General features: G+C 39.7%; 2 protein-coding genes across 2 annotated transcripts; one reads left to right on the forward strand and one right to left on the reverse strand.

Annotated features, from left to right (window-relative positions):
• Window positions 1-10,588: 10,588 nt before the first annotated feature.
• TNKS (tankyrase) lies at window positions 10,589-184,907 on the forward strand. Its single transcript, XM_030832386.2, has 27 exons — window positions 10,589-11,284; window positions 35,010-35,234; window positions 57,950-58,045; window positions 96,046-96,082; window positions 96,842-96,917; window positions 117,859-117,953; window positions 119,434-119,500; window positions 119,808-119,994; window positions 124,179-124,300; window positions 125,763-125,854; window positions 125,947-126,025; window positions 142,443-142,614; window positions 144,676-144,755; window positions 147,922-148,067; window positions 150,011-150,176; window positions 151,515-151,734; window positions 152,030-152,139; window positions 158,294-158,482; window positions 160,364-160,601; window positions 161,190-161,272; window positions 167,992-168,112; window positions 169,326-169,423; window positions 169,593-169,667; window positions 170,384-170,489; window positions 171,085-171,271; window positions 174,016-174,172; window positions 180,670-184,907. The coding sequence occupies exons 1-27, from the start codon at window positions 10,612-10,614 to the stop codon at window positions 180,754-180,756; spliced, it is 3,984 nt and encodes a 1,327-aa protein (XP_030688246.2). The 5' UTR covers window positions 10,589-10,611; the 3' UTR covers window positions 180,757-184,907.
• A 12,318-nt stretch (window positions 184,908-197,225) lies between these two features.
• DUSP4 (dual specificity phosphatase 4) lies at window positions 197,226-213,688 on the reverse strand. Its single transcript, XM_030832409.2, has 4 exons — window positions 212,852-213,688; window positions 203,027-203,172; window positions 201,869-202,088; window positions 197,226-201,181 (listed from the first exon to the last, which is right to left on the reverse strand). Exons 1-4 carry the CDS (start codon window positions 213,288-213,290, stop codon window positions 200,796-200,798), a joined length of 1,191 nt encoding a protein of 396 aa, XP_030688269.1. The 5' UTR covers window positions 213,291-213,688; the 3' UTR covers window positions 197,226-200,795.
• Between the last annotated feature and the right edge of the window lie 74,670 nt (window positions 213,689-288,358).

The following is a 288,358-nucleotide window of genomic DNA, read 5'->3' on the forward strand; positions in this document are numbered from 1 at the left end:
ATTCTGTCACTATTTTTATTTATTTATTTATTTAATTTATTTTTGGCTGCACTGGGTCTTCGTTGCTGCATGTGGGCCTTCTCTAGTTGCAGTGAGCGGGGGCTACTCTTCATTACGGTGCAGTGGCTTCTCTTGTGGAGCACGGGCTCTAGGCGTGCAGGCTTCAGTAGCTGTGGCATGTGGGTTCAGTAGTTGTGGTGCACGGGCTTAGTTGCTCTGTGGCATGTGAGATCTTCCCAGACCAGGGATCGAACCCATGTCCCCTGCATTAGCAGGTGGATTCTTAACCACTGTGCCACCAGGGAAGTCCTGGTGTGTACACTTTAAATGGGTGAACTGAATGTATGTGAAGTGTATCTCAATAGAGCTATTATTAAAAAAAGAGGATATTGGCAAATATGATATTCTAAATGTTTGAAATTGGGTAGAATAAGTCACAATGATATTTTAACTACTTTAATGGAATATCTGAAAACATCTGCAAACTTATTCTATAAAATGATATAAATAGTATTTATTCATTAATAAAAACATGATAAAATAGAAAACAAATATGAAAATAAAAGTACATCTATAAACAAAGGCCCTTTCTTTTTTATTATTAATTTTTTAACTGAAGTATAGTTGATCTGCAGTGTTGTGCCAGTCTCTGTGTACAGGAAAGTGACTCAGTTATACACATATATACATTCTTTTTTTGTATTAAAAAAAGCCCTCTCTTGACATCACTCCTCCCTCCAGTTGCTACTTTATTTCTCTCCTTCCCTTTGCACTAAAGTTTATTTTAAAATTTGCCTTTACTATTTTTCTTCAATCCCTCTTTTCCCACATGCTATTGAACCTACTCCATTCAAGCTATCAACTCAACGCTTCAACAAAACAGTTCTTCAGGGTTGCCAGTAACTTCCACGTAGTTAAATCTCATGGTCAGTTCTCAGTCCTGATTTTACTTGTCCTATCAGTCATATTTGACAGTTTATGATCTCCTTGTTTTCCTTGTTATCAGTCAACTATTGCTATAAAAGTGCTCTGTAAAAAACCACCCCAAAACTCAGTAGTTTAAGACATTTTTGCTTATTCATCTGTGGGTCACACGAGGGGTTTTTTGATGTAGGCTTGGCTCAACTGGGCTGGGTGGGCTCCAAGTGGCAGGATGGGTTCTGATCTGTTCCATAAGTTTCTAATCTTTCTTGGACCAGCGTGTTAACTAGGTCGTTTCTCTCCTGTTGATGATAGACTGCAAGAGGGCAAGTGCAAACACAGGATGCCTCTAAGGTCCAGACTCAGAACTGGCATGGGCACCTCCACCATCATTCTGTTGGCCAAAAAAATCATGTCTTTGAGCCCAAAATCAAAGGGCTGGTGAATATGCTCTATCTTTAAGGGGAGTATTTACAAAGTCATATGGCAAAGAGTATGGACACAGGGAGGGGTGAAGAACTGAGGTCTCTAATTTGATCTACTATTCTCCTCCTTGAATCACTTCCTTCATTGGTGTCCAGAATATCGCATTCTACTAGTTTTATTCCGTTGTCTGCTTCTCTCAGCAGTGGAATTGGAATGCCTCAAGGCTCGATCCCTGGACTTCTTCTCTAGCTATAGTGACTCATTTGGTGATCTCATCTAGTTTTATGGTTTTAGAAATTGTCTATATGCTGATGACTCACTTGTTTATATCTTCATTCTGACTTCTCCTCTGAACTCCAGACTCATATACCCAACTATCTACACTTGAATGCCTAATAACAAGTTTAAACTTAACAAGTCCAAAAACAAACTCCTCATCTTCTCCCTTAACTGTTCCCCAGGTAATAAATGGCAACTTTTTTTTTTTCCCAGATGCTCAGGTAAACCCTTGGAGTCATTCTTACTTCTTTTCTTGTCACCATCATCTCTTACATTTTAATGGCCTCTTCCACCCTATAATCTGTCTTCAATACAGCAGTTAGAGTAAGCTTTTAGAAATAGAGGTCAGATAATGCCATTCTTCTGCTCAAAACCCTTCAGTGGCCAACATCTCACTTACAATACAGCTCTGCTATGACTTTATAATACAATCTGATCTTCTGTTATTCTTTGACTCTATTTCTTTTCACCTCCTCATTCGTTCTGCTCCAGCTACATGAACTTCCTTGGTGTTCCTTGAATAAGCCAACTATCTCCTGTCCCAGAGCCTTTGTATTTTTTGTTGCCTTCCCCTGGAACGCACTTCCCCCAGATATACCCATGCTTGCTCCTTTAAATTACAACCCTTACCTCCATCACCCTTTTCCCCAGCTCTCATTTTTTCTGTAGCATTGTTTATCACCATCCTACAGGCTATAGGTTTTACCTATTTGCTGATTGTCTATGTCTCTTGGGTGGATATATGAGTTTCACAAGAGCAAGAAGTTTTGTTTCGTTCACTGCTATATTCTCAGAATGTAGAACTGTGCCTGGCACTTGGTATGCACACAAAAATATTTGATGAATGACCAAATGGATGGATAGATGACATTGAAGAATTTGGTTAACCTGATAAAATCTGCTTCATTCATTGTGGTTGAGCTTAATGATTGCTAAAACTAACCTGACATACCTTAAATGTCTCAATAAAAAGTGACTACCTGGCTTCCCTGGTGGCGCAGTGGTTGAGAGGTGGCCTGTCCATGCAGGTTCGTGCTCCGGTCCGGGAGGATCCCACGTGCCGTGGAGCGGCTGGGCCCGTGAGCCATGGCCGCTGAGCCTGCGCGTCCGGAGCCTGTGCTCCGCAGCGGGAGAGGCCACAACAGTGAGAGGCCCGCGTACCGTAGGAAAAAAAAAAAAAAAAAAAGACTACCTGATGAGTGTTATTAGCATCGTGGGTATGGATGGAATTACCCAGGAAGTACATACACACAGAGAAAAGAAGAGGGCAAGGATTCCCTTGTTCTTCCTTCATCTACCTGTCTGGCTACTTCCTATGCTTCCTTAAAGCACAGCCATTTCTTAGAAGCTTTTCCAGTGAAAACACTGGGGCTAAAGGGAGTTATTTTACCTTTGAAGAGAACTAGTATCTCTGCAAATCAGGGCAAGATAAAGCTCCAGAAGAGACTTGGGCCTTACTGTGCGCACAGGCATTAATTTCACTCCTGGCATCCAAGCAAAAGTGCTGGAGTTATTATAGAAGGTAGTAGAGGGTAGGTGTTAAAAGCCCGGGCACCAGAGCCAAAACACCTTGCTTCAAATGGTGACTCCACACTATTAAGTGTCCTGTGACCTCGGGCAAGCAACCTAAGTTTTCAGTTCCTCACTTTTATCATCTGTGCAATGCATTTAATAACAGTAGAGTTACTGGGAAGATTAAATGAATTAATGAAGATAAGGCACTTAAGACATAACGCACTATAGGTCATGTACATGTGATATGTAGTGAGTACTGTACAGTGACAGTGATACTGCTGCTATTTGAAGGTAGGATCTTATTATTTGAGACATGGCACCATCCCCTCCTTGAGTGCTCACCCACGGCTGGGTTACAGGCTGCTTTGTGTTTCCAGAGCACCCTGTATGTACTGGCCTTGGAGCACTCACATCGTGTTGACGTTATCTCCCCCACTAGACCATAAACACTCAGTGTTGAGGGCCATGTCTAATTCATTTTGGTAATCACTTCCTGGTATAGCACCTGGCACTTAGAAAACACTCCCGTGCCTATAGGGGCCAGGTCTTTATTGAGTAAAGTCATCTAGATGTAAATCAACAAAAGGAATGGTAGAGAACAATTGCCCTCTGGCAATACCAAGTAGCAGCAACTATGCAACTTCAGCCTATTGTCATGTGGAAAAATAGGCAGCGGGCTTCATACCATCTGATTTTCCAATGCCCTCTAGTTTCTATTGCTGCTGCAACAAATTATTACATATTAGTAGCTTAAAATGACGCCAATTTATTATTTTATAGTTCTGCAGGCCATAAATCTGGCAGGGGTCTCACTGGGCTCAAATCAAGGCGTTGGCAGGGCTGCACTGTTTTCTGGAGGCTCTAAGGGAGAATTTGTTTCCTCACCTTCACCTTCTAGCTGCTGCCCACATTCCTTGGCTTGTGGCTCCCTACCTTCATCTTCAAAGCTAGCAATGGCTGCTTGAGTCCTTCTCACATTGCATCACTGCAATCTCCTCTGCCACCCTTTTGCACTTTTAGGAACTCCTGTGATAACATTAGGCCGTCCACATAATCCAGGAAAATCTCCCTATTTATTTATAATGTTGTTAAAATATAGCTGATTTACGATGTTTCAGGTGTACAGCAAAATGATTCAGTTATATAACATATACATTTTTCAGATTATTTTCCATTATAGGTTATTACAAGATATTGAATATAGTTCCCTATGTTATATAGTAAATCCTTATCTTTTTTTTTTTTTTTTTTTTTTGCGGTACGTGGGCCTCTCACTGTTGTGGCCTCTCCCGTTGCGGAGCACAGGCTCCGGACGCGCAGGCTCAGCGGCCATGGCTCACGGGCCCAGCCGCTCCACGGCATGTGGGATCTTCCCAGACTGGGGCACGAATCCGTGTCCCCTGCATCGGCAGGCGGACTCTCAACCACTGCGCCACCAGGGAAGCCCTATTTATCTATTTTATATATAGTAGTGTGTAACTGTTAATCCCAAACTTCTAATTTTTCCCTCCCCCTTTTCCCCTTTGGTAACCATAAGCTTCTTTTCTATGTCTGTGAGTCTATTTCTGTTTTGTAAATAAGTTCATTTGTATCACTTTTTTAGATTCCACATATAAGTGATATCATATGATATTGGTCTTTGTCTGACTTACTTCACTTAGTATGATAATCTCTAGGTCCATCCATGTTGCTGCAAATGGCATTATTTCTTTTTTATGGCTGAGTAATATTCCATTACATATATGTACCACATCTTCTTTATCCACTCCTCTGTCAATGGACATTTAGGTTGCTTCCATGTCTTGGCTATTGTAAATGGTGCTGCTATGAACATTTGGGTGCATGTATCTTTCTGAATTAGAGTTTTCATCTTTCCTGGATATATGTGCAGGAGTGGGATTGCTGGATCATATGGTAACTCCATTTTTAGTTTTTTAAGGAACCTCCATACTGTTCTCCATAGTGGCTGCACCAGTTTACATTCCCACCAATAATGAAGGAGGGTTCCCTTTTCCCTACACCCTCGCCAGCACTTATAATTTGTAGACTTTTTGATGATGGCCATTCTGAGCAGTGTGAGGTGATACCTCATTGTAGTTTTGATTTGCATTTCTCTAATAATTAGCAATGTTGAGCATCTTTCCATGTGCCTGTTGCCCATCTATACGTATTCTTTGGAGAAATATCTATTTACATCTGCCCATTTTTTGATTGGGTTTTTTTTTTATATTGAGCTTTATAAGCTGTTCATATATTTTGGAAATTAATCCCTTGTCAGTCGCATCCTCTGCAAATATTTTCTCCCATTCCTTAGATTGTCTTTTCAGAAAATCTCCCTATTTTAAGGTCAGCTGATTAGCAGTCTTAATTCTATCTGCAACCTTGAATCCACTTTGCCATGTAAGGTAACATATTCACAGATCCCAGGGATTAGGGCATGGCTATCTTTGGGGCACTATTATTTGGATATAAAAATGAATGTTGGATTGTTCTATTACATTTTCTCTGATACAGGGCCTTTCATTTGTTGGGTTCGCATTTTCTCTCTCATGCTGTAGGCCCCTCTCATGTATTTGGTGACTTATGGTGGTAAGCTCAACTTCCGTGGGAGATTTCTGCAGACATCCATGTGTCACTGCCCTCAGGAACCATGGCTGTGTTGGTTTCCCTTGAGGGGGCTATGGTGGACTCCCACACTATAGCCACTGTGGTTTCTCAGTACTGTGGACAGAATGTTTTGAGGGAGAGATGCACGAAGTTCCAGGCTGAGCATCCCTTCTTTGCAGAGTCTCCACCCCCCACTGCACCCAGCACACACATCACGACTACAGCCAGGAGGGAATAGCTGCCTTTCCCCTTCCGGTTCCCAAGATTATTAGACCTTCCTTTAAGACACTGTGAAAAAAGAAGTATGTACGAGAGGCTGCATATCAACATTATTGGGTGAAAAGGAACCTGTTTGTTATTAGACAGGCAAAACCAGTGCTGTCTCCCAGGTAGCCTTTAATGTCCCATACCAGAGGCCTTCTCCAGTTTTTGATAATAACGGTTGACATTTACATAGCATTTAGCATGTGCCAGAAGCTGTTCTAAGCACGTGGCATATATTAACTCATTTATTCCTCACAACTCTTAATATCCCCACCTTGCAGATGCGTTTACAGAGGTTGAATAACTTCTGGATTATTCAATGTTTTATTTTGAGCAACATCTTCAAAACAAAGACGATATGAAGGAATGCGCAACAAGAGAAACTGCACACACACACACACACACACACACACACACACACACACACCCCATTTAACTCAAACAGGTTTCACTCTTTTATTTCCTTCAACAAGCCAAACAATGCCAGCAGGCAAGAGGAGTCAGCGCCTGGAGAAGCGGGTGGAATCCTGTTCTGGGATGGACTAGTGCCTCTCGCTCCCTCGGCTGCCACTTATTTCCAGCCAGTAGGTCTGGTGATCTCTGCTCCCAGAGTTCTTTGCTCCAATCTCCACTGGAGGTAGGAGACGGCTCACCATCATTATGTGGGAGCCTGCAACCCCTGACAGTCGCAGGAATCAACACTCAACAAGGCTTGGCTGGCTGGCCCTGTGTTCTGGCTGGGGAGGCTGAGCCCTCCAGGTGTGCCTCACAATCTATTGGTTAGCAGCGGCATCAGCCCTATTCTGATTGGCTACATGCAAAGTTTTGTAAGCCATCATTTCATATTACATCATTACATATGCATTATTGGCTAGTTATATCATTCCTCATCAATATATTCCAGAACTTTTGGGAACTTTTCTAAACTTGTTTATGACCAGGTATTTATCTTTTTTGAGTGAGGAAGCCACATGCTAACCCTTAATGAGGTATATATGTACGATTTTAATTACTTGTGGAAAAAATGTTTACAAGAAATGCTTTGGGCAGGAAAGCTAGTTTACCATTTTTAAAGTAGAGCAAGTAGGTTTTTATTTATCCCTGTTAGAACATAGGGTGGGCCATCCTTTAATCACACACAACTAGCCAGTGACAAAGCTAGGATTCATATCCAAGCAGTCTAAATGCAGAATCCACATTCTTAACTACTGTCTTATATTTATATTGCCTCTCTGCCTGGAACTAACACTCCTGGCTCAACTCAATACTCCTCCCAAGTGTACAGACTATACTCGGAGAAAAGCCAAGTTATCAAAAGGGCAGACTATGGATGTCTTGTGAGCAATATGCAGAGGACCCTGCTGTGTAAAAGATATAAAGCTACTGAAAATTTCCAAGGGTGGGGGGATGCTAATAAACTAATATATAGGGGATCTTTAAATTACTGTAATTTTCCTGCCTTGTAATAGTTGCTTTGCTTTTTAAATAAAATTTTCTCTGATACAATGTGGTTGGCATGATTGCAGCTGTTGGAATTATTGCCCACCTATAGCTTTACAAAAAAAGATTCTCCCGGGTTTCTGGATGAAACTTCAGCTAAAAATTCTCTTAGCTTAGTAGTAATATCTTCATAGAGATATCTGGCCCTTTGGCACCATGGGCATTAAATGACATAAGGATAACATTATCTTTTTCTAAGGCCCAGGTGAGGAAATGGCACTGCCTCAGCCAAACTATAGCTTTAGCTTGGGCTGTGGTTGCAGAAGAGGCATTGCACAGAGCATCAAACAATAAGTGGACTTAGTAGATTGGAGCCACTACCAGTGAACGTGAATGTGGAGCAGATTACTGGGAAGCATATGAATGGAATAAACACACCAAGTCTAATTGAAATATGGAGACTGCACAAGTTCACAATTGTGTAATTTACAAAGTGTGTCCTTTGGGGGAAAAACAAACATCACAACACGGTCCAGAAGGTGAGTGACCTTTGAGTTGGTGGCTCTTTCCTTTGTATCAACAACATGGCTTAAGAGAGTGCTATGTGCTCACATTTTTATACCACTTGGACATGATTTTTCTGAAAACATTTTTGAAAATGGTAAGATGCTACACAGATTTGATCTGCAACAATTATTGGAAACAGTCAGGGCCCATGTGAAATCTTGAATTTTCAGATGAAGAAACAATTCAACCTGATTTTTCTCTGCCTAAGATTCCTGTTACATGTAAAATAGTGGCTATTTATTTCTAGTCATTATCTTTGTCGTAAAGGAAGTTGTGAGGAGACAGCTACCGATAGTGGCTATTAACACTTTATGTATGACACGTTAGAGCATGAAACTAACAATCAAGGTGTGCTTACAAAACACCCAGCACTTTTAATCCTCACGACAATGCTACAATAAAATCAGAATTTTAGAATGACAGAGCTGAAGCATATCTACCAAGACTAGGCAACTAGTAATCATTAGAGATGTGATTCAATCCCAGGTTTGTTTTACTATAAGCTTTGCTCTTTTCACGAGGGTACAGTGCATCCCTCATGGAATTGTTTAGCTATAAAAGATCGGGTAATGGTATCTGCTTTTTCATGTTTAGAGCTCAACGTTAGTCCATATAAACCCAAACCTTATAAATACTTAATGTTAAGTACTTTTACTACTTTCCAGCGGAGGGGAAAAAAGCAATTTCCAATTGATTGAACGCATTTTCAGACACAGTTTACCAGTAGAATAGTTTCAGGCAATTCAGCCTTTTTATCTCAACCAGCAGAAACTTTAAAATTTATTTTGTACTGATAAACAGACATGCTAGATGCATTTTGAATTCGGGTGAACATTACTACTTCTTGTGATCTATGAGTAACTGGCCATCAGGGTACCCAGTGAGATAATTCCTATGTTTCCCATTCAGGGAGAAGGTCATAGTCAAGGGGGCACAAGGTGAGTTATGGGCATCTAATGCATCATGTTGATTCACCCCCACTCCTCAATGCCACCCTCTGTTGTGCATTATGATTCAAAACCAGGAGAATGTGTGTTGTGGACAGATTTTAGTTACACCGATGGAGTCTTCCTATCCAGCCACACATTTGTCAATATGTGAACAATAGCACAAATTTATAAAACACATGGATAATGTTAGAGTTATAATCTGCAACCCCAGACTAGATGACAATAAATGTCACTCATAATATTATGTTCCTGACCTTGTTGTATTTAGATGGTAGTCCTAAAGAAACTTACCTATTTATGTGGATGGGAATATTAGCATCACACTTATATTTCATAATGAACATGTGAAAGAAAAATTTATCACATAGTTTGGTATTTTGCGAAGCGAAATTTCTACTTGACCCATCTAAATCTTGGGTTTTTCTTAAGACACAGAAGCTCCATTTGTGTCCACTCTCTTGGAATAATGCTGTTTGTCTAAATTTCCAAAATGCCTAGTTTACTATTAAACAGGAGGCAGGAAATGCAGACCTTACTGAGATTATCCCATTCATTGGTACATTTCTTTTGATGGTAGACAAAAAAAGTAGGTATAGGCAGAGGAAAAAGAGATAAAGTAATTGCTGAAGAATGGCTTCTGAAGGTGAGTGATGGATGGAGAGCAGTCAGGTTTTTATCTTAGTTTGGGAGGGGGAGGGAGGAGGGATGAGAGGAACAGACATGAGAAGGTCAGCTAAAAAGAATTCAAAAGAAAGGAACATATTCGTAATTATTTGGGTCAAGCTTAAGGTGAGAAATAAAAGTACAGAGATAATAGAATAGGAAAAAACCACAATTTTAATAGTTAACATTTATTGAACTATTAATTCCATTTTGCAGAGGGGAACCTGAGACACAGAGGGGTTAAATAGCTTGTCCAAATTTACACAGCTCGTTCACGACAGAGCTTGAATTTCAATCCTGGCAATCCGAACCACTATTTTAAAATGGGATATTAACGAAGTACAATACATAAAGTGAACTCTCATAGAGAAGGGATAGAGAGACCAAGGGATTAACTGGGGGGGACGGGGAGGGGAAAAAGTCTGCATTTCAAATAAAATTTACCAATGGGCTAATTATAGTTGTGTTTTATTAACGTACGGAGCACTCTGTATATGTTAGCTCATTTAATCCCGCTAACAATTCTGTGAGGTAGATACTAGTCCATTTTTCAGACAAGGGCACTTGATATTTGATAAACGACACATACCTTGCACAGAGTTCCACCTCAATAGCAGGCTCTGGAGCAAGAAAAGGAAGACTGAAGAAGACCTGGCAACTGAACGGAACAGGGCAAGGTAAGCAGGCTGAAAAGTGAGAAAGGCAGGAAAAGCTTCCCGTTTAAGCCTAGGCTGGCTCCAGCTTTCAAATCTCCCCGGCCAGCCCGCCAAGGAGTCACAAAGCCCGCCCCTCAGCTACAGGGCGACGCCCCCTTCCGCGGCGGTTCTCGGAGCTCCCAATACTTCCCGCCCACTCTCTGACCCCGCCCACCGCTCCCAGCATCATTTCCTGTGCGCTGGGTGCTAATTGGTCCAGCAGTCGGAAGTGAGGGCGGGCGGTGGGGCCGTTGCCGCAGTGACAGTGCTGGGGGAGTCTGAAGATGGCGGCGTCGCGTCGCTCTCAGCATCATCACCACCATCATCAACAACAGCTCCAGCCCGCCCCAGGGGCTTCGGCGCCGCCGCCGCCACCTCCCCCCCCACTCAGCCCCGGCCTGGCCCCGGGGACCACCCCAGCCTCCCCTACGGTGGGTGGCCTGGCCCCCTTCGCCTCCCCGCGGCACGGCCTAGCGCTGCCGGAGGGGGATGGCAGTCGGGATCCGCCCGACAGGCCCCGATCCCCGGACCCGGTTGACAGTACCAGCTGTTGCAGTACCACGAGCACAGTTTGTACCGTCGCCGCAGCTCCCGTGGTCCCGGCTCTTCCTGCCTCATCTGCCGTCGGGGTCGCTCCCAGCCCAGCCGGCGGTGGCAGTAACAATTCACCGTCGTCCTCTTCTTCCCCGACTTCTTCCTCATCTTCCTCTCCATCCTCCCCCGGATCGAGCTTGTCGGAGAGCCCCGAGGCGGCCGGAGTTAGCACCACAGCAACATTGGGACCTGGGGCAGCAGGACCTGGGCCAGGGGTCCCAGCAGTGAGCGGGGCCCTCCGGGAACTGTTGGAGGCCTGTCGCAATGGGGACGTGTCCCGGGTAAAGAGGCTGGTGGACGCGGCAAACGTGAATGCTAAGGACATGGCCGGCCGGAAGTCTTCTCCCCTGCACTTCGCTGCAGGTCAGATACTTTGAATTGCTTATTAAGGGTTTTGGTGTTGGGGACGGGGGTCCGGGTCGGGAAAGAAAACAAGTTATTATGATGGAACAATGGGGGCGTGGTTATGGTTCTTCAACACTTCTCGGGAAGACTTGAGGTTCCTTTCTTTAGGTGGTGCCTGGGTGACGGGGGGCGTGGTAGGGGAACGTGTGAATCCATTCTTTTTAGTGTTTGCACAGTGATCCTTGTACTCATCCCCAAACTCCTTTACTGGTACTCAGGATATGGGTATACTTAAACTTTTTCAGTTACGAGTGTGCAGGAATAAAGTTAGATCTGAACAGTCTTAGAGTAGTTTTGTCGTTTGTTTGCTAGTTTATTTCGTTTTTGCAAGAGTAGGTCCCAGGAGGACAGTATAGACCAAAAGAAGTTTAATGTAACTCGACAAGTGTAGAAGTAGCTATCGTCGTCTTAGTGGGCCAATGAGAGACATAAATGAAGTTAGTGAAACTTTCCCCCCTTTTGCAAGGAGTTTACAGTCCAGTTGGGTAGATCGAAAGGTGCCTGTATGAAACAACTGGAGAAGACTATTTGGATGCATTATGTGGTGGCGGAAGAAATATAGGCTTTGAAGTTATGGACACTGCTGTTTGTTAGTTTTGTGGCAGACAATTTACCTTATCTCAATTGCCTCTTTTCTCTTGGGCAAAAGTGATACACTGAGGTTGTGTGAGGATTTAGTGAGAAGCATCTGGCGCATAAGTTCTCCCCCCAGAATGCTAATTCCTAAACACTGGAGCACTACACACTTTTGTCTTTTTTTTTTTTTTTTTTGAGCAAGTAGTTGACTCTTTTCTTTTAAAAACACATAACATATTTTTATAAAATACAGAGAAATATAAAACAAAAAGGACTATAATCTCACTGCCTAGATACCTACTATTGACATTTTTAAAAATAAAGGTAGGGCTTCCCTGGTGGCACAGTGGTTAAGAATCTGCCTGCCAATGCAGGGGACACGGGTTTGAGCCCTGGTCTGGGAAGATTCCACAAGCTGTGGAGCAACTAAGCCCATGCGACTGCCCTCTAGAGCCTGCGGGCCACAACTACTGAGCCCGCACGCCTAGAGCCCGTGCTCCTCAACAAGAGAAGCCACCGCAGTGAGAAGCCCGCGCGCCGCAACAAAGAGTAGCGCCCTCTCTCTGCAAATAGAAAAAGCCCGCGCACAGCAACAAAGACCAAACTCAGCCAATAAATAAATAATTTTATAAATTAAAAAAAATAAAGGTAATGCTATATACATTAGAAACGCTACATTAAAAATGTATATGTTGTATGTACATTGTAAAATTAATGTAGTATAGAAATATATACAATGAAAAAGCACCAGGCACACACACACAAACATCAGAGGTAATACCCTGAAGATTACTTCTGCTAAGTTTCTCCTTCAGTTTTTTCTGTTAATGGTAAAGCATATGTTAAACTTACTAAATACATTATTTATTTTTACCACAACTTGGAAAATATTTTTATCTTCATTTTATAGATGACACAAGTGGAGCACATACTGCTTAAATAAGCCCATGTTCACTAGAAGTAGTGGAACCTGGATTTAAACTTTGATTTTAGAGTTTGTTATATCAAGTTTAAACAATTATAACATACCAAGTTTAAGGTCACTTTTCTTTTTTGTGAGTAATTTTGATGGAGTTTCTACTTTGGCAGTGTTTGGGGGGAAGAAGTAATTGGGGGCATATACTCCAGGAATAGTGTTCACACATTTTATTTTTTGCAGCCCATACTTAGCAGTATATTGTCACCCACACACAAACTGAGTCAAAATTTCAGGAAACAATTCTATCCCTTGCTACATGTGTTGCACTCTGATATTTTATATCCTATTCCATTTCCTTTCTTACAAATGCTGTTTGTGATCCCATTAATGAGTCATGATCAACAATATGAGAAACACTTACAGGAAATCATTATTAGATGGCTGGGTCCATTCTTGAAATGTAGCCACTACTGTTAGGAATGTAGTGAATTGAGTCATAAACAGGCTTCCATTTAAGTAGATGCATGCTCACGGTGTTGCTTATTTTAGATGAAAAATCATTTCTTTTTCTTTAGGCCAAATGATAGATCTATAATGAATGAAACGAGACCTTTTGCTTTTGCAGACTTTATTCCATATTTGACTATTTTAACACATTGTTTCACAGATCTTGTCATTTCTCACAATATTGCATTACAAGTAATCACTAACAGGTGATAGCTAGTTATATTAATTTGGGTAATAATGTACTGATTTAGGATTAGTCACACATAAAATAGTGCTTATCTCCCAAATCACATCTTCTGTTTGCCACAGTAGTTACTTTATATTCTGTTTTAGTTTTATGTGTACCCAGATAAGCTAGAAGACAAACAGTAAAACAGCCCTGTAATTATGTTGTAGTTATGAGAACCTAATCTTGAACTGGCTTTTTTAGAGAAAAAAAATAATTTTTTTTAGTTCAGTGTGGAAAAAAGAACAAAAACAGTAAGACTCTCCATGGTCTAAATGCACAACACCCTGTAGTCAATTTACCATGCTTTCATGTTTGTGTTCCTAGCATTAAAGCATTAAAGCTTTGTTAAATCTAGTCTTCTCCATCATGTGTAGCCTGGATATTTAAAGGAATTCTCAGTTGACTATTAGTTGGTTAGAATGCTAGTCACTGAATGTCATGGAAGAGCTGTTTTAAAGATAGGAAATTGGTACAGTCCCTTGGATGGAAAGGTTTAAAAATTGTAGTTCTTTTGTTGCACGAATCTTTTATTACTTATCATAGGTTGATGTTAAACACTGACACAATTTTCAAGTGGCAGGTAGTCCTTACCCTTATGGAGCTTCAGTCTGGGGGGGGAAATTAAATAACAACAACAACAAAACCCCACAAAGTGTATAACCTAGAGTGACAGGAAGAGTACACTATACTGTCTTTTGGAGCAGGCAGTAAGGACTCTTGTCCTGATTTTAGATCATTTAAAGAAGTCGTCTTTCTAAAGAGATTGTTTAAAAGGGATTTAAAGGATGAGTCCAAGCTAGCCAAGCAAAGATGGGAAGGAAGAATGTTAATTAATGCCTTTATTTCCATTTAAATATAAATATAGTTCTATAGAGTGAAATGAAACCATTTTTAAGACCCTCTGAAGTGGTATGAACTCATACTCATATTTAAATCCTTATGCTTTTTTTTTAACCGTAATTCTTTCCAGCAGCAGAATTAAGAATCCTTTCTATCTCACTGTGGATTGTGATAATTATTAGTTTAAAATGTAGCTTAGAGACAGTATTAATAATGGAATCACCCTATCCACAACTAGAAACATAGTCTTCAGTTTCCACTGTTGATACAGGTTCTTAAAGTACTATTTCTAATACCTTCTTAAGATAGCCATATCAAAATGATCCAGTCTTTTATTGTTGACGAGTTTATATAAGACTTTTTCTTCTACAATTAAGATTCTTGACCCTGGTTTTCTATTGTTCAAAGGATAGTAGTCAAAGCTTTAGAAATAGCATTAATTTAGAACGATATATCTCCTGAGTTCAGTTCCTAGTAGTGACATATTTTTGTTATACGCGGGCCTCTCACTGTTGTGGCCTCTCCCGTTGCAGAGCACAGGCTCCGGACGCGCAGGCTCAACGGCCATGGCTCACGGGCCCAGCCGTTCCGCGGCATGTGGGATCCTCCCGGACCGGGGCACGAACCCGTGTCCCTTGCATTGGCAGGCAGACTCCCAACCACTGCGCTACCAGGGAATCCCCCCTGATGACGTCTCTTTTTAAAGAAAAGTTCAGATGACGTCATTATTAAAAAAAAAGGTTTAACGAAGCATTGAATTCTGAAATTTCACGGTATTTACTTTAAATTGAAGAAATTTTGAAATAGGCTTCCTGGTTAACTTTAATGGTTAACATTAATTAACATATGACTTGAATTAGGACATGTAATATGAGGTACTTCAGTATCAAAACCAGCAAAATATGTAGGGCAGTTTTATGCTTTCTTTTGATTTGAGTGGTTTCTACATCAACACACATTTAACTATGTAGAGGTTGCCTGACTCCTTTTTCTCCTGATTTTTTTCAGCATGTCCATGCTTGTCCCTCCCCCCACTTCACTGTACAAATGTAGTTTCTAGTAAAAAAAAAAAAACACTGTGTTCTCTAAACTGTTGCCCATCAGTGGGTAAAAAAATGAGTCAGAATGCTTCAGTCCTGGAATGGGAATCTTTCTATACTTTCTATTGTCTGGCAAGGTCCTTGATTATACTATTTTATTTTTAATATCTTTATTGGAGTATAATTGCCTTACAATGGTGTGTTAGTTTCTGCTTTATAACAAAGTGAATCAGCTGTACGTATGCATATATCCCCATATCCCCTCTCTCTTGTGTTCTCCCTCCCACTCTCCCTATCCCACCCTCCCTATCCCACCCCTCTAGGTGGTCACAAAGCACCGAGCTCATCTCCCTGTGCTATGCAGCTGCTTCCCTCTAACTATCCGTTTTACATTTGGTAGTGTATATAGATCAATGCTACTCTCTCACTTTGCCCCAGCTTACCCATCCCCCTCCCTGTGTCCTCACGCCCATTCTCTACGTCTGCATCTCTATTCCTGTCCTGGCCCTAGGTTCATCAGAACCATTTTTTTTTTTTTTTTAGATTCCATATATATGTGTTAGCATATGATATTTGTTTTTCTCTTTCTGACTTACTTCACTCTGTATGACAGATGCTAGGTCCATCCACCTCACTACAAATAACTCAATTTCGTTTCTTTTTATGGCTGAGTAATATTCCATTGTATATATGTGCCACATCTTCTTTATCCATTCATCTGTCGATGGACACTTAGGTTGCTTCCACGTCCTGGCTATTGTAAGTAGAGCTGCAGTGAACGTTGTGGTACATGACTTTTTGAATTGTGGTTTTCTCAGGGTATATGCCCAGTAGTGGGATTGCTGGGTTGTATGGTAGTTCTATTTTTAGTTTTGTAAGGAACCTCCATACTGTTCTGCATAGTGGCTGTATCAATTTACATTCCCACCAACAGTGCAAGAGGGTTCCCTTTTTTCCACACCCTCTCCAGCATTTATTGCTTGTAGATTTTTTTTTTTTTTTGCGGTATGCGGGCCTCTCACTGTTGTGGCCTCTCCCATTGCGGAGCACAGGCTCCGGACGCGCAGGCTCAGCGGCCATGGCTCACGGGCCTAGCTGCTCTGCAGCATGTGGGATCTTCCTGGACCGGGGCATGAACCCGTGTCCCCTGCATCGGCAGGTGGACTCTCAACCATTGCACCACCAGGGAAGCCCTGCTTGTAGATTTCTTGATGATACCCATTCTGACCCGTGTGAGGTGATACCTCATTGTAGTTTTGATTTGCATTTCTCTAATGATTAGTGATGTTGAGCATTCTTTCATGTGTTTGTTGGCAATCTGTATATCTTCTTTGGAGAAATGTCTATTTAGGTCTTCCCCTTTTACCTTTCATTTCTCATAAGGCAGGAGTTAGGAAAGTTTTTCTATATATGGCCAGACAGTAAATATTTTAGGCTTCATGCCCTCTGTGGTCTCTCTTTAAACTGTGTCAACTGGTCAGCTCTGCTTTTGTGCCATGAAAATATCCATAGACAATACATAAATGAATGGGTATTGTTATATTCCAATAAAACTTTATTTATAAAAATAGGTAGTGGCCATATTTGGCACAAGTGTTGTAGTTCGCTGATCCCTGTCATAAGACATTGTCTGTGGTATTTTTTTTTTCATTTTTGTTTTCCTTCTTGTTTAGTCTTTACTTCTGGAATAACCTTTTCTTTTATTTTGAATTATTTTCTGAGTTCTGTCATCTTATTTCTAATTCACACATGCTAGTTTTTCATATCTTACATCATTTTCACATTGTCTTTTAGCTATTATTGAAATAGTAGAGCATAATTTTGTCTTTTTTGGGCATTTTCTTCTAGTATATTGTCTATAGGGATGATTTTCTGCTCAAATTCTTCTTATAAGAACTTTACATGGGATTTGACCTCATTTTTTTTCTACCGCTCATTTTTACAGAAATTAATTGCTAAGTAATTTCAAGGATAAAAATAGAGGTCTGAGATGTTGAGGGTAACTCCCCTTGTCCTTCCTCCTCATGTTGGACATGCAGGTCTGACCTAGAATAGATGAAGTCTCACAGGAAGGTTTGCAGGATCATCTCTTACAGTAGTAGCATTTAAATTATGAAACATCATTTTATATCTTAGTTTATATAGCCTACATGCCACTTTCTAGAGAGCCTTTACCAGAGACATTGTGCTAAGGGCGTTTTATAGTTAAGATGTCTTCCTCATAGTCTGTTTACATAGAAGTTTTAATAACAAGAAGTTTAGTCACCTGCCTTTTTTTTCCTCCCCTGGGGCATCCCTTTTGTTCCCAAGGAACTGAATAGATCGCAGGCTAGGTGTGCCTTCCTTCCAAACCAGATGTGATTCTTTGTCAGTTAAAAGACCAGAGAAATATATCTGGAGAATAGAAGACATATCTTTAAGGACCAAGTTGTGAGCGTAAATATGTTTTAAAAAAATGGTATCTTAAGCTTAGAGTCCAGGAGAAGAAAAGTGGTCAAGGAATGTAGATCATGCTAAGAAAATGTATTTTATTTTAGTGTTAGGTTTTAGGAAGGAATCAGCATCATCATGAGTCTTGCGATGAAATGCAGTTGAAAACACTAGGGTAGCTTGTTCTTTTTTTTTTTTTTGCGGTACGCGGGCCTCTCACTGTTGTGGCCTCTCCCATTGCAGAGCGCGGACGCGCAGGCTCAGCGGCCATGGCTCACGGGCCCAGCCACTCCGCGGCATGTGGGATCTTCCCGGACCGGGGCACGAGCCCATGTCCCCTGCATCAGCAGGTGGACTTTCAACTACTGCGCCACCAGGGAAGCCCAGTAGCTTATTCTTAAATGTATTTAATAGCCTGCTTTTGCTTTATGGACAAAGAAATGTTTCTGGTAGTTGATTGTAAAATATGTGTGAGATACGATTGAAGACACAAGAGCCTCTTAAATTCTTATTTTTCCTGTATGTCAGAGTACTTGAAGTTACTTTGGTCTATGTTTACTCTTCTGACAGGAACACTCAGAAACGTGGGATGTAGCTCTGATCTTGGGGGGCCTAATACCTGTATCATCAATGTGGATTCATAATAAGAACTGAGTAGTGTCGGTGTTTTGGGGATTTATACTAAAGCCTAGGTGCTCAAGATAACTTTGAGGTTCATTTTCTAAAAATCATTTGATTTTGAGTGATTGAGGAAAGTTATGAGTGTTTTGCTTTTGTGTGCCTACTGGGTTTTCCCTTTAAGGCTTCATCAGATATTCAGGATTGCTTTTCCCTGCAGTGAATTGCCGGGTTCTTTGTCAAGTGGAAACTTGTTTTGCCTGTTGGTTCAGGAATCTGTGTATAAAATTAAAATTAAAGTAGTGTGAGCGTAAACCTTTTTTTTTTGAGACTTTTTTGGGAATGTAACAGCTCCCTATTCAGTTAAGATTTGTCATTTTTGTTTTAATTGTAGAAAAAGGGGAAATAAAGTGATGTAAATGTTCCTCTCCCTTTTGCCTTTTCAGTAGAACAGTAAACTAATGGTTGGTGGCAGATGTTTGTTGGTTTGTTTGTGTGGACTTGCAACTTTTTTCATTGCGGTAGATTTAAAAAAACATGAAGCAGACAATCTTTATTAACTACAAACTGAAAAAAAAATTGTTTTAAATTTACTGATTGACCAGATCTTTGAAGCCAAGGTCCCTGTATCATCAGGTATGGTTTAAAAATAACCTAAACCTCCTGATGCCCAGCTGTAATGCTTTGGAAAAACTAGGATATATGTATGTATATTATGAGCCATAAAGATCAGATGCCTTCATTCTGGTATATTGACCAACCATAGAAACCATTTTGATGTTTTCATCCATCTTGTTAATAAATAAGATATACAGTTCTCCATTTCCAAAACTCAGGTTGTTCTCATGTTGACGACGGAAAATGGGTTTTTAAGAAAGAAGTGACATGGGATTACAGTTGATAGCTAAATTTTAGCTATTTTTTTCTAGTACCTTGAGAAGAGATGCCAAGCTATGCTTTTGTCTTTGCAGGAAAATGTTCTCTTTTGGAAAGAAAGAAACAAAAAAACCTTTTGGACTAATTAAAAAACTTTTAGCAAGCTATCAAAAACTTGGTTGCCCTTCCCCCCCCAAAAAAGGTCCACACAATTTAACATTAGGAAAGTGTAGCTGTTACCTTGTTGGAATTTTATGAAAGCAGATAAATTTGAGGTAAAAGGAGAAGTTCAGTGTTTAGTTTAGTGAAATGTTCATGGTATGTGCTCTATAAATATTTGAGCAGATGAACTTTGTAAGTTAACACTTCTGATTTCTGATAGTCTGTCTTTCTTAAATGTATAAATGGTAATTCTTATATATTAGTCTAGTTCTTTGTCATCAAAGTGCTTTTACTGCTCTGTTGGCATATAAACGAATAAATTTAGTATTGATATTGTTGCTAAATAATAGTAAAAGCTAATAAAAATAACAACAAAAAAGCTTTCAAGTGAATTTTGCACTTTCCCTGTGTTATTTAATCCTTACAGCAATCACACGAGATAGGTTTTAACTCTGTTTTACAGATGAAGAAACCGAGACTCAGGTGTCTTGTCTAAGGTCACATAGCTGTTAAGTGATGGAGCCAGATTTAAACCCCTATCTGAGTGTCCTAAAATTGTTTGGGTAATCCTACTCAAATAGAAAGTTGGTAGCAGTAAGAAATCAACTCTTTTGAGTATTTTATTATTTGACAGTTTGTTATTGCCTTCTCAAATTTGTTTTCTGAAAATATAAGTAATTGTACACATTTTGGAAAGTTCAGTAGAAAGTAGTTAATCATCTCACTACCCCAGTGCAGCTAATAATAGTCATTTTGGCATCTTTTCCCCTAGCTTTTTTCCTAGACATTTAAAATAAAGCAAAACTGCATATAGATGCTCTCTTAAAACATGACTAGGATTTGATCGAGACCATGCTTTTAGTAAGTAGGCTGTTGGAACATTTGTGATTAATAGAATACTGGACTCTGATCTTTTGATCAGTTGCTAATTAAACATAAAAAGTGTGATTGGAAGTAATCTTCGAAGAACCTCGTAGTTTAATGGAAGAAGGATATCTTAGCAATTCCTTTCTTTAAAAAACTACTTAAATTTGTTAAAAAATCTCAAAGATAAGCTGCTGTATGCTTTGATTCATGGAAGCAGTCAAGAAAAAAACCATTTTGAACAGTAAATAAAGCATATGGGAGTCACAACAATTTGAAAGTTTAATGCCCCTGAACTGATAGTTTAAAATGGTTAAGATGGTAAATTTTATGTTAAAGGTATTTTACCACAATTAAAATTTTAAAAATGGGGATGGATGTCTATCATAGTGTGCATTATGGTCTCTCTATTGTCCTTAGAGAGAACTCATTTCTTAATATTACCAACGTGAAATATGGAAAGTAGCATATTTAGCAGTGCTGCGTTGAGGATACCCTTTCATCTCTTTTGTTAATTCACATTTTTGAGAGTCACTGTCGTCCTTCTTTGGCAGTATGAAACTAAGTATTCATGAGGTGTTTATGGAAATTCAAAAGAACTTCATGCAGCTTGTTTAATTAACAGTCATTGAGACAATTTCATAGTGTGTTTCCCCCCTTTGGTCTTTTTTCAGGAATCTGGCATGAATCCTAAGGTTTTATAGTGGTTCAATGACAACTCAATAAATGTAAGTGCTATAAGGAGCAAAATGATGGAATGGCATCAGTTCCTGCCCTTGCAAAAATTTATAGTCAAAATGCAGTAGTTCTCAAACTTTTGATCTCAGGACTCTTTTACACTCATAAAAATAATTGAAAGAGTTTTTGTTTATATATATTATATTGATGGAGATTTATATTAGGAATTAAAACTGAGAAAATAAAAAATTCTGTTCTATGTTAGAGTAAATCACACTTTCAATAAAAAGTAACTATTTCCTAAAACAGATTAATGAGAAGAGAGGCATTACTTTACACTTTGCTAGTCAATGTCTGACTTAATAGAAGACAGGCAAATTCTCATCTGCTTCTGCATGCCATTTGTTGTGCTTTATTATGTATATTGAAGTATATTTAGAAAATCCTGCTTTAAACAGATATGTAGTTGGAAAGGAAGGAATATTTTAATAGCATTTTCAGATAATCTTAGATTTTTTTGTTTGATACTACACCCAGACTTGACAAGTAGTAGTTTCTTAAAGGTTAGTTGCAATGTGGAATCTGAAGCCATATCAATAAATTTTTCATACTCTGTTATGTATGAAATGAAATCCATTGGTCTGTCTTATATAAATGGATTTTATAGCTATACACATTTAAGTATCGAGAAACTTTTAAGCTCATGGTGGCAGATACAAGTTTTAAAAAATTCTCATTTTTTGCTTGAAAGCTCACATTTTATCATTGGGAGCAAATACTGTTTGTTGTTTTCCTTGAGGTGACAGGCTCACTTTGTTCATTCTTGAGAAAATATTTACCAAATACACAGGTCAGACGGAGCTCAAACGGTCTCATACGGTTGTTCCTCAAGACAACCATACTTTGGTGTGTAGCAGAAGTGCTTAATGTGTATTTCTTATTTTGCCACAAGAATATTAAAAAAGATACATACTCAGGGGTTGGAATTTAATAAAATTAATATTTACATTTTCATGAAGGACATTCTTAAGTGAAACTGGTGGCGTTTTTTTTTTTTTTAAACTGTGAGGGCCTGGTGGTGAAAAATTCAATGACTAATATATGTCCATATATGTCAACTCTACAGAATACAATGACTGTATAGTTTGCTGCCACTGTTTTGGTTCATGCCAAGATGCCAGCAGTTTCACCTACCATTGCTTTTGCACCATCATGAGCACCATGAGTACATTTTCCAAATGTCCAACACATGATGTTATAAGATCTTGCACTATAACTGTCTTGACAGTAAGAAAGCTAAAATCATCTTAATATTATTTTGTAAATGGTTTTGACTTCTCAGACCCCCAGAAAGTGTCTCAGGGATCACCAGGGGACCATGGACCACACTTTGAAAACTGCGGAGCTAATACAAATAGATATTAATTTTGTTAACATTCTTTTGAGAATCTGATACTAGGTATGGACATTTTCCCCAGAAAGATATACTTAAATAGCAAATTTTACATATAATTTTCAGAGGATTATAAACTTCCAGAAGCACTAGAGCTATGGTTCCCAAACTTTGCATCAGAGTCACCAGGAGGGCTTTGTTAAAACAGGTTGCTAGGCCACACTCCCAAGTTTCTCATTCAGTTGGTCTGGAGTAGTCTAGGAATTTGCATTTTTGTGTTCATTCTCTTTGGTACTTCATGAACTCTTATTAATCTGAAATTTTACATTTTCCTTTAATTATGAGACATCCTGTCATTATTTCTACGTATATCTTTCCTCTCTTCCAATCCTCTGTCTTACCTGTTTCTTCTCATTCTCTGCTTCTGTTTATCCCTTTCAGAATTTTTTGGCGAAGTTCTTCTACCAGTTTTTCCTCAGGAATTTCTCCTTTGTTTCTATTATTATTCAGTCAATTTATTGTATTCTTTATTTCTCCTGTTATATTTTTCATGATACTATTTCCAGTTGGTTTTACTTGGTAGATTTTTGTTCTCATGTTTTCAGTATTCTCCAGTTTTTCTCTAGCAACATTTAATATGCCAATTTTAAATATTTTTTTTTGGTCTGTTAATTCTGCTTTTATTTGCTCTTTCATGGTACTTGCACTCCTCAGACATCTTATTATTTTCTGCTGTGAGCTTATATTCCCTTGGAACTAACAACTATTTGGGCCAATATTGCATTTGTTTGGGAGGATGAGTTTTGATGGGGGTCCGGTTTAGGACTGGTGAAAAACCTGTGTTCTAGGTTTTGGTTCTCCATGTGGTCTGAGGCAAATAGGGACATGCCTCAGGGTAGAGAGGCTCTGGATGGTGGTTACATCGTAGTTGTTGAGGATTTCACTGAGCAATTACATGAGGTGAGTGCTATCACCGTCGTGTAATTGCCTAATTGGGAGTCCACCTGTACTTTGCTTCCCACCTCAGCCAAGTTCCAGTATTTTACCTTGATGTTACCCCTTCTCTTTTGGCTAGAGGTGTGCTGTAGATACTGCTTTCATATTCCACAGCACAGGGGACAATGTGATAATGTTGAGGAGTGAAAAGGACACAGATCACTTTCCTCTGGCCTGTCTTCTGTCCAGGATAACTGATCTTCTGCAATTAAGCTGATGTTTCTTCCCACAATGGCACTCAACCATTTTTTTTTTTTCTTCCCAAGGAGGAGTGATTTCTTACAGTGTTTTTTTGTTTGTTGTGTTTTTTTAAGCTGGAATCTGGGATTTGTCTCATACCCTTTTGCTTCCAATGTTTTTGGAAAAAACACACATTTTTAACTGTGTTTGCTAATGAAATACTTCTTTTATCTGAGTATAAATGTTTTCCTTTCTAAATCAGTTTCTATAAAATGGAAAAATTAATTGGTCAGAGTCCACCTTTGACAAATGAAAAATATATGCAACGTCATTGCTTTATAGAAGTCATTTTGTAGTTTGTTTTCTAAACTGTTATTTTAGAAATAACAGGGAATATACTCTTATAAGTCTTAACCATGACTTCTGATCTAATGAAGTGTAAAATAGTTCTTTATTTAAAGGCTAATAGAGTTAGAAGAGGAAGCAATTATGACTAATGTTAAGTAGAAAATGCATGTTTCTTTGTCATAGAACATTTCTTATAAGGTAAGCAGAAATCTATTATTAGGTACCTACAGTTCTGTGTATATTGGACTGCATAAATTTAACCCAGTGTATAGAAAACCTTTGACATTTTAAAGAATATATCACAAGACTTTCAAGACTTTCCCCAACTCCCAGCTTAGAGCATAATACTGGGGCATATAATTTCCTTCATAAAAAGTAGTAAAACTGAAAACTTTAAAAGACTAGAAGATAGGCCTGGTACACAACATAGTGATTCGATATTTCTCTACATTACAAAATAATCAGTTATCATTTGTCACTATACAAAGATATTACATTGTTATTGACTGTATTCCCTATGCTGTACGTTTCATCCCTATGATTCATTTATTTTGTACCTGGAAATTTGTATCTCTTAATTTCCCTCATCCCCCAACTCCCTTCTCCTCTGGCCACCACCTGTTTGTTCTCTGTATCTGTGACTCTGTTTCTGTTTTGTTATATTTGTTCATTTGGGTTTTTTTTTTACATTACACGTAAGTGAAATCATAACGATATTTGTCTTTCTCTGTCTGACTTATTTCACTTAGCATAATACTGTCTACATCCATCCATGTCACAAATGGCAAGATTTTCTTCTTTTCTTATGGCACAGTAATATTCCTGTGTGTGTGTGTGTGTGTGTGTGTGTGTGTGTGTGTGTGTATGTGTGTATATAATACCTTCTTTATCCATTCATCTGTTGATGGACACTTAGGTTGCTTCCATGTCTTGGCTATTGTGAATATGCTGCAATGAACATAGTGGTGCATATATCTTTTTGATTTAGTGTTTTTGTTTTCTTCAGAAAAATACCCAGAAGTGGAATTGCTGGATCATATGGTAGTTTTTTTGAGGAACCTCCATACTGTTTTCCATATTGGCTACACCAGTTTACATTCCTACCAGCACTACACAACAGTCCCCTTTTCTCCACATCCTCACTAACACTTGTTATTTGTTGTCTTTTTGATAATAGCCATTCCAACAGGTGTGAGCTAATAGCTCATAGTAGTTTTGATTTGCATTTTCCTGATGAATAGGGATGTTGAACAACTTTTAATGTGTTTCTTGGCCATCTGTATGTCTTCTTTGGAAAAATGTCTGTTCAGGTCCTCTGCCCATTTTTAAAATTGGGTTGTTTGTTTTTTTAATGTTGAGTTGTATGAGTTTTTTGTATATTTTAGATATTAACCCCTTATCAGATACATCATTTGCAAATATCTTCTCCCATTCAGTAGATGGCCTTTTCATTTTGTTGATAGTTCCCTTCATTGTGCAAAAATTTGTAGTCTGATGTAGTCTCATTTGTTTACTTTTGCTTCTCTTTCTCTTCCCTGAGGAGACACATCCCTATTGCTAAGACTGATGTCAGAGAGCGTACTGCCTGTGTTTTCTTCTAGCAGCTTTATGGTTTCAGGTCTTACATTTAAGTGTTTAATCAATTTTGAATTTATTTTTGTATATAGTGTGAGAAAGTAGTTCAGTTTGATTCTTTTGCATGTAGCTGTCCAGTTTTCCCAACATCATTTATTAATTTTTAATTCAGTACAATTATAAGTTACTGTGTTCAATGGACCTTTAGAGATGCTCACGGATATCTAGAACTACTGGTATTAAATTGCTGAATGATGACTTTGTTAGCTGGGAAAGAACAGTTACTTTAGGAACCTTACAGCTATTGCATAAATGTGTCATGGCTGAAATTTGTTTCATTGAAAGTAATTTTATTGTCATTTTTTTTTTAATGTTTTTATGGGGGTGGAGGTGGTTTGGTATGCTTAAGAAAGTAACCAGGCTATTCTGATATTTTAGGTTCAAGTTTTTCCTAATGTTTTTTGAGAGAACAGTGAACACGTCTCATCTGTCAACAAGTACCTTTTTATCTTTCCTAACTTACTTTCTGTTATTTCTTCTGTCAGGAAAATAGATATCATATATATATATATATATATATATATATATAAAGTTCATGAGTTATTTTGCTAGACAGTCCCAAACTTATTTTATTGTTACTTTGAATGTCTTTTGAATATAATTTTTTTGCACTTAAGGAAAAAAATTATAAATAAGTATATGTGAGAGATGCAGTATAAATTTTTTCATTGGTTTTATAAGTCGATGAATTTAGCAGTTCAAATGATATATAGTGCTTGTGGCTTTGCTGACGGTCCAGTTAGGTCGAAAGAGTCTTTAAGCTATGACTTTGCTACTATAAATAAAAACATCACTTTTTAATACTCCAAACACTTTAGGTTTTTCTCCTTTTATTAAATTTTAGAATGCATTGTTGTTATTTACAAGATTTAATATTGCCCAGGGTTGTTCCTTTGAAGCTTTAAGTTTAGGCAGTTTAAAATGCTGAACACAACTGAAACAAATTACTGTCTCTATGAACTCAGACCTAGTGAATAGATACCAATGACCTTACATTTGATATTGAAACATTTTTGAGTGGTTTTAATTGAAACTCTAACGTTAGAATAAGAAACTTGGTACGTATATTGGGTTTAGGTAATGTGTAATGAATTTAGGTTTTCCTCCAGTGCCAGCACAATGCTTTCCACATAGTATATTTTAAAATTTCTTTGAGTATGTGAAATAATGTAATTGTTTCTCCTACTGCTTAGGGGAAAGAATGTGCTGAAATTTACAAGAGGTTCCTATTACTTAGTTTGGTTGGGGAAGAAGAATTCATCAGTGTGAACTTTTTATTGCTACTTGGCTTGCCCTGCTGAAATTCAGACTCTGTTACTTATGACTCAGAGGTTCTGCGTGATCTGGTTTTACTGACCTTTCCTAATGCACCACTGCCCCTTCCATCCCCAAAGCAATGAAAACCTTAAAATACCCAATAATCCTTGACAGATATGCATAGGGTATTAATGGAGAAAAACACAAAATAGAAGAACATAAGAGACCTCAATTTAAGGAGAGGTATATCATACATATGGATTAGAAGACTCAGTATTTAAAATTTTCAACTTTCCAGAATTAATTCTAATCAGTAAGCTTTTAAAGAAAACAATTTCCAACAGGCTTCTTCATGGAACTTGAAGATATTTATATTGAACATCAAAAAACAGTAATAGCCAATATAATTTTTTAAGAGGAGCAGAGTGGATTGACATTGCCCTACTCAATATCTAGGCTTATTTTGAAGTTAAACTGTTGAACAAACAAACTGATGGAAAAGAAAAGATACGGAAAAAAATAAAATTAGATCTTTAACTCACACCATACTTACAAGATCTAAATGTGAGAAGCAAGGTTATAAAATTAATCTAAAAGAAAATGTAGGAAAGTATGTGAATAGGAAAGATACTTTAAAGATCACATAGGAAGCACAAACCATGCTTCCTATGTATGTAGGGAAAGATTGTTTAAGTTTAAAACTTGTCTGAAATCAAACACAATGTAAACAACGTTTAAAGACAAGCCATAAACACAGAGAATATATTTATAATGCATATAACCAACACAAGATTGGTGTTCAGAATATATAAAGAACTCCTACAAAACAATAAAAAAAAGACAAATGAAAAATTGGGCCAAGATATCTGTCTGATAGTTGACAGATGAAACTTAAATTGTCGTGGATTCAGCTATAGATATTCCAGAACTTAACTAACAGAAACTTAAAGCCTAAGGACATTTATTTCCTGCTTGACAAGTCTAGAGGTAGGAAGTTCAAGAGTTGGTCCAGTACCTTATGAGCATAGGAAGGATCTATGCCATTATTTTCATAATTCCCTTGACCTTCTTATCATTTCAGTGGCTTCAGATGTCACCACCTTTTATGAGAAATTTTCTAAAAATAGAGAGGAAAGGAGAAAAGAGAAAGGGACCCTCTTCCTTCATACACCTTCTCTTAATGGGGAGAAAAATCTTTTCAGAAGTTTCTAGATTTTCCCTTCTGTCTCATTGCCAGTCACTGACAGAGAGGAATGAAATCACCTTTCCGGCTTAGAGTAATCAGGAGTCACTCCCTGGACTGGGGAAAGGATTGCCTTCTCTTAGCATATATTGGCTGTCCAATTCCTGAGCAAAATAGAGTTTCTGTTTGCCAGCAAGAAAAGGGGATAAAAAAATGCTTTTAGAAAAAGCATTTGACAAAATTCAAATCCATTTATGATAAACAGTCAACAAAGTGGGTATAGAGGGAACATAACTCAACATAATAGAGGCCATATATAACAAGCCCACAGCTAACGTCGTACTCAGTGGTGAAAAGATGAAAGCTTTTCCTTTAAGATCAGGGACAATACAAGGATGTCCGCTCTTGCCACTTTTATTCAACATAACATTAGAAGTCCTAGCCAGAGCACTTAGACAAGAAAAAGAACTAGAAGTCATCCAAATTAAAAAGGAAGAAGTAAAATTGTCACAATTTGCAGATGTCATATTATATATAGAAAATCCTAAAGGCTCCATCAAAAAGCTTTAGAATAAGAAAATTCAATAAAGTTGCAGGGCATAAAATCAATACATAAAAATCTGTAGCCTTTCTTTGCACTAATAATGAACTATCAGAAAGAGAAATTAGGAAAACAATCCGATTTACAATTGTATCAAAAAGAATAAAATACCTAGGAATAAATTTAACCAGGGAGGTGAAAGACCTGTATATTGAAAACTGTAAGACATTAATGAAAGAAACTGAAGAAAACAAATAAATGGAAAGGTAGTCTGTGCTCATGGATTGAAAGAATTAAAGTTGTTAGAATGTCTATACTGTTCAAAGCAATATATAGATTCCATGCAACCCCTATAAGAATTCCAGTGGTATTTTTCACAGAAATAGAACAAACAATTCTCAAATTTGTATGTAATCACACGAAAGACTCCAAATAGCCAAAGCAGTCTTGAGAAAGAAGAACAAAGCTGAAGGCATCATATGCCCTGATTTCAAACTACATTACAAAGCTAGAGTAATTAAAACAGTATGGTATTGGTATAAAAACAGACACATAGATCAATGGACAGAATAGAGAGCCCAGAAATAAACCCATACATATATGGTCAATTAATTTATGACAGGAGCCAATAATATACAACGAGGAAAGGACAGTCTCTTCAATAAATGAGATTGGGAAAATTGGACAGCTACATGGAAAAGAATGAAACTGGACCATTGTCTTACACCATACACAAAAATTAACTCAAAATGGATTAAAGACCTGAATGTAAGACCTGAAACCATAAAACTCCTAGAAGAAAACATAGGTGGTAATCTCCTTGACATAAATCTTGGTGATGATTTTTTGACTCTGACACCAAAAGCAAAAGCAACAAAAGCAAAAATAAACAAGTGGGACTACATCAAACTAAAAAGCCTCTTCATGGCAAAGGAAACCATCAACAAAATGAAAAGGCAGACTACTGAATGAAAGAAAATATTTGCAAATGATATTTCTGGTAAGAGGTTAATATCCAAAATATGTAAAGAACTCATGTTGAGGGGCTTCCCTGGTGGCGTAGTGGTTGAGAATCCACCTGCCGATGCAGGGGACACGGGTTTGTGCCCCATTCTGGGAAGATCCCACATGCCGCGGAGCGGCTAGGCCTGTAAGCCATGACCGCTGAGCCTGCACGTCTGGAGCCTGTGCTCCGCAGCGGGAGAGGCCACAACAGTGAGAGGCCCGCGTACTGCAAAAAAAAAAAAAAACAAAAAAAAAACGTTGAAAACAATGACGGAAGAATGTGTGTGCGTTCGTGGGTGAATTGAAATTGAGTAGTCAGTCAAAGTCTCTCCTAGCTGTTACCTTTTGGCTGAGAATTGGATGACAGAAGGAGCTAGGCATGTGAAGATCTGGGTCCAAGGTCTTCAGGCAGAGCACACAGCAATTACAAAGTCCTCTAGACTGAAATAAGTTTGTCATATCCAGGGAACAAAAAGTGGAAGACAGGGTTAGTAAAGCTCAATGAGATGGGAGAGGTGAGAGTGGCCAGCTCACATAGAGCCTTGTTAGGTCATAAGGAGATTTTAGTAATATTTTATGTGTGTTATTGGAATCCATTGCAGGATTTTAAGTAGGGAAGTGACCTAATCTGATATGTGCCTTGAAAAGATCACTCTGTCTACTCTGTTAAGTATGAATTGTCGGGCAGCAGCTGTGACAGTGGAGAGACAAACAGAAGGTTATGTGCTGAAGTCTAGACAAGAGATTGTGGAACTTGAAACCAAGCTGGTGGCACTGGGGAGTAGGCAGATTTGAGATGTGTGTTTGGAAGTACAGTTCACACATATCAGGACTGAGGGGAAGAATTCTTCAACAGTAAAATGAGGGTAATGGTATCTCTCACAGGGTGTTATCACAGGAGCTAATGTTTGTCAAGCATTTGGCATACTTCTTGACACACATAAGAGCTTACTAAATGTTAGCTACTTAACCATTATTATTGTTATTTTTTTTGTTGTCAAGAACAGGGCATGTACTTTAAGCAAAAAGAATTTTTCTGTAAAAGCTAAATTATACCTGTTGTACAACTCTCAGATTGGAAGTGTTATAGCACATACTGTTTTGTTGGTAAAAATCAGAGTATTACTCTGTCTTAATTTTTAACAACCTTTGGATCGGAGGGAGATGGTTCATTGGTTTTCCTTTTGTACTTCATAATACTGAACCATAAATATATATATATATATATATGTATGTAGCAACATTCCTTTTAAAAGCTGTGACTTAACTTTTTTAAATGTGTGCTAGCTTGACGAGCTGGGACGCTGAAAATCTTGTCTGCAGTATGTCTGTAATGCTTTCACTTAGGGACTGTTTCTTTGAGTTAGTTATTGATACGTTACTTCAAATTCTATGTAGTTCTTTGAACTGACCCTAATTATTATTTTTACTTTGGTTCTTTAGACCCAAATAAACAAATCAATTATAGAGATAATTATGACTACAAACCTTGGTTATGAAACAAAGGCCTTATATAACCATCAGAGATAACAAATTCTCTTTATGTGTGAAAAATAATGCATATGCATTCAACATGGATAGAATGGCGAATGACCAATTATGATTTGTGCTTAAGAGTACAGGTAGAGTATATGTTTTGATAAACTTTTTATGTATGGTTTTCTAAATTACAGTACTTTAAATAGGGGACTTGTTTGTTTCATAGGTAACAAAACCTCTGATTTAATAATGTATTTTAATACAAAATCAAATTAGAAGAGTTTACATCATAATTGCCATATAAAATGTATCTTTACGGGTTTTGACTGTTCACCTCCACCTTCTTTTATAAACTTATATGTGTACACCCACATATATTTTATACAAAATTATGTTTTTATATAATAATTAAGAAAACAGATAATCAAAAAGAAAAATATTCCATACTTCTACTGCTTAGTGATTTAGTCTCTTTTTCTACCCATCTATGTATCAAATATATATATATATATTTTCTCCTATATTTTGTTTTATATATTTTTAATCTAAAAGACTGATCTAAAAAAAAAATCTATGTTGTTGAATTTTCTGTAATATCCTGTTGTGTGTGTGTGTGTATGGTCTATACCTTTTTTGGTGATTTTTTTCATTGTGGTAAAATATATGAATTTTAAAATGTTAAAATTTTGTTTATTTTAAGCAATTTAAAAATAAAATACCATTTTAGCCATTTTAAAGTATATGACTCAGTGACATTACATTCACAGTGTTCTAGCGTCCTTTTAATACAGGATGGTATTATATCAAAAACCATCACTTCATCATTCACTTAACAGAGTCTTTATTGTTGGGCATCTAATTTCCGTGATTTTCTATAAATATTATGATAAATATTATTTTTATTTTTTTAGTAGGCATTCAATTTATACTGTTTTAATACAATAATTTTAGACCCAGAATTACACATACAAGTAAATCTAAAAGGAGGGGAAAATACATGTTACATTTGTACACCAACATTAATGTGCCTGCAAGTTCCTATCATAACACAAAATTTTAGTGAAACTTAAAAGTGGCATATCCAGGTGTATGACTTCTATCTTCAATTATCTCTGGGACCAAATGCATTCACATTCCTCCACATGACTCCACAAGACCACTTCATAAGGATTCACGGGGCCCCAACATAGCACCAAATGAAGAATTTCCTTGCCACCAAAGATTCAGGGAATGAGCATAGAACTCCAAAAACTACTCTGAAGATGACTCTCTTTGTGTTTATTCTCACCATTTTCCAATTTGTTTAGATGTAGCTAAATATGGTCTACAAGTACCTACAAAAGAAGTTGGCCATAAAATTACTTATAATAACACAGCAAAATTTAGTTCTCTGCAAAATAAGTTAATATAATACTATTTGTTCCCTCCCATAGATAACTTTGGATTTGTAATATTTAATTTCCTTCACTTCTATTTGAAAAGAAAGAAAAAACATACAATAGGGGTAGCCAAACTATTGCATGGAAATATTTATCCCTTACTTTCTCTCCACTTTACAAAGCAAATTGTATGATTCTAACACTTAAAACAAAATAGACTTTAGGAATAATTTGTTCTAAACTACCTGTATAAGTTTCCTGTGGCTGCTGTATCAAATTACCACAAACTCTATGGCTTTAAAAGAAATTCTTTTCTGTCACAGTTCTGGAGGCTGTCAATCCAAAATCAGTATCACTGGGCCAAAATCTAGGTGTTGGCAGGTCTGTGCTCCCTACCAGGCTCTAGGAGAATCTGTTCCTTGACTATTCCTGGTGGATGCCAGCATTCCTTAGCTTGTGGCCACATCACTCTAATATGTTATTATAAATATTCTTGATGCAAAATATTTGTTCATATGTGAATCTTTTTTTAAATGATAAGGTTTGAAAAGAGGTATTGTTGAGTCAGAGAGTATTTAAGCCTATTCATGATAATGCTACATTTTTTCTAAAATGTCATACCAGTTTTTATTCACATTTTCAGTATGTGAGCACAGTTCCATTTCACCACTTCCTTGCTGATACCAAGCATTTTTGTTTTGTTTTGTTTTATTTTATATTTTAGATCTAAAAGTTTTAGTAAAAAGTAAACACACTCTTTGCTATTTTGCTTCAAAGTTATAACGTATATTTTTTAAAGTACCAATTGATACGTTAAGAAGTATCTTATTTTATCTTTATTTATTAGTGAAGAAAGGAAATTAGTTCTCAAACACTGTTAATGCACTGATGAGGGTGTGTTTGCACTCAGGCTTTACTCAGATCTATAAAACAGGAAAATCACTAAATCTTCATGGGTAAAGAAAGCACCTATGGCCCAGTGGGAGAGTAGGGCTGTGACAGTAGAGGCAGGAGGCACATTGAAGTCAGAGAATTAAACAGAATGTAATATCTGTAAAGTTCGGCATATAATAAAGAAACAGCAGGATGGTGATAGTTACATTAGCATGTACCCTATACTTTTGGTGTTCCAGTTACTAATATGAAATTGACTTCTTTTCACCCAAAATTTTCAACTTAATTTGAAGGATATTTTCTGTGGAAACCTAATTCTGATAAATATCTGTGGAAACATATCTTTTACTTTGAAGACTTTTTTTAGAGCCTGCTTTCCTGGAATGAGTGGATTTCTAAAGATAGTGTGGAGGACATAACATTGAAAGAAACCTTTTTCTTTTTCCTTCTATTTTCCACATAGTTCTCATTTATTTAGTTTATATATGCATAAAATAAAGGAAGATAGGACCCTTATTGCTTTTCAGTTTTATTTAAGATGTCATTTTCTAACAACATTGCATGGTAAGTAATAGCATGGAGGTAGTGATACCTAGCCAGTTAAGTTCTAGTTAAATTTAAAGTAGGAAAGAAAGGGTCATAAATGAAAGTATTAAGCTGTAAAGATAAAAATACTAATATTTGCAGTTTCCTTTTTTTTTTAACCCATTGCAATGTAGCTTGTAACTTCATCACAGTACTATAATGACTTTCAAATTGTCAAAATAACTGTTCTTTTCCATTCTCCATTGACCTCACTAAATGCTCATCATGTTGGACTTTGCATAGTGTTGTTGCCCTTTGACTTCCATAATGGTGTGTTTTCTTGGTTTTCCTTACCTTTCTCAGTGCTTGCCTAGTCCTTACAGTGCTTTAGATTTTTTTCTAGCTCTTCCGACAACCCCCCGCCATTTTTCTGTCTGAAAATTGTGATACTTTTCACCAGTGTTCTGGCTCTGTATTTCCAAATGCCTGCATTCTCACTTGTTTGTCATAAAATTTCCTCCAACTCAGTAAATCCAAGCTTGAATTGTTTCACCTAACCACCCATTCATTTAGTTTGGCTACCAGTCCCAAGATAGATGTTATGGCATTATCTTTATTTCTTCCTTTTCAAATATCTTGTAACCAAACTATCACCGCATATTTCTGGTTTCCATATGTTCTTCTCCAGTTGCCCTAGTGTAATGTTGAGTGTTGTGATTTGGCTTAGATTTGGTTGTCATTGGTATTTAAATAACCTTTATTAAAATGTAGAGATGGATTTTATACATACGATTTTGTCTTGTGAAGCATGAGGGGAAAGTGAATGCCTTGGACAGGAATCTTGCCTTATTCATTTTACATTTCTAGCACAGTTGCCCAGCACATAATAGATGTTGAAGAAATGTTTTTTGAAGGAACTGAGCAAATTAAGGGAAGAGCTTTCTTAGTTCTAAGTTCTGTGAGATGAGAGAATCCATTTGAATGGCAACTTTTTTTTTTTTTTTTACCTTTTTGCTATAGAACACAGTACTTCAGTTGTTCGCATTTGTTGGTATTGTTAAAGGAATTCTAATGGTTCTTTTTACAAAATTGACGTACAGTATAAAATATTTTCCCTCTTCCGTTTTAGGTTTTGGAAGGAAGGATGTCGTAGAACACTTACTGCAGATGGGTGCTAATGTCCATGCTCGTGATGATGGCGGTCTCATCCCGCTTCATAATGCCTGTTCTTTTGGCCATGCTGAGGTTGTGAGTCTGTTACTGTGCCAAGGAGCTGATCCAAATGCCAGGGATAACTGGAACTATACCCCTCTGCATGAAGCTGCTATTAAAGGAAAGATCGATGTATGTATTGGTAAGTATTATTTGTTGATATCTAAATTGTACTATCAGCCTGACAGGTGTAACATTTTAAATGAAGGTTTACACAAGGAAGAAGGGTAACTTTTTCCTTGTTTTTTATTGCAGTGGAAATAGTGTTCCCAGAGAATAAATAAAGAAGGCTTTATTACTTATTCTTAGAAACAATTCTTTTCCACCAAGGGGAAGTAGAGAGATGGAAATCTAAAGTTGGTTAGGAACAAGTTTCGCAACATTAACTCTCCAAATGTGAGGCAAATGTCCACTGGTGTGGAACTAAATTTTGATGGATTACTGTTATCAACTTTAGTTAATTTACAGTCTCTTTAAAAGACTGCAAGTTTTCCATCCTAGCATCAATGAGAACCATTATAAAGTACAAGTTCTAACTGAACTGGATGACATATTTGGAGGTTTTAGGTTGATTCAAGGAAAGTCATGTAGTACTAAGGCAAAACCTTTTTCTTTATGTTACTAAAATTGAACACCAGCTATTTTATTAGCACTGGAAAAGCTCTGAGTGGTTTGAATACAGTAGTTCAAGGCTTAATATTTTCAACATGTGCCATAGTCTAGAGAAAAAGCAATTTCAAACAAAATTGAAATTTTCAACGATTTTAAGTATTGTGATTATATGAAATTGTATTCAATCAGCATGTCTTTCTATTTTATATGTATCTAAGTATATATATTTTTAGATTTTGCTATATTTTATAAACTCTTTCATTTTGAATCTAAAACAAGCTTCTAGAGAACAAGCATAATTTCTCCTGAGTGTATCATCTCCTTCTTGAAACTTAAGGTGGTGGATGTTCCTTTAGCCTGTGGCAGGTTGATTTACATAATTGTTGTCTTCCTGAATGGCATCCATTTGTTTAGTCAGATATTTTTATGATAAAACTCAAATACATATGTCATTTTTAAAGGTACAGAGGCGGTGCCATTATTAAGATTTTCTCCCTCTTCATAGCCATCTCTTCCAGCCTCAAATATATTTTTTAGTGTTCCTCAAATTATTGCATTGCCTGACAAAACTTCTTTATCCCATTCTCTCTCATTATCCTTTGTCACTTCACCATCCATTGATGTGACGCTTTGGACACCTTATCCTTTTTGATCTTTGACATCTTCCATTTTCACTTGATTTACCCATTTCCTCCTATGTCTCTCACTAAAACAGCCATGTCCTAGACTAAGTCATTTCATAAAAGTAACCCAAAAAGCTTGAACTTACCACATATTCTCTGACCACTAAACATCTTAAGTTACTTGTGATAAGTTACTAAGTGATAACAATTATTGAACTTGACATGTATTCTTACCTAATCTTCTAGACCTTCAACTTCCCTACTTTCATCCTTTCTTGCTTCACTTTGTCATATCCATTGGATTTTTCTGTCATTAGCTATAGAATTTTATACAGTTTTTACCTTCTTGGAATATTATCCCTTTTAGGCTTCAGTGTTCTATTTTCCTACCTGTACCTCTCTGAATTTTTCATTCTATCAGTGCTTTTAATACCTTATTGAAATTAATATTCCTCTCCTCCTCCTAAATCCACTTCCCAAAAGCATATAATGAAAATGCTCCTTTTATCTAAGTTCATTTATTGGTTTTTTGAGTGTCAGTTATAAATTGAGGTTCAGTTTCAGACAACCCATTTCCTACCATAAAAATACTAAAATTCATTCCATAACTAAAAATATAAATATATACTTCTATAAACATTAGAATATAAAACCAAACTCTTAATATAAAGCTATATTATAAATATTCCTTTTGGGTCATTTTCTTGCACGGGCAGAATTGAATGAGGCCTTTCTAATTCTGAGTGCAGTGATACTTGTATCTAAACTATATACTTTGTTTTCCTAAATCTCCCACAGGCAAGCATAGGCATTCTTTATTGCCCAAAGAACTTTTAAGTAATTAAAATTAATTAAAATTTAATTAAAATTTAAGTTTTTTGAATATTTTTATTGATGATTGTGATTCTGATATTATAGATTCTCCTCTTGAAGTGATCAAACCCTTTTTTTTTCCACTGAAAACTACTGATGTCTTACTTTATCCGTTAAAAATTGCAAAGGAGCATGTCTTTGCTGATGTTGTGTGCTTTGGAGATGTAGATTTGTTTCATCCAGTTGTGGATTCAAAAGGCTTTACACGTCATAAGTTAGCACATCACGCTTTATCTTCAGTTCCACTGATCATAGTAGAATTGGTCACCATTTTGTTGATGATGATCAATAAGATTGTGTGGGACTCATTATAAGGGCATAAATGTGTTTGATATTTGGGTGGGAGTTGAAGTTAAGCTTTTAGCTCGTAACCTCTTATGAGTTGACATTGGCTAGGATGGTCTAGGAAACCAGGCTAGGATGGTCTAGGAAACCATCAATTGTATACTATAGAGTCTAAGGTCTAAATAATACAGAATATTCACAGAATTATAAAATATTTATTAAATTAAATAGAAAATACATTTCTCATCTATTTCTTATACAACTGAATCTATAAATCTTTGCATAATGGGTCAATAAAACTAAGAAAGCCTCCTGTATGTTGTCTTGGCTAGATTGTTGTGTTGCCCTTGCTAGATTGCTGTGTTTCCCAGTAAACCACAGATCTTAAAATATCATATTGCTTTATTATATTTAACTCTTTACATAATAAGAGGCATTTATTATGTTTTGTTTTTGTTTTTGTTTTTGTTTTTTTGCGGTACGCGGGCCTCTCACTGTTGTGGCCTCTCCCGTTGCGGAGCACAGGCTCCGGACGCGCAGGCTCAGCGGCCATGGCTCACGGGCCCAGCCGCTCCGCGGCATGTGGGATCTTCCCGGACCGGGGCACGAACCCGTGTCCCCTGCATCGGCAGGCGGACTCTCAACCACTGCGCCAGCAGGGAAGCCCTATTATGTATTTTTAACATTTATTTTGAAATATAGATTCATAGGAAGTTGCAAAAATAGTACAAGAAGATCCATGTATCTATCCTTCACCCAGTTTTCCCCAGTGGTTACATCTTATGGAATCATAATACAGTATCAGAAATAGGACACTAGTGTTGGTACAGTGTGTATAGTTCTATGCCATTAATCACACGTTGAGATTCATGTAACTACTACTGCAGTCAAGATACAGAACATGTTATCAGACTCCCCAAAGATCCCCCTCATTCTACTTATTTATAGCCTACTTTTATAATGACCTACTCCCCATCCCACATCCTTAACCCCTGGCAACCACTAATATGTTCTCATGTGTATAATTTTACCATTTTGAGAATTTTATATAAATAGAATCATACAGTATATAATTTTTTGAGATTGGCTTTTTTTTTTTTTTTCACTTGACCTTCCAGATTTTTTTTTAAATTGCTGATTATTATGCCATGGTGTTGATGTACCATAGTTTAGCCATTCACCAATTGAAGAACATTTTGGTTGTTTCTACTTTTTGGCTATTACAAATAAAGCTCCTGTGAACATTTGTTTACAGGTTTTTATGTGGAGATGAGTTTTCTTTTCTCTAGATAAATGCTCTGGAGTGTGATTGCTGGTAATACAGTAAGTATATGTTTAGCTTTTTAAAGAAACTGTCATAGTATTTTCCAGTGTGTTCCATGATTTTTCATTCCTAACAGCAATGTATGAGAGATCTAGTTTCTCTGCACCCTTGCCAGGATTTTGTATTGTCACTATCTTTTATTTTAGCTGTCCTAATAGCTCAACAGCGTTTTAATTTACACTTCCCTAATGGCTAGTGATGTTTCACTTGCTTATTGCCATCTGTATCTCCTCTTTGGTAAAATGCCTCTTCATGTCTTTTGCCCTTTTTCTTGAAATGGAGTAGGATGTGTATTATCTGGGATGCTTTTAGTTGCAAATAACAGAATACCTCAACAATAATCGCTTAAACAGTAAAATCTTATTGACTCACATGATAGAAAGTCTGCACGAGGTTTTAGGATTGACTCAGGAGTTTCAACAATCTCTAAATAGGCAAACATGTTAGCTTTTCCCTCTTGGTTTGTAGCTCCAAGCATCATATTCTCACATCAACATCCAAAGCAGGAAAGGAGGAGGTAAAAAAAGGGCTTTTTCTACTTAAGTTTTTTTTTAAGAAGAAAAATCTTTCCCAGAAAACTTCCTCTTAAGAGCCCATTTTTCGGAAGTAGGTTACATGTTCACCCCCTGCAGTAACCACTGGCAAACAGGAATGAGATTATCAGAATTAGTACCAGTCATGATTTATCCCCTACATCTGGGCACCTTGCTTCCCAAATAAAATAGGATTTTTTTAAGTAGTAAGAAGAGGAAATAAGTTTGAGTGGATGATTAATGATGTTTCCACAGAAGGATAAAACAAGTAAGATATAAGACTTATTAGTAACATGCCTAGGAGTGGGATTGCTGGGTGGAATGATAAGTGTGTGTTGAATTTTACAAGAAGCTGCATTTCCCTGATGGCTGAATGTGTTGAGCATATTTTTATGTACATATTGATCATTTATGTGTATTTTTTTGTGAGGTCTCTGTTCAGATCTTTTGACTTTTTTTCCTTATTATTCCCAAGTTTTGAGAATTCTTTTCTGTGTTATGGATATAGACCTGTGTTGGATTTATCTATTGTGAATCCTTTCTCCCAATCTTGCCTTTCATTTTCTTAATGGTGTCTTCAGGCAAGCAAAAGTTTCCAATTTTGGTTGAAGTCCAATTTGTCAGTTAAAATAGAAAAAGTATTTGGTGTCTTCCCAGCACTGGAATAAGGTGAGGTATCTAATAGACAATTATTCTTAGGTTAAACACAGTTTATAGTGAAATAAGATTATAGTTTTAATTATCAATACATTGCAGAAATTCAGGAAAGCAGGTTTTGGTTTAAGGGTCTCTGCTTGAAGTGCCTTATGATAACTTAGGATACACTTTTAAAAATTAAAATGAAAGAATTGGCTACCCCATAATGAAAAATTGAATGTATTATGTGGCTCATTTTTAAGATTTAAAAGTCAGGTGGATCTTGTTTAATTAAAAAATAATTATCCAAAATATGCATGGTTATTTCTGTGATAACATTGTTTGCCCCTACTATTTGGAAGTATATTTCTAGAATCTAGGGAAATAGGTTATTTTTAATAACTTGTTGCATGAAATCTTTCTGTGAAGGAAGACATTAATTTGTAATACTTAAACTTTTTTTTTTTTTGGTTTGTGCTATCCCTTGGCTCTTCTGAGATCAAAAGACACACACAGATGTTCTTTGAGCTGGTTCTTCATGTCACTGGCTTTGGTCATAGTTTTTCATATTCCCGCAACATTGAGACAGGAATTATAAGCAGTTTAAGTAGTTCAAAGACAGTCTTTATAGTTCTGGTGTAGTCTTAACCTCTAGTTCTCATTGGCATCTCGGAGTAGAGTAGCTATCTGTCCACTCAATAGTATATTTCCTTTCCTTTTTTTTTTTTCCTACAAAATGTGAGTTGGGAGCCAAATATAAACTTTGGAGCACAAGTTTTAAGGACCAGAGTACGATTTACCATATTTTATTTTTTCCTACCTTTGTTATTTAGGGATTACATTTTCACATAGAGTCCTCTTCAGCCTGGGTCTATGAGTGAGGGAACTCCCCTGCTATCACTTTCCAACTTGTAGCAGAAGCAAGGAATGAACTTATTTTACTAATAAGCCTTTGAGATTATGGAGAACATTGTTACTGGCCATAACCTAGACTACCCTGACTGACTACACTCTATTTATGAAATTGAATTCCTAAGTAAACAATAAAGAAATGGTTACGAAGAATGACTTGTTTGGTTACCATCACAGAGAAAAATATCTTGGAGCTGATCCCCAAGTGAATCAGGGTCATAAACACAGTTCAAAGTGCTTTCCTACTTAATAATTAGCATATACAAGTGGTATGTGCATAGTGATGAATTAAACTAAAATTGTTGTAATCAAAATATATTTGCTTTCCAATGCAGCTGTAGGGTCAAGTGACAGTCTCTTAAACTGAATCAGGTAAGGTGTCAATTTGAGCATGCTTCCAATCAGTCAGTGTCTTGTTATGTGCACCTTTGGTATTCTGCTGAGATTGTACTTGGTTCTTCTTGGCTGATCCTATTGTTAATCTTCTGTGGTAAGGAACTAACAATAATTGTCTCATTTATTCTTGTATTCTTGTTGCCTATAGCTGGTATCTAATTGTATACTCAAGAAATGTGTGTGGAATGACAGAGCAATTCACAGGAAGATGACTAGGTTCTCTCTGGCTTTTTTGCATTACTTTGTGTTAACGTGGATAAGGAAGTTGAGTAATTTTCTACTCCTTTTTTTTTTGCGGTACGCGGGCCTCTCACTGTTGTGGCCTCTCCCGTTGCGGAGCACAGGCTCTGGACGCGTAGGCTCAGCGGCCATGGCTTACGGGCCTAGCCGCTCCGTGGCATGTGGGATCTTCCCAGACCGGGGCACGAACCCGTGTCCCCTGCATCGGCAGGCGGACTCTCAACCACTGCGCCACCAGGGAAGCCCTCTACTTCTTCTTGATTAGGTGGTATTTTGAGATTCTTTTATTTTAAAGTTATGTGAATTTGCAGCATGTCAGATAATACTCTATTTATATACAAATATAAAACGTATAGTCAGATATAAATTATGTGTAGATAATCTACCATTTGTCAAATCGTCATTCTTCATTAAGGATGGGTTGTTGAATATTGGTTCCGAGCATGCATTGACTTCTGGTTATGGATTTTCTATAAGGAATGGGCAGTCATACACTTTTTGTTGTTACTTGTAGATTAAACCCATGAGTTCTCCTGTCATGAACTGAAGAGTTGAGACAGGGAGGGAGAAGAAAGAAAAAGGTGATGTTGGTACATTTACCAAAAATTGCTTTGGTTACATGATACATAATACAGTGTTTTCCCTTGAGGCAGCCCAAAGTACCTAACCAAACAATTTCACTAATATTTATAACCTATGCATGAAGCAGATGATTCAAATTACCTACCATTTTACTAGTGAAGAAAGGAGAAAGCTGTTACTTTGCCACAGTCTGTAGAGCTGATATAAAGTTGTTATAATAAGAAATGTTTTCTTGACTAAGAACAGAAAGTTCTCTCTGCTTAGTGAGATTTATTTGAGTGTATTTTAAGAATAAAAAACTAATTTCATTCTTTAAATGTGCCAAACAAATCCTTCTTTATTCTTAGTTCAGCTTTTTAGATCATCTAATATTTAACAAATTTAAAGTGGTAATTTTACCTTGCTTTAAAAACAAAAACAAAAACAAAATCTTAAGATAATCTATTTACTAAAGCTTAAACTGTTTTTATTATTATAACTCACTCCTAAAGTAGTATCTGTTTCATAATTTCCAGGCAACTCTATTTTATGTATCTTTTATCTAGAAAGATATATTTACTTTCCTTGTTCAAACTCTGTTTTAAATTACCTTATCTACACACTCGTGTTTCTCTTTAGATCATATAAATCTTTCTCCTTTACTAAATTACCTGATCACTTCCATGGTCCTTTGATGAAAAGTCCTGGAACTTGGGAGTGGCATGGGATTGAGGGTGGGGGGAGAGAAGGGTGGGACTGCTTCTGGTACATTCTTGTCTTTTCAAATATAATACATTGAAGATTAACAGCTTTCTGGGTTTTGTCTTAACAGTAATATTAAGAGTAATAGATGTTCATTTAAAAAAAATTAGCAAGTACACTGATAATAATTGTCACACCTCATTTTCTGTCCATTTAGATTTATGTAGCCAATAAATGAAAATCGGTTAAAATGTAAAAAATTTAAATTTAATTCCTCAGTTGTACTAGCCACATTTCAAGTGCTTAATTACCATATCTGGCTATTGGTTACCTTATCAGAGTGTGTAGATATTGAAATTGCCATCATTGTAGAAAGTTCTATTGGATAGGGCTGTTATAGTCAGTGTACCTGTGTCCATAGTCCTTTCTACATAAAAATGAGATCATTCCACGCATGCTGTTTTCTTATTTTTTCACTTTGTGTTATGACCATATTTCATTATCAGTGAATATTTTTGTCTAATCTCATTTTTTTTTTTTTTGCGGTATGCGGGCCTCTCACTGTTGTGGCCTCTCCCATTGCGGAGCACAGCCTCTGGACGCGCAGGCTCAGCGGCCATGGCTCACGGGCCCAGCTCTTCCGCAGCATGTGGGATCTTCCTGGACCGGGGCACGAACCCGTGTCCCCTGCATCGGCAGGCAGACTCTCAACCACTGCGCCACCAGGGAAGCCCTCTAATCTCATTTTTAAAGGCAGTCAAGAATTATATAGAAATAACCACTTTTAAAATCATTCACCTATATTAGGCCATTTAGAATATTTCTGATTTTTCACTATTTTATAAACAGTACTATAGAGACTATCATTTTCATTAATTACATATGTAAACCCTGATTACTTTAGGATAAACTACTGGAAAGCTAGAGCTTCTTAATAAGAATCAAAGAAATGTAGCTGCTGGAGTACTCTATTAGGGCTCTTGATTTAGTCTGTCACATTATCTATCCATATGCCATCCATAAATGAGCTAGGTTAAGAAAATTCATTTCCCACACCTTCCTTACTCTTTGTAAAAATTCATTGAAAATTCAGTGAAGTCTTGAGAATTTGTTTCACTTGCTTTTGTTTCATTTTTCTCTCTCTTCCCTTTTTCTGCAAGAATACTTCCCTTTGGCATTTTTTTTTTTTCTTTTGCGGTACGCGGGCCCCTCGCTGTTGTGGCCTCTCCCGTTACGGACCACAGGCTCCGGACCCACAGGCTCTGGACGCACAGGCTCAGCGGCCATGGCTCATGGGCCCAGCTGCTCCGCAGCATGTGGGATCTTCCCGGACCGGGGCACGAACCCGTGTCCCCTGCATCGGCAGGCGGACTCTCAACCACTGCGCCACCAGGGAAGCCCTCCCTTTGGCATTTTTAACATTACTTTTCCATATAAATACTGAATTGGGATCTTTTAAACAAGTCTCAATGTAGCATTTTCATAAAAACTAAAAAAAGAAAATGGCAAAATTCCATACTTGTATCCTTAAAAAGGAGAAGAGCCAAAAATGATAGCAGTTTTTCCCTTCTGAAATAATCCCTGGTTAGAGTGTTTATGCATTTACCTGATATATTTGGGATTACTTTAGTAGGCATTCTGGTTAATGGTGTTAAATATATATTGATATGTTTATATAGAGAGTTTGATATTTGTTCATTGTATTTTATTAAAATTCCCAGAATGAATGTCTTTATTCTCCTAAGCACTTAAGAAATATATCAAAGATGCTTAAATTAGGGGGGAAAAGGTCAAGTAACAAGAACAAAAGAACAACCAAAAAAACACCTCATACATTTTATAAAGTGATGTAATGCTTTGCTTACTGCTCAAGACTGTCTGTTAAATTAATTAATTATATGTTTGCACTTACTTTTAGATTAAACATGATTGTCCAAAACAGTCTATGGATTTCAGTGAGATGCATGGCTTAAGTTTGGTGTTGTATGAAAGTGGTATTTGAGGCAAATGGCTCATGTAACCAGTGGGTTCTCTTTACATGGTTATCGTGTTATCTGAAACGCATGTATATTAAAACTGTGTCCTTGCTTTGTACAGTTCCCTGGTAACTGAGATTTCAGAGGCAGGCCCAGATTGGAGATAAAGACTCATGGAGTCCTTCTCACTCCCCATTTTCAGCTGACCAAACTAGAAAGTTGTTAAGTATAATAATTGCAGTTTCAGGCTTTAAAAAAATGTTATGTATTTTTGTTGTTTTAGTTGTTCAGTTATTTAAATCTGCTAATTCTCTTTTTTTAGTTGGGGGTGGGTGTTAGACTTTTCATCTGTAAACAGAATCCAGGATTAAGAATGTAACCTTATTGTGAGTTGTTTCATATTCTGCCCTCAGGTATGACAGTACAAATAAGACATTAAGAAATCCCACAGTGTGTCCAAATATATATTTATTTTGTGTCAAGCCTGAAAATTTCTATATTTGTTGTGGTACAAATAATCATGGTTACAGATAGAGGGCATATAATTCATTTTGCCTTTGGGGGGCACAATTTTGAGCGTTGATCTTTTGAAAGAACCTTTTGTACTTGAGTATGAGGATGGAGGGAACAAGAGAAGGAAGTATTCTAGTGGGTCTCCTAAAATGGAACCCTGGCTGCCTTGGTGTTACTGCAGAGTCTGGTTGCCTGCTTTCCCACAGGGTGTTGTTGGATGGGGTTAGGAAGAGGACATTGGTCGCTGGAGGAAGGTATTTAGGACAGATGCATAGATGTGCCCTTTAGAATTCACATGAAGGAAAGAAAGCTTGAGTTACAGTTCTGGTGTGATCTTGGCTTCTACTTGTGTAGAATGATAAGGTAGAAATTAAATGCTTGGCTTTAGAATTAAGTATGAATTCCCCTTTACCACAAATAATTTAGTTGCTTTGAGCCTCAATTTCTCACGTATAAGGTGGGCATCAGACCTACTGCATCAGGTTCTTATGGAAAGTTAAATGAAATAATAAGGCAGGTAGAGCCTCAGCAAGTGCTTGTTTCCTTCCACTCTCTTTTCCCTTGGGTGGCAGCATAAGGTGTTCTCAGAGATCATTTCTGTATTCTGACACTGGGTAAAAACGTAATGACAGATATGTGGCTCTTTGTTGCCTTCAATGTGAATTAGTTTATGTCCTTTGTTTCATATTCATTGTTACTTTGTAAACTTGAATTATGATTTGATAAGACATGAAACTTTTTTAAAAATGGCAGTTTATGCCTTTTAACTTAGCAGAGACATTGCAGGTAGGATAATGGAAAATTATCGTAACATAAACATTTTCCCCACAAATACTTCAATAGCAGGAGTATGAAGTTCTAGTGATTTGTTGTGACTAAGTAAAAAGCGTATGAAAGCTTGACAAATGCAAAGAGATGTGAACAATGATAAGTTTTTAAAGGCAAATTAATTATGAGTAAATAGTTCTTCAAGTTGCTAGAGGGCATCATAATTGCTGTTTCTGAAAATTGCAGCCCTCTAGGAATGAGAGAAGGGAAAGAGCAAAGGAGGAACTCTGTTAAAAGAAAAAGGCATTCTTTTCCTCCTCACTGTGGGGGAAAGGAGCTCAGGTGGGATGTGAGAAACGTGATTGAATACTGTCATTAAGAATATCACTCATAGGATAATTTATCGAAAACAAGCTACATTAAAAAAATTATTTGATATATTTCCCAAAGAATGAAAACTTAACAGTTATGTTCTTTGCCTCCTTCAGGTTGAAAGTACAACAGTATATTGAGGTTCCAATCATTTGAATTCTTAGAGACATAGGAAAATAATAGTTGTGATATTATTTCTTAAGAAACTAAAATTCAAAGCAGAATCAGAATATTATGGTACTGGCTCAACCCTGTGTTCCTTGTGAAAAATGTTTTCAAACATGTGACTTTAAACCTTGTATCACTAAAACTGTAGCACTAAAACTGAATTGGTCTTAATATTTTATAGTGGGGGAATTTGCCTGGAAATGCTAGTAAGTCCTTGAGGCCTTACTCAGCTCTTAACAATTTAGGTGTGGACTCAGAAAGGCGGGTGAAACTTCTCTCAGAGAGATTGGGAAGCACCTTTTGCATGTGGTTGCTGTCCCTAGAACTGTAAAAATTCTGTCATCCTGTTATAAACTTACGTGGTCAGACTATAATATCTACTTCGTTACTTATTAGTGTTTTATTTACATGACTCTAGTCAAGTATTAGAAACAGTAATCTTCCCCTAAGTACAAGGAAGTATAAAACAATAATTGGGCACAAACGAATTCATTGTTCCTAGGGCTGTTACCAGTTTGCCTTTATTTTAATCCAACTGGTATTTTTTTAGCGCTCTGTGCATGGGATTCTATTTTTGAAAGGCAGATGAAAAGGTCCTGATTGAAGGGATAGGGTGTTTATTGAGTTCCTATTGTGTGCAAAGAACCAAGCTAGGTTTATATATATTGTCTCAATTATGACCGCAATCCTTGGAGGAAGGTAGTGAAAGAGGAAATTGAAATTGACAGAGGTGAAGTCACTTGACTCAGGCCAGACAATTGCTAAGTAGAGAGCAGTATTCTCAAACCCAGGTTTGTCTGACTCCTAGACAGGGCTTTCTTTTAGACTTGATTCTCTAGGGTTTCCAGGTAGAAAGGAGATATGCTTTGTTATAATCATTCTTATATTTGTTCTACTGCCTGCTTTATCTTATAATAAATTGTGGTTTGTGTAAGCAGATAATGCTGATTTCCCAGATGTATTGGGGCCTGCCTTAACTCCTTATTGAAAAAAGGATATAATTGAATTGGATATAAGAATCTGCTATATACACATACAGAATAATCTATACCTAAGTTACTCCATATGTAACGGACCTTTTCAAAAATTCTTGGTCTTCTCTGTTTATAGGAAATCTTGATAATGGGAGCAAAATTTAATTGGAGGATTCTTTTATTATTATAACATTTCATGCCAAAGTTTGATCATAAAGAACTAGTCTTATGTAAATTCAGTAAAATTTTATTTACTTGGATTAGCTTTTCTGAGTAAGTAATTAAATATTTTCTAATGTCTTTAAAAAAATTCTTACATGCACATGTGTACTATATGTTAGCCACTGTTCTAAGAGCTCCTTAAATATTTATTTGTTTTGTCCTCCTAATAACCCCATGAGTAGGTACTGTTATTATCTCCTGATTTACTGGTGCGGAAGTGGAAGTACAGAGAGGTGATGTCGCTTCCTGGGGTCCCAGAACTAGGAGGTGGCGGAACTGGGATTCTAACCCATTCAGTCTGGTTCCAGAGGACCAACTGTTAACTGTGGTGTTTTGCCATTAGTAAGTGCAGCAGACTTAGGAGAGAATTTGATTTTTTTGAACTTATTTTAGCTCAATGAACTATCTGCCTTTATGTGCCTCATTAGATGGAAACCCATTTGTAACTTTTTTCCGTGTCCCCCACCAGGAAAAAATAAGAATACATTTTTTTCCTAAGTTCAAAGGCACATAAAGACAGATAGTTCCTTGAGGTAAAATTATGTATCACAAGTATGCTAGTCCCAGTTGTTGACAGAATTCTGAATTTTTGGTGACTTTTGTATGAAAGGCAAAGACTAAAAAAAGTATGGTTAAAAACCTGGACTTTTACGCAATAGAAAATTACTTCTTGACTATTTTACTTTAGACTTATTTCTACAGTCTCAGCATTATCACAGATTCTAAATTAATGTATTTATTTTATATTGGAATTGTTTATTTAATGCTACACCATATTTAATGTTGTTTGCTTGATAAGAACTGCCCAATTCTTATTTCTCCATTGGTTACAAATTAATTACTTTAAAGAGCAGCTTTAAGAGAAGTATTGTTTTGGCGAACATACTTAAACAGCATGTGTAAAGATCATTTTTGTCTGAGGAGAAATATCTCTCATTATAAAAATAATATATATTTGTAATAAACATTAAAACACTGTAGAAATATGTAAAATAGAGACATTTTTGTAAAGATTCATTTACCATGTATAGCCATATCTACATAATACTTTAAATTTAAGATCTGTTATTGCTGTAGATGCCCATTGAGGTCCGCCCATGTACTCTAGAACTAACGCCTCTTTCCCCATCACCATTGTTTTTATTGCCTCTTCCAGCTTCTCTGGCCAAGCTTTTGAAGTCCAGAACCAGATTTGAGGCAAGCTGGAGCAAATTCTCTTTAATGAGAGTTTGGAATTAAGGTTCAGATAGTACAAGTATATGTATTGTCTGTAGCCGAGGGTGATGGCAATAAAGCTGGGAGACAGGGATAGGCAGCAGCAGGATAAATTTGGGGACATGTTTCTGCCTTTGCTTTTGATGAGATGCCTCTATTCTTCAATAAATTTTCGTGTTGTTTAAGCCAGTTAAAGTAGTTTTTTCTCCCTTGTAATTAAAAAAAAAAAGCCCTCTAATTGATAAAGTCAGTACTCAAAGATATATTCATAAGTCACAGCATCTTAAAATTAAAAGTATCCTTAGAAATCATTTTTATTATTTACCTTTTACTATTATTTACTGTTTTTAAAAGCACTAGTTACTATTTTATTGATTTACTATTTGTTTATTTCCTATTATGTTATTAAACCACAGAAATCTTCCTTCAAATGAAATCTAATGCAGTAACCCAATATGTAAAAGTGTTGAGAGGGGAGAAGCATAGAGCTTCATGTATTCCACCTCACAAAAGTTCGTGTGTGTGTGTGAGTGTGAGTGCGGGGAGTAGGTGTGGTTTTAGCCAGGAGCAGTTTTGCCCATTGAGGAGATATTTAGCAATATCTAGAGACATTTTTGGTTGTCACAGTGGGGGAGGGCTGTTTACATCAATTGGGTAGAGGTCAGGGGTGCTGTTATCATCTTTCAATGCCCAGGGCTACTCCCTACTGTTGCAAGTTCACGTTGCAAGACAAGCCAAGGCCAAAGCCAGAGCCTGACTAATTTGACTAGAAACGATGCCACAAGTGCCAGCTCCTTGTGGTCCTTGTACTATACAGCATAAAGGATGACACTGAGAGGAGAAGGGCTGAATGACTGCAGCACAAGTTGTGGGATCCTCTGTTGCTGAAGAGCCAATAGAAGGGGAGATGAAGAAAGCCCCCTACCCTACCTCATCAGAAGTGGGAAGTGATGAGGGAAGGTAGAGAGGTGAGTGGAAGGTGGCCTCACAGTAGCTCCTTGCAAGTCTCTCATCCTTCATTTCCAGAGGTCACAAGGCATTTGCACCAAGACACAGATGAACTGTGATTCAAGTCTTTGCTTAGCATGTGAGGATACTTGCAGAGTCTCCAGGGCACCATGTTGGAGCCATCACCCTACACCTGCAGTAAATAATTATCTGGTCCAAAATGTCAGTAGTTCACTCTGCTCTAGAGTAGTGCTGTTCGGTAGGTATATAATGCCAGACATGAATGTAATTTAAATTTTTCTAATAGCCACATTAAAAAGAAACAGGTGATATTAATTTAATAATATATTACTTAAAGCAGCATATACAAAATATTATTTCAACATATGAGTATAGAACATTATTATGCTAAGTGAAATAAGTCAGAGAAAGACAAATACTGTATCACTTATATATGGAAATATAAAAAATACAACAAACTAGTGAATATATCAGAAAAAGAGGCAGACTCACAGATATAGAGAACGTAATAGTGGTTACCAGTGGGGAGGTAGGGGAAGGGCAATATAGGGTTAGGGCAGTGGGAGGTACAAACTGTTGGGTATAAGATAGGCTCCAGGATGTATTGTACAACCTGGGGAATAGAGCCAATATTTTGTAATGACTGTAAATGGGAAATAACCTTTAAAAATGGTATATAACATTAAAAAACATTATTAATGAAAAATTTTATATTTTTTCAACTGGTTTCTGAAATCTAGCGTATATCTTCTACTTAAAGCACATCTCAATTCAAGCAAACTTTTCATCAGTAATACTTGATCTGTATTTAGATTTAATAAAATTTACAGTTGAAACAGTAGATTCACATATCTAAGGTGTTCAAAACATATTAAACATCTTCCAATAACTGAATCATGTACCAGTGTATCATGTATCAACTTAATATTTAAATTAATTAAAATTAAATAATTAAAATAAAATATAATTAATAATTCAGATCATCAGTCTCACTAGCCACATTTCAAAGACTCAATACTTACATATGGATAGTGGCTACTATATTGGACAGTGTAGCTCTAGGCACTAGAAGATCACTTAATCATCTTAATTTATGGCTAACCAGGCCAAGGTAAGACCACACAACCATTACTTCAGAACTTTTTTCCAGCTTGCTTGGATCTCTGTTCATTATATACCAGAATACCTGCTCTTAAATCTCCATTTCAGAAGAGTTTTATAAGTAGGGTCACATTAGGCTAGGCATTATATTATGAGGTTCTCAGAGGTTTTTCCAAAGGATATTAATTAAGATGAAAGAAGCCTACTTCACTCAGTGAATGTCACTACTCATTCAGTGAAAGATACCACTGAGCATCAAAAAAAAATCAACATGAGTCTAGTTTATGTTGAGAGAAACTTACTGATTAGCCTGAGTGTGTTGACAGGGAATAGAACTGATCATTCTTTCTGAGTCCCAAATTTAATTTGGTATGTAGAACCAGTATTTATCTCCTATGAATGTTAGAATTTGAAGGATTTAAATAGTTAGTTTATTTGGGGGTGGAAAGTGCTGGTAAGAAGATGGATCTTAATAAAGGAAGAGAATTCTAAAAAATATAAAGAGGAAATAAAATATTTTTAAAACAAAAAATTTTGCAGATGAAAATAAATATTAAATTTATATCAAAGAGTTTTCTTTGATTTGCCTAGTCAGACCTTATATATCTTGGTTCTAGAGTAGTGTTTGTAGGAATGTATTTAATGCTATTAACATTTATTTTAAAGTAATTTTTAAGGTATAACATAATTTAATTGATGTTACCTAAATTAAATTTATCCCAAGAATAGGAATATGGTGTTTTTACACTTGTAAAAATATCGTTTTTTGCAAATATACATGGAAACAGATTTATAGTTAAATCATTGCTTAACATCTGCTATATAGTATAACATACACTATAGTTAGGATAGGTTCACAAATTATTTACCTCTGACGTATTACTCTAAAACTTATTGCTTTGTTTTGAATTATCAACTATTTTTTATAGTAGTTCCTAATTTATATGTGTAATATATTTTTCTGTATCATTGAGTTTATCCTGTTTGAGCTTCTTGAACGTATAAATTTGTGTCTCTTATTAGTTATGGGAAAATCTTAGGCATTATCTCTTCAAATATGTATGTGTTTCTTTTAAGACTGATGACAACATATTAGACCTTCTCACTCCATCCTTTGTCCATGATTATTTCTCCTTGCAGCATTCTTGGATCTGTTGACATGTTTTCCAGGACAATAAATTTCTCTTCAGATTTATCTAATCTGCGATTAAACCCCTCTATTGAGCTTTTAAAAAATCAGCTTTATTGAATTACAACATAAAATTAGTTTGAGATAATGAAATAAAATGCATCCATTTTAAGTATATAATATTGACGAGTTTTGACAAATGTATTCGCCCATGTAACCAGTACCACAATTTAATAGAGCAGTTTTATCACTCTAAAAAGTTCTTTGGTGTCCATTTGCAGTCAGTTTTCTCTTCCCCTCCACCATCCCCAGGGAACAATTGATCTGTTTTCTGTCACTGTAGATTAATTTTCTGTTCTAGAAATATGTTCTTTCCTGTATGGCTCCTTTTGCTCAGCATGTTGTAGAGATTTCATCCCTCTAGTATGAGTCAATAGTTTATTTCTTTTTATTGCTTAGTAGTATTCTTTTGTATGGATATGCTACAATTTGCTTATCCTTTTACCTGTTGATGAATATTGAGATGTTTTTCATTTTTTTGCTTTTCTAAATAAACATATGAAATTTTCATGTGCAGGTGTTTTGTATGGACATATTTCTTTTCCTCTTGGATAAATATCTAAAAGTAGGATGTTAGAACATACAGTAGTGTATATTTACCTTTATAATAATTGCCAAATTGATTTCCAGAGTAGTTACATACCACTCTACAGGCCCACCAGCAATGGATGAGAGTTCCAGTTTAGTACATTCTCATTAATATGGAATACCATTAATAATAAAAGATGGGTCATTGCCCATCTTTTAAATTTGCATTTTCTTTTGAATAATAATATTGAGCATCTTTTCATGTATTAGAAGTTTGTATATCTTTTGTCTTATGCATTGACGATTATAGCTAGCTAAAATTTGGTCTCTTAGTATTTTGCTCCAAAATTAAAAATTTTATTTGCTAAACTTGGTGCTTTGTGTGATTTAATTTTAGAAACTCAGTCAAATGAGTATTTCTGTACTCTAATTAAAAGAGTAAGATGGGGCTTCCCTGGTGGCGCAGTGGTTGAGGGTCCGCCTGCTGATGCAGGGGACACGGATTCGTGCCCCAGTCCGGGAGGATCCCACATGCCGCAGAGCGGCTGGGCCGCTGAGCCTGCGCGTCCGGAGCCTATGCTCCGCAACGGGAGAGGCCACAACAGTGAGAGGCCCGCGTACTGCAAAAAAAAAAAAAAAAAAGAGTAAGATGACTATGAAATACTTGCAAAACATTTTAACATAAACATAACTTCTTTTAAAATAGAGTGTTCATTGTGAGGAACAGTTTTAGACCTTTAATGTAGCTCTAAAATTCACATAAGAAAGAATTTACTATATCTTAATAGGAGGGTTTCTGCCATTAAAAGTGAAAACTATACTTAAATGCTTTTTCGTAATTTACCTAAAAACCTTGCTACATTTTTAGCTTGGAAAATTCACATTGTTTCTATTTCTTCTATCTTCTTAAATCAGTTATTAGTGCCTGTACTTAAATAAAATTTATCATAATAGCACTTCATATTTTTCTAGGAATTTGATAAGATGAGGCTTCACATACGTGTAGAAATATTTTCTAAAATGATATGAATGCTTAAATTGAATAGTTTTGAGGAATTAAATGAATCGATTTCAGTCTCTGCTGCATTGGTCACAGACTGAAGGCATGCTCCCTGAATCTGGCTCGCTGTAGCTGAATGTTTGCACCAGAAATAGGAAAATCACATGTCCTTCTTGCCATAGCTTTTTTGAAAATGTCATTTTGAATATTCTGATCTTACCTTGGGTTTAACTCTCTGTTATTATGCTAGCTGCTATATTTTCTCCACCCTTATAACTTCCAAAGGAGATAAATGGGTTTGAGATATAGAGCCTAGACATTTGGGATTTGAGGTTTGATAATGCCCTAATTGGTTAAAGATAATACAAGGAGATTTTGAATGTCCGTCCACAGTAGTCTCGAATTTACTTACTGAATGTTACTCAGATTTTAGTTTCCTTGTTTTTCTTTCAAACCTTAGTTTGTATATTGATTGTATATTCTGGGAACTTTGCTTCAGACATTTGTGCTACTTTTGAAGAAGAATCTGTTACAAGATGAATTTCTAATTGTATTATGTATCTGTAGTCATATTTTATTATTCCTTTTGGTAGCACAGAACTTTGAAAGCAACTTTTGAAGCATCCAGCATTGAGACTCCTACATGTCACTACTTCAAGTACAGACTGACAGTCTTGAAAGCCATGGTTGTTATCTTTGCCCTATGTATGTGCTGTTCTTCTGGTATCAGAAAATAGTATCACACAGATCTTCATAGGGAATAGTGTGAAACAAATTTGACTTGAGGAATTGCTCAAGAAGTAGTTTGGTACTTTTTAGTATGTACCCTACAACTTTGATCATGGACTCAACTATTAATTTTGTTTTTGTTAAATCAAGTGTTAGGATAAATAAATCTTTTTTTTCCATTTTGATTAAAAGCGTAGGGAAGGAAAAGGGTCTGCTTGAGGCAAATCTTTCTTTTTTAAGATTTTAGATCTTAATGCTTAGACTGTAACTCTAAAGCATTATCAGGGATTTGAGGCCTATTCTAGATACATAGAAATCATTTATCTAGTCCAGGTCCTTCACTTTATAGACCTGGGAACTGGCTTAGTGCTTCTCAACCTTGTCTGTGGTCAGGGACCAGTTTTTTTCCTTCCCCAGTGCATGGCAGGCCAATAACTCTGTAAACAACAATAAAGATGAGGTACTGGAAAAAGTAATTTTAAAATGACACACACAGTTTTAAATGCTTCCTCTTAATTTCTGTGGTTATCTCAATGTCGATGGATTACAGAGCGTTCGAGGACTAGAACAGTCCATGGACCACACTTTGTCTATTACTGCCCACACTTTTTCTATTCCTGCCCAAGGTCGAGGTTGGCAGACTATGACCATGGGCCAAATCCAGCTCACCCCTTGTTTTTTGTATGTCCTGTAAGCTAAGAATTGTTTTTACATTTTAAATGATTTTTAAAATACACAATAATAACAATATTTTCTTATATATGAGAATTATACAGAAGTCAAATTTTAATAAAGTTTTATTGAAACAGAGTCACACACATGCCTTTAAGTATTGTCTGTGGCTGCTTTTCCTCTGTAATGATGGGGTTGAGGCAAGGCTGAATAGCTGAGACAGAGACCATATGGTCTACAAAGCCTAATGTATTTTCTCTCTGGCCCTTTACAGAAAAAGTTAAGATCTGAAGGTTTGGCTCTAGGACAAAGCAATGAATTAGTAGTTAGTGGTAAAGTTGAGAGTACAAATACATTTTAAAATGTGCTTTAAATATTAGTATCAGCTGATAGGTATTGTCAGGCTCTGTGCTTAGTACTTTTGATGCTATTTTTTGTTCCCATTTAATCTCCCCAGTGCTGCCCTTTTATAAAAAGTTAGGTAAGTTTAGATCCCTTGTGGTCTAGTTATGGATACCTTTATTGCTCCTAAAACTCTTAACTCTACTGAGTTTTGTGGGTTTTTACCCATATCTGGTGAATTAAAATGGTTCGATTATTTTCTAATGTGGATTTTGTTATCAGCATCTGGTTTGGAAAATTCAGCTTCTTCTTCCCTGTTGCTACATAACTCTGCAGTGATGTTTCTGTGTGTTCAGGTCCAATGAATGAGATGCATATGACTCAAAAATGTTTAGAAAACAGATACTTCTAGTGAAAAGATTACTCCTTTCAAAGTCAACTAAAACAAAGCAAAACTGCAACTAAGCTGTAATGGCAGATTTCTGTTGCAAAATAGCAAAGATATAATAGGTAAGGCTGAGACTTTAGGTGACTTTTGGAGGAACAATAAGGCTTTCTATGTTTTGCCTCTACCACGCATTAAGCTGCAAAGTAAAAGCTCCCACCATATTTTCATCAAGGATTGTTAAACTACGTTCTTATACTTCTTGTTTAAAGCAGGTTCTGAAGTTCTCGAAGTATGCGATAAAAAAACTCAGCTTTTCATGGTAGCTGTCATTTCTTTGTTCTCCTACTTTTTGCATGTGATCACTCAGCATCTAAATAAAGATATAGCAATAGCTGTCATCTTTACATTTGATACATGAGCTTGCTTCATGATAAAGACCCTTTACAAGCCAAATCTTCATGTTGGGATTTCTTCCTGGAATAAAAAATATATATATTGTTGTGAAAGCTTATTCATTATGATGAAAGAATAACTACAGTTTCACATTATGGTACTTGCTATTTTGTGCTACTTTTGTCACCTTATAAACATCTGGAAAAGAATTATGTTCATTGCTTACAGTCAGGAGTGAAAGTCTTAGCAAAATCTCACTGCATCTTTTCAAGCCATGGCTAGTTTTTGTTATCCCAAGTCTGAAAGTATCCAGGATTTAGTGCAAGAGATGCTGATGCACGCTATCCCAGCAGCTGCGCCCCAATTCTAGATAAGGCTATTCCTTTGTACCTTATAATAAAGCCATCGACTAGACGGCTTATGTATTAAAGGGAGAAGAAGAGCTTTATAAAGCTCTATACTTAGTAATATATGAGGCTTGCCTTCCAAATATTCCTAAAGAATGTATGTACTTTAGCATGGGACTGTTAATGAATGAAAATCTGGGACACATCAACAGTCATTATATATAACATGTCTTTAACCATTTATTTGAATTTAATATTTCTGCTTTGTTTTAAATTTATGCTATAGAACATTGGTAAATGGTAACAACTCCTGTTCTCTCCAGGAGTACACAAAGTGTTAGATTTGAACTGTTAGAATAACTTGTAATTGAACTTTGCTTATTAGACTAGTTTTTAATATATTTATTAGTTTAACCATTGGTTGGGTAGTGTTATAGCAACACCCGCCCTCCCCTCTCCACCATCCCCACACCGCCCCTGTACACACACATACCAGATGTAGTTGAGAAATGTTTTAGATTAATAAATTATATCTGGATTTTACTTAAACAGTGATTCTCTCTTTTGGAAGCCTACACATCTCAAAATTCTACTTTTTACGCAATATAGCATGTGTAATATTCATTCCTCAGCATATATCATAGTGATTGAATTTCTGATTCTAAAAATTTTTGATGGCCAGAATTATTGTGGAAGGCAGTTCCTTTCTGCAGCTCGGCTGCAGGGAACCAGAGTTGCATGCGTTACTGTGTCTGGTAAACTTCTTGGAAGCAAGCCAGTATGTTCTGATGCGTTTCCATACGTGTAAGCAGTGAGCACTAAAAGGCTTGCACAGTATTACAGCTCTTCCAAGACGAGGAAGCGGTGGGAAATTCAGCAGTGAAAAATTCAGCAGTGAAGCAGCAGCAGCAACAAGCAGCCACAGTGGTAGTAAAGACAGGGCAGGCTCATAGTGAGAGGATTTCACAGCGCGAGGCAGCGAGCATACAGCTCACCATCCTTCTGCCTGAAGGAGGCAAACCCAAACTGTCTGTTGCAGGATTTTTCTAGTTTCGTGTTTATGATGTTAAGTCATGTGATAATACTGTACCACAAGTTGCCAACTTCGCTTTACTCTAGAGAGGATCCTTTGCTGCAGAGCTTTTTTTTCTTTTTCTTTCTTTCTTTTTTTTTTCTTGAAAGAGAAAAAATTGTGCAATGTATGTTTATGCCTACACCATGCCGAGGCGGCACTTACCAGTAAATAATCTTTGTATCCCTGAGGTAAGATACTGTTTCTGCTTTCCCTGCACAGTGCTGCTGCAGCACGGAGCTGATCCAAACATTCGGAACACTGATGGGAAATCAGCCCTGGACCTGGCGGATCCTTCAGCAAAAGCTGTCCTTACAGGTAAGAAAACAGAGCTGCCCAGTTATTTTATCTACTAGCTATTGGATCTATTTGCTTGCTTTTATAAAATCTTTATGGTCTGAATTTTATTTTATTTTTTACTGATAAAAGCTCAACAAATATATATGCCATTATCTCTACTTTATTATTGATTTGTTATATTAACTGTTTTCGTTAATCGCTATGCTGGCATAAGCATAAGCAATAGGATTGCTTATTATACTTAGAATTTCTGAGAATTACAGCATTAAATGATAACATAATTATTCATGCTTTGGACTTTTTTTTTTTATGGTTTGGATTGTAATTTCCTGTACCTCATCTTCTCAGTTGATTCTTTTGAAGACCTTCGCAAGCAAGGGCATTTGTATTACTTTATAAAAGTAGTTTTGATCGGAAAGACAACCTGCTGCCTTATTGCTTACATCAATGGTTAAATAAAATATGATGCCGCTCCTCCCTTGCCACTCTGTTTATATTTTTATCATTATCTTCTCCCTTTTACCATGATAGCAAAGTACTTTTTAACTGAGGCAGTGGATTACCTTCTTTCTTCAGATAGTGAAAAAATTTGGCTTAAGTATTGGTTTTATTAAGGCAAATGTCAGGAACCAACAAAGAAAATGCTGGAATAGAAAGGCTCTCTCAATAACAACATAGGAAATAATGCTATAAGTGATGTGATATTGAGCAACCGTTTTCACTGATCTTCATTCGCAGAATGCTGCATTGGATCTATTTTTGTTTTTATTCTCAGCATCTGAGTTCTGCTGCCTTTGCCTTCTTTTATTTAACTGACATGTATAATTTGGAGCCTCTGTCACTGCAGTACTCACAGTATTGTTTTAGGTTGTATGAAAGTAAATGACTTTTAGCTTCCTTTTAAATTTGTCCAGGTTTGAAGAAAATAAATCTTTTATTCACTTTTGAGTCCATTTTTAACAAAGATTCTGAGGTGAATGGAAAATATCTATATACAGAAAGCTTTGAAAATATGTGGAATTTTGCTTAATTACTCTGCATGGAAAGACAACTTCCCTCAGTGTTAAAATTAACATAATCTCTGCTAAATCAGAGTAATCTGATTTATCTAAATTAATAAGAGTTTAGGTGATTTGGTTGCTGAATCATGATAACATACACTAGAGGAATAAAGCTATTTTAAACCAGTGTAGATAAGAAGAAATTTAAATATAATTATAAAGTTTTAAATAATGAAATTAAAGTCTGTAGCCTCAGGGCTGCTGTTTAGGTTCTGCAGCCTTTCAGTCTCTTCCTTTAGCAAAGCCCCGGGCAATGATTGCAGCTTTGGAGTGGTCTCTGACCAAAGGAGAAAATTCATAGTACTAGAGGGATATTATAAATGCTGACCAAGACTGTCTCTGTATCTGTGTCCTCTATCTGACCTTTCCTTCTCTTCAATCCTCAACACCTGCCTTGTCCGTTTGTTAGATTTGTCCATTTGTTCATTTAATGCAGCACTGCTTTAGATCCACTTTCACTTTTTTTAAAGACAAAGTTTGAATATAAGTTATGAACAGCAAGAAGCTATCTTCTAAGTGGAAGTGAATTTCAGGGGAGGTTATACTGGCTGTTAGTTTGGGAAAGAAATTTGGCAGAAAAACTCATAGAGACCAAATCTTCCTGGAGGACAGATACCATGTCTGTTAAACTTCCCCGGAAAAGCACCTAGCACTGTATTTGGCTTAGATAGGAAGATATTAAATTCTTCTTGGCCATAATACTGAGCTTATTAATTGTTTTTTTCACAAATATGCTCTCTTGGAAATGACATATAACTTTTCAGATATGATTTAAAAGAAAAACATTCTAGTGGAAAATATAAGCTAATGATATTTACACACTCGTGTTATATAATGCAGTGAAATATATTCCAAAATGTTTTTCTGCCCATGCAGGTTCTCTTCTAAGCAGTTCTTTCCGATGGAAAGAATTCCATTCTGACGGAATTATGGTGGAAGTATTATTTCCAAAGTTAAATTTAAAAGATTGAGCAGTGATAAAAAGAGAATCTTTTGAAAGTCTTAATTTAGAGTTATTAGAGATTATTCTAGATGATGTGTCATTATTTTTATGCCAGATGTAGTTGTAGTACCATTACTTAACCTTGAGGATGAAGTTTCTGTTCTTTATTTTTTTCGTCTTTGGGAATTTAATTGCCAAAGATGACTTCCAAAATTTTTTATGTTACTGCTTTTGTGCATTGGCTAAAATTATGTATAGATATATGTATATTCCTTAAAGGAAATTAACAAAGTGAAAATCTCTCTTACCGAATATTTTAAAATAAATAAATGACTAATACCCTCTTCCGCATAAAGAATGCATGAGGTTTTACAGAGCTGTATAAAACAACAACATACCCTTAGTCTTACAGCTAAGGGAGCCCAGCATATAGCCATCTGCTTTGAATAGTGCACTTAGGTATTTTAAAGAGAATAATCAATTGGAAAGACTCATTAAACTCTTTGTTGAATTATTAAGTGAATGATTTGCTTAGAAGAGATCTTGAGGGTTTTTTGTTTGGTTTTGGTTAATGACTGAAGTTCTGGGCAGTCAACTGAAGGACTTGGAGGTGGTTTTGTTTGTTTATTTTTTGTTTTTTAGGAAACAAGGATAGGAAAAGCCTAAACAAGCCTTGTAAATTTCATTGAAGAGCAGTTTCGGTGTGTTATGATTATGGATTTTTTAAAAATTACTTATTTTGACCTTTTTTTCTAGGTATAAAAAATACATTCATTTAGAAATTAGGGAAAATAGGAAAAGTACAAAAAAGAAAAAATTACTCATTATTCTACCACCTACAGAGAACATTCTGGTATATTTTATCTATAACCTTTTTTTCTTAGTATACACACCCCACATTCTTCTTTCTCTTTAATCAAATCAGCCTTATACATTACATATTGCTTAATAATCTTTTTTTTTAATTTAGTTATATGAATATTCCCAGAAGGTGCTAAGTATTCTTCTGCAACATGAATTTATAAATTTCATGGTATCCTTCTATGGATATATTTTAGTTTTTTGAACTAATCCTCTAGTATTTACCGTTTAGGTACAGTGTTTTCATCCTTTATTCTTCCTTGTGAATTTAGAGTTATTTTATCAATTCCATTGGAATTATGCTTCTTTACCATATTCAGACTTAGCATCCACACACATGTATCTCTCTATTCCTGAATGAAGTATGTGAGGATTTGGTGAATGAGGAGCTTCCTTTTTAAAGGGCTGCGCTGCATGTGGTATTACTTTGCCAGAGCTACATGTAAACTAAAGGTGGTCGACAAAGGGAGTGTTCATTGAAGAGGATAAGGATGTAGGAGTATTTGTTAATCATGTAAAGGGGATTCTGTGGGGTGCAGTGGGAAGTTGGGTCATAAGAAGAGGTGACAGCAGATTGAGGCTGAGAGTTTGGGAAAGGATAGATGGCCAAAGGAGAGTTATCGTTGGCAGAACCGAGGATGACAGGGATGTAAAGTGAGTGAGTTTAGATGGTCACGAGGTTGCCAAGGTAATTCATCCCAGCAGTTTCCTAGTAGATTTAGGGATAGAGGAATAAGGGACAGGGATATACTTGCGCCAGGGTTTCTCAAGAATAAACTTTTGTCTGGATTCATTGCACTTCTGAGGAAATGCTAATCTGTGATTGATGGGCTGGCTCCCTTTCTAGAAGGAATCAGCTGTGGCTCAGGCTAGAGGCAATGTTGAGGGGTCTGGTATGTGCTTGCTGAGCCTGGTGTGTTAAATCAGCAAGATATCTCTGGAATCCTATCTCTTTTTTGTTGTTGTTCTTCTTCTTTACTGCTTCCTACTGCTTTTCAGATAAAACGAAAACCTTCAGCATGATCAGCGAAGACTTAAATGATCTGGACCCTGCCTCGGTAGGTTTGACTGCTAGGTTTTGCTTAAGCCAAAATTTAGGATTCCTTTCTTCTTCTCACGTTTCGAAAGCAACGTATCAGTAATTCAGGTCTACCATACTTTCAAATCCCCAGTCCAACCATTTCTTACCAGCTTCACTGCTCTAGCCCTTGTACACGCCTTTCGTCTTTCTTTCATGACAGCGGTAGCTTCATAATGGGTCTCTCTGCCTCCACTATAGCTGGAGTGGTCTTTCTAAAGCATAAATCAGTGCTGTGATTAGAAAATTCATTAATATATTCTCATTACCCCTGAATAAAATCCAGACTTTAACCCTAGCCGACCATGATCGGGCCCCTGCCTTGCATATCTCTGATCTTGTCCTGTACTGTGTTCTCCCGTGAGCTCTTTGCTTCAGCTACAGCTGTATGCTTGCTGCTCCTCACACAGATGAAGCCCCTTTCTGTGTCTGGACCAACACGTGCTCTTTACTAAAACTGGGACAGTGCCCCAGAACTTCACATGGGGCATCAGTCAAATCTCCACTCAAATGTTTACTCCTCAGAGAAGCTCTCTTGTTCTCAATCCCATTAGCTTACTTCATTTTCCTTATGGATTTATTACTTTATTTTCTTTATGGATATATGAAATTGCATTAGTTTGTTGTTGTTAATTTTTTGCCCCAATAGAATGCAAGCTTCACAAGGATTTGGGCTTTTGTCTCTCTTGCTCGCTTCCTTGTGCCCAGAACTTGGATGAGTCCATGAAACAGTTGAATAAATAAGGACATCTAGGCTCTGATTACTGGTCACTGAGGGCAGCATATTTTCCAGGTCCTACAAGTACTCAATAGCTATTAATTGTTTCACTCTCATGCTATATTGTAAGAGTCTTATTAAATTTTCTGCTTCTTAACAATGGTTTTGAATTGCTTATAGTCATGTATACCTCTTAAAACACAGTGCATTAAAGTTTTTCTTTTTTTTAATTGGTGTGATGGGTAAGGTATCTATTGAGCCTTTTTTCAACAGATTTCTTGGTTAGTTCCTTTGCTTGAAAATATTCCAATTCTGGAAAGATCAAACTTCCTGCAGCTGTCACATCAGACTTCCAGATGTCACATCAGACTTCAAACCAAGGCCTAATTTTTACTCTTCTTTTGGTTATTGTTCTGTTAATGGGCTGTTTTGCACATCAGCTGTACTAGAGTGGAGCATATTGCCTTTCATGTGTAGTGCATTTTTACTATCAGCCTCCATGACTGAAGACAGATTTCTCATGTCCTTAATTTGAACTTAAGTAATTATTTTTATCAGTTATTAGGAAGTCTGATAGTACAGTGTACCTCCTAGAAAACAAACCATGAAAGGCAATCCCTTACTTTTAAAGAAAAGCTATATGTTTATCCACTTCAGTTTTATTAGGTGAAAATTATTATTTAACATGAATTCCTGATTTAAAAAAAAATTCCCTTTAGTATTAGAGCAAGAAAGTTAAAAATTGTCATTGAAATAAAACAGTGTGAATACTCATTTTAAAGATGTGTTGAAAATGTTAATCCCTTAACTAATTGTTAAGAAAATTTTATTAATGGTTTGATCTGTCTATAATTTTGGACATGAGCAGGAAAATTAAGATTTCGTTATTAAAAGTGATTGAAATACTTTTTTGAAACCTTAAAAATATGAAAAGGACTTAGGAGAGGAATATAAAAGTAGTACCTTTTTAAAATGACCATATCTGACATAGGTCACCATGATTTAAATTTTAAAGTGTTATTTGCATCTGAACAAACAGGTCAAAGGTTAACCTGAAGCTAGTTCATTTCTTCTTTTTAGCACCTGTTCAATTCATTTAGTAGTTTTTATTGAATTGTCTTTTAGGTTACTTGCAGCAAGGCAAAGTTTTTTTTAGAAGTTAGCTTTATGTAAAATACAGTAATAATAATAGCAGCTGACAACTCCTGAATGCTTCTGTAAGCCAAGACCTGTTCTAAGGGCATTGAATCCTCATAACGCTAGGAGATAGATATTATCACTGTACCTTTTGTTACACCAGAAGTTAGGTTACTTTTACAAGTTCACAGTCCTTAAGGGAAATTTTTGGGATCTGAACTCAAGCAGTTTGGCTCTAGAGTTCAGCATTCTTATATATGCAGAATCAAATTTTTTAACCCACTCATTCATTTAGAAGGATGTGGTATAAAACACGTTTGAAAAATTGGACTGACCCATAAATTCAGGGTTTAAATTCAATCCATTAATATAATGTTTCTCTGCTTTCTTAGCTTAAAGATTGTTCTTTTCAAAAAGAAGAAAATTTACCTGATTAATATTACCTGCAAGGTTTATCATTGTATTATTATAAGAAAATGACTTACTTGGATAATAAATTGATTTATCCAACTTTATAAATTATGTTCTTAAGTCTTTGCTCTCTAGGCAGCAGGCTTGAAAAACATTCATTTGAAATATTGAGAAAACAGTATTTAGAAGTGTCGTGTTGACTTAAAAAAATGCATAATGTGAGAGTTGCGGGTTAAGGGGCAAAATGAGGCCTACAGCCTGGGAGATAACTCTGAGAGATAGCTCTCAGATGACTCTGAGAAACTGCTCCAAGGAAATGAGGGGAGGAGCCAGGATATATAAGAGTTTTGCAACAAAAGGATGGGTAGTCAAAAGATTATCTTCAATTAAAGAAAACCAGATATCTCAAGTTAAGGAATTTAGCGCTTTTCTATGTATGGGAAGATGCAAGAGTCTGGGCTCACTGAAATCATTCCTTTGATATGCACCTCAGCTTTCTGGGGCCAGTATCCTGTATTTTCACAAACCGAGTTTCCTCAGGGCTCACCACAGGGAGTGGCTGCAGTCTGATGGCTGCTAGATGGCAGGTATTCTTTTCAGCTCTGAGTTTCCTCAGGGCTCACCGGCTCATGTTGGAGGGTTGCAATCCTTGATGACTGTGACATCCTTTGTTTATTGATATGGCAAGAAGTATTCCACTTATAAATATTCCATTCCATTTATAAATATTCCATTTATCAGAAGCTATAAGGAAAGATATAATAATCAAAATGTTTGAACTATTCAATTCATAATGAATAAGAGGCAGCTCAAATAGTTTTAAGTGTGTACACCTTAAATGAGTTACAGATAGTTAGACATAAATATATGGAATGGGAGAGAATAGAAATTTTCTGTTTAGATAACCCAGAATTCTAGTATTTCACCCTCTTCCCATCAACCTTTTGTGTAATTAAAGCCAGCAGGCCTACTTTAATGATCATTAAAACCAGCATGATCATTTAACTCATCAAAAATGACATATTTGTGAAGCATAATATCTTGTTAGTGTGTACTCTGAGAGCAACTGTCATTTTCCCTAGTAAACTGTAGCAACCTTATAGCATTTTCATTGCAATTTATATTAGAGCTTCAACTACAGCCAAATTACTGTTTTAAATGGTTCTTTACAATTTTCTTATAATAATTACTGTTAACATTTGCTTTCTTAAGTAGAACCTGCGACATTAGAATTCATTAATGCTTTAGTATTGTAAGGGTTAATGAAATTTTCATTAAACTTTAATTTTGACATAATTGTGGGTTCACATGCAGTTGTAAGAAATAATACAGGGAGGTTCCCAGTACCCTCTTTATTATTTTCCCTTCGTGGTAACATCTTGCAAAACTGTAGTATGGTATCACAACCAGAATATTGACATTGATGCACTCAAGATACAAAACATTTCCATCACCAGAAATACCGATTCTATAGTTTTCCCTACTTGTAATGTCTTTATTTTGGTATTAAGGTAATGCTGGCTTCATAGAATGAATTAGGAAGTGTTCCATCTGCTTTTATTTTCTGGATGAGATTGTTTTCTAGAAGAAATTATTTCGTTTATAAATGTTTGGTAGAATTTACCAGTGAAACCATCTGGGCCTGGTACTTTCTTTTTTGGAAGATTATTATTCATTCAATATCTCTAATAGGTACAGGGCTAATTAGGTTATATATTTTTTCCTTGTGTGAGTTTTGGTAGCTTATGTCTTTCAAGGAATTTGATCTAAGCTGTCAGATTTCTGTGTGTAGAGTTGTTTGTTTTCTTTTGTTAGATACCTTTTAATGTCTGCAGAATCTGTAGTGATAGCCTCTGTTGCATTCCTGATAACTGGTAATTTGTGTTTTCTCTTCTGTGTTACTAGTGTTTCCTAGAAGTTTGTCAGTTTTATTGACCCTTTTCAAAGAACCAAGTCATTGTTTTATTGATTTTTTTTTCAGTTATGTTGATTTCTGTTCTTATGTTTATTATTTCCTTCTGCTTACTTTGGGCTTATTTCACTCTTTTTCTTGGAGTGATAGTTTAGAAAATTGATTTGAGACTTTTCCTCTTTTCTGATATATGCATTTAGTGCTATAAATTTCCCTCTAAGTATGACTTTGGCTGTATTCCACAAATTTTGATACATTCTATTTTTATTTTCATTCAGTTCAATATATTCTTTTTTAATTCTCGAGACTTTCTCTTTAACCCACGGTTAAATACTTTCTCTTTAACCCATGGTTAAATATTTAGTAGATGTATGTTGTTTAGAATCTAAGTGTTTGGAGGTTTTTCTATTACCTTTTTGATATACCTTCTAGTTTGATTTGATTGTGGTTAGACAACACTTGTTATGTTTTCAGTTCTTTTCATTAAAAAATTTTTGTTTTATGGCCCAGAATGTGGTCTATGTTGGTATATGTTAAATGGGCATGTAAAAAGAATGTGTTTGGGCTGTTGTTGGATGGAGCGTTCTATAAATGTCTCTTCCATCCTGTTCGTTGATGGTGTTATTGAGTTCTTCTCTATCCTTGCTGATCTTTTCCCCACATGGCCTTGACTGACATCAAAGGAGGAGAAGAGGGGTGACTTCATTACCATTGGGCTGTAGGGAAAGTTTGTGGCAGTCTGTGGTCTCCACCAACACTGTGGTGAGGAGGGGCTAATTGTTACCTGGCAGAGATAAAGTCTTGTTTCCTAGTGAGCTTGCAAATTTAGACTCATCACAGGCCTTTGCTTCATGAGTAGGGGTAGAGCCAGTTTTTTTGTTTTTGTTTTTCTGGGTTGTTTTTGTTTTTTGTAGTGTTTGACTGGAAGAGGCAGTTATTGTCTAAAGGTTTTCTGTCATGCCAGACTTTCCCTTTCCTGGCCCTTTGGCTTGAGAGAACAGGCTTTTGTTTGTCTGCACCTATTGGCATTTTCTGAGTTGTCAGCTTCTTCAGCTCTTAAGTCTGTATATATGGGGCAAAAAGGACTTGAGAACTCACCACCATGAGTCATTCCTTGGGTACCAAGGTCCTTAACTGGTCTGCCTTCTTCTGTCCACCATTGAGAGTCTTCTTATATATATTTTACATACGATGTCTAGGTTTTTTTAGGTGTACTTAGTGGGAAGAGTACAGAAAAGTACATCTACTCCAGTTTCCTAGAAGTAGAAGTCTTGAAAGTACTTTTGATCAGTTATGACTATTTGGAATCAGTCATTTCTCATATGTATACTCTGAGGATTTAAGCATTGAGTGTAACTACATGAACAATAGGAATTTCGGGGGCATGCTTATTTTTCTAAATCTACCTGCTGATCAGAAACCTATATTTAAGCAACTGTGAGTTATGAGGGGTATGATTGGACTCTCAGTACTATTCACATAGTGCTGCAGAGAACTTAATTGTTTAATGCATTAGCTTTTTATAGGTGAATAAAAAGCAAAATTATGATTTTAGCATTTACAGCTGAAATAATTGTGACTAAAAGTAAAAGTTATCAACAGCTTGCTGCTTTATCAGTTGGTAACTGGTAGGTAAGCCCATAGTCCCCTCCTTCATGGTCTTCTTTCTGTGCTGTTCATTATTTCCATTTACTCTGGCTCAGCCCTAAGGTTGGAATAGCCCAGTAGCCAGTATTTTCCTAGTTTATCTAACGTAGGAGAATTATTTTTCTGAAAATTTAAAAAGTCATTGAAACACATGGCATGAGGCTTTATTATTTAAAAAATGAGGTGTCCCTGAATAGTGGAGTAAAGGGAGTAATTGGTAATTATTTAGGATTAAAGAGGCTTTGTAATTAAAGTAACTAACTTAGTGTTGGAGAGTTTACTGATGGAATTTTTGCAGAATACCATCTTTTCCTGCTGTACTCCAGCTTTGTCAGTGTCCCTGCCTTACCTTACTCATTCATAAGGCTGAGGAAACTGGAGCAGGGTGTGATGGTGCAAAAAAATATAGGTTGACCTAAAACAAAATCCTTCTTTGAACAGATACCCACTTTTGTGCCTGGTGTTTTCTAGCAGAACTTGCCTTACACCTACATTTTCCTACCTTCCAGTGTGCTGTTTAAGCAGATATCAATGAGGAACATGTGCTAACTGGTAGGAAGAAGCGAATGAGCTGTGTATACACATTTGCTTAGGGAGCAGTTTCTCAACGCTTTGGACTAGGATGGTTGTTGGTGACCTAGGAGGCACTGTGCTCTTCCTAACCCTTTACCCACTTTACGGAGGAAAAGCTATCACTAGCAGCAGGTTCGTGGCCGTACTGCAAGACTGCAAGACTGGCTATATAGCACAGTTACACGGATTTTTGGAATCAAGAATATCTGCATTGGAATGTCACTTCTGCTGCCTACCAGTTGTGTAGACTGGAAAGTTACTTTGCGTTTCGAAGCCGCAGTTTCCCAGTTTCCCAAATTCCATGAGGAATTTCCTTTAGCAGTAGGTTATTAAGACCAGATGAGCCATAGATCTGCATCAGTATGATTAGGAGGGTGTGGTAGAATTCTGCTCCTCTAAGAGGTGTTGATTCCCTTGTCTCCCTCTTCTCCCACTGCCCATCCCCAAGTCTTCACATGTCTAATTTAGCTTGATGAAGAAAAGAGGGCATAGTTATTCTGTTTGGTGGAACAGAAGATGTTTGTTGTGTTTCTAATTCAGGAAAATGAATTAGACATACATTCATTAAATATATTAATATAAGGAAAGATGGGAAGTAAGGAAACTGCCCTGGAGCAAATTGTGATAATTCAGGCCTGAGGATGAAGCGAAAGTAGAATGAAGGAGAAAGAAGTAGAAGGAAGAAAAAGGGGTGGGTCCAAAATACATGAAAAGCACAGATCTAGCATAATAACAGTATATGTGTACTTAACTTTTAAATTTATTTAGGATATTTGCAATAGACTAGCTGATAGTTCAAATAGTTTTGAGTATGTTTAGAAAGAGCTTCTTATATTTCATTGAAAAAATAGATGCCATCAAATAAGAAGTTAGTGCTATGACCAGTTCCACCAGCCTAGCTGCATCTGTACTCAGATACTCTGCATTCCTTCTCACTACAATGAAAGAAGCATACTGCTTCTGGCTAAGGTCAGCCCTCTTCTGAGTTTGCTCTGGATCCTATCCCATCTCACTTACTCAAGGACCTGCAATTATGTTCTCCCTATTGGCTTATACCATTTGCATATAGACAGATTCTAATAGCTCCCACTTTAAAAAATAAAGTAAAACAAAATTGTTTTCTCTTGATCGCTGCATCACTCTCTAGGCACCCATTTTTCTGCTTTCCCTGCAGAGCATAAAGAGTTTGCTCATGGGTTCTGTCTGTTTTCTTACTTCTTATTCTAAACTAAACTTACCTGGTCCACTTTTTGTTCCTAACCACTGTACTGAAATATTTTCTTTTTTCTCCCCAAGTTTATCAGTAAATTCCATCATCTATATATATTCCTCCCACACACACAGTGGTCACTTCCTTGTGCAGCCTCTCAGCAGGATTCAGTATAATTTCCTTTTTGACATAGTCTCCTTGTGCCTTCCAGGATACCATAATACTATTATTTTTCTCCTCCATGAAGCAGTACATACATACTCATGAGCTTTTCTAAATTTCCATACAGTTATATGAGGCCATTATTAATTTGATCTTTTAACAAAAACGGCTTTTGATTCTGTTGATTCTTATGAGGCTATTATTGTGTTAGATGTTTTTGCTGAGTATTAGAAACCTCCTATCTATCAATGTGTTGATTTCAGATGTTTCATTTTAACACTTAGCTAGTTCATAAAGCAGTTTCCATAACATTATTAAACACCTATAATTTTTATATAGCAAGAATCCTCTTGTGCTTCTGAAGGGTGTCAAAAGGGATATTCCACGGCTGACCTCTGTCCCCACCCCCAGCCATGACATTGTCACAGTCAAGAGCCATTTTAGGGTGTTTTAGGGTGTTTTAGATTGAGAACCATCCGAGACTGAGAACACTCCTGCTCCAGTGTGATATGATTTTGGAGGGTGTATTTTCACTTGTTTGCTTAGGGGTCATAAAATAGACTGATGAGAAAGAAGCCATTGGTAATTATTTTATGGTAAAGCCATATTTTATGGATAAATAAATTAAAAGATAAATCTGTCTTCTGCTTTAAAATATCTCTCATATATTCCAATCTACAAAATTTTAAGTTTTATATTGGTAAGCTTGTTCTTATTTAATTTTTTTCCTTTTTCTGTTTTTGATTTTTCATCTTCAGTTTCAAAAGACTTTTCCAAAATAGTACTAAAACAAAATCTAGCATTGTTGGTTGTGTTTTTTTTTTTTTTTAAGAAAAAGGTGACAAGTTTTTAAGAATTTTCAACATGAATCTAACTGTAGAATGCAGATGTAGTTATTATAAAAGGGCATCTGAAATGGCAATGATGCATGCTTCAATGGTTGACTCATTTTATAAATCTTATGGAAAAGGGGAGATCAGCATTGGCTTGTATGTTCAAAAGTAATCAAATTCTACATTAAAATCTTTGAAAAGGCTTTGACTAGATCATTAGTGACAGTTTTATGTGTTATTATTGTTTATATCCTGAGAGAACTTAGTGATATTAATAGTTGAAACTTGTAATTAGACCTTTGGTAAGTAGAAAGATGACAGATTTCATACTAAAATAACAATGAAATTTTTACAGTTTATACTGTTTAATGCAAATTCAACTCCCATTTTTTGCCTCAAAGTTGCATTCTAAAGCATTGAGCAAACAGAAACTAATGAACCACCTGCATCTCAAATAAATAACCACACTAAAGGAAATAAAGAAGAACTAGTCTAAGTAACTTTTGAGCGCAGTTCTTTGACTTTATACCTTCAGTCTAGAATGGGGTAAAAAGGGCAATTTCAAACAAACCCTCACTTCCTTCTATTAAGTTGTTTTGCAATAATATGGTATAGTAATTCTGAACCTGTTTTAGGTGTATTGTAAGATTGAGTAAATGTGTTGGGAGTAAATGAGTTAAGAGTTATTTTAAAAAAAAATAACTGATTTCAGGACTAGATTGGGGAAGGTATTAGATGAGCCTGGAATATCTTATTATGCTAGAAAGTAAGGAAGTGCTCAAAAAAATAACGGGGGCATTTCTAAAGGACATAGGGGCTTGTCAAAAGGACATCTTAAAGGGGCTCCCACTGAGCAAATCTAGGACAGTTTGACCATCAAAATAAATAATGAGAGCAATGGATTATAACCCATTAGATAAAACAAGAATAGATATGTTCATACAGTGATAATAAATGAGTGAGTGGGGAGCGTTCTTTCTCACTGTTGGAATGCGCATTGATAAATGTGGAGGAACTGTTGAAATTGGAAAATCACCATTTGCAACCATCACAGTAGACTGGCTAAGACAAGAATCCTTAGTGGATGCTAAATCTCAAGGACCAGATCCGATGAGGAGCAGGATGTTTGCGTGGTTCTGAGTGTGGCTGTCGATAGATGGATTATTACTTGGGGAAAACAGTAACTGTACAGTGGAGAAATCTGATAATACCCTTACTGGGGAAGCAAAATTAATATAATCAGTGAGAGTCAGATAAACCTTGCATGCTGTCAGATGTAATACCTGAGAAGGACACAACATCTCTCATGTTGTATTCTAGCCAGGGATGCATAACTAAATCTCACCGGGAGACATTAGACAAACACAAATTTAGGTGCATTCTACAAAATAATTGGCCTGTATTTTTCAAAAATGTCAGTGTCATGAAAGACAAAGGCTGAGGAATTATTTCAAATTAAAAGAGATTAAAGAGACATGACAACTAAATGCAAAATATATGATCCTGGACTGGAGGGGGAAAATGCTATAAAGGATATTATTGGAACAATAACAGAATTGGAATATGTACACTCTATTAGATAAAAGTATTGTACTAATGTTAAATTTCCTGAATTTACTTACTATACAGTGCTTACGTAAGAAAATATCCACGTTTTTAGGAAATAAACACTGAAGTAATAAAAGGCAAAGAGACATGATGTATTGCAACCTTCTGAAATGGTTTAGAAAATTATTTATTGCTTCTACATACATACATAGAGATATAGAGGGGAAAGAGAGAGGATATAAAGAACATGGACAAAATATTAAAAATTGGTAAGTCTGGGCAAAGAGTATATAGGAATTCTCTGTACCCATTTTGCAGTTTTTCCCTGTGTTGGAAATTATTTCAAATGAAAAGATTTTAAAAATTATCACTCTGGGCAAAAAAAAATTTGACAGTTTGGTTAATAAATTATATGGTCACCCTGTACTATTTTTTTCTACTTTTCATCCTCATATAGTCTCATTTTTTGAATTACTAATGCTAAATTACTAATTACTAAAGCTCAATCTTTTTTTTTTCTTTACATTTTACATTTTTTTTTTTTTTTTTTAATCTTTTGGCTGCACTGCGCGGCATGTGGGATCTTAGTTACCCAACCGGGGATCAAACCCGCACCCCCTGCATTGGAAGGTGGATTCTTAACCACTGGGCCACCAGGGAAGTCCCCTCTTTACATTTTACTTCTAGCTACATTGGTGTCCTTTTCTGTTTATTACTGCATCAAAATTAAATGCTTGTTTCTTTTCTGTGGATAAAGTTTCCTTGTTTTAGATCAGAACACCATCTTATGGGCATTGTTAGAATTGTTAACTTTCCTTGTTTTCTGTCTTGTCCTGAAGGAAACTCTTGGGCATTAAATTTGTTGAGATTGTTTTGAAACAAATATCCGTACCCTTTTGTCTTTCTCCTCCCCCCCCCCCCCCCCGCAAGACCACAATAGACTCAATGTTCCTGTTTGGGTGAGAGTATATTCACTCTGGTTCTTTGAGGATACATGACCTTAGTGGGCACAAGGTGGGTACTAACTATTTCCTAGGAAGCTTTTTAATCAGATTAGCCTTCTTGTGCTTCTGACTGTGATAGGTAGGTGAACAGTATTTTCTTTTCTCAGGGAAAGGGTCAGGTTTACTTAGAGTGTCAGTAACTTAGAGTACCTTAAAATTATGTGTTTGATAATCAGCCTCTGACAGTTTTAGAATTGCTAGATTTCTTTTGATGTGGACATTGAAAGTCATTTGAATTGATAGCCTGACAGGGCATGGAGAGAAATACAGTGAATTATGTGCTCAAGTGTTTCTGAATGAAAGGGGGAAATATAATCAGAAATAATAATGAGTACTGTTTTTTATATGTGGGAATTTCTTTTAAAAGAAGTAGTTATTAGGAGATTAATTAGACAGTACTAGATAAGGAATGCTTTACAAATAGTCTGTCCTTTGATTTGTGGATTATCAGAACTCCTCATCTCCAGTTTGTATCTCTTTTCTTTCTGAGATGGAGTAACATTCTGTGTATGAGTTTTTATTTATGTCCTTTCCCTCATGTTTTTTTCTTTGTGGGGAAAAATTCATTGCTCCTTATAATTCTAGTTATATGTATTTGGCTTCAGTGTTTGGAAATAGGGCCCAGGTGAGTGAAGAAGAATCTTTTTTCTCTATTGATGTTCTAATCTTCCCATATGTTGTTTTCCATTATTCTATTATCCTCCATTGCACTGAAATGAATGCAAAATGAATGATATATTGCTTATGACAAGACATAAAAATGACTGTTGTTTTTAAGAAGTTATTAGAATGCCAGTGGCAATAACAGACATGGGAGAGTATCCTGTTCTCCAGAAGAGCGACCGATTTTGTGAACTTGTTTGCAGAATAAGTCTTCTTTCATTTTTAAAACCTAATAAGGAAAAATAAAATAACTGCTTGCCTATACTCTTTGTAAAACAGAAAGAAAAACCTACCAAATGGTAATATTAATGATGGTTTATAGAAGAAAAGGCTAGCCAAGAATGTAGAAGGAAAAGAAATTCGATTAAGAATGGAAGCAATATTTAAATGCTTTATGCTTAGTACCATCATACCAGAAGTTTATGATTTTACTCATTTCTTTCTCTTAAGGGTATATTTTTATACATACTCTTCTTGATATTTTAATTCTTAACCAGAGAACATTTGACACTTAAAGGACTAGGACTTCATAGAAAGTTCTTGGATCCTTTTATATTTCCCTACGTTTACCTTAATCATGGCTCTCAGTGTCAATGTTACTTACTGTCTCCATTATTTAAAGTATACTTTGGGCCAAATATCATGCTTAAATGTTGTGGGTAGTACTTTGAATTATTGCGGGTTTTGGACCTAAAGATCTTCTAATCTCCTGGAGAAGAAAATAGCCATGATCATACAGACACACACATACATTTTACATGATTACTTTTTTTTTTTTAAGAACAGAAGAATAATGTTACTGAATGATAGTTTATATATTTTGTTTCTGAAAGAAAAGAAAACGGCAGACATTATTCAACGTACTTTCTTTAGGTCCTTATGTGATGCTTTTCAGAGAAAAATGGTTAACAGAAGTTGAGATGCTCTTTTTAAACATGATTTGACCAAAGAATGAAAGTAAAGATAGTCTTTCCTAAGAAGTATTTGAAAATGTGAAGTAGAAAGTTCTTTTATATGTGTTAGAAGCTATAAGAGCAGAAAGGAGAATGGCATATTTTTTGGAATAGAAAAAATAGGAAGTGAATGTACATACATTGTAAAATTGGTGCCCAGATCACAGAGCTAAAGAACATTTAAAGGAATGAATGATTGCAAACTTTCTATAAACGTATTAAAGGATGGAAATGAGGTAGCTATGTCCTGAAAATTTTACTCGTAGAGAATAAAGTGAGTAAAGTCCTTAAGAAGCTACAGAGATTGCAGAAAGACAGGTTTACAAAATGGCTGCCTTGCAACAGAGTTTCCGTCAAAACAAATGGTTGTCTTACCCACTTCTGTTAACTTTTTTCCTGTGAACCTGAGTCGGAAAATATTGCTAAACTTTTATCATCACACTTTGCCAGTAGATTTGCATTGTCCAGTAGTGTGATATAATTGTGTAAATGTTCTCAATGTTGTTATTTAAAGCAAATCAGAATGCTACTTTATAGATTCTTTAAGGTTAAAATTCAGGAACACTAGTCTATTTTTAAAATAGACCTATCTTTAATTGTCTGAAAATCAGTTAAGCTTTCAAGTAACCCACATTTACAAACTGTAAGTTGTTTAAACATAAGAAGAACAGCTTATGAAAAGTTTTTATTGGTAGGATATGAGAGCAGCTTTCTTTTGATTTTGACCAATCATTTCTCTGTGGGCTAAAAGAAATGAAATGTATTTTTTCAATTGAAATGATGAAAGTATATATGATCACTTTACAATGTATTTATTACATAGTAGATTTTTTTTTTCATTCTACTGTATAATCTTGTTCACTAATTCTTATTTGTTTGGCTATCTGGGTTTTCCTAAGTATTTTTCAATGAAAGACCTTATATCTTTTAATGATGTAGGATAACATAACGTGTATTTATTATGTTTTATGTGTTTAATGAAGTTCAATAACTTTTGTATTTACCTAATTAATTAAGTGAGCTTAATTAACCACTGTGGCTATTCCTCAGAAACTATGGTGAGTTCTTAGTGTCATAATTAGGGAATTTTGCTTTGTGTTATGAGTCTACTGCTTAAGGGCTTGAATTGAAGAAGGTGCACAAGCAGAAGGACTTCTTTGAGTACTTGCAGTCACTATACTTAGAATTTTTCATTCATTTTCCTTAAGACACTCGTTTACACATATGTCTTCCAGTAAACTCTATAAAGCTTGATGTCCCAACACAATTAGGAAAGATCAAGAGCAGTGGGAGATGTGCTCTTTATGTATTCAACAAAGGATAATTGCAGAAAAGCACTGTAGACCTCTGTAAATCTTTCCCACTACATCTGAATTCTTTAGCTGAAGAGTACTTATGCAGGGAATATACCAAAAGATCTCTCTGGTAATTTTGGTATTCCTACATCTTGATCATGCCAAGGTTAGGTTTATCCTTAAATACCTGGCTATATTATTTGAATTATTTATTGGAGAATCGTTCACACCCTTGAACATTTTTAGTTAGACTATAATATTGGAAAGGAACTAAATCACTGCCGCCATTACATTCAATAATCTATTGGTTTTATGGATGGCAATGATAGGCAATTAAATTTGGCACAGGAAGAGTTCCCAAAGACAAGTTTATTATTTTTTTCACTTGTAAATTTTGCTCAGATAATCAGTAGAAATAATTTTTTCATTATCAATTAAATGTTCTTTTTGAGAAAGAAAATAACACCTTATAAATGGGAACTGTTGTGACACATCTAGGCTACAGACAAAAACAAGGTCATTGTGAACTCACAACATAGCAAACATCTTCTTCAACTGGCTAATATAAGTGACAGTTGCTTTTTTACCCAGCCATAGAATTGCCCCCATTTTCTAATGGCATACAATCTAGAACAAACCTTTGCTTCCTTATATCCTCCCCTGAAATATCTTAACTAAGCTCAAAAGCTATAATGGATTCTAACATAGTCTTACTGAGGTGCCTGTGTTCCCCATGGCCTGTGTTCTCTCCCTCACTGTAACAAGTAACGTCCCAACTTGTTCAACGATAGCTGTGTTCCTAGTGGTCTTTGGCTGGAGGGCATCGACACTTTCCTTAAAGATATTTCTTAAGGTACAAATTATTCCCCTAACACTTAAAAGTCGAATGCTTTGTTAACTTTTTGTGTATATATATTCAATTCAGCGTGTTTGTTAGTACTTACATGTTCAGACATTTTGATAGCTGTTAAGTATATAAGGATAAATAAGACACTGTCTCTGCGCTCTAGGAAATTTCAAACTGAGCCATTGTTATATTTTCACGTGTTAATAACAGTGAGTCTGATTTATTTATAAACCTCTTTCCTTTATAGATTATACTCATTCTTTACCTTGTTTCAACTGAAGGACAAAGAAAATGCTTGAAAATTTGTTAACTTTGTGTAGGGTATGGAATTCTGGTTACCTTTGCCTAATATCTTGACAAGGGCTAAATTTTTGGAACTTATTCACAAGAACTCTAGTGCTACAGAATTTATAAAATAAACTCTTACTGAGAATGCATTTGTGTGTATGTGTGTATGTGTCAGAGAAAAAGAGACAGGGAGAGACTGAGAGAGACATTTACTTTGTAACTGAGTCATAATGATTTACACAGAACCACCTGATGGCCAGTTATGATGATATAGTATGTGCCTTTCCTAAAAGAACTTCTGGAATTACTGTTAGTTCCAACATCTGCCCCAGGATATATCTATCTCCACAAGTCATTTTCAGTAAGATGTGAAAGTTTCTCAGTTCAGTCTATGTCATGAAAACTATAGATCTTCATCTCGCACAAAGAGAATGAATCTTAGAGAATGAATCTTAAAGTGTTCCTTAGTTTCACTCTTCAACAAATAACCTTGCCAAGTCTTCTTATATTCCAAGGCAAATCAGTGGGCCGCTGGGATTTAAAATTTTTAACACTTCCAAATGGCTACAGATATTTCTTTACAAACTGCATATAGAAATGTTTGCCTTAAGTCTTTTAAGATTATCAAGATGAGAAAACATTAGGCTGTCAAGAAGCTGAAAATAGCTTACTGAAATTTTATACTAACTCACTGTTAGGTAGTCCTTGTCACGATTCTTGGGTAATTGTTTGCAGAAGCCTTTATACAAATGGCTGGTTCTATCAATTAAGCCACATTTACTCAAAAATGCATAGTATTTTTTGCTAGCACAGAGAGCTTATGTGGGAAGAATCACTTTCAATATATGAATGGTGCTAGTTACCCTTAACTATAGCTTTCTCCAAAATGGATGTATTATTACATAATCACAAATTAGAAATGTTAAGTTATTTGAAGTAATTATCTACTTTTGTCACACCAAGATTTCTACAAACATTACTTAAGGTTTATTTGTGTCTGTATGCTATTTGGGCTGGGGACAAATAATTTGAGATGGTGGCGGGTGGGTCAGAATAATGTCATCTTTCATAAACACCACTAGTCATGAACTATCGTAGCTGTAATTTGTCAGACTGTTTGTTCCCTTTATGTATAAAAAAGTTTTTTAATGTTGTCCTTGAAATAAGACTCCGTTTATTTTAGTTTAGAATATTAAATACCATTTTTTTCTTTCATTTTTTTTAGCTCTAATTTCTCATCAGTTCATTTCTGGAGATATTTTAAACTCTATTTAAAATGTATAATGGTACCTTTAGTAAAAACATGCTATCTCTTTCTAGCATATATAAACCTTGGTTTATAACTGTAAAGAAAATATGACTAAATAAATGTACATACTTTAGTGTCTCATAAAAATGTATGTAAACTCAAATCAAAATACAGAAAATGTATTGTTTTTACCTCTTTTGGAGGACTACTATCACTAGCAGCCTGCTAGAAGTACACAATTACTATACTTCTTTATACCCTATTGTCATAAAGCAGCTGATTATACTATACTCCCATAATAGTAAAAAATGAATATTTTATCAAATTTATTTTTATATAAATTTTAAGTCAGTGAAATGAAAACACAGGTCAAGTAAAAACCAAAATCAGCTTTATTAAGCATAATTTAATATGAGAAATTTCGATAGGTTTGCTTTTTACCATATTTTTAAGTCATTTACAGAATCTTGGGAAGTCGGTTTTTATTTAAAAATATTTGCATTAGACATAGTCTTGAAAAAGAAACATAAAAGAAATTTACGGTAATACCACTTCACACCCATTAGGATAGCTACTATTTTTTTTAAAATGAAAGAGAAAAAATAAATATTAACGAGAATGTGGAGAAATTGGAACCCTTGTGCACTGTTGGTGGGGAAGTAAATGATGCAGTGACTGTGAAAAACAGTATGGAGTTTCCTCAAAAATAAAAATAGAATGGCTATGATTCAACAGTTCAACTTCTGGGTATGTATTCAAAAGAACTGAAGCAGAGACTCAAAGGAATATTTGTACACTCATGTTCATAGTAGCATTATTATAGCCAAAAGGTGGGGGCAACTCAAGTGTCCATCAAGAAATGAGTGGATAAACTAAATATGGTATATTCATAAAATGGAGTTTTATTCAGCCTTATAAAGGCCTGCCATTCATAAGCCCAGTATTCTCCTAGAGAGAGAAAAGTAAGTTCTTTGCGTAACATAAATGACTAAATGCTTGATTAGTTTACTATTGCTATTTATTTATTTTCTTATACTAATTCAAATAGCTGTCTCCTCAAAACTATTTACCTTGCTTTCAGGAATAAAAGATATGTTCGAAAAAAAGCTAAAAAGTAATAGGCAGCCAAACTTTTACTGGAAAGTACTGTTATATGTATATGCTTATAATAATTTTTTTTGACTGAATTAAAAGCATAACATTTTCATTCAACAATTTCAGGTTGCCACATCAGATTTTGTGTTTGCTCATTCTGATTTATTTATAATGCAATTTTCTAAATCTGTATCCTAATCCTGTTCTATTGGTTTTTTTCAGGGGTTTCCTATGTAACCTCATAATACTTTCATTTTTAGTTCTAAACTTAGATACAGTAGACTCCTCTGTTGCAGTGGAGCTTCCTCTGGATAAGACATTCCTTTTAGGAAACATAGGCATCTCCAGGGATGGGAACGTGGGTCAGGTGTTCCTCTTTTTTAAAATACATTGAGCACTTACAGAGATATGAGAAAGAGTATAAAATATGGTCCCTGACTTCAAGGGGCTCAAGTTAGGCAAGGAAGACAGACCCACAAATTATTTTTCATACAATATATAAAGTGTTATGGAGCACAGAGGAAGGTGCAGTTGATTCTCTGCAGGAATTACTAAAGCCAAGAACTCAGCATTTACTGCACCTGGGTTGTTCTCTGTCCACTTCTGAGACCTAGTATTTTCTATCTAACATTTCTATGTATTTTTCCATTTAGAATATTTTGTTTTTCTGTACTTTTGATCAGTAGTGTCAAAGGAATTCGGCCTAGACTAAAACCAAATGATCTTATTCAGTTTCACTCCCCAGTTACTTCTGGGTCATCTGTAAGCTTGGCAGGAAATAAATGCAATAAGCAAACTAAGCAAAATGAAAAAAAAAATACAATTCTTCTTTAGCTTGTTCTCAGCAAGAAGAGTATCATTCTACTGAATCGATAGCACTTTCTTCTGAATCCATCAGGAGGCATCAAGAATCATTATTCAGAATCAGAATCATTATTCAGAACTTGAACACAGTAAGTTACTGTCTAGAATGAGGGTAAAAGTGAGTTTGCCTGTGTGCACACACTGGTTTGCTAGTTGTTTTTTAAAGTTAGAGCATGTATAACCTTGGAACCTTCTCCTGAAGATGGTAATAGGTAGTTGCTGATTTGAGTTTCAAATGTGCCCTTTCTTTAATTTTTCTAAGATACTAATTAATATCTTGCTGCTAAAGAAGCAAGAAAAAAGGAAAAGGAAATGTGTATCTCCAATCCACAAATCATAGATTTCTGAGCTTTATTTAGTGTTTAGCTGATACACTGGGGGCATATACGCCTACGCGCACGCGCGCGCACGCACACACACACACACACACACACACACACACACACACACGGGTATGGGTAATCAATAAACTAACCGCACTGATTCTGAGCTCAGGTTGGTGATGTCATTATTAAGAACCCAGCAGTAGGGATTCCCTGGTGGCGCAGTGGTTAAGAATCTGCCTGCAAATGCAGAGGACACAGGTTCGAACCCTGGTCTGGGAAGATCCCACATGCCGCAGAGCAGCTGGTCCCATGCGCCACAACTACTGAGCCTGCGCTCTAGAGCCCGTGAGCCACAACTACTGAGCCCACGTGCCACGACTGCTGAAGCCCGCGTGCCTGGAGCCCATGCTCTGCAGCAAGAGAAGCTACCGCAATGAGAAGCCTGCGCACTGTGGCGAGTAGTGGCCCCCGCTCGCCGCAACTGGAGAGAGCCTGTGCACTGCAACGAAGACTCAACGCAGCCAAAGATAAATAAATAAATAAATAAATAAATTTATAAAAGAAAATAAAAGAAACCAGCAGTAACTCAGAAGAAAGGATTGCCCATCATTTTTATAGCAGTGGTACAGCCTTGTAGAGAAACATTGTTTTATGTGGCCTTGTCCGTGTCCCGTTGGAAACAGTCATTATCAGCAGGGCTGACTTGCACATCCTCAATATTTAACATAGTACTAATGTTAGATTGATTTTATCTTTAATTTACCTCAAACCTCATGCTATGTGCATATTAACCTTTAGTCACATTTCATAAGGATTGCTACATTGCAGAGTCGGTACATTTCTGTGGTAGATAGGTAAAAATATGTCAAAATTGATATGTATTTTATGAAATCATTATATATAATAAAAAGTAAATCTAAAGTTAAAAATTAACAAAAAACAAAACATGTATGAAATCTAGTAACAAATTCATATTTTTCAATATGGCTTATCATTATTGACACATGGATATACTTGAAGCCTGCTTCTAGAAGTCAGTAAGTTACCAATTAGTTTATTACAGAACATCAAGTATCTGTATGATAGGAGCTTACTACCGAAATATGCATCTTTCTTTTGGAATTAAGTTTTCTCTCTAATGAGGAAATGAGATTTACTCTTTGTAAGGTTCTATCAGTCTCGGTATGATTCTATCTCTTTGGGATATGGAAGAGAAGGGAGAATTCACTGCATTGTTTTTCTAACTATCTTTCTCTGAATAGCTTTCACTTTTTCTTGGAAATTATTTAAAACCTTCTATTTTTTCCACTACTTGATTAATGTTGTACATCAGTTTTTATAACTTTCTGCTCATGTTGTGATTACAACTTTCTAAGGACCCAGCAAAGTGTTTAGGACAGTGAGATAAAATGCCCCCCCTTTTCATTATATTAAAGCCGTTTCATTATAGAGAAAGTTACTGGGGTATGGAGAAATCTGTTCTCTCAGATCCCTTAAATGTTGTTTTCAATCAAAATTCTTTCACTGATGCTAATGAAAAAGAGGTCCTATCTCCCTGATGATTTCAGGGGGAAATAATAAACAATTTTTAGTAAAGCAATTGCTTTAAAATTTGAAAAGCATTATTCTTACCATCATTGTCATCATCATTATCTTGTCTTGGAGGTTTACTGTAAGGAAAGCATTGTTGTGTGTTTTATTTATATTATCCCTGACCCTCAGAGCAACCCATAAGATAAGCTTTATCGTTCTCATTTTACAATGAGAAACAAGAAGCTCAGAGGAAGGTTAAATGATTTGGTCAAACTCGCTAGATGGTAGGCTAGATAGTAGCTGACCCAGGATTTATTCAAAATTTCTGGCACAAATGGTAATGCTCCTTGATATGACTTACCAGTGATTCTCAAGCCAGGCCCAGGTCACGTGCCCCCGGTGGACATATGCACAAACCACCCCGATCTTTGTGATGAAAGTCATGAAGTTAGAGGAAGAAAAAAGATTAAAGACAGCAGTAATATACCATCCAGACTCAATTAGAGCATTTTACCTTCTCCTTTTAAGTCTGTTTAGTCTTTTTTTTTTAATTCCAACATGCCATTAATACACTTTTCCTTATGAACTTTCAGCCATAATCAGTCCATTGTTGAATAACTTAAATGGTTAGAAATATTTCTCCCATTAATTAAGCCAAATACAGTAACTTCTTTTTGGAACTACATTGTATATGGCTAAGCATTTTTCTTTTGGAGAGCCTCCTCTGAAATACAGACAAGAGTAGACGGGACCCTTTGTATAACTGTAACCATCACCTCTGCCACCTTAGTCTTTTATACTGTAAGCCAAATAGCCCCCCACCCAGTTTTTTTAAAAATTTATTTGTTTATTTTTTGCTGCATTGGGTCTTCGTTGCTGTGTACAGGCTTTCTCTAGTTGCGGCGAACGGGGGCTACTCTTCGTTGTGGTGCGTGGGCTTCTCATTGCGGTGGCTTCTTTTGTTGCAGAGCACAGGCTCTAGGCGCGTGGGCTTCAGTAGTTGCGGCCCATGGGCTCAGTAGTTGTGGCTCTTGGGCTCTAGAGCGCAGTCTCAGTAGTTGTGGTGCACGGGCCTAGTTGCTCTGTGGCATGTGGGATCTTCCCGGACCAGGGCTTGAACCCATGCCTCCTGCATTGGCAGGCGGATTCTTAAACACTGTGCCACCAGGGAAGCCCACCCTTTTTTTTTTTTTTAAATTCTGCTGATACAGCATAAGTTTCCATGTGTTTTTTTGTAAATTTGTCACATTGATTCATTGAGTTTCCTGTCAGACCAGCTACAGAGTAGTTGAATCTGGGCTCATCTTAAGCCAGTTTTTAGTCTTTCTTGACTTACATATTTGAACAGTTGACTTTTTGTTTTGTTTTTACTCTAATAGCAGGACACTGTATTTATCCTAATTCTTTATGTTCTTCTTGTAATGCTTGCCATCAGTTGCCATCATTCTGTATCTTAAGATGGTCAGGTTCCTCAAGACCAGATTTTGTTCCTCCATGTTATCTAGATAGCCAGCTCTTCTTCTTTTTTTTTTTTTTTTTCCCAAATTTCCGTTTCTCTTAAGTTATTCAGCAGGAAGAAATGATGAATTTACCAGGTCCTTTTGTCTTTTGCCCAGGACTTTCAGAGTCACTAGAAATGGTCTCTATTTCTTTTGATACAGTTGTTCATCTCTACAAGATTCAGTAAAAGTGATTAGTGGTGTATTTGATATACTATCTAAGCATATTCTTAGTCACTTCTTTGCATTTGCATTTGCATGAGGTAGCCTTATAAAAACCTGTGCTATACCCATGAATCATCATTAACCATACTGGTCCCTTTCTCTGGATACTGTAGTATGTTGCAAGGCTTCTTCAGTCCTTAATACCTATGCATTCTCATCATTATTGCATACATCTTTGAAAGACCTAGATTACCTACTAAGAAAAGCCTCATTTTTGCATTATTCTGGTCATTAATGCTCAATACTTCTTAGGTATTACTCACCTCTGAGTTTCCAGTCTTCTCACCTGCTTCATTATTGGATTCTTTCCCGCTCCCAACCTCATTTATATCTGTTTTTACTGCTCTCCTTCTCTCTTATTCTTCCACTTCCCTTTCCCTTTTCTTCTCTCTCCCATGCATCACTCCACCCCTACCAAATAAATGTCCAGAAGTCATGCTCTGAATCGGGAGTTCCTTATACCTAGGAGAGTCCTTACATCACTCAGGGAATTTGCTCCTCCATAGTGACAGTGTTTACCAAGTTTTGTAATCTTCCAGCTCATGATAGTTTTAGATGCGCACTGTCCAGTACAGTAGCTACTGGCCACAGATGGCTATTGGACATGTGAAACAGGCCTAGTGCCACATGTTGAAATGATAATATTTTAGATATATTGGATGAAATAAAATATCTTATTAAAATTAGTGCCCTCCGTTTACCTTTTTTTAACATGTCTAATAGAAAATTTTTAATTACATATGTGCTTTGAATTATGTTTCTACTAGACAGCATTTTTAGATACTCTAAACTAAAAGGAAATAAATAAAGAGATTATTCATTAGCACAATGGAAAGAGAAAAATAAATTACACATGAAAAAAATAATAAAATGCATAGCATTCCGGAGCCATTTTGGATCGGCACATCTCAATAGGCCCAGAGAGCTTTGCTATACTATTGTACAATCTGGTCTAGGTTCAAAATAATTGCCCCTGATTTGTCAAGAAATGTTAAATTATATTTTGAATAATCCATTTTTGAATGCATAGAAGTGTTTAACGTATTTCAGAAAGAAATTCCCTCAAGAGCAGGAGAATTAAAATGCTAAATTAGCAGTATGTTGAAAACTTGGCTATCTAGAGTGATTTAGCCCTTGACTTTTCCAAGACAATTAATTTTTATGGTTGCAGCTTTTAAATAAGGCTAAGTGATAATTTTTATATGAAGGTAGTTGATAAATTTATGGGGGCAAAAATAAGCCCATCAAAGAGTAAAAGTACCAAAATATTCAAAACCAGTTTTTTTCATCAGAAATGTTTCTTAATGTTTGATGTGAAGTATTTATATTAAAATTATTTCAAAAAATTAATTTTTGTTGTTTGTTATTAAGATTAGTATACAGATTTCATCTCTTCATTCAAGGAACTTTCATATGTAGTACCTGCAATCTCTGTCTTTGGTCATCTTGTTTAGAAATGGTAGTAAATGTCTCTCATAGGCATTTCTACAATAAAGTTATGGATAGTACAAAACTAAAACCTAACCATGGAAAACAGATTAATGTTTTGAACAACGTGGCAGGGTTGTATGCATGAAGTGTTATATATCACGGTTAATCCAAGCAGCTTTCTGAAATATAAGAGGAACAAGGAAGTTCTGAATAACCATCTACTGAAAAGATAATATCAAGCATTGATATAAATCTAATTTCTGCTAAGAAATTCATATTAGCACACACAAAAGACATGACACATGTCAAATCTGTTGACACAGATTTTATTATTGATATACAATTATCTTATACATGTTTCTGATAGAATTGTTGCTGTCCTGTTTTGCTAGGTATTTAAAATAAAAATGGAACTAGACAATAAAACTGATACTAAGAGATGGGGTTAAATATATTCCAGGTAAGAAAATTAAAATGTACAGTTGACATGTGGCTTCCTGCTTCTATACATAGGAAAATATATCCCAGTAAGATATGTAATTTTAAGATTATCTGAAATTGAACATCTACTTCTGTTTCTCCAGTTTGCTACTTCAAATAAAGATGTTTTTCCTGATTTACATTTAGACAGACTTGAAACAATTTCCCAAAGCAAAATACTACGGAATAATTTTTCCCCCAAAATTGCAAATACGTCCTCTTCATTTCCTCAACTTTAAAATCTTTCCTCCATATTTTTCTGAAGTAATAAACTTCCTCATATATCTCCTTCTCAGTTGAACAAAATAAGAAAAGAAGATAAAAGTCTAAGAAGAAAGTCAAAATCAGTAGTTATCATGTTAGTACACTAGCCCATTATAGTAACTTTATAATAAGAAAGTAGTTAAGTAAATTAAGTGAATGCTCATCTGTATTGGATTTTTTTTTTAAGCTAATATTATGCTCAGGAAAGGAGCAAACTGGCCTTCTAGACATTATACATTAGTACCTCTCTTATAGTCTTTTATTTTTTCTAAAACTACTTCTCTTGGAGAACATTTTCTTTAATATGTCTGAAACGCCTCCTAGGTGAACTATGAACTCTCAATGTCTGTCTTGAAATTGGCTGTGCAAGAATCAAAGACTGTAGTTTCAACATCTAAATAATTAAATAAATTAGATATATTATTTAAATAGATTATTCTAATTTAATGGACATTCTCAGTATATGAAGTCTGAGTGTGTGGTAATATATCCATTAAGCAGAAGCTGAATTAGCAAAGTGTTGCTACTGTGAGCATGTTCAGAAAGATTATTGGGTGAAGTATTAATCTAAGATTGAGATGTAAATATTTTAAATTTTACCATTCATAGCATGATATCCCAGGTGACACATAAAACTAACACATCAAATATAAGCTCTGCTGCATTGTGATGCATTCAATGCCTTCTCTCTACTTGACATTCTTTCCATTCTTACTGCCACCATTTACGTACTTTTCTTCTCACCATCTTGCTACAATAGCCCTGTAACTAATCCCCAGTGTCTCCAGGTCTTAGTTCATTGAGCTACCAGGTTAAGTTCAGCTTTACTTAGTTTACTCCCCTGCTCAAAAAGAAAGAAAAGAAAAGTAAACGAAGAGTTCCTATACCTTACAAAATCATGTTAAACTCTACAACCTGGGCTTCCCTGGTGACGCAGTGGTTGAGAGTCCGCCTGCTGATGCAGGGGACACGGGTTCGTGCCCCGGTCCGGGAAGATCCCACATGCCGCGGAGCGGCTGGGCCCGTGAGCCATGGCCGCTGAGCCTGCGCGTCCGGAGCCTGTGCTCTGCAACGGAAGAGGCCACAGCAGTGAGAAGCCCGTGTACCGCAAAAAAAAAAAAAAATACTGGCAAAGGACATGGATTCTTGTCCTAGCTTTGCCACTGTATAGTTTTAAAATTTTAGGCAAGTTATTTACTTATTTTGGGTCTTAACTGAGTCATGTATAAAATAAGGATATCAAACTAGTTTATCTTGCCAAGCTTGCCTTAAGATTATATTTAGAATCAATGAGTGTAAGTCAGAGGTACTTTTTTTTTTTTAACAGCAGTTCTTTTTTTTTTAACAGCAGTTCTTAACTTCATAGACTCCATAGATTCTGTAAAAACTCTTAAAACTGTAGGCAAAAATTTGAGTTTATCTTCATATGTGCAAAGAATTTTCTCCCTACGGAGAGGGTCTAAAGCTGCTTTCATTAGCTCCTTAAAGTGCTTCGTGACCCCCCCCAAAGTTAGGAAGTGTTATTTACCTGATCTAAATCTTTTATTAACACAGACATACACACACTCAATGCCTCAATCTCTCTCCCACTGTCTGGTGAATATCTCAAAGCTTTAAGAACATAGTGCTTAGCTCTGTCATCTTCTGAAAGTGGTCCTCAACATCTTTTCCTTAACATACCTGACAGATAATGTTTACACGTGTGATATACTTCCGTCAGTGACAGCTGTGCATTGCAACGTGCTAAATGAATAATATATTCTATGGATTTGATACCGTTCCTCGTGTTCTAGCTCTGTCCATCACTTTTGTCCTACTAACTCAAGATTCAGTACATGATACAGTAGTAGTAGCTGTGTTATACTTGGCATATTATAGATAGTGAATATATATTTGTTAAATAAATAAATGATGTTATTCAAAGGAGAACTAATAAATGAGTGGCATTAAAAGAGAGACAGAGAGTTTGAATGAGAAAGATTATGCCCAGGATAAAATACCATTACTCAGACTTCACTAAGTTTAATTAACTCTAACCCTGAATAAGAGATTTAGTGATACTTTGGGGGAAATATAAGAAAAAAATAAGCATTTGCAGCTTAAAGAAGTAAATCATAATTGGTGCTTCCTGAAAAGACCAAAATTGCAAAGTTACTACATCTTTCAGAGACTTTGTAAACAGGACAAAATATACAAAGAATAAAATGCAATCATATACAATAATTACAGTGAAGACAAGACAGTTCTTACATCATTCAAAAAGTAGTCACTTGTACTTCTGCATTAGCCTTAGTTTCCTTAATTCCTTATATTTGGTGTAAGAAGGCAGAGGTCTGACTATCCCAAATAGGTGTCTCACCAAACTTCTGGCCCTCAGTAGGCTGATGCATTGAGGGGCTGAGCATCCTGATAAGAGCAAGGACTGCAGGAAAGTAATTTCCTTTTCACAGATAACAGTGTGGTTCCTATAAATCAAAATATGCTTTGTTCATGTGTTCTCGTAGCTCTAAGATCGCAGGTACTACATACAAAACAGTTCCTTGAATGAAGAGATTAAATTTGTATATTCTCCCTATTTCAAAAAAAGTACAAAAGACAGAACAAGTGAGAAATGAAGAACTAGAAGCTGTGCAAATTAGTTCAGTTTTTAGGTGAATTGCCCTCAAAAAGAGGCAAGATTGGGATTTCTAGCTGTGAGGTTGAGATTTCTAGCAGTACAGTACTGTCATATTTCTCATTAGTCAACTTCTTCTCTTTTGTTCTTTTTCCTTTCTGTAGGTGGTGTGATTATATTCCAGAATAAAGAATTTTTCAAATTTTAAAAGAGATGTGATTTGTCAGTTTCTTATAAAGTTAAACATACATTTACTGTACATCCCAGCACCCACACACCTAAGTATTTGCCCAAAGGAGATGAAGACATAGGTCCATACAAAATCCTGTCTGAATTTTTACAGTAGCTTTATTCATAATCACCAAAAGCTGGAAACAGCCCACATGTTGATCAACTGGTGAATGGATAAGCAAATTCAGGTGCATTCATATAGTGGAATACTGCTTGATAATCAAAAAGAACAAATATTGGTAGTCCAAAACACGAATGAATCTCAAAAGCATTTATACTAAGAAAAAGAAGCCATACTTAAAAGTCTACATATCCTGTGATTCCATTTATATGACATTCTATAAAAAGTTAAACTACAGAGAAAGAGATTAGATTAGCGGTTGCTATTGGGTTGGGATAGATTGATTACAGAGGCGCCTGAGGGAACATTTTGGGTGATGGAGATGTTCAAATTTTGAGATAGTGGCTACACAGCTGTGTAAGTTTGTCAAAATTCATAGAACTGTACATTTGAAAAGGTTGAATTTTAATGTATGTAAATTGTACTTCAGTGAGTAAATAAAATATTAAAAGACACAGCACATGTACTATATCATAAAATATCCCAGAGGAGTCTGGGCTTAACCCTATAATCAAACATTAATGTATATGATAGCTGTGTATACCAGGTGAGTCAAGTTTTGCTGCCAAATGAATTTTTAGAGCTTTGGGGATTTTGAATTGGCACATAAGAAATTGTGGGTTGATTGCTATAGAAGAAGGATCCCTGATATAGAGCAAAGAATGTAAAACTATTGGCCTGTTTTGGATCAAATACGCTTTTACTTCACCAGACCATTTTTGGACAGCAAACATTGTGATAGTAAAGAATCAATATCCCAGTTCTCTCAGCCCTGACCAGCCATTTACACAGATAGTTGATGGCTTAAGCAGTGGTGGGCAATCCAAGCACCCAGATACCACACCATACATGGCATCACAATCTGACATGCTTAGAATGAGATCTCATTCCTTCCTTCCTACCTTCCCTCCCTCCCTCCCTCCCTCCCTCCCTTCTTATTTTCTTTGTGACGTATCAAAAGGTCTTTTAAAGTACAGGCACAGTTTGCAGAATGTCTCATTGGTTAACAAGGTGCATTAGGAATACCTCTCCTGGTTTTTAATACCAAACTTTAGAGAATGCATATATATTATAATACAACATTTTTTTGGCCAGTGTGTGTTTGTAGTTATGTCCCAGATTTTAATACTTCCGTTTTTAACACACAAACAAGTCCGTGAAAAGTCTTGAGTTACATTCCAAATACAATTGACAGAATGTCAGAAGCAGGTATAAATTATTTGAAACCCCACTTAAGTGTCCATAAATGGGATGCCTATCTAAGACGTCACTGGGGCTAAGTGAAGACACACTACTGCATACAAAGAAACTGGTTGGTAACAATCATTTATTGACTGCATTATATGGTTTTTTTGCAGAGCCTTTGTTATGTCTGAGTGTAATTTTGTGTTTTTTAATGTTTTAGGACCTTGGTTTAGGTTTTTTTGTTAACATGTAGTACATTATAATTTTTATCGTTTAAATATTATAAGATAGTTGCATTTGGGGGCCTTTTATCTTCGAAAATTGATTTTCAGCTGCCCTGCAGGGCAGGATGTGTGGGACACCTCCATTTTTCTAAAGAACTGGAAAATTCTTCTCAAGCTGCACTGTACTGGGCAGCCAGCTTGGAGTTTACGTTAATACTGCAGCACAGGTTTAATGTTAGCGAATTAGAAAGGTCAGAGTTGTAGGGAGCAGAAGATAGGAAGGATCTCCAGCAGGAAAATACTCTATTCAAGCCTAAAATTTTAAAGCCCCCAATTATCCCTTGTTTAGAATCGATGTGGAGCGTTTAGTTTGATCGTGATTCTAGACTTCTCTAATGCTGTGGACTTTGAAGCCAGAATCAGAATGAGTGGGAAGATGGATAGGTTTCAGAAGTTGGAAGAAGGCATAGAGGACTCTTAATACTTTGTAATTTTTGCCCAACATTGTCCTGAAAATATTTATGAAAGATTTCAGAGAACGAAATAATAATTCAATTGACAATTGAAATAAATCAAATAATTCAAAAAATAATTTCAGAGAGAGGATGCAGATCATTCCTGGGGCCATGTGTACGTATAGTAGATACCAGCCCGTCTGAAATTGCTTTTGGTGGAAGACCTAGCTTAACATCTTGAGATTAGATTACTTCCTGGTGCTTCAGTGAAATTCCTTCCACAACTACGTGGCTGCTTCTAAAATATCAAATCTATTCGTGAAAACACAATGGATTATGTCACCCAAATTAATATTTTATTCCCCATATTGGCTGTCAGTCTAGTTACAAGAATCAGTTCATCTCTTGTATTTGTTGGCAGCTTGATGAGAAAGTATCTGTATGAGAATTAGCAATTCATGGTACTACTTAGCCCTCAGCAACAAAAGGGTCCCTAAACTTGATAATTGAGATTCTTGATTGAAGTCTTTACGTAGCTCTTACCTTGAGATACCTAAAGCATGAGGAATTAACACATGCTGTGGGAAATGCAAAATGTATTGGTCATTTTAATAGACCTGGAATACATTGTCTTCATTCCTACCTATTCCCTTGGTCCAAAATGTTAAAACAAACTAGAAGGTAAAACTTTTTTTTTTTTTTTTTGGCCCATGTTTACAAGCTCATGTGAAAGTTCCCTGCTTTAAAGTAGTTTTGATGGAAATACTTGGCTTATGTTATATAAATATGTTCAACCTGTTTAAAGCTAGTTGTTGTCATTGTTTTTAAAATTGTTTTATTACTATTATTGTTGTGTTACTCTTTTGTTTACATCGATTCTTCCAAAACGCAGATTTGCTTAGTTTCTGCTCACGTTAGCCTTTTATCAGGGCTTGACAGATAGTGAATAATACTCAGTGAAACCTTAGGCAATTCATTTAATTGTCTTGGTGTCAGTTTCATTAACTGTAAATAATATGTTGATGATCCCTTAGGCAAGCTATTCTGAAATTGGGGATGAGGTGACAGGAGAAAGGTGACTTTCAAGTTACACCCCCCCCTCACTGCATATAACAAGAGATGTTACTGATAGGCATGTATTATGCATGGTTTCAAAGTAGAGAAAAGAAAGGTCAAAATTCTTTCTTAGTCCTTTATTGCTTTAAGAATTTATGATTCTGTGTTCATAATTTTTCCATGTTGTTCCATCTCAACAAAACCAAATGACTCATTTTTAGAAAACTTAGTCTGCTTTGATCCTGTCAGTTGCTAAAGAAAAGAACAAAAGCCCCTTAAGATGTTGAAATTGAGATAAGTCAATAATTATGACGTCTATGTATTGATTCAGGTTTTCTTCATTTTTATTCAAAAAGTAATTTTGCCTTCACAGTAAGTGAAAGAGAAGTTGTTTCTAACTACCTCAGAGAAATACAAAGGGGAGCTTTATTTTTAACCTTTATTTTTTAACTTTCATTTTTAACCTTCTTTCTGATAACATATTGATACTTTTTAACACATTAACTCATATCTCTGCCCCCCGACTGTGTGTGTGTGTGTGTGTGTGTGTGTGTGTGTGTGTGTGTATTTATCTTTACATGCATCCTATCAATACTTAGTTTACTAATAAAAACAGTTCAGATTTTGGAAAGTAAACTTTGTGGCTTGCTTATTTTTTTTTTAGCCCCACTTATTTTATTCTAATCAAAGAAAAATATTTTAAGCCATCTGTTTTCTCCGTTTCTGGCTGCTATTATCTTGACTATAATTGCCTAGTTTCCCTTCTGGCTGATCTATTGCTAGCCTTTATCTGGATGTTATTAAAGAATATAAATGGTCCGCAGAGCACCGGAGTCTCAGCCAGAATATTTTCAGATTCGCAGCTAAAATGAAATAGAACTAGGGGTTTCACTGTGAAGTAAGCAGCTCGGATTTGTTGTCAGAGTGTGTGAGGGACTCTAAGTTCATTACGCTACTTCTGCGATGTAGCATTTGAAAAATAGCTCTGAATGTTTATGGATTGTGGTCCTCGGGCACCAGATAGTGGATGTTGGAATGTATTGCAGAAAAGCTGAATAAGTATGAGGAACTCTAACAGTGAAAGTAGAAAGTCATTTGTAATACCTCCGTCTGACACTGTTGGGTGCACTTATATGTTTCCTTTTGAAAGCTTTGGTTTATTATCAGTTTATCCATGAGGGAATAACTTTTTTTTTTTTTCAAAAAGTGCCCTTTGGAGAAAATATCAAGCTATACTTGATGAGAAGCTTATGTATGTAGACTGATGTGAACTTTGGAGATGCCAAATACTTTGCAGTTTTATTTCCTAGCTTACTGAAGTCATGTTTCACTATGACTTCAATTTCAGTAGTAGCTGCTTTCAGATCTCAATTTCAGTATGATTACTGTATATCAGGAAATGTATACTTACACCAAAATATAGACTGCGTCAGAATTGTTTTCACCTCCCTTTACCCCGTTTGGGCCACTTTCCTCCCCAAGAAAAGTTCACTGGAGTAGAGTATGGGAATATTTTAAATAATCACAAAGCGTATAGATCTTTAAATATACTTTGCACTCTACTTGTTAACATATTTCAGTATTTCCTCATTGTTTTCAAAATGAAGTTCAAACTTCTTAGAGTGCCATTCATGTGATCTATTTCTTCTCTGCCTCATTCTTACCCATTCCCCTGCAAATGTGCTTTGCTTCAGGTTTACTGAGCAGCCATTGCCCCTCTCATTTCTTTTACTTTGGTTGCTTCCTTCTCCCTCACCCTTCTTCACCGGAGGATCACCTGTTCTTCCTTTAAAAACTCTGCACAAGTTTTCCTTCTTCCAGGAAACCTTCCTTGAACTACAATTATCCTGCCTCTTATTAATCCTACTTAGACTAGCCTTTAAACTCTTCATAGCATAAGACTCATTTACTACTCTCATCGTTTGTTTACTTGTTTGTCTTGTTTAATAGACTATTATTCCTTGAGTTTAGAGATGATAGTTTCTTTTTTTGGTTTTGAACCTGGCCTATAGGCCTTTCAAATAATTGTTTGCTGACTGACTAAATGAATGACTTTTCTAGATTATCCCATAATTTCACTTATTTTGCTCTTGATTCTTAAGGCGTTTGAGGGTATGGGTCATACCATTTTCTCAGAAGGAGATTCTTAAACTGACTCATTCACTTCCATATTGCCACCTAAAATATTTAATAAAGGTAGGTCTTTGGTTTGGGGAAGACAAGAACCTTATTTGTGGGGGATTAGAATAATGTAAATCTTAAACTGTCAATCAGTTAAAGAGTCTGGAATACAATACATGGGAAATTAGAAAGACCGACTCTTATCATGAAGCATGCATTCTAGCTTATCCATGTATATTGTTGAGCCCGTGACTTTATTGGTATATAAAATTCCCTTAGGAGAGACTAGATATTTAACAATTTTTTCCTTATTTGAAAATAACTGCTTACAGTTTCTAGATTTTAATAAAATCTTAATCTAAGAATCAAGACAAAAGTTTAAAGAAATATTTGCTAATGAAGGGTTATAGAATTTAAACATGTGCTTGATGGTCCTGAGACGTCCTTAAAATATTTGCATCAGGGCTTCCCTGGTGGCTCAGTGGTTGAGAGTCCGCCTGCCGATGCAGGGGACACGGGTTCGTGCCCTGGTCTGGGAAGATCCCACATGCCGCGGAGCAGCTGGGGCCGTGAGCCATGGCCGCTGAGCCTACGCGTCCGGAGCCTGTACTCCGCAATGGGAGAGGCCACAACAGTGAGAGGCCCGCGTACCGCAAAAAAAAAAAAGAAAAAAAATGTGCATCAATATTCTGCATTCTGTAGCAAAATAAACAAAATGCAAAGAAATCCATATTTATAAGTGATAAGGTTTGTTAGTTTAAGCTTATTTCTTAATAGAATTATAACATTTTCATCTAAAATTTTATTTTTTGTATGTATACTTAATATTTGCCTTCACATAATTACTTGCTTAGACATTTTGTATAATTATTTCTTTAATGATATAGCAAACTGAGTCAGCATATTATAGCTGAATCATGGTCCTGGCTGTTTCTTTTATTTATTCAGTGAGCAAACTCTATATTACTAAAATTCCTTCAGTTGTGCTTGCAAAGACTTGTTTGTTAGTTCTTGAATGCCCTAAGAAATTTGTATTGAAGATTCTAAATTATATACCTATTTTCAGTCTGTGATATATTAAAAAATAGAATGGAGAAAAATTATTCACATCTTAATGGTTGGATGTCTGCTTATTCTCAGAGACCCCAGTCTCCTTTTAAAAAATATTTTTAAGATTCATTGTTGTTAAACTTTAGTATTGAATTTGTATAAAGTGTAGGTTGCAGCACGTTAGAATATTATTGTCATTTAGGAATGTATTCACTGTTTTGGTTTTTAGAGCACTGCCTCCAAGGGGCTCATAGCATTTGGTACGTAGTTCACGTATTTCTAGTCTACAGACCTACCCTATCGAGGCAAAGGCTTCTTGATTCTGATATTTTTTTTCTTCTGCTATAAAGCTCAGCAATGGTAATTAATGTGTGTTTTTTTTTTGACAAAACTTTCCATGTCATTACAAATAAAACTGAGGTTTTTTGAAGACTAGTAATTTGTACCTTTAAAGAGCCACATTATTTTGCTTTTGTCTCAGAATGTATTATGCTTCACAAGTATACTGTGACAGCCTGAATAGAAAAGGGGGGAGGGGACATTGTCTTCAACTGGCATGCTGTTATCAGAGGGAATGTGTTTCTGGACACGAGATTTAGCATTCATTGGTCGTCTGAAGAAAGCTATTTCATCTGAGGATTGGACAAGAAGCTGCGTCAATTTGCTGCCCGTCTCCAAGGCACTGGTGATGCTGCCTTCACAAGCTGGCTAACGTCACGGCTCCATCACCCAGCGGGGTGTGGACTCTCTTTTTCTGTTCTTTTCTATTTAATTCTCTATTTGCTGCCTACTGCATTTCTTAATCTGTCTTCTGCCAAATGCTAACAGCATGATATTTTGCAATCATCTAGGTGAATACAAGAAAGACGAACTCCTAGAAGCTGCTAGGTAAGTGATTCCATTCATTTTAAGTGAGTATAATGCATTTAAGGGAGAAAAGGAGGAGGGCAGGTGGAGGACTATAAAAATTATAACATGTTATTGTCTTGCTTGGATTTTATACGATAATGCGGGTAAGACCTTATACTAAATCTTTGTATACTTTATTTTGCACGATTAATGTATTAAATGAGACTGTCTTTCAATATGGTGATGATTGTAAGGTTAATTTTATTTGGAACATTTCTTAAGGTAACTGCAAACCCGAGTTGCCGAGCTTTTCAAATGATATTCTTGGAGTATTTAAATACCTATATCTTTATTTTTCTCTGGAAATTTTTCTAGCCAAGCTTGAATGAGGGGCATGAAGTAAATGTTAAAATTCTCACCCATTTTCTTTTGTTCTTGTTCATTTATAATTTAATTGATTAGCTTTTTACAGCATTTTATATGTGTTTTTAACTCCAGTGTTTTAGATCACTTATCAGAGTAAAGTTTGTTTGTAATTAAGAAGGTGACTTTATGCAGATAAATAAAACAAGAATGTAGAAAGCTACCTTATCTATGATATACCACTGGATGATGATTAACAGGAATTATTAGGAATATATTGATTGAATTGAATAAAGCAAAAGAGATTCATTCAGAACCATATTAAAGAAATCAAAGCAAGCCCATATCATTTTCTACTCTCTTGTAAAAAATATCCATAAACATTCATAAGAAGCGCTATAATTTTATAGGAATTGACTTACTACCTTTTTGTAGGAGTGGTAATGAAGAAAAACTAATGGCTTTACTGACTCCTCTAAATGTGAATTGCCATGCAAGTGATGGGCGAAAGGTAAGTCATTTAAAATATAATATTCCCCTTCAGTGATTTCTTTTTGCTTTACAGTTAAAAATTTTAAAGTTGGCATATATATGTGTATATACATATATATATACACACACGTATATATACATACATATATATGGCTGTATTTTACTGGTACCTTTTAACTGTAAAATGAAATGCTGCTGTGACATGTTCATAGAGCTGGTGAAGCATGGATCTTAAGCCTTTTCTCTTAAATGTCAGACACTGAAAGTTATTTGTTAAATGGAACTGCAGCTTTTTTATCGATTAAAATTATAACAACTTATATTATTTTCTGTGTATGATAATGGAAATTAGAGATATTTGTTTACATCCTAATTACCCATCTTGGTTAGGATATAATTTTTATTTCTTTTTGGCAGAGGAAAATTTGTTTGCTAGGCAACCAACACTTTTTCCATTTAAAGCTGAGAAAATGCTAATGATTTTTTTAGATCTATTGTAACGGCCCTGCTTTTTTTTTTATTGGCTAAGTTTTCATCGTTATATATTGAAAGAAAGTATTAAAGCAGAGAAAAATATTCTGTATTAATATACAGTTGTCATAAATGTAAGGTAATATATAAAATATGCAGTGGTATCTTCATTATCTGCTTCATATTCTTGCTGAATAGAGACTGAAAATGTAATCCTTTATAGCCTTTGGTATCTGACCGCAAAGTTTTGCAGTGATTTGCCTTATAGATATGGAAAAACAAAACACTTTGTACTATAAAGTCTTTTTTAAAATGTCGGTTAATTTTTTAATGTTAAAGGATGGCTTTTATATTTTTAAAACCTAAAACATTTTTAAAGTTACACTGCAGATATTGAGGAATTTCTTGTACCTAATAATTAAAGAATTAATTCCTTTGGAATTATTTATATCGAAAATATACTATGGAAAGTATCAGGATGGATGGTACCCCTTAGAAATAATGAACTGTTTTGCTTTTAAAAACTCATTTTTCTCTGAGTGATAATTTTATAGATTAAAATTATTCAGCTTTCCTTTCACTTTTTTCCCTATACTAATGAAACACATATAATAGTGACATTGAATTGAATCCTTCCAAATATATGTTGTTATTGAAAATGGCTTGTATATTATTTCACATGGCCTAATGAATGTTTAGTTTCTCTGGATAATTTGGAGAGAGACTTGTACTTTCATGGTAGGTTAAATTATGTATATATAAAGCTATAAATTAGCAAAGATTTACTTGGTACTATTATTGACTTTTGGGAGATGTTTTTAAATGGTTACTGCTCATTTTCCCTTCAATTTTGAAGTTGCTTTGGGAGTTTTAACTTCCTTGAGTTACTTTGAGTTCCAGATTTTGTTTGGATCCTTTTAGTAGATAAAGCGACTTTTATCACTATGCGGAAAGAACCCTTCTTATCTGTAAATGCAGGTATATCTTTAGACAGAGCTCTTTTAGAGCCCAGCCTACTTCAGTTTTCCACAGCCATTTTAATATTCCAAAATTTATGTGAGATTACTATAACAGGAGTCAGTTTCCATCCCAGCCTCATTCTCCCATCCTTACCCTTATACCTTGACAGCCCCATTCCTAGCTCAGTAAATCAAAATAATTAAGGAGTGTGAACACTGATAATTAACAAATTACCTCTTCTCCTTGCTTCAGTCCCTACACAAATATGTAGAACTTCTTTATTTTTCCTTCTCCCCAAAGGAGGATACACTTCCTTTATTCCTGTAGCTGAAACTAACATATTCCTCATTCAAATTCCTATGGCTCCTTTTCTGTATTACTCTATGGCATTTACCGCAAAGTTCTTGAATTGTGGTTATTCATACGTATCTTTTTCTTCTACTTGGCTATTAGCTCTCTTTTGTACCGGACCAAGCTTGGCATTTTGCATGTAGCAGAAACTTAGGCTACGAATATGCTCCCAGATGAACATAATTTTATCCTTCGAGTGAAAAAAATCATCTGTGCTCTTTGCCAGTTAGAAAATTAACTCAGAAGTATATGAATGGGGAATTGTATATTTTCTGTTATTATATATTATTACTAGTATTATTTTATCAATTTATTTTTGAGTAATTGTACCACAAGGGAGAATTATATATTTTAATGTGTAGAACATTTTTAAGTACATGTCTCAAATATTACTATTATACTGAAGGTTTCACAACATATAAATAATGTAATAATTTTCCAAAATATGCTCCTATACTTTTTTAGATTATCAATTTTCTCAAATTAGATAGAAAAAGAAAATTAGACTTAAGCGTTTATTAGGTTTTGGTGCTATGCATATAACATAAAAAATCATTCAAAATTGTTCATCAGAATGCAAATAAAATTTCATGTTTAAAATTGAATAATGTTCATATTTAGATGTTACCCTTGTTTATGGCACAGAGCAATTCTTATTAGATATGCCAGTTGCAGTAAAGCCGTGAAGTGGTAGATATTGTGGGTGCTGATGGAGATTGGGAAAAGATTCTTTAGTTATGACAGTCTCTTTTGTTTTCTTGCTATTGATATCAAGAGGATGTGTAAGCAAATCTAGCTGCTGAATTACAAGTCAATCTTATATATTTAGTATTTTTCCAGGCCATTAGCATGTGTTTATCTAGAATTAGGAAGTCAGATTGTATATAAACAAGAGGATACAGGTACTTTACATGTATAATAAATTAGGTATATGAAGTTTTATTTCTTGAATTTGCATTTTAGAACACAGTGCAGAATTAAATTCATTTTTAGCAGGTATTTAAATGACTGTATCAATGCTTAACTGAATCCTTGCCTGTCACTGTTTTTACTACGATTCCTGGTTTGTAAATTTTAAAAGCCCATGGAAGTGTCAATTTTGTAATGTTTTTAGAAAAGCAGTGTTCCTTATACACTAACTAGTGGGTGGAGAAATTGCCTAGATATATGTGGGGGGTTTAGACGTCAGCATTCCTTTTGCAAGTGGTACGTGGGCTTGTACAGTGACAGTGTAAATTTAATAGTCTCTTAATTCTGTACTGTGACCTGATGGTTATCCCATTAGGTAATATCTCAGTGGTTAAAATTTTTATTTCCCACAGACATTTGTTTTTATAACCTGTAGAATCTGAAAATGGTGAAGTACCAATAAGGTTTTAAGTAACTTACGTGGTTATATTTTGCTTTTATTTGACATGTAAATCAAAGCAGAGCTTGACTGCTCTAGAAATTTCCAGGTGTTGTTGTTTTTCCTAAAAAGCAAAGGCAGAAACATTTTTTGTAATGTTTTGTTCTAAAATGCTACTTTCATACAATTACACACCTGTTCTAATGCTGGCCACTTTAGAAACATAGGGGCATAGATATAATTTATTGTTCTTCTGTCTCCTGCCCATTGTGATTAGGCATAGCATTCCATAGTTTCTTATTTTGAATTTCAGCGACCAGGTCCTTAAAACAGATTGCTTCCTTTCTGTAATTCCTGTATTTTCAAACTTAGATGTCTTGTCCTTTGATCTCTCTTTACAGCATGTTCTATCATGATCAGACATTCTGTTAGCAATTATCCGAATATTCTGGTCTTGTTTGCTATATAAATTTGAGATGGCGGTCGTCTCTTGTTTTGCAATATTAATTTTTATAAGGATACCTTTTTACAATGAATGAAAATAAGTATTTGAATACATCTCAGATTATTCCAACACTCAACCCTCTTCAGAGCTCTTTTAAGTCCCTTTCCTGGCTGCCTTTATCCCCTTCCAAAATAAATGTCCTAAATTTATGCCCTCCTTATAACAAGGAATAGGTTGGAGTTTGGCATTACTGTACATATTCCTAAATAGAAATAATATGTATCTTTGCATGCATTTACTATGCATACTATTGCTGTAATTGTATGTCACCAAATATTGAAAGTAACTAATGGTTGGTTGGAATTTTGTTTTTATTATAAAATATTCAATGTTATGGTAGTTTCTTTCTGCTCCTTTTGTTCATTCAGTCAGCACTCAATACATGCCATGTATAGGTCACTGTGCTAAGTGTCATGGGAGATAACTGTGTGTTTAATGGTATTGGTTCACAAGGAGCTCAAAATTGTTAGAATGATGAAGACATAATCCAGGACATTGAAGCCAGTGCCTAAAACAATATGATTCCTTTTGCTGTGATACAAAGTGTAGATTTAAGGTGAGATTTTTTTCTTGCTCTTTTATTTTTAAAACATTAGTATTTAGACATGTATGCTCTTCTGTAAGAAATCACAAATTTAGATGAAAGGCAACTGGAGGAGCATGATTTAAATTCAGAAAGATTAACTGAAGAGTTTCTCTAAATGTCAGATTTCTACTGTGTAAATGTTTGCTTCCATAAAATAGTTAATAATGAATAAGACTCTGGAAATGGAGAACAGTAAATTGTTTAAAAACTATTTTTTAATAGAGATCAATCAGAAATAAAGTAGAATTTAGTACCATCCCTTGTAGATACCATAGAAAACTATGTGATATAGTCAAAAGAGCAAATAGGCTTTGAGGCCAAACAGATGGATTCTGTTCTCTGCTCTTCCACTTTCTAAGTGTGTGACTATGGCTCTACAGTTTTCAGTGTATCCTTTACTAAATGGGGATAATGATACCCATTCCACAAGACATTTGAGAGGATTAAATGAAATAATGTGATAAATGTAGCACATAGCAGAACTTCAGAAACTTAGATCCCTACTCCTCTGCTACATTTTCTGCTTTTGAGCGTATTTAGAATGGACACATACATACTTCTGAGTACTTCTGCATCCCCCACTTCTCCACTTAAATTGTCTTTATTACCAAGCTCAGTCCCAGGTGGCATTTGGATAAAACGTAGGTTACCAGGTAATCTACAAAGCATACAATCGAATTAATTGTCTTGGAACTTGGTCTTTGTCTCCTCCCCACCCCACATCACATTTAATAAATTAAATTTGTTTATTTTTGCAGCTTATAAATTCAGAAGTGTGTTCATAAGATACATATACCCGTTTTTAAAGAATATATTTATTAAAAATTAATATCCAGCTGAAAATAATGCCACAACATTCATTTGAATTCCATAAAGCACATCCAGTGTAGCACAAAGAATATGTAGGATTAATGCAATGGTTTTTGCAATTTATACTTAAATTTTAGGGTTATGTGAATTTGTCATATTCTAATACAGTATTCTTGGTTAACACCTCCCTCCTTCAGTGTAAGTCTTCTCTAAATATTTTGCTGGAGCAGGATTTTAACAGTCCTCATATTGTTACTTTGACAACCCCTCGATGAACCGGGCCTCTCATTATTTATGCTCTTGTCTAGTCCCCTCCCACACAGACTGTGAACTAAGCCTGGGACTACTTTGATGAATAAAATGAAGTAGAAGTGATGCCATGCCAGGTTGAGGACTAGCCCTTGGAATTGGCCTGGTAGCTGCAGTTTCTTGCTTTTGGAATACTCTTTCTTGGATCCCAGCTGCCATGCCATGAGGAAGCACAAGCAGCTGTATGGAGAAGTTCATGTGGGGAAGAACTGAGGCCTCTAGCCAAAGACCCACCAAGCTTGGTTAAGGCTCTAGATGACTAACTCTCCACGTGTCCTAGACTTTTAGCCTCAGCTGAGTGTCCAGTCCAGCCTCCAGGTGACACCAGTCGTCCTAACACCTAGCTCATACCACATAGAGCAGAAGAGCCACCCAGGGTGGTTTGTTATGTAGTAATAGCTAACTGAAATACCCCTGCCATAAGAAAGTATTGAGTATAACTCAATGCATATTGTCTATTGGTCAAGAAAGTTTGCGTCATTTCTCAGGCAGATTACTGAAAATGGTTCTCTCACAGCTGCTTGGAAGAATAAGTGAAGATTTTTAAACAAATCACCAAACATATTTATTTCTTTTGATATGTTCAATTACTTTGTATTTATATCTTACAATTTAAGATTTTTTTTCCCTCAGAAAGCAAAAAATAATTTTATGCACATCTTTATGGGTCATGGCGTTGTAGGAAAAAGCAGGAAGTTGAAGCTAGAAGACCAAGTTTTAAGCTAAAATTATTACTAGCTATGTGATCATGGCAAGTTTTATTATATCTCTGAGTTCTCAGTCTTTTAGCCTAAAAAATGATGGCTTTGGGCCACATGAGCTCCAATTTACCTTTCAACTCTAACATTTTAAGATTGTTATGTATTTTGTTACTTATTTTTCATCAGAGTAAGTAATACAGACTTGGATTATGTAAGAGTCGGCAGATAAAACACTCCTGGTATCTGGAATAAAGTTTATATACAGCCTTTTTCCCCTTTAAGAAAGTGTTAGCATTACCTGAGGGCCCATGCGTGGCTCCCTGTGGCCTTTAGTGGCCTTTATCATCCTTCTCTGTTCTTGCCACATCTTGGTAGATAAAATGTCAGACCATTTTTTAGTGTCCAACTTTTCTGGCTCATAGTTTAGATGTTACTTGGGATTATAAGAAGGTCAAAATGCAGTAAGTGTGCATTAGGGAACTCTTCAAGTACTTTAAGTTTAATTATATATCTAATCAAATCACTTCTTTAAAGTACATCTTGCTGAACAGTGCATGTCTTAACGGTAATGCAGAAATCCCTTGGAGCAAGTTTTCTTGCCTGCTTACGTTGGGATATAGTGTATAAAATCTTTATGCATGTGTATATTCATTGTGTAACAATAAGGCCTGAAAATGTCTTTTTTATTTTTCATTAGGGGATCACTACTACTAAAACAGTCTCTATTTTGTCGAGCATGACATGTCTCCTGGTGAGGGTAATTAGTACCCATGCCAACTATGTTCTGTTTTTCTCTTTGAGAAAAGAGTTTTTAGTAGGAAGGGACCTGTGTTAAAAAGCAGGTCGTAAAACTTAGGAATTCAGTCAAGCTCAGCTTAGCCACCCTCCTCAACTTCGGTTTCTCCTATACTCATATCCAAAAACCACAAGTTTCCTGCACTTTTCAATATTAGACTAGTTGAGGGATAAAAAAGGAGCGAGTACTAAATCATTTTGCTGGGAACATGATTCATTATTAAAATTTGATTTAGAAGCCAAATTACAAAAGTGATATTTCAGTATATCCTTTTAAAATTGTAAGCATCTAAGTTTAAAGTGCTTCTTCTGACTCTCCAAGTATACCAGACTTTATAGGGTAGGTTAGATTACAGCTGCAGCAGTAGCTTGAAAAACATCCATCCGGCAGAGTGGCAAGGGAATAGGAGGTCAGGTAGAAACACAGAAGGTCACTTTATGCTATTGTTGATATCCTAGTTCTTCAGTGAGTGGAATTGTGTTATTTACATATAGTTATTTATTAATTATTACATAATAAAGGTATTTTAAAATAGCCCTCTAGGGCTTCCCTGGTGGCGCAGTGCTTGAGAGTCCGCCTGCCGATGCAGGGGTCACGTGTTCGTGCCCCGGTCCGGGAAGATCCCACATGCCGCAGAGTGGCTAGGCCCGTGAGCCATGGCCGCTGAGCCTGCGCGTCTGGAGCCTGTGCTCCGCAACAGGAGAGGGCACAGCAGTGAGAGGCCCGCTCACCGCAAAAAAAAAAAAAAAAAAAAAAAATAGGCCTCTAATGATTATGATTTGATTATGGTCTCTCTGGCTTAAACTGTTTAGTTAATGTCAGTTGACAGTAGATTATTCCGCAAAAAGTTTTTAAATCCTTTTAGTAAAGGGTGAACCTTAGTATGTGAAAAAGGCTTGCTTAGTTACAAAAAGAAGTCTGATGTCAGAAACTCTTCTGGCCTAAGGAAAGGCAGCAAAAAGTGGAGAGTTCATTATGGATTTGAGAACTCTGATATTATCTGTAGCTTTGAATTGGTATTATTAGAAACAGTTGTTTGGCCATAATGTGAAAACAATATAAACAATTAATTTCTTAATTCATTGTGTACCAGTTACCTGGTATCTCAGTTAGCTCGGGCTGCCATACCATACTGGGTTCCTGGCTTGTGGAGGGCTGCCTTTTTGCTGAGAGAGAAAGAGAGCTCTTGGCTCTCTCTTCTTTGTAAGGGGCACTAATCCCATTATGAGGGCTTCTACCCTCATGACCTCATCTAGCCCTAATTACCTCCTGAAGGCCCTGTCTCCAAATCCCATCACGTTGAGGGTCAGGTCTTCAACATGTAAACTGGAAGGGCGGACACACTCACCTGGTTATTTTTGTATGCTACTTTTTTTTTCTTTTTTAAAGAAGTATAATAATTGTTCAGGAAATCTCCCCTCCCCCACCTCTGAAGCATATTCATCCATTCTCTCACTTGCTTAATTAATTTAGAATTATAAAAGGAAATTTCTAAAAGTATCAAGAATCTTAATATCCTTTTTAAAAGAAGGCTATTTTCAGTGACTAATAAGAAAATGTCTTTCTCTGCTAAGAATGGCATCAATAGTAAAACTTTAAAAACACTATAAATACCGTGCATAATTATTTGAAATACATATTGGGTAGTCAAATTAGTAAATTTGGAAATAGACTAAATATAAAATACTTCATATGTTGATTTTCCTTTTGTAAAGATGCTTTAATTTTTCAGTAGTAACATGGTAATACCCTACTCTGAATACCATAAAAATTCCCCTAAAGTAATCTCCTAGTGTCTGAGAGGGTTCAGTACCCATTAGAATTGGGTAAGGAGGCTTCCGCAGGGAATAGAGCTAGAGACCTCTGCTCCTGGCCGCCTTTGGCTGCTGAATTCACATGTGCAAACTCAGAAATGTCAGGACTCGATCACTGAAGGAACTTTGAGGTAACAGCATGTCTCCCAAGCCCTAGAGCTCTGAAGCACACTACAATCAGATAACAGAATTTCTCATTCTCTAGTTTATACGGTTAAAATGACTGTCCAAGGATCTAAGGTGGAATGATTTCCCCATAAATAATCTTTAAATGACAATTGGTAGACTTGTTTCCTTGTACTTCCAGAATAAGTCATCTATCTGTTGAACGTTAGTTAGAATCTTTGATGTTTAGATTTGAAAACTTAAGATTGTAAATATTAATTATAAAAAGGAATTCATGTGAGGTTTGAGTAGTGTGAAAACTTTTCTTTGAAAAGTATAAGACATCAGGTTACTGTCAGACCAAGAAATGTGATGTCCATAAAGTCTGCCAGCTGTTTCTCATTAAGCAATGCAAAATTAATGTTGCACCTTCTGAAAGTGCTAAGCATTCTTTTTTCTTTCCCATATAAACCCTATGAGAGGACACTAGAAACTCATTTTCATGCATACATTTCAATTCTTCAGCTGATTCTGAGGCTGAAAAAGAGAAACACAAATTTCTGGCTGTTGAAGAATCCCCTTGGAGTTTCCACAATGATAATGTTGAGTTAAAATTTAATTAAGTTGGCATTCAGAGCTTTACCCTCACAAAATTACCCTGTGGATTACCCGCTCTTTATTGTCTGTTCATTTCCTTTCCCCTATCCTTCTCTTCCCCATACATAAGACTTAAAGTAAGGATAGTCCTTTATAGACTCATTTTAAAAAATAAACTTTTACTATATAAGGCAATTGAAGTACAGAAATTTTGTTTTATGAGAAATTTCATAAATTCTACAAATTTTCAAATGCCTTAGGTTCCTTCCTAAAGATGACTACATATGTTACTTTGGAAAAGCATACTCTTTGAGACTAAAATATCAATCATTATTCTACCTCACAGAACTTTATTTGGAAGAGGACTTAAATGCCAACTAGTCCAACCTCCCAGTGCAATGCTGGAAGCTTTACTGTAATGCTGACAGGTTGTCATCTGGCTCTGCTTGAATGCATAGCCAGACCATATCTGGATTTAGCACCAAACTTAGGGTTTCACAATTTAAGGAGGGATGGTGACCAGGAAGGTAGTCAAGAAATTATTCTGGAAGAAGCAGTTGAATCAATTGGAGGGATTTAGTTCAAGAAAAGACCAAATGACTGTTAGAGATACATAGAAAAATCCAGCACTAGGAAAGAAGCAGGTAAATTTTCTTCTCCAGTTTCAATATTCTGTTATTCCTCCATGTCCCCTGATGCTTATTATTATTATTATTATTATTTGCGGTATGCGGGCCTCTCACTATTGTGGCCTCTGCCGTTGCGGAGCACAGGCTCCGGACTCTCAGGCTCAGCGGCCATGGCTCACGGGCCCAGCCGCTCTGTGGCATGTGGGATCCTCCCGGACCGGGGCACGAACCCGTGTTCCCTGCATTGGCAGGCGGACTCTCAACCACTGCGCCACCAGGGAAGCCCTATTTTATTTTATTTTTTGGCTGCGTTGGGTCTCTGTTGCTGCTCCTGGGCTTCCTCTAGTTGCGGCAAGCAGGGACTACTCTTCGTTGCAATGCGCGGGCTTCTCATTGTGGTGGCTTCTCTTTGTTGTGGAGCACGGGCTCTAGGCGCGCAGGCTTCAGTAGTTGTGGCACACAGGCTTAGTTGCTCTGCGGCATGTAGAATCTTACCGGACCAGGGCTTGAACCTGTGTCCCCTGCATTGGCAGGCAGATTCTTAACCACTGCACTACCATGGAAGTCCTCATGCTTATTATTTTAAATAACTTCTTTTGTTAAGAAGTCCTACATTTCTAGGGAACCCTCCTACACTGTTGGTGAAAATGTAAGTTGGTGCAGCCACTATGGAGAACAGTATGGTTTCTTAAAAAACTAAAAATAGAGTTAACATATGATCCAGTATTCCCACACCTGGGCATATATCCAGAAAAGATGAAAACTTTAAGTCGAAAAGATACATACACCCCAATGTTCATAGCAGCACTATTTACAATAGCCAGGACATGGAAGCAACCTAAATGACCATCAACAGATAGATGAATGGATAAAGAAGATACATACATACAGTGGAATATTACTCAGCCATAAAAATGGATGAAATAATGCTATTTGCAGCAACATGGATGGACCTAGAGTGAAGTAAGACAGAGAAAGACAAATATCATATGATACAAATTGTATGTGGAATCTAAAATGAACTTAATTACAAAACAGAAATAGACTTACAGACATAGAAAACAAACTATGGTTACCAAAGTGAAGAGGCAGGGGAGGTATAAATTAGGAATTTGGGATTAACAGTACTATATATAAAATAGATAAACAACAAGGACCTAGTGTATAGCACAGGGAACTATATTCAATATCTTGTAATAACCTATAATGGAAAAGAATCTGAAAAAGGATATATATGTGAATCACCTTGCTGTATGCCTGAAATTAACACAACAATGTAAATCAACTATACTTCAAATTAAAAAAAAAAAAAGTCCTACCTTTCTGGGGCATTCATCCAACAGTATGGTCACACTCTCAGTATTGATAGGGTTTGATCTGAGTGCTGAGTTGAGTCAGAACTACCAAAGTAATCCCTGCCTACCAAGAGTAATTCTTCCTGCCTCTCAGCCATACTGATCCATTTCTGAACATACTATCTAGAACCTGAGTGCCCAGCCAAAGGAAAGGAAGGAAGGCAGAATGAGAGTTCTGAAGTCAGACTTACCTGCATATGATCTCTGACTGTGCTATTAACTTGCTGTATTAACCCCCCTGTTTCTCAGTTTCCTCATTTGTTATATGGAGGTAATAATAGTTTCTAGTTCTGGTAGTAGTTGTGTAAAGTAAACAAGTTAATACATAGAAAGTACACAGTAGATTTTAGCTGTTATTTCAATAAAATACTTGGTATTTTCAAAATGTTTTTATATGTTTTATTTCATTTTAGCCAGAAAATAACACTGTGAGGAAGCCAGTACTATTGTTACCCAACTCCCTCCCATTACAGAGATAGTGACTTCAAAACATTAATACGTTAAACACTGTTAGGTTGTAGGAGTAATATGTCTATTTATGAAACTAGTCCTGATTTAATCTGCTGTGATGGGACCGTATCTATTATTAGGTGTATTTAGCTCTAGGCACTGTGCTTTAGAGAACTGTTGACCAAGAATCCCAGGACCAGAAAAAAAGACTCTTAATGGGAAAGAAGTCATTATTATTAGAGGATCTAGTAAAGTGTATTCTGTAGAAGAGACAAGTTAAAGGAGATATAGTTTGGGGGGAAGGTGTGAATAAAGTATCTTTTTAAAATTTTATTTCTACTTTGGTTCATCAATTTTCATTCTCCAGATAGTTTCTCTTTTAAATTATTATTAGAATAGCCCAAGAGTTGAGAAACTTCAAGGAGACTGTCTAATCTTTATTATGGTACTACTTAAAATACCTCTTCAGAAGACAGGCATCAGTGATGAGATATATTTATTTCCATGGACTCATGCCCATATTGATTCTCTAGCTTTTAATTTGGCTTGATTCTGATTTAAGTATCACTGTCTCAAAGAACTTCTTAGCTGTACCTCACAAGCCGATTAATCATGTCTCTGTGCCTAAAAGAAATTTAATAAGCTCTGATTATGCAGTTATTATATCTTCCTGGGAGTTTTGTATTAAAGGCTGATACAGTATTTTATTTGTAGAAGGGGAACACTGATCTATATTAACCAAATGATAAGTTTGAATGAGATGTGTTTTGTTAAGATAACCAGAGCAGAGCTGGAACATTTGTAAATGTCCATTTATAAGGTGATGGTTAAATAATTACGATGCAGCTACACGATGGAAATACTATCCAGAGAATAAGATAGACCTCTATGTGCTAATATTTTAAGAGAAGAAAAGCAAATTGCAGAAGGAGAGTTGTCAGTATTGTAGAAAAAGAAAGAAAGGAGGGACAAAGACTGTCGTAGATTTGGTGAAACATAACGGCCCAATAACCAAATGTATTCTTCCTGACATCCGGCAAATGAACTTTTAAAAGTTTTTGAGACAGACAGGAAATTTGAATACTGACATGGGCATTAGATGATACCAAAGATTTACCACTATTTTATTAGATGTAATAATATCGGGGTTTTTTAAGAAATTGCCCATAATTTTTAGAGGCACCTACAGAAGTATGTAGTGTCTTGAATTTGCTCCAGAATACTTCAGTGGGGAAAATAAAAGAGATAACAGAAGCCAGTGTAACAAAGTCTTAATAATAAGTGATTGTTGAATCTGGGTGATGAGTACATGGATGTTCAGGTGAACACTGAAAGATCTGAGCAGATGATAAAGTTTTATGATTCTTCTCCTGATTTGGTAAAGTAGTAAGTCTTGCCTTATTCTGAATGCATGTGTGCCCTTGCAGGTGGGCACACACACACAGACACACACGCTACTTTCTGACTTGGGACAGCTCCGGAAACCAAGAAACTCATTCAGCATTAAGCCTAGCTAGAGTAGGGTGATCAACCATCCCAGTTTTCCTGGGATGCGTGGCTTTCCTGAGACTAAGAATGTCTCGGGCAAACCAGGATGAATTGGTTACCCTAATCTGAAAAATTCAGGAGGATTTGATCTAGGTCAAAGTGGAAATCTTAAAGAAAACCTCAGTACACTACACATCATGCAGTTAGGCAGCTCTCTGATGACTTACATCCTGGCTTCTCAGTTGTGGTTTTGTTCTTTCCTAGGGAACGCTTCAAACATCACACAGGCCTGTGTTGAAATGTGGTGTAAATCTTTCACACAAATTCAAAATCAAATTCACCAAGCTGGATTATTCATATCCCCTGTTCTCTTTTATTAACGTAAATCAAAAGCTAACCATAACTTTCATTTCTTTTTTTACTAGTATGAGGCACTGTGTTAAGCCTTCTAACGTAAAATTAAGATATGCTGTTCATTCTCAATGAGCTCACAGTGGATTAGAGGAGACAGACACATAGGTATTTAACTATATGATTTCATGACAAGTGTTACAGTAAAAGATTGTGGCAAATAGTTTTAAGACTGTCTTTGGCAATCTTTTTAGTGACCACTTTTTGTTGCAAAAGTAGTGTCCAAAGACAGAATAAGAGGAAAGGAGATATTTATCTGGAGTACTGGTATTTTGGAATCTCATTTTAAAATCTTGTTTAAGGATTGCCGCAAATTTTGTACAGGCAGACCTCGTTTTACGCTTCGCTTTAGTGTACTTCTCAGACACTGTGTTTTTACAGATGGAAGATTTGTGGCAACTCTGCGTTGAGCAAGTTTATTGGCGCCATTTTTCCAGCAGCATTTGCTCACTTCATGTTTCTGTGTCACATTTTGGTGATTCTCACAATATTTCAAACTTTTTCATTACTCTATTTGTTATGGTGATCAGTGGTCTTTGATGTTACTACTACGACTTGCTGAAGGCTCAGATGATGGTTAGCATTTTAATGATGTATTTTTTAACTAAGATATGTACATTTTTTTAGACATAACACTATTACACACTTAACAGACTACAGCATAGTGTAAATATAACTTTTGTATGCACTGGGAAACCAAAAAATTTGTGACTCACTTTATTGTGATATTCACTTTATTGCAGTGGTCTGGAACAAAACCCACAATATTTCTGAGGTATGCCTGTACTTTATAAAAATAGAACAATAATAATAGTCTTAAGAAATTAAGAATTTTTATAATATTTTATGTTTCTTAGATGAGAAGTGCTGTAAAGATTGGGATATTCTGTCTCTGTGTTAACTTCAAAAGCTTTCTCAGTACTAACAAACTGAGGAACCTTTCCCCAGTACCCAGCAGTCATTTGTGAGATAGCCATGTGTGTTTTGTGTTAAATGCTAAAATTCCCTTAGGATTGAATATGTAACAATACATTTAAATCTTGAGACGTAGTTTTCATGATTTCTTTGCTCAGTAGGAAAAAAATATTTGGAAATTAAATTTTGATATTCTAGGCACATAATAAAATATAGGTCTTCCAAAGGTGATGGCTGCATTGTGTATCTATAGGATTTTCTTGCTTTGATATTTAATCCTTAGGAATACTTTGTCTTCCATTGTTCGGATTTGTTAAGGAGTCATGTGTGAAATTAAATTTAAGTGGGAAAATATTTTGTTATTTGTAGGCCTTTAGTTTTTTTAGCAAATTAATAATTGTGGCAGTTGAGCTGTTTGGAGTGAACCAGAGTGAACGATGAGGTCAGAAAGTTGGCGGTAATACTGAGAGATTGTCTGTGGCCTTCTAGATCATTATAAAGACTTCAGCTTTACTTAGAGTGAGATGAAGAGCCATTGGAAGATTTTGAGCTGAGGACCGGAGCATCTAACATTTTAACAGGATCACTCTGCTGCTCTGTTTCGTAGGCTCTCAGAGAATTATGCTGGAAGCAAGGAGGCTGTTACAACCAATCAGCTGAGAGAGGATGGTGCTTAGACCAGGATAGTGACAGTAGATGTGGTGAGAAGTGATGGGATTCTCAAGAGACTTTGGAGATAAAGCCAACAGAAATAGTCTGATGCAGTGAGCATAGTGTGTGAGAGAAAGATGACAATCAAGAAAGACTATCAAAGTTTTTGACCTGAGTAACTAAAAGGATGGAGTTGCCATTAACAGCAATAGGAAATTCTGCAGAGTAGCTTTTGGAGGGAATACTAAGAGCTCAGTTTGGGACATGATAAGCATGCAGTGTCTCCTGTATATCCGTAAGGTGATGTCAAGTAGGACGTTAGATTATGAGAGTTTGGAGTTCAGCAAAGAAGACTGAACTGGAGATAGAACTGAGGAGTTGTCAGCATATAAATGTTTAGAGCCCCAAGACTGCATGAGATCACCAAAAGAGTGGGTGTAGATAATGAGGAAAAGAGATCTAAGGACACAGTCCTGGAGTTCTCCAATGTCAAGAAAGTGAGGAGCAACCAGAAAAGAAGTGTGGGTACCTAGGTGTCCTAGGTTTCCAAGGGGAAAACATTTCAAGAAGGAAGAAGTGCTCAGCTATGTCAGATGATGCTGATAGGTAAAGTAAGATGAGGACTGATAAATGACCGTTAAGAAATAACTTCTAAGATACTTAATAAGGTGATAATAAGTAATAACCACCATTTGTTGAGCTTTTTCTATGTGATACTGTATTAGGTGCTTTATATAGTTATCTATAATGCATGAAATAGCCTTATATGGTAGGAATTATAATTCTCATTTTACAGATATTAGAAACCAAGGCTCAGAGACATTAAGAAGTTAGTCCAAAGCCATATACCTTGTAAATTTTGCAGAGGAGGAATGCAAACCCAAGGCTTAAAAGCCTCTACTCACTTCCTTATATTGTGGTGCCTGCACTTCTGTTAAAGTTGCATCCACAGTTTTATAACAGGTTGTCAGTTGTTCCTATTTTAACTATGCATGTATGTGTAGGATAAGTTAATGCATTATTGTATGCTGCAAATCTATATCATAAAAAGCAAAGATAAATGTATATATATAAGTTTATTGTTTCCTATGGCCTGATTCCAAGGAGAAAACTTTGAATTATGAGATTTATTTAAGTAAGGATTCTTTTTTCTGTAAACATTTTACAATATGAAAATATTAGTAATAACATTTCTCTTACAGCAGAATAATATTAAGATGGGTTTTTGATAGAGTTTTTATATTTGCAGTTGTTTCATACTTTATCACCCTACATGTTTTTTTATTTTATTCTTTTTTTTTTTTTTTTTAAAGAAGATGTTGTGGGTAGGAGTTTATTTATTTATTTTTGCTGTGTTGGGTCTTCGTTTCTGTGCGAGGGCTTTCTCTAGTTGTGGCAAGCGGGGGCCACTCTTCATTGCGGTGCGCTGGCCTCTCGCTATCGCAGCCTCTCTTGTTGCGGAGCACAGGCTCCAGACGCGCAGGCTCAGTAGTTGTGGCTCACGGGCCTAGTTGCTCCACGGTACGTGGGATCTTCCCAGACCAGGGCTTGAACCCGTGTCCCCTGCAGTAGCAGGCAGATTCTCAACCACTGCGCCACCAGGGAAACCCCCTATTTTATTCTTTTTATCGCTCTACATGTTTGACTTTTAAAGTATTCCCAACAAAAAATCTGTTTTAAGAATAAAGATGAGGTGTGTAAACTGACAGTGACTGCTGTCTTGTGCACAGTGATGCCTTAAATGTTTGATTCTTGTGTTTGCTAGTTTACAGCCAACACAAAATTATCGAGTAACATGTGTGAGTATTTTACAAATGGGCCTGCTTTCCTTTTTTTTCCAAAGCAAAATTACACTCTGTTAATTATCCTAGCATTTAGAAAATTACTCTTATCGTTGCTATGCCATTTGGTAGTTGAGGTATAAAGTTGGCACTATGTGGTAACCATTCACTAGATCACATGATTTTAATTGCTTTGCATCAGAAGATAGCATTTAGTATATAATGTTTAGTGATAAATTTTTTTTTGGAGGAAAAACTCCTGGACTCTTAGTAGTATAAGCTTGTTCAAATCATTGTTTGTTCTCAATTTGTACTTTTTCTTTTTGCTTTATACCATTTCCTCAAATTTATTGCAGGCATTTCACAGATTTTTATGTGCCTTCCAATGATACTATTTAGTTTGCACAGTTAGCATCCACATTGGAATGACTCCTCAGAAAGTTTCATCCTGCTTGTTCTGTACTCACTCTCCCTGTGAGTTCATCCACTCCCATAGCTCAACTACCTCTACTTAGATGCTGCTACCATTTTGCTAACTGACACTGTCATTATCTCCCTCCTAGATTAGTCCTGCAGGCTTCTATTCAGGTCTTCCTGTTGTTAGATTTGCCCTCCCTCTCCAGTTTATTCTCTACTGAGTAACCAGAGTGATCTTTCCAAAACTCCATTCTTAGTCCCATTACCACTAGGGTATCGTATAGGCACTCAAACACAATAAACCCAAACCTCACATTCTCTCCCTTTGGGTTCCCTTTCCTTCGCTTCCCTTCCCTTCCCTTCTCTTCTTCTCTCTCTCCCTCCCTCCCTTCTTCTTTTCCTTCCTCTATCACTGACATTTCCAAACTGGAAGCTGCTATATCCCTTACTACTTATTATCAATTATCAGATTCTAGCAATTCTCCTTCCTAATAGTTTTTGACACTCACTCCTCAACTTCATTTTTTAACAACTGCTCTTTTTCAGGCCTTCTATCACTTTCTACTATTTCAATTACAGAGCCTTCTAGTTTATTTGAGTTATATAAGTTTTAAAATTATACAGATTAAAAATTATATTACCATTTTCAAAGCATTATAGATAATTTTTAGTCTCATAATGATTTTTTAAAATCCAGAAACTAGATATAATTTTTTGATTTGGCCTTCTATATGAACAATTAGTGTGTGTGTATATGTATTCATTCATTTAGGGACTTAGTTTATTTTCAAGAATAAGAAATAAATACTATTATTGACCCAACTATATACAAATAAAATTTTGTAAGAGATACTTAATATGAAAAAAGAAAATCTTTTTGTGCATCAGCAATGAAATTGTCACCTTTTCATTATAATATTAAATGTCAGCTATGTCCTTTGAGAGCTTACTGACACATTGACCATTCATCCAAAGCAGTTACTATCTCTTGAGGAAGCTTCCCAACTGCAGTTTAAAGTCAAATTCAGCCCTGAAAGTGGGCCAGGAAGGAGTGACAGGAACTAGATTTACCTTCCTTCCTGAAACAATTAAAAAAAAAAAACTGGATAAAATATATGAAACTGGTTTTCAGAAGTTGAACATCAGGCAGTACATAGTAGTGATCCTTGAGTGATAGGAATCAAATAAGGTGAGTTCTGTGATTGCTCCAGGTTGCTGCCTAGAAAGAATTTCCAGGCCTTGATGCAGGGAGGGAAAATCCAGGAGGCACCCAGTGGTTTCCCTGACTTGAGAAGATGGAATTAGAAGATTGAGGAGACCAAGGTGGCAAGAGTTAGCAAGGTGGAGGACCAGGGAAGGGAGAGCTGCACAGAGAAGAGAGCTCCAGAGAGCTGCAAAGGATCCCCTTACTATCTTCAGCTGAGTACTGATTGATACAGATATGAGGAAACTACCTGAGGCTGATAAAGGAACCGCCCAAAAGGATTAGAGGTAACAATCCTAGCAACTCACAGAGACTTTAATCATTTCTGTTGCCATCAGCCAGAAGGGACAAACCTCATAATTCATTAGATATCATAGAGTACTCAAAAGGGTAATGCTTCAGTAGAAGGGGAAAATTAGTCCTAGAACAAAGGCTGCTCTGGTCCTGCTTACAAAGCTTAAACACAAGCTTTGAAAACAACCTAACATCTGTACAATTGGAGTCCCCAAAAGAGAGAATGGTAAGAGAGAGGGCAGAAAAAATATTTGAGGAAATAATAGCTGAAAGTTTTACAAATTTGATGAAAACTGTAAATAATAGATCGAAGAAGCTCAGCCAGCCCCAAGCACACACATACACCAAAAAAAGAAGGAAAAAAAAAAAAAACTGTACCAAGGTACAGCACAAGTCAAATTTCTTAAAGTCTGTGATAAAGAGAAATTATGAATGTATCCAGAACAAAAATCACATGTACATAGGAGTAAGGATAGCATGTAGGCAGATTTCTAGTCTGAAACAATGCAAGCCAGAAGATAGTGAAACAACATCTTTAAAATGTTAAAGGATGGGGAAAATAAGCCCTGAAAATAATTTGGTAGTCCCTAGAGGTATCATTTACAGTAACATTTGACAGGTGTCTGAAGGCAGAAACTTGGATGGGCTGCTTGTTTGATGATTCAGAAATTTTAGTCATCTGTTTTTATATGGCATTTTACATTTTAAAGGTATGTGGGTATATGTGGGAGAAAACTTTTCATGCACTTTTGAAATAGCTAGGATGGGTGGTTTTATCTCCATTTTACATGTGAGGAAGCTGAGCTATGTAGGTAATATAACTTTCAGAGTTCCACAAGTCCAGGACTGTGATCATGTTTCCTGACTTCCTATTCAGGACTCTTTTCCAAACTATCTGACCTCATTATTAGCTGTGTATTGCTCAAAAATAGTTCCTAAACTTAGAGACTGTCAGAACATATAAAATGTATGGAGTGCCTTGAAAGCAGTAATAGATAGCACAGTATTAAGTAATTCTATTGTATCAAAACATGTGAAGAAAATAAATTGAAAATCTTATTAAATCCCAAGGCCCAAAATAGAAGACATGAGACATGGTAGTACATTAAAGTATATTAGACCCTGTGTAAAAAGCCATTACAGTACTGAAACTTTAAATAAATGAGCAGAGATGGGAAAATTGCTATGGTTGCAGAGAAACTTTTAATTAAAGTAATGTTATTTCTGATTTTTTTTAAAAGGTGAGGACACGTTTGATTATTTTAATTATCATATTATATGTGAGCAGAGCACCTTTTAATAACTTGGTTCAAATTAAAATGTGGCAGAAATTAGTTGGGAAGAAACTTTATTTTCCTCCTGTATTTATACTGCATATGCAGTACATAAAATAGAAGAATTATATACTATCTTGGCATATTTCATCGTATCCAAGATAGGAAATTAATTCTGACCCATTACTAGCAACCTAATGGAATGAATACGGTCCATTGTCTTTTTTGTTTCCACTAGAATTTCTTCAAATATTCTTCAGAGATGATTTTCAGCTTTTCCTATTAAAGAGAAATTTTGACAGCTAGCTCTTTATGATAGAATTGGGATTGAAAAGTTAGAATTTGAAAGGTGGACAGGATGCAAGTAACATAAAGAAGAATGTTTCCAATTATGAGCAATATGAGCCCCGACATGTCTTCCCAGAACAGTAGGAATGGTCCATGATGGAAAGAAATTAAGAAATAATGTGGAATAGGTAGGGTAGGGCTTGATAACTGAAGACCTTGGAAAACCAGTAGGAGAAGTAGGTGAATGGCACTGAAGTTAGAATTTACTCCTGAGATGAGTGAATTGTCTCTCATCCAGTTAGGAAATAGGAATTTTTGGCACTTCACCTCAGTATTTTCTGTGTATGTTAACACTCATTGTCTTTAAATAAATAAATACAGATTAGATGCCAAAGCAACAATTATTTACCTGAAGAGGGGGATACATTTTTCTTTCTCTTTTCTATCTAGTCAACTCCTTTACATCTAGCAGCGGGCTACAACCGAGTTCGGATCGTTCAGCTTCTTCTCCAGCATGGTGCTGACGTGCATGCAAAAGACAAAGGGTACGTGTATCAGCGTATTTCCTGTAGTGGTTTCATTCATGGATATTTACTCTTTGTTTTCAACATCTGATACACTAAAGTTTTTGAGCACTAGACAAAGTCTTATATCCCATTGCCTTACAGCTTGTGTAGCATTTTAAGAATGTTCACGGTGATTTGACTTCATTTTCATGTTCCTACTAATTAAGGATTCTTCTCATAACAATTTCCTAAATTAGTTTAATTTTACTGTATTCTATTATTTGAAGTTAAAATTTGTTTCTCTCAATTGCAATTACTATTTTTCAACTCTTAAGTTACACTGTAGAAAGATAGATAAATAAAAAATTCTGATAATCCAGTAACATAACTATCCTATTTATCAGGTATGAAAGGACCATCTCTTACTAATAAACTAAAATCATAAGTATACGTAAGTATACAATATTCTGATTTTATCCTGATGAAATCTTGCCCATCTAAACTGAGAAAACCTAAAAGGTCCTTATGAAGGTTGATATGGGAGAGAGATATCTGGGAACCAAGAAAGCAGTATATCATTTATTTTATGAATAGGTGCATTTTGGAAACCTTTGTACCACTTTCCTAGCTAACCTCCAGGGACATGTGAATTGGGTCTGCTAGCCTATGTGATGGGCTAACATTTCTCATTTATGCCACTTTAATATCTAAAAGATAATTGACCTGACTGCCCAGATGAAGTAGTGTTCATATTACACTGATGAGCAGCATAAAGAAAAGAAGCCCTGGAGCAGGCTTTTGTTCACTTTGCCCCTCTCCATGTCAGGAAACACAGACAAGAAGAAAGAGCTCAGTACTTGAGACAGTTCTCAGAAGAGGAGTCCATCATTTAAAATCTGCTTTTTTTGGTGCTCTTTCTCTCTTGCCTGCGCCAGGTTCTGTGCCACATGTGAATGGTGTTCCCATAGTATAGGGGCACAAATGCCTGATGCTCTTGTAAATCTCTTTTCCTTTGTGCATGTCTGAAAGCAGATGGTGTACAATAGGTGAGTCCTCAAGATAAGTACACCACAAAAAAGAGGGTCTTTGACTCATGCAGAATGATAACTCGGATATGCAAATTGTAATAGTTTGGATATTGAATTCTTATGCTGGAAATTACCATGAAAGTGAAATAAAATGGTAGGAATATTTCAATTCACTATCAGTTAACATGTATTTTCTATATACACTTACTATATAAAGCATGCGATTTTCAATTAGTACATGCACTTCTTCCTTTTACCAAAATGCTTTTCTAATTGGTGCTTTTATCATTATATTTAATGACATACATAAAACAAGATAAATACAAAAGGTTGAGCATTAGTTATGCTTTGTATTCTCTTATTTAATACTTTAAAATATTTTAAATATAATTGTACTAGGATTTATTAGATTTTGTTTCTTAGCACTTCTTGGATAAATAACTCTAAGTTCTTTGAAATGTCAGTATTTTAATTGGCCTTTTTCCATTTAGTGGACTTGTTCCTCTCCATAATGCATGTTCATATGGGCATTACGAAGTCACAGAACTGCTACTAAAGGTAAGAGAAATTAAAAATATTGAATATTATTTGCTTTTTTTTTTAACTCATCATGAGCTTTCATGCGGGTTTTTTGCCAAGATTTTTAAGATAATAAAATTGTTTTTTTTTTAAGGTTCACCATTGCCTTAAAATTTTTTAATTATTCAGCTTATTTTAAACTATTTTTTTAAAGCTGAAATTAAAGAAATTAAAACAATTGTTGACATTTCAGAGTTATAACTGAAATTTACAGTCAAATAAGCGAGTTTGTTTTTGATCCAGTGAAATGATTAGTGACCTATAACTTTTTTTTTTCTCAATTCAGCATGGAGCTTGTGTTAATGCTATGGATCTCTGGCAGTTTACCCCACTCCATGAGGCTGCTTCCAAGAATCGTGTAGAGGTCTGCTCTTTGTTACTTAGTCATGGTGCCGATCCCACTTTAGTCAACTGCCATGGCAAAAGTGCCGTGGATATGGCTCCAACGCCTGAGCTCCGGGAAAGATTGACTTGTATGTATTTATATCCTAAAGTCAACATTGCTTGTTGTAAATTGTAATATCTTTCTTTTTTTTAATATTAATTAATTTATTTGGTTGCGTCAGATCTTAGTTCCAGCTCACCAGTTCCTTAGTTGCAGCACGTGGGCTCTTTAGTTGTGGCATGCGTATGGGATCTAGTTCCCCGACCAGGGATTGAACCCAGGCCCCCTGCATTGGGAGTGTGGCATCTTAACTACTATTCCACCAGGGAAGTCCCTAGAATATCTTATTTTTGTTATTAGGGCTGTTGTTTTGTCTAACTTAGATAATAGACTTCTATTCTTACATGTTCACTAGTTTATTATCCTCTTTTCTTATCATTACTTTTCTTTTTGAATTCTACAGGAACCTCACATACATATACTATGTTTATTTTGTGTTTATTGAAGCCTAATTCTAATTCATGTGTTAAGTAAGGCTCCTTTTTTATTTTAAAGATAAAAGAGGATGATGAGTCCATCAATAACCATCTATTGAATACCTACTATGTTCCAGGAACTTGAAATATAGCAGTGTACAAACCAGAAAAAAATCTCTAAGCTCACAGAGGTTATATTCTTGTGCTATTGGTAGTAATAGATGATATCTAACATTATGGAATACTCACTATTTCCCAAGCCCTGCAAGTTGCACATTCATGTTTTTATTTATGTGTGTTATAGCCCAAGTGCAATCACTTGCCCAAGTTTAAATAAGATAATTTTTATGATTTGGTGGAAGTAATCTTCTCAGGTACTGATACATATTACCTATGTTTACATATGCATGTTTTTAAATAAACTTTTAGAATAGTTTTAGATTTACATAAAACTTAACAAAAATAGTACAGAGAGTTCTTTTATACCCTATATGCAGTTTCCCCTATAAACATATTAATATGGTACATTTGTCAAAATAATGAACCAATACTGATACATTATTAATTAAAGGCTGTACCCTATTCAGATTTCCTTATTTTTTTACTGAAAGTCCTTTTTCTGTTCCAGGATCCCATTCAGGATACCACATTACATTTAGTTGTCATATCGAATACTGAGATATATTTAATTCTATACGTAGGCATTACAGGTTTAAATTAAAGTAGGCGTTACCTACCTAATTTTTCATTTGTCCCATGGTTGATATTCTCTTACATCTAGGATTCTAAGAATCAGATAACTAGATTTAAACACCTGAGAAGACCTTTAAATGATAATTTAAGAAAAAGGCATAGTCAGAATGAAAACATCATTTAAGTTTAAACAGATTGTAAATTAGTTTATGTTAAAACAGGAAGAGTTCCTTGCAGTTTTGATCTTGTTTAAATGGAAATTTAAACTTATTTTGGTACCGGAACAGATGACATCTACTAGATTACAGGCCAGCACAAACCAGATTATAACTGGGCAGATGTCTTAGCAATGAATCCTTGTAGAAGTGCATTTATTCTCTCTCCCACTCATATGACTCTTGCCATATGTTATCTTGCATTATATAGTACATTTTTCTATGTGTTGTTCTGTCTCCCCAGTGAAGTTTAAATTCTTAGAAAGACCTTTGGTTTTATTATTCTGTCTTCTTAGCACCTATACAATGCCTTGTTACCTAATAAAATGTTTTGATGGTAATTGTGCTTGGGTCTGTATCTGCCTACCCCCAACTTAGCACAGTGCCTTGTGCATGCTGTGTGCCCAGCAGGTTTATTGAATTGAATTTAACTTAACTCAAAATTTATTTTTTACATCTTTTTCTAATTTCCTTCTTTTAGTTTTATACCCTGGGCTCAGCGTTATCCCCATGTCACCAATTTGACTTCTTTTTTCCTTTGAGTCATTTTGTAAATTATGAGTACTGTTATGGGTTTTTATGTTGTATTTCACTGATCTACCTGATTCCACTGTAAGCATTAAGATTTAACCTAAATTTGTATAGTTTTGTAAAGGAAGAAGTTCCCTGATTAGAGTACTTTGCGACCTTCTCAGTATCTCCCTTTATTTTATTAAATAAGATTCTACCAAGGAATTATCTGAAGGCAAGGATGTAACAAAGTTGGAACTTTTCTAACCAGTTTTCATCCTCATGCTCACTGCTTTATACTAGGCAACCACAATGACAGAATTCTTTTTAAGAAAATTATACAGGAAACAAAAACAATATTTTGATCATACGCATGGTTACAGCATTTTCATTACACACATTTTTTTTGCTCTTTCTTGTTTACTTTTTTATTTTTGTTTTCATGAAGCCAATTGAACACAATAGTGTGGGTTCTGCACACACTGGAGCTGAAAATACTAAAAGTAGCTTTTATTCTTGTTTCCAAATGCATTTAGAAAGAGAGATTTTAAGGCATTTTATAAATATTAAGTTTTCAGGGTAATTAGGATTTCTGAAGTTTCATAGGCCTGTACTTTGAAGAATTTAGCAGTGATAAAGTACCACTAAACAAGAGGTTATATAAAGATGTTTTTTCCCCAAACCTGCCATGACTTATTTTATAAATATTCAGCATTCATGCAATAAATACTTATTGGCTACCTACTGTATGCCAAGCACTGTGCTAGGTGATGGGACTACCATAGCAGATAAGACAGTGTGATAAGTCCTGTGATATACAGCTAAAGGCAAGTACGAAGGACTTCATAAGAAGGAATCCTAATGGGGAACAACAGGAAGGCTTATCCAAGTATCTGAATTGAGACCTTGAGTGACGAGTAGTAGTTAATAAGACGCGAGTATGTGCACACGTGTGTCTCCGTGTGTCTCTTTATTTAAAATTGCCTTCCTTTTAATTAATTGATTAATTAATTAATTATTTAGGCTGCATCGGGTCTTAGTTGCGGCATGCGGGATCTTTCATTGCGGTGGGTGGGCTCTTTATTGCAGCATGCGGGCTTCTCTCCAGTTGTGGCACGTGGGCGCCAGAGCATGTGGGCTCTGTAGTTGTGGTGTGCGGGCTTAGTTGCCCCACAGCATGTGGGATCTTAGTTCCCCAACCAGGGATCGAACCCACATCCTCTGCATTGGAAGGTGGATTCTTAACCACTGGACCACCAGGGAAGTCCCTCTTCCTGTCTTTTGAAGAAGAGCAGAAAGTGACATGGGGCCCTCAAAGGAAAGGGAGAAAGGAAAAGAGAAAGAATTCAGCCAAGTGACTCAGCTTTGCTGTGTACCTGAAGCTGTCACAACATTGTTAATCAGCTATACTCCAATATAAAATAAAAAGTTAAAAAAACCTGAGAGATACTGTCAATACTTTATGCCTGATAATATCAAATATTTATATGAAATGGGCAAATACCTAGAAAAAAAAAAAAAAAGAATTCAGTACCAGGCAGATGCAAAGGCAGGCCTGGAATTAATGTAACATATTAGGTCACATATCATTATATCTTTTTAGAACAATGTTCAGCTTTTTGTAGTAAGTAGTCATATCAAAATACAATCCAACCTTGTAAAATAGAAAATAAGATGATTTGCTTTTAATGAGTAAGAGTGGTGGATTCTTACTTATGCAATTAATTTAGAAATGCCTTTTTAAAAATCTCTTACTTGCTTATACAAATAATAAATAAACATTAACTGTTCTTTGAAAAATTTTCAGACTCTGGCACTTCCCACATAATTCAGTTCTTCCCTTCTCTGTGTCAAGACATAATCACTATTAACATTTTGGTGAATATTTCTCTAAATGTCTTTTTTATATCATTAGTTATATTTAGTTATGGTGGCAGTAGAAGTAGTAACAGTACCAAAAAAAAGGGTCAGCCTGTCCTCCTCATTTGCTACTTGAATTTTCATTTAATAATATATACTTTCACGTCAGTATATACATAGATCTATCTTTTTGTTTAAGAGTTATAAAGTATTCCAGTGTATAAGTATTCACAAATTATTTAACTGGTTTCTATTTGGTGAACATTTAGGTTGCTTGTTTTAAAACTTTGCTGGAGTGAGTATCTTTATGAACTCCGAGTAGAAAATAGTCTTATTTCAAAATTTTTCATTGACCTACACCCTCATCCTTTGCACCTTTATCATCATATTGTCATTTGTTGCTGTTGCTAAAATAGAGGAATGTGTAAAATTAATAATTTATCTACTTTATTTATAATCATGCTAATGATTTCTATAGATTTTAAATATTTATATGTCAACCATTATTTCATTAACAGATGAATTTAAAGGTCATTCTTTACTACAAGCAGCCAGAGAAGCAGACCTAGCGAAAGTTAAAAAAACACTTGCTTTGGAAATCATTAATTTCAAACAACCACAGTCTCATGAAACTGCACTGGTAAGATCCTATTGTTAATCCGTTCCTTGGGTCTGTGATAGTCGTGTAAATGCAAAATACGATTTTCATTTCGGAAACATTAAGGTAACTTTAGTATCTGAAGTGCCAGGAATTTGTATTTTAATATTGGTTGCATTGATTTTTAAATTTGGTTAGGGAGATAATTGCTTTCGTGGATGAGAGAATAGACATTTGCTCAACCTTAATCTGAAAATTATTTTTATTTTTGTCTTTACCCAACCATATTATAACAAATGTACTTTTGTGGCCAGTGCTCTCATGAAATACAAGATGTGATTTTTCTCTATAGAATCTTCTTTTTCTTGTGGTTGCTAGATAAATACTGTATTTGCTTTCTATCAACGATTAAATTATTTTCAAAGATACTTACATCATCATTTTGAGCAATTGTAGTCAAAGAATTGTTACATTCATTATAGAAAAATGGTATGGTTAGGAATTTTTTTGTTCCAGACTGTACAAATTTTTAAAACTATTCATGTTTTTTCTTCTAATGTACTTTGAGAAAGATTGTTCTATTTTCCTTGTCATTGACCACATTAAGTTTCAGGTATAGGGCTGGTTGGATTATACCTGAATTCAGAATTTAAGCATAAGTGATGCTTCTATCACAGACCTCTAAATATGCTTCAGTTAACATTCTTTATATCTGGCACAAAAGGGTCAAACTCTAGGCAGTACCTGCTAAAAACAACATTATAAGAGCTACCAAACCAAAATAGGCCAACTGTATGTGTACTCAGAATATGGCTCTCATGCTGGGGTTTAGATGCATTCAGGCTACACAGCACTTCTGCCAGGAGACACTCAAAGCCACAGAATGAACCTGGCCTGCTCTTTTAGAGTGTTCATTCTGTTCTTTAGTATGTAGTTTTCTTACTTTTTCAGTTTTAATACAAACATGAATATAAAATGAAGTTGAATATAAAAGTTGTATAAATAGAGGGTAAGACATAAAATTTCTGAGAATACTTCTCCCTCTAAGCTCCTTCAAGTCTGTTACCTTCTTACCTGTCCCTGGGCATATGGACTTATTCTCCTGTAGTGCTAGGAGTACCTCTGGGAAAGAGCTTGAGAAATATTGATTTATGTGGCTGACAGCCTACTGAAGGATTGAGTAATTCAGTTATAGATTTCTGTAGCTTTGGAGAGGCAGTATTCTGATACCTTCAAGTAAATATATACTGAATAATTACTTATTGGCTGAAGGGAAAGAAATGAAGTCTCTTACTGCTCAACTGAGAGCATAATTTCACCTTGGTTTAAAGGCTTATGTTTTATACTCCCAGTGTATTTAGGAGGAATTTTGATCATCTCCATAATGTTAAAATATATGTTTTGAGATTACAGTGTTTTAAATAGTCAGCAGGTGCTATTCAATTCAGAAATCTATTTTTACATAGAAGTTTATTTTATTAACTTGGTTTTCTTTACTTTACAGCACTGTGCTGTGGCCTCCCTGCATCCCAAACGCAAACAAGTGACAGAATTGTTACTTAGAAAAGGAGCAAATGTTAATGAAAAAAATAAAGAGTAAGTGCAGTTGCAGAAGGAGTTGCTCAGTTCTTAAAGGGAAAGTGTGGTACAAGTTAGGAGATTACCTTTTCCTTTCCTCCTCTCCATAGTTTCATGACGCCCCTGCACGTTGCAGCAGAAAGGGCCCACAATGATGTCATGGAAGTTCTACATAAACATGGAGCAAAGGTAAGGCTCATGCCTGAGATACGGTGCCAACCTTGGCATTGAGTAGCTAGCTGCACTTAAGACTATTCCTATTCTCTCTGATTTTCCCGAAGAAATTAATCTTATAAAGGACTGTTAGCATGTATTTGAATTCATAGATTCTCCTTTAAAGCTGATTTAAATCTTGTTACTAATAGAGATAATTACCTGTGTTTTATATTGTACTTTACTATCATTCTTCTATAAAGCAATAAAGGTGGCTATGGTCTTATCATTTGAAATACATTTCAACTTTATATTGTTTCACCTTAATATTGGAATTGATGTATTTTGGTAGTCAACATCAATTACGGTTTATCAGAAAGTAATTTATGTAAATGATAGGTAAAATATTGCTACCTATTTTAAAGAACATTTGTTCCTTCAAACTGGTAATGATAATAATTTTCTCAAATAACCTTAATATAAAGAAATAAAATTTTAATAACCATTTTTATTGGCATTGTCTGAGTGACATTATCTGTAACTCCATGACTCCATAAATTGCTTGAGCAAAATTTGCTTGAAGGGAAGCAAACTGGTTGTTTTTCGGAGGTACTTGAACTTGCAGATTTTTAAATCCTCAAGAGTGAATACTTTAAAGCAGGAGTCCCCAAAGTAGGGTGCAGACACTCTATGGAACATACAAGATGAGCCATTGGGTGTAGGAAAAAAATACTAGAATTTTGATTTATTAAAATAGTAATTTATTTACAAATGAAAAAGTTAAGATCTACAGTAAGTCCCCTACATACAAACAAGTTCTGTTCCAAGAGCATGTTCATAAGTCTAATTTGTTCTTAAGTCCAACAAAGTTAGCCTAGGTACCCAACTAACACAATCGGCTGTATAGTGCTGTACTGTAATAGGTTTATAATCCTTTTCACACAAGTAACACATAAAAAACAAACATAAAAAATAAAACATTTTTAATCTTACAGTACAGTACCTTGAAAAGTATAGTAGTGCAGTACAACAGCTGGCGCTTCTTAGCAGTACCAGCTACATCACCACTGCTTTTTATGCTTGCTTCCAGACATCCTGGGCTTGAAATAATGATACTGTACCACTGTACTCTATACAGTACTGTAAAGTATACAAAAGCAGAACCACTTGTAGAGGATGCATTCATGTAAAAATGTACGCCAGACATGTGAACTAACTTACATGATTGGACATGGGAACGCACGTTCGCATCTTTGAAAGTTCGCAACTTGAAGGTTTATATGTAGGGGACTTACTGTACTAATATTTCATACACAGATTGATGCTGGCACTCTCATTATGTCCATGTGTCAGCCTGTCTGAGTCTTGTCAGAGCCCAAGGTGTTTCGTGAGGAAGAACACGAGTTGTGTGTGGGGGGATTGACCGTGGCACACTCACTCGTCTGCTCACTTTCAGCACTTTGTGACACATTGCACTTTACATGAGTAGATTTATGGATATTATCCTAAATGGTAGAATCTTGATAAATATGGTTGTTGAAAATCAGAGGGAATGACCATGACAATCTTATAGCATAAAAAGTTTATCTGGCTATTTTATGAATCAGGATTTTCGGGTTGACATACTTAGTTGTTGTGCCTTTTTTTTTTTTTTAATGAAAATAAGGAAGTTCAAAATTTGCTGATAGTTCTATGGTGACAAATGACTATTACTTGTATGTAGGTACTTTTTTTTTAAAACAGAAACATAATCAGAACCTTAAAGGTGAAAGTTATATATTTTAGAGTGAATGAGAAAGTGACTGCTCTTTAAAAGGAACTTTAACAAATGAAGAGGACATTTTGAAAATAGATTTTTAGAAAATATCCACTGTTTTGTGATTTTGTTGCCAAAAAATGATGTGTATTTATCACCCATCTGTCATATCTATATAATTTAAAAACTGGGCAACAGGATTTTCTAACCTGTTTTAAAGTTTTTGTTTTGTTTTAAAATTTGTGTTCAGGTAGTTTTTGAACCTATTAAAAATATTTTAATGCAACACCTCATAATAAGTTTGCAAGAATCAAGAAAAATGCAATTTTACTAGCAGAATTCAGTTAAAACCTTAGCATAATTAGTAAATTACATTAAAAAATAAACATTGTGATTTAGAAGGCTTTGCTAATAATGCATTTTTTCCAGTGGCACTACATATCTATGTGAAATCTTTTTAGCTAATCTAGCCAATGGGACCAACTATTGAAAATGAACTTAGAATCAGACCCTCAAATCTACAACATAATTTTTATAAGATTTTTTTAAGTTTCTTTTAATTGAGCCAAATGATATTTTGTACGACTAATAATTTAAAATTTTTTTAAATTTTTAATTGTTTCACCTCTTTCCCATCCTTTGTAATTTTTTTGTATAAATTTTATATATATTTATTATGTATTAGTGTAGCCCTGCTTGGTTATAATTTACAAATGTACATAAATGTATATTGAGACAGTTCTTAAAACGTTTTTTTATTCCTAAGGTGCATGATCCTTGCTTTAAAAGGACGGTTGATGTTTTTAATTAAACAGGATGAGCTGGAATGAAAGGAACAGAGTTCTACAGATTTATTACCTATTTTCAGGGTACAACTACTGCACTGTTACGTAAATAATGTCTTGTTGTTCTGTCGAACAAAATAATAAGCTAAGTAGGCTTTCTGCTACACTTAAGAGCATGGTATGTTTATCATTTACCTATTTTTAAAAATACCTTATGGCATTTATAATGTTCTTGAATAACCATTAATAATGCCCTTCATTTTGGGAAAGTATCTCTTTGTTGTCTCCCACGAGTCATTTTATTTCCTGAAGGTTCAGTGAGAAATAACATTATTTTATATAACCTATCCTAGTCAGCATTACTCTAGGTCTGTGGTTCTAAATCTTTTTTCTGCCCTTCATGTTCACAGTACATTCTCATCAATGATGTCACAATTTATCAGTGGGTCATGTATAATTTTAACCACCCTGCTAGTGATGTAGAATGCCTTTTATACTAGTATATCCCTAGTCCTTCCACTTCAGTTCAACAAAATTGAGAATTCCTGCGACTAGGCACTTTAAATGGGAAAAAAAGTCATATTTAATCAGGGTTAGGAACCAATAGATACAAATTTCCATCCTCCCCTTCACTCATTTCCTGGTTCCAAGGCAAACTGCTATCCCTCAGGGCTAGTTTATCTGGTGGCTAATGCATTAGTAAAAGCTCACTATAAAGACCCAACTTAGCTACTGTTGGGCCCTAATGTTTGCTTGCCTAGTGTTCTTTCTGGGCAACTTGTGGTTCCAATTTGATGTTTGAATGACTCATTGTTTCCATTTGATTCTAAAAGCACCTTCTGAACAAGTAGCCCCACTCCCAAATTAGGATTCAGCCCTCTTAGGCTGCTTCTACCATTCTGCTGTCTTCCCCTCCTCATGATGAACCTAGTTCTCAAGCTAAGACTACTAAATCAGAAAAGGCAGAGAATTTGGTAGGGAGATCTAATACCATTAACTAACTTGTCTTACTTAGACAAATAGAACTTAGTAATATTTATATAAGCCAAAGCATTCTTTTGTGTAAAACTTGGTAATAAATACAAAGTACAGGTTCACTCTGCAAGTTAAGCATATTGTGTATGTAACATAGACAGATACAGTTTTCAGTTTAGAATCTTCCACTTTCTAGTTTTATGACCGTGAACTTAATTTCTCTGAACCTCAGTTGACTCATTGGTGATATGTGGGTATTAATACCTCCCCTACAAGGATGTTTTTTTGGTTTGTTTTTTTGGTAAAAATTGAATGAGCTTATATATATATGTATGTTGTATAGTACCTGGCACACAAACAATACTTTGATTGCTAGTAAGTATAAGCATTGTATTTTTTTCTATATTTGTCTTTTCAAACTTATATACTATATATTTCCTTTAATTATCTACATTTTATTTAAGAGATGTATATAATCCCTTTATCATTTGTTTTGATCCAGTAGCTCAACATTGAGTTGTAAAATGATAAAGATTGTGAGCTGGATACTGTGGGAAATAGTTTGGAAGTTAAAGCAGTTACCAAACTTGAAGCTAATCCTGAACCAATTTAGTGGCATCAGTAATGAAAAAGGAAGAGAAAGACGAAAGCCATTTGGAAAGACTAATTGGGTGCTGGAATAGACTTAGAAAATGGTGGTAGTTGGAAATGAATTGGGTGCTGGAATAAACTTAGAAAGTGGTGGCACAATTAAGGAAGTAAGAAAGCTAGAAAGAAATACTGGCGTCCTATGTCTTGGTAATGATTTTGTACTTGGAGTTAATATGATAGAGGGACATTAAATAAAACTAGTGGTTGGAAATACAGCACTAGAGTATGAAAGAGAGCTTAGGATTAGAAAGATCTATTGGGAAGCCATTGACATAGTGATCATACATTGTGGGAATGAGGAAGGTTCCTGGAAGAGAATATGGAGAGATGAGTTGAGAGTCAAGGAATAACCTTTGAGGATTACTCATGTTTGTGGAACAGTAGTGGGAAGAGGAACTGAAAGGCTTATCATGGTGTCTGTTGAGTGCAACGGAGTGTGAAGAAGGAACAGGTGATTAGTGCTGCAGAGAGAAACCAAGGTAGACGATCCATTTAACTTGGCAATTTTCACATAAGGGCCTTGGTAGCTTTTGAAGGAGGTGTTCCAAAGATATAGAGGTAGAAAATTGTATTAGTTAGGGTCTTGGCAATAAAAAGCACACTCAGAGTGGGTAATTTGAGGAAAGTTTAATAAAGGAGTTATATACAAAGGTGTGGGCAAGGTTTAGGAAATCAACAAAGGATGAGGTAGTACCAGCAGCAAGTGGGAGCTATCATCATCCTGGGCCTGAAGGGGCAAGGAACAGGGGAGCTATATAGAGCAGGCCACCTGACAGCATCTGTAGCCTTTGATAAAGGCTATATCTAATCCATACTCCTCACTCTTCTCCTTCCCACCAGTCCCCTTGTCATTACTTCCCACTGGCCAAATACAGCGAAAAGTTAAAGACCACAAGAGCCCATTGATGTGATCCATACACGTGATTTTCCCAGGACACAGAGCAGGGTGGAGGGTGGATGTGGGTCCAGGGAGGCAAGCAGGCAATATTTAGCAAAAGGACAGAAAACAAATGACTCTTAAGGAAAGGATGGTTATAAGAAAATGGGGTTATTAACCAACTTATTTGAGAAATCCCCTTTTATAGGAGTAAACTTATGTATCTTAAAAAATTAATAATTATCTCTACCAACCCCTGCTTCGCAAGATTACTGTAAGGCCTAAATGGGAAAGACATGAAGATTTTATCCTTTTTTCTTTATTATTGTTAATGTACCCTGGCATTCTGCATTCTGTTGCTACTGCCTTGTTTGCTATCATTATTAAGTACAACCTAAGCCCCAATTGCATACGGTATTATTAATACAGCAGATACAAAAGGTTTAATTCAGAAGTGCGTTTTTTATACATGAAAGCACTGCTATTTTGTCATTAGTGAGCATCTGTTAAATGTGTGAAACATGAAAACTTTTTTTTGATGTTCGTATGTCTTAATTTGACAGATTTATTTATAATGTATGTAAGAAGAAATTGTGTCAATAGTCATTGGCATTAAATGGGCTTATTTCTCATATTGAGAGTGATCAAGACCTTTGCTCACTTTGGAGAAATGTGTTAGCTTATTTTAAGGATTTTATTAATGCTCTTCTAGAGGTGGATTGATAAGCAGATTCTATTAGGCCAAAGGTGTTAAAGTGCTTTTAAAGGTATAGATCCAAAGTAGCTTTTATAGTTCAAATAATATCTGAAGTTTGATCATATCAAAATAAAGTCCAAAGGGGCCAGTGTCTCAGAGACATTTTAGTTACTGTTCAGTTAGATTGACTGAATCTAGATTAGACATAAGTAGAAATCGGTTTTATACTTATTTATATACATGCCTGCTTATTACTTCTATGAGATAACCATGTGGTTAATCCCAAAGAAATAATCTGCAGGAATTCTAGCTGAGATTCGCAAAAGGCTGGAACAACAAGTTTCGAAACTGTTACCTTGGCTGCCATTCTCTCTCTGTGTCTGTCTCTCTTTCTCTTTCTGAGATTGTGTGGCTTTCTTTTCTCTGCTAGTCTTTGTTCATCTGCTTCATTCTTCTTTTTATAGACTATATTTTTCTGTTTTACTTCTCTGTGGCCCAAATATGGTCTTTTCAGCCCCTACTTTATAAGCCTTTGGCTTAAAAATATACCATCTGCAGCTGCCATCTCTCCCAAGTCTCAGGGATGAGAAAGGGAGCGTATGAATAAGACTTCAGTTTGTTTAGCACAGCCATGGGATTGGCACCTCGAGTCTAATCAGCTGTGCTCTCTGCAACTTATTTCTCTGACAGTTAGGGCATGTGGGCAAGGTAAGTACCCCTTTAAGAAAGCAAAGAAAGTGTGCACCATTATAATATAATATACCTCTTTTCAGAGAACTTGATTGTTCCTTTTAAAATTCCATGTGAATATTGAAGGTTTACAAATAATAATACTCAAGTTTGGCTAGTAAACATTAATCTAGTTTCATGTTTCTCAAATTTAATTTTTCTCAAATTAAAATTTAACTTCTTAGACAGATTCCATACTCTGGTGGGTTCATAACACATTAAAGGATTAAAAACCTATTAGAGTAAAATATCGATTACTGTAGCAGAATTCTAGCTAAGAATTGAATTTTTGCTTATTTATTTCATTCCTCACAGGAGATACTTTTAACTGTGTATATCCCACTGTGGATAACAATGGCCTGTAAATATCTGTAAAAACGTAAATTATACTTTTATTATAGATAAAGTGAATCAGTTTTTTTCAATATTAAACAATTCTGTCAACACAGGCAATTAACCTTTTTCCCTCCAGATTTCTAGAGAAAGAAGAAATGCATGGCTTTTGGTTAGAGAATAGTTTGATAGTCTCTAATGTTTGTTCAGTATACAGAGTAGTGTGTTGAAAACAATATTCTCTATCATAAGAATTTACTAGTTTGTCATTCTTTTGAGCCCTCCATTTACCAACCATTTTCAAACAACCGGTGTACAAGGTATTGCACTTGTTACTGTGAGGTATATAGGAAGTTTGAATTTGATAAAGATTCTTATCTTAAGGGACTTAAAATCTAAAAATAGTCTTGTCTAACACAGTCTACTTGAATATCTGTTATACGGGTTGGAAAGTACAGGTAGATTGCTATTCAGAGGAGAGACCAATTACTTCTGTTAGTGGTGGCAGGCTAGGGGAAAGAATGGAGAAATTCCATGAAGAAAATAGAATTTAAGCTAGGAATGTCCAAGAATTAGATATATAGAAATAGACAAAATACAAAGAATACATTTTAAATAATGACTCAATCTGAAAAGCAAAGGAGTTTTTTAGTCAGAAGTTATGATTAGTTAGTTCAGTAGGTGGAGTAATAGGTAGTCCATGGGGGATGGTGAAAATCTGAAAAGATATGCTGGAACAAGATCTTGCTGGTCTCAGCTGGAGAGCTTTGGTTTGTTCTCATGGTACTTGGAGAGCCACTGGAAATTTTGAATAGGCAGATGGCATGAACAAATCCTGCTTCAGGAAGATAGATAACATCCTAGGAAACTACTTTCTCTTAGAAAACCAATTACAGAAATGTAGACTCAAGGTATATGTATAACAGTTGGCATAATCATTTAGCAGTATTCAACAAAGTTAGCTTTTTAAGATTTTTATAAAAAGGGATGATGTCGAGTTAATGTTTCTTACCTTCAAGCTAAAAATATTACAGTATGCCTGCCACCTACCTGTTCCCTAGGTTGTAGTCTCTGTCTACCAGGGCATAGACCTGTTTCAGATTCCTGTCTTTATCCCTCTTTTGTAGATTTTATTAATGCCTGTTAATTTTTTTTAACTGTTGTTTGCTTTTAATTTCAAAGTATCCTGATTTGGGCAGAAAAAAAAATTGTCACTCTAGCTAAAATAATATAGAGACTGTTTTCAACTCTCAGATTACTCGAAATCAGGTTTAGTTTGGGATGTACACATGTTCATAGTTAACGTAAAATTATAATGTGAGTCTACATGCCTAAGTACGGAAATGTCACAGAACAATTGATGATGAATTACTAAATGAGTGATGTGGACAATGATAGCTGAAGTTTAAGCGAGAGATGAACTGAGCCTCATGGTTAGCTGTTGAGACTAGGCTGTTCACACTGATTTTTGAAAGAATCCCCTTAACCATTTCCTTATGGTCTGCTTGCTGGTTTCCAAAACTGTTTTTGGCATTTTTTTAATCATAATTTTATGTCCTATACATTTCAGGTCACATACCATTGTGGTTTTATATCATTTTATCAAATTATCCTCTTTAGGAAAGTCATTCTTACTATTCAAATAGAAATAAAGATACATACCTCAACTTGTTATCTCCAGATACAAAAAAAAAAGAATGTTTGTCTTTAAAACTGCCAGACATCTGTTATTCTTCTCACACTTTCTGAATTTGTATCTTAAGCCAGTTCTAACCATTAATTACCACAGTTGAGGTGTAACACATTAAATATAACATTTTTCTTATTTGAGGCAGTTTCTGTACTTTAGAGAAAACAGATCTCTTTAGTGCTGAATGCTAAGGGTCCTTGAAGACATCCTCTGTCATATCCTTGTGGTAGAGATTGGGATAGAGGAAAATAAAACTGTGTCTTAAAAAAGACTTCATCAGTCCCAACATTCCTGAATTTCTTCAGTAAGTGTGCTGGTAATTCCAAATAATACATATATATTAAGAAAGTTGTATTTATTTAAAATATGAAGAATAAATTCATGCTTCTGTATATAAAATCAATCTGTCAAATAAATTTTTTAGGTTGAAAACAAAACTCATGGACAGCAGTGCATATATATAGCTGTATAACTTGAAAGTTCCTAGAAGATTCCTTGTGAGCGGCAATGTCATTTATTTGGTTAGCTCAGTTTGAATGACCATTTAAGCACTTAATTATATGTATAATACTAGACTGTATATTTGTTTTGTCTCTCTGTTTTTTTAAGAGTTTGACTCGTAGATAAAGAATATTTTGAATGTTGTTGAGCCTAAGTTTTTTGCCTGAGTGAAGAATTATCACAGTGTGAGTCACAGTCATCAAAGCCAAGAGGACAAAGAACAGTGTTGTGTCAAGAGATATTCTAGCTTCTGGACTATATTCTGTACTTCAGTTGGCCCTTTTTTTTCAGTGTTTCCAGCATTGATTTTATGGATGACATGCACCGGTCATTTAATCTTTTCCTGTTATTTCTCCACCAATAGAGTGAATTATTGTCATTTACCATTTATGTAACTTACAGAATGGTGGAGATTAGAGTAATAAATCCAAACTTAGGAGAACTCCCTTTAAACAATGAGAGTTCCCTACAATTCTCTGGCATCACAACAAAATAAAATTACACTGGCTCCAATATATCACCCTTCTTCACTGTGAAACTGAACTAGAGCAGCAACACAAATCCTGCCAGGTGACTCACTTAAAAAATCGGGGGACGGGGATTGATCTCTAGTCATATCACATAGTTACTGCTGCCCTCCAGGAATAAATTTATCACACACATTTTGTACTTCTGTGCCTTGAACCACTTCAGAATATTTGGAGGAAAAAATTAGATTGCCCACTTTATAGAGAGCCCTGATTCTAACCCATGACTGACTGATAAACAAATAAAGGTAGAACCTCAAGCATGTTGATCAAGTTAGATATGAGAGGGAGTTAGGGACCTTGAGTTTTCTTTTTTCAGTTTTGAGTCAATTTAAAGATCTGTAATGACTCAAGCAGAGAGTCGATTTCCCATCCAGTAATCATTTTTCAGTAAATGTGTTCTTAAAAGTCCACATAGTAAATATTTTAGGCTTTGTGGGCCAAGAGACAAAATAGAGGATTTTATGTAGGTACTTATATAGCCATTTAAAATGTAACCATTTAAAAATGTAAAAACCATTCTTAGCTTGCAGACCACACAAAACCAGTAGGTTGGAGCTGACCCGCAGATCAAAGCTTGCCAAGTCCTTCCGTAGAGCTCCGTTTTGTTCAGATAGAGAAGCTTGAGGGTCTGAGACAGCTCTGATGATCTCATCTCGTCCTTACTAGTGCCTGGTAAAGGCATGGGCCCACAAACCATCTCTGGCCCCAACCATAAGGAGAGGTTCGCTGAGAAAGCTTTCTTCTCTTTTAAAATAGATGTCGGCAACTTCCCTTTTGGCCTTGGGTAAGACTGCCTGGCACTGGTGGAGTGCGGCTGCCACAGTCATCTTATGACCTGAGACGAGAAAGCCCGGAGCCCTGAGACCAGGGAATTGGAGAAATTTCTGACATTTGCTTCTAGAGAGGAATAATTCTTCTTCACAAAAACCCCTATAGAATATCTGTTTAATATTTCCCTATTATTGATTGTCGTTCTTTCTAAGTGGGTTATACAAAGTCTCACCAAATTTTTCTAGTTTCTTTTTTTTATTAAGTTTTTTTTTTTTTTGATGTGGACCATTCTTTAAGAGTCTTTATTGAATTTGTTACAGTATTGCTTCTGTTTTATGTTTTGGTTTTTTGGCCACGAGGCATGTGGGATCTTAGCTCCCTGACCAGGGATTGAACCTGCACCCCCTGCATTGGAAGGCGAAGTCTTAACCGCTGGACCGCCAGGGAAGTCCCTCTAGTTTCTTTATTCTACTTATTTCCATGGAATGAGTGCTTCTATTACATTATTCGCTGATACTTTTCTATGACTTCTTGTAGTGCTTCAGCCTTGTTGTCTGATGAAGCACTCCATGGATATTCTTTTGTTGCTATGAAACTATTTAGAATTTGAGGGAAGAATTATTTCATAAAGAAAAATATATACATTTACTAAAGCAAAGAATTTTGTGTTACACTGGTCTCTCCTGTACTTTAGGGTAGAGGGAAGAGTTACATTTACGGTTAAGTCATAGTCTCTGCTTTTAAATAGCTTACAGTTTACATGTAGCATCTAATATTAGCAAGTGCTTAGTAAATGGTAGTTGCATCCCTTCCTTATATTAGTGAGTAGTGATTTATGCTCAGTATTTCACTCCATGAGTGCATGTCCCAGAATGAGTAAGAGGTGGAAGAAGTGAATCTGCAGTGTTCTATATTGCGCTCAGTTCCACCATGCATATTAATAGAGAGAACCGCTTCTTACACATAGTGTGTTGTTAATGTTTAAAAATACTGTCTGTACTTTATCTGGTGTTCAGTTGATCTGCTTAGACACTGGAAGTGAAACTGGCTGGTGTTGGATTTACTGAGAAACTTTACATCTGTCTCTACCATTGCATTGCTGAGGTATCTTTAAGGATAATCTTGACCAAAGGCAAATTTTACCTTTCACGATGACTTTAGAAACTAACACCTTCAGAAAATGGGGCTCCAGGGTAATCTAATAAAGCTGGAGCATAGCAGGCCTATCAGATTATGAAGAAAAAATATAGTGGGAAGAGAGGTAGGAGAGGTGGTGTAAAAGTAAATGACAGATGGTCTTCAATGACACGCTGAGGGATTCAAGTTTATGTGAAGGCACTGAAGAGTCACTGAGTTTGGGGTGAGGAATAACTTGGTAAGATCTGTATTTCAGAGTAGTAGTTCTGAAACCATGTTCCCATGATTTAATGAGCTGGATTATGGATTTCCATCACTATAATTGAATAATTTAGTGGGTGTCTTATCCAATTTCCAGAAAAATGTTAATGATTAGAATGTTCTTAAAGTTTTTCTCCTGTGATGAGGACATAACAGAAATATTCACAGAAAAATTCAAGAAGTTTAGTTTGACCACTTGTGTTTTCCATTAGTACACGCTAATGGCTGTGCTTTTATGTTGTTTATGTATAAACAGTCATTTTTCTGCTGGCAAATGTGATATAATTAAATTTGTCAGCATTTCATGGTGAATCTTGTGCACACCATTAAGAATTTATTGGCTCTCTCTTGTGAGAACACCAGAATCACAACTAGCTGCTGAACAGTCATTGACAGGAAGATGCTGGAACTCACCAAAAAGGATACCCCAAATACAAAGAGAAAGGAGAAGCCACAATGAGACGGTAGGAGGGGCACAATCACAGTAAAATCAAATCCCGTAACTGCTGGGTGGGTGACTCACAGACTGGAGAACACTTATACCACAGAAGTCCACCCACTGGAGTGAAGGTTCTGAGCCCTATGTCCGGCTTCCCAACCTGGGGGTCTGGCAAGAGGAGGAGGAATTCCTAGAGAATCAGACTTTGAAGGCTAGTGGGATTTGATTGCAGGACTTCAACAGGGCTGAGGGAAACAGAGACTCCACTCTTGGAGGGCACACACAAAGTAGTGTGGGCATCGGGACCCAGGGGAAGGAGCAGTGACCCCAGGGGAAACTGAACCAGACCTACCTGCTGTTGGAGGGTCTCCCACAGAGGTAGCGGGTGGCTGTGGCTCACCGTGGGGACAAGGACACTGGCAGCAGAAGTTCTGAGAAGTACTCCTTGACAGGAGCTCTCCCAGAATCCACCATTAGCCCCACCAAAGAGCCCAGGTAGGCTCCAGTGTTGGGTTCCCTCAGGCCAAAAACCAACAGGGAGGGAAAGCCAGCCCCACCCATCAGCAGTAGTTTTACTGAGCTCTGCCCACCAGAGCAACAGCCAGCTCTACCCAGCACCAGTCCCTCCCATCAGGAAACCTGCACAAGCCTCTTAGAAGGAACACTCCCAAACTCATTCTGTGAGGCCACCATTACCCTGATACCAAAACCAGACAAAGATACTACAAAAAAAGAAAATTACAGACAAATATCACTCATGAATATAGATGCAAAAATCCTCAACAAAATACTAGCAAACAGAATCCAACAACACATTAAAAGGATCATACACCATGATCAAGTGGGATTTATCCCAGAGATGCAAAGATTCTTCAGTATATGCAAATCAATCAATGTGATACACCATATTAATAAACTGAAGAATAAAAACCATATGATCATCTCAATAGATGCAGAAAAAGCTTTTGACACAATTCAACACCCATTTATGATAAAAACTCTCCAGAAAGTGGCCATAGAGGGAACCTACCGCAACATAATAAAGGCCATATATGACAGACCCACAGCAAACATCATTCTCAGTTGTGAAAAACTGAAAGCATTTCCTCTAAGATCAGGAACAAGACAAGGATGTCCACTCTCACCAATATTATTCAACATAGTTTTGGAAGCCCTAGCCATCAGAGAAGAAAATCAAGAAAAAGAAGTAAAAGGAATACATATTGGAAAAGAAGAAGTAAATCTGTCACTGTTTGCAGATGACATGATACTATACAGAGAGAATCCTAAAGATGCCACCAGAAAACTACTAGAGCTATTCAATGAATTTGGTAAAGTTGCAGGATACAAAATTAATGCACAGAAATCTCTTGCATTCCTATACACTAATGGTGAAAAATCTGAAAGAGAAATTAAGGAAACACTCCCATTTACCATTGCAACAAAAAGAATAAAATACCTAGGAATAAACTTACCTAGGGAGACAAAAGACGTGTATGCAGAAAACTATAAGACACTGCTGAAAGAAGTTAAACATGATACCAACAGATGGAGAGATATACCATGTTCTTGGATTGGAAGAATCAATATTGTGAAAATGACTATACTACCCAAAGCAATCTACAGATTCAATGCAATCCCTATCAAATTACCAATGGCATTTTTTACGGAACTAGAACAAAAAATCTTAAAACTTGTATGGAGACACAAAAGACCCCAAATAGCCAAAGCAGTCTTGAGGGAAAACAACGGAGCTGGAGGAATCAGACTCCCTGACTTCAGACTATACTACAGTGTTACAGTAATCAAGACAATATGGTACTGGCACAAAAACAGAAAAGTAGGTCAATGGAACAAGATAGAAAGCCCAGAGATAAACCCACACACCTATGGTCAACTAATCTATGACAAAGGAGGCAAGGATATGCAATGGAGAAAAGGCAGTCTCTTCAATAAGTGGTGCTGGGAAAACTGGACAGCTACATGTAAAAGAAAGAAATTAGAACACTCCCTAACACCATACACAAAAATAAACTCAAAATGGGTTAGAGACCTAAATGTTAGACTGGACACTATAAAACTCTCAGAGGAAAACATAGGAAGAACGCTCTTTGACATAAATCACAGCAAGATCTTTTTTGATCCACCTCCTAGAGTAATGGAAATAAAAACAAAAATAAACAAATGTGACCTAATGAAACTTGAAAGCTTTTGCACTGCAAAGGAGACCATAAACAAGACGAAAAGACAACCCTCAGAATGGGAGAAAATATTTGCAAACGAATCAACAGACAAAGGATTAATATCCAAAATTTATAAACAGCTCATGCAGCTCAATATTAAAAAAACAAACAACCCAATCCAAAAATGGGCAGAAGACCTAAATAGACATTTCTCCAAAGGAGACATACAGATGGCCATGAAGCACATGAAAAGCTGCTCAATATCACTAATTATTAGAGAAATGCAAATCAAAACTATGAGTATCACCTCACACCAGTTAGAACGGGCATCATCAGAAAATCTACAAACAACAAATGCTGGAGAGGGTGTGGAGAAAAGGGAACCCTCTTGCACTGTTGGTGGGAATGTAAATTGATACAGCCACTATGGAGAACAGTATGGAGGTTCCTTAAAAAACTAAAAATAGAATTACCATATGATCTAGCAATCCCACTACTGGGCATATACCCAGAGAAAACCATAATTCAAAAAGACACATGCACCCCAGTGTTCGTTGCAGCACTGTTTACAATAGCCAGGTCATGGAATCAACCTAAATGCCCATCGACAGATGAATAGATAAAGAAGATGTGGTACATATATACAATGGAATATTACTCAGCCATAAAAAGGAACAAAATTGTGTCATTTGTTGAGATGTGGATGCATCTAGAGACTGTCATACAAAGTGAAGTAAGTCAGAAAGAAAAACAAATATCGTATATTAACGCATGTATGTGGAACCTAGAAAAATGGTACAGATGAACCGGTTTGCAGGACAGAAGTTGAGACAGATGTAGAGAACAAACGTATGGACACCAAGGCGGGAAAGCTGCGGGGGGTGAGAGGTGTGATGAATTGGGCGATTGTGATTGACATGTATACACTGATGTGTATAAAATTGATGACTAATAAGAACCTGCTGTATAAAAAAATAAATAAAATTTAAAAAAAAAAGAAATTATTCAAACCCTTGCCTGAAGTGTCACAGCCTTACAACAATGAAAAACTGGAGACAGGGAGACTGTCTTAAATCCTTTCTTTTCTTAATCTTGTGTTTGGTGGGGGTACCCAAGTGTTTTGAATAACCAACCAGCATATATTTGAGAATTTACTATGTACCATTAACGGGAGCTTTCTAAAGGACCCAGAAAACCTATACAATACTTTCCATATTTCAGTAACCTTAGTTTTACTTGGTAAACAAACACTATCCCTGTGTTCTAATTTATAAAATAGTGCTGAATTGACATAGGTGTTCAGAAAGGAAGTAATCAGCAAGGCTTCAAGTAATCAAGGAAGATTTCTTAGAAAAGGTGAGACTTGCACTGGAGCTCATAATCCAGAAAGGCAGAGCAAAAGGCTTCTCTGAAAGAAGCAACACGTACAATGAACATGGACTTTGGTCTGAGTGGAATAGAGTCTTCACTGGGGTATCCTAGAAAACAGGTTAGGACTAGGTAGTTTTGATCAAATTATAAACATGATTCCAAAGTTTAACATTGTCTTAACAGTCTTAAAATTATTCTTCCTTTATAATTCTTCAAAGTTTTAAAAATGGAACCTTTGAATCTTCAAATCAGGTTTTTGGTTAAATGTGTAATTCAATTAGGGCATTCTATCAAAATCATTTACTAAAATTAGAAAAGAAATGTAATTAATTACTTTGACTATCTTTGCTTACTTATTCTGTTGTCTTTATATTCCGGGAACAAGTTTGGTAGAACTCATTCATCCAAAAGTATTTACTGTGCATCTTCGACGTGGCAGGCAGTGAACATCGGGCAAGAGTCCCAGCCCTCAGGGACCTTACAGAGACCCCTAGTTGTGAGGAGAGTGGCAGGGAGTGGAGGACGGACAGGAAGACAGTCGTTCAGGGAAAGGATGGGTATGTTAGAATTTTCAATAAGGTGGTCAGAGAAAGACAACTAAGAAGATGGTATTTCTTAGAATCAGTAAGCGAGAATTAATAATGAATAGTCTGTGGTATTTTTCAAAAAGCTTTGACAGTTGATTTTTCTCATAATTTATTCGCTAGGGTATAAAAGGGAACAAAAATAGCTGCTCGATCTCATGTGCCCACCCAATGATTTTTCAGATGAATGCACTGGACACCCTTGGTCAGACTGCTTTGCATAGAGCTGCCCTTGCCGGTCACCTGCAGACCTGCCGCCTGCTACTGAGTTACGGCTCTGATCCCTCCATCATCTCTTTACAAGGCTTTACAGCAGCACAGATGGGGAACGAAGCAGTGCAGCAGATTCTGAGTGGTAAGTTCAAATAGATAGACATTGCATTCTATTCTTCCTCTTCCATGTCTGTCCACTGATAAACTCTTTCCACAGACAAACTTTGTGCCCATTGTTTTAAGTGGCTCTTTGGAGTATTTTCTTTGCCTGAATATTTTTCCTGCCTTTCCTTGCTTGCAGTTTAGCCTGTGGCTCTGCCCATCCGCCTATTTTGGTGGGGTTGAGGTAGGTGTCATGAAGAGAGGCAACCATTTTCTTTAATTTTTTTAGTGTTAAGTTGGAAACCTGACTTATGGGTGTTACGATCAAAGGTTACTTAAAACTCCTATAAACAGTGTGGAATTACGGTTGCTCCGAAATCTATCAAATAGGGAAAATTACAAATCGTTCATATGGTAATGATCTTACAATTAATTGTTCTTACATGTGTTATATTCTGCTTTCTGTAATTCTTAACTTCATTGTACTATTATGATATTATCTTGTCTTTCCTGGTTTAAATATAATTATAAAATCTTACTGAGTGTTACAGTGCCTACCTAGTACAGTGTTATATACTTTAAGTATCTCCTTTATTGAGGGCGATCAAACATAAAACTGTTACAAAAATAGATACTAGTTTCCAAAGCCCCCAAATCAGAGGAAATAACACGGTCTGCCTACTGAAAAATGAATAAGAAGTTACAAAAGAAATTTAATATAATTGACTCTTCTTTCTCATTCTTTTAATTTTTTCCATGGATTATGTCTGCTGTAGAATGACCTAACAAACTCAAAGAGTAAAATGGAGTAGACTACAGGCAAGGAATCAGAAGCCTGCTGCTTTCCCTACGTATGATGCAGTAGTTCTTTTCTTCATCAGACGCAGCATACCCTCTTATTATGAATATTTTATAGCATCCATTCACTATCCAGAAATGAAATTCATAGATATTATGACCTAACTATACAGAGACCTTTCCAAAAATCTTTATTAAATGCCCTATCTTACTCTGTAAAACTCACTTCCCTGAATAAAGTACTTTAGAAAGAGCTGAAGTATTTCTTCTGAAATCTGAAACCTTATTATAGCATCACTTGATCTTCCCGTTTGGACACTGGGCTCAAGGAAGGTGTCTCTGGCCACAAGATATTGAAATCTTAAGCCTGGAAGAGAATTTCTGGGAAACCAACCAACGCTCACTTTATAGGTGCGAAAACTAAGCTAGTCAAATGATTTGTCCATCATCACAATAGAGCCCAGTCTAAATCCAGGTTTTCTGGACTTAAGTTCTTTTGTGTTACATGAATGTGTGTACACATGTGCATTATAAAAGCCACACTTAATGTCCATGATCATACTTTGAGTGATAAGCATTGTTTTCTTTAAAAATCTTTTTATTTGGGCCAATGTATAATGAATTTTTGGTTTGTTTATAGTATTGGATTAATCAGAATAACTCATTTGTTAGCCTCATAACTTCTAGACTTAACAGCCTGTTTTAATTATATTCTATTTAACATTTGTATCACACCTCTTAAGACATTTTAAATTGCATTTCCCTGAAGCCATAAATGCGAATTAAACAAATTTCTGTATTTAGTAGGCCTTTATCGTACACTGATTATATTTTCTAAGGTCACTGATTTCAGGAGTATTACTTCTGTTTCATAGTGTAGAAATTGAGACCAAAAAGAAAGGCTAAACATTAAGTACTGAAAGTTGAGTGGCTTCCCTCGGTTTACATAACAGAATCTATTGCAAAGCTTCACTCCAACACTTTGAAAGACCAATGTATCATAAAGATGTCCGTGATCTCATGGTCCTATGATTCTCCATTCCCCTTTGCCAAGTTTTGACCATAAAATTTGAAAGACAGAGTAATTGGGATGGAGAGGATTTGTGTGTCCTAAAATTTGTTTGAATTTGGCTTATGATAAGGTGGATATAGATTGAAGTAAGACACCACAAAACCTTAAATTAGATCTTAGAAATTTCTGACACCTTAACCTCTCTCTTTCCATTCACCAAATAATTTTCCCTCCTTAGCTACTCTGTGATTCCTTGAAAACCAACAGTACCCTTTCCTTTCTTTCATGTAGAAAGTACACCTATACGCACTTCTGATGTTGACTATCGGCTCTTAGAAGCATCTAAAGCCGGAGACTTGGAAACTGTGAAGGTAAGGTAGTGCTTTAATGTCTTGGGTAGCTCTGTGGAACCTTTGCTTACCAATTGATTTTAGGCTTGTAAGTGAAACTACTCAAATCCAAACAATAAAAGGGATGAGCAGAGTAGATCCATAAACAGGAGAGATCTTTAACTGTGAAGGTTTTCCTAGTATGTGCCGTACATTAAACCACTTTCTAGTCAGTTTACTTCTGGTTATATGAATGCTCTTTTTATTTCTACTTTTATTAATTAAAATGTTATTTTGGCCACTTTCATAAATTTCCAAGCTAGTTCAAGCCCAGGTAATAGTACAGTAAAGTTTGAAACAATGTTCTTGACCTTTTCCAAGAGGTTCTCACATTTGCTCTAGGAAAGCATCCTTATGATCCTGCAACCATTTGGAATTGATTATATGCAGAAGATGGATCTTCTTTTCTATGTCATTGCTTGCCAAGGAAATTGTATCAACCTTTACTTGTGGTGTAGAAACAATGATTATAGATTGAATTTTTTCAAATATAAAATTATATTCTAGTATTGAATACACCTTTTTAAAACACATACACTTCCCCTCTATAATCATTCATGTGTGGGAGAAGATAGCAGAAAGGGGTATGAGTTTTATTTTTGTTTGGGGATTGGTCTTGTAGTTTTATTTTTTATTCCTTTTTTTAAAGAAAGGCTAATTGCAAATTTGGTATTGATAATCTTACCAGCTTATTTTTTACAAGCTAATCTTGCTGATTTCTTATTGTCGTTTCTTATTAAGCAAACTTGGTTTTTGTGATTTTTAGCAAACCAATTTTCGTACTCTCGATGATGTATACTGGTTGAAAATGACAGTAAATGCTTTCTAAACTCTGTTGCCTAGAAATTTTATTTTTGTTGCATTATGTGGCTACTTCCAACCTCTCTTCCATCTTACATTAACTTCTAAGTTATTTAAAGGAAAATAGTAAATTTCAGTCATAACAGCCACTAGAGAGAAATTTTAAATTTCTCTTAGATCTGAAATTATATATATTTTTTCTTAAAAATACTTTTATCATTTGAAATGTATCCTAATAAAATCTTAAAATATAAAAGCGATTAGGACTCCTTTTCTGTATCACAGCATGATAACCCCAGTGCTAGAATTGCTATATGTGCCCATTATAATTAAATTAATAGTTTATTATTTTTTTAATGTGTAGGTTTTAATTCCTACATCTTGTATGTATTAGAAACCATGCCACAGCTTCCAGGTTTCTTAAACAATCCATTCACAATAAAGGCCAAATATATTTTTATGAATAGAGTAGAAATGGCAGAAGAAAACAAAGCACAAATTAAGTGAGAATTAAGCATGGTAAACTTTTCCTTCCTTAGAGGCTTTAGAAAGCATTAGAAATTAGTTATTAGAAAAAAAGGCTGTTTGCTGAGTAAAGTATTTGAGAAGCAGGTAGGAAGGATATAAAAATTGCCTTGGCATTCAAAAAGAAATTGAAATAGAATAGAGGATAAAGAACTTCCAAATAGTAAAAAGCAAATATTTAATAAGCCGAATTGGCTTGCCTTTTGTTAGTAAAAACAGAAAATAAATTGGGTTTCATTTCCTACCTCATCCCCATTTTGCCACTGTTCTCTGCAAAAGAAAAAACAAGCTAACTTAGAATATAAAGAACTAGAATAAAAGCAGCAGCAGGAAGCAGCTTCAGTCATGTAAGACACCATAGAAGGTGTTTATTGTCAATTTTTGTAGCCTTTCTTTCTAGTTTATGTATTTATTTATTTCTATTTAATTTTGTTTTTTGATTCTATAATTTATATATTAATAAAATATATAAAATTTGCCACAGACTCAGTTGTCATGAAAAGATATAACCTGGCCAGATGACAATGGCTCTTGAGATTTTAGTCTCTCCCTTATGCCCAGACTTCCTTCTGTCATATAAAAATTGTACCACCTGAAAAGCCCTGTTTTTACCCTACCAGCCCCTCCTCAGTATCTCCATAGATATCTTCCAGGTTTAGAGTTTTTATATTATAATAGCTCATTACAGTGAGCTATATATGAAAGCCCTTGCCATCATACCTGTAGCCTAGAAAATGTCACCGTTTTTCTCTGCTTTTTTAACTTAAGAATCCTTCTTTTCATTACCTCTTTTCTCATCACTTCCCTGAGTTTGGGTAATTAAGTAGGTAAGCAATGATGTAGCAAGAAGATCAAAAGATTAAGAATCAAGAAAGTGGGGTTTGAGTTTTTATTCTACCCCTTACCCACTGTATGAAAAAGGATGTCACTTAACTTCTCTGAGCCTTGGTTTATTTATCTGTAAAATGGAGATGATGATTGTTTTCACACATAGATAATCTCTCACTGAAAAAATAGGAAATTCTTTATAAATTGTTCCTCAAATATTTTTATTGTAGTCCATCTGTCACCATCAGCGATGCAACCACTCTGGCCTAACTTTGCTTCTGCTGCTTTGTAAGCAAACAGTTGAGCTTGTGCTGAAATGATAATATTCAAAAGGAGAATAGGTGAAATAGAAGAGATTTGAAGGATACAGCTGAAGGAGATAAAAGGCCAGAAACTAGAACATGATCAGAATCAATCTGACGTGTAGACTTAGACAAATATCCCCTCAAAGATCAAGTAAAACATTGTTGACTGCATGGCTTTGCTGAGATGGATCAAAGGGCCAAGTGGATGGCCCAGACAGAATTAATGTAATTTTCCCAGCGCCTTCTTGCCACGTCAAAGGAGACAAGAATTCTGGGTAATTCTGCAGTCAACCAGGGTTGGTCTTATTTGAGCAAAGAGTGGCTAAGAGCGTGCTGGTACAAGCATACAGGCTGTTACAGGCAGTCTCGGGGAGGAGAGCCTTATAACTATGAAGAAGGAAGGCACCATTTGCCTTGGAAATGCTTGCCTTATTATGGGTTTTTCTTTTTGATTAAGATTTTGGCCAGGAAATGTTGAAAAAGATTAAATAGCTCTGCAAACATAGACACTGTAAAGCCAAACATCGTGCTGATTTTAAAACATCACTTGTATTATCTAATCTTTGGAAAGAAATATTCATTAGAAAAATACAATTTATCCAAGATGTCTGCAGTATTTTAGAGCGAGTTCTATGAATAAATACTAACGTTCTTCTTGTGTTTGTGTGTGTGTGTGTGTGCCATAAAAGCAACTTTGCAGCCCTCAGAATGTGAATTGCAGAGATTTAGAGGGCCGGCATTCTACACCCCTACACTTTGCGGCAGGCTATAACCGTGTGTCTGTCGTGGAGTACCTCCTACACCATGGTGCCGATGTCCATGCCAAAGACAAAGGGTATGCATTAGAATTTCACTGTTTGGGATTCATTTTCTTGATACTTAAAATTTCTTTTCTTTATATTTTTGAAGTTTTAGGTATTTTTTCCCTATTAAGAAAGTAATGCATGTTTTTTTTAAGTTTAAAGCATAAATTAAAACATTATGGAAATGTATAGTATAGAAAGTGAAAAGTCCCTCTCACTCCACCTCCTAGCGATTACAGCATCAAAATTTTGTTGTAACCGTCTGGAGTTTTGAAGGACCTGTCGCAGTGTGTGTGCTGTTGTGGTGGAGCTTATTTTTAATGTAAATGATGATGTCACTGCACACGGTCTGCTTTGCAATTTGCCTTTTTCAGCCAGTAGTATATGCTGAATGTCTTTCCATGTCAGTACTTAATAGTTCATTTCATCCTTTTAATGCCTATATATAGTATTTTACTGCATTATGTACATGTGTTTATATAGTTTGTAATTTATTGTTTATCCCTTTTTTTGCTATTAAAAATGTTTAATCTCCTCCTAAAAGAAGCCACCCATCCCAAAGTCATATTAATAGAAACATAATTTTATTTTTACTCATTCAGATATTCTCTATTTTTTATTAGTTTACTGAACTGTTTTAATTTATCTAGACAGAGTTTAAAGCAGCCGTGGAAGCTATTTAGAAAAGCAAGAAGGAAGTTTTAACTGAAATGAGCTTCCATATCCTGAGTTAATTTCATATCATCTCAAAATATAAATAAGCACCTTTCTGTGTAATTACATACCAGACTGCTGTAGAATTAAACCACACAACTTAGACCTCAGTTAACCATCTTGGGCTTATTTATCTTTTAAAAGGGATACATCAGACATGAATATTTAATAATATTATCACTAGCTCTTTCAAAGTATTATGGTGCATTAGAGAGGAACCAACATTTGTTTCTATTGCCATCAGCGCCCCCCACTTTATTCTTGGCCACGCCGCGTGGGATCTTAGTTCCCCGACCAGGGATTGAATCTGCACCCCCTGCATTGGAAGTGCAGAGTCTCAACCACCGGACCGCCAGGGAAGTCCCTCTATTGCCCCATTTTAGCAGTCAGTATTTTTGGTCTCAAAACATTAAAAACAAAAACAGAAAAACCTGATCTCTCTAAGTAAAAAGGTACTAACTTGATACCTTGTGTTTGCTGTGTACTAAATGCAACTTAAACTTATCCTTTTGATGCACCCTTTTTTATGGGGACATCTTTGTCCTTTTAGAATGCCAGCTGCCTTCCAATCAGAACTTAGAGTCATCACAGGATAGTTTGCTCATCTGACTAGAGTTTATGGTTGATTTCATTGTTTTCTTTACAGAATACTGAAGTTTCTCTATCACTTGGATTTTGAGTTTTCATTGCTTGGCACCTAAATATTTAAATCTATGCACAGAAACCACTACCAGATTATTAACAATAAAAAAAAAAAGCCAAAAACAAAAGGTTGAACTTGCCTAAGTAAATAAGTTAGATTGCATTGTGTATTTTATAAGTAAGCAAGCATACAGTTTTCACTAGGAAGACCCAAATGGAAGAAAATCTGAGAGATGATAAAACCAGGTTATTAATTAGTTATTCCTGAAATCACTTTGTAGTGTTGCTCTTTATATTGCCAGGATGAAACCTGAATTAAAAGTATTATAATAGAACCTTTTTTTATGGGTATATCTATACGTATTTTAAGAATAAAGATTGCTGTGAAATTTATATCCATCACCAAGAAACTAAGTAAGTCCTTATATTGAAAGGGACATTTTTGAAATTGTTAATCCTTATTTGGAAATGGATGATGCTGTCTTCAAGATCAGAGGAGAATTTTTTTTTTAAGTGAGTGTTCAATATAATCAGTGCCATAGAGAATTATTTTTATTATACATATCATTTTAATGCAAAGATTTGTTGTATGTCTTTAAAATAATTTTCTTTTGTTTAGTGGCTTGGTGCCTCTTCATAATGCTTGTTCATATGGACACTATGAAGTAGCTGAGCTCTTGGTAAGGCATGGGGCTTCTGTCAATGTGGCAGACTTATGGAAATTTACCCCTCTACATGAAGCAGCAGCTAAAGGAAAATATGAAATCTGCAAGCTCCTTTTAAAAGTATGTAATTTTTAAAATTATAAAGTAATTATTATTTGGTTAGGACATAAAATTACATCAGAGTAAATTATTCTATAATACAGTACAGTAAGTGCTGTAGAGACTGCTTCCATTCTCTATTTTAGGGGGATGTTTAAGTGTGATATCATGATACTCACGTAGCTTTGAGTAATGTCTGAAGTGCCTTTCTGAACTGACTTGATTATGTTGAGTCCATCACAGTTCAACAAGGTAGGTTTTGGAAAGAGTTGAATTAGTTTGCATTGCTTATCTGATACTTACAGTATTAATATCAGAAAACATTTGTACGAGAAGAACCAAGTTTTTCCATCAAGTTTGATTTTTTCTTCTTACTAGCTATTTTATTATTGTTAACAAGCTCATTTCTAATTATTAAGCATTATTTAAACATTAAAGGATATGAAGTTAAATTAAAAGATGTGAAATTAATTAAAAGATGTGAAAAATGACTGGACATGTATTTATGTCATTTTCTCTTTTTTTTTTTTTTTTTAAACTAGAGAAAAACTTGTCCTGGTTAAATATAAAATTCTTCTCCTGCAACTTTTATGGGATCAAGTATGTTCTTATGAGTTTTGAGAATAACACTGTATTTGATACTCATTTTTATTATCACTGGTTAGTAAGAAATAACTTCTAGGACAATGTGAATTCATTGTCTAGGTTGGTTATTCCAGATTTCTCCACTGGGCCTATAGCAGTCTGTGTCAGGCCTGTAATAAAGATTCTTGACTTTTATTGACCTTATTTCATAGGTATAGATGATTAAACTTTTAAAATCAAATTAACTGTTAATACATTTCTACCTAATTTCATGATAGGTTCTAAGACTTACATTGGAAATATTTTTAAATTACCAAGCTTTCTTTTTATTGATTCCATTTGGAATTAAGTACTTTTTCCACCTGTGTGTCTTCCTCTTCTCACTTCATCAACACTGAATATCTCTATATAATTGAAATCTGGTCAACATTAATATCCAGGCCATGATTAAAAGGAAAAGTGGTTTCTGAAGACAGCTTGGAGTCTGAGAAAGTATATGATACGAAAAGTAAAAGACACTCGACACCTTTCCCACTCACCATCACTGTTGATCCTGAGGCTTGGGGCTTTGGTTGGGAAGTATTGATAGTTCGAAAGCTGATCCAGTATATTGCTAAGTAGGAATTTTGCAAGAAAGACCAAATATTGCCTCTGTTTTTCACAATGTGTATAGAATAGATAATCTTTCTTTGGATGAGTGAAGGTGAAGTTAAAAATAAAGAAACAAAACAAAGATACTACAGAAAACACAAACCCCATTTGGTTATTTTGTAGCATGGAGCAGATCCGACTAAAAAGAACAGAGATGGAAATACACCTTTAGATTTGGTAAAAGAAGGAGACACAGATATTCAGGACTTACTGAGAGGAGATGCTGCTTTGTTGGATGCTGCCAAGAAGGGCTGCCTGGCAAGAGTGCAGAAGCTCTGTACCCCAGAGAATATCAACTGCCGAGACACCCAAGGCAGGAACTCAACCCCTCTGCACTTGGCAGGTACGCATCACCAGCACTTCAAGGCTCACGAGCTTTCTTAGATGCCTAATACAGCTCACCAGAAGACGAAAGAAATGCTGAGCATGAAGAGTGCTACTCAGAAAATGCTTGATTGATGTTATTTTAAATAACTTCTTATTATAAATTATATAAATTTCTTATTGTAAATGTCTTATACTTAATTATGTGATAGTAGTTTAAAGCAAAAAGTATTAATGTTTTCTGGTCCTTATCATTTATATACATATTTTCCTTTTTCTTTTAAGCTGACATTTGCCTTTTCTCATTCTAACAGCAGGCTACAATAACCTGGAAGTAGCTGAATATCTTCTAGAGCACGGAGCAGATGTTAATGCCCAAGACAAAGGTGGTTTAATTCCTCTTCACAATGCAGCATCCTATGGGGTGAGCATGCTAAAGTTAAAGTCTAGAAAACTTCACTGATATTTACTACTTTGCTAAATGCATACCATGCATGCAACAAGTAGATAGCTAACCAACAGCGTAATTTAGCACAGTTTTAATCTTACTATTCAGAGTGTTTCTAGCCTTCTCAGGCATAACTATCTTTTGGCCAAGGACCATACTTCTTATAGCTTTTTGGTCTCTTCACATTATCTAGCACAATAATTGGTATGTAATGGCTGCTCAGTTAATATTTATTGATGTAGATAATAAATCTTAACTCTACCTTAAGTAGATTTTAGAAACTATGAAAGCCAGGAGGTTCCTCTGTAGGCATGGAAATTATGCTTGCTTATGTTTATCCTCAGCATCTTAGAAAGATTCAAGAAAATGGTTGAGCTATTGGTGTATATGGTTTCATAGAGTTCAGATGACTAGCTGAAACCCCACAGTGAAAGTCACAACTGATTCTTGCAAAGCCCTGTAACTGTAATCTGTAATCATCAGCTGAAAGAGGAAGAGGGTTGTATTCCAGTGCCTTGACATTTGTTGGACTGACTGCCTGGAAGTCACCAAGGCCCACTTTAGGTCTGATGAATCACACAGGAAGAAGATGAATGCTTTTGTGCTTGTCAGAATCCCTATTTGACTGTAAAGATGCACACGTGCCAGAATGTACATACTAGGGGCTCTCATAGATGGAATCATTATTGGTGAGGACAGTTTCTAGATTTGCAAAAGCCTGACAGACTATAAGTAAAAACTAATCACCATGATTTCCATATTCTCTTACTCTCTTCTCCCTTGCCCTTCATAATGAGAATATCTGCATCTTCTCATGCCCCCTCTCAAAGACCAGTATTTCAGGGAGATGACATGTCTGAGTGGGAATAATCAAGGAAAGCAAACAATCTAGTTTCAAGTTGGACAGAAAGGAAAGAAAATTTTACTTCCAAGTGTGATATATGCTAATTGAAAGTTATCAGATTTAATAAATATATTATTAGTACTGAAATCCTCTTGAAACTTCTGTATTTGAAGTTATCTTTCCAAAGATAATTAATCCTTTATTAAAATCATTAGAATTTTCTTTTAGCCTTCTTTCATATAAAATTCTCAATTTCACTGTACTACGTGTATTTCTGCTGAAGACCAGGCATGCTAAATATTTACTGCTAATATACTACATATACATGTGTGTATAATCCTTTTACCTTTGAGTTATAAGTATAGATATGTATCATTTGGAGAATAATGTCCAATATTTTTCTTAGCATGATCCTTCTCTCCATATCTCTAAGCCTCAGTTAAAAGTTTATCAGTTAAGAGTTTATAAAGCTGATGGGATCAGTGTCTTTTAACTTCTGTATAAATCTACTAATGAGTGAGGATAGGTGTAGGCAGTAGAATTATACTTCTTGACTTGATCTAGTAAAACATATATTGTCACCTGTGTAGCCTATGTTGATCTATGTACTGTGTTTCCAGTATATCCCATACTTTGTGGATGTGGAAAAGTTCAGTCCTGTCAGTCTTTTCCTTTCATAGCTTTCATAGTTGTCACTGAGGATGAAGAAAGTAAAACTGAATTTTTAAGGTTTAAGTATTTTACCTTTTAATTCCCATTCTTCTGATGGGAAAGGTGTTGAGATTCTACTTATTACACATATGTGTCAATTTGTGACCAGTGTGAAAGAAAGAAAATTTATAGCGGTTCTCTTTTGTGGCTAAATATAATAAGGTAGAGTGCAGGACGGCCTTGTCTTTGTTCGTAGCTATCTTGCATTAGCTGAGGGAGTATAATGCAGTCCGCCTCCTGACCAGAGGCCCACTGTCCCGTTTTCATAAACTTATTTCAGCATTATCCACAACTCCTGCTCTCCTCTTCTAAGTCCAAGTGAGAAAGATCATGAGCATTTTTAGTTTCATTCTCTCTTTTTATGTTATCCTGCTTTTTATGACATCCCTACTGCTGAGCTCTTTGTAAATGAATGTAGCTTATGGAGGTAAAAATGAAGAGAAAGTTCTCCAGGCTGTGTAGAGGGCATTTGGTAGAGGTTTCAGTCAACCTGGTTCATCCCATCCTTCTACTAAAGAATGCTAATGAGCTAGACAGTATGTTTGTAGCAAGTACTTTTGCCTCAGTGTGTGGGTGGATTTTTTGACTCACTCTAAAAATCCTTCTTGTATTAAACTTGGAAACTTAAAAATCAAATATCTGTGAGCTAATGACTGTGTACTCTTATTCACTAAAACCTTTACTTTGATGGTTTCTTGACTTTTTTTGGTTACCATGTTTTTACCATGTACAACATATACCCACCCTCCCACCCCCAGTAACATCTCATAGTGATTTTCAGTTGGCAGTAGGTAAGGTCATTCCCTCCATTGAGAATCTCTGCTCTATGAAATAATTTTATCTAATGCAATTTGTATATCATATAACCTGTTGTCAGTAACCACATCAAATCTGTATTTATCTCAGTCTCAATTAGTAGACTTAAAATAAGGACCAAGGTTAACCATAATATAAAAAATGTTTAAGCTACTTTATCTTACTTTAGCTAAGGGGTAGATATAATTATATTTTCATTATCTCTAGACATATAAATCCATATGTTTTTCCAAAGCCCCTTTTTATTCATACAGCACATAAGCCTTGGCTGGATATTTTAATGAAATTATAGGGCTCTGTTAGGGTGGCAGAACACTGGTTACATAGTATTAATATCAATGATGCTTGGACTGGCCTGGCTGCGTGGTGTATATGATGTACTGCCCTGAAGTGATAGTTTGGTGAAGGAGATTTTGGTGGCACTTTGTATGGAATAGAGGCTTCTATATTTAAAATAAGGCTATTGGTAGAGTAGTTTTAGGTATAGGGTTACCCAGTGATCTCTGCTTAAATAGCTTTTCCCTGATATCATACTCTCTGCCATTTTCAACTTGTCAGGAAATAGCGCTCGTGTTTTAGTCTAGCAAGACCATGCAGGCAGATGTGGCGAAATGGAGACCTGAATTTGGAGTCTGAACCTCTGGGATCTAGTCTTTAATCTTTTCCTCCATAACCCACAAGTCTTCAGCAAGTGCCTTAATCTTTCTAATCTTCACTGTCCTCACTAGTAAAACTTAGATGCTGAGACTATCTTTACAGGGTTATTGTGATAATTAGATAAGACCATGCATGTGGAAAGTGCATTCTGTCCAAATCCAAGGGAATACAGTTATTATGAGATAACTCGGTCCACACAGCCCTCATACTGGGCCGGTCAGAATAAGGTCTGTGTGTCACTTCTATATCTCACAGCCTTAGGAATTAGCTGTATGTTTGACCAGCTCAATATCAGTATTAAATAGATTAATTGACTTCAGTAGTGGATAATGACTGGTAGCTGCAGATAAAATAATTGTGTGAGATATCTGAAATTACATAAAGTTACTTAAGCTGTTATTTATTGGTCATCATTCTTTGATACATATTTTACCTTTTTTCCTCTGGAGAGCTCAGTCAGCTCTCTGTGTGTCTTTGGGCCTTTTTATATAGAAAGAACTTACCACTTCAGTTTTTCCAAAAGGAGAAACAAAGACATAGTTTAAGAAGTTTAAATAAAAGTTAGAGATTTCATGAGAGTATATATTAATGGTAATGTGCATTATCCTGTTTGGTGTTTTTGTATTATAACGCCTTATATTATTTTTAATATACATTTACACAAGACAACTAATATTTTTGCTCTTCAGTAGATATAAAGCATTGATATATATTTACCACACAGCATGTAGTTTTCTATTATCTCATAAGAGTAAATCAATTTGCTGAGTTTTCTCTCTCAAATTTTTCATTTTTTAATGCTTTCTCTAAAATGTATAATGTTAGGGGGATTTCATGACATTATCGTACAATTAAATTGCTCTAACTGGAACCCAAACACGTTTCTCTTCTCCCTACTTCCCAACTTTCTAAAATTAAATTAGGGCCCTTGCAGTGTTCTTATGTTGCATTTGTCATTTAAAGCATTTTGAGTTGCAGCTGAATTTTGAAACCATATTAAGTTGACTCCTGGAAACGTTCCAGCAGAGTTCAATTCCTTTTCTAGACCTTCTAGTTCAATGCTTTGCTCTTACGTATTGTATAGGACTGAGCTGTAGCTTATTTATTGCATTTGTCACCCTTAAATTTCAGTTACTTTTTTTGCCCCAGTGGTGTGGCTGTTTAAAAGATTTAAGAATTGTGTTTTTAGTCTACTTGGGTAGCAGCATATTTCCTGTTTATTGCTGTTTCAGATGTTTGTCAGCAAATTTAATAAGCACGTAATTGGTTTCTCTAAGCATAAACTATAAATTTAATATAAAGAAAGTTTAATAATACATACCATATATATGACTCATTTTATACACACACACACATAATTTTCCTTGGACTATCTAATTTTGGAAGCCTATACAAATTAGTCTACCAAATTATATTATACTGCCAACACAAATGGAGTAGAATAAAACTAATCATTAGGAACCTAGTTTAAACACCCCATAACCTTACTGGGGAGAAGCTTGAAATTACTCCGTGCTTTTGGGTTAATTGAACAAAAATAGCTATTCTTTTCAACGTATATCCTTTGAATAAGGGAGATAAATCACTGGGGTCTGTTTTAAGTGATTTTGATAGTGCTACAAATGTTACCTATTTTTATCATTTGTGTTAGAATCAATTTTATAATCATGGTATACCTCATTCATAATCCCCAAAAGATCACAAAACATGGCCTGTTCTCAGAAGCCCTAGTCTGGTTATGCTCTTTTTTGTTGTTGTTGTTGTTGTCTTTATATTGTCAGAGCAAATATGGAAGCTTCTTAGAAGTTGTCTGATTTGTATTTTCCTCTGTTTTCTGAAATCACTTTTCCTAAAATTAACAAGTATTTGTATTATATTAAAAAAAACACCAAAAAATACTTTAATACTACCTCAGAAGAAGTACCTATTCTTTTTGAAGTGAGTGTCTTCAAGAGAGCAAAGAAAATATTAAGGAATTTTAAAGGAAAATTTGAAGAAACATGCCCTAAATTCTATCCTGGGATACTTCTGTCCTTACTTTCCCCATCTCTTCCCATTCTCATGAAATTCAGCTTCAGATAGGTATTCAGCAAATGTTTGGTTGGTGGGTGAGTCGGTAAGAGGGAGTAAGTGAATAAGTAAATGACCCCCTTATCTGTGCTCTGACCTTTTGTGTGAAACCATTTACAGGACATCATTACTTAGATATTGTACCTCAGAAACCACATACCCCAAGTGGACCTTCCTTATAGTTTCATTCCTAATTAAACTTCTGCTACTCAATTTCTGTTAATGCTTCCATCTACCCTTTTTTTTTTTTCTTAATCTTCTAGACCAAATTAAAAAAGAAAAAAGCAGTCACCTTTGACTTTTTTTTTCATCTTTCTTCCCCTGTGGTTAATTTGTCTTTCTAAAACCTGATTTTTTTGCCTTCAAAATTTCTCAAATTTAGCTCTTCTTTTCCATTCTTCTCTAACCATCACAGTTGAGGATCTTATCACCTCATGCCCAGGTTATTAGTTAATGCGTCTGCAGCTGACATTTCTTCCACCCCCTAAGTCATTTTGGCTCGACAGACTAATTTTTGTAAAATGTTTTGTTATGTTACTTTCCCAACGGCTGAAGAAAGAACATTGAGAATCTTTGAGATGAGTGTTTTCAATAAATAGATCAGGTTGCAATAGGTTAGAAAGAGAAATGGGAAGATAAAGAGAAGCAATGGTTATAGGTTGCTGGTTTGAAAAGTTTGACAGACAGGTTAGCCCATTATTAGGAAACTTGGAGTCAGGTAATATATGTTTATTTTTAAGATAGATCTGAATATAAGGCTGAATAAAAAAAGTTTTTAAGGCTCCCATGAAGAATTACAGGGTAACAGAATAATTGTGGAATTGATATTTTAGAGGAAGCAAGAAAAGATGAAGTCCAAAATACAGGTGGAGGGGGTGCAATGAATATTCTTTTTTTATAGAAGAAACTTCTGTTAAGGATGAGAATAGAGATATAGAGGGAATGAAATGTTAAATAAAAACAAGTGTACCTGAAGGAGCTTTACCAAATAATCTCATTCTTACCTCTTGGCATCCTTTTGTTTTTCTTCAGCATGTGGACATTGCAGCGTTGCTGATAAAATACAACACATGTGTAAATGCAACAGACAAGTGGGCATTTACTCCTCTTCACGAAGCAGCCCAAAAAGGCAGGACACAGCTCTGTGCCCTACTCCTGGCACATGGTGCAGATCCAACTATGAAGAACCAAGAAGGCCAGACACCTTTAGATCTGGCAACGGTAAGTCCTCATTTCAAAATATTTAGACTTGCTTGTTATACTTTCAGAAATGACAGTAAATTCCAGGGCTTAACAGGTTTACCTCTAGTGGTGCATATATCTCTTGGAAGAAGAACAAATTTCCTTCCTTATGAATTTTTTTAAGTTCTCATTTTTAGATAATTTAAAACTATTAAGGCAAACTAAGCGGTAAGTTAATTTTTTTTTTGCCATACTTAACTTGGAGGGAAAACATGAATCATAGAAAAATTTGTATATAGATTGTATTCGCAAAGTATCTGAGCACCTTCTACTTTGGCTTATTATTCTAGAGCATCTGATGTTCATGGTAATTTACCTGAGGGGGGTGAGGTAGTCAAAGAAAAAATTATCTTCTAAGCAGTATATCGGTCTTCTGAAGATGGAAAAGTAAACTGACATACTGTAGAAATAGTTTCAAAATCAAGAATTAAATTTTTGTGGTTAAATGATATTTAACTACAGAATTAAACACAGTAAAGAAACATCTTTCCTGAATTTTCTGGAAATCAGGGAGTTACTGTATGGTCACATAATTTAGAATTTTTTAACCAAAAACTTTTCTAAGCCACATTCTGTTTTATATATCTGTTGCTGAGTAACAGTTTTCAAAACACTTAGTAGCTTAACCAAAACCAAGTGAGTGGCTAGTACAGTGCCACTCACAGTTATAATTCCTCACAGTCCTCTGGGTTGACTGGGCTCAGCTAGGCAGTTCTGCTGTTCTGCCAGCTCCCTTTAGCTGGGAGCTCAGCTGAGGCTGCAGCATCTCGGATGGCCTTAAATCCTACAGTACCTCTCTCTGCGTAGTATTTCACACTCAGTGGTCTAGTTCGAATTTCTTTACAGCATGGGAGGATGACTTCTAAGAGAAAAAAAGTAGAAACTGCCAATCCTTTTAAAGCCTGGCTCAAAAGCCTCAGAACATCACTTCCTCTACATTCTATTGGTCACAGAAACTCATAGGCAACCCAGATTCCAGGGAAGGGAGGTGCCACCTCTGATGGAAGGAGGGGCACAGATGTACATGGAAGTAAGAATTGATAGCTGGCTCTCTTTGGGGACAATCTCCCACATACTCTAACAACAGTTGTGCCTAGCAGACTGTAGAGTTCGTGAATAAGCTAGCCAAAATAAGTGCTGTCCCTTTAAAGTTTCACCAGATTTTAATTGTACATTAAATTATTAAGTATGCACTAAATAACTGAAGAAAAATTATTGTAGTTGTTAAGCATAAACAACACATACTATGTATGGAAACTCCTTCTAAAGAAGAGATGATTGAGAATCAGCATTCTAAAATGTGCTCCTTTTTAGATGAAAGATGAAATATTTTATTTTTTTAACTCTATTCAAATCTTTGTTAATTTACATGTCCTTTGAATACATGTGTAATAAGTATGAACAATTGTGTGCACACTTTTCATTTAGTGTTAAAAAGTATTTCTAGGAGTCAACATAGTTCACATTCTTGGATTTTTTTCACAGTTAACTTTTGTCTGTGTGTGCGGTGAGAATACTTAAGATCTACTCTCAGCAAATTTCAAGAATATAGTACAGTACTTATATAAGTACTTACAGTACTTATTAACTATAGTCACCAAGCTGCACATTAGATCTTCAAAAGATGAAATATTTTTTTTTAATTGTATAGTTTCTCCATTCTACCTATTGAAACTACTGGGACTCTTTGGAGCTGTGGATCAGAGAAGGAAGGAGGAAGGAATGATCAAAACCCAATAGGGAATAATGGAGCATTCATTAAAGAAAAAATTCACTAAGCATTTTGTCCTTAATGAGAAACTTATTGTTTTAAAACGTAATTTTTTTGTGTTATTTTATTTTATTTATTTATTTTTTTAGGCTGACGATATCAGAGCTTTGCTGATAGATGCCATGCCCCCAGAGGCCTTACCTACCTGTTTTAAACCTCAGGCTACTGTAGTGAGTGCCTCTCTGATCTCACCAGCATCCACCCCCTCCTGCCTGTCTGCTGCTAGCAGCATAGACAACCTCGCCGGCCCCTTAGCAGAATTGGCAGTAGGAGGAGCGTCTAACGCTGGGGATGGCGCAGCAGGCACAGAAAGGAAGGAAGGAGAAGGCAAGTACACCTGTGAACGCGTATTGGTTTTGCGGTTTTAAGTGAACAGATTCACTTTTCTATTGGTAATTATTGAACACCTCACTTAAAGACATCCTGTCTGTAAGTTTTCATGTACACAACAGCTTATAAGAAATATGTCTTCGTAGAATAAATTCTTTGGCATCTACTTTGTTCTTACTTATGTATATCCCAGTATATCCTTTTCCAACCATAGTATCTTATTGAACTGAGTGAATCTTATTACTGAAATTATATCAGAAAAATACTGAGAGATTATGTAAGAAATGAAAACTGAAACAATAGCTGATAAATGAAAGCTGAAACAATAGCTGATAAATTTGGATTTTTTAATTCCACTGTTAAATATTTCACTAAAAGCATTATATTATGCTTTATAATATTAATATAAGTACTACTGATAAGATAAACTCTGCTTTTATTTCCCCATCAAATTCAGAGATAACTTGAAGTAAAACCATCTGCACAGCCAAGGGTGTCAAAGAGCCGTGGCTTTAAATAAATACTGGAACTTCCTTTAGATTGATAAACTTCTTTCTGAAAAACTTTAATGTATGTCTGTTTTAGTTGCTGGTCTTGACATGAATATTAGCCAATTCCTGAAAAGCCTTGGTCTTGAACACCTTCGGGACATCTTTGAAACAGAACAGGTAAGCTCTCATATATAGTTGAGTCTTTTTAATTTAATATTAAGAGTTATTAATTGCCACTTGTTCTTTCTTTTTCTGCTTCTTCGCTGCTCTTTTAAAACTCAAAACAAATTTCTGAAAAAGCTAGAGGAATCTAGTATTTTATGCTTCTTTCCAAAATTGTCTAACAGATGATTAGAGTCTGTTATTTTGTTGTATCTTTATAAGCAGTCTGGCTCAATATGTTTTATTACATATCAAAACAGGCCATGAAACCCCTGCAAAAGAATGTTTTCAAAATCTTTCCTCATTATTTTGTTTCCAAAAAGTGTTAGCCATTATTCATCTCATTTTATTACTAATGTGACTAGACTCCACTTAAAACTAGTGAGAAATTTTTATGTTAACTATTTAGCAAAATCTTCATGAAGCAGTTATCCATTACTGGATAGCAAAATAATTCTTGGGCAAGTGTACATTTTAAAAATTGCTTCTTTATGAAGTTTCCATTGCCTAGTTGGAGCCTAAAATAATGCTGAACCAAAACTTGGCCATATGCTTATACACTTAGCCTATTTTCAGATATATCTGAAATGGCTGTGAAGGTCTTAGTATGAAGTCATCATTAGGGTGTTTATGAATTAAGATCCTTCTGTTTGTCATTGTGTTTTTATACAGGATAATGAGTTTTTAACTTATCACTGTATGATTTTATTACCATTAACTATCAAATAATAGATTCCTGAGTTTGACTTGACTGTTACTAATACACACAGCATCTTAGAGTGGGAAAGATCTCTAGAGGTCACTAAGTCATTCTCCCAGATGTAGGAATTACCCTTTTTATACCCATGTGGACAATAACTTGTTACAATTTGGGCAGGTATGATAAAATGCTTGTAATTTAAAGTACACCCAAATCTGCCCCATGTATAATCTATTAATCTTATGTTTACATTTTACCCTGTTTTGCACAGAAATCTAGCCTCTGGTCTACATATTAGACTAGCATTAGTTTCATAGGGCTGCCATAACAATTTCCCACAAATCTGTGGCTTAAACAACAGAAATTTATTCCCTCACAGTTCTGGAGGCCTGAAGTTCAAAATCAAGGTGTCGGCAGGGCTGCACTCCCTACAGAGGCTCTAGGGGAGAATCTGCCCCATGCCTCTGCCAGCTTCTAGGCCCTTTGGCTTCTGGCCACATCCTTCCAATCTCTGCTTCTATCTTCACCGTGCCTTCTCTGTGTCTGTCTTCTCTTCTGTGTGTCTTTTGTAAGGACACTTGCATTGAGTTTAAGGCCTCCCCATATAGTCCTAGATGATCTCCTTATCTCAAGATCCTTAACTGAACTTACATTTGCAAAGATGTAAAAAAAATTTTCAAAAAAGATTCTTTGCAAGTTCTGGGGATTAGAACATGGACATATCTTTTTGAGGGCCACCATTCAGCTCACTACAACATAATATAGCCCTTCTTATATTTCTAAGACCTAGTCAACTTATCGTGGATTTACCCTTCCAACCAACCACCCACCCACCCTTACAGAGTTTCTCCTAATTTAGCATAAATTCACCTTCTTTTTCAGTTATTCTTTATATGGATATAGTGTCCAAATTCTTCACTGGCCTCTTTGCCCCATCTGATTTCTTTGTTAGGCATATAGTCAGTTTAGAGTTAATTAAAAGCTCCAGGTCTTTTTCATATCAATTATGATGTTAAGATTTTCTAATGTCTTTTTTTTTTTAGCTGAATTTCTTCATATTATATATTGTAGTTGATCTTTAATGCTCTTGATGATCAAAACAGTTGGGTAGAAATAGCACTGGACTAAAAGAAGACCTTGATTCTGATTAAGGCATTTAACCTATCACTTGCCTTACCTGTAAAATATAATAATACTTTCAAAAGTCCAGATAGTTAAAATTCCCAGTCAGATGCTTCTGTGCCAGTTTTTAAAATATACTTTAATGAAACATCAGTTGTATCTTCTGTCTGGTGGGGAGGACTTCATAAACTGCTACAATAATTTCCTTTTCCTTTAAGCTGCACCTGCCATTGATTCACCCTCTGGTTTGGAGATTTCTTATGAGAATAGCCTAAACAGTAAGACTCTTTTTCCTTTATCCTTCCCTTGAAGGTATTAAAGCTGTTTTAGAAGCAGTATCCTCTGCTAAAGCCATATTCCAGCCATCTCCCTTCTTCCCAGATCATATCCACAATAACTGTGAAATTTCACATATCTTTGCTTAATAAAAACAGACGCTAATTCAAATAATTCCAGTTAACCGTTTTTCAAGAGTTCAGTTTCTACTCTTTTAGTCAATTCGCATCATAATTTTATGTTTTCTTTTTTCTGTTTTACTTTATATATTCTCTTTTATAGTAACTGATTTCCTGTGGCCTGGTTATCTCACTTTATTGATTTTAATAGTTTAATAGTTTAGTCTTAACAGTTGGTCCTTTTGACAGCTTATCCTGGTTTCATCAGTTTCATTGTTATCTTTTTCACTTCAGTTTTGTTCTGAGTAAATGGTTCCCTTGATTTTCCTTTTGCCAGAATAATTTCTGTATCTATTTTTTTTATCAATATGTTGACTCTTCCATTTAATGTCTATTACCTAGCATAGCTCTTTCCTCCAGACAAATGATATCACCATTCATTGTGTTGAACTCTGTGTGATGTCTTTTGGCCCAGTCTTCAAGCAGTTAAAAGTTTTATTTTGACTACAATTGTTACTTGACTAGCCTTTAGTTATAGAGTAATACCTTCTGTAACCCTTTCCATAACTTACCCAGAGGATTTTCTGCCATTAACATTCTATGTCAGTCCGGTAATATATGATGAGGGCCAGGTATTTGTGAGGTGAGGCAAAGTGTTAGGGTGTATGTTTTATTGTAGCCATTTAGTTCATGTCTACTGAGCTGAAGGCAGAGTCGTCCTCTTTTCCTGAGATGCTTTGACACATAATATCTTATTGCCTCTGTTCCCACTGATAGATTCTTCTCTCTCAGTGGAGTGGGGAGCATAGTTCTTTTATTTCTGGTTCCAGGGAAACTTCCTTCAGAGCATCATAGCCTCACCTCTTACCTTCACAGTTATTCTCTCTGAAGTCTCTTAACTAACTTGACTTGTTTGTCATATATACTTTGCTAGTTCTATATTAAATAATATATACCTATGTCCTTTATAGTTAGTTAAGTATAGTACCAGTGTCACTTTGGCCCTTCCTCTATAACATAGCTTCCTGACTAGAATACTTCTTCTGTGGGAAAGACTGATTTGATTTACATTGCAATTCCTGGAACATAAATGCCGTGACTTGGAAGATTCCTTGTGAACATATTTATGGTTCACATATATATTTTCATGAAAAGTGACCGTATAAATTTTTACTTCAGAATCTAAAGACAAAGGAATGGACTCAAGAAATTCATTATGAACATGATTGTAAAGTTAGCTCTAATTACTGTTACTCTAGCCTGCAATCTTTTAAGCCCAAGTAAAAGAAAGGCCTTTTTCATTAAAACTCCAATTCTTCTCACTCCACCCCAGAGAAAATGAATAAATCTTAGAAACAAGAGGCAGCCCTTCTTAAAGTAACACCCTTGAAGTGACATTTGCTTTATGTGCAAGATGACCTAGCTGGTACATGGATAATATTTATTTTAAAGATTATAATTTGATTTTAACGTGTGCTAACTATAAATAACTGGCCCAACAAACTTGTAATTTCCTGGATGTAACTAAGTTAAGGTTTTGTGTTTTTTTAAAGTGAGTTAATTTAAAGATAATTTCCAGAAAAATATTTCTAGCAGTATAAAAGCCTTGAATCTTGGAGAAACATACCTAAAATCCAACTAGCCTGTTTTACTTCCAATTATTTCCATTTCTTTTATTAACACAATAATCTCATATTCACTCAGCTTCAGAATTTTGGAATAATCTTTACCCTCATTCTTTTTTTTTTCTCTAACCGTTTCTATTTACCAGGCCCTGTCATCTGTCCCTTTGAAATTGCTCTCCGATTCATCCCTTCCAATCCGCTCCACCCTGTCGTCATCTTGTTCACAGTCACTTTCCCTTCCAGATCTGCCCTTCATACTGCCATCCTCCTGAAAGACACCTTTGTGTTGCTCTGCTGAAAAGGTGTTCTTGGACATTTTGGACACTGTCTTAACTTGGTGTGTAAAGCCCATTAGATCTGCTTTTAGCCTGCTGCTCTGTCCATCCCTTCTTTTATTCCTGTATATACATTATACGCTAATCATTATGAACTTTATTGCTAGAGTCTCTCAAATGTTCTGTAGTCTCTCACTTGATTTTCCTTTTGCACATGGTCTTCCATTTGTCTTAAACACCCTTCCCTTCTTCCTCTGCCTAAGTCCTCTTCCTTAGCTGAATTATTACTTTCTTCTAAGAACCTTTCCTGATCCCCTTCCTAGTCCTTTGTTCCCTCCCCTACTTGTAGCCTCAAGCCAGTAAGTAATCTTCCCAAGAGTTCCCATAGGGGTTCCTCCAAAACATTTGCCAACCTTTACCAAATATTTGTGTTTACCTTTTATCTCCTCGGTAGCGGAAATAGCGTGATCTGTAGCGGTAGGGTTCTGTTTGTTCCCTGGCTCCCCTCTTTTACTACCAATTTGGACCAGTTATTTACCTTTCTGAGCTGAAGTGGGTTGTTTTAGAATTAAATGAAATGTTTAATTAGTTACGTTTTTGGAAATATCTAGCATACAGAAGGTACTCATTAAATATATTATGTATGAATGAATGATTAGTGAACATAAATCTAAATTCTTTAGCTTGTCATTTAAGGTTTTCCAGTTGCCAATTCCAATAAATATGAGGACAAATAGGGTAGCACGTAACTCAAAGCAACTAAATTTAATGTTTAGTTATGTTAGCTTTTTAGTCATCCTTTTTAAGAAAAATAAGCAAGAGGAAAGACAAGTATGGCAATACGTTTCAGCTCTTCTGTGTAGTATTTTCATGGCTTCACTGTGCCTTAATTTTCTCATAAGGACGGTAATAGTATTTCATGAGTCATTGTGAGTATTAAATGAGGTATTCATTTCATTCACGATTGGAGCTATATATAATGAACAAATGTATCAAATGTTCTCCATCTCTTCTCTAGAAGCTAATACTATGTTTTGCTGGCCTGGTTTCTGCTTCTTTCAGACATACACTATATGTATCAATTCAGAAAAGCTAAGGACTCTTTAAATTGAAGCTCCCACATAGATATGAGATCCTGTTTTTATGTCAACCTTATGTGAAGTTTAGAAGGAAAAAAGAATGGAATATCAGTAAAGTAGTAAACCTTGTGCATGGTTTCCAAATTATATTAAAATCACATCTAGCTAAAAATGTAAAGACTCCTATTATGTTGTGATCTATTCCATCTCAAAGATGCATATTTCAAAACTGTTGCTTTTTAAAAGCTCTGCTGAAAACTTCCTTTGGGTGATTGGAAGTGAACTGCCCATTTTGTGCAATGGAGCGATTATTTCTTAAATGGCCACTTAGGAGCAATAAAGTAAATTATTTCCAAGAATGAATGATGTATGCTTTTTGTACTGAGGAGATCGGACTCATTATATAGTATTCCATTTTGACAATAAAAACCATCAGAGCTCCAGGCCTAATATGTTAGTTTTTTAAAATGCTATGTGCAAGGATAAAGGTAGAGAGAGCTATGGATAGATAAAAATATCTTGTTTGAGTGGGAAAAAGAGTGTCTCTCAAAGGATTTCTCCTTTTCCAGAGGAAAGAGAAAATCAATGGCTAATCTTGTGGAGTAGTATTTGGGCTGTCAGAGGGGCCAGCTTCTTCTGAGCTGAAAATTGCAGTTCATCCCTCAAGAAATGGGGCCGCCCAGGACTTCACCCTGTGCCTTCAGAGCACTGCCACTGGGTGACGCTAGAGTCACAGTTCCTTTTAGTCAGCAAAGGAATCTGGTAATTTTGAGTCGTGGCAGCTAACCATCTCCATCTACAGGGACGAATAACCAAAAATTTAAAACCATTGTTCTGTACAAAAATAGAATGTATGTTAGGCTTCAGGGATTGTTAGATCTGAGAATTTAGAAGAGACCTTAAAAACCATCTATCTACTCTCTTTTTTCTTCTCCAAATTGGAATTCTTTATATAGTTTCTATATAAAGTGGTCTGTAATCTAACTAAATGCTTGTGATATAAATCTTACTACTTTCTAAAGCAGCCTTTTCCATGCTCGGATACTTCTTAGCACTAGGAAGTTCCTTCTTATTTTTATATAAATGCTACTTCCCTAAAGCTTCTCCTGTTTCATTATGCTGAACACCTCTCCCGTTCCCTACCATTCACCTCTGCTACCTTCTGGATGTTGGGATCTGGTATTTCCCCATTTTCAGGCTACTGGTTGTTCCCTCTTATATCTTGAGGCAAGCAAAATGTGGCAGAATTAAATAATCAAAAGGAAAAATAGCAATGACCATTTTCTACTTCTATAGCATTATTTCTCCCATTTTAATTCTCCATTGACTGAAAGCAAATTAGGGAGTATTTCAAGTGAGCAAAAAGCTGATAAGTTTATGGGGGCAACTTTAAGAAGATTATCAGTTCATGCTTATAAAGGAAACAGAAGAATTTTCTTAATTTGACTGGATGCTATAGCATTGAAGGCAAATGGAAAAGTTTTCATCATCTGAGGAGCTGTTAAAGATGTAGCAATTAATTTTGACTCGTTTTTCAGATTACACTAGATGTGTTGGCCGATATGGGCCATGAAGAGTTGAAAGAAATAGGCATCAACGCATACGGACACCGCCATAAATTAATCAAGGGAGTAGAAAGACTCTTAGGTGGACAGCAAGGTAAGCTATTAAAAAATAAATAGATCTCAGAAATTAGTTGTACAAGGTAAGTGTCCAGGCTGGCATTTGCTCGGGTGGCCTGACCCCAGAGCTCGTGCACTCAGCTGGGGTGGCACCTCCTGCCTCCCCGTCTCCATCCTTGACCTCGCTCTCCCTCTAGTTGCTTTAGCTAGAAATCAGAGTCACTCTTCCCTCTTCCCCAACACTTTGTATCCTAAATATCTCTGGAATCTGTGCTTCTGTCCTTTCCCACTGCTGTCACCTAATCCCTATCACTGTCATCTCTCTCCTGGACTCTCACAACCACCTTCCAGCTTATCTCTGACAGTCACCTTTGCCACCCCTCTGGTACCTTCCCTACACTGTAACCAGAAGACACTTTTCAAAATGACTATATGATCATATTATTCCAGGGCTTAAAACCCTTCAATAGAACACTGTTGCTTTTAGGATAAAATCAGATGTTCATAGCATGGCTTTTCATAATCTGACCTTTCTCTCTTACCTTATCTTGTGTCTTTTCCCCTCCCTCACAACTGTCAGCTCCGTCTTTTTCCATTGTACTTTGCTGTTACGCGCCTATCTTTCTCCTTTGTGTGCCTCCCTGTTCTCTGTTTGTTAGAAGTGCTTTCGCTATAGGAAAGCAAAGGGAGAGAAAGAAAACAACTTGAATTAGTCATTTAGTCTGCAGAGGTAATAAAATTGCAAGAGTGACATGAAACTAAACGTTAACAGATGTTGAGCTTGAGTCTTGCTTATTTGTACTAAATCAACACGGATAATGAAATTAACAAGAACAATGTATTTTAAACTTATTATAAGTGACCATTTCAAGTCATCTCACAGATAATAATTCTTTTAGAGGATAATTCTTATATTTTAGACCACACTACATTGTAATCACACTGTGTTTTCTTTTGTATCAGCATCATGTATGTTCATGATTGAGTTCAGTTCAACAAATAATTGTTGAGCCTGCTGTGTGTATGTACAAGGACCTCTGTAAGAACAGATCAAATTGATCACCAAACACATCTCCATTTCTTCTCTTGTCTTTGGATGTACTTGCTTAATACAACCTTATATATTAGGTTCAAATTGCACATACATTAGACTTGTTCCAAAATATCTATTATTTATGACAAGTGTTCCCCAAAATAGAGCCTGAAGAGTGTGGACCTTTGTTTAATATGTTAATTTTTCTCTCCTGCAGGCACCAATCCTTATTTGACTTTTCACTGTGTTAATCAGGGAACTATTTTGCTGGATCTTGCTCCAGAAGATAAAGAATATCAGTCAGTAGAAGAAGAGGTAATTGTACATGAAAATTTTTAATTTTCTTTTCCTGAAATCTGTGCTGAGTCTTAGACTCATCAGTGACACAATATAATAGAATTGAACTTTTGAAAACAACAGGAGGAATGTCTTCAGAATTACACACTGGCGTATTTTCAGAAAGTTACTCTCTTTTGTTCTATAGATGCAAAGTACAATTCGCGAACACAGAGATGGTGGTAATGCTGGTGGCATCTTCAACAGATACAATGTCATTCGAGTAAGTTTTTAAAATTTCAGGGTGAAAATTGGATTGCACAGCTTGCCTGAATATCAAACATAGGCCGGGGCAGCTGGCGTTAGTGAGGCAAACATGGCGATAAGACTCCCAGCTCAGCCACTAATTTGGACCATAGCTGACAGTAATTTCTGTTATCACTATTTCAAAGTAGCATTAAAGGCCTGGATTTTCAATCAATTTAATTGAGTCAGTGTTTATATCAGTATGCATGTATCTCTTAATCTCAGTATCTTATTTATAACATGGAATAAATGACTGCCATATGCTTTTTTTCAGAGGGATGTCATGAAGATGAATAAAATCAGTTGAGAACTGGGTTAACCCTTTGGGTTAATGGACCTATTGAAATTACACCAGTGCACATCAGAATTACCTGGGGAGCTTTTTGAAAGTACAGATTTATAAGCCCCTGTATCCTGAAATTCAATAAGTCCTCAGTTGATTTTGAGGTATAGCTAGGTATGGTGCAGAATAACAAACACAAACTGTAGCTGAAACTTATGTCACTAAAAGCCAGAGTATTAACTGAATTACACTGGCCTGGCAACTTTATCGTTTTTAAATAATGTTTTAAGCAAACAAAACATAAAACAAGTTGAACCTCCCTAAAGGAAAACATACTTCTTATTTTAAATCATAAACTACCAATTAATAAACATTTCACTAATTCACTTCTTTCTTCCTCATCCTTAAAGATTCAGAAAGTTGTCAACAAGAAGTTGAGAGAGCGATTCTGTCACAGACAGAAGGAAGTGTCTGAGGAGAATCACAACCACCATAACGAGCGCATGTTATTTCACGGTGAGTGTCCCGACAGTCATTATCTCTCTGGGCGTTTGCAAACTCCAGTAGGGTGAAAAGCCTGTGTTACTGACTATATTAGTGTTGTGTTAAAAATGGTTTGTTCTGATTTTTTTTTTTTAACTACATGTTGGTACCAGCTTTCTAATGCATTACATGTTAGTACAGGCTTTCCAAGGCATGTACAGTGAAAATAATTTATCTGAAATTGTCTCAGAATTTAAATTGCACACTGAGCCATCTAGATAGTGAAATACTCTTTTTGTTGTAGTTTAGCATAATTGTTTTAGTTTATTAGATTATCTGTTTTTGCTTAAAGTAGGACTGGGTGTAAAATAATCTGTATCTTCAAAGCCACGTTGTACCTTGCTATATAAAATCTCATGCCGTCTGCAAAATCCATATAACACCCTTGCTATGGGTCCCTGATAAGATTCTAGTACATGATAATTTATGTAAGTAGACCATCTTACAAAATAAACTTTTCATTTAGGCGTTATTAATTAGTATTAATCTGCCAAGTGCAACTAGTATGCAGCTAATTGAGATTCTAGAAAAGTGCTCGAAACTGATCTTTCTGTCTTTATATTTTTAGGTTCTCCTTTCATTAATGCCATTATTCATAAAGGGTTTGATGAGCGACATGCATATATAGGAGGAATGTTTGGTGCCGGGATTTATTTTGCTGAAAACTCTTCTAAAAGCAACCAGTACGTTTACGGAATTGGGGGAGGAACAGGCTGCCCTACGCACAAAGACCGGTCGTGTTACATATGTCACAGGTGAGCATCTTGCCTTCTGTGTAATGGTTGCTGTCCTCAAGTCATGAACCAGATTGGTTTCTCAGGCTCTGCAGAAGTCACAGGTCATCCTCAGTCTTACTCCTAATGAGTCAGACTGTTTTGGGGTTGGGTAGGAATAGCTGATCAGCCCCTGCCCCAATAGGAGTAGTGACAACAGAGCTGACAGCAGCGGCAAAAGCTAGTCATAGGTTACAGTGAAGCTCCCTCCATTTTGGCTTTCTCCCTGGGTTCCAATTTCCTTGCTTCAGATTCAGAACAAGGTTGAGAATTATTTCTGGAGAACAAAGAACCTCTAACTTCAGTCACATTTGAACTAAAGTCACATTTGAACTAAAGCACATAACTTCTATAAACAAGTAGAGCCTTTAATTTGCTGACTTGGCTAGTGATATTTTAAGGCAGGGTATATAATTAGTTAGAAGTCCAACCTCAGAATATAACTTTGGAATTAATAGTAAACAAATGAATATTAGCTTTTTAAATGGGATTTTAAAACTCAGAAATTTGAGAGAATGTTATAAACTCTCAGAAGTCAGTGAAAAAAATACCATTCCCTTTCCTGTCATTGGAAAAGGTACAAAAAGAATTGTGCTGTACAAAGATTGCAACTTATTGCATTTCTCTTTAGATTAACCAGCTGCATTATTTTTGCAAAGTCAAGTTAGTAAGATACCTTGTAATCCAGTTGAAACCTCAGAAAGACCCATATAACCATGAAATTCATTATAGTTGTTCATCTTAAAACTTCTCTCTCTCAGTTTCGTTGTGAAAAAAATTGTAGCCATCAGCAGTTCTAGGACAGATGCCCTATGTCCAGAAGAAAACTTCTTTCTATTAAGGTCGCTGTGGTTAATAACACATAAAAATTCCCAGGGATATATAATTGCAGAAATTTTCCTTTGTTGCTTCAAACCTAACTCCTAAATAACAGTAAAAGTGAACGTAGATGTGGATTAACAGTTGCTTATTAAAATTAGACACACATGTTTATGTCTTGGCCAGGATTTCCTAGAAAACAGAGCCTGAAGCAAAAGCTTATGAACTAGCACTTTCCTGGCAAGTGCAACCTCAGGGAAGCAGGAGTGAGGGCAAGGAAGTGAGGCGGAGAAAGAGGCAGAGCAAAGACCGGGAGGTGCACCGGTGAGCTGGCCACGGTTTCATAACCAGTGCAGTCGGTTGCTCAGTCCATGAGACCTGGACTCACACGGTCTGAACTGTTACATCTCAGAGCAGTACATCATGGGGTAAGAGAGCTGAATCTATGTGCTGGCGCCTGTCTTGCGCTGGTCAGCGTTTGCCCCACAGGGCGTTGGTGTCCCCCCTTGGGGCCGCTGCATCTGCAGAATGCACACACAAGGCACAAGGCAAGCCGGTGAGCGGACGCGAGCTAGTACCAGCCTCGCGGGCCAGCCGGGCAGGTCCTGCATCTTCTTTTGTCTCCACAGCAACAGGGGCACCCTGGGGCAGGAAGCAAAAGGCAGAAAGCGAGGGCCTGTCAGGTCAAGCTTTGAGTGACATATGGACACTGGGAGTAGCCATGGCAGTGGGCCCAGCGGGCTGAGCGGGCAGAGTCCAGTGACACTGTAGCGCCACCACAGTGTGGAGATAGAGCTCAAAAAGCTTCCTTCTAATGCAGATCCAAATGTTTTCCTATGGGACCTACAAGAGGATACAGTTGCTGCCAAGCCAGCATCCCAGAGGGTCATCAGTAGCATCACACTAAAAAAGCCAGCCCAGGCAGGACTCAATTAAACTGGGTCTGGCACAGTTTTTACTCAGAGTAATGTCTCTGATGAGTCACAATGCAAATATCATACTCCATTACTAAAAATAAACTATTTGATTGAATAACAGGTATTTACAGTTAACAGTGTGACCAATCTTATAGCGTAGTTAAAATATTTATTAAAATGTTTGTTAAGGGTTTGCAAACTTTTATTTTAAAGAACTACAAAGTAAGTTTTTTAGGCTTTGCAGGCTGTATGATCCCTGTCACAGTGACTCAGCTCTGCCCTTGTAGTACAAAAGCAGCCATGGTCGACATGTAAATGAATGTGTGGCAGTGTGTGGGAATGTGTTGCAGTATGTGTTCCAGAATGTGTTCCAGTAAAGTTTTATTTACAAAAGCAGGTGGCAGACTAGATTTTGGCCCATACTTTGCCAACCCCTAGTTTATATAATACACTTTCTTTCCCATCAATCTTTCTTCTCCTCTATAATATTTAACAGCTGCCCCAATTCATGTTTCACTCAGGTAGTAAAATTTCCAGACATACAGTTAAGCTAAGTATTTTTATATATAACCCCCTTTTATTATTATGTATCTCATCCCAGTTTTTGCTTCTTCATAATGAGTAATAAGCCTAATCTTAATTTCAGATGCTGCTGCTATCTGCTTATTTTCTTCACTTTCTTCCTATCCAGCCACATGCATCCTTCCAGAAGACAGTTTTTGCTAGTATTTGTCCTTTTTCCACTAGTCAAAAACTTGCCAAGTGTTTTCTATGATTGATTTTTAAACCACACCAAAATTTTAAATGTTAAGTATAACTATTGAGCCTGCTAACAGCTTATAGTAAATCAGTATATCAAATCTTATCCTATTCCTACTCATAAAATCAAAAGTGACATTTAAATTAGCTTGCCTTATATTAACTGCTTTTGAAAAACTCAGTAAAGCTAACAGTTATGTCATTCTAAGATTGCTTTCCTTTTTTCTTCAGACAAATGCTTTTCTGTAGAGTGACCCTTGGCAAGTCCTTTCTGCAGTTCAGCACCATGAAAATGGCTCACGCTCCCCCAGGCCATCACTCTGTCATTGGGAGGCCGAGTGTGAATGGGCTGGCCTATGCTGAATATGTCATCTACAGAGGAGAGCAGGTATGGTGCTCGTGGAATAAGCATGACCAAGCTACCATAAACAGTTGATTCAGAATGCAGAGACCACGTAAGAGTTAAAGAAAGCCATTTAATGAAATATCCACCACATAGTTTGATAGCATTAGTTGATTCAGTTCAAAATGAGCATACCAAAATTCTTTGATATCATCTTTATACGTAGATCCCATCATTCACCTGTCAGCCAGGTAATACAGTGTAAACAAGATGGTGGCTGAGAAATAAAGGTGTGGCGTCTCGTGCAGCTCCTGTGGCCTGCTGTTCTGAACTAATGCCTCCGCGTGGCATGGAGAGCTAAGAGTAGCTGCCATTCAAAGATCTTCGTGAGGTACTTGCCACAGGCTGGTCACATGAGCTGATCAGGGCACTTACACAGAAGAATAGCTTTCTGAGTCTTAAAGCTACAGTACATTGAATTCTGCCAAATGCTTGAGGCTCCAAGATAAAATTGTCAACAAACAGGAAAACTTTCTATCATTTTCAATCCAGGCCTTAACTCTCACAATACTGCTAAATGCCTACTAATTTGTCTAGAAACAAAAACCAATTTGTCTGAACTTAATTGAATTTCAAATGGATACTTTAACTACACTGTTAGAGAAAACTAAAAAAGGAGAAAGAAGAAATTAACTATATACAAGTAAACTATGAAAACGATTTTCTTATATGCCAACAATCTTGGGCCGGGTCAGGTGTGGAGTAGGGGGAAGAATTGCAAACAAATCCTGGGTTTCATTTAGTAGATCTGTTGATTGTGGTGGTTTGGGCAAAGCATTGAAACTCTTTTAGCTGTATTCTAGGATTGAGCAAATGAGTAAATGTGTTGATGTGTTCATTTTGGGAGCTGGGTTCTCACTGTGGAAGAAGAGACATGTAAATGTGGAATGGGGGAAGGTAAGAATGATGCTAGGGACGGACTGAAATTGGAGATATCGATATGAACTGATGCTTTCTAGTATGTGTATGTTTGTACACATGTAAATAATACGTATGTATAGGTATATGTGTAAGAGGTATATAAGAGATATATGTAAGCATGAGTATATATGTGCATGTATTTCTTAGCACTGTCTGCTGAAAGCAAAGAAACCCCACTAGCAATAAGCACACCTAAAGCCCAGATCTTGGTCTCCAATACCAACCCCCACTAAAAGGAACTTTGGAGAAACAGCTAATTCCAGGGCTGGAGCAGAATAGGACCAAGATGAGCCCGGAACAACATCTTGTTATAACAGAAAGTAATGAAGTGCTGAAAAGCAATGATGGGAGCATGTCACAAGGACGCAGAGCTGGCTTGAAGTGGCTCCCACTGGCCAAATCTGGGATAGTTTGAACATCAGAATAAGTACAGTGATAAATTTTAAAACATTGGAAAGAATACAAATTTATGTTTCTATACTGATAACAAATAGATAAATAAATAAATGAAGGGGAAAGGAAGGCTTTGCTTACAGTAGAAAGCCAAGGGCAGGTGGTAGATAAGGAGGGAGTACTAGATTTGCAGCCATCGTGGTAAAGATTAGATCAATGGATGCTAAATGTAGGGGATAATTTTGATACGGAGAGGAGGATTGTGCATGGTCTTCTTATTAGTTACAAAGGACGGGGGGAAACCCACAGTAATTATACTTTGGAGAAAGGGGGCAGTACCTTGCCCAGATGATCAGAATTAACATCACCAATGAGGGAGATACACACAGAGTGTGCCTCCAGATGTCATATTCTGAGAAGAGCCAAAATCATCTATGCAGTGTTCCAGCCAAGAATGTATGACCTCAGTCTAATCAAAATGAAGAATGTTCTATTAAAAAAAAAAATTGAGGGGAAGACTGGATTCTTCAAATATGTCAATGTTATAAAAGAGAAAGGCTTTGAAAACTTTCAGATTAAATGAAACCCAAGAGACAGGACAACTAACTTCAGATTCTGCCCCCAAATTGGATCTGGTACTAGAAGAGAAAGGACATTATTAGATCAACTGATAAAATTGAAATATGAACAGTAGGTAGATAAAAGTATTATGTCAGTATAAAATTTATGTAAGAGAATATCCCTATTCTTAGGAAGTAAATACTGGCATATTTAGGGATAAAGAACCATGATGAGGTATATTACTTACTCTCAAATGGCTCAGGGAAAAACATAACTGAATCTGTCTGTCTGTCTGCCTAGTATATATAGAGGTGGGAGAAGTACACATGATAAAGCAAATGGGATAAGTAAAACCTTTACAGTATTTGGATGTAGGTAAAGGGTATACAGGTATTTTAGGTACTAGCTTAATTTTTGCAACTTAATATGTTTTGCAGTTGTTTCCAAATAAAAGTTTAAAAACTACCGAAGAATAAATTTGTCAAATTTTTCTGTTTAAATCAGAAACTCCCTACTTCTAGAGAAAACACTTTCACTTTGACTCAGTAATTCCACTTTTAGAAATTTGTTTTAGATATAATCAGTGATGATCACACCCAAAAAAAACCCTACAAGAAGGTTCATCGCTATGTTGATTTTCATAATGAAAATTTTAAACAACCTAAATATTCAACAGAAAGAGAATGATTTAAATGAATGTTAGTATATTTATGTGCCTGTGATTTAAAAAGTATATTTACATGGTATATGCTAAACACAGAATCAACCAAAACATAAGAGCAGTTATCTCTGGGTATTGAGATTATAGGTGATTTCAGTTTTCTCTGCCATACACTTTTCAAGATTTTGTAAGTTAGCTATGGGAAATAGAATTTCTTTCACATTTGGGTGGAGAGAAATAATAAGGGATACTAATAATAGGTTTACATTTGTAGTATTTGCTGATCTTTCAACCATTTCCTAAGTAGTTTGACTTGATAACTTGTTTAGATTCCCTTGCTAAAAGAATTTTAGAGAATGATGTGGTCCAAATCATATTTGAAAGAAAAAAGTACCTTGAAAACTGAAATGTGTGTAGCTGTTTTGTTTCAGGGGAGCATACCTGTGCTTCCATATCCAGGTGCTTCCCACATGGACAGTGTTTACTCTAATGTCTACTAATTGAGTCGCTGCCCATGAGCAATTTCTCCTGATTTACGGTGGACTTTTCCTTTGGTAACTTTTCTTTCATTCCCCTTAGTGATACCGTAAATCATCTTTCACCCTTAGTATCAACACTTTCAAGAATACGTAAATTCAGAGGGTTGGTTCGAGGAGTATTATTTATTTATTTATTTATTTTTAAATTATTTATTTATTTTTGGTTGTGTTGGGTCTTCGTTTCTGTGCGTGGGCTTTCTCTAGTTGCAGCGAGCAGGGGCCACTCTTCATCACGGTGCGCGGGCCTCTCACTGTCGCAGCCTCTCACTGTCGCGGCCTCTCTTGTTGCGGAGCGTAAGCTCCAGACGCGCAGGCTCAGCGGCCGTGGCTCACAGGTGCAGCCGCTCTGCGGCATGTGGGATCTTCCCAGACCAGGGCTCGAACCCGTGTCCCCTGCATTGGCAGGCAGATTCTCAACCACTGCGCCACCAGGGAAGCCCCGAGGAGTATTATTTATTATTGGTGGGATTATTTGTTTCTTTGGAATTGAAAAGATGTGTTGAAAATTAACTACACTGTGCTTGAAAGAAAAGTAGTTCTGATTTTAGTATATGACTGGACTTAGAGTATCAGGAATTTTTTTGTGCGTTGTACTATAAGCTTCACATTAAATTAGACAATAGAAGAGGTATTCTCTGGTCATTGGCCGCTTCAGACATGTGACCTGTTTTACTGAAATGATATGAACAGTGCAGAGTTATGTAACTTGGAGAATAGAAGACTACACAGCGATTTGTAGGGTGATTTTCAAATATACGAAATCATTCAAGGGAGCATGTTTCTTCACCTCTGTGGAGAACTAACTGACAGCATTTGAGTTTAAGTTGTAGCATGAGGATTTGGGTTAAGAAGAATTTTCTGAAATTCAGTTACTAAAAGTGGCTGTTGAATCTTTTCTTGTAGGTACTTTAAAAATATGCTCTATGCTTTTATAACCAGCATGGGTTTAAAGTAAGACTTGACAGGAAATCATGTTTGTTGGTCTATCCTGGGCCCTTCTAGTCCTGCAGTTTAGTAATTCCCTTGCCTTAAATCCCTCTGGACTTTGATGTGATTAATTCCTATCTCAGTCTGTACACAGAAGCAATTCAGTAGCCTAATCAGTAGGAACCAAGAGATAAGGACCTGTAAGTCATTCATACCATTAACATCTTAGAATCTGCCTCAAATTTACGTGTGTTAGGAATCTCCTAAGATAGTGTACTACCAAAATTCACATGCTTGCATTACCGATCCCTTTGCTTAAGCAACTTTTCTGCAAGCAAAAGGATGTATCATACAAAGTATCATAGATATTAAATTTCATTGGGACAAAAGGAAGTAGGAGTGGGCTTCACACTCTTTTTTTTTTTTTTTTTTTTTTTTTGTGGTACGCAGGCCTCTCACTGTTGTGGCCTCTCCCGTTGCGGAGCACAGGCTCCGGACGTGCAGGCTCAGCGGCCATGGCTCACGGGCCCAGCCGCTCCGCGGCATGTGGGATCCTCCCGGACCGGGGCACAAACCCGTGTCCCCTGCATCGGCAGGTGGACTCTCAACCACTGTGCCACCAGGGAAGCCCCACACTCATTTTTGACACTTAGCACATGCTCACTGGGGTTAGTTTTAAATTCTTCTTTTTCTGTCTGGCTTATCTTCCCACTTATCCCAGAGTGCTTTGTATGCACTAGATGCTCAATATATGTGTATTGGTGATGAATAGATAATTTTCTTGACCATTAAACTATCTGGTTGATTAACCAGTTTTTTTCCATTTTTCCACCAGTTGTTGAGCCTTCCTAGATTCTTTATACCCAACTCTAGAATTAGCAATAGATAGCTAACCTACCTTGTAACTAAAACCTAAAATACCGTTTAAAACCATTTCAACAATTAAGCAGTGTTCACATTATAATAAAATAAAACTACAAACTATTTAGTTATTGCGCTCCGGATTGGAAAGTCAGGAGTAATGAGGATTGTCAGTCTTAGTTATTCCAACTACGTGTACTAAAGATGGAAACCGTTGCTGTTTTAGTTATTCGAACTACGTGTACTAAAGATGGAAACCGTTGCTGCTTTTAAGTCAAACCAAAACAGACTGGAATTTTGGAAAAGAATATTATGAGTGATAATGGTTCCTTACATGAATAGAAACAGTTATAACTTTTCAAAACATATGTACGGTTTTTGTTTTTTTAATCCTTACTGAGACCTCTTCAAGAAGAACTAGTCTTTGATGAATGAGAATAATAATGTTAATAGTAATAACTAACACAAACTAGATTTTTACTATGCCAAACCTATTCTAGGATCTTTGTGTTTAATCCTCACAAAAATCTTGGTGTCATTACTGTTCCCATTTATAAATGAGGAAAGCGGAGGCACCTGACATATAACAGTTTCTGCAGAGGTGTAAAATTATAAAGAAATAATTCAATAAATCTATCACATGTTCATTTCTGCATTTTAACTAATAAACAGTCCAGTTTTTTTAATCCTTCATTCTTTCCATTATCTTACTCTCTCTAGGTCAGCATTCAACCAATTATTTGGGGGCCCCAAAACACTTACCTCACCAAAGAGTACTATTTTTCACCCACAGACCACTCTGAAATATTGAGTCGAGTCTTATCATTATGTTAGAGTTAGGGGTGACGGGTTCCTAGGTAGTGTACATGGCTTCACCCTGCCCCCCTTCCAGCTGCCTTTGTAGGGATTTCTGGTTTGTAACCGCTTCCTGGTCAGGCTTCCTCTTCCCACCAAGAAGTGCTCTTCCCACTGTAAGCACCGAGCCTTCGGTTTTACTACAAGAAAGAAGACACAGAAGAGGAGGGAGTACAGGGGGTGGAGGCTCTTCATCAGAGTCATTTTCTTTCCTGTAAAAATTGCCTTTAACTAGTCAACTTGTAAAAATCACCTCCAAACTGTTGCCTCTGAGTTACTGGTGACTCAGCACACGTTGCCTTTCTTCCTCCTCACTCAGTGGGTTACATCATCATCTATGATTAATTTGAAATCAGTTCAGTGAATTATTCTGTCACGTAACAGACTTCTCCTGAAACATGCTATGTGACGGCACTATGCTAGGTGCTGTGAGAAAGAGATTTTTTTCTTGCCTGAGTTTTCCTGTTTATGGCATGTGGCTCTCTAGTGAGGGATAAATATAGTGTAACCATTTTACAGTATCCAAAAGTAGAAATAACATTATAACAATTCTAGGATTATAGGATTTACACAGGTGTATATACAGATATGGAGGCGGACCTCCTAACTGTCCAGGCACCTGTGAATTAGCTGACCTTCTTAGGCTCTTGGGTGTACATAGAGTACGGATTATGATCAACAGACTCTGAGGCTTCCACGTTAAGTCGGGCTTTAGTATTTTAGCTGCCCAGAAGGTGACGTGTTTTGCTTCCTGTCCTTTCCAGGCATACCCAGAGTATCTCATCACCTACCAGATCATGAAGCCGGAAGCTCCTTCACAGACCACGGCAGCTGCAGAGCAGAAGACCTAGTGAATGCCCACTGGTAAAGGCCAGATTGGATTTAAACCTGGGACTGGATGACAGTGGATTGTTTTCAACAAAATCAATATTCTATAAATCCCTGACAGCCTAGAAATAAGCTGTTTGTCTTTTATAAAGCATTGCGATAGTGATGAATATAGTATGAGTAACTGATACATACTCAACTGCTACTGTTCCCTTTGAGGAAATGTTTACAGGGGCGGCCTTTTAACATATCTCAGGCTCATTTTCATTGTAGTTATCCATTGTTAAGACAGGATTGCTTCAATCTAGACTTGGAAAAAAAGAAAACATAACCAGTACTTTCCCAGATGTTCACAGTTCGCACACTACATTTGCTTCGCTGCATATGGCACGTGTATATAGTAAATGTACACATACGCCAGGTTCATTTCTCGTTCTTTCTGAACATTCATCGTTCATTTTTTGTTGCTATCGTTGTTGTTGTTACTTTGAAAATGAGCCGAGCCTTCTTGAGGATATTTTGCACAAAGTCACACTGACTAAAATCACTAGTGATGTAACCCAAGCTTCTGGCTGAGCAAGGCTTAGTTTCCACTTTTTTTTTTTTTCCACTGATTTATTTTGTATCTGTACTTCTTATCAACGTAAACTGAGATGGAAAGGAAAAGCACCACGTTTCAGTTTCCTTCTATTGATTGGCCAGTCTTACAAGGGAAAGGCACAAACATCAACCTGATTTAGGAGCTCCCAAGTTCAGAGCAGTCAAAGCCAACGAGAGCCACTCGCACTTTCCAACTCAGGCCTTCCTCCGACGTGTTCAGGACGGTGCTGGAGGGCCAGGAAGAGCCCAGCCAGCGAGAGGCTTGAGTGATGCTGTTGTGACGTTCAGAGGGGAGACCGCCAGGGAGGCCCGTGAATCCAGGAGAAGCAGCATTACGACACATGAGGGGCCTGTGGTGCGATAATAGGACCACAGAAAAGGACAACGAGGGCTCCTCACAGAAAACACGACTTCTCTCCACTTAACCCGCACCACCAGAATTGTCGCCCCCAAAATTAGCTGCCTTATTTCCAAATTCAGTGGAATTATTGTGCTGCGTTAGAGTCTCAAAACAATTACTTTATTGTTTCTCTAGTTTAGAAAGCTGGGATTCAAATCCTGTGTAGTCACTAGATAGGCACAGATGCAAGAACTTTTTTGTTTACTGCAGATTTGGGGTTTATTTTGAGTGAGGTGCTTCCGATAGTTTGTGTAGGTCCCTGCACTAAATTTTTGAACCATTTTCTCAAACTTCTTAGTAGACAAGGAGAACAAAAATGGAAACCAAAGCTCTTTCAGTTATTTTTTAAATGAAAGTGGAGAAATAACCATACTGTTTCTTCCTGAAATCACTACTTTGTTTTGCTTTTTTTCTCAACATTTGTCAAGTGCACATTGTTACTTGTAAAAAATTATCCATTACAGTTCTCACGCTTGCCCTTTTCACCTTAACTGAATATTGAATTAAGTGCATTAACTTACTTACTTTGACATGCTATGCGTCTACTCAGCTTCGAAGCAAAAGTAATATAAATGTGATGGAAAAAAGGAAAAACAGTGTGACGCAAACTTGCCATTTCAACTTAAAGTCCTGAAAACTAACTTGCTTGTTTGTTCTTTAATACAGGCTGATTAAGCTGTGACCTCATTTAATCTCCTGAGGAAAAATAAAATGGTTACATGCAAAGATTCTAGAATAGGCTCTTAAAATATACATTTTGCTTTCCTTTTGGCTTGAGTCCAATGCTAGAACTAGACATCGGGAACTAGTCTCGAGTTTTATAGCTGAATCTTGCATGGGTCCTCAAAATTAAATCAAGAATTAGCCTCAGTTGTTGCTTCTATTGAAGTTTTAGTGACCCAAGCTGGGTGTTTGTGTCTTGGCTACTTGTTTAATAGCACTAGAATTCCACATGAAGCTCTCAAGTTTGATACCCATTGAGGGCTTTTTTCCTCCCTTCCTTCTTTTTTGCTGTGTGTAACAGTGGGTTGAAGGAATTGGCATCTGTGTAGTTTTCAGTAGCTGTGAAAGTGTATATTACTTGCCTCCCCAATTAGATACAGTTTAAAATGGTAAACACAGCTGTGATTTTTAGTTACATAAAAGGGTTAATATGGTATAGATCCCAAAATCTTCATAGCTTCATTAAAAAGATAAGCCACTACCCAACTGTGGTTATATGTTATTTCCATCATACTAACTAGATTAACGGATGTGCCAGTTTTAAACTTCAGCCTTACACTTGAGAAGGTAAACTGTGGTTCAGTATTTAAACCGCCGATGTTACGTTTCTGATGTTCTGTGTGCCAAGTAAAGGTACTGTGTGTAAGGAGGACATTTGCTGTACTTCTTGTCTCGTAATGATTCAAGTATATAGTAGTTCTTGAAAGAATGTGTACATATTATTCATCTGCTGAAGAGAATGAGTTCATTGATGTCTCACAGGAGCCAAATACATTTTTTCAAAACTTGAAAACCAAAGGTCATCATGAGTGCATTCAAGTTAGCAAAAGTTGATTGCGTTTGGAATTTCCACCCATAGCAGTGTGAAAAACCCTTTGGAACTCAAAAGCATGGCTTTAAGTTAGGCTAAAATGCACTTAATTTCTTGTATACACACTGTATAGAAACACTAGCAAGTGAGGACTTCCAGTGTGGCCTCCCCTGAGTGGCCCCTCTGTTTCCCAAACCATATAGAAGAGAGAATCCAGACGCCTGCACCGGTTCCACCACAGGTCTGACATCAAAGGGCTTCTAGACCTGATGGCCCAGTTTGCTAGCTATTGGCATCAGTTAAGTGCTCTGGACTGGACACTTTCTCCTTGTACTTGGCCTCCTTCCCTTTTCCCCAGATTGCTAGTCTGGAATTATAATTAGCTCCAGCAATTACCTTTGACCCCTCTCATTTTCCTCCTTTCTCCATCTTGAGTCTTGCATATGGCGACCGTACCTCTGTATCCACTTCGCAACTAGAACTGGGTATTAAGCCTCATGTGCTCCGCTCAGAAGATTCTGCCACTTTGTCAACAAATGACAGCATGGAACCCAGAGTTTTAATTCTATGCAAAATAATAGCAGTACAACCAGGATTCTTCCTTACCTTTTCCTTCTTGGAATTTGGAATCTCTAGCTTTTCGGTAACATAAGTAGAATAAACAGTATTAGGATGTTTTTGTGAAATGGCACCCTTGTGCTCGTTTGAACTTGATGTTAGTGGCTACAGTAATTTCCCTTTGCTCTCAAAATAGCGAAGTGCATTGATATATGCAGAGAAATGCCTGAATGTGGCAAATAAAGTAATATAGATGAATATTCTATTATTATAGCCTTTGTACAAAAAAATAAACTTTTGGTGTATGCTGGAAGACAGCATTAGAATACAATGAGTTGTCTATGTTTTTCTCTATTTCAGTAAGTCTCCCACCTGCACAAAGGTTATTGGCCACTGCTTACCCTCCCTTTTTTTTTTTTTTAACATGTTTATTGGAGTATAATTGCTTTACAATGTTGTATTAGTTTCTGCTTTATAACAAAGTGAATCAGCTATACATATACATATATCCCCATATCCCCTCCCTCTTACGTCTCCCTCCCACCCTCTCTATCCCACCCCTCTAGGTGGTCACACAGCACCGAGCTGATCTCCCTGTGCTATGCGGCTGCTTCCCACTAGCTATCTATTTTACGTTTGGTAGTGTATATATGTCCATGCCTCTCTCTCACTTCATCCCAGCTTGCCCTCCCTTTTAAAACGTGTGCACCTTCTGGATTTCTGTAATTGCTTTCAAACAGAGATGGTATGTATTTTTAAGCACCTTTCCCCCAGTGTGTCCAGATCCCATTTGTACGATAATCTGTGATAAACAGCCTTTTTTCTGTGTTTTCTGTTGGGCAGTTATCTTGCATAGAGCTATAGATTTTAGTCATTCAGGCAACACTCAAAACTGACATAAAGATAGGGTTTCATGTGTCAGAAATTTACTTAAAGACTGAAGCTAAACTTCTTTGTTGTCAAATCAGTGACAGAGAAATGAAAAGACAGTGATTGTGAAGATAATATTTGCGCTTTGGCTGGACACGTCTAGCACATGAAAAGGAAATGCATTTAAAAAAAAAAAAAAACCACCCTAAAAAGTGGAGGCTTCTTCAGATACTTTGTGAGTTCTGAAATTAATAGACACTCTTTCTTCTTAAGAAAGCCTTAACTATGGCAGAAACTTTTTAACCTTTTATATCCTAATAAATACAGAGTTGTAATTCCATTTCTCAGTGTGTGAAAGGTGTCACCGAGTTGGGTGCATCTCCATGTATCTCACACCTGGTAAGCGTACTTAATGAGAGTCTGTTTCATAAGTAAGCCTCCTGTATGTGCAAAGGAGCTGAGAGAATTGATCCATCCCAGTTTCTCTACATCTGAACTTCCTCAGCTAGCCAATCTTCTGGTTCAGAGAAATGCTAGAAAGGTTTTGAAACCCATTAAGTTTTGTGCATGTGGGGATTAGCAACAACTCATAAAGTGATACCATGTAGAATTTGGGTGTTGCACAAGCTGATTTTTAATCATTTTAAAATATGAACCACGGTGATAAGTGAAAAGCAGTAGGAAACTAAAGATTTTATATACTAAGACCAAACGTGCTCACGATGTGACCAGTTTTAAACATCTGCCAGAGGGTTGTGACTCCTTTGACATAACGTTCACACAGTAGAGATGATTGCATTTTGACTCTTCATTCTTTCGTGTTTTCTTTTGCGATTTACACTTTCACATCTCCACACGCAGCCCACCACCCATCTTTTCAAACAGATTTCTCATGCTCTAGTATGCAGAGTGTTCGGTTATTTTTCATCTGTCTGCCCTTTTTTGCAGGCAGCCCTTGAAGCCCCTTGTTGATTCCTAGCATTTGCAGAGAAATGTAGTTAAACCCTGGTAGGGGGGGTGTCTCTCCCACATTCCCAGGCCCCTCCCAAGGTTCAGGATGAAAAGCTAGAGGACGCAACAGTAAAAATTAGAAAAGAACCAAAATCTTTAAGGCTAATAGCCTAGACCTAGAAGATGACCTTGACTATATAACCATTGTATTCGTTACACAGAATATTTAAACTCTTCATGTGCATAGAATACCTGCCTCTGCTTTCACTGTGTCAGGCTCACCCTGTCTATGTGGTAGTAGTATTTGTCTGATACTTACAAACTAAAAAGGTACTTTTATCAACAAGGTTTCTCAAACACATTACAAAACCAGCTTTGAGGAAATCTAGAGTGTTTCCTGGCAACAGCATTTGGAGTAGTAACTGTATTTTCTCATTGTGATGTTGGTCTGTGTACGTAACCAATGTAGTGACTCTTTGGTTCATCATTGGTGTTGTTTTCATTTGTAGTCTCTGTGTGACCCACTGGTGGCAGGGGGTTCCAATCCCCTTTCCTTTCCTTTTTGCATTTGTCTTTTTGTAGAATTGCCAGATAAAATACAAGACACCCAGTTAAATTTGAATTTCAAACAAATAATTGTGTCTCTTAAGTATGGTTCATGCATTATTTGGCATATATTTACTGTAAAAAAAATATTATTTATCTGAAATGGAAACTTAACTGAACATCCTAGGGGTTTTGGCTTTGCTTTGTTTTGTTTTACTGAATCTGGCAACCCTATCGATTTGGTTGTGGAAAATCGCTTTCAGCACGTTCATTCTTCTAGATTTCACCATCTTTCACGTGGAATGGCACCTTTTCCCCCCACCCTCTACTTTCCAAAAGAGGGCATCAAGGAATTCAACCTGCCTGCATGGTGGGTTTCTATTTAAGGCATCTTTATGATTATATTTAACCAGTAATTGTGCTTTGGCTAAATGTCTAACTTACAGTACTTGTAATTGTTTAATATTCAATAAAAACATTTTTAAAGTTTACTGTATGTGGGTAGCAGTTAGCTCTGAAGCGTTTTCATTTGCCTGTTTGTTCCTTTCAACCTGACCAACCTTAACGCAACTGACCTAAAACTGTCGGAAAATACGGATAACAGCTCCCTCTCATCTTCCTAGTGAGACCTGTGTGAAGGGCCTTAACCTCACCTCTGAGCCCACATGGGAGTCACTGAAATACAGCGCTAGCAGGAGAAGCACAGCTGCCTTTTAGAAACATCTCCGCAACGAATCACACCGACTCCCGGGGCAGCTTGAGGGGCAGCAAACTCCTATCCCTGCCCCCCTCCTCCTATCATACTGGGGGAGGGGGCGGGGAGCGGACTACCTGCCTGTGGTGATACTGCCTTGGTTGCTGGGCCTCAGGTTAGAGGCAGCACACCCTATTAACAACACTTGTAAACCTTTATCACTGGGCACGGTTCACTTTCCTATTACTTTATAATCATAAGACAGTTACAGCGGGCCTCCAAGCTGAAGGAGGACCTGGCATTATATTGGGAATAATAAGAGGTCATCTGTTCCCATTGTTGGGACCTGGCTGCCAGATGTGCTGCTTTGGCATCCACTCCGAAGGCCTGGACCTAGAACGAGCAGAAGTGGAAGGGGGTGGTGTGTGACTTCATTTGACCAATCCCCACCTGCCCTATAGGGCTAGTAAAACGTCTTTATGTAAGATAATGTGTAGGTGACATGTTCATTTTGTTAGTACGATTCTTGGCATACTTTACATAGCCAAGGACTGATTAGAAAAGTAAGTCTGTTCATCTCCACTTTCATAATTCTGCTCACAAATCAGGAGTACGTGATACAAAGCATAAGATAAATTAGGTGTTTGGGATTAACAGATACACACTACTATATATAAAATAGATAAACAAGGACCTACTGTGTAGCACAGGGAGCTATATTCAATATCTTGTAATAACCTAGAATGGAAAAGAATCTGAAAAAGAATATATATCTGAATCACTGCTGTATACCTGAAACTAACACAACATTGTGAATTAACTATATTTCACTTTTTTTTTTAATGGTTTCAAAAAAAAAAAGATAACCACGCCATGGATGCAAATCTGAGGCCGTATGAAGAGGCTGGAGTTGTCAAGAAGCCATGGCTGCCGTGGGCCACTAAAGTGCTTCACAGCTCCCAGGAAATTCTACGGGGACGCTGGTTCTCTACTTTTCTATCTACCAAGTAGGAATACTTTCTGCCAAATAGTTACTTCATAGGAATATTTGGAAGATATACAAGATAACACAAATCAAGTGCTCCTGGGGTCCTAGGAGAAAACAAGTTTAACAATGAGAGGCTTAGGCGACCAGGTAGTCTGTTAGTGCAACAAGTTTGCTGAAAGACCGTGTAGGATGAAGACACCACCTCTGCCCTCAGACTGCCTAAGTTCACGGCCTGGCTCTGCCACGTACACACCATGTGACCTTGGGAAGCTCCCAAGGTGCCTCAGTCTCCCCATCTTCAAAATGAGTCTCCTCCTACTACTAGTTCAGAGAGTTGCTGTAAGAATTTAATAGTGTTTTCTGCTGGACTGGAACCCAGGTGCTAGAGAGTAGACCTGGACCTCCAAGACACACAATGAGCAGCTGCTGATTTAGGCTGTGGTTAACTAGTTCTCTCTAAAAACAGAATGCTCTGGTGTATTTCAAAATGGTTCCTTTCTCTCTCCCACTGCCCGAAGCACAAGGAGATTTTTCTCCAATATTTACTATTTGAGCTCCTGGAAATAAATCTCACACAATTGTAGTGGACCCTGATGACTGTGTCCCCCTGGAGTTTTGAAGTTAGAGTTGTCCACATTCAGCCTCCAGCAATTCATCAATTACAGTTCTTGTTTTCCTTCCGGTACTGGTTCCCAGAGAAGTTTCTGCTCATGAGTCTCTGCTCCAGTAAATTGTTATTCTCTGTATTCGCCTGTCAAATTCTCCAATCCTGGGGACAGCAGTTTCCCCTGTGTCCTTACCACTCTTATGTATCCTAGAAAAGTGGGTTTTTCAGCCTGGGTTTTGACATGTTGTTAGGAGTAGCACCTTCCAAGCTCCTTACATCAGAACTGGGACCCCCAGACCACAATGACTTCTTAAAATATAACACTAAAGGCATGATCTATGACAGAAGGAAACTGATAAGCTAAATTTTTATTAAAATTAAAAACTGTTCTGCAAAACATACTGGGTAGAAAATGAGAAGATAAGCCACAGACTGGGAGAAAATATTTGCAAAAGATAAAGCATTGCTATCCAAACTATACAAAGAACTTGTAAAACTCAATATTAAGAAAATGAACAACCTGAGTAAAAAACAGGCCAAAGACCTGAACAGACACCTCGCCAAAAAAGATAAACAGATGACAAATAAGCATATGAAAAGATGCTTAACTTGTGGCATTAGGTAAATGCAAATTTTAAAAATGACATACCATTACACACCTATCAGAATGGCCAAAATTTGCAACACTGATGACACCAATTGCTGGGGAGGATGCAGAGCAACAGGAACGCTCTTGTGTGCTGGTGGGCACACAAGATGGTACAGTCACTTTTGAAGACAGTTAGGCCGTTTCTTACAAAACTAAACATACTCTTACCATAAGCTTCAGCGAAAGTGCTCTTTGGTATTTACTCAAAGGTGTGGAAAACTTATATCCATACCGAAACCTGCACACAGATGTTTATGGCAGCTTAATTCACAATTGCCAAAACTTGAAAGCAACCAAATGCCCTCCAGTAGGTGAATGGATAAATAAACTGTGGCATATCCAGACAGTGGAATATTTATTCATTGCTAAAAGGAAATGAGCTATCAAGCCATGAAAAGACATGAAGGAAACTTGAAAGTTAAGTGAAAGAAGCCAATCTGAAAAGGCTACAGTCTGTATGATTCCACCTGTATGACATTCTGGAAGAGGCAAAACTATGGAGACAATTAGAAAAGTGGTTGCCAGGGGTTTGGAAGGGAGAGAGATGAGCAGGTGAGCGCAGAGGGTTTTCGGAGCAGTGAAAATACTTTGGTGATACTGTAATAGTGAATACACGTCATTAGACGGTTATCAAAACCAACAGAATGTACAACACCAAGAGTGAACCCTAATGTAAACTGTGGGCGTTGAGTGATTGTGACGTGTCAGCGTAGATCCATCAGTTCTAACAAATGGACCACTCTGGTGGAGGATACTGGTTAAGTGGGAGGCTGTGCACGTGTGAGGCAGGCGTGTATGAGAAGTCTCTGAACTTTCTGCTCAATTCCACTGTGAAACCAAAACTGCTCTAAAAAATTTAAGTCCATTTTATAAAGAGAGAGAAGGATAGAAACATGTACAGTCAAAGTGTATACATACATACTTTCTCTTTTCGTTGAGAGAGGAGACATAGAGATGCACATGAAGAAATAAATATTAAATAAAGAAAAATAGTTAATTAATTTTGACCTAATTCCTCCTTTGACTTCAAGGAGGTGAATAGTATAAACATATATTAAAGAAACCTGGTATTTTTAGTTAGTTTAAAACTGGGGCGAGGGACTTTCCTGGTGGCGCAGTGGTTAAGAATCCGCCTGCCAATGCAGGGGACACAGGTTCGAGCCCTGGTCCGGGAAGATCCCATAGGCCGCGGAGCAACTAAGCCTGTGAGCCACAACTACTGAGCCCACGTGCCACAACTACTGAAGCCCGCACGCCTAGAGCCTGTGCTCCGCAACAAGGGAAGCCACCACAAATGAGAAGCCCGCGCACTGCAACGAAGACCCAACGCAGCCAAAAATAAAGAAAGAAAGAATAAATAAATATATAACTGGGGAGGACAGAGGGAAAAAGCAAATATTCTCTATGTTTCCTCCACTTTGAGCTCAGAACCCGGTTTTGTAGACCAGTGCTCCAAAGTTCAGGCCCTGGAGAAGCGTGAGGAAAAGAGAACAGTTAGCCAGACAAATCTTCTCCCAGGCGCTCACTCAGTGTATGACATTGAAATAGAACTGATGTTCCCTTGCTTGGCACTGGGGACCAAGCTACAAGGTGAGCAGCTGTGTTCTCTATCTAACTATTCTTTAAAATAAGACAGGAGAGTGTTTACAAAAAGAATTGAAAGCAGGGACTCAAAAAGATATATATGTTTTAAACTATTATAAGCAATAGTCAAATGACAAACTGGGGGAAATATTTGCAATTCAGACTATAGACAAGGGGGCTAATCTCTTTCATAGAGAAAGAGTTCCTGAAAATCTGTAAGATAAAACAAATCAGGTAAAAGTTATGAACACACGGTTGCTAGAAAAAATACAAATGGTTCTTGAATGTGTAGAAATTGTGCAATCTCATAATAAAAGAAATGTAAGTTAAAATAATAAGAAGTTAACACAAGTTACCTCTCAGATTGACAAAACTCAGGAATTTTTATAACAAAGTGGTGGTGAGTGTTTGGGTAAAAAAGCAGTGGGTGGGGGAGAAGTTACATAAATATAAACACACTATAGCTTCATGTGCTTACTCATAAATGATTCTCCCAGAATATCTTCTGGGTGAGTATGTCAAAATCTGGTAACACTGGTAAACACGGGTAACCTGGGTGTTGAGAGATAGTTGAGAAGGAGGCGTTTTATCATATACACGTCTATATTTTTAAAACGTCTGATTTGTGTGAATAAATTAGCTTCATAAAGAAATTAGGAGTGAGTCAAATCATTTATCATTTGACTTGAGGGGATTTCCACAATACACTGAGGGAAGCAAGAGGCAGAAAATTGTGTATCGTAGGATCTTGTTTTTATAAAGCAAACAATACCAAATAAAATCCCTATATGTAGCTATACATGTAGATACATGGTATATGTGCTTTATACCATATAATAGAATACATTATATTGTATACAACTCTATGAGCGTGCAAAGATAAGGAAGGACACGTGATCGTTAACAGTGGTTGTCTGCAGAATCTGGTGGAGGGAGGGAGGGAGCTAAGTAAAAAGAAAGTATTCTTTAACAATATGGCTGACATTTTTGAAAGAAATAACTCTGTGTGGGTCTGTGTGCATATATATATATTTTTTTATGTCTTTCTTTCTAGAACATAGAACAAAGAAAGAAACATCACCTGCAAGCCACAAAGAAGTATAGAACATGAAAGCATGTGTATGTATATATGTATATATGTATCTATGTATACATGCACCCACATATATATAGAAAGATGGTCATGGAACATTGAGGGTGATTGTAACAGAGATACAGGATTTCAGAAGATTTTTTGCTTCCTAATATTTAGATTGTGTTTGAATTTTTTTTTTTTTTTTTTTTTTGGCAGTACGCGGGCCTCTCACTGTTGTGGCCTCTCCCGTTGCGGAGCACAGGCTCCGGACGCGCAGGCTCAGCGGCCATGACTCACGGGCCCAGCCTCTCCGCGGCATGTGGGATCTTCCCGGACCGGGGCACGAACCCGTGTCCCCTGCATCGGCAGGCGGACTCTCAACCACTGCGCCACCAGGGAAGCCCATGGGTTATATTTTAAATGGGGTTACATTGTTGTAAACAAATATCCAGAATCGACATTCAGCCTAATTACAGAATTCAACCTATAAATCTACCGTCATATTTCTATTACTTAATGGTCAGGTGTTCTCTATGATTGAAAGATAAATCCCCAACTGTTACTTAAAATAAAAAGGAGACATATACAGACATACCAGACAAGCGGTAACCAAACGAATGTAGACATGGTATTATTGATTCCAGACAAAGTGGGATGGAACATTACCTGGAAAATAAGAAACATCACCTACAAGCCACAAGAAGCTGTATCAAGCACGACTTCATGCATGCAAGGCAACATCGGAACACAGAAAACACAAACTGTTAAAGTCTTCCACTATGATTCTGATTTCATCAAATCCTCCTCATATTTTTAATTCATTCCTCTAAGAAACTGACAAAATAAACATGAAAATATCAGGGAGTTGAATATCATATTTAACTAACTTGAACTTTGTACGCAAAAGCAGAGACTGTACATTCTTTTTGAATGTCTTTGAAACATTTAAAATAATTGACTTAGCTAACATCTCAAATATTATCCTGTTATCAGGGAGGAAGAAAATTTCCTCTACCTTTCCACATTATTCTGGCTGGTCTAAGAATTAAATTGACATGAGATAGATTAACAGGAGAAAATCACACAAAAGTTGAATGACACAGATCCATGGGAGAGACCCAGGAAAACTGAGTAACTCACCAAAATGGCTGAAACCCTCACCTTAAAGACCGTCTGCAGCTAAAGATAAAAGAGGATGTTAGGGGTACTGATTTGGGACTTCAGAGGGGAGGAAGGCAATTTACGTGGAGATGGAAAAGCAAATGTTTGGTAAATAAATGTTTGCTGGGCCTGCAGAGACAGTGGGACCCAGGAATTTTAACAAGCAGACTTTGCTGGGTTCCTCTTTGTCTACTAGGTTATCTATGGTGATGCTCCCTTCCTGGAACAGGTCCTCTATCTGCATTCTTTAGGGGAAGCTCAAAGTTTCTTCCTGAGTCTTTTGTTCCTTGATTACTTCCAATTCGAAATAATCTGCATGGCAAAAAGACACTTAGGGGTGGCAAACTTTGCTACCCGGCACTGTCAAACACATACATTTATAAAATGCATAAATAAAAGTCTTGAAGTAATTACACCAAATGGCTCATTTTGGTTACTAAAAGTAAAGGAAGGTGGGGTGTAGGGCAGGGATATGGAGACGGAGGAACTTCCATTTTTCCTTGTATGTATTTGTGTTCTTTGAAGTTTGGGACAGTGAACATATGTATTCATATTCGTGTATTTTCATGTATTTATCATTAAACAAATTTACTGGTGTATAATTTACCAATTTTAAGTGTAAAAGTCAGGTTTTGTTTGTTTGTTTAGTAAATTTACTAAATTTAAGAGTTGTACAACCACCCAAAGTGGTGATGCAGAGTCAGCTTGGGAACACTATGATGGAGACGCCTGGAACTCCAAGGTCAAGTTCCGGAGCTTTTCCACTGAACTTCCCCATGGCAACTAGTGGGAGCCAGTTTCCTCAGCTACTGCTCTGGTTAAGTATAGATTCCCTGCTTTCACAAGAGACTTCAGCGCCATTTCCAGAAGATCTTCAGGGCTCCCTCTTCTGTCTGTGCTGTCAGCAGTGAGCTCCCTGGAACTCCTATGGGTTCTTTGCTAGTTCCTGCACAATGAAGTGCACCCTTCTTCAACCGCTGGGTCCTTGGGCTGGACCAAATCTTTACGGGACAAGTCATGAAATCCGCAGTCTCTAGGGTAAGAGACGACTTTTCTCTAAAGGAAAGTAAGTGTTGGAGAAACTGTCCCTTTCACCTTGTTTTTAACTTGTCCATCCAGCCTCTCTCTTCCAGGAAGAGAACTGGTCAGATCTCAGGACACCCACTGGACTACATTTTCCCCATTGGGTAAGGTCCTCACACCTCAAGATTAGCACATTCATCTTATTCTTTCTCCTGCTACAAAGTCTGCACCTTCCCCTCTTCACCTGCAGCTAAGAAGCTAACTTAGTGTGGGGCTTGCTCTGTAGACAGAGCTCTTTTGTGTTCATTGGGTGACAAGGTCTAAGCTGACTTGTCAAACTCGGCTCTTATCTAAGACCCACTGTTGGGAGGTAGCAGATGTGTGCCCACATGACAGATGTTACTTGCTTCTAACATCCTTGGATGAAAATCCCAGTCTAAACCTCCCCAGCCCTGTAGCTCTATGTGCCTCCAGAGATCCAGGGAAAAGAATCTTAGCAGGGGCTTGTAGGGATGCGTCTGTCTTACCCAGAGATCCTGGGTAAGACCTTTGTCTGCCTGTCCCAGCCTGCCCGCCAGACACAGGGTTTCAGTAGCTCTGTCCACTGGTCGTGGAGGATCCAGAACAATTCTAACTGTTCATATTGTGCGCTCAGTTAGTCCCTGTGCCACTCACTGTGCAGCAGGAAAGACACCTCAGGTGGACCTGAACAAACCTGACGTAAGTGCTAATGGGGAGAGGCGGGGAGTTGAAATCGGTGGTGACGTCAAATGCTCCTGCCTTTATTTCCTCCTCCGAATGTGCTTTTTCAGCTTTCTACTTTCCAGCATTTTTTAACCTAAGGTTAGGTTTATCTTGTGATGCTTTCTGGATCACATGGGGCCAATATAGCATAAGCAGACAGTATGCATAGTGGTTAAAAGCTGTGTTTTGGTCCTTGGACGAGGTCTTGGATGACCAATGTCTCTGGATTAGGGGTGAAATTTGCATTTTCAGGTTTCCTAGATAACTCTCTGTTTATTGGTGTGGTGGTTTGAAAAATGGCTACGATGAATTTTTTCTTTTTTTTTTTTTTTTTTTGCTGTACGCGGGCCTCTCACTGCTGTGGCCTCTCCCGTTGCGGAGCACAGGCTCCAGACGCACAGGCTCAGCGGCCATGGCTCACGGGCCCAGCTGCTCCATGGCATGTGGGATCTTCCCGGACTGGGGCACGAACCCATGTCCCCTGCATCAGCAGGCGGACTCTCAACCGCTGCGCCACCAGGGAAGCCCACTACGATGAATTTTTGACATTCCTTCCATCCAGAGGCAGGGTTTGGCTCGCCTCCCCTTGAACCTGAGCAGGCTTGAAACTGCTACAACTGATAGAGTCGAGAGGAAGTGATGCTCTGTGACTTCTGAAACCAGACCCTAGAAGGGGGTGGAGCATCCACCTTGGTGGCTGGAATACTCGCTGGAGTTCTCATCCGTCTTGTATGGACTCTGACTGCTCGACTGGAGAGGGTGCATGTAGGTGCTCAAAGCGACAGTCACAACTGAATTGTGAGTCTGTGAGTCGACAGCCAGATCAGCTGCCAGTTCTGTGAATGAGCTGTTTGGATGGTCAGCCTGGCCGAACCCCCAGATGACAGCAGCCCAGCCAACAGTGGCCGCAGGAGAGACCCCAGTGAGAACCACCCAGCAGAGCCTTTCCCAACTTTCTAATCTCCAAATTCCTGAGCAAAGGAAAATGGTTGTTGGTCTACACAACTAAGTCCTTGGGTAAGTTGCTACAGTAATAGTGATGTGATCAGAATAATTACGGGCTGCGGGTTGTTATAACGGCAGGGGATTGAAGGGAAGGGAGACGCTAGAGGTCAAGCCTGTATCAGGCAGTCCTGAAACCAGCTGTAAGTCAGAATCTCTTGGTGGGAGTTTGTGCAGTCTCTGACTCAATGTCTTAGATGAGCCCAAGAATCTCTATTTTTAAAATAATCTCCTATAAAAAAATTAAAACTATTTTTATCACAATAGTGATAGATGCCCAGTACAAAAGGATATAAATCTTACCCCCCAACCTTGTGACTCTCTCTTTTCTTTTTTCTAATTTTCCTGCATATTTGTTTCTTCAGGTGAAATCGGGATCATTTTGCCATGTTCCTCCCAAATCCTGTTGATGTTTTGATTGAGATGATATTAAATGCATAGGTTAATTTATGGAGAAATAAAATCTTTTCAATACTGAGTCTTTTCAGCCAAGAACGCGGTATGTCTTTCAGATTTTTTCAGATGTTCTTCTATGTCCCTTGGTAGCGCTTTACCATGTCCATCAGCTAGGTCTTGCCTATCTCTGGTAAAGTTTACTGTAGGCAGTTTATCTTTAAGCTGATATTGTAAATGGGATCTACTACTTCTATTTTATTTTTAATTGATATTTTCATATAGGAAAGCTATTGATTTTTTCATGTTCATTTTGCAATCAACCACTAGCTGAATTCTCTCATTTCTGATAGTTTTTCAGTTGATTCCCTGGTGTTTTTCAGATACATATCATCTGCAGATAATTTGGGCTCACACTTTCCAAACTGTATACCTCATTTCTTTCCCTTGCTAATTGCAGTGGCCAGTGCTTCTAAAATGTTAAATAACAACGACACAGTGGACATACATGTTTACTAATATGATTTTGGTTTACAATTTGGGAAATTTGTACCAATGGAATCTGATAGAAGCAATGCCCAGATCAGCTTTGGGGAACCACTGACATATCATCTTCATCCGTTTATTTTTTCTGTCTGGAAGCATATTGCTATTTCCATGCTACAGGATATGAGAGAACATGAGGTCCGTAAAACTTCCTAAGATTCTGTGAACCAGGATGGACCCCCTCGTTATTGATGGGGAAGGGTGTGGTAACTCCTTGTATAGGCTTTGGTTATAGCCCTAGTCACTTGTGCTTTAGGCTGTTTAAGATTGACTTCTCCCACCTGGGAGTCCATCCTGTACTTGGCACAAAGGAGACTCTCAGATGAAGGACATCTGTCTCTTATCCTTCACTTCGTCCTGTCTCTCTGACTAGAGAAATCAGGTTCTTGAGATTCCTATCCGCCTTCTCCTGTCACCTTCCTTGAGTGATGTTTAGGGAGCTCACAGATCTGACCAGCCCGTCTCCACGGGACATGGTACGCAGTGCACAAGATTATCAAATGACCCAGATCTTCCAAGTCATGATATCAGCGCAGTTTTTCAGGAAAGGATAAACCAAGCCAGAGGTGGTTGAAAATGTATTTATTTTTCTTCAAATGATCTTTTTTTCAAGCAATAAATAAAAACTGACATGTTTGACTTTTCTAAAAAACAAAACCAAACAAAAAATCCCCTAGACTATATACATCCTACAGAAATACAAGCATATCAAATGTAGAAATGACATCACTCTGAAAGATGGGGCTATTTACAGAAGTTACAAGTATTGCATTGCTCTGTCTTGAAGAAGCCTCTTTCTCCTATGACTCATAAACTCTAAGGAAGGGCAGGGTCCTCTTCAAAGAGGTGGCACTCTCCATCCTTCTCGATAGACAGGGAAACTTTCAGGGAAGAACATCGACATCCAGACACTGTATTCGGTTTCCTAACAACGCTCCGCAGATCAGCTGGCTTTCAAGGGGCCTGAAAGGGCCCCTCGTTCAGGAGGTCACGTGGCCCCTGAGCTCCTGACAGAAACCATCTCGTCCCTCAGCAGAGCTGAGGGGACTGACCATGAGACCACACTGAACTAGTGACAAACCCCTGGCTGTGGCTTCTGCCAGACAAGCCAGCTCTGTGTTACCAAGACCCAGCTTCCAAGAGCACCTTGCCATCCAGAAAGTAGCTTCCCAAACTTGGTTACACACGGAGAGCACCTGGGGAGCTTTGAAACCTACTGATGCCTGGGTCCCTCCTCCAGAAATCCTGCTGTACTTGGTCTGGGATCGCCTGGTAGCAGGGTTTCAAAGCTCCCCAGCTGAGGCCGACGGGCAGCCAGGGCGAACCACCACTTTACCAACTAGAGGCTTGGCGGCCCCTCCAATCTCACAGCCCCTTCCCCTCACATTTGAATCACCCGTCCCACCTCCCTCTGCCCATCTTCCCACGGATTCTACGTTTTTTCTCATGGCTTCCCAACCTTTTGGGTAACTCTCTGGAATCGGGCTAGGATGGGTACCTGAGGAAAATGGTCTCAGGAGGCCACGACTGAGGCTGGGAGCTCCCGGCCACCGGCTCACAGGCGGCTTCAGCCGAAGACTGCTCGGGGGAAGCTCCACGAACACACTTGGGTCACACAGAGATGCCGGGAGGGAAGCGGCAGCATTCTCCAGTCTCTACGGAAGATCCAGAGTGCCTACTGCCTTTGTCAACAGCACAGTTGATCTTCGGTGTAAGTGGCAATGCCTTCCAGCCATGACACATGTTTCACGTCACCAGAAATCACTCCATGGGAGAGACACCTGTTGAAACCCACTGGCCATTTGGACAGACCCTGCGGTGCTGTCTTCATTACAGCTATTCCAAGTCATCAGAGGCTTCTGATGGGAAAATAGTGACCCAAGTCCCTGTTTCCAATCAAGCCAATTTCCTATTTGATTTCTAAGAGTTTTGGGGCTGCTATTGGGTACAAAGAAAATGGCTTTATAAATAGTGGTTTGACGCTGTGACAGAAGACTTGAATTGGAAAGCAGGGAAAAGACCTGTCTGGCGCAGGTCCTGGGCTCCGACCGTGTGGTTGGGATCCAGTCTGGGAAAGCAGGATACACAAGTTTTGGCCAATGTACACTCATTCTGTAAAAAGCTACCTTCCCTCCTCTCTCAAGCAGTCCCTCCTGCGGGCCTATCTGCTTGTGGGAACCCACACTTTTTCAGACAGGGCTTGGGAAAGGCAGGACAAATGATGCCAACACAGGCTCATGTTTATGGAAGGAAATGTAAGGAACCTGGTCCTGTCTGGGATGTGGGGCTGAGAAGGAGCATTCCAACACTATTCCAACCTTGAGGCTTGACGTTATTTATGGGTGAACAGGAATGTGCATCACTTAGATCCTCAGAAGGCTAAAAAAACCCAAAAAACAAAACCAAAAAGCATGCTCTCGCTTCTAGACAAGTTTGGAATTACCTCTAACCTGGTACTGGGTAACAACACTGTTCCACGATACTACAAATTAAATAACACGTGGTTTGTCCCGTCCTCCCTCCCCCCAAGCCTAACCCATCTCCTTCTTTCTCCAAAAGCCATCCCTCCATCTGGAAAGGGCCCTGAAAATGGCAGTATCCCAAGAAAGGATTCTAAGACGGCACACAAGTGCCCTGGATGCCTGTCACAGAAACCAAGCAGCCAGCCCCCCCACAGAGTCTGCCCGACTCTTCACTCACTCCTCTTGCTGTCCTAGACTTCCAAGGGACCTGAAATGGGGTGTCCAGTCCCTTCTTTTTATTCACCTATTCACTTTAAAAATATTCACCGACACCACGAATTTTAAGAACCCAAGAATTTGTTGGTGTACTTCATTCCAAGCAAACCCCCTAAAATTAAAAACTCTGATTTATGCAAAAGAGAAAAAAGATGGTGCTTCCACTTCCAAAAGGATCCATTTCGGGTCTATCTCTCTTAGCTGGGTTCCCCAACGGCCTTGCCAAATGATTCACTGCAGGAAAAGCTGAATTGCGCCCAATTTTTTTACGAGCACCTTATATGATATGGCATTTATCACAGATGATATACAAGTTCTCAGGCAGGTCTATGAGAAAAATGCTTCCACCGCCACAGTGAGTTATTGATCACCAGAAACGGTTGTATTGTTGTGGTTTCAAATCGCTTCAGTGGCCCATGTGCCCAAGAACCAAGTGCGCTCCACGCTCCGTATTCGCGGATGCAGTATGCGCGGACGCAGTATCCGCGGATGCAAGAATCAGCGGATTTACGCATCCACGGATTTGGGTATCCGCGATGGAGGGAGGGGGTGCTGGAACCAATCCCCGTCAGATACCGAGGGAGGCTGTAATGAAAAAGTAGTCCCTTCCTTTCTTCCTCCTCCCACCCCACCCTGCCCCCTTCTCAGCGGTAACAAACGCAAGCTGATCATCATGCTAACTTGTACACACCACTTACTTCCTAACTGCTTTGACGTCTGCATGCTGTTGTGCTCTGCTGATCCACATTAACATAAATATATTCTAAATTCACCATCACTAGACTCTGTACTTACATACTCTGAGGAAATTCTCAATAAATACTTTTATTTATTATTAAGCATAATTATTCACCTGTTGGTGGTGACTTAGAAAGGAAAACCATGTCCTAAAAGATTTCTTTAAAAAAAAAAAAAAAATCCTGTAACTAAAACAACAACAAAAGGACCGAGCACACAGAACCAGGCACTTCTGGCAAACTTGATTTTATCTTGTCCCTTTCCCTCCCCTCCCTCCCTTCCCCTCCCCCTCAACAGAACTGGGTGGGCACATTTGCCAGGATCTGCGGGTTTCCTAACTTCAAGCCTTACTGCTGAAAAAAATGAGGTAAGAAATTCCTATCTGAAAAGTAAAACTGACGCACAAACCAAAACCCAGGTCTTCCCTGCCTGCCGAGGAAGACATTATTGCTCTAAGTTGGAGTGTTGTGTTTGTTTGCGTTAAATATGTATTCGGAGTCCTTATTGCCATTCTAGCTGGCCCCCCGGTTGGCCAAAGAGAGATGGATGGAAGGAGCTCTGTCGCCCCCTGTGGGCCAGTCCCGACCTGCTGCCCGCACAGGGCGCCACCCAACCCGGGCTGAGAGCCGACGGGTGTAGGGGAGGGAGGATTCGAGAGGCTCTAACAGCTGGGGGAGGTGGTGATGGGGCTGTGCAGATAGGGCAGGCTGCTGGGCGCCGGGTGCCCCCCGACGGAGACCGGGAAGCTGAAGACGAACTGCGACGTAGGGGTGGGAGTGGCCTTGCCCCGCTCGCGCAGCGGCCCCGACGGGCTGGCGGCCTCCACCGCGCAGGACGTGGCCAGCACCTGCGACTCGAACTGCAGCAGCTGCCCCATGAAGCTGAAGTTGGGCGAGATGATGCTCCGCCGCTGCTTCACGAACTCGAAGGCCTCCTCGAGCCTCACGCGCTTCTTCATCATCAGGTAGGCCAGGCAGATGGTGGCCGAGCGCGAGATGCCGGCCTGGCAGTGCACCAGCACGCGCCCGCGGCAGTCCTTCACCGCATCTGGGGCAGAGAGCGGCGCGCCGTTAGCGGCGCCCAGGTCCCCATCCTTCCCGGAAGACGGCTGCAGGCGGCCTCAGCCGGGACGAGGGTGCGGGGAGGACTGGAGAAGAGGGGGCCCTGCGGCTGAACCCCTGAAGGAACAGCGCCTCCCAGGCTGAGGCCGCGCAGGGAGGAACCCACGGGGGGAGGGCCTCTAGAGTTCCACCCCCGCTAGCGTATTTCGGAGAATTACGCAAACAAATGTACCTACGCAAACAAATGTACTACGCTTAGGAAATACGCCAGCTGAAGCTGGCGCAGTCCCCGCACACACGGCAGGGTTTTCATTTGCAGGAACAAAAACAATGACCCAATCCTTCTTTTGTCTCCCTCCCCATCCCCAGAGTCTTATCCTCTCGGCACCTGGGGACGTCCAAGGAAAAGGTCCTTGGCTCTGTAAGCTAACAGCACCTGCTGTTTGCCTAGGTCCGTCAGACCATCCAGGGCCTGCACAACACCCCACGGGCAAGCCTTCCTACTGAGGAAGAGGGGAAACAGGCAGCCCCCCCGGATATGGCCCTTCCTAAGTCCCTCCTTCCACACACCAGCTACACGTGGTTCCCTCTTCCCTCCCATCCTCCCTCCGCCAGACCTGGGCCCAGCACCCGGGCCTGGGAGGACCCAGCACCCTGGCCAGAGCCAGCCTACCGATGTACTCGATGGCCACCATGAACCAGGAGCTGATGTCGGCCTTGTGGCTGTCCTCCACCGGGATGCACTTGTACTGGTAATGTCCTTCAAAGTGGTTCGGGCAGTCAGAGGAGACGTTCAGCAAGGCTGTGATCCCCAGGGCGTCCAGCATGTCTCGCCGGGCTGCGTGATAGGCGCTGCCGAGGTAGAGGAAGGGAAGGATCTCCACGGGACCCCCCTGCACCAGAGAGGGAAAACAAAGCGCCCCACCCCCCACCGGCAAACGTCGTTAAGTGAAAGGCAACTGGGCAGGGGGCTGGGACGTGTGGGGGCGGGGAGAGGGAAGCCAGTCTCAGGTGGGCTTTCATGGGCCCCGGGGACACTGCCCGTGGACCCGGCCCCTCCAGGTTTCCCGTGTGCCGCTCGGGCCCCGGCAGGGAGCGATGGGCTCTGGCCTTTCTGCTCTGCTCTGCTATGGGCCCCACCTGCTGGTTCAGGCAGACCACTTCCCCCGTGACAGATGAAGCTGGCCGTGCCCCACTGTTTGTGACGCGAAGAGCTTACACCCGCTACCGCAGAGCTACGCGGCCTAGGCGCTTATTCGGCTGGATACGCCTTCACTTGGCAGATGAAAGGCAGACGCCATGTCCACCTCACACACAAGAGGAGGCATCCTGGCAAAATGAGGTAACGCTGGCTTCACTAACGACAATCCTCTGAGTCAGATCAACACAAGTGATCTCGGATTTGGGGAGCAGAGTTGCTGGACCCCATACATTTACTCCATTTCCATCTAAAGGAAAGGGCTGGAAGAGGTGGGCTTGTACGAACCGTAGTGGCATAAGCTGCTTTTCTTGGGAGAAGGGTTGGTTGATCATTTATGTCCATTTAGCATTTACAATTAACTTGTATGGGGGGCGGACAGCCGAACTCTTTTGAATCGGGCAGTCCACATGCTTCTGGCCTCCTTCCTTGCTTGTCTGCACATAACTCTAGAGGCTAAGTCAGGGACGTATGTGTTTATATTCTTTTCTTAGGTGAGGGTAATAAGAGAGGGAAGGGGAAGACTTCCAAGGAATAGTGGACTCCACCTAACATCACACCCCGATACTCAACACATTCTCCCCACATTGAGGCACTGCGTCCAAAGCCTTTGACAAGCAGTCCTCTTCGCACCTGGTCGTGCAGTGGGGTGCCGCAGGAGCTGCAGCCCAGGTCCAAGGACTCAGCCGTGCTTGGGGGCACAGCAGGTGGGATGGCTGCCAGGGCCTTGGTTTTAGAACAGAATTCCGGGTACTCGGAGGAAAACCTCTCATAGCCACCTGTAAAGTAGAAAGATATTCAGGTTAATGGGGTCGCTGAGCCAGCAGGAAACCACAAAGAACTTGAATCCTACCTGATGGAGGAAAGCTGTTGGGAAGCTGGGGCTGGTTGTACCTACATTTGACACTGGGTGGCACTGTGGGCCCAGAGATAATGGCTATGGAGACCTTTTTCCCTGGGATGCAGAGATTACATTCGGCCAAGACTGCAAGACTGCATCCCGAAAGCGGGAATGAAAGCTTTAGGGACAAGACTTCGGATTGGGATGCAGATACACAGAGGAAGATGTGCAGGGGAGATGAAGAAGGGATAATTTCTTTACAGTGATGACAAAGAAAGAGGGAATAGCCACTGGGGGTTTCCATGAGCACTTCAGCTGGCCCCTGCGCCCTACAAAAATGTCTGTCATCCCCCCACTACAGCCCTTCTTTTAGAGAGGTTCTCCAATGTGGGAGAGAATAAAAAACTATTACCCTGGCACCGGCCCTTCTGGATCTCAGCAACAGAACAGATACCAATCGCACGGCCCCATGAACAGCTGTTCCATGGACATGGGGCCAAAATGAGAGCAAACGGGCTAAAATCTAAATAAATGCCTCTTGCTACATACAGGTTTGGGGCAAGGGAGGATGTCCTGACCTGAGGTGCTAAGCCCTGGAATGGTTCTCTGTGGGGTCGTCTTCCGGGGAAGGAAGGTCGTTTAAGTAAAAAGAGATAAACGGCCAACTTCTCTGCAATAGTGTCAGTGCCATTCAGGAAAGGGCCGGCTGGGCGGACGTGGGCAGAGATGCGGGCAGAGATGCAGGCAGACGCAGGCAGTGAAACACACCAAGAAGAGAGACATTCAGCCTGTATATCTGATTTTCTTGTGATCTCTGGGACTTCCCTTTGCGGGACACTTACCATCTATTGTCAAGGTTTGGCCCTGCTTGTATTTTTATTTTTGCAGTTTCTGTTGGACCAAAAATGGATTATAAATGAATTCAGTAGGGTCTGCGGGTTCTGGAACAACCACTCAACTGATGGTCACATAGGCAGCTAGCCCGTTACGTCTTTATGACTAAGTGATAGGGTGGGTGCCACTGTTCCCGATCACCACTGTGCAAAGCAATTTTCCAACATGTGACGGTTAGTCAATTACTTGCCCTGAATCCCAACCCTAGAAACTTCCGCTTTGGAGAGGAAAGAAAATTATGTTCGCCACGTCATTAAGGCTTCCAGAAACAGGGCAGACATTTTTTCCTCTCTGACTGGAGGCCTCCTGTTTCCCCCACTCCCTCCCTCAGGCTATAAATGGATATTTCTCTGGTCCCAGGCCCTGGCTCCTGCTGAGTCATAATGACCAGCCTCCCTGGAGGGAAAACCTGCTGAGGGGCCAGTACTGCCCGCTTCAGATGTGCTGGTGGCCTCAGTGGACTTCTCGTCGCAGGAGCGGCCTCCCTCCCGTTATCACCCCCATCTGTCCCCTTTCCCTATAAAGCTGTAAACACCGCTGCCCCAAGTGCGGTGTGTGCGGGAAGAAAAGCCAGCAAGTGCCACTAGCTGAAGGCCCTGGGATGGGAGACTTCGGGAGACGCTGCCCTTTGGAGAAAGCGGAAGGAGAAATGGGTCACTCAACCAACGGAGGTTGATCATCTATATGAAAAGCCATCACTTGTTATTCTAGAGACTTCTACAGGATTTGAATTTTTTTTTTTTTTTTTTTTTTTTTTTTTGCGGTACGCGGGCCTCTTACTGCTGTGGCCTCTCCCGTTGCGGAGCACAGGCTCCAGACGCGCAGGCGCAGCGGCCATGGCTCACGGGCCCAGCCGCTCCGCGGCATGTGGGATCTTCCCGGACCGGGACACGAACCCGTGTCTCCTGCATCGGCAGGCAGACTCTCAACCACTGTGCCACCAGGGAAGCCCAGGATTTGAAATTTTTTAAGTAAGATGATCCGTGTCTTTATTACAAACTTTGAGCTAGTAAAATACATTTTTTTCAAAGAGATGCAAGGCATGAGTGGTGCCCTCCAAAAGCTCATCAGCTAGACAGGCAGGCCAACAGTCACAGGAGGGCCAGGGCCCGGCTCCAAGGTCACGGAGGAAGAGCAGGCCTGAGGGCAGCAGGAGCTAAGGAAGCTCAGAGTGGTGGGAAGAATGTTCTCGCTGCTGAGAAGGTACACGACAGGGCACCAGACTGAAGTCCTGAAGAGCCTCGCCTCTGCAGTCGGACTCCCAGGTCTGGGTTCAATCATCGGCTGTGCAGCCTTGGGGCCGTCACTGAACCTCTCTGAGCCTCTTCCTCATCTGTGAAATGTGATGAAGCTTCCAGGCCAGGAGTCTCCTGTGAGGACTGACTGGAACGGCCAGTGCACTGCACCGGGCCTTGGGGAGAAGCTCAATGAAGGTTTTCTTTTTTGGTACCTACAGGTGACTTCGGCTTTACTGGCAACTTCTCAGACCCTGGACAGCCTTCTCCTCCTGGGCTTTACTTATTTTTTCCAGTACGCATCTTGAGAGCTGGTAATTAAGACAGCAGAAGAACAGGTGCTGGGCACTTCCTGAGCCCTGAGTGCCCTGCCCAGTCAGGGACATCTGCTACCTCCCAGGGTCAACCGTCAATCAATCCGGGGCGGGGAGGGCCCAGCAGAACCCTCGGAGGGCTCCGAGGCCAATCGCACCTGTGCAGGGGAGGGTGCAGGCGGCCCAGAGGCCAGACCCGGCCTGAGGGGGGCTGTCTGTCGTCACCCCCAGGCTGCTCATAGCAGGACGGAGAGACAGCAACTGTTAGGAAAGGCACCATTACAACAAAGTGGAGAAACACGATTACTGAAGAGTCTGTTCCCTCTGGGGGGTTTTCAGAGAACAGGCAGAAAGGAACCAAGTGAAGAAGCAGATTTGTTCAAGGGACAGGAACAAGGTGAGGGTTGCGTCCCTCGGTGGCAGCGGTGGAAAGGTTTTCCCTCCTGAGCCGTTGCTAGCTTCGGGGGCAGTCTGTGGCTGGTAGTTACAAGGAGCATCACCAAAGGATCTCCTTCTGGGGCCGAGGTGCTGCACTCAGGCCAGGCCCTCGGATGAGCTGAACGTGCCCTGGTGGGCCTGGAGCTCGCAGGCGAGGCAGTGCAGACACAGGAGTGCAGGTCAGGGGCCGTTCAGTCCACACCCCACCCACAAGGCCACACGCCAGGAAGCCACCTCCAGGTATCCCATGCGTGTTCATAAAAATGACAGACCCTCTTAAAAGGAAGTGTTCATTACGTGTCAGGCTCTTCCCACACAGGTATCCAACCAGTAGCCCTAGAGGAAGGCATGACAAGCCCCAGTTTTACAGAAGAGGAAGCGGAGGTGCAGGGCAGCCCGCAGGTAAGGGCGGGACCGGCATTCAGCCCACAGAAGGGGCCTGAAAGCCCCTTTGAAGCTGGCCGTCAGGAGCCCACCCTGCTGCTTGCCCACTGCTGCCTCCCCGGTGGGCCTTCTCTAGGGGCCTTGCCTGCTGGTTTCATCACGCGAAGAAAGAGTTTTCACGCAGAAACAGAAGGGATGTGAACAGAGCACTGCTGACACTTCACCAAACTGCTTCTTTCCGGTGCTTTTCCAGGTAGTCATGGAGGAGTCGTGACCAGCGTTTTTCTATTTAATGAAATAGAATAGAAGCTACTTGAATGCGCTGCATTTACAGAGCGTGTAATTTTATGGCACTGTGCTTTCAGGGTGACGGTCCCCGTCACAGGGACTTCAGCTAAAGCCACTTGCTAGCTCTTCTTCCCCCACACACCGCCTTGACTCCAGCCCGAGTGTGGCATTAGCCCCGTCGGTGTGGGGCTACAGACACCTGGCCAGGTGATGAGCTTACTGGAGGGTACCACTCACGTCTTACATCTCTTGGGAAAACATGTATTTTAAGAGCTCAAATTATGTAATAAGCACACGGATCATTTCACTTAAAAAAAATTCAAATCATCTCGAAGAATATAGAGTAGCTCTATGCTGGGTCATGGCAGAAATGAAACTGAATTTCTTAGGGTGGGTGGGATTGAAGAAGACTGCCCCCAGCCCCCTCTCCTCCGTGCCTCCCTTCCCAGCCCACATCTGTGCAGGTACCAGAGCCTCGGCCCTTCCAGTAAGTGCTAGATTTAGATCTCCAAGTTTTATCCAAAACTCATGAGAGGGAAAGCTTATTGTCACTGTAGACCCGGAGGGGAGCGCTCTACCCCGTGACCCCTGCAGATGTGCAGGGTAGACACAGCAGACAGGTGTGGACGCATCCCAGCTCCGACTGTGGAAGCCGAGCTAACACATTCCCTCTAAGTCCTGTTTTCCACCCTCCAAATGTAAGGATTCCAGACGATATCATCTATAAGTTCCAACATTCTGTGATCCTGAACGTTCACAAACCACTCATTTGCAAACTACACACTGACAGCAGGTGCCTCAAGACCTATATTTCCATCTTCTGAACACATTTTCACAGCACAAACGCCAATGAATTCCCACCTGGTTTTCTCCTACGTCCTATTGCATGTAATTCTGTAACAGACATGCTGACTAATTTTGACCCGTTTTTCTCATGTTCTTATTTAACAATATACCTTCTAGTCTTAAAGCTCTCATTTTCTCAACTTCATTTTAAAATTTGAGAGTCTTGGGGGGCTCGGGGGAAACAGGACTATAATTTTCCACTTGATTCCCCTGAGGAATAACTACATCTAAGTTCCATTCTGTGTTCCTTTCAGCTTCTCACAGAAACTGTAGCTTTGAAAACTGGCTGGCCTCCTGCTTATGCAGGGGTGGGAGTGAATGTGGGAGAAAGTCCTTGGGAAAGGGCAGGCTGGCGTAGTGCTGGTCGTCTCACCATAATAGGACTCTTAATGGGGTCTGTGATGGGAAAGACTGTCTCTTGGTGGTGACGATGGTCACGGATCTGAACGTGGCTGCCAGGTTTTTCCTGTGACCCTCTCCACGCTCAGAATATCACCGGTTCACAGACAGGGCTCATGGCCTCGCTCTCTTGGGACAGCTTATCAATACGAGGCAAATGTTGCCCAGCAGGCAAGTCTGGGGACATTCGAAGGTCCCTTGGCTTTGAGAACTTCCCTTGATGCGGGTGTTGACCTAGGAAGCGCCCCTCTAAATGCTGAGCAGCATTTCCAGTTTAGCTAAATGGGCTTCTCACCTTGGGGCTCGGTGTCAAGACCTCGGTCCCGGGCCAGCTGGGCTGACACCTGATGCCACACTCGGGCTGGACCTTGTTTGCAGCCCCTCCCAGAGTCCTTCTGTGCTATCTGCTCCGTTCAGCAAGCCGCCTTCCGCTGAGAGTCTACATTTCTTCCTCTCAAACTTCCTCTTTGTTAGATGGGAACTGCCTCCCAGCAAGAAAACCAGCTATCTGCTTTCAGATGTTCTGATTTTTTTCAAGGAATTTCTTGGCCCTTTAAAAAGGCCACCCTTTCTCCTCCCTGAGTTCTCTGTGCAGCCCACCTTGGTGGGGACAGCCACCTTTCCTGTAAGCATCCAGGAGAAGCCCAAGGGAGCTGCGATAGGCTTACGGACAATCAGGTTGCCACTCTCAATTTACACCTACACCCTGTCTTTAGTTGCTTTTGTTGGTTGGAAACATCCAGTTCAAATGATGCAAAGAGTAGTGAGTTTGCTTCATTCCTTACAATTCTTTAAGGCTTTCGACTAGGGGTTAGAAATTACCTTTAAGGCCTAATTTTTTTTTTTTTTTTTTGGTAATTCTAACAATTCTTGGCTGTCATGGGCATTGTGTCCTGTTTGCAAGGAGAAAAGCCAGTCCTTTTGCCTTTGGGTGAAAGAGGTGTTCAACCTTAGCGTCCCCCAGGACTCTGCTGTTTGATGCCACTGACCTCCTGGAAACGAGGATGGACAGGGCAAATGGACACAGAGAAAGAAAAGACAGAAGACAGTCACCCGAACCCCACCCATAGCATTCATTACGGGCCTTAGTGGCTGTTTTCACAGGAAGCATAATGTCAGGTCTGTATGATCAGGCCTGGGGACTGCTGGGTAGGTGACTTCCAACCTGGAAGGAGAAGCTGGAGTATTTAGTTGATCTTCCCAGTTTCTCAAAACAGCTCCAGGACAGCTTTTAAATCAGAACTTGAATAAGACTGACAAAGGTCATGGGCTGAGACGAATTTTAGATAGAAGGAAAAGTAAGATAATGTTTTTATACCTGACATCTTCTGCAAAACAGACTGATTTATTTGGAGACTGTGGGAGGTAAAGGAAGACTTCTGTTAGGGTAAGAAAATGCTCTTTTTGTCTTTCTCTATTGACCCAGGGTGGATGGGGTGGGAGCGGTTGTCTAAAACCCTATTCCAAGGATCTATGAGGAGTGAGAAAGGGATTTCAAAGGAGACGTGTACTGTAATAAAATCTGAAAAGCTAAACTTTCTAAACTGTCCCAAAAATGTCTTACAGGATTTTAAATAAAATGAGCTTAAAAAAAAGTTTATCCCAATGGGAAGCTTTTACTAGCCAAAAGACCAGAAAATGTAGTGATTTGGGTTACTGCTTTTAGCAAACCTTGGGTAATATTAGGGAATGTAAAGGCCAGATAGTATTTCATTGATAGAAAGTAAAGTTTACTCTTAACTATGAATTCTTGCCTGTAGTATTAGTTATTAACTGCCTGCAATGAGTAACCAACTTCCTGCCCTTCAAAGTGGCAGAAATGGGAAAATCGGCCTTTAAAAATGCAATTAATTGGTAGAATTAGATAGCCTGTGGCCAGGAAGGGTAATAGAGCTTCTGAAAATGCCCAGCTGTTTTTACTCTCCCTCCAGGACGGCAGACACCAACAATCAGTCTTCCACTGGCTTAATGTCTGACCACTTTTATTCCACACCCACCACTGCACATGAAATGAGACTCCCAGGAAGGCCCATTGGCTGCAAAATAAAGGAACAACTCCGGTGGGAAAAAAATTACCCAACCCCTAATCAATTAAGGCATTTACTAAAGATAATCTAAGGGGCTTGTCTCCCCCTGTTTCCCTTTAGTTCCCCGTCCCCAGCTCCCCCCTGCCCATGAGCCCACATTTCCTGCCATTCCACTTCTCCAAGGAATGAGAGTGCAGGAGGCATGGCTGTCCTCCCCCAGAGGCACGTTCCCGCAGCGCTGGGGGAGCAGACCACGCCCATTTCCTTCTGCCCTCATTAGGGATGCCTTTCCAGTAGAAGTCAAGAAGAAACAGGACCTGTGTGGAGAGCGCCTCTGCTTAGCACATAAATGAAAATACGCAAGTTGAATAGACTAGGACCCAGTTAACCTCAAAGATGTTCTACCACCACTGCAGAACAAGCTGGAAGGAGCCCCCCCCCCCAGCCCAAACTCTGTGAATTTTAGGCGGCTGCTTCCAAAGGCAGGCTCCCTTTGCTCAGAAAAACCCAGCTGAACCTCTCCTGGCTCCTCCCGGGGGGCCTGTTCCTGGAGAGAGAGAAGTTCGGTCCAGGCCTAGACACTTTCCGGCTCAGAGGATGCGGACTTTGAGAGGCAGCGGGCCGTCCTCCCTGCCCGCACCAGGTCAGACAACAGGAGGCAGTGCAGGCCTCGGGAGGAAACAGCCCTTAAAACACGCCTTTTCCGTGGGCCAGGCACCTCGCCAACCGCCAGGGGACTGTCGTTTTACCCAGAGGCTGCCCGTCCAACGCAGCCTTCACATTAGCATCTGCCTTGCGCCGGGCGGCCGGTCCGCAGGGCGGCTCTCGGTACAGGTCTGGCTCCGGGCTCTCCCGGCGGGATTCGCGGGAAACAGGGAGGTGCCACGAGCCCGAGGCGGAAGCCTTAAAAATCTGTCTCTCTCCCCGGGAGCGGGGCCTAAGTGTCTGCGCGCCCGGAAACCCTAGGGCGGTCCTCTCCGGATTTCTTCCAGGAAGAAAAACAAAACAGAACGAACCCAGACCCCACGTGCGTCTGCCCTACCTCGAGAAGGGTCCTGTGTTCAGGGCCCGCGCAGGCAGGCGCGCGATCGGGCTCCAAATCAGGAGCGATCGAGGTCAGCGCGGCACGGAGAACACCCCGGCCAGCCCCTGCCACTCGAAGGGACTTTGGTCCCAGAGACGTTTCTCTCCTCGTCCCCACGAGCGCCGGCACGCCGGCATCATGCAAGGGAGTGCAGGAGGCGTGCGTCAACAGCCCGGACCCCAGCCCGGCGCTCTACCCGGTTCGGGGCCGCGTGGCTCCCGGCACAGCTCGGCGCCAGGGCAGGCGGGGGCCCCGGGCCCCCTGCGCCCAGCTCGCCGGGCTTAGCGGTCCTTCCGGTGCAAGGCCCTTCCTGGCACTTTCTCTTAAAGCGCTGGGAGGAGAAGGGAGGAGCGTTTGGTTTAATCTGAGGTGCCAAAGGCCGCCCTCGTAGAGAAAGAAAAATCAGCAAAATCGCCTTAGTAGTTCAACCAAAGGTCAACAGCAGCATTTCCCCAGCAGCTGACAGGTCAAATGGCCAGGAAACAACTGCCGAGAACAAAGTCCCCCGCTGTTCACGGGGGCAAGCCTGGCCCGCCGGCACTGGGCAGTGTTGTGCTTTTTGGCAGGGGCGGCGGGGAGAGGTTTCCGCCGCGCCTCCCGCCCCATCTCCCTTCCTCTCCAGTGAGCGGGTCTGGAGAGGGCAGGGCAGGAGGGAGGGGGGCCAGGGGCGCCGACAGGGAAAGGGGCGGCTCTTTGATAGCCCGGGTCCGAAACGCCTCTGGACTTCGGAGGCCAAGACCCGCCGCGGGCGAAGGAACTCGCGGAATGCGGCGCGGGAGGAAGGGACACTGCGCGGCAGGGGCCCCAAGCAGCCCGCCAGCTCCCCGCCGCCCGACGCCCGGCAGGTGCGGTCGGCGCCCCCGTCCCTCCAGGTACTTGGGTAGCCCTCAGCCCTTTCGGAGTTTCCGACTTGCACATTTGACAAGACCTCCCCTCCCCAAGAGTTTCGCACTTAAGCGCGCGCCGCCATCTGAGAGTCGAGTCTGAACAAAAGGTCGCACTTGTCGCAGTTTGAGTCCCCGTCCCGCCTTGCGTTCCCCAGATACTCGGACCTCCCGCCTCCCGCTCCGGAGCCTGGGGATGGCGGGAGGGGTTGGCGACCCTCCAGCTGGAGCTCGGAGTTGGGCAGCAGGGGAGGAGAGAACAGATCGCTCCACATCAGGCCCGCAAGCCGATCTTCGTTTTTGCGTTTAGGAAGGGCTGGTTTCCAGCCGGACCCGCAGGGCCCATCCCATCCCCGCGCTCACCCTCCTTCACCCCCTGCCCCATGTCTCGGGATCTCTGGGTCGGACTCAGGGCGGGGCCCAGACACGCCAAACCAACAGGCCTAACCTCTCCCCCACCTCCCGCACCGTGGCACTTGGGAGCACTTCCCTGGACTCGAAGGTGGGCAACGCAGCTGAGTCGCTTCGCCCGCAAGACCAGACCGTTAGTGGCTGTAAACAATCGCAGAATCGCCAGGAAGGGTCCGGAATTTCAGGTGACGGAGCCCTCACCGTCTCTGAGGACCTCAGGACCTCGCGCTTGCACACAAACACACAGAATCCTTGCACACCACGCGCACACACCAGTACGCACAAAGGAGTGCGCGGGGGGGGATCCCGCAGCCACGAGTCCCTCCAGGCACTTCTTCTCCTGCCCACTAAGGCTCAGGCAGCGGAGCCCCGCCGCATCGACCCTCCAGCTCGCGCCCGGCGCCGGCGTTTACCTTTGAGCAGGCAGATGTCGGTGCGCTCGGCGTTGCGTCGCAGCGCCTGCACCACCAGTGACACGGTGCTGTCCTCGCGGAGGCTCTCGGCGCGCGGGCTGCGCTCGTCGTAGACGATGACGGCTGAGTAGAGGCCGGAGCGCAGGCGGGCGCGGACCTCTTCCTCCGCGGGCAGGATCTGCTCCAGGCTCACCGAGCCCTTGGCCCGCCGCCGCACGATGGTGTTGCAGCGCACGTTGACTGAGCCTCGAATGTAGCCGGCGCTGTGCGCCAGGAACGGTCGGCAGTCCAGTAGCAGGCACTTGCCGCCGCTCAGCAGACCCAGGGCGCCGTGGCTGCCGCTGCCGCTGCCGCCCGCGCCGCCACCGTTCTCGTCCCGGTTCATCAGCCTTTTGAGCACGCTGCAGTCCATCTCCCGCAGCTCCTCCACCGTCACCATGGTCGCCAGGAACCGCGGCTGCTGGGCACGCGAGGAGGCGAAGGACGCCCGGGCTAGCTAGGCTGCAGGAAGGGGCGAGCGGGGGCTAAGGGAGAGCGCGGGCAGAAGTGGCCGCAAACTTGGCCCTTAGGGGCTCCCACGGCCGAACCTCTTCTCCCGGTCCCCTTCCTCCCACAGACTCGCAGTTACATAGCAGTCCGAGCGGCCTCGGCGCCAGGCAGCACGGTGCCAAGGGGGAGGTGGCGGTGAGGGGAGTGTGTTTACGGGAGAGGACCAAGGGCTTTTTTCCGTTGTCGCCTCTATTGTATTTTGCCCGTTGTGCTGCTCTGGCCGCCGTTCCCCACGAACTGCCGGAGCTCCGCGGTCTGCCCCAGCCAGAGTTTCCTCTCCTCGGCTTATGGATTTATTAATGCTCCTCTGCTCTCCCCCGGGAGGGGGCAGATTCATTACTACCTCGCGAGGCCCCGCCTCTTTCCATTCTAGGTCGCGAGCCCTGCTCCGCCCCCCGCGCTCGCTCCCCGCCCCCTCGCGACTCCCCTCGCCCCGCTGGTCCCACCCCCTCCGCCCGCCCGGGCGCGTGAATGGAGTACCGGCCGCTAGCGCCCAGTCACGGGGACGCGACGTCACAAAGAGCGGAGTAAACAGGGCGCGCGGCTCTCGCCGCCAGGCCCATTCATAAAACCAAGACCTAGAGGATGAGGGAGGAGGCCTCCGACCCGCGGGCGAGCCGCAGCGCCCGGACTTCGTGAATGGAGCTTGGCGGCGCCTCTCCCCGGCCTCCGCGGCCCGCGTCCAGCCCGACCCGAGTCGCCGTGCAGCCATCGCACCCCGCCGCGGTGGTGGCGGCGGCGACGGGCGGAAAACAAAGTCGCCAGCCGAGAAGCCGGCCTAGCGGAGGCCTGGGCTCGGTTTCGAGGTTTCATTCCTCTTCACCTCCGTGCTTGCCCCTTACCAGCCTCGCAGGTGTCCCCCACGTACCCAAGTGGACTGGGGAACCCTGCACCGCATCCCAGCCGGCCCGGCCCTCCTCGCCCCAGGCTCACGGAGTGCGTTCGGCCCGCCAGCCGTTTTTTCTCTTGCGATTCCTCAGCCATGAGCTTCTGCCTTAGCCTGATCAATTTTCATCTTAAACCGTTAAATCAGCTTTATAGCTTCCCGAGGAACGTGGGCAAACCCCAACCCAGACGATGAAAGAGAAAACCCTCCCGCCCCAAAGCCCAGTTAATAGGAGTGAGGTGTGGAGTCTGCTGCTTTACGACCCGGAGGGAGGCATTAATTGAATCCGGAATGTTGTTCCCAAGAAGGAAGGCGGGAGTGCCACTCCCTTCCACGCTTCTTAAAGATGTTTATTTAACCCTGATGCGGGAAAAAAAAATCCCGACGTTTTCGGCTTTTGGAAAAGTCCTCACCCCATCTTGTACTCGTGTGAATTGTCTTCTCAGGAAATGACAATTAGGGTCCACACTTGGTGCGAAGCTAGAACCACGGAAATTGACGCGTAAAGGATTTAATACGCTCCACGGCCGATTCAGGTTTCTTTGCCTTGCTTTTTCCAGGTCAATTCGCATTTTTTTCCCGCCCCCGTTTTTACTTATGCATTTCGTTTCCCAGAGGCCGCTTTTGCCAGGGGGTGTGTGCGCGCCTCGGTGGGGTCACGACAGAAGCCAAAAAGTATTGGCCCATCTTGCCAAGTCTTGTTAGTGAGAATTAACCAGCGAGCTGGGAATTACAGGACTCGCTCCGGGCCTTGGTGGCAGCGGGGTCGAGTCTTCCACTCTGGCTCTGCAGAGGCAACAAGGGCCGCAACCCGCGGGGTCCCTCCCTCCCCGGAGTCGGCCTTCCGCTCCGCCTTTGTTCCCCGCGGAGCGGCTCTCCGGAGATGTCACCTCCGGCCTCCAGGGCCACCCCTCCACTCCCCAGCCCGGCCTCGGCGGCGGCCTCCACTTCCGAAACCTACGACCCGCGCTCCCCTCCCGCTGCGCCCGCGCTCCCGGACCCCCAGCCCAAGCTGAGTGCGCCGCGAGGAGCGCCGCTCACCCGTGGGGATACTCCTTTTTACCTCGGGCTCCAAAATGGCTCTGCAATGCACTGATCCCGTCTCTGTTTAAAATTTACTACTTTGTTCATCGTGGATTCTTTTCATGGGGGGGGGGCACTAACTTTGTTTAAGGTACTACATTAGGATATTTATTTTGACCACTGACTTTCGGGCTCCCCCTGACATTTTGCACACGAGGCGCGTGCTCACTCTAGCCCCGGGCCTGGAGGAGGCCACCACTGCGGACAGACCGAGGCCGCGGGTCGCTGCGGAGGGGCGGTCAGCGGTCAAAGGCTCGCTGCTTGGCTTCTCCGCTGGGAAGGGGTCTGTACTCCCTCCAAGGGCAATGGGGGCCTCTGTCTGGTTTCTCACGTGCTGAGGTGGCCCTGAGGCTCCGTGTAAAGACTCACTCTCCCTGGTACACCAGGAGCGCGCCCTTCCCAAGGGGCTCCCACGCCCCGACCGTCCCCGGCTTTCCCGGGCCGCTCTTGGGCAGCCAGGCCCGCTTCCAGGAAAACGCCGTTGCCTTTCCAAGGGCTTGAACTGGACATCTCGTGTAAGAGCCTCTCAGTCAGAGGCAGGTCCGGGCCAACTGCGCACGTGTCGCAGGAGCTCGGAGACGTCCCCCTGCCGCACCCGCCGGGCTCTGCTAGCCTTTGTCTCCCCAGCGCTGGGGGCGCCTCCCCGCCCGCCTGACCCCCGCCCGGCGCTCACGTGGCCCGTAAATAACAGTCAAATCCGGGGTGGGGGGGGAGGAAAATGCCCACCAAACAAAGACTTGCTTTCTGCACCTGACAGTAATCCGCGGTCGAAGCCCGTAAATCCCTCAGGCAATGCACAAGGAAGGGGGCGTGGGCGGGCGCGTGTGAGCGTGTGTCCACGTGTGCGCGCCCGCGCCTGCGCTCCCGCTCTCTGGAGGGGAGCCGGAGCTCCCACTTCACGTAGCTAAGCCGAGAGCCGCTTGCGTTACGAACGCGAATGCCTCATTTTTGAAGAAGACTGCGGAAAAAAAATCCTCCCCCTTCAAGTTAGGAATTAGCTTTCAGTTGTGTGAATTTCAGCCAACGAGATTTAAATTTCGTATTTATCCGGGTCCTCTGTAAGCACCCTAGATAATTGTTTTAATTTTAATTTTTGGTATTGTAAGTATGGGGGCCCTTTGCTACACAGTTAAATGAATACAATGTGAGGGCTACCCGATAACGGCTATAGAGGTGATAAAACTTGTCTCCATTGAGTATGCAGCGGGGCGGGGGTGGGGGGGGGAAGGACCTTAATCAGTTTACACAGGAACCTCGTGAAACAGCTTGTCAATAAGTAGATCTTGGAGAAAACAAAGGCATTTAGAAGGAAAACATTGAATGTTATTTCAAAGTTAATTTAATTAAGGAAGGCATAGCTGCAGGAGTTGAGATGGGATTGCCCAAGGAGAGAGATTTTATTTATATTCAGCAGGAAACCTACTTTAAACATTCACTGTGACATGCAAATCCAGCTTCTCTTTTCATCAGATGGTCCTCAGACAGATCTTATTAGTCACTGTCAGGCCTGGCAAAACCCTTGTTCTTGTTTAAGAACACTTATTTCCAACTAGGAAGTTGTGTGATCTGGGAATTTAAAGCCCAGAGTAAGGATCCCCAGAGAGGACTATGGCTTCTATTCTTGTTTTGATGCCAACCTCTGACTCACTGCCCTGTTCCCAGGGGCCTGAATAAAACTTGCCTGAAAAATCATTAATGAATTAATCGAGGTGGTGATGGAAAGAAAGGTTCTGTGGATTCCTCTTTACTGAGTAGAGAGGGTGTCTTGCTTCTTGCTCTCAACTGGAACAAGAATGGTCCTTTTTGCATGGAGCTGTTGGCTAGGTTTCTTAGATCAGCTGATTGGGGAGCTTCCCCCCATAGTGGGAATGCTTAAAAGAACTGAGAAGCTCTCTCATGCTCCTCCAGGTAAGAAGTCTGTATATACTGTGTGTTTTTGGCAACAGGTATAGATGGAAATGAGGAACGTCTGTCCTTCCCTGCCCACCGCTGCTCATCAAGTCAGGACTCAAAAGCAATGGAAAGTCTTCAATGGTGAGAATGAACATCACCAAACAACCTCAGAAACATAACCTGAACGCTTTTTTAGTCCTGACTTTGTCATAGATTTGTTCCACAGCCTCCATTTATTTTTCTATCCACGATACTGTAGTATTTGCTGATGATTTAAAGTGCTAGGTTTCTAACCCAGGGACTCTGCAGAAAGGTTTAATATGTTGCTTCATTCAGTACTTTATTTTGAAAACGATTCAGTCTAGGCTATGCCAGCATCTAGCTTAGTGATCCTGGGCAAGACAGTCTCCCTGGGTCTGTTTCTTCACGTGCAAAATGAAGATTTTGGGCAGGTTGATTTGTCGGATCTAGTTCATTTCCAGCCCTGTGTGATTCTAAGCAGGAGAGGTCTCTGCCAGCCTGAAACAGCCACCACCCCTCCCTCCTCAAAGCTAGGCACACTGAAATGCCACAATGTGTGCAGAACAGTCACTGCTTCCTTTCTGTCCCTCTTTTGCTCATGGAGAGCAGAGTTCGTAGCTTTATGTCTAGTCTAGTACTAATGTCCCAAGCCTCTTGACAAAACTTCTTCAAGTTTTTAAAATCAAAATTTGGAAACAAATACTCCAAATAGGAGATAAAAATCAGCTCAGAGTTTTTTTTTGGGGGGGGTCATTCTAGCTGTGAATATTTTCATATTCATATATTCAACAAACATGTTAAACTCTGGGGGAAACTTGTCTGAAACACTGTGCCTTCTAAGAGTTTATAATCTGGTTGGTCTAGTTAGGGCGTGATTGTCACTGTAGGTTACTGCAGGGCAGAGTCTAATCAATGTCTTTAGGGAAGAACAAACAAAATGCGGGGGGGCGGGGGGAGGATTCGGACAAGTAAGGGATTGAAATGCGTTGTGGGATCCTTAGAGAAGGAAAAGGCCATTGTGAATAAGATGAATTTCATCTACTTAAATGTTATCCTTGATTTCTCTTGGTCCTTTTTTTTTTTCTTAGCTTTCATCCCACCTCTGACATTCATTCTGTCCTTGTGCCTTGTATCTTTTCCTTTCATTTGTTAACTTCACTCTTCCTCAGTTGGTTTCCCTGCTAAAAATAGATGAGCACTTGGTCTGAAACTGCAAGGGAGCCAAGATGATGCAAAGACTGTTGAAAATCTATGCAATGGGACTTCCCTGGTGGTCCAGTGGTAAAGAATCCACCTTGCAATGCAGGGGACGCGGCTTTGGTCCCTGGTCACGATACTAGGATCCCACGTGCCGTGGGCTACTGAGTGCGCGCCTCAACTAGAGCCCGCACCACAACTACAGAGCCCACGTGCCCCTGGAGCCTGCACACCACAACTAGAGAGAAGCCCGTGAACTGCAAGGAAAGATCCCACATGCCTCAAAGAAGATCCCGCGTGCCACAACTAAGACCTGACGCAGCCAAAAGTAAATAAAATAAATAAATAAATATAATAAAATATACTATCTTAAAAAGAAAAAGAAAATCTATGCCGTGGACAGTGAGCTGACCTAGATGTGAGATGACCCAAGTGTGCGCCTGACTCTAACTTTCATTGTCATCTTCATCAAATCAGTTTTCTATACCTTAATTTTACCATCTGTAAAAGTAGGGAGGGCTTCCCTGGTGGCGCAGTGGTTGAGAGTCCGCCTGCCGATGCAGGGGACACGGGTTCGTGCCCCGGTCTGGGAAGATCCCACATGCAGCGGAGCGGCTGGGCCCGTGAGCCATGGCCGCTGAGCCTGCGTGTCTGGAGCCTGTGCTCCGCAACGGGAGAGGCCACAACAGTGAGAGGCCCGTGCACCGCAAAAGAAAAAAAAAAAAAGTAGGGAAAATAATGTACTTATTTTCTTTTCTCAGGACAACAAAATACCTAAATCACCTTTCCAAGGATCCTGCTGTGAAATTCTTGTCCAAAGCAAGCATTGGCATAAGTGGTCAGAAAAGATTTTGGGAATTGTGAGATTATTTATATTTACATATAAATATATTTAATTTTTAAATTCTTACCTAGAAGTAAACATTAAATCACATTTATTTATGTATTTTCTAAATCTTTTTTTATAGAAAGCAATAAAACAACCAGAAATTAAGACTATCACAGGAAATCTGGGACTTGGTAGCATTATTTCTTCATTGGTGAAACAGTAAAGGAAACAAAGTTATAGAAGACCCCCGTCATTCCGCCTGTTTGATACCACAACCCCAGGTCATCTTATCCCTGATGTCTCCGTATACATTCTGCAGAGGGTCCTGGACACAGTCCTTCCTGCCCAATAATAAAATATAGAGAGTGTGTGTCCTGCCTTTCAGATGGTTTAACTATACTTTGCTTCCACATCTTGACCTTACCGAGGTCTTTTTGTGTAATGGTTGGTTAATTCTCATCATAACTGTACAGGAGAGGACAAAAATCTTCCCTCTATCCTCTTAGGTTTGTTAGTTGGGGCCTGAAAATTAAACGGACAAAGCCAGGTTAACAGGAGAAAAAGCATACAATTTTAATTGACGTTAATATCTCTTTTTTTTTTTTTACATGTACAGGGGCTTCACAGAAAAAAGAGAAACCCAAAGAAGTGGATAGACTTGGAGGCTTATATGTCATTTTAATAAAGAGCAATAAATTGTAGAGAAGCATTTAGACAAAGAAAAGGGGGTTTGGGCTTCTAAGGCTGATAAATGATGAGAAAGTGACTAGGAAATATATGGGGGAAACTAATGGTAGATAGGGGTTATTTAGTGAGGACTTATTTGTGCAGACTCATCTGGGTGCCATTTCTGCCCCTGGTGATAAGGGTCATTCTCCTCTTCCTGGTAAGGGAGAAGGAGGCACCTGCACAGGGGAAATTTATGCCCTGCTTTTAGGCAGATGGGGGGGGGCAGAGAGCTCTTTTCACATCTGTTTCTCAGTTGCCTTTAACTGACAATAATCCTTCTGCCAACGTGGCATAGTTGGGGGTGGCATATTCTGATCCCCTTCATAACCATCTTGAAGCTTGATCAAATGCTGGGCAGGGCAAAGAGAGGCGCCAGAGTCTCAGCTTGAGCCTTCCTTGAATAATGAGTGGGTCCCATTCAGCCCATCAGTCGCTTTAGAAACCCTGTAGTCCTTTAGAAACTAAAGTCCTTACTTCTGAGTTTTCAGGCAGATGGAAGGGGCCAAGAACCAACAATTTCGAAATGAAAAATGTCCACATTTAATGAACTATTTTAGCAAAAAGAAAAATGCCTTTGATACTTCATGAGATTGATCAATTCACATCGGTTGAAATAATGGTTTCCAAAATCAGGGTATGAACAGACTCTCCCAGCTGGATGGGATACTCAGATTATCAGCCCTCCAAAGGAACAAAAGGAGAAACAGAGGAGAGGGGGAGCAAAAGGGCTCCACCTCACGCTTCTCAGTGGGCTGCCATGACTCCTGCAGAACGACAGCCCCTCCTGTCAGGGGGCCCCATCCCCACATCTGCCCCCATCACCCTGCACCATGAAGCCGCTCCTCAGATTGTGTACATTTCCCTCTGTATGCTATCCCTTGTCTATGCTATCCAGTTTTTGTCTTTATATTACTCACTTATTTATTACTTATTTTCTTTTCGTTTATTTCTTTTTTGGCTGCGTTGGGTCTTCATTGCTGCGCGCAGGCTTTCTCTAGTTGCGGCCAGCGGGGGCTACTCTTCGTTGCGGTGCGCGGGCTTCTCATTGCGGTGGCTTCTCTTGTTGCGGAGCACGGGCTCTAGGTGCGCGGCCTTTAGTAGTTGTGGCGCACGGGCTTAGTTGCTCCGCGGCTATGGGATCATCTGGGACCAAGGATTGAACACGTGTCCCTGCATTGGCAGGCAGATTCTTAAAACACTGTGCCGCCAGGGAAGTCCCCAGTTTTTGTCTTTAAAAAAAAATTATTTGGGCTATCCAGAATCAACACGCAAAAGGAATACAGCTAAATGCGCTTCATTCTTTCCCAGATAAGAATTTTGTTCTCACTCTACTTTTACAGCTGGAATTAGCATAACAATCCACAGGGGTTTACTCACTGAGGGAAACACCAGGGTCCTCTTTAAGCAGTGGTTAATTACATCCTGCTATTTATCCCATTTATTAGAGGTTAACTAATTAGCACCCAGCCAGCTCCATTTTTAATCTAATGTATTATTCCTCTTTCCCCCCAGACTCCCAGTGTCCTCTGTGTAACACAGTCCTGAACCAGGTAACAAGCTAAGAGTCTGTCTTCTCTTCTAGGTGACCCAGGCCCCTTTTTCAAGGCCCATCTGGCTGCCTCTGCCTTGAGTCTGAGCTGTATCCTCTCTAGTCCTAGGTTTCTTTTGATGCAATGACCAAAGACGCAGGCTTTGGAGCCAGACAAATGTGGGTTTCAATGTTAGCTTGGCCATTTAGAGGCTGGGGAACTTTAGGTAAGTCCTGATTTTCCGTTTCCTCATCTTTTCAATGGGAATGTTACTAACACACAGACTAATTATTGGGAATGTTATTCAACAAAATCTTACTCCCTTTCTCTTAAAGAATATTTTTTAAAGAAGCTAAGAGATGTCTGTGAGGCAGCATTTCTGATTTACATTGTACATCACTGTACAATACATCATCCTCTCCATGGAGGTGCTGTTGGCAAACCTCCAGGCGCACAGGGAAGCACAGGTGGGGTCTTGTGTCCTTAGGCCAGGCTGCTCAGTGAGCCCAGCTGTTAACCCAGGTGTTTGCCCAGTTGTTTTCCTATCAGCCAACATAACTTGAAAGGCTCCTGGATCCTTTCTGCTGCTCCCACTATCCTGGACCGCTCCATCCCCCGTCCTCCCAGTCCCTTTGGTGTGTCTCCATACCTCCCTCCATTTATCCAAGCACAAATCTCACTGTGTCGCTGAAACTTTCTGTGACCCCTTCATCGAGAAAGGCAATCCTTCCCGCTTCCAGTTTTCTCCAGTCCTTACTGCCTGTCATTTATCTCTTACTGTTTCCTGCACAGTGCTTGTCTTTTCACCAGCGTTATGTGAGAAATTTCCTCAATGCAATGGTAGCTTCCAGTTCCACTACTGGGCAAACTATCTGTCTTAGTCCTATCAGGTGCTATAACAAAAGTATCATAGACTGGGTGGCTTAAACAACAGACATTTACTTCTCTCGGTTCTGGAGGTTGGGAATTCCATCCAAGTTTAAGGTGCTGGCAGATCTGGTCCTGGTTTGTAAATGGCCATCTTTTCATTACATCATTACATGCACAGAGCAGAGGGAGAGAGAGGGGAAGCAAGCTCTCTCTTCTTATAAAGGCACTAATCCCATTCATAATGGCTCCACCCTCATGACCTTATCCCCTCCAAAGGCTCCACCTCCAAATACCATCCCATTGGGGTTTAGGGTTTCAACATATGAATTTAATGGGGACACATTCAGTCCATAACGCAATCCCAGAGGTCTTGGGACAAAAAGACTCTCAGGCTTGAACCACACGGTTTATTGAATCAGTTGAAAACACCCAGTGAGAAACAGGGAGGAAAAGATGAGGTAGGTTATGGCTTCCCTGGTGGTGCAGTGGTTAAGAATCCACCTGCCAATGCAGGGGACACGGGTTCAAGCGCTGGTCTGGGAAGATCCCACATGCCACGGAGCAACGAAGCCCGTGAGCCACAACTACTGAGCCCAGGTGCCACAACTACTGAAGCCTGTGTGCCTAGAGCCCGTGCTCTGCAACAAGAGAAGCCACCGCAATGAGAAGTCCACGCACCGCAACGAAGAGTAACCCCCGCTTGCCACAACTAGAGAAAGCTCGCACGCAGCAACGAAGAACCAACGCAGCCAAAAATAAATAAAATAATTAATTAAAAAAAAAAAGGATGAGGTAAGTTAACCCACTCAGGTTAGGGTGCAAGTGAGTCAAAGGACCACGCTACTTGTTTCCTCAGTTAATGCAGAGTTCACATGTCCTGTGTTCTCTGCCACAACAGCCTTCCCTGTTCATGGTGTGGTTATGCAGCCCAGAGTTGAAGTTTGAACAAGGAGGCTCAGCAGAGGAAAATGTCTGACCCAACACATACTTGCTCTATGAGAGATGAAAGGGGCGAGTGTGCCTGGCCAATAAGTAGCTTGATGAACAACCATGGGTTTTATCTATGTTTCTAGGCAAAACATATGTGGAGCCAGAATGAGACCAAAATGATGTCACCAATGGTGGTGGATTTAGGAATGATAGCTGTCACCCTAGAGGTGGCATAATCCATACCTTACGACTGGTTCCTTCCATCCTTTTCTGTCTATAAGTAGCATCCTCGTCTCATTCTTTTTTTTTTTAATGTGGCAAATATACATAAAACTTACCATTTTAACCATTTTCAAGCACACAGTTCAGTGGCATTAAGTATATTCACCATGTTGTGCAACCATTACCACCACCCATCTCCAGAACTTCCACACCACCCAAACTCTGTATCCATTAAATGTTACCCCCTGATTGCCCACCTCCCTCCAGCCACTGGCAACCTCTATTCTACTTTCCTCTGTTCATGTCTCCATGAATTTGCCTATTCTGCATAATCCATATAAATGGAATCATACAACAGTTGTCCTTTTATGTCTGGCTTATTTCACTCAGCATAGCGTTTTCAAGACTCATCCATGTTGCAGCCTGTATCACAATTTCATTCGTTTTTAAGACTGAATAATATTCCATTGTATGTATAGACCACATTTTTTTTTATCCATAATCTGCTGACAGACATCTGGGTCATTTCTAGCTATTGCTGTGCCCATTGGTGTACCAGCGTCTGTTAAATCCCTGCTCTCAATTTTCTCAGGTATATACCTACAAGTGCAATCGCTAGATCATATGGTAATTCTTTGTTTAACTCGTTGAGGCTCATCCTTTTTTATCTGTTCAATACTCATATGCTCTATTTATTTTTCTATAGCTCACATGTCTCATAAGCTTTGTCTTAGTCCATTCGGGCTATTATAACAAATTACCATAGACCAAGCAGCTTAAACAACAAACATTTTTTTCTCACAGTTGTGGAAGCTGGGAAGTCCAAGACCAAGGTTCCAGCAGATCTGCTGTCTGGTGAGGACCTGTTTCCTTGTTGGTAACTTATTGTAACCTCACATGGCACAAGGGACGAGGGAGCTACCTGAGGTCTCTTTTATAAGGGCACGAATCCCATTCCTGAGGGCTTCACCCTCATGAGCCAATCACCTCCTAAAGACCCCACTTCTCATACCATCACCTTGGGGGTTAGGACTCCAGCCTATGAATTTTGAGGGGACACAAACATTCAGTCTGCAGCACACTTCTCTACTTAGTTTTCCTCATTTTCTGTAGCAGAACTGAGTCATCTTAGGTATTGCAGCTGATTCACATTACAACCCCTGTCTGTATTATCTGCCAAGCAACACGGTCAGACCTGATCATGGACCTTGACAAAACTTCTACAATCCTCAGGTCAGAGCTATGCACAGAATACCTGGACCAGAGATTTATTAACTTATGGATTGCTATGACTGAGCTCAGAAAAAAGCCAAGAGCCCTCCATCCCCCTGCTCCACACTCCCACACCCTCTCTGCGCCACTTGTGCCCTCTACGTTCTTTCACACACTCTGTAGGGTTTACCTGCTCTGCACACCGTCACTGTGGCTGGCTTCTCTGGCCACCACTTCCTGCTCCTTTGATGTGGTTTTGATGTTTGCTGCCAGGGGGTTCCCAGGGCTGTCGCTTGCTCCTCTGGAGAGACCCATCCAGACCCTCAGCCTCAGACTGGTCCACCCAACCAGCTGCCACTGGGGCCCCTTGGTGCCAACAGCCCAAGAGCATCAGGCACTTTCCAATCCTCCCCTGAACAGGCAGATTTAATCCTCTCACGTTCTCTGCAGGAACTTCTGACCAGTTGAGCTGCTTCTGCTCAACCGAGGCTCACAAACCCAGTCACGCTGAAATGCGCTTACGTGTGTGGATGGCTGTTCAGAGCAGAACCCCGGCTGGAGGGTACACACGCACTTCCTGGCCCCAGGCATAAACACCACATATGTATTTTTTCCTTTCAGAAGGGATATTTTTCATGCTTGTAATGAAGTGTGGTCAGAACATATTCTCTTCTAGAATATTTTACGTCAGCCAGAGGCTTTTCCTTCTGCTCTATACATGTGAATAAAAAAGGGAGTCAGCAAAGCATGTCATTAAATATTTTACACACATGTCAGTAGATGCAGTTCTAGAGCAGACTTCTTTTCTGGGGTATTTGTTGGTGATTTAAAGGGAAAGGCGAGAGATTAGACTCTGTGCCTTTCACAGTAGCTTCAATCTTTGGGTTGGGAAAAACACAGAAATATCTAAATGTGATGTAATATCTAAATAATTATCTAAACATGATCAGGATTTCCACTGAGAAGTTATCAAGTTTGAAGTCTATCAAATTGCAGACTGCTGAAAATAGAGGTTCTTTTTTGTCTTATGAGGTTTCCTGTTTCTGTGCCATCTCTCCAACTGACTGAAGAATCAAGAAGAATATTTTGCTTGAACTTTCCCTGTAGGGCGACCCTGGCAAAGGTCTTTTCCCGTTTTAAATTCCCTAAGACCTTGCACTGCAGAGGTGAGGTGTGTGTCTGTACATACACACATACATATATGCTTGTATACATATACATATACACATGTTTTATAACATTTATTTTTTCCTCTTGAAACACCCATTTCCAACCTTCCCCTCATTTTCCTTCCCAGCCCCTTGCAATGCAAAAGGGTTTTCTTCTTCCCCCTCTGTGTGCGTGTTCACTCATATACACTCGTGACAGGATGTATTCAAATTAAATGCTTAGAAAATTCAGAGACCGAGTTTCTTCCACCCCCAGTCTGGGTTTTCTGACTTGTCGATGCATCTTCAGTCAGCTCTCACTTTGGAAGGTCAGCTGCACTCACTGGGTGTTGACTGACAGGCTGGAACGGAGAGGGTCAGGGGGCGCCCAGGAGCCAGGCATCTTGGCAAAGGAGGAGAGTGTTTGCTCCCATTAGGCTCGGGATCAGTGCCGGGCATCACCCCCAGCCCCGAGCCAGCACTTCAGGGTCAGCTTGGGTCTGTCTGTCTGCCTCCCTCCTGTACTCCTTCAAGTCCTGTTTTGAGAGGAGATAGCTGCTGTCAGGATAATTAAAATGAAAAGATGGTTGACAGAGGCATCGGCCGTGTGCTGAGTTTTGTAGCCAAAGTACCCCATTAGCTAAGGAGTCCTGTGGACACCTGAAATTCCCCAAGCTCCCTGCCTACCTCCAGGGTGGGTGGGACTCCACTCTGAAGAGAACTCAATGTAAAATACCCTGCGTGGGGGCCAGGAAACAAACACTCAGTACCTGGGGACCATCTTAGTCGGCTAGGGCTGCCGTAACAAAGGACCACAGACTGAGTGGCTTAAACAACGCATATTTATTTCCACACAGTTCTGGAGGCCAGAAGTTGAGATCAGGGTGTGGGCAGGGATGGTTTCCTTTGAGGTCTCTCTCCCTGGTGGGCAGATGGCAGCCTTCTCCCTGTGTCCTCACATGGCCTTTCCTCTGTGTGTCTGTGTCCTAATCTCCCCTTCTTATAAGGGCACCAGTCATACTGGAATAGGACCCACTATAATGCCCTCATTTTAACTTAATTACCTCATTAAAGCCCTTGTCTCCAAATATATCATACTCTGAGGTACTGGGAGTTAGGCGGTTAACATAGGAATTTTGGTGATGTAACAGAACTGTTGTTAACTCTTCCCAGGAAGAGGCCTGAACCCCTCAACTTGATCTTCCTGACCCTGTCTCCGCAGGAGGTAACTCCGTGTACGTTTTGGAATCAGCCGAAGGTGGACTTGGACCCCAGCTGGATCCTTTCCAGCTGTGTGACCTTAGGTGGGTTACTTAATATCTCTGAGCTCTGGTTTCCTCTGCTGGGAAACGGGGACAAAATACACACACCTCAGGGTAAGCCTGTGGATTCAGTGAGATGATGTAGAAGAGCCTGACTTGGTATCTGACTCAGTACCACATGCCCTACCTTTCTTTCCTTTTGACTCATTCCCTTGTCTGAGGTCGCTAAGGACATCGCATCCAGACAGCAGACAGATGCGTTTATTTCTGATCGGGTCAGCAGTTACCAGCTGGGCCACTCTCCACGCCCACCTCAGTACATCCTGGAACCTCCAGGGAAGGTTCTCTGTCTCCCGGGACCCTCCTCTCTTCCTGAGCCTGCTCTGTGCTCCTGGGCTGGGTTCAGGGGTAGGGACAGGCTAGGGAGCCTCATCTCCAAGGGCGCTTGTCCCACACAAGCAGGGGGCAGGGCGTAGATGCCAGAGTGGCCACAGACGGAAATCAGAAGGCTCCAGGCTTGGACCAGGGCCAAAGCAAAAGCCCCCATTGTTAGATTCCAGTGATGAGCAGTTTCCCAGGCCGGGGAAGGTGACCTGTGGCTTGTCAGAGGGCCGGAAGGTACTACTCAGGGCAGTGGCGGAGAGGAAGAAGGTGGGGAGGCGGCCAGGCTCGCTGGGAGAGAAGGCAGCACGTGGAGGACGGCCCTGAATTCAGGGAAGACGGTTCTCAGCCAGAAGGAGCGTTGCAGGGCAGTTGGTATCAATCCCTTCCAAGTGCAGTTCCCATACTTGCCAGGCGGCTCCGCTGAGGCGGGGGTCCTGGGGGCAGCACCCTCTGGCAGAGAAATGATGAGAGAGGGGAGAGGCCAGCCCTGTGAAGGGCTTTGCATGGGGACAAGCTGGCCTGCTGGGGGCCCCGTTCTCTCCTGTCTCCCTGTTGCCTTTTCCTGCCCTGCGCTGCTAATTCCCATCTTCTCCAGAAAGTGCAGAGAGGGGAAGGGGTCATAGGGAAGCAAGTCTGTTGTGCTTGGCGGGAGAGCTGTGTGAGGGTTATGTGGGTATTTTGTGCTTGGAGGCACCCCCTTTCTGTCCAGTGCAACAGAAAATAGACAAAGGTTAAGCAAGTGCTGGCCATTCCCCAGCCCGAGCATCTTCCTGAAGTTTTGTCCGGGTGGAGAAGGAAATATTGGATGGGAAGAGGGTCCCAGCCTCCCCCAACTTAGCCACGAAGAAACAGATGTCTCTTAGCCCCACTGTCCCTCCGCCAAGTCTGGCTGTGCGTCCAGAGCCCTTCCTCCGCCAGCTGGCAGCCCCGGGGTTGGTGGGGTGGCCCGGGCCTGGCCTTTCACCATGATTTCCTGATCTCTGTTCCGCATCTCTCCTGGGCCTCATTTCCCTTGTCTGGGCCTGTGGGTCAGGCCTTTCCCAAGTGGGGCTAGATGCTGGCCGTTGAACCCCTACTTCCTCAATGGGGGTGTTGCTCTATCTGGTTGGACTGAAAGGCCCTGCACCCCCAGAGTGACCCCCCTTTTCACGCGAGCGACAGCTGCGGCGTGTTGGAGCCGACCACCATCCGCTGACCGCAGGGGTCCGCGTTTCCAGCCCTCCCCTCTTCCCACACCCAGCAGCCGGCGAAACCAAAGCAGGTTGATCCCTCCAGGCCACCAGCCTGCCACTGTGGTGGCAAGGGTGCCTCCTGGCTGGGCCCACAAGCCCTGGGGTCTGGGAGAGTGTCCACACGGGAGGTGTCCAGGGCAGTGGGTGTAGATCAACAGTGGGCGCTCCCAGAGCCATCTGTGCTGCTCCCACTCTCTTCTCTGAGCGCCTCCCTGCAGCTTGCTCAGCTGTCTCACTGTTTCCGAGTCTTCCTACTTTGACTACCTCTCGCCTGGGATGCTGCCCCGGCCTCCTAACTTGTCCACCCCTCCCTGCCCCGTCTCTCCCTGCTTCCGTGAACCCTACACACTGCTGGTCTGATCTTACTTCCTGATGACAAATGTTTACGATTCTCTATTGCCAACCACGTTCAGGGAGTCTGCAGTGGACCCTCCACCTCCTTTCCCAATGTCAACCCTTTGGCTGGCATCCCCCTTTGCTCCTCGTCATTCCTGGACGTGCTCTGTGGTTTCTTTCCTGAGTGCTTTGGTTCACACTCTTCCCTGTACCCCAAATGCCCTTCTCCTGGGTCTCTTGAGACACTTTAAGACCCTGCCTTTGAGCTTTCGGCGCAAACATCCCGAATCTGCTGTGGGTGTGATTGGTCCCCACCCTACTCCCACCAGAGACTTAGGCAACCCACCCTGGACCTGTTTGAGAATTGCCCCACCCCTGAGTGACGCAAAAGCAGAGTCATAACACATCTCAAGAGAGACCTTGAACTTCACTTTTGAATCAATTGGAAATTTGGACAAAACTTTTCTACATGATGTCTGTCCCTTTCACTTTCAGTTCAGGGAGACTCACTGAGCTCTCTTCAAGGATGTGGCGCTCCGCGCCCGGCAAACGATAAATTCACGTCTGTGCACTTAGACTACCCTGCTTGTCTTTGTTCTATCGTAAGACCCTAGTCAATGTTGTTTTGATTTTCCAGCCAAGAGTCATCCTCTTGCCTTTCCAACTCCTTCAGCATTTTGTCTGTTCTCGTGAAGCATGCCCTTATCCTCTTTCATTCTTTCATTTAACAGATACCCAGGCATTATTATTATACCAGGCACTGTTATTTGTGCTGGGTTACGGTAGTGAACAAAACAGACAAGGATCTCACGGAACTTACATCATCTACAGATAAAGACAACAAACACCCAAAAGGAACATATATAATATGTTAGATGTTGATAAGTCATGGAGAAAAATAAAACAAGGATAGAGATACAAAACGTTGGAGGATGGTAAAAATTTTAAATAAGAGGTCTTATAAACTTGACCTAAGCCATTTTGGATGTGCTCAATTCTAAGGGTTTTTTTTTTTTTGGTAGACGGTGGTAGCCGCTGAGAAGTTAGAGGTAGGTGGGTGTTAGCCACTCCCCCATAATGTCACTGTCAGGAAATAATCAAAGTACAGCTCAAACCAGATTCTGCTTATGACTTTTATTAACCAAATACTTATTAGCAAAGCAGGCCTAAAATTGTTCATAAAACCTGTTCTGAATTCCCATCGACCTTTCATATTTCCCAGGTTCTGTGCCTCTAGTCAGGGTCATGTACCATGAATCCCTCCAGACCAACATCTGGATGTGGGACAGAGTAGGGATCGAGTGTCTCGTGATGGGTACAGGTTCCAAGCCTTGTTGGATTCTTACCCTTTTAGGTAAGCATGGGGAGTGCCTAAGTCCCTACATGATTGCAGTCAATTACTGGAGCCAATCCCACCCCCTCAAAATTTTAATTTTACTAAGAAAGCAATCCTTCACTTTTGTTGTTGTTCTTCACTTGTTGCTGGTTTCACCGACAAAGACTTATCTTCTGAATTTAGTGTGCTAATCAGCAGAGTGTTGGTTGTGGCTTGAGATGGGGGTAACAGAAACTCTGGGAACAGCATCCTTAGAGCATGGCCTTTGCTGGGAGAATACCAGCTGAGTATTCCTGGACTGTGTATTCTTTTTTTTTTTTTTTAGTTGAAGGATAGTTGATTTACAATGCTATATTCATTTTAGGTATACAACACAGTGATTCGAGATTTTTATAGATTATTCTCCATTTCATAGTACTATAAAATATTGTCTATATTCCCTGTGCTGTACATTACACTCTTGTAGCTTATTTATTTTATACCCAGTAGTTTGTACCTTTGACTCCCCTTCCCCTATCTTGCCCCTCCCCCATCCTGAACTGCACATTCCTGATGGCGCGTTAACTGTCTCTAGAATTAAAACTGAAATGAGGTGGCACATACATAACACCCCACTGACTATACTGAATTTTAAAGTAAATTACAAATATTGTAACAGGAGTCCAGGGAAGACCTCACTGGGAAAGGGACATCTCAAAAGACTGGAAAGTGGTGGGGGAGTGACCCAAGCATGCTCTGGGAAGCCTTCTAGGCTGAAGGAATAGTAAGTGACCAAGGAGGGGGGGGATGGTGCCAGGAAGGTCATAGAGTCAAATCCCGTGGAGCCTTGCAGGCCATTGTAAGTGAGATGGGAGCCATGGAGCGTTTCGCACGGAAGAATGACATGATCTGGCTTAGGGTTTCATGGGATCAATCAGGTCACCTTGTGGAGAATAGATTGATGGGGACAAAAACCAAAGCAAGGAGACCAGTTAAGGATCCATGAAATAGTCCAGGTGAGACTGGCCAGGGTAGTGAGAAGTGGTCACATTCTGCACGTACGTCGAAGGCAGAGCAGCTGGCTGTGGTGATGGATTGGAGGTGGGGTGGGTGAGGAAGAAAGAACTCAACGTTGACTTAAGCTGTTTGGACTGAGCAACCGGAAGGCTGGAGCTGCAGTTCACTGAGGTGGGGAAGAGGGGAGGAGAAGAAGGTGTTGGGGGCGGGTGGGTAGATCAGTATTTCAGTTTAGCAAGTCTGAATGGTGAAGAGGTGACGTGGCGTACACAGTTGGATATCGGAGCCTTATGTTCCAGAGAGAAGGTTAAGCAAGAGTCATACATTTGGGAGTAATCCACACAGAGATGGTGCTTCAAGACATGACTCTGGACGAGGAACCCCGGAAAGCAAGATAGAAAGTAGATAGAAAAGACAAGAGGTCCCAGGACCAAGCTCTAAGACCCTCCAACATGAAGAAATCAGAGGGGCCGGGAAGAATTAGCACAGACTTCTGAGAAGGAGCCACCAGTGAGATGGAGGGTCGACCAGCTGTGACGATGAGGACAGAGATATGACCCCTGGGTTTAAAAGCATGGAGGTCACTGCTGCCCTTGATGAGAAGTAGGGCAGGCAAGCGGTTGGTTGGAGTGGATTCAAGAGAGAACCAGATGAGCACAACTGGAGACGTGAGTATAAGCCACTCTTCCAATCAACATTACTGAATAGGGCCGGAGGAAGATGGGAGGTAAGTCCCTTTAGGGTGCTGTTTGCATTCGGCCAATCCATATTTCTTGATCATCTACTACACGTTAGGGATGGGTTTGAAATGAACAAAGCTAGAGCCACGCCTCTCCCTGGGAGCCACCACCCAGCAGAGGAAATTCAGCCACAAACAGTGACAGCATTCTACTAACGGGATTTTACCAAGTGCTACAGGTACAGAAAAAGCCAGGGACAAACTGTGGGGAAGTTCAGGGAAGCAGTGTCCCATGTTCTTGAAGGAACAGTGGTGTTGGTGTCCCATAGAGTCAGGGAAGGAAGTTCTTCACAGCAGAAGGAAGAGTGTTGTCAAGACGTGAGTATGGGGTGCCTGGAGTGTGTGCAGCACGGGTGTTGGGGGCTGAGTCTGTGAAGGAGGTAACCTGCCTTGGTAACCACCTGGTGTGGAATTTGAACTTGTATTCCCTATGCAACAGGGAACCCTGAGAGTTTTTTGGGGTTTTTTTGTTTTTTTTTTTTTGCGGTACGCGGGCCTCTCACTGTTGTGGCCTCTCCCATTGCAGAGCACAGGCTCCGGACGCGCAGGCTCAGCAGCCGTGGCTCACGGGCCCAGCCGCTCCGCGGCACGTGGGATCTTCCCGGACCGGGGCACGAACCCGTGTCCCCTGCATCGGCAGGCGGACTCTCAACCACTGCGCCACCAGGGAAGCCCTCCCTGAGAGTTTTTGACTCTTGCAGTGACAGGATCTCATCTGTGTTTGGGTAAGATACCTCTAGGGTTTTAGGAGTAGAGCTTGGAGGCAGGGAGACTAGCAAGGTGTTTTTGCAGCAGACTAGGCAAGAGACAGAGGGGTCCAGATTAGGGCAATGCCGTGAGGAGGTGCAGGAGGGCGTGAAGGCAGAGAAAGCCGCAGAATGGAGTGATGGCCCTGGATAGGACTCGGGCAGAGGGAGGTGTCACCGACTCAGAGTTTGTGGCTCAAACCCGGCAGATGCGTTGATGAAGTTCTTGGTCTCCATGGTACCTAACACGTCATAGACGCGTGAAAAATGTTCCTTGGTTGTTGAACTTAAATATGAAAAACGTAAAGAGAGTTTTAAAATCAGTTTGTAGGAAATCATCCCCCCCTATAATGTCCAAGTTCATGGAGACCGTGAGCAGATGTTAGGTGTAACCGGCAACCACAAGAGGCCTTCCACTGAGCTGGGCACTCACCATCTCCCAGAGGGGCAGAGAGAACCACGTGGATGAGTAACCTGAACAAAACCTATTGACGATATGTGATATAAAGCTGTATATTGAGTGATTCAGATGAGACGTACTGCAGGAGTCTGGAGAAGAAAAAGACCCCCTGAGACACCCAGTTAGGCCCTGGAGGGTAGGCGGGCTTAGGACAGGGCTGATAATAATTATAAATATCTGTCAAGCAGTTGCCGGTGCCAGAAGTTGTTCCAGGATTCACTGCTCATCCAGTGAATCCACACAGCGGGCCTTTGTGGTGGGAGCTGTGACTACGCCCAATTTACAGAGGAGGACGGTAAGGCCCGCAGAACCCAGGGCGCTTTCTGGAGGTTCTCTGGTGAGAACTCACAAGCCCACAAGCCGCAGAGCCAGGACTGTGACCCAGGTGGCTGGCTTCAGAGTCCTACTCTGGACCCTTTTCCTTACTGTGCCCTGGTGCGCACAGGTAGAGGGGGACAAAGAGACCCCCTAAGCGGGGCTCAAGAGTGAGTTTGGGGTGCAGTGAGCCTCCTTGACTGGCCCAGAGGAGCCATGCTGGGCCAAGCAGGCAGGGGGGCAACTTTGATGACTGCTCCCCTAGCCCTGGACAGTTGATTGCCAAGGGGAGGCCCTTTCTAAGCATAGAGACCACGGGAGAAGCAGCAGGGAGGAAGCTGAGAGGGGCTGCAGTTAGGAACTCCATCCCCAGACCCCAAACACCAGCAAGGATGACTGATACCAGGCTTGGCAAACAGGGCAGTGCAGGAGGGGCCGGGATGGGATCGACCCCATGCGAAGGGCGTCTCCAAGGAGACTCAGCAGCGTTAGGGTCCGTCAGCCCGGCTGGGTGGAGTTGGGGTCCCGTTCAGTGCCTGGGGGGCTTGAGCTAAGTGAGAGTTTGTCTCCCAAGCTCAGTGAATGTAGCTGTTTCAGCCACAAGGTTTTTCCCCTCCTTTTCATCACACCCTCTGGGGTTGCAGGAAGAAAAGCAGCCCAGGAGTAGGGCTCGGTGTAGCAAACCTCAGACCCCCGCCTCCCTCCGTCTCCTGCCTCTTACATAACCGTCCTGCTCTCCTTCTGGCCAGCTTGCTTCAGCCCAGGGCTCCCGTGCGTCTGTTCGTGCGTCTCTGCTGCGAGCCGCTGCCCAGAGGGACCACCAGGCCCGCGTCACAGCCTCTACAGCTCAGCGCTGAAGGCCGAAGGCCGAGCTCTTGACTCATCCCGGCCCCGAGCCTGCAGAGCAGCTGGCCGGCTGCCTGGCCCCGTCACTTGGCTGCCTTCAGTGGCCTTTCTAGTCCCTCTCCACAGGCAGCCCAGCCACGGAGGGAGAGGATCCCAAACTAGTTTTGCAAAGAAGGCGACACAGCGATACCCATTCAAGCTACAAATACTTCACGTCTCCTGAAGTATTCGAAGTATGCGGGGCCAGGTGCTGCCCCAAGGGCCGAGCTGTAAACAAAACAAAGGAGAGGCTCTGCGCTCCGAGATTTCCCATTTTAGCAGATGAATGAGTGAGGTCAAGTAGAGTCTTGAGAATTCCAGCCTTAAGCTGACCCTGCCCCGCTGGACACCCCGTCGTCCTGTGTCCTGTGGCTCCTGCGTCCTCCTCTCCCGGCCGTGTCCAGCCTCCTGGTCCTGCTCACCTTGACGGTCCGCCCAGACGCAGGACCGAGGGCCTCTTCCGCCCCCATAAGCTCCCATCATGGCCTCCAGAAGACACCGAAGGCTTCCCTAAGGTCCTGTGTGGGGCACGGCCAGCTGGAGACAGAGGTGACGCAGAAAGCTCATCCCACTGATTGTTCAGGGAAAACTCCCCTCAACCTGATTTAGGTTAATCCAAACTGGGGGGTCCTGGGAAACTCATGTTTCTGAGCATCACGTGGATTTGGGGCAAGGTACATTCTGGAATTGACATTATCCACTTCCTGTGCTTACTATTTGAGGTCCAAGCTGGGAGACTGCAGGGGAGGGGACTTGGGGGAAGCTGAGCGGTGGCTGGTGCCTTTGGGCACAGTGTGCTATGATGCTCTGTAACATGATGTTACTTGGAAACTGCCCAGTGGCAGATGACGGTGGAACTAGGCCAAGCATCTCACCTGCCCAGTATTTCCTCTTTTGGCCACAGCTCCGTGATTTTCCTTTGGGGAAATAAGCTTTCCCTCAATCGTGGTGGGATTGTCAATCAAGCTGCCTGTCTGCGATGGACACATCAAGGTGGCATCTCAGATCCTCTTTCTCTTGAGCAGACATGAGATCAGCGGCATGGATTTGTTCCAGGGGGCCTGTCGATATGACTCTGTTACTCAGATCCCAAATGGCCCTGGTTCCTGCCCTGCTGCTTGATTATGCAATTCTTTCTCCTATTCCAGGAACTACCCTGTATCTTCCAATACATTCGTTTTCTTGCTTAGATTATCCAGAGCTGTTTTCTGTTGCTCGCAACCTTAGAACTTGGAGTGATAGGAAGGGTGATCTGCAGCTGTCCCTGGACCTGATCCTGCACAGGGACAGGTTGACATAGAACCGGTCAGGCTCACAGGGTCCTCAGAGCCCTGCTTTCCTCGGTGGCGGCAGAGAGAGGAGGCGGCAGCTGGCAGAGAGAGGAGGGGGCAGCTGGCAGAGCCCCTCAGCTGCACTGGGATGGCCATCGAATGACTCCCATCCCTCTGCTGCATGCTCAACATGGCCTTGAAGAAAACGCCTTCATATTTTGGACTGTGGTTTCCAGAACATTCTCTTTACCTTGCCCGTGTCCTGGGTGAAGAGGAGGGAGGTTCTCTCAGCATCTGCCCAGCACCCAGCCTGGCCTCCCAGCCCTGACCCCTCACCAGGCCAGGCTCCAAACCAGCTGTCTCCCTCCTCACCCTTCCCCTCTCTTCCAAATCAGCTCACCCAAGAGCCCTGGAGCTAGGTCAGTACTAGGAGATAAGGAGAGGGTACAGCGGAGAGGAAAGAACCAGAACTTCAAGTTTGACAAACGTATTGGCTGCAGCTCTGCCACCTGCAGGGATGTGGCCAGTTTTGCTTACTGTTGCATCTCCAAAGGCGGCTCCTACTAAGCGCTCAGTGGATGGTTGCTCTCAAATGAACCTGCTCCTAAGGAGGGTGGGCTCTCTGGGGGGCCCTCCCTTTCCCTCCTGTATGTCCAGGGGGCAGTATACACCCTGCCTCAATGCGTTCAAGTTGAGGCTGGTGGTGGGGCGGGGGACCATCTAAGAGGGATGTTTTAAGGGGATCCAAGTTCAAGATGGGAAGTTGGGCTAAATGAACTCTAAGATCCCTTCTAACCTAGGGCTTGATGAGTCTATAGCTATTTTTTGCTTTTTAACTTAAAAAATATTCTTACCGTGAATTTTTCTAGCATACAGAAAAGTACACAAATAATACAATAATTTACAAACACATATGTAACAACCACCTGTCAAATTTAACCTCTTGCCATGTTTATTCCGGATACGAATGAACTCTCTGCAGATCTGTAGGGTTTTCTTTTTTAATTAAATATTTATTGAGGTATAATTTACATATAAAAAGTACACAGATTTTGAGTGTACCGTGTGGTAAGCTTTGGCAACTGTGTACGTATGTGTAACGAGCACCCCAGACAAGATATAGAATTTTCTCTCATGTATTTTTTCCAGTCAATCCCCCCCTGCCAGAGGCAACCACTGTCCTGATTTCTCTCACCATAGATTAGTTTCGCCTGATCTAGAACTTTCCATAAATAGAATCGTACAGAATGAACTCTTTTGTGCCTGGCCTATTTTGCTCATCATAACATCTTTGGGATTTTTCCATGATGCTGCAAGTATCAGTAGCTCATTCCTTTTTATTTCTGAGTAATATTCCATTAGATGAAGACACCACAATGTATTCACCCGATAATGGACCTTCCGATAACATATTTATCCAAGATAAATGAAGACATATGTCCACAAAAAGAACTGTGTAAGTATATTCATAGCAGCTTTTCTCATAATAGCCCCAAACTGGAAACAACCCAAATGGGTGTTCTATTTTTATATGAGCATCTTTCCTCCTAGACAATGAGGACAGGATGCCTCCCTGATTCATCTGTGTACCCTCACAGCGGTTTGAACGTCGTAGAGAATCAGTAAGTCTTTGCTGAATGGGTGGAAGGCAGAGGAATATGCAGCCTGATCTCCAAGCCTAGTTCAAGTGATGAGAAGTAAGGCCCATACCTGGTCAGCTCAACCGGGCATAAGATAGAATGTCAGCAGGGAAAATGTAGGGGTTTTTTTATCCCGGAGCCTCAGTGCTAAGTTCAGTTCCTGGCACAGGGTGGGTGTTCAGAATATATATGGTGAATAAATGAAAAGAAGTAAACACGCTGTTGAGTGTTGAAATCACTAGGCCCTCTTTCTTTTAGACGATCCTGTCTTCCACAGTAAACTTGCTTCCTAGGAAGACACACCCACCAGGGTACGGGGACGAAGGGACAGTGTAAGACAGAGAGAAAGGTCTAGAGGCAAGGTCTGGAGATAAGAATGAGGAGGTTAAGAGTTTCCAGAGTGAAGTTAAAATAAACTAGGTTCTAGCTCTTGCCCCCAAGCCCCATACTTTAGTTCTTTCATTTTTGTACCTGGTAGACCTAAGCACAGGAATCCACCAGTTTAAGAGTGAGAAATTCACCTGGAGATCCCCAGGGACCCACCATGTCTAGGATGCCCTGCCCCTCTCACTTTCCATTGCTGTTTCAGGCTCACACATTCATAAAGGCATCAAGCAAAGCCGGAGGATGGAGAGATTTTCCTTTACCCCAGCCGCGGGCTCCGACCGTTCACCTCTTCAGGAAACCAAACACTTGGCTGTGGATGGAAAGTTGATTTTACAAGGGATAGAAACGGTGGCCTTACTTCAGTGGGTTTGTTCCAAAGCAGGGATAAATATATTCCCTAAATGACGAGTCTTAGAAACATCAAGTCCTTTCAGGCAGGAATGAAATTCAAGAGAATTATGGAGAGGAGGAGGTGTACTGGGCTCTCTGACCCTAGTGTGACTCGCAGAAAGATTAGTATCTAAGGGTCTAGAGATTTTTGTCTGTGATGCCCCAACTCTGTCCCTTGGCCTGGAAGCCACAGGCACTTTAGTTTCTAGGAAGTCATAGTGGGAAAAGGACCTAGGGTTCCAAACTCCTGAATCCTTCTGGTTCTGCATCTAGCTGTTTATAGGACCTCAGGTAAGCCTGTTTCCTCACCTGTACAACGAAAATGCTGGATTAGACAATCTCTAAGACCCCCCTTTTCCAGCTCCAAAACCTATGCTTCTAGCATCACAAGCTCAAGGGCTTGATCCCACCGGTCTCACCGCTCCAAATGCATGGAAGGGAGAATTTCACAGCGATCTCTTGCAGCAACCTCCCGTGTTTTGAAGACTCACACGAATGTTTTAAAGACTACAACTTACTGTTCATTCTTATTGAGGCGATTTTCCTGCTCACGATGTTTCCTTTTCGGGGTCCATTTCGGAAATGCTCTCAGTCAACTGTCGGTGTAGACGGAAAAAAAAAGTCTGAAAGATTTTCTGCTTTATATCCTTGTGGGTAATACTCACAAACAAGGCCCCACTGCCTTCAGAGGATGGTGGAAGGATAGGAAATTCTCATCCTTCCAGGGCTAAAAATAAGCATTTGTTGACGATCTGGACAATCTGATTGCTGGAAACAGCAGCAGCCTGGAGTCTTACACCGCATGAAAGGGGAGGGTACGTTTCCCTGGCTGGGCCCAGGGACACCAGAATTAAAATAAAGTTGACCTTTTGGAAAGGAACACTGAGAAACTTGTGTCTGTGGTTTCTCCCTCCCACCGCACTCCCCTTTTTTATGGGCCCAGCGCGGAATTGTACATGAGGCGCCCGAAGTACGGACGCTTAAAGTGAACATCCTTTATTTCCTGTCAGGGCTTAAAGTGGCATACCCATTCAGCCTGACCTTTAAAGAAGTTACGTCATAAGGGGGATTTCTAGGGATTCACTTTATGGAAGATCCTGAAGATTAAAGACCGTTCAGTCAATGAAAAGGGTTTTTTCCTACTTGTTGACTGACAGAACCGTTGGTCTCAAATGGTTCTCTTTGTTCACTGACCTTCGTCCTTTCATTCTAGAGGCCGGGGGCTTTGGAGAAGATGGACTTGGCCCCAGATTCTGGCTTTGCCCCTCCCCCATCGGGGGACTGTTGCTGATGTACCAAAGCCAGGCTGACCATTGGGCAAATGGCAAGGCCCGCCTGGAAAGAAGGTGAGACTCTAAGGAGAATAGATAAGTGGGCTGGTGTCCTTTTCCCCATAGGTGTTCCCAGTGATAATGAAAGTCAGTCTCAGGCTAAATTCTGTCATTAAACTGCTGGACGAGCCCACTTTGTACACCTCATTTATGCCAGGGCCCTGGAGGCTGTGTCATATTTCTAACCCATGACCTATTTGAGAATACATCACCCGTTCGTCTCATCAACAGAAATATTTCTAGGGGACTTCCCTGGTGGTCCAGTGGTTAAGACTCCCCGCTTCCACTGCAGGGGGCATGGGTTGTATCCCTGGTCAGGGAACTAAGATCCCACGTGCCACATGGCACGGCCAAAAAGAAAAAAAAAAAAACAGAAGAAATCTTTCGAGCATCCCTTATGCTCATTCATAAAATCTTTAGTGCAGAGTCCCATGCTGTAATGTAAGTGCTAAATAACTACCTCTGAAGGTATTGATTCTTGATTAGGGCACTTGATCTGTTAACCACACTGGAGGGTTGGCTCCCGCTTTGTCCCTGAACACTTAGCTACGGCTCCGCATGGTACACATTACAGGGATCTTGTCCAAATGTCATACTGTTTCTACTGAAGTATTTCAAGAGAAATTACCATACAAGCAACGTGGCAGTGACCAAACCCAAGCCACTTAACCTCTCTAAGATTCAGCTTCCTCTTCTGTAAAATGGCAATGATAATACCCTCTAAGGGTTTGCTGTGAGGATTAAAGGCGATAAAATAAATGTGTATAAAACAAGCACATTGTGTGAGTGTGTGTGTGTGTGTGTACACAATAACTAGCACAAAGAGCTTCTAAACGTTAGTCCCCTTCCTTACCCTTTCCTCTTAAGGTATCCAAAGACTGAAAAGGGAGAAACTTGACAGGATAGAAAAAGAAAGCAGAGGTACCAAAGAGTGGGCTTTATGGGGAAGTGGGAGAATTACTTACGTTTAAAAAAAAGTGAAAATGTTCTTCTTTTAGAAATGTTCCCTTATAGAAAATAACAGAAAAAGAGAAATTTAGCAAAAGAGGTAGACCAAGAAATTCTCCTTGAAGATATTTCCCCAAGAGTTTTTCGTCAAAGTTACTCCAGACGCCCATGACCTGAGACCCTCAGAGGATGCCATTACCCAGGAATAATGCATTTGATTAGGTTTCCTACCTCATGGTTTAGACAAGTCCAAGAGCCTTCAGGAAAGAAGGCTGATCTGGGGAAGGAGCCAGTGACCCCCGGACTGAACAGTGGGGATGGTCTGGCCCACCCCCTCCTACAGTCAGAATGTTGAGTGAGGGTGACTCAGATGATGAGGGGGTCGCGGGAGCCGACCGGCTGACAGCACTGGGGCTGGGAGGAGGTGGGTGAGCACGGAACCACCGGCTCCCAGGTCATCTAAGCCGGGCCTTGGCAGCGGCCAGCCCTGCTTGCACACAGCAGGCAGTGGAGGCTCAAGTGGTGAGGGGTCATTGTGAGATTCACAAAACCTCACCATCTGCTTAAGTTAACAGACTAGAACCTGGAACCTGAGTCAGTTACCTTGACATCTTTGGGAATTCTGTTGATGCAGCTTAATAAGGGGTAGAGCTGAGTTGTGAATCCTGGTCCCTGCACCCGCTATGGGTCTGTAACCCACTCTCAGTGGCTGAAGATAAAAGGTCCAAGTATTTCACAACAGATCGAGTATATCATGAGTGCTAGATCTCTAGTAGGTTATTGAGGGTGGCTGGAAACATTTGGGATTATCGCCTTTGGGGCTGCCCGGCAACCTGGCCCTGGTGTCCTGTGAAATGTCCTTACTCATAATACAAACAAAATGTCCGCCTTCTGCTCTTGGATGGGTCATGAGTCTGATCTAGCGCTTGCATTTGGGGGTATCACCCCTGGGCCCCTTCCTAAAAGGTAGCTGATGGCCTCTCTGAGTTGGTCAGTTTCCTCATCAGCACATCAATGATCATCAAACCTTGTGGGGTAGATTACATAATAATGTTAACCCAGCTAAGAACCAGACACATTATTAGAAGCTTTCAGTAAATGAAATAAAGTGCTGCTTTAAAATGCTTTTTAATTATTACTTTACCTTTAAAAAAAATCTGCTTCTAAATTGAAATAACGTGTCATATGTTCATTTCACAATCAGAAAAATAAATGACCTCCTGTGCCTTCATATGGCAAAACGTGTCTGCTGGTGCCATTTGCTGGGAAGGACCCAACAGAACAGATTCCACCGTTCCATTTTGGCCACCCAAGTGACTTTACGGTTAGGTTACAAGGAGGTGGTTTCAGAAGCCTTTCTAATCATTATGACCTGTATACTGGCAGTCTTCACTATCACCCCACCAAGGAAGTCAGAACGTGTGGCGAATCCACTGTCAGTAAGTCTTGGATTCACAACTCCGCTCTACCCCTTATTAAGCTGTGTGACCTGGTTAAGCTACTCAGCTTCTCTGAGCTTCATGCTCCTCCCATCCAAATAGGGGCTAATAAAATATACTTCCCAGGACTGTAGCATTTGGTGGTAGAAATGTGTGACTTTCATAAACTGTTAGTTGCAGTTTGTTCAAGAACTTTTTTTTTTTAACTGATTTAAAAAATTTTGATAAGATCATGTCAGCTAGCTGGATAAGGCCTGTGGCCAGGACAGTTATTTAGAGATGAAGCTGTGTTTCTTAAGGTGGTGTATGGGCATAGGGAGGGGAAATAGCAGGAAATGAAACTGGGAGTGGTGAGCGGCTCCCACACCCTCTCTCTGACTTAACAGAGGTAAAGGCCTTCATGTCGTCCTGTCCAGAAGCACATTAAAACCTCTGACATCAGAACATCCACCCCCTACCAGCCAGGTATCCCGCCCTCTCCAGGGCCTGACCTGAGCCTACCTGGAGCATTCTTCATCCCTTGCCTTGCTTCCAGAAAGAGAATCTTATTTGTTGCAGAGGATTTGGAGGGCAATTCGATTTCCTTCTTTCCCTCCTTCCGTGAGGAATCCTAGATGATTCTTTAACTCTCCTTTACACCCCATACACCAATGGAGTTCATCGTTTTACACACACACACCAATTTTCTGTCGCCTCTCGACTTCCCGTTTTCTTATTAAGTTGTGGGCTTTAGATGCACGGGGCTTTCAGAATTGGAGCCTAGCCCTGCCTCTTCAGCTGAATAAAACAAATGCTCCCAACCCAACTTGGATACTAGGGTCTGCTTCCTGTTTTGTTCCTGTTTATCTTTCTTTTCCGTGTCTCCCTCACTACCCAGTCCTTTACCACCTTGGAGAGGTTTTATCTGCCTGTCCAGTCCTTGTCTGGAGAAACAATAGAAACTACCACAGCCCACCAGCCAGCCTGCGTGGGGTGGACAGAAAGAAAATGAAGGCAATGTCCTCATAAAATGTCACAAGACAACATTTTCTCCTTTTCTGTTTGTTTTTAACTCAAATAAAGCCTTGTGTTATCTGGTCTTTGTGCCTCTGAAACCAGAGGTTATCTTCAGAATCTCTTTCATCACTTTGAACTTGACCCCAGGGGAAAATGATACAGCATCTAAATTCAGAGGAGTGTATTTGAGGTTGGGGGCTTATTTTATTTTTCCTTGTGGGTAGCAGTGTCTCTGACTCATTTGCTGTTTTTATTTTCCTCTGAGGAGTGACCAAAATCACAAATCTTCACGTCTGTCCCATAAAGCAGCTGGGGACAGTAGCAAAATGCTCGGAGCCTCCTTCCTCCCAGGCATCGGAAAGCAGCCGCATGCTACACAGGGAGGACCGACACGTGTCACTCCATGAGCTGGTTTGCACAACACGTGTGCTCTGGAGCACAGATGTCAGGGCTCCCACTGACTCATCGGACAGAAGCCCAGGTTTTGCTTTCTTACAAATGAAAATTGGTTTTCTGTGTGCATGTGTTTCATTATAAAAAGTTGACAATAAAGACATTCTGTAGATAAAGAAGAATTCCACGCCCACCCATAATTACCATTAACATTTCAGTGTGTGTTCTTCTAGTCTTTTCAGTATAAATATAATATATAAATAAATTTTTTTGAAAAAATTAAACCACACACATATGTGCCTATTTTTTTTTAAAGCCTGACCATAGAATCATACTATAAATGTCATTACTTTTTAAACTTACATGTTGGAGACATCTAACTATGTCAACATGTAAATTTGCAAGGTTGTTGTTTTCACACTGTTGTTTTTATTTTTTTTTTATTTTTTTATTTTTTATTTTTTTTGCGGTACGCAGGCCTCTCACTGTTGTGGCCTCTCCCGTTGCGGAGCACAGGCTCCGGACGCGCAGGCCCAGCGGCCATGGCTCACGGGCCCAGCCGCTCCGCGGCATGTGGGATCCTACCGGACCGGGGCACGAACCCGTGTCCCCTGCATCGGCAGGCGGACTCTCAACCACTGCGCCACCAGGGAAGCCCTGTTGTTTTTATTTTTAAAATTTATTTTATTTTTTTAATAAAAAATTTTTTTAACACTGTTGTTTTTAAATGGCTCCACAGTATTCCGTTCTGTGGATATACCACAATATATTTAACTTATGTCTTTATTAAAAAAAAATTTTATTGGAGTATAGTGCTTTACAATGTTGTGTTAGTTTCTGCTGTACAGCAAAGTGAATCAGTTATACATTTACATATATCCACTCTTTTTTAGGTTCTTTTCCCATATAGACCGTTACAGAGTACTGAGTAGAGTTCCCTGGGCTATACAGTAGGTCCTTATTAGTTATCTATTTTTTTTTTTTTTGATGTGGACCTTTTTTTTTTTTTTTTTTTTTTTTTTTTTGCGGTACGCGGGCCTCTCACTGTTGTGGCCTTTCCCGTTGCAGAGCACAGGCTCCGGGCGCACAGGCTCAGCGGCCATGGCTCACGGGCCCAGCCGCTCCGCGGCATGTGGGATCTTCCTGGACCGGGGCACAAACCCGTGTCCCCTGCATCGGCAGGCGGACTCTCAACCACTGCGCCACCAGGGAAGCCCGATGTGGACCATTTTTAAAGTCTTTATTGAATTTGTTACAATATTGCTTCTGTTTTATGTTTTGGGTTTTTGACCACGAGGCATGTGGGATCTTAGCTCCCTGACCGGGGATCGAACCCACACCCCCTGCATTGGAAGGTGAAGTCTTAACTACTGGACTGCCACGGAAGTCCCTATTAGTTATCTATTTTATATTTAGTGGAGTGTGTAAGTCAATCCCAATCTCCCAATGTATTCCTGGCGCCCCCCCCACCCCCCGCTTCCTGGTAATCATAAGCTCATTTTCAACATCTGTAACTCTATTTCTGTTTTGTAGATATAACATGTCTTATCCATGGTTTTTTCCAGTTTTTTTGCTGTTATAAATAATGTAAAGGTACATCTGTATACTTGTCAGGTTGTGTCGTAGAACAAACCTCCAGAAGTGGGATTGCTGGGCGTACCATCATTCCTTATGTACCATATCCCTTATCACAAATTTCATCTCTTTTGGGACACTTTGTGTTTGTGTATATTTCCCAACTAATACAGAGGCCTGTTATATTGTGAGCAAAGCAAAGAAGAAAGAAGCAAATGCCTTGGATAAACTGCAAACGTGTCTTTCTTTCGTGGTCCACATTTAACTACTTGTCTTCCTAAAGATGCTTTCAAGGGCGCCATGCAGCCAGGTCCCAAGTATGTGAGGTAGACGGGGGGCAGACAGCAGGCAGATGCGACAGGCCCTCGGATGGATGCTCTGCTTCCTTTTCCTGCGTCCACCCTTCTCTCTCAACATGCACATTGCTTTCCAGGACCTACAATGTCATGGTTCTGCGTGCGGAACACTTTGTGTTCTGAATTTTCCTCTTCAAATTCCAGGAACGAAGAAGCATCGTGTGTTGATCAGCATTTCTGATTTCCCAACTGTGACTACCACATCGGTAAACTATCTGGTCTTGTCTACCCACTACTCTGATAGTCAGTGTTCTGTCCTACCTCTTAAAACCTGACAAGTTGAGAATTGATCATTTGGGGCTGGACACGGTGGACGAGGGGAGGGCTGGGAGGGACGGGCATATTTGGAACCAGGGGAAGACCCTCCAGAGAGACCCTGTTTTCTTCTTGTTCCTGTTTCTCTCATCTATTGACTCTCTCTTTCGATCTGACAGGGGGCGTTGAGAGAGAGCACAGTGGGGAAAAGCTTCGACCTTCAAGTCACTCAGCAGCTCCAGTAAATGGCTGGAGATGGGCTTTGACCTTGTGGCTGGGAAAGTGGCCTGGAGCATCTCCATGGGAGGTCAGTGAAACTGTAAACATTGAATAAACAGAAAACCTGAGTCCACACCACTCCTGCGAGACAGACCACATCTGGGTTTCAGTTTAGTCTTTTTTTTTTTACATCTTTATTGGAGTATAATTGCTTTACAATGGTGTGTTAGTTTCTGCTTTATAACAAAGTAAATCAGTTATACATATACATATGTTCCCATATCTCTTCCCTCTTGCATCTCCCTCCCTCCCACCCTCCCTACCCCACCCCTCTAGGTGGTCACAAAGCACCGAGCTCATCTCCCTGTGCTATGTGGCTGCTTCCTACTAGCTATCTACCTTACATTTGTTAGTGTGTATATGTCCATGCCTCTCTCTCGCTTTGTCACAGCTTACCCTTCCTCCTCCCCATATCCTCAAGTCTATTCTCTAGTAGGTCTGTGTCTTTATTCCTGTCTTACCCCTAGGTTCTTCATGACATTTTTTTCCCTTAAATTCCATATATATGTGTTAGCATACGGTATTTGTCTTTCTCTTTCTGACTTACTTCACTCTGTATGACAGACTCTAGGTCTATCCACCTCATTACAAATAACTCAATTTCGTTTCTTTCTATGGCTGAGTAATATTCCATTGTATGTATGTGCCACATCTTCTTTATCCATTCATCCGATGATGGACACTCAGGTTGCTTCCAGGTCCTGGCTATTGTAAATAGAGCTGCAGTGAACAATGTGGTACATGACTCTTTTTGAATTATGGTTTTCTCAGGGTATATGCCCAGTAGTGGGATTGCTGGGTCATATGGTAGTTCAAGCAGTTTAGTCTCTTGATCTCCTCAGATTACTGATGAGAGGAGCAAATGGGATGACATTTATTTGCTTTGAAAATAAGTTAGAGCACCAATCAAATGCAATAAATTCAGGATTCAGGTCATCAGACTATCTCTAGTCCTTATCAACATAGATAATTAAAAAATTAACTATATAAGTGCACACAGCTGCTGGAAAAATAACTTCTCACCACACATCATGGGCACCAAGCTATCTTGAGGGGCCAGCATAAAAATGTCTAGGTCTTGGTTACTTTATTTGAAACAAAACTGTTCAATTTTTAAACTTCCCAATTCCTCCAATTTATCATATTCGTAGATATCTTTCTTTAAAAATAAACAAATCCTTTTTCTCCAAAGCTAAGGTTGTGAGGTAGTAAAAGTGTAGGCAGGAGACGTGGGGTGGACTCTGTCCTCGTTGAAAAGGTAGAGAAAGTGAAGTAAGAAAGTGCACAGTCCCTGATTTTAAGCCAGACGTTTCCCCCCTGAGCTGCTGGGCCCGTAGGTATTTGAGGATATAACCAGCGTCTTTTCCTATTGTTTTCCCAGAGCTAAAGGATTCAGGAGGATCAGCCTGGAGTGGAGGGGATTTATGAAAAGTTGGAGTGAGCTGAGAGGTGGGAAACCTCCCACATGCGGGGGACAGATGAGCTCTGGAGGTGCTGCTGGAACCCCTCATTCACCTCTGGCCAGAGACTCCTGTTCTGTGGCTTCTCCCTGCGACACCACATCGGTTTGCTAAAACACATTGTACCTACTTTGTAGGTCTCTACCCCTGGCACCTATCTCTCTGCAGGAGCTCTGGGTAATGACAGCTGTCAACACCCCAGTTCCCACCGCCAGCAGCTGAGCAGTCAGAGCAGCTGGACCTGGGAGGGGACCACACCTGCGGTCCTGGCATCGGGAGGGGACGAGGCTGAGGGGAGGAGGGGGCAGGCACTTGGGGGCGGCAGGCTGGGCTGTAGGGTGTGGGGTAAAGCTCAGCTGTGCTCTTCCAAACCCGAAGAGTCAACGTGGGCTTAGCTAATTAAGTCATCCATGAAAACCAGAGTCAGAAAGAGGGACTATGAACTCTCAGATTCTAACCCAAGACCCATTTAAAGTCCTTTAGCGTTTCGTAGTCCCAGGGCCCAAAGAGAACAACTAGAGAGTTGTAAACTGTGCTTTGAAATGAAATGGACGGCTAGTTGAAGACCCTTCTGGGCTTGATGAGATTTTTGCCTAATGGCTTTTGCTCCCTACCCACTATCAGCTGGAATGGGAGCCTGAGGCCTTTTAATTCTCATTAAAAAAAGCATCCCAGGAGAAATGATGTGCTGTGGGATGACCGTCTTAGAACACTGGTTCTGCCCTTTAAGTCTGCGAGAACCTTGTGTGTGTGTGTGTGTGTGTGTGTGTGTGTGTGTGTGTGTGCGCGTGCGCGCGCATGCGTATGTGTGTGTATGCGTATGCATGTCGGTATGTGCACACATCTGTGTGTGTACGTGTGTATGTATCATGCTCTTTCCCCTTCTTCTCAACCTCTTGTAAACTCCAAGGAAGGCAGTTGGCTGGTTTTGTGACGTCAGTTAGTGGAAGTTCTAGAAGGTCCTGAGTTTGTTTCATAATGCCTGGATCTTTTTCATAACACCACGATTAAGAATCCTAACACTGAAAGAATCTAAGTCTTCCTTCTTAAGTCTACATTTGATAAATGTAGAAAGCTTTGGAGGGACTTTCAGAACTGGTTAAACCAAGTGTGCTAGGTCTCCTGGTAGGTGACTTACAAGGACACGGGATTTAACAAACACAAGGAAAGTGTCTTACAAACAATTTGCCAAATGGCTCTCCTCCACCTGTCATAGTAGCTTGGCTTTGTGACTTATGGGTAAATTTCCTTGTACAACTCCCACTGGAGCTGCAGAGTCAGCGACAGTGTGTCAGAGGAAAATCTAAATAAATCCTAGGCAAAGCGGACTTTTCAATCATGAAACTTCGTGGTGGCTTTAATCACAAGGAGGAAGCTCCAGGGCTTGGAAGGGTAGCATTTATGAATTAACCCACAAAGACTGTGTAGGAAGCAGGACTCCCTTTTCACCACAAAACTCAGTGGAACCCAGTTCGAACACAACTTGTGGTTCAGTCTCTCTCCTTTGACTTGATGTAATTGTGCTTTTTCCAGCATTGGGATTAGAGGTACCGAAATAGTCTGCATGACACTGGCTTTTCTCAGGCTGCATAGATCACAACTGGGAAAAGGAAAATGCCAGAAGTTTCTCAAGGCAAAATATTTTCTTCATTTTCCATATGGAAAGGTTGGGGATGGTTTTTCAACTCCTTCAAGGCAGATACGTTCTAATGGCTACTATCCTCTCGTGAAGAAAAATGGAGAGAATCCTCCACCGAGAGGAAGGAACACTTCCACGTTAAGGTCTCCGGCTCCGTTGCAGGATAATTATTTATTTTAGGTTTGATGTTTCCAAGTCTGAAGTTGAGTATACAGTAAAGGCCCTCGATCCCAGGGGCTGTTGCAGTACCTACAGGAGGAGTCGGGGCAGGGGAAGGACAGACACAAGTGGGTTCAATAGACTCCAAGATTGTTCACAGATGGACTCGTGTAATTGTCCCTCTCTTATTTGTGATTCTGTTTAAATTGAAATAGATGAGAATGGTAAATATCCTTTCTTAGTCCAGTTGTGTAGACTATTGGCTAAAAGCCCGAGTTTTTCTTTAGAAAAACAAACAAACAAACTGGCAAGAGCGTTAAACCTGGAAGTCGGAGACCTGGCTTCTCTCTGGCTCCAGCTCTGCCATTGATTTAGTTTGTGACCCGCTTTGATCCTTGTTTTTTCCAATCTGTGAAATGGGGGTGAAGGGGAAGGGTTAGACTAGACCACTTTTAAAGATTCCTTCCACTTTAGATACGAAGCTATTATTTTCTTTTTTAGTCCTCTTTGGATTATACATGATCAACCCTGACCTCCTTTCTTGGGATAGGTGGTGGTGCAAATCAACTTTCTTTAGAAAATTCTTAATATAAACATTTTAGAAGAACATAGGTATAAAAGGTTGATGTTTAACTCTGTCAGGGATTATTTACATAAGTTTTAGGTATGTTAAAAGGTCTCCGACTGACTAGAACTTCAAAATCAATTCGGAATAAAAACTTGAATTTCTAAGCCATCATCTTAGCGGGTGAAGCTAAGTGCGTCCCTCTCACCATCTCCACATTTGCTCATGCCCTCTCTCTGGAAACTCTCTCCTTGGACTTGCCTCCTTCACATTCGGTTCCAGATGTCCCCTCCCCATTTCAGGGCTGTCTCTGACCACCTCTCTAAACCATGTCCTTCTCCCCCTCCACCACTTCATTCTGTTTTGTTCTCTTGCTAGCCCTCATCTCTATCTGAAATTCTTTTACATTTTTCATTTGTTTGCTTGTTTCCTCTCTTCCTCCAAGAGAAGGAGAAATCTTGAGAGCCTAAACTTTGTCTTGTTCTCTGTTGCCCAAAGCCAAGTATAAAATTCTTAATAGGTCTTTGTTGAAGGAAGGAGCAAATCTCTATTCCTCTTTCCCCCAACATGTTCCTACCTCGCAAAACTTCTTGCCGTTCTTCAAACACGCCATGCCATCACCTCCATGCTGTTTGCTCTGCCAAGAAGGCCCCCCTTGCTCTGTTGTAATTCTACCTACGCTTGAAGAACCAGCTCAAAAGCTGTCCCCCCTCCAGCACTGCACTGGGACCAAGAGCCTGGAGCTACTGTAGCTCTTACTGCCTTATGGTGACTTCCTTTATCTGTCTACCCTGTGAGTCAGAAGGGATCCCTGATGTCAGGGACCAAACCTCACTTACCTTGGTGCCCCAGGCTTAGCATGTGTCTGACCTAGTGGGAGCTGAGGGGTATTTGTGAATGGATGTGTGGACCAAGATTGTCACCTGCCATTTCAGTAAACAAAGGAAGTTGAGGCCATCAAACCATCAGCCACTGCAGTGGCCCCTGATGGTGCACCCTGAGGGGGATTCAAGATACAGAAAAACAGGTTGCCTGCCACCAAGCCTTGAGGCTCTGCAGCTGCCCCCAATGGTGCGCCCTGAGGGGATTCAGGATAGAGAAAAACAGGATACTGGCCCTAGATAGTTCAGGTGAATATCAAAGGAATAATTTCAATAAACCTAGATTCTTACATCTTCCCATACATAGAAAAGCACTAAATTCATTAACTTGAGATGTCTGGTTTTCTTTAATTAGCAGTAATCTTTTGATGTTCTGACCACCTGTTTTTGTTTGTTGGCTTGTTTGTTTGTTTTACAATTGATATACTTACTCATCCCTCACCTCTTTATAACAGTCTCTCCCGGGCTTAAGTCCTCAGTAAGTCCACTGAATAAAACATAATTCTCAATTTTTAGGTTGTGAATTTTTTTTCAGTTGACAAATGATTTCCTCCAAAGCTTTTGACTAATCAGACTTGTATATGGAGCACAGCCTAGCAGACAGTTGACCTTTGAGAGACTCTGTTTATTGACACTGTTGTGTTTCTGGAAGGGACCTGACTAGGGGAGACTCCTGTAATAACCACCTGAGAGTAAAAGATACTGTCCAACAAGAAGGTGAACAGGTGCTGCTGGCTGCCTTTTTGCTGAGGGACACCAGGCCCTCAAACAAGTGACAATCCCTATACCATGTTGTTTTTGGCCTTTTCTCAATCAAGTTGTGAAACAGATTCCCATGGTCACGTTTTCAAGTATTAGTCATCAGGGTGACAGATCCCCCTGAGATCCTGGAGAAAAGTGCAGAAAGGCATGTCAGCTTCACCCCTCTTCAGATACCATTTCCCAGGATCGCTTGACCAAAATCTGGCTGGGGGAAGGGGAGGCCAGAAATGATCAGTTTCTTTTTGATCTGTTTCTGACTCTCTGGTGAGTTAGATGTGAGGACAAGCAGGACAGCTCCCCTGTTAGTTGCAAGTTGCCTGCTAGGCGCTTAGTCATTTTTATTAAGAGTAGTTATCACAGGGCAAAACACCCCCACATGGCGCTGCTAACTTCCACTCATAGGGGATGTTACTGAAGAATTCTAGAGTGTGGAAGAGATATCCTAAACCTACACAGAGCCTGTCGTTCTGCTAGTGTCATGTGGAAAATAACACTAGCAGAACAACACAGCATTTATAACTATTTATTGATCGAAAAAAGGAAAGTTTTTTTCTGGTTTGCCAAGGGTGTGGAAAATAGGAAGCTCAGGATAATAACATTTAAGTAACCAGCCCAGCCTTTGGGATCAGTTTTTAAAGTCTTACATTCTGGGGGATTTGATGGAGGGTTTGATTAATGGAACAAGGTTTCCTAGAGGGCTTGATGTTATGGTTTTGGTTTTTTTTAGATGTTTACATCTCTGGTGAATATTATCAAGGTTAATACAATTCCTCTTGGATTACTCTTTTGAATGTCTTCCTTATTGTGTGTGATCCCTCCTTCCTCTTCATGGCTCAGCCCCTTTTATGTATGTACTTCTGTTTCCATCTTATGTCATTATGTTTGTGTTTTATTTCTCCTATTAATTTTAAACTCTTTAAGGGCAGGGCTTAGACCTTAGTTATCTCTACAGCTCCTGCATCACTCAGCACAGAGGTAAGAATTCAGTACGGTGAGGCAAATTCAGAATTTACTTATAGAGCCAAGTTCCCCTATGATCAAAAGCAAAGAGAAAAAACAATCATGAGAGAGTGACTTATAAATCAGAATAGCAAGTTATGGAAAGGGATTATGCTAACCTCCTTGGCAAACATTTCTTCTTCTTTCCTCTTCTGGTCACATATGCAGATTCTACTTTCTGCCTACCTTGTGGTTGGGTGAAGATGTGACTGGTTCTAGACATTGAGTTGTGAATAGAAATGATACGTCACTTGTGGGACAGGATTGTGACCAACCACCCCAGTTCCTGGAGACTGAGGGGTTTCCCAGGACATGGAACTTACAGTGTTAAACCAGGATAGTCACTGGAAAACCAGACCAATTTTCACTTTAGCTGGAGCATTTATCTGCTGGTTCAAGACCCTCTACAGCTCTCTCTCTTTTTCCTTCTGGCAGAGACTGGCAACACTCAGGTCATGGGAATTTCATCTTTCTAGATCCTTGAATCATACAATGAGCAGAATAGCTGTGAACCCATGATGGGCATGTAAGTGATAGCAATAAACAAAACTTAGATTGGAGAGTTTTTGTTATTGCAGCATAACCTAATTTATCCTGATTGATACATGGATACAAATAACAATGGAGTTCATATGCACTGGTGACTAAGTGCTTCTTTTTTTTTTTTTCTTCTAATAGGAAAATTAGCTTAGGAAATTTTAAAAAACCACAAGGTGAAATCAAAAGCAGAGCAAAAGCAGTTGGATAGCCTTAATCTATGCTACATTTATCAGTCATTCTCTTGTCTTAAGAAGTATATATGCCAAGAAGACTTGGTCAGGTACTGTTTTGCACTAAAAGTATTGGACAAGACCATCAACAGATGAATGGATAAAGAAGATGTGGTACATATATATAATGGAATACTACTCAGTCATAAAATAGAATGAAATCGTACCATTTGTAGCAACATGGATGGATCTAGAGATTATCACACTAAGTGAAGTAAGTCAGACAGAGAAAGACAAATATCATATGCTATCACTTATAGGTGGAATCTTAAAAATGATATAAATGGACTTATTTACAAAACAGAAAGACTCACAGACATAGAAAACAAACTTATGGTGACCGAAGGGGAAGAGGTGGGGCAAGACATAAATTAGGAGTCTGGGATTAGCAGATACAAACTACTATATATAAAATAGATAAACAACAAGGTCCTATTGTATAGCACAGGGAAATATATTCAATATCTTGTAATAACCTATAATGGAAAAGAATCTGAAAAATAATATATATATGTATTAGTATAGATAATATATACAGCCTACTTTTAGGAAAATTTATCACACAAATGTGAGGCACCTTATTTATTTATTTTTTAAGTTAATGTTATTCAGTAGAGGTGGGGTGGGAATGGTAGGGCTGGAGTGAGGGGAAAAGGGAAAAAGCCAGGGGTGGGGTGGGGTACTGCATGTATTCTCATAGACTCCTTTCAGGAACATAGTGGAGGAATTTACAGACCATATCAAGTGAGCTGGAATTAAGCCAATCTGCATGGCTCTATCCTTGTATTGGTGGGAAAGTGTTCGTTTTGAACAGAAGTGCCTTATGTGCTGACATTTCTCACTGCTGTGGGATATAGGAAATGCGCTTTGTTCATCACTGTAACAAATTCCAAATTGTGTGACCCTGAGACCTTCAGCACAATGATCTGGAAACAGTGGTTGGGAACTCTCAAGTCACTTGCTGCAACCTTTTGCAGCTGGGATTCTATCTTCTTGTCTGGAGAAGCTGGTCTGGCAGCTGACGTTCGTGGACTTGGTAAATTTTTTACCCGGACAAATGGAAGTTTTTAAAACGTTTACCCTCTCTTTGCAAAACTTTCCAGACTATTTTGGCTTTTAGAAAAAAATGTTAAGCCAACTTTTTATTGTTCAGAGTTCTCTTAAGGACAGCTCACCTGTGATCTGGGTTAAACCCTAAATGATAAAATCCAGTTCTTTATGACAATGTACTGTTCGCTCATTCATTGGGGGTGGGATGGGGTCGGGGGTGGAATTGGATGGACACCAAGTAATCAGTCGTTACTTTTCTGGCTCCTGAAAAGTCAAGGGCTCTAGAACCCAGAAAGATAGACTGTAAGAGTTTGGGTCCTTGGAAACTTTGAGCAATGTTTACTCACCCACGGGACAGGCACTCTTGTTTCCACAGTGTGTGCACAATGATAACAGATAATGTTGATTCAGTGTGTGTCATGTAACATGCTTCAGGTTAATTTTTTCTGTATCCTCTCATTTAAACTTCACAAAACTCCATGAGGAAGATATTGTTACCCTTATTTCATGGATAAGAAAATAGAGACTTAAAAGATTAAACACTTAGTTCAAAGTCCCAGTTAAACTATCAACAGCACCAGTGATTGGATTCCAGTCTGGTTGACTCCAAAGCCCTACTTTTAACTGGTGTAGTCTACCACATAGAGATAAACAGGAAAGTGAGTCTGATGTGCACATAATATAAACACTTTGTGTGACATATTGAGGGTCTTTACCTCTAAACAATACTAAACAATATACTTTCTATCGCTTCTGTTTGTGGCATCTCTGAATATACTTTACTTGCCTTTAGCCCTGCAAAGGGAGTTTAACTTAAGGAATATAATGCAGTAAAACAAGCTGCATTTTTATTTCTTTGGAGGGTGTGTTGGGTGGATATTAAAGTGGTGGTGAAGGGGTGCAAATGTCCTTGTTCAAGGTTGGAACCTATGGTTGATGGTGGCCCATTTCTTCTTTTCTGGAAAAGTTCAACCTTAGTCTATCCAGATTAGGAAAAGCCAGTATATTTTCGGAAGAGACCCTAGAGGATCTTCCATCCTGCAGGAACCAGATATATTTTAAGGGATGATCTCTTTCTGGGCCAATTATATATTAGGTTTAGTCAGATGTGACCAAAAAGTGGTCTTGTGATCTCGACTCTACCCCCTTAGGCAAGATGAGTGCTTGAAATGGTTAATTCTGATTGCAGGATTAAATGTAATTTTATTGCCTTAAATACTTTTTAGTATTTTCTACATTTGTATGTAATGCTTTTACAATTATTAAACTAGAAATATTATGGAAGATTTACATATTCTTGAGTCTCCAAACTAAAACCTCTTTACCCTGCCATGTATTTGAAGTGAAGTGTGTGTGTGTGTGTGTGTGTGTGTGTGTGTGTGTGTGTGTAGCTGATTGTGGAGACCTCCCATTGTGACTTGCATCTATAACTGTTTCACTTGCTGACACGTTAGGTTACCTAAAACATTACACCCATCACTTCTCAGACAGGGACACCGCTTCTTATTGCCATTAGTTGAGAAGCCTTCTGTTTGCTTTCTGTACAGCCTGAATAGGTAATATAACCACCTCGTTCAACATTCAGAAGGTACAAGAAGTTCCCTCCTGGAAGCAAACAGTTATCAGTTTCTTGTGCATTTTTCCTGAGATTTTTCTTTTTTAAAAAAATTTATTTATTTTATTTATTATTTATTTTTGGCTGCATCGGGTCTTCATTGCTGTACGCGGGCTTTCTCTAGTTGTGGCGAGCGGGGGCTACTCTATGTTGAGGTGCCCGGGCTTCTCATTGTGGTGGCTTCTCTTGCTGTGGAGCATGGGCTCCAGGCGTGCGGGCTCAGTAATTGCAGTGCAAGAGCTCAGTAGTTGTGGCCCGTGGGCTCTAGAGCGCAGGCTCAGTAGTCGTGGCACGCGGGCTTAGTTGCTGTGCGGCATGTGACATCTTCCCGTGTCTTCCCGGACACGGGGTCGAACCCGTGTCCCCTGCATTGGCAGGCAGATTCTTAACCACTGCGCCCCCACGGAAGCCCCCAGAGATTTTTCTTGTTTATCTAAGCACACACACACACACACACACACACACACACACACGGATGTTTACTGCCCCAAGTTTGGGCCAAAATAAAAACAAAGACCGGAAATAAAGTGAGTTTGGGATCACTCTGCTTGACCTCCCTCCCTACCCTGTGCCTTTTTCTTTGGGACTAAGACTTCTGGCTTGTGAGTCAGATTCTAATCTCTACGATTTTCTCACTCCTCCCTCTTCCAGCTCAAAGAGAAACAGCCGCTTTTATTTATTTCTGATCCCCAAACACCTGTTTCTTCTTCCCTTTCAAAAAAGCAATTTACTATTACACGATGGAATGGGTACTTTCAAGGATGAAGCAAAAATGCAGAGGAAATGGGGAGAAGGGAAGCAGAGGAGGAGGTACCGGCTGACACCGCCCCTGAGCAGCCCGCCACCCCCGGGGCGGGCACCTCCCCAGCTGTGCTCTGTGCAGCTCACAGTGTGTGGGAGGCGTGTGTCCAGCAAGGGGTGACCTTGCAGCCCGGAGAGTGCACGGTTCCCGTCACTCTCACCTCCGTGGAGGTTCACAAAGCCTTCCCCTTTTCCTTCCCGGAAAGAAGTCCTTTGTTGCATCCATGTTGCTGCAGATTGGCCCCTAGCCCAATGCAGCGCAGGTACCTGTGTGCCTTCGAACAGTTTCCTCCTTTCCCTCCTGGGAAAGGCGCTCAGTCTCAGAGACAAGGGACTTGAAGTAAAAAGCAGACGCTTAGCTATCAGCCCATTACTAACTTACAGTATTATTAATGACAGCACGCATCACAAGATTCTGACTCCCCTCGCCTCCCCACCGCCAAAAGTAATTTATCCTCCTCTCCCACCGAAGCTCTGTTTTAGTCAGATTTAAACGCTGTTCCTCCTACCAGGGTTCCAAGCACGCTGAATCACAGCCTTTTTTGAGGAGCGAGGGACCCGGTGACATAGGGACAGGTTTTCGCAGTTGACCAGCCCACATATCTCCGGGTGATTTGATTTGAGACTTTGGGGCCTCAGTACCACTCGCAGGAAATTCACTTGGCTTTCCCAGAAAGAAAAAGCCCCATGGCCAAGGTCACCTGTTTCTTAGGGAGTTTGTCAGCTTCAAATACGGTGACTCATAGTCACAGGTCGGAACAAACCTACTCGCTATCATTGATTTAAAACGAGTTCCCACCACCTGGGAAGGCTGACTGCCTCTTGCAAATCACTGTGGAGCCGAGAGCTGATGAAATCCTTTTTAATGACACAGTCGCTAAATAGCCCGGGCTGGCTTTTTTTGTTGTTCTGTTTGTTTGTTTTGGCTCACGACAGACCCTTTGCTCTTATTTTAGGGCTCAGATGAGGTGTAGTGTGAAAAATTTGCATTCTTTCCTTTCTGCCCAGAAATGGCCTGGGCTGGGGGAGAGGACGGGCTGGATGAGGGCGGGCGAGTGGGACGAGGTAGAGGGGAGGGAGCGCGGCTGACGTGGGCTCGTGACCTCTTGGGCAGCCGGCTCTTCCTCTGCTCCGGGCGTTGGCCACCCCCGTGGTGGATGGAATGTTCCAGATGGAATAGCCGCGACGTCCTGCCACGGTGGGGCTGCACAACAGAGCCTGCAGGGCACAACCCCTCCCAGGAGCTGGTCTTCTGGTTGCTGTTTCACATCTAGACATTCTGATTAGGCGCCGAGGAACACAGTTGTAATCAAACTTCCAAGAAGAGACGATCAATTTAGAACCAGAAATATAACCACCAGTGGACCAGAAGTCACTTCTTGGGGCGGCTCATTTTCTCCCTGTCGATCTATGTACATGAGAAGCCAATTAAAATTTTAGAAAGGGTCTTGGTACAGCTGAAAGCAGAAGAAAAGGAGGAGAATTTGTTTATTTATTTATTCCCATTTTATAATTTTTATTTTTATTTATTTATTTAACATCTTTACTGGAGTATAATTGCTTTACAACGGTGTGCTAGTTTCTGCTTTATAACAAAGTGAATCAGCTATACATATACGTATATCCCCATATCTCTTCCCCTTGTGTCTCCCTCCCTCCCACCCTGCCTATCCCAAGGAGAATTTAAAATGTACATCCGATTTTATTTACCCCTTCGTTGTTGTCCTGTGCAGCAGACTTGCTAAAGTTAAAAAGAAGGAGTTTTACAGATTCTCTGTTGTTCTGTATTTTATTTCCTATTTATTATTATTCTTGGATAATAATCAACAGACACAAGTTAAAAAATTCAAATAAAGGGCATGCATTGAAAAGAGATTCATGTTCCCCACTATGTCCTCAGTTCCCCAGTGCCTCCCCACAGCTACCAATCTTGTGCTTCCAGAGACATTCTGATTATGTAGAAACGCGTGTGTATGTCTTCCACTCCCATTTTATATGTACCTCTATAATACTCTAGACCCACTGTTCCAATGCCTTGCTTTCTCACCTATCATTATATTTTGTACATCTTTCCAAGATGTCTGCTTTTTCCACTGTATGGACATACCATACTTTGATGGGTACGTCTGTTGCTTACAATTTCTTGGATTACAAAAACTGCTGAAATTAATAAATGATATAAGGGATATTTTTACCATGGAGTGCTCTAATAAGATATCCCTCTCTTTTGAATGGAACGGTCTTGTCTACCAGGTCCAATGACTTTCTTCCTGGACACCAATGAACACTGACAAATTCTGACCCCCCCCTTTTTTTTTTAACACTCCTCCACCCCACCCCGCCCCAGTCAGGTTTCATGTTTATCATTACCCCGCCTCTGGAGCACAGCGCAGTTCATTAGCTTTTTCTCTTTTTATCTAGACTCAGATTTTATTAAGTGCCTCTCTGAGACTGTATCTAAGTTGCCAAGGTTACATTTTAGTCTTCCCAAAGCTTCTCAGCCCTAACTTTACAGAAAATTGTGTTACTTTTAAAGCTATATAGTATAGAGGTGTAGTGTGTGTGTGTGTGTGTGTGTGTGTGTGTATGTATCAGACTTGTTTAACTTTCAGAGAGAAGGAGGTTTACCTTGCAGCAATGCAAATAAGTTAATGAATATTCGACATCTATCTTTTTAAAAGTCTCGCTGGCACGTTCCCACCAGAAATTCCTCAGAAAGAGAAAAACAAATACCGTATGCTAACACATATATATGGAATCTAAGAAAAAAAAAAAAAAAGGTCATGAAGAACCTAGAGGCAGGATGGCAATAAAGACTCAGACCTACTAGAGAATGGACTTGAGGACACGGGGAGGGGGAAGGATAAGCTGGGACGAAGTGAGAGAGTGGCATGGACATATATACACTACCAAATGTAAGGTAGATAGCTAGTGGGAAGCAGCCGCATAGCACAGGGAGATCAGCTCGGTGCTTTGTGACCACATGGAGGGGTGGGATAGGGAGGGTGGGAGATGCAAGAGGGAAGAGATATGGGAACATATGTATATGTATAACTGATTCACTTTGTTATGAAGCAGAAACTAACACACCATTGTAAAGCAATTAGACTCCAATAAAGACGTTAAAAAGAAAAGAGAAATTCCTTACTGACGGCATTTCTGCAGACTCCAATGGCCATGCCCTATTTCAGAACCCACTTTGCTTTCCTATGGTACATTATTAAAAGCCTATGCTATCTAACCCTAACACTATCAATTTCTCTCCCTCCAAAAGATTAGAGCATACATGTCTGAGTATTTAAAGCCCTAAAAAGTACAAAAGTGGGACATGAAGGCACTAGAATCCTACCATTATCTGTCAGTCAGTGCCTCTCAGATAGAAGCTTGACTCTCAAGAACCATGTCACCGAAACATAAAATCCAGGAGGGTAGGCGAAGCGCTCCCTTATTTGTTATTTGCTGTTTGTAACTGCTGTAACATAGACCTCCAGGTATAGAATGACTCTAGACCACTCAAAATTTATTTCTTGCTCACATAACAAGTGGGTGCTTGAGCAGTTCAGCAGGGTGACCCTCCTCCACATCATAATTCTGGGACCCAGGCTTCACCGGCTCTGCTGTCTCCAATACATGGCTTCCAAGATGGACACTTTATCAGTTGGAGGGGGAAAAAAACACGGGGTCACTGCATGGCAGGCTTTCAGTGGCCAGACCTGGGAGTGGTGAGAATCAGTTCTGCTCACATTCTACTGGCCAGAACTCTGTCAATGGTCACCTAACTGCAAGGGAGCCCAGGAACTATATAGTCCCTGACTGGGCATCTACTGTCTAGCAACACAACGGAAGAGGGAGCCTGGATTTTTGTCAGATACATAGGTGTCTTTCTCTTTAATCATCATCATCACGTTTTTATATATCATCTTTTAAAAGAATTTTGTTTTTATTAGTTTTTTAAAACTGAAGTACAGTTGATTTACAATGTCGTGTCAATTTCTGCTGTACAGCAAAGTGACTCAGCTATACATATATATATGTTTCTTATATTCTTTTCCATTATGGTTTATCACAGGATATTGAATATAGTTCTCTGTGCTATAGAGTAGGGCCTTGCTTTTTCTCTATATATAAAAGCTTACATCTGCTAACCCCAAACTCCCACTCCATCCCTCCCCCAACCCCCTCCCCCTTGGCAACCAGTCTGTTCTCTATGTCTGTGTTTCTGTTTCATAGATAGGTTCATCTGCATCATATTTTAGATTCCACATATGAGTGATAGCATATGGTATTTGTCTTCCTTTCTCTGACTTACTTCTCTTAGTGTGTTAATCTCTAGTTGCCTCCATGTTGCTGCAAATGGCATTATTTTGTTCTTTTTTATGGCTGAGTAGTATCCCATTGTGTATATGTACCACATTTTCTTTATCCATTCATCTGTCAATGGACATTTAGGTGTTTCCATGTCTTGGCTATTGTAAATAATGCTGCAATGAACATAAGGGGGCATGTATCTTTTTTTTTTTTTGCGGTTCGCAGGCCCTCACTGTTGTGGTCTCTCCCGTTGCGGAGTACAGGCTCCGGACGCGCAGGCTCAGCGGCCATGGCTCACGGGCCCAGCTGCTCCGCGGCATGTGGGATCTTCCCGGACCAGGGCACGAACCCATGTCCCCTGCATCGGCAGGCGGACTGTCAACTACTGCGCCACCAGGGAAACCCCTATCTTTTTGAGTTATAGTTTTGTCCAGATATATATCATCTTTTGAACACATTACTTATATGGCATTGTACTGTATATATATATGGACTATCTAATTTAGTTCTCGAATTAATAAGTAGTCATTTGTTGTAGATACTATCATCATCATATTTTATAGATGAAGAAACTGAGAATACACGTAGTACATTTTGGAATTGTGATTCAAATCCTTGTCTTCCTGATTCTAAAACCTAGTTCTTTTAATTTTTTTTTATACTGCCTAGGCAGAACCAGCATATTTGGGCCCTTAATAGCTAAAACAGAATACAGGTGCCAACCCCAATGGTCAGTCCCCTTTATGTTTTTCATTACTACTCTAGCAGCATCAAGAAGATGGCATGATGTTCTGAGTAATCTCAATGGTTTTCACACTCACCTCTTATTTCTCCTCCTTATTGTCTAAAATCTAGATTATTTTCAGTCATTCTCAAGGATTCAATTTCTATTCATATAAGGATGGCTTCCAAATATTTAGCTTCAATCCCAGCATTTCATCTTATTTGAGACTCATATTTCTGACTGCCAACTCAACACCTCCCTAGACATCCCAAATTCAACCTGTCCCCAAAGTGAAGGCATTGTCTTCACACCCTCAGACCTGCCTATTCCTTAGGCTTGTTAGTCAACAGCTCCCCAGCTTTGATGAGCTCCCCAAGGTGTGAGTGCCAAACATTTGTTTTTCCATCACTGCTGGCCTCCTAAAGATCCAGTAGAGTCTTAGCTACTTTGCATGTCTTCTAGACGGGCCAGATGTCATCACTCTTGCCGTAGGGTTGAAGGACTATTTTGAGATGGTGGTGATGGTTATCTCAAGGAAACTTCCTCCATGTGCCGGCCTCTTCTCTTCTCACTTTCTGTTTGATGCTGAAAAAGCTGGGGAGAACTTCTAGATGATACAAATCCTTTGGGGCTCAGGCCTGGCCTGAGTCATGGACACCCAGTCATGGAGACACATTCATGCTCCTGAACATGATCGTGTGGGCCACACGCATATATTCCGACATCTTAAGTCCCTCTGTCCACACTATTCTCTGGGCATATTTTTTCTCTCCCTGCCTCTCCCACCTTTGAGCTAATCCATATGCAGAAAAGAGACCAACACATCAGCATTCCCCTTCCAAACGGACATTCCTGAGAGTTTCTGGGAAGATGGTACTTGTCCTTAGTAAGTTCAGCCTAGGGAAACACAGGGGCCTCTCCAAGATGCTTCGTCTCCCAGGAAAACCCAGACGACTTGTTACAGATCTTGGACCTAGTTAGAGAGGGGCTGGAAGACCAACTGGTACCGACCGCTAAATTAAAAAAGGAAACATCAACACCAAGACATCCTAGAGTAAAGAATAATGTGAAAATGGCAATCGATGATCAGAGAATTTAAATTCTTAATTTCCACTACCTTTTCATTCTTTGCCAAAAACAATTTGCTATGAAATGTGAAAAAAATATTTATAGCTGTTGTTTCGTTTCCCCCTCTCATATGCCAAGCATTCCTGCTAATCTTTACCAAAATCCTGTAAGACAGCTATTTTGTGTATTTTACAGAGGAGGGAACTGACCTCAGAGAGACTAACCGACAAGCCAAGTTATTTAAGTGAATAAAGCCCCCCCCACAGATATTTTTATATCTGTAGCCACAAACCTGGGACAAAGGATCATGTCTGCCTTCTGAACTCCTGTATCCCCAGAGCTAGTACCATTCCTAGTACAAAGTTGGGGCTCAGCAAACGTTTGTTGAATAAAGAAATGAATGAAACTGTGATGTGATTAAATGATGGTCTCTTCCACCCAGGGATGGTATAAATTGTAACGGGCCAATTGTAACGTGGTCACAAGCAACCCCAAAGTTTCAGCAGTTCAGAACCACAAAGGTACGTTTCTTGTTCTTGCTTTGTGTCCATTACAGATTGACTGGGGGGCTCCACTCACCATAGTTACTCAACGACCCAGGCTGATGGAGTGGCTCCTACCTGAAATTTTCCTGGTTGTGTTGTGATTAAATCATGTAAAGTAAAATGGACACCCATCCCTTTCGCTTACGACTCACTGGCCAGAACTATCCACATGGTCCCACCTAATTACAAGGGAGCCAGGAAGTGCAATTCCATCATGCACCTGGAAAGGGGTGGAGCCAGCAATATTTGGCAAATAGCACTAATGACCTCCGTGGGATGTGGGGGTCCAATGAAGTGAATGATATAAAAATGCTTTTTATCATAAGTGGTTACTGGTGATCATTAGGCTTAAGAAGCCTCAAGTCATTGTGTTGGCTTTCTTCCTGAGCCATAATAGGAAAGCCCTGGGACCTGGTAAGAGGAAATATCATGTCCAACCCTGATCCCTTTAAAATGTTCCAATGGTTTCCTGTCCAGATGCATCTTCTGAATACCCTAGTCCTGTAGGATCTTCAACTACACGTAGGTTGGTTAGGAGGTTGCTTTCTCAGCAAGAGCATGAAGGCTTCAGGAAGTCTCACCACCTGCTATGCTTGGACTTACCCTCACTCTTAAATCGTGAAAACTATTGTTCCAATCCTTTCTTTGCTAAAAAATACTCCAGGCTCATATGGTTTGGAGACATGAGCCTCGGTGATTAGGGAGCAGGTAGTGGAGATCTGAGGTCCACTGGGATGATTACTGGAGGGCAGTGAGCAGTGCCAGAACATTCTTACCCACTTCCATCTTTTAGTATGAGCCAGAGGTGCAGGGCAGCTGGAATCTGACCAGATGATATGCCTTTCCATTGTTTTTGGCTGATATTGTAGATTTTTGGAAAACAAACCAAATGGAATCTATCAGCTCATGTCCTGCACAAAGTGCTGAATACATACAAGCGGAGCAAGTAAACATACTCTTCAATGCACAGTGAAGTAATTTATGATTATCTTGCCATTGCAGCATTGAAGTGTTAAAAGCCATTTCACCACTAGATGAAAGTCTAGTCCAATCTCCTTTATAAAAGACAATAGACAGACTGGCACACCCAATTCGTGTCTTCGTTCTCTGAAACACAAGAAGATGCCTGCCTTGGGTTGAAAGGTAGAGATGAAACCAAACTTCCCCATAACTCAGTTCCTTCAGCTGTTTATCCAGATATGTCTGGAAGTGTAAAGGGAATTTCTCTCTTTCAGGCATCAGCCTCTCCAATTTTCAGAGCACTCAAGACTTACTAAGCCAATGGCAAAGCTAATTTAGGATATAAGGAGGTGTCTTCAGGGCACCCGCTCTTATTAATCCTCCTTCCACCTACCAATGTATTGCTCTGCTTCCAACTCAAGCTTGAGATCTCTGCTTTTCTTTTTCTTTTCTTTCTGGTTCTTGAACATTTCCCTTACTTTCTAGAACGTCCTATATGTATTATCATTATAACTTTTGTTTGTTGTAATCTATTAAGAAATGAGTTCAACGGAAGTGGGAGCTTCAGGGCATCTGGTCCACCATGTTGCTGCCACCCTCAATTTTCCACCTTTCTCTGCCACTTTATTTTCCGCTCAACTTCTTGTAAAACACTATAATGAACTTCCATGGACATTATTCAGTTTTGACAATCATCAACATTTTATTATTCTTATTTCATCTAATCCCACCCTCCCCTATTCTGCTTGTTTTTGTTTTTTTAAGAATTTTAAGGCCAGTCCCTGGTATTTTGTCATTTTCTTCATAAGAACACCAATATGAATCTCACCCATAATAAAACTGCAATACTATTATCATGCCTTAATATCCAATACCTGGCCTCTGGAAACATTAATTTTTCACACGTTGATTCCTTGATCTATTTTCTGAGTCTCTTAACTTTTCCCCATAATTTTCTTCTCTCCATTCTTCAAGATGTTCTTGATTTTCCAGGCTACTAATTCAGATATGAAGAGTGAATTCAGCTACTAAAATTTTCAGTTTGCAGACTATATTTTTAGGCTGCAGGATTATGCAGGGGGATGAGGTTCATTTTTTTTTTTTCTTCAGATATCCAGGTATCACCTTAAATAACTCTATTTCACTGGCATGTGTTCCGATGATTTAATCTCATCCTTCTCTTTCTGACTGCTCCAGCTTCTCAGGTGGGCAGTTATTTTCTCTTTGGGTTACAAATCTTGTTGATGGAATACTTTAATGGCAAAAATCCCACAGGCTGTGACAGCAAAGATGTCTTAATTAGTGTTTGTTGAATCAATAATGAATCTGTAGCCAGGGATTTGTGTATCTCGTTCCATTACTGTTGTCCCCGGAACAGACTGAAGTCATAATAAAATTTTCACCTGAACACCTGATCTGAATTTTCATTTCTAAAGGCAATCATTTCCAGGAAAAATGGTCTCTCTTGGATATATTTTTAGTTGTTATATGAGCTGTGCCAAGGTTGGTTTTTAAAACACCCCTTGGGTTAGAGGAATATTTGTCACATGTCAATTAAACTAAGGATGTGGGGATTCTGTAGGGATGTGTGTGTGTGCGCATGTGCAGCAGAGATTGCAGGGGCCAATTGCACAACCAGGGGTTTAAAATAAGTGTAGGGGGGCTTCCCTGGTGGCGCAGTGGTTGAGAGTCCGCCTGCCGATGCAGGGGACGTGGGTTCGTGCCCCGGTCCGGGAAGATCCCACACGCCGCGGAGCGGCTGGGCCCGTGAGCCATGACCGCTGAGCCTGCGCGTCCGGAGCCTGTGCGCCGCAACGGGAGAGACCATAGCAGTGAGAGGCCCGCGTACCGCAAAAAAAAAAAAAATAAATAAAATAAAATAAAATAAGTGTAGGGTTTTTTTTGTTTAATATTTATTTATTTATTTGACTGCATTGGGTCTTAGTTGAGGTACGCGGGCTCCAGAGGGCATGGGGTCAGTAGTTGCAGCGCGCCGGCTTAGTTGCTCCGTGGCATATGGGATCTTAGCTCCCCAACCAGGGATCGAACCCGTGTCCCGTGCAATGGAAGACAGATTCGTAACCGCTGGACCACCAGGGAAGTCCCAAGTGTAGAGTTTTAACAGAGTGCCCCTTTAACTTTTACGTTTCAGTTTCCTGTTCAACTCAGTCCTTTTTTCCTAGAAAAAATAAACAAGTGCAAATAGACATACACAGTTGCAGGCCATGGGTCTCAGGTTTACAGAAGGATCTTCAGAGGCAGAGGAAACAATGCAGTTTTGAGAAGGGAAGGAAGAAGAGGCAAGGAGGCATCATTGCCAGAGTGAGAAGCCTGATGCACGTGAATCCCACAGAGCCGTGGGTATCTGGTTGGCAAAAAGGAAGACCTTGGCTCGGATGTGCCACCAACGGGCTGTGCATTTCGGGCGAGCCACTTATATTGTAAAACAGGCATAATCAGACCCACCTCGTAGTGTTGTTTCAAGGACAAATGGGAGCATGATAAATTGCTCGATAAATGTTAACATTGTTATTTAGAATTTTAGTATATAGGGCCCTACATACTGTGTGTTTGATTCTGTAGTGTATCTATAGTCTAGAATTTGCCTGTGATTGTCACAACACTTCTGGACTTTCGGTGGCCATGGTCTTTTTCAATCATGCACAGAGAATTCCCGTCAAAGATTAACTCGGTGTTAGTAAATAAGTATTATTTTATATTTTAAAATCCATTTAGATGTTAATGCCTTTTTCCCTTAAATGGGTCTCTGTGGAAAGCCCAACTTCAGTGGAGCAAATTTGCCCTGAGGGGAAAGAGGCAGAGAAGGATCCCTTGCTGCTAATGGAATAATTAATAGGATGCATTTAAGACTGAGAATGGAATGATTAACAAAACCCGTGATCCAAGTGACTGGACGTCAAATCTAAGTTTTCTGGAGACGTGTTTGTGAGCTGATCTTGGGATTTTGAGGGCCACATTATCAGTCTTCAGCAGATGAGGGGGTGGCTGAGCCACAGGGAAAGGAGAAAGGTGGGTAGGGCGAGATAGGACAGGAAATTACTACAGAAAATTCTATTTAAAAATAGAGAATGGGGACTTCCTCGCTGGTCCACTGGCTAAGATTCCATGCTCCCAATGCAGGGGGCCGGAATTCGATCCCTGATCAGGGAACTAGATCCCACATGCCGCAGTTACGAGTTCGCATGCTACAGTTAAAGACCCCGCATGCTGCAACTAAAAGATCAGGCACGCAGCAATGAAGACCCACATGCCAAAACTAAGACCCCAGGCGGTCAAATAAATAAGTAAATAAATAAAAATAAAAATAGAGAAAGAAGAGAGTTAAGTGACCTACTGTTTTTCCTTTTTAAGCACAAAACCAGGTGCCCTAATCTCCCAGAAATCATAATGTTAAGACTTTTCTACAAAGTGTGTAATGTAGGAATGGACATGACCATGTACTTTCGACATGACTCACTCTTCTTTTGAAGCTGGGTGTTCCTAGGCAGTACTTTTCCAGATGGTCTGAGTGGACAGAGAAGGACACAAGGATTTGGGGGGGTGAGGCGGTGAGATTAATAAAGATGGAATCTGGAGAATTTGTTCAAGAGAGAAACAGATGTGGACTTCCCTGGTGGCACAGTGGTTAAGAATCTGCCTGGCAATTCAGGCAACACTGGTTCAAGCCCTGGTCCGGGAAGATCCCACATGCCGCAGAGCAACTAAGCCTGTGCGCCACAACTACTGAGCCTGCGCTCTAGAGACCGCAAGCCACAACTACTGAGCCCCCATGCCACAACTACTGAAGCCCGCGCACCTAGAGCCCATGCTCCACAACAAGAGAAGCCACCGCAATGAGAAGCCCGTGCACCGCAACAAAGAGTAGCCCCCGCTCGCCGCAACTAAGACCCAGCGCAGCCAAAAAGAAAGAAAGAAAGAGATAGATAAATAAAAGAGAGAAACAGATGAGAGGGAGGAAGGAATGGTTGATAATTGTGCTAGGTGTGATAATGACAGTATGGTCATAGTTTCGTTAGGCTGTGGTGCTAACAATGATGGTTCTGGACTTCTAGCAGCATTATGGGATGGATGCAATGTCCAAGCTTTTAAGAGATGCATGGAGGGATAACATTTCATAATGCCTTAGATTTGCTTTTAAACATATGAAGTAGACCAAAACTGTAACAGTTATCTTTGTGTAAAAGGTGTGGTTAGCAGTGACCTCTCTGCCTGTGAGGAACATGAGAAATATTAGAAAAACAAGCACATTGTGTTTTAGCAAATGGAAAAAACAATAAAGCGATGTGCAAAATTAAAAATATGTGTTTTTATTTCCAGGATCAGGTGCCTTTGCTAAAGCTCTCTGGACTATGTTGCTGCCCAATGAAAAGTAGAAAATATTTGATTGGATGGAGAGACCCGTTTCTTCTTGTCCTGCCTGCCAGTCTGGGAGGAGAAAGCTGTTACTGTGTAGATTCCTCAATAGGGCCATAAAGGGAATCCCTGCGTGGTTGCTCGCAGTGCCTGGTTGTGGTTAAATGAGGCACTTGCTTCATCAAAAATTGAAAAATGGGGCTTCCCTGGCGCAGTGGTTGAGAATCCGCCTGGTGACGCGGGGGACACACGTTCGTGCCCCGGTCTGGGAGGATATCACATGCCGCGGAGCGGCTGGGCCCGTGAGCCATGGCCGCTGAGCCTGCGCGTCCGGAGCCTGTGCTCCGCAACGGGAGAGGCCATGGCAGTGAGAGGCCCGCGTACCGCAAAAAACAAACAACAACAACAACAAAAATTGAAAAATGCCTCTCCCACCCTCCCCTCTTTCCTTCCTCCTCTGCAGCCTCTGTGTTTTCAGAATGCTGGGAATACACACTCTTTCCACAGCGCCCCCATGCCAAGCGCAGGAGATGCGAAAACTCCTTTATTCAACAAACACTTTGAAGCACTAACTACCTATTAGGTAGAAGGGCCCTATGCTTTAATGCTCCACCGGTACCATCTTGAAGTTCTTAATTCTTTTCTGACCAAGGGGCTCCTCCTTTTCATTCTGCACTGGCTTCTGCAAATTATGTAGCCAGTCCTGAGTGGTGATCAAAACAGACATGTATTGTTCTCATGCAGATCATTTTTCTAGCATTAGATTTCGGTCCTGGCCCTGGGTCGGGGTAGGGTCATATAGTCCTGTGGGAGGAGATGCAGATTTGTAAACAAGCCCAGCAGAGCAGGAGTGGGAGCGGAGGGAAGAAGGAGGGAGGTGGAAATGGTCCCTGGGGGTGGGGGACAAGGTTAGCCTTAAAAGGGGAGTAAGATGTTTGCTAGCAGAAGCCTGTGTGGGTGGGAGATCCGGGGCTTCTGGGAAAAGGATGCAGAGATGCTGATGGAAAGCACTCCTGTATGCCTTTGGCTAGGCTGAGCTCACCATCTGATGGACACAACAGGGTGAGAGAGAGAGAGAAAGCCAGCAAAGGGCTGGATCCTAGAGAAACTTACCTCCATGGTAAGGAACTGAAGCTTCATCTTTGGGTCAATGGTCCTCAACTGTTGGCTAGTCATTAAAACCACTTGGGAGACCTTGAACATTATACCAAGCCCCCATTTCCATTAAATCAGAGTTTTAGGGGCTGAGGCAAAGGCGTTGATAGTTTTTAAAGCAACCCAGGTGAATCTAATGTTCAGCCAGGATTAGAGACAACAGAGTTAAGCAGAGAGGCGTCAGGGTATAGGATATTATACTAATAAAACCGTACGGGGAAGATTTGGTCATAGCCATACTTTAGAAAGATCTACAGGAGTCGGAGAGCCAGGGTCAGAAGGGCCGTGAGTTAGGACGGGGCTGATGAATCACTGGGGATATTGTTAGAAGGCTGACTCTGATTGGGTAAGCCTGGGGCCAGGCCCGAGGTCTTACATGTCTAACAGGCTTCCAGGTCGTGCTGTGGTTCCCGCTTCTCTGGCCACTCTTTGAGTGCCTAGGACCCAGGACACAATTTCAGTCTTCCAGGCAAGAGACAAGCAAGGCCTGATAAAGGCAGTGTGCAGGGGGAGCGTCCAGGACATCCCCGAGATTTCTTGCTTGGATGACAGAGTAGAATTTGTAAACGGAAAACTTTTCACTAAGAGCAGCTCTTGCCTGAGAGCTATCAAAGCTCAATGCAGGTTTTCGTCGCCCCTGATTCCCATCCATGAAGCTGAAAGGACATCACTTGGAGTGACCTCCCGGAGCTGGACCACATCTTCTTCATCCATTCATCTGTCGATGGGCATTTAGGGAGCTTCCATGTCTTGGCTATTGTAAATAGTGCTGCTATGAACACAGGGGTACATGTATCTTTTCAAATTATAGTTTTGTCTGGATATGTGCCCAGGAGTGGGATTGCTGGATCATCTGGCAACTCTATTTTTACTTTTTGGGGAAACTCCAGCTGTTTTCTATAGTGGCTGCACCAACTTACATTCCCACCAACAACTTCTGTCTTCAGATACAGGAGAGCACTTTCACATGGGAGACTTATTTCCTGCTTTTAGAGAAACACAGGAGAGTCAAAGTGTCCCTCCTGCATCGACTATTTCTTAAATAACTTTAATTCAAAATAATCAATACACCATTGAAGTATATTTTGGGTGGCCTGCCCTGGGCCCCAACAGTCTGTTCCCCAATCTCTACTCCCTTGATCTCTAGATGTGCCTAAAAATGTCTGAGCCCTAGAGAATGCTAGTTCCCATGCAAATCAGTGGAGACAAGTGTATAATTCCACATGGCAGATGCCTCAGAATCTCAGCTTCAGCCCTGCCAGGATCCCTGCTTTGTAACGAAGCCACCAAAGACCTTGGACTTGTCGTGCGATGGCAGAGGCAGGAGGAAGATAACCACGGAAGAGTGGATCCCTTTAGGACAATTGGGAGTCTGTGAGAGATTGGGAGGACAAGAGGAAAGGAAGAGAATCAGGGAACGGAATGACAGAGATAATGGTCACCAATCTGCCCCCAGAATCATTCCAAAAGTGAACATCTTGGGAGGAAAAAACAGAGCAAAACAACAATAACCACGCCACCCTGACCACTTCATCCCAACACTGCCACTGACAAAATCCCAACCGTGGTGCGTGGCCAGATTAATTAGACTAGGTTACATCTTAGCATCTGGTGGAAGCAGCTTTGTGTTTCCGTGGTCATCACAGCCGCTGTACTGGGGCTTCGGGGATTCCTGGGACCATCTGAGGAGGTCTCCTGAGGCTCTCTCTCCTGGAGCAGAAGTTCTAGGCTGAGTCCCCACACCCTTAGGTCCTATAAAGGAAGACCCTGTGGTAGTCAGGTGTGCTGAAGGGTGAGATCGGTGCCTTAAATTTCCACTGACTCACAGTAAGGCTTCAGGTTAACTAAAAATCCCAAGATTCCTTGCTCTTGACTGGATTTTTTTTTTTTTTTTTTTTTTTTTTTTTTGCGGTACGCGGGCCTCTCACTGTTGTGGCCTCTCCCGTTGCGGAGCACAGGCTCCAGACGCACAGGCTCAGCGGCCATGGCTCACGGGCCCAGCCGCTCTGCGGCATGTGGGGTCTTCCCGGACCGGGGCACGAACCCGAGTCCCCTGCATCGGCAGGTGGACTCTCAACCACTGCGCCACCAGGGAAGCCCTTGACTGGATTTTTATCAGCTTCTTACAGAATTCTGATCAGCTCATATGCTCATCAAAACCAGGTCTGTTTGATGAGTAAAAATGGGAAAGTAAATTGTGAACGAATGCAGTTTTCTTGGGGAAGAAACTCTTACAAACATGGTGCCATGATGGCAGCAGGGTGTGTGTGTGTGTGTGTGTAAATGTTTTATGGGGGACAGGTTGGAACATCAGTATTGAATGCCTGGTGCTCTGGCATTCAACAGGTGTGAGCTGCCAATACGATACAACAACATATGCTGATGACATTTAATTTTCAAATCAAACAATAGCATTTTCATACCTCGCGATATAATAAAGGAAGGCATATATCCATCAATTTTTTTTAATCAGTAGTACTTCTCCAGGGCTTGATATGAAGCCAGCTGGTTTCATGAATGATGCCTCTGAGGAAACAGTGAGGTAGGTAAGGAAGATGGAAAATCTCAGGTTTACTGTCTGTTAGTTTTTAGGATAATGTAGCCAAAAGGTAATGATGCTGTATGACTCTTTTCACTCACTGGCATATGAGGTGACATCTTTGCTCTCATCCTTTGTTTTTTAAAACACATGACAAATCGATCAGCTTATTTCTATCTATTCCATACAGCCTAGATGGTTATGTTGTTGTACAATCTGTGCTTGTACAGCTAGATTATTTTATGAATTTTGTGTCAGTACATGTCTTGGGCTTAATAAAACAACCCTCCTTTAGAGGCAGCTGCAGACACATTATGAGCAGAGCATGGTCAGGGTGTGGGGCTTCCTGCACGTACTGTCTTTCATTTTTATGAGAGAACATGTTTAAAAATTAAATAACAAGTATATTTTGAATACCCATTAGTAGATATAAAATTTTAGCAAAATGCTAACCAACCATCAGGTTGAAAAAAATATAAACATTGAATTTCAAACAGATTAGATGAAAATCGATTTAACTTTAAAGGGAAGGAGTTTACCCAAGAGGCACTGGGGAAAATAAGTAGTAAAGGAATTTTTGGAACAGGAAAGTTTTGAGTCACTGTGGTTGGACTCACAGCAGGAGTAAAGCTGAGTGCCCAGCATCTACCTACGGTATATTTGTGGCTCAGTCACAATTTGAGCCCAGGCTCAGACTCTTAGCATTTCCCTCCCTTTCCTAACGTTACCTTCTATGTACAAAGGAGGGTTGGTCCCTTATCAGGCCAGATCATACTCCTCTTGCATGTCTGGAGGCTGGGACATCTCTAGAGGGTCAAAACTTGCTCAGGGTTTTAGGGAATAAGAAGAATACAAGAAGTAGGAGAGACTTTGGAGGTGAGTCACAGAGCTGACTTTCTCGTGTTGGAGAGTAAGGAAAAGCCAAATGTTCTAGAATTATTTAAGCCCAAGAACATTAGACTTTTGCTATAATAAATAGCCATTCATACTTAAAGATGATAACAGTTCCCATTGGGATAGGTGGGCTGTATGAGAGAGAGAATTTCCGAATTCTGGTGGAAACAAACAAAAGTTTAGGGTATGGGTACAAGCGCAGGTTGTTATATTATTATCAGTTGAGATATAAAGAGAAGGTTATCTGACTGATGAAAGGACTTATCCTCTTGGTTGATGATGCCAGAGCCTTGGTTAGTACCCGTGATGAATCGTCACCCCCATTTAGCACATGCCCACACACGCTGAGGTGATTTCCAGGCAGAAAGCGTACCTCATGGCTAACTGAGAACATTTACTGTCGGTAAAGAGATCCTCAAAGAGGAAGAAGGAAGGTATGAAGCCATGGGGCTCCTCAGATAAAAATAACTCCTTTTTGCAGTGTTTGCCATATTTTTTAGGAAGTGGTCATTCTAAAAGGGCCTGCCTGCTGAAAGCATTTCTTACTGATGAGTTTGTGTGTGTAAACTGATTCCCAGACGCTCTCTCAAGGCATTTGTGTCTAAGAAGGAACCGTCTGGAGGGTGGAGGTGAGCCTGTCTGTTGCCAGAAGGACCAGCCAGGTATGGAGTCAGGCGACTGTCTCTGCCGTCACACACTCACCTCCGGTGTGCTTTCGTGTGCAGCGTCCTTTGATTGAAGAATTGCTCACTCAGTTGAGAGGATTTAAGCCATGACTGAATCATAATGGGGGGGAAAAGGACGATTCTAAGAACAGTATTTTTGTGTTTTTGTTTTTCTGAGAATAAACACGAGTCTGGTAATCAGCCATGACAGAGAGGTGCTTCAAGCAGCCTCTGGAGGGGGATTTTTCCATCAGATTCTAAATTACATTCTTTATCAGACTAGAAGAAAACGCTTGAAACAGCCAATCACGTGGGTGAGGCTACGTCCTTGTCGTGATTTTCATCTGTCAAAAAGCTCTTTCTTATTGGGTCAGCAGTGGATCTGAGGGCCTGCATTTTTCGTCCTAATGTTTGTGAAGGATATTCCGTATGCATGGGATGATTATGAATGCCGAGCTAAAAATCCTTCTCGAGCTCTTTTTTTTTATGCCATTAGATTCTAAGTACTTTTCAAGTCTCTCTGTGAGGATATCGTTTTCTTAGACTACCAATTGCATATGGGTGGCGAGATGGTACATGTGGGGCAATATTGTCCGTCCTTTACTCTGCCCATGTCTGCTCCTCGATCCAGGTCTGGTTGGAGTTGATTAAGCAAATGAAGTAATTGGTGACATTCCAGAAAGGAGAATGGGAAATTATTCTCATGTGCCCGGTTGGCTGAGTCCCCCGTCTGGGGACAGAGTGAGCACCTCAGTAAGGTGGGCTAATTTGGTGGTGAAGTTCAGAGCCTTTGGCACCACAAACCCGGGTTTGATCACCAGCTCCCCCCTTGCTGTTGTGTGGCCCTGGGCAAATTACTCAACTTCCCTGACCCCCAGTTCTCTGCCCGGAAAAGTGGGTTGATAGTGCCTAATTTATGGGGGTGCTGTAAGCATTGGCTGGAATAATGTTGACAATGAGTTTAGGAATGCCTGGCACGTGCTTGTTTGTTAAACGTCCTAATTTCTGCTATAGGAGGCGAGCTGAGCAGTGAGAGTCCTTGAGCAGGATTTGGTTGGTTGGCACTCACACCCATGCTCACCTCCTTCCAGAATGCCTTCCCTCACTACAGAGGTTAGAAAACCCCAGACTGCCACATTTCCCAGACTCTCTTTCAGCTAGAAAATTGTTTCCTTTCATTAGATCTGTGTATATGATATTTGCAAGGAGGCAGTGAGGTGGTGGCCATTTTCACGCTGCTTTTGACTATTTTCTGCAGGCAAGCAAGGTCATGGGATCATGGAATTTTCTGGAGCACTTGTCCAGCTCTGTAGGTGATGAGAAGCAATGACTTTCTGATCCTGGCTTTCAGATCCCTGTTTCTTCACCCCTGGACTGCACTTAGGGTGATATGTTCCTGAACTCCACAGACTCAGGTGCAGCCTCTTGAGTCCCCCAGTGCCTGGATTTCAGCGCAGGGAGCGCAGCTTCCCAGGGGTCGACTCCTTGGCATTGCAGGAGTTTCTCCTGGAGGTTCATCCAAGAGTCCCCGTCTCTGGTCTTTCCACCACTGCCCTAATTCTATCACTTTTTGTTTAAAATTCAGTGGAGTATGTTTCAAGCACCGAATCCTAATTTGTACTGTAAACGAGTCCCATGGGAAGAATGAAGAAAGGGACAAAACAGAAGGAAAGAGGGCGGTGGGAAAGAGAAGTTGCAAGAGATGAGGAAAAGGAAGCGGTAACTATAATTGAAGGATAAGGTGACACCCACAATTGCTGACCATCCAGATAAACATGAAACTCTCAAGAAGGGAGGGGCAAAATTACCATGAGGTCCGGGTTTAAGATCTGCTATTAAGTGGACATCAAGGATAACATTGATCCCATAGGAACTTGAACCAACTCTAGTTGCTTGGTCATCAAGTTTGTGTCAACATTGTACGGGCACCAAGTCTCTCTTTCATTAAAGCATTTGCTAATATAAAAAGTCTTCTACTGGCTTCTTACTCTACCAAGGATGTGTAAGAAACAGCTACCCCTTTCAGAGAATTATTCCATAAATGAATAATGAAGTTTGAGGGAAAAAGGATTACTTTGGTTGCGGTCTTGATTAGACTGGAAATATATAGAGTCTATATAAGCATCCCTGGGCTGGGAAGTCATTACTTATTGGTGCTTTCCTACCTGAAGCTTGATGATTAAGCTGCTCTCTCCCCTGGGGCTGTGTTCCTATTTCAGAGGCTGATCTGTCACAAGTATAAAGGGGATTAAGGATTACAGGAGCATTCTAGGCTACTAAGCATAACACACTGTTCTAATGATGTTTGAATTCAACAGTGGCTTGGAATAATCATGGATATAAGAGCCCTTAAGAGAAGTCTCTCATTAGCACATTTATCCACAGGTGTCTAGAGATAACAACTCTTAGTGAAATGTCAGCACGCTTATCGGTTTTTGGCTAACGCTAGTTTATCAAAGGGTGCTGTGAAAAAGGCACTTGAGTGTAAAGAAAGCAACCATTTCCCTAGCAACCTGTCATGGGTAGCAAACTGAGACCATTCTACCTCCTTCCTACAAGATACTGGTGAGAGTTTCAGAAAAGGTTTGATGTGTCCCACCTTACCAACAACCATGAAGGAAGTAATGGGGCTGCAGCTGCCTCATCACAGTTGGTATCTTTTTGGAAAAGGTTTCCACTCCCATCCCGTTGGAATATCATCACCAGAGAACAAAGACAGAAGCCTAGGCATCAGTACCAGAGATGATAAAGCCACATGGATTTATTGATGTGGTAGTTTAAAAAGGGCCACAAACCCTTTGCAGGTCCTTCCATCAGGAGATGAAATCTATCCCCACCCCTTGCTGCTGGACTGGCCTCGTGACTCGCTTTGACTTACAGAATGTTGGAGAGGTAATGTATGATTTCCAAGCCTGGGCCACAGGAGGCTAGCCTGAGCTCATAGCTGTTCTCCTTCCGTTGGAACGCTTCCACAGCTATGAGCCCAGGCTAGCCCACTAGAGGACAAAACTATGCTAAACAGAGATGAAGCATCCTAGCCGAGACTCCCTAGGTCAACCAGCCCCCAGCTGCCCCACCAGGGCTGCAGCTTCAGTGAGTGACTCACTGATATGCCCTTTGCAGTGAGAGGCCCCACCCAATCCAGCCATGCCTACTGATTTAGTTGTCTCCTACAGGAGTGCAGACAAGCAATGCTAGGAGTTGCCTTTCTTTTCCTCAGTATGTGTCTGACTGCTTTCCTGGAGATACACTGCATCCAAGGACCAGAAATCCTCCTAGAGTCTCAGGAGAGTGACACCTCATGGGGAGTCCACAGGAAGCTCATCTGACGGCTGGTTTTAACGGCCTTAACCCTTGCTGCTTGAGCAGTGCTGTAGGGGAGCGGTGCGCCTGGGGTTTAGGGAGCAGCTGAACACAGGGGTTCAGGTGGGTTTCCTTTTTTCAGGCTTTGTTGATTGCACTTCCATGTCTCCACCTCACAGAGATGGTTCTAAAAGTTTCTGGGTCTTGGACATCTTTGAAAATCGGAGGAGTTCTCTGCACCCTTTCCCAAGGAAAGAAACTGCACATAGGTATTTTCAAAACAAAAATTTTGCTTACGATCGTTGGGAGGGTGGGAAAGGGATGGACCTTAGGGAGTTAAAATAGCAGGATTAGAGTAATTGGTTTCTTGGCTAGTCAGAAAGCTCTGTTGGAATTACCTATTTAAATTCCCTCCACTGCTTAAAAAAAAACAAGTTTGAGATTGTAAATGAAGCCTTTATCAATCACTTTAGGCAACACAATGTGGGCTTTGAGGGTAAAAGAAGGGACAGCAAGCTATCATCAAATACAAAGGAAAGCCCTGGGTGTGTCCTGCCTAATTCTTTTAGAGAAGAGGGATAATTGCTGCTTCTGCCAGTGGGGAAGTGCTTTTCCATTAAGCAAGAAATTGAAACAAAGAGACAGCCCTGAGGCTTTTGGGGTAGGAGGGAGGAGGTTGGGTATTGGTCTCCCTAAGATTGTTGGATTTCTCAAAGGATGCTCTTCATTAACAGGAAGTACCAGGAGCATCTCAGAACTCAGATCTCTCCACTCTATGAACCCATCCCAAGCTCTCTCTTTGAGGATCTGTGCTGACATTACATAATCTGAGCTACCTAAACAGGCAAGGGGTCCAGCCGGTGAAGTAACAGGCAATGTGTATTGAGTTGCAGAACCAACCCCTTCGGCTCTCTCCCAAATCCTTGCTAGCAAAGGGTAGATGAAGAGGGAATAATTTGTGTGGCATATTTCTACTTAAATTTAAGGACCAGTCTGTTTTTCAACTTTTATGCCACATAGCTAAAGAGGAGTTTCAGGTCAGGGGTAAAATACTTGAAAATTAATTAAAATAACAACACAACCATTCCATGTATCTTCCTTCATGTTAAATGATAAACTGAGGCATATTAAAATTTTCGAGAGTTTATTTGAGCAAACATCAATTCCAGTTGGTTTGGTACCAAACCAAAAGTGGTTAGGAGACCGTATTTGGCAAAGCCTAGTTGGCTGTTTGTGATTGGTGGTCCTCAGGTTTCAGTTTCCTTACCTTGAGGCAGTCACAGGATCAGGCTCTGGTTTGCTTACTTACGCTGCCCAGGCATTAGAACCGCCTCAGTCTAACGGCCTCCTTGTTCAATTAATTTAACACGCAGCTAAACTGCTCCGGTATTTAATGCATAAGAGCTTTTAGAAAATACTTTTTCTCACCTTCCTGTTGGAGACTGAACTATGAGCCTACTTCTAATGTCTAGAGGCGCCACCTTAATAAAATACCTGGAGAGAGTCAGTCTTGAAGCAAATTGACACTTCTTGACACTAGTGAACCAAGTTGGTTATAGCACGTTTGCTTTCAAATAGTGTCTATAATTAGAAGCAGACTCCCACTGGAGGCAAAGTAAAGGGGCATTTGAACAAATTTGATACTAATCAAGAAGCTCTTCTAGGATGATTCCAGCTTGTTTAGCCTTTCTCCACGACTTCTATAACCTGAACATTTGTCTATGTATGTACATTTAAAAAACCTAGGGAACCTTGAAATCCAAAGACAGTCTTCTAAAACTAGTCTGGGCTTCAAAACACTTGAAGAAAATGGCTACTTAAAAAAAAATTCTTGGAATTGGTCATAAATTCTTAGAATTTGAAGTAGGCACAGAGTCTTTGTTCATATTTGCATTTATGACCTGAATAATACACTTCGCATGAGGTCTCAGATACATAGGAAGTGGCTGACAAAGATTATGAAAATCAATGGTAATAACAATCAGAAAAAAAAACCTTAAACATCAAAAAAAACCCATCAGAATGACTTGGAGCCTTGCAATGGTACTAGGCAAGTAGTTTTCATTTTTAGAGAAATCAAAAAAAAATTTTTTTTAGTGATAAATGACATGAGCTAGATCGATGCAAATTTAGACATTCCAGGAATGCAAATGACTTCATTCTTAGTAATTCATTTGACTTAAAAAGTTATTTTCTCTATTTCTTTACTGGAAAGTCCAAAAAGAATTCAGGACATAGTGAAAGTTCTCTTTTTAAGCATTTTGAGTTGAGCATTTACTATGCTGCTATCTGTGTGTTAGAGAACCAAACCCAAGCAGGGCTGCAGCCCATGGACTCAGAAGGGATATGGTTGAATCAGAAAGGCCCTCTCCTGGATCATGTTTTAGGCCAATGCAGGTACATTGCTTACCTGCAGGGGTAAATCCTTCACCCCTTCAGGTTAATGCCCAGTATAGCATGGATATTATGAGAAAATTCCTGCTCCAAGGCTATTTCTTTTGTATGACACTGTAGGGGAGGGAAAAAAATCTTTTTCCTATATCCATCTTAGGTTCTCAGGCCCTGTAATTAGACTAAGAAAGACAGATTAACAAGAGAAGAACAAACAGAAGTTTATTAACAAGTGCATTGAGCATACACGTGGGAGTACCCAGTGATGAATTACTCATAGTGGTGGTTAGAATTGTGCTTATACAGCATCTTAAAGGGACAGTAAGTTCTAGAGAAGTGACAAGTGAAAAGAAAAGGACTTTGAGTTTCTAGGGCTGGCAAATTGTGGGAAGGCGAATATACGGGGGAATGAATGGAAGATAAGGGCTAGTTTTAGCAAAGTTTCTTATGTAGATTCCTCTGGACTAATCAGGGTCTAGAGTTGTCTCTGGTGATTAACTTCTGTCTTTCCCAGTAGAGGTGAGAGGGACACCTTTGTAAATTTATGTCTTGCTTTTAGGCAAATAGGGGGAGGCAGAGAGCTTTCCTTGTACCTGCTGCTTCTCAATTGCTTTCAGCTCTAAACAATCCTCATGCCAACGTGGCATATTTGGGGGTGGCATATTCTGCTCCTCTACGACACTACTGGTGGACTCTGGTTAAAATATTGGTCTGGGGCCCCCATAAGGGGGAAATGACAAAATGGAGCAGGAGTTGTGTGTGATGAAAGGGACATGGAGGGCACCCGTTAAAAACAAGTTACGGGGCTTCCCTCGTGGCGCAGTGGTTAAGAATCCGCCTGCCAGTGCAGGGGACACAGGTTCGAGCCCTGGTCCAGGAAGATCTCACGTGCTGCCGAGCAACTAAGCCTGTGCACCACGACTACTGAGCCTGTGCTCTAGAGCCCGCGAGCCACAACTACTGAGTCCGCGAGCCACAACTACTGAAGCCCGTGCGCCTAGACGCCATGCTCCGCAACAAGAGAAGCCACCACAATGAGAAGCCCACGCACCGCAACAAAGAGTAGCCCCGCTCACCGCAACTAGAGAAAGCTCGCGCGCAGCAACAAAGACCCAACACAGCCAAAAATAAACAAATAAATGTAAAAAAAAAAACCACAACAAATTACATGTGGGAATTCCCTGGCGGTCCAGTGGTTAGGACTCGGTGCTTTCACTGCTGAGGGCCCAGGTTTGATCCCTGGTCGGGGAACTAAGATCTTGTAAGCGGCACAGCTTGGTCCAAAAAAAAAAAAATTGCATGTTAATCCGGATTCGTATGCTGACCTCCAGTGTGATCTTGGACAGGTCATTTAATCTCTCAGAGGCTCAGTTTCCTGAACTATAAAACTAGGATATAAATAACGTTTACATTATTAACAAATGATAACTTAATAGGATAATGTCTGTGAAAATGCTTTCTGGACTGCTGTACATACTGATTTTTATTTATCTATATTTTCGTAAGGAGGTAGAGGAAATTAGATTTTCACATGTGTGGGTATGTGTATGTATGTGTATGCGCCTGTATTCATGAGTTTGTGAAATACAGACCAAAGTAATTAAATGAGATAATTTGTACAATTTCTATTTATAAAGAAAAATAGTCACTGTAATTTTAGAATAATTGATCTCTATTCTTTCTGGCAGTAATTAGATTGTAGGGCCATAGTCTGTTCAAATTACGGAATGTTAGAAATGTACATTTCAAGTAACTGTATGTCACTAAACTTATTTTTAGCTTTTTTGGAAAATCCTTTCTTCCTCTTCCAACCTCTTTCCCTCAGTTATTGCCCAGTCCCTCCAAACCCCTAACCTCAGGTAATTGCCCTTATTCTGGTACTAGTGGATGATATTGATTCCTAAGGAAAGACCTTGATCTGAACCACCATGGAGTAAATAATCTTCCAAGTTGTGGCTTCCAATTTTAGTTACTTTTAGCTTGTTCATTTGGATAAATCACTACACTTAAGTTTAACCCTATGAAAGTTGGTTGAAGAATGTTTCCATTATGTTTATAGAATACATAACTCAGTGTTCTTAGAAAATCTGTTTTTGACTGTTGCCCAGCTACATTTACATTGCTACTTGAAAGAAGAACTCCTCTTCTCAGATGGTCTGACCTATTCATGGCATCTGGAGGAATATGGTTTTTTTTTGTTTTGTTTTGTTTTTTTGCGGTACACGGGCCTCTCACTGTTGTGGCCTCTCCCGTTGCGGAGCACAGGCTCCGGACGCGCAGGCTCAGCGGCCATGGCCCACGGGCCCAGCCGCTCCATGGCATGTGGGATCTTCCCGGACCAGGGCACGAACCCATGTTCCCTGCATTTGCAGTCGGACTCTCAACCACTGCGCCACCAGGGAAGCCCAGGAATATGGTTTTTGAAAGCTCTAGGATCCTCCAATTTCCACATACAGTAGTGTGTGTTTCTTATTGTGCCCAGTAAATTTAGAAAGGGGGAGGAATTCCTAGGTTTTATAATTTGGCACTGGTATGCTGATGAATCAACTCTCCCCACCCCCAATATCCCTGATTTTTGGTATGTGCCAATTTCTCTGGTACAAATACTTTCACCATGGCCAATTGCAAGGTACCATCAGGTGAACAATAGACTCTCTAGAGCTGGTACAACCTGCCTCCAGCACACCACTGAGACCATAAAATTTAGTCAGTCATCACTTTTCTAAAAGGAAGGCAAGGGACGTCCCTGGTGATGCAGTGGTTAAGAATCTGTCTGCCGTGCAGGGGACACTGGTTTGAGCCCTGGTCTGGGAAGATCTCACACGCTGCAGAGCAACTAAGCCCGTGTGCCACAACTACTGAGCCTGTGCTCTAGAGCCGGAGAGCCAGAACTACTGAAGCCCGCATGCCTAGATCCCGTGCTCCCCAACAAGAGAAGCCACCACAGTGAGAAGCCTGCACACCACAACGAAGAGTAGTCCCCACTTGCTGCAACTAGAGAAAGCCCGCGTGCAGCAACGAAGACCCAACGCAGCCAAAAATAAATAAATAATTTATTTAAAAAGTAAAAGGAAGGCAAGGTGAAGAGGAGTGTGGACAGTGGCTGTTTTTGGTCTGAGCTCTTTGGCATATGCTCTACGTATTAGAAAGATGAATGAGTCACTCTTCCAAGAATTAGTTCAGGAAAAGTCAGTGTAGGACGCTTTCTCCTATTTATCTATTACTTTCCCTCCATTAAGTCTTTTCTAACCTTAAAGAACTTCTAAAAAAGAACTCAATTGGATATGATAGTATAGATATTGTTTACTTTAAAAAAAGCAGATGAACACATAAGAGTATATGAAAATACAACTCATCAAAATTTCTGGCATGTAGGCAGCAAAAGAAGTGGTTGGGGGAATTGTATAGCATTGAATGCATATACTGGAAAAGAAGAGAGATCTAAAATCAATGATATAAGCTTCCACCTTAGGAAACTAGAAAAAAAAAAAAGAAGAAATTAAATCCAAAGTAAGCAGAAGAAAATAAATAATAAGAATTAGAATAGAGATCAATGAAACTGAAAACAGAAAATCAATAGAGAATATCAACAAAACCAAAAACTAGTTCTTTGAAAAGATCAGTAAAATTGATAAGACTGTAGCTGGACTAGCCAAGAAAAAAAGAGAGAAGACAGAAATTATTAGTATCAGAAATGAAAGAGGAGCCATCACTACTAATCCTATGGACATTAAAAGAATAAGAAAGGCGTATTGTGAGGAGTTCTATGCCCCCAAATTTGATAACCTAGGTGAAATAAGCCAATGCCTTGAAAAGACACAATCTACCAAAACTCACACAAGGAGAAATAGATAACCTGAATACATCTATATCAGTAAAAGAAATTGAATGATAACTTTCTAAAACATAAAAGATTAGGTCTAAATGGCTTTACTGGAAAATTAAACCAATTTTTAGAAAAAAAAATGAAACCAAGTCTCTACAATATCTTCCAGAATATAGAAGCAGAAGGCATACTTCCTAACTCATTTTATGAGGTCAGTATTCCCTCAATACAAAACCAAAGACATTACAAGGAAGGAAACTACGGACCAATGTTTCTCGTGAACATATATGCAAAAATCCTCAATGAGATATTAGCAAATAAAATCCAACAAAATATAAAAAGAATTGTTCACCATGCCCAAATGAGATTTACCCCAGGTATGCGAGGCTTGCTCAATATTCAAAAATCAATTAATATCATCTTTTACATCAACAGGCTAAAGAAGAAAAATATATGATTATATCAATAGAGGCAGAAAATGCATTTGATGAAACCCAATATACCCATTCATGATAAAAACTCTTATCATGCTTAATGGTGAGATGCTAGATACTTTCCCCCTAAGAAAAGGAACAAGGGAAGGATGTCTCCTTTCACCATCCATATTCACCATTATGCTTAAAGTCCTAGTTAATACAGTAAGACAAGAAAAGGAACACAGGTATACAGATTGGGAAGGGGTAAATAAAACTGTCTGAAAACTAAAATTGTTCACAGATGACATAATTATTTATGTAGAAAATTCCAAAGAATCAACAAAACAACTCCTAGAACTAATAAGCATTTATAGCAAGGCTGTTGGGTATATAGAAAGTTAACATACAAGAGTCTATTGCTTTCCGATATATCAACAATGAACATCTGGAATTTGAAATATAAACACAACACTTACAATAGTACAAAAAATGAAATACTGGGGAGTGTCCTGGTGGTCCAGTGGTTAGGACTCGGTGCTTTCACTGCCATGGCCTGGGTTCAATCCCAGGTTGGGGACCTAAGATCCTGCAAGTCGCACAGCATGGTCAAAAAAAAAAAAAAAAAAAGAGAGATACTTAGGTATAAATCTAACAAGATATGTACAAAATCCATATGAGGAAAACGATAAAATTCTGATGAAAGAAATTTTTAAAAAAAACACAAATAAATGGAAAGATATTCCATGTTCATGGATAGGAAGGCTCAATTTTGTTAAGATGTCAGTTCTTTCTAACTTGATTTATAGATTCAACACAATCCCAATCAAAATTCCAGCAAATTATTTTGTGGACAAACTGTCTCTAAAGTTTATATGGAGAGGCAAAAGACCCAGAATAGCCAACACAATACTGAAGGTGAACAAAGTTAGAGGACTGACACTACCTGACTTACTATGAAGCTATAGTTTCAAGACAGTGTGGTGTTGGTGAAAGAATAAACAAACAGATCAATGGAATAGAATAGAGAATCCAGAAATAGACACACATGCATATAGTCAATTGATCTTTGACAAAGGGGCAAAGGTCATTCAATGCAGAAAGCATTTTTTTTTCAACAAATGCTGCTGAAACAACTGGACACCCTTAACCACAAAAAAGGAAGTGAGACACAGACCTTATATCTTTCAAAAAAAATTAATTCCAAAGGGGCCGTAGACCTAAATATAGAACGCAAAACTATAAACCTTCTATACTTTTAGAAGGTAACATAGGGGAAAAAATTAAGATCATCTTGAGTCTGGTGATGGGTTTTTAGATACAACACAAAAAGCATGATCCGTGAAAGAAAAAATTGACAAAATGGACTTTATTACAATTTAAAACTTCTTCTCTGTGAAAGATACTGTTAAGAGAATGAAAAGACAAGTCACAGACGGGAAGAAATATTTGTAAACACATATCTGATAAAGGACTTGTATCTAACATATATAAGAACTCTTAAAACTTGCCAATAAGGAAACAAAAAACCCAATTAAAAAATGGGCAAGGGCTTCCCTGGTGGCGCCGTGGTTGGGAGTCCGCCTGCCGATGTGGGGAACACGGGTTCGTGCCCCGGTCCGGGAGGATCCTGCATGCCGCGGAGCGGCGGCGCCCGTGAGCCATGGCCGCTGGGCCTGCGCGTCCGGAGCCTGTGCTCCACAGCAGGAGAGGCCACAACAGCGAGAGGCCCGCGTACCGCAAAAAAAAAAAAAAAAAAATGGGCAAAAGATCTGAACAGATACCTCACTGAAGAAGATGCATGGATGGCAAATAAGTATCTGAAAAGATGCTCAACATGATATATCGTTAGGAAACTGCAGATTAGAACAACAGTGAGATACCATGACACCCCTATTAGAATGGTCAATATCCAAAATACCGGCAACATCAAATGCAGTGAGGATGAGGAACAACAGGGTCTCTCAATTCACTGCTGGTGGGAATACTAAATGGCACAGCGACTTTGGAAGACAGTTTGGCGGTTTCTTACAAAAGTAAACAGACTCGGGCTTCCCTGGTGGCGCAGTGGTTGAGAGTCCGCCCTCCGATGCAGGGGACACGGGTTCGTGCCCCGGTCCGGGAAGACCGCACATGCCGCGGAGCACCTGGGCCCGTGAGCCATGGCCGCAGAGCCTGTGCGTCCGGAGCCTGTGCTCCGCAATGGGAGAGGCCACAACAGTGAGAGGCCCGCGTACCACCAAAAAAAAAACTAAACAGACTCTTACCGTACGATCCAGCAATGGCGCTCCTTGGTACTTACCCAAATGAGTTGTAAACTTTTGTCCAAACAGAAACCTACACACAAATATTATACCAGCTTTATTCATAATTTCCAAAACTTGGAAGCAATAGAAATGTCCTTCAGTAGGTGAATGGATAAACAAACCCATGCAATCGAATATTATCCAGTGATAAAAAGAAATGAGCTATCGGTTTAGCAAAAGATACAGAGGAATCTTGAATGCATATTGCTATTGAAATGAGGTAAAAGAAGCCAGTCTGAAAAGGCTACATACTATATGATTTTAACTATGTGACACTGTGGAAAAGGCAAAGTTACAGAGCCAATAAAAAAATCAGTGGTTGCCAGGAGTTTCCATGGAGGAGGAAGTGAGGGATGAATTAGTGGAGCACAGAGGATTTTTATGGCAGTGAAACTATTCTCTATGATACTGTAATGGTGGATACGTGACATTATGAATTTGTCAAAACCCATAGAACTGTACAACACCAAGAGTGAACCCTAAGGCAAAACTATGGACTTTAGTTAATAATAATAATGTATCAATATTGGTTTATCAATTGTAACAAACGTACCACAGTAACGCAAGTTAATAATAAGGGAAACTGTGTGTGTGTGTGTGCTGGGGTGGAGGGGGAATCTGGAACTCTGTACTTTCTACTCCATCTTTCTGTAAATCTAAAACTGCTCTAACAACAACATAAGTACTAATATAGAAATATTAAGTAGACTGTTTAACACCCAGAAGTGTGTTTTTTTATCCTAGAGCAGAGATTGGCAAACTTTTTCAGTAAAGGATCAGATGGTAAGTATTTCAGGCTTGTGGGCCATGTAGGTCTCTATGATTTCCTCTCCTTCTCTTCTTCCTCTTCTTTCCCTTTCTTTTTCTTCAACAACATCCTTGGTTTACAATCTGGGCCCAAGGTCTGTAATTTACTGATTTTTGCCCTAGAACACTTTTCCTCTTTCCTTAATCTTTATCAGACCCATCCACATTTCCCCCTCCTGTTTCTACTCTCATCTACATTTGAAGTGGAAACTTGTGATATCTAAATGCTCTCCACGTGATGTGATTTCCCCTAGTGTTTGCCATGCTTATAAATAGGGTAATTTTGAAAGCTTAGTAAGAAATATGAAGAGTCAAGAATTAACTCATTGGCTGGAAGTAAAAGAAAGGGTATTTTTTTTTGTTCTCAGTTTTTCAACTCCTCTCACCAAGATTTAGGATACTTATCAAGAGAAGAAATATACTGCACATATTGGATTTATCCTGTGCCTGCTGAGAATGCTTTAATCAAAATAAATTTTCATTACAAATATTTTAGTAGAAGCACTATCAAAGCAAGATTAAAGAATAACTGAGTAAAAATTATGAAAATGTAATTGCATAATCCAAGCAAAGTTTGGTTTGCATATTAATTTCTAATTGTATATACTGGCTTATTTTTCATGTATTCATATTTCTTTGTATTTTGTTAATTTTTACTTATTACTTTATCATATAAAATGTTTCAAATTTTTACATAGTCTTTAAAAATTATTTTCTTTAATACATAAGATTCCATTATATATATTACTATATATATTGTTATATTCTACCACAATATAGTAAACAGTTCCATAGCTTGGGAATTATTTATGCTGCAGTAAACATTTTCACACCTACATCTTTTTGCTTAGCTGAATTACTTTCTTATGATAAATTACTAGAAGTAGAGTACCCATACTGAATAAGATAATTATACTTGTAGTTCATGCTATATATTTCTATTTTCCTTGAGGGACAAGCAATGTATTTCTTTTACTAAAAAATTTAAGGATTAAATTTAGGGAAATGATTTAAATGTGAAATTAAATATTAGTTCTGAGAATCACTTCTGAGCATTTAATGAGTGCTTGCTGTGTACCAAAGGTAAATAACACTTGGTCTCTGCCCTCAATGTATTTACAGTCTAGTGGGAGAACAGAGCCAGGACCTGGATGTGAAATAAATTTAAAAGGGTACCAAAAAACTCAATAATCAAGATAATATTTTAATGCAATATATTAAAAAATTGACTTGGCAAACCATGGCTCATGGGCTGTCTCCCTGTTTTTGTAAATGACATTTTATTGGAACCAGGGCCAAGATTAGGGTAGGGCAAGTGAGGCAAGGTTGTGCAAGGGCAGGTTGGATCTTGTTGTTACTTACAATTTTAATATTTTGTTCAACATGGATTTTTTTGCATTTAATTTTATTTTGTAAATAATACATTAAAATGTTATTTATCTTGATAACTGAGGTTTTTTGTATCCTCTTAAATTTTTT

This window comes from Globicephala melas, chromosome 21, assembly GCF_963455315.2.
Source record: "Globicephala melas chromosome 21, mGloMel1.2, whole genome shotgun sequence".
Lineage (NCBI taxonomy): Eukaryota > Metazoa > Chordata > Mammalia > Artiodactyla > Delphinidae > Globicephala > Globicephala melas.

Bases quoted from the DNA above. Each gene is read 5' to 3' on its own strand.
- TNKS (XM_030832386.2), top strand. From the start codon at position 10,612: ATGGCGGCGTCGCGTCGCTCTCAGCATCATCACCACCATCATCAACAA. The intron at 117,954-119,433 runs GTACGTGTATCA...TTTTCCATTTAG, and splicing joins GTGCATGCAAAAGACAAAGG to TGGACTTGTTCCTCTCCATA. The intron at 169,424-169,592 runs GTAATTGTACAT...TTTGTTCTATAG, and splicing joins ATCAGTCAGTAGAAGAAGAG to ATGCAAAGTACAATTCGCGA.
- DUSP4 (XM_030832409.2), bottom strand. From the start codon at position 213,290: ATGGTGACGGTGGAGGAGCTGCGGGAGATGGACTGCAGCGTGCTCAAA. The intron at 203,173-212,851 runs GTAAACGCCGGC...TCTACTTTACAG, and splicing joins CGACATCTGCCTGCTCAAAG to GTGGCTATGAGAGGTTTTCC. The intron at 201,182-201,868 runs GTAGGCTGGCTC...TCTCTGCCCCAG, and splicing joins GGTGGCCATCGAGTACATCG to ATGCGGTGAAGGACTGCCGC.